This window comes from Argopecten irradians, chromosome 12 (genome assembly GCF_041381155.1).
Source record: "Argopecten irradians isolate NY chromosome 12, Ai_NY, whole genome shotgun sequence".
NCBI classification, from domain to species: Eukaryota; Metazoa; Mollusca; class Bivalvia; order Pectinida; family Pectinidae; genus Argopecten; species Argopecten irradians.
This window is the reverse complement of record NC_091145.1, coordinates 34,012,524-34,300,881: the sequence shown is the minus strand read 5'-3', so window position 1 is coordinate 34,300,881 and position 288,358 is coordinate 34,012,524. Positions and strand designations below refer to the sequence as shown.

Sequence of the window (288,358 nt, the reverse complement as noted above, 5' to 3'; positions counted from 1 at the left end):
TCCAAACAATGTATATGTGTATGCCTTTATAAAGTCGAATCGGTCAAACCAGCGTTCCTACTACATGCTATAAACACTAGTAAACATAATGACATGGTTGTTTGGTGACAGAAATATGTACTGAACCCTGTGGACATGCAAAACTGAAAAATTACATATTTTGCATAATTTGCCAAAATTTACAAACAACACATCAGCCTATACAGAGTCAACAGTATTTATATCTAGTAAAGTTAGTTACGGATTGCATTGACACTTTTTAGTAACCATCCTCGATACTCCAGGGGTTCCGATCACTTACTATCTCTACTCGTATAGAGATCGTAAGTGATCGGAACCCCTGGAATATCGAGGATGTTTAGTAACTAAGGTACATGTATAGTGTAGATGTTATGCAAATAACCTAAAGAAGTGAATACAAAGTGATATACATATGTAATAGGGCATACAAAAACATCACTAGTTTAAACAGGGTCTTTAACCTTAAAATATTGAGAAGTTCGTGGTTTTCATAAAAAAATACATGTAATTGTAATTTTGTGCGATAACTCAAATGATTGTGATGTGTGCACATGTAGAAATTGCATGTAGAAACTGAGATATGTTCATGAGTATGTTCAATGTTCGGTGGCTCACATATATTGTATATCAATCAAAAGAATAACTATACTAAAAACGTTCTTTAAGGGTGTTTTTTTTTTTGAGAGGAGAGATAAATTAATTTAACGGCGGCCGTGTGGTTATAAAATTCTTGCCAGGTCGCCGTGATTTTAATGCCCATAATTAACTTCACCGACGGTAATGTAAGACTTTGTTAATAAGGTCTTTAATAGCTAAACAATACGGTAGTGTAGATCATAGTTATATATCAATTAAATGAAATGTTCAAACAACGCGACTTGGGCCGTTTGCCTTATAAAAAAGAGTGTTCAATTCGGAAGCTCAAAATTGTGCTTGAGTCAGTTCGCCGGAACTATCTCATGAACAATGGATTAGCGGAATTGTCCCGAACCAACGGGTCAATCGATTCTTGGAGAGTCATGTGACGAAGCACGAGTCGCTTAAAAAATATCTATATCGATACGTGAACGCATTAAAAATACCTATTACACATTGCCGTGAATGAAATACCTAATAATATAGGCAGGTTTAGCGGACTAGTTAAAACTATCTCGTTCAGAGTTTATGAGTTGACCTTGTATTAGCTATTCTTGTACTATGTTATAATATCTCTCCTTTTTATGGCTGTATAGTGATATAAATAGCCACTAATAAGTTAGCAATAATGCCTATATTATATCAATAGATCAAATAATTTGAGTATTTAAAAAAAATAGCAAGACTTGGCTTTTACATATTGTATTTTAGTGTTTTCTGCTCATAATTTTTACCTAAATACTTATCACTAGATAATTAACAGGACAAATGTGTTGTTGCTAATTACAATGTAGGCTACAAACTACTCTAGCTACTCTATTTTATTTATTGGTTGTCTCCCTCTGACTGTATCCAAACCAATTATTGCTAATTACAAGCTATACTATATTTACTGGTTGTCTCCCTTTGATTGTATTCAAATCCGTTGTTGCTGTTAACAAGCTACAATGTACATACTATTCTAGCTACTCTATTTTATTTATTTTATTGTCCCCCTTTGACTGTATCCAAACTGCTGTTTGTATATATATTATCTTATATGTAACCACAGATCTATATTTAGACCAAATATTACTTAATTAATTACCTTTGTGAAGTCGCAACTAAATAACAACTTGTCTATGTAACATAAATACTCTTCTTTCAGAGTAATTCTTATATTAATTGATCTGCTACCTACTAAAGTTAGCAGTAATATTCTATTAAAATGTATATTAATCTCTACTTTTGGTATGAATGTGTGTGTGGAAGTGCTTATTTGTTGTTTACCCTATACATGTTAATAATTCAAATTATTGCTATGCAAATCAAAAATGTTTTGTTTGCCCATCAGAGTATTTTCTTATTGGAGCTATCTGGTGACATCCATCCTAATCCAGGGCCAATAGACTACACTTTTCTACTAAGCCCAAACGGTTTCATAAATGTCATATGTATACATTATAAATACTTTTTCTTTTAATTTTCTATTTGTCAACTTTATTAATACTTCTAAGTGGTGATGTTCATCCCAATCCTGGTCAACCCCCTGAGAGACATTACCTATCTAACTTGTCAGTTATTCCTTCTAATGTGAGATCATTTAGAAACAAATCAGATATTATTGAAACTGAATTTTCGGAATATGATATAGTCTGCTTAACTGAAACACACTTAAACAACACTATAGCTGATGATAGCTTGGCACTAAATTCACACCCAGTTATGTTCAGACGAGATAGAGAAAAAGATAATGGAGGTGGTATACTGATTTTTACCAAAGAAAACTTAATATCTACCAGACGAACTGATCTGGAAAACCCCAATATTGAAAATTTAGTTATAGAAGTGCAAACCTCTAATAAAAAAATTCTTTTGTGTTGCATCTATCGTCCACCTAACTCCAGAGTTAACTATTGGCAACATTTTGATGATCTTATAGAAAACTTGATTGACTTGAACACTAATGTAATCATTACTGGTGACATCAATCAGGACATGATGAGACTCCCCAACACTTCACATGTACACACTATTTTAACAAAATACCAACTAGACAGCCTAATCCAAACACCAACATGCATAACTGACACATCTGCTAAAAGTATTGATGTCTTTTTTACAAACAACCCTAACATTGTTAGTAACACTGAGGTACTACCTCCAACTTGTAGTGACCATTGTACTATTCTTTTAAATCTTGTTTTCAAAACACTGCGTGAAAAATCTTACAAAAAAACTTTTTATCAATTTGAAAGTGCCAACTGGGATTTCATTAATAACGAATTACAATCAATAGACTGAGATACTCTATACTCTAATTGGCCATTCAAATGATGTTAATGACATATATGAAAAATTTCTTCAAACAAGGGCGTAGGAAGCGGGGGGGATCTAGATCGGCAGCGGGCTCTCACACTAAGATAGGGATATACAAATTAAAGGTTGACAAATGTGATGGAGGCTAGGTGAGAGATGTCAGGGTTTATATAAGTGGTATACATTTAACACAGATTATACGGGTATCTTAGCTTTCTCCATTCAATGATTTATATGAAGATTTATGGAATGCTTTGGCTTCTATAAGAGGATGGCAATTGCCAAGTGGTTAAGACATACCGTATTACCACAGCCCTCCATCTCAGAGGTTTTAGCCCTCCACCTCAGAGGTTTTAGCCCTCCACCTCAGAGGTTTTAGCCCTCCACCTCAAGGTTTAAAACCTAAGTGAAGTTACTGACTCTACCTCCTAAACCTGGCACGACCTTAAATGACCTTGGTTCCAATCTTCATTTTTAAGGAACTTTATAATCATTAGAGTCATACAGCATTCCATTTGCAATTTTGATTTCATTCATACATAGAAAGTTTTTGTGCTATCCAAGTTCATATTCAATATCAAGCAAAGTCTAAATCCATCATGAGTCTTACTTACTACTAATGAATCCCGATAATAAACCTAGCAGTAGTCATTGTCTTTATGTCATATCGTTTTTTTGATGAAGATCAAAATCATATCAAACGTTAGAGAACATTAGAGGGGTCTTTTCTATAGCAATTACAGACTATATTAGTCATTCAGTTCGACAATATATAATGTTAAACATTTTGGCGGGAATTTAGCAAAGATCAAAGGATTGTTTTTTCAAAATGGCATACAGCATTAACCGGAAGTGCTACCGACAAATAAAAGACACCAAATTCATCAGAATGACATTCTGCATCGATATGTAAAAAGAAATTTCGGATAATCAAAAAAAAAATAAAAATTCGCGAACTTTGACCCCCATAGCGAACTTTTTTGTTTGACCTCTGACCTAATTGCTGTAATTGAATAAAAGTTAGTCTTTTATACGATCTACATAAAACATCAAAAATATTTGCTGTATCTTAAACGGTTTTTGAGTTATGGCTGTTTTAAACTTTTTAGGTATGACGTCATGGCGGCCATCTTGGATTTTTGACCTACTTAAAAATGTTGCGGTCACCCCTTCAACTCATGCCATACAATATAACAATAAGGCCATTGGCATACCTCTTACCATTTTGAAGATCTTTTGGACACAAAAAAAAGTGTAGAAGAATAATAATAAAAAACAGAACAAAAACAATAGGTCTTTTCACCACATGGTGATATATCCTATATAATATGTGAACTCACTCCATCTGTGTATATATCCTACATAACCTATGTACTAATCCTATCTCTGTATCTAATTTACATAACTTTTGCACTCTGGTTGATATTAACAGCCATATATCAGGTTGGGTACAACCTTGCATATGGGTAACAGTTACACATTTGATAACAGTACGATTGTAGGATTAAATATAAAATGAGCTTTTGAAAATAATTGTGATTATGAAATGCATGATACTAATTAGGTATGCCATTAATGATATCAGTCGCTAATTAGATATACAATTAGGATACAAGACACTAATTAAGTACGATATGGATAACCTCGTAGAAAGGAGACAAAAGACCAAGGGAAAGTGCCCCAATTTCAACATATTGAACTACATAACAGAAATTAAAACATTTATTTATTTTTTATCAACACATTAAAATATCAGTATGAAAATCATTTCAAGCAATAATTGTAGTATAACATGATACTCACCACCAGCTAATTAGTCAGTATTTCTAGATCTATCATTTCAAGAGTAACCTCCCTTACCTAACTATGCTTCATAACCTGTGTACTCATCCTATCTCTGTATCTATCCTACATAACATGTGTACTCATCCTATCTCTGTATCTATCCTATATAATATGTGAACTCACTCCATCTGTGTATATATCCTACATAACCTATGTACTAATCCTATCTCTGTATCTAATTTACATAACTTTTGCACTCTCCCTATCTCTGTAACTATCCTACATAACCTGTGTACTCATCTTATCTCTGTGTCTATTCTACATAATCTGTGTACTCACCCTATCTCTGTATCTATCCTACATAACCTGTGTACTCACCCGATCTCTGTATCTATCCTACATAACCTGTGTACTCACCCTATCTCTGTATCTATCCTACATAACCTGTGTACTCACTCTATCTCTGTATCTATCCCTAACATAACCTATTGTGACTCACCCTATCTCTGTATCTATCCTACATAACCTGTGTACTCATCCTATCTCTGTATCTATCCTACATAACCTGTGTACTCATCCTATCTCTGTATCTATTCTACATAACCTTTGTACTCACCCTATCTCTGTATCTATCCTACATAACCTGTGTACTCACCCGATCTCTGTATCTATCCTACATAACCTGTGTACTCTCCCGATCTCTGTATCTATCCTACATAACCTGTGTACTCACCCGATCTCTGTATCTATCCTACATAACCTGTGTACTCACCCGATCTCTGTATCTATCCTACATAACCTGTGTACTCATCCTATCTCTGTATCTATTCTACATAACATGTGTACTTAACCTATCCAAGAAGTACTGGATAAACCATTTGATTGTATATAATGTTTTATAGATGTCATTTTTATCTGAAAACCAGAAAAAAGTTCAATTTACAAAACGTTTCAGAAAGAAGAGGCCCAAAATCCTTAAGGGTCACCCTTGGCAATAGTCATCTAGGAAATAAATTTGGTATTGTGTGAAGATGACCATCTTGGATTTCGGATCAACCAAAATTGAAACAACACTTTGTCGGGACCATGTCAGGATCATTTCAGGCAAGTTTCAGCCAAATCGCAGCAGAAAAACTTGAGAAGAAGTTCAAAATGTGTTTTCAATATCGCGGCTGTAGCGGTCATATTGGATTTCAGATCATGCCGGAAAATAAACAACACTTTGTCAGGACCATGTCAGGATCATCCAAATCACACAAGAAGAACTTGAGAAGAAATTAATCGAAGTACTGAAAGTACTGCAAATATAAGGCAGCAGGAACATAATAGAAAGAAAACAAATGAATTTCCAAAAACAAAATATATAAACCATTATGAAGACTTTGATATCAATTATTTCAAGAATATTCAACTGCTCAAAGAAAATAATATATGTTTTGTTTGACATTCTTCTTAGTTAAAATTCTTACATAAAATAAAGCTTGTGTTGCACATAAACTTATTTAGGTAAAACCATGCATACATGAGGGCAGCTTTATATTATATTGCCTTACCTGAGATCTGTTTTCAACAATAATTTTAAAACATGATTTAAATGTACACAGAAAGAACCTCTGATTAGTTTATTTATAACCCACAGGTCTATAAGCCTTAGACAGTATGTCCAGTTTGAAGTATTAAGAGCTTATGTAAGTTAGACAGAGAAGTTACCAGTGTGCACAGAATGTGGGTTTCACAGACAACAGTCTGTGTATTTTGCCAATCAGAACGCAGCTTTCCAATGACTGCTTTACAGGTAATGAAAATTGAATGACCACGTTCTGATTGGTCCAATATTATTCAATGAATAGGGAATTTATGATTGGAAGTTTATGAATGAAATGGTTCAAGAGGTCACCACTAAATGTCATTGTAGGGAAAATCCTACGCATATTGTATGCCAGATAGCTATAATACAAGCGCAACACGTTGTATCAAATATGTGAAAAGTTTACGCATGGTGGAAGGTGGACCACAGACGGGGACAACGACAGACGAAACATGATGACTATAGGTCATCCTGACCCTTCAGGTCAGATAACCTAAACAAAAGGCCCAAACAAAATTGCGCCTTAACGATCATCTGACTATTGGCACAATGCAACACCTCAAAGAATATAGTAGTGGCAAACAATTAAGGCAATACAAAAGAACTCTTTTTATAGGTATATTTACAATAAGTCGTATACGTTCACACATAGGTATACAGATACATATTTGAAGGACCCGAGTAATCATTATTTATAAAGGACTAGGTATGGTAAGGGTCTTTTGTGGCCCCCAAATCCACTATTCTTCAAAGTCTGTTATTTTAAGATGTTAATCTTGCATTTCAAATCTTAACTACATACCCGACATATTTGATAGTGTTATTAGGTAATATAGCAGTTCTAGTTGCCATGGCAACCATTTTCATTACACATAAATTATGCAAAATGTGAAAATTTCATCAAAATTGACCTTTTTTATGCAGTTTTTCATCTAGTTAACATAGAGCGCATTCTAGAACAAACTTTATATTTCTCAAAATGATTCTTCGTGTCTGCTAATTCCTTTAAAATATAAAGTTTGTTCTAGGTTGTGCTCTATTACTTTTAAAAGAAAAACTATAAAAAAAATATGCCAAAATTGACCAAATTTTCAAATTTGCATAATTATGCAAAGTTACCATGGTTATAGAGCAAAAACATACTTTCTGTCAATAAAAATATCATTAAGTTTTTATCAGGGGAGTATTCAATATTTCAAACGCAGCAACTTAATTTCTAAATACTTAATTTGAATTTCGGTAGATTTAGGGGCCAAAGAGAGCCATTACAGTATTTAGTCCTCTAATCAAACAAATATTATCGTAATTTATTTCGATTGGATTTTATTATTGTAAATAGCCCTAATAGAAGAAGTTCAGGTTCTGATATATTTGATGAAGTAGACCATGAATGAAGGTCCCTTGATCCCCACCAAGTCCACTATCCATTCTCTATGCCTCTTAATCATTTACAAGAAGTCGTTTATAGATTTTAGCCTGATCGATATCCTTGTGACCTTAAATGAAGGTCAAGTTTATTCACTTGAACAAGCCTGTTAGCCCTTTATCCCAGCATGTCACAGACCCAATATCAGGTCTCTAGCTCTCTTATTCACAAGCAGCCGTTTGAAGATTTTAACCTATTTGACTCCTGTGACCTTGAATGAAGGCCAAGGTCATTCATTCGAACAATCTTGGTAGCCCTTCATCCTACCCTGCTACAGGCCAATATGCCACCTCTTCTGGGACGGTGTATACATTCAGTCTTTGGAAAGGAAACCTGATTTTTTCCTATTTGGGTTTATAAAAGGTGAAGCATATAGGACTTAATATTTCAATTTTGCTAATAAAAAAAATATATCATTAAGAAGACAAGAGAAATTATTACCCGACTGGGAATCATGCAAAGTCTTTATAGTTATTAATAGAGATTTAGAACTATACTCAACATATATGTTAACCCCAAAAGCAAGAAAAAAATCCAGGCAGAAATGGGAAAGTATTGGACGTATCCTACAAAAAATTTCTGTTAATATATCAACAAATAACATGATACATGAATTTCAGCCATGATAAACATTTATTATATGCTCATATTAACACATTAAGAATATGACAATACATGTAGACTAATAAAAGATAAAAATTGAAAAAAAAAAGGGAATTTTGTCATTTCGACTGTAAAGCCATACTTCCTAATAAATTGCTTGATAACCATATGTATGGTTGTTTGTGGCCTGTGTTTGTATGGTTGTTTGATACACCATATGTATGGTTGTTTGATACACTATATGTATGGTTGTTTGATACACCATATGTATGGTTGTTTGATACACTATATGTATGGCTGTTTGATACACCATATGTATGGTTGTTTGATACACTATATGTATGGTTGTTTGATACATCATTTGTATGGTTGTTTGATACACTATATGTATGGTTGTTTGATACACTATATGTATGGTTGTTTGATACATCTATATTGTATGGTTGTTTGATACACTATATGTATGGTTGTTTGATACACCATATGTATGGTTGTTTGATACACATATGTATGGTTGTTTGATGTTTGATACATCATATATATGGTTGTTTGATACACTATAAGTATGGTTGTTTGATAACCATATGTATGGTTGTTTGATACACTATAAGTATGGTTGTTTGATACACCATATGTATGGTTGTTTGATACACTATAAGTATGGTTGTTTGATACACCATATGTATGGTTGTTTGATACACTATATGTATGGTTGTTTGATACACCATATGTATGGTTGTTTGATACACTATAAGTATGGTTGTTTGATACACCATATGTATGGTTGTTTGATACACTATATGTATGGTTGTTTGATACACCATATGTATGGTTGTTTGATACACTATATGTATGGTTGTTTGATACACCATATGTATGGTTGTTTGATACACTATAAGTATGGTTGTTTGATACACTATATGTATGGCTATTTGATACACCATATGTATGGTTGTTTGATACACCATATGTATGGTTGTTTGATACACCATATATATGGTTGTTTGATACACTATATGTATGGTTGTTTGATACACCATATGTATGGTTGTTTGATACACCATATGTATATGGTTGTTTGATACACCATATGTATGGTTGTTTGATACACCATATATATGGTTGTTTGATACATCATATGTATGGTTGTTTGATACACCATATGTATGGCTGTTTGATATACCATATGTATGGTTGTTTGATACACATATGTATGGCTGTTTGATACACCATAGGTATGGTTGTTTGATAACCATATGTATGGTTGTTTGATACACCATATGTATGGTTGTTTGATACACCATATGTATGGTTGTTTGATACACTATATGTATGGCTGTTTGATAAGCCATATGTACGGTTGTTTGATACGCCATATGTATAGCTGTATGATTCACCATATGTATGGTTGTTTGATACACTATATATATGGCTGTTTGATACACCATATGTATGGTTGTTTGATACACCATATGTATGGTTGTTTGATACACCATATGGTATGGATTGTTTGATACACCATATGTATGGTTTGATACACCATATGTATGGTTGTTTGATACACTATATGTATGGTTGTTTGATACACTATATGTATGGTTGTTTGATACACTATATGTATGGTTGTTTGATACACTATATGTATGGTTGTTTGATACACTATATGTATGGTTGTTTGATACACTATATGTATGGTTGTTTGATACACCATATGTATGGTTGTTTGATACACCATATGTATGGTTGTTTGATACACCATATGTATGGTTGTTTGATACACCATATGTATGGTTGTTTGATACACCATATGTATGGTTGTTTGATACACCATATGTATGGTTGTTTGATACACCATATGTATGGTTGTTTGATTACACCATATGTATGGTTGTTTGATACACCATATGTATGGTTGTTTGATACACCATATGTATGGTTGTTTGATACACCATATGTATGGTTGTTTGATACACCATATGTATGGTTGTTTGATACACCATATATATGGTTGTTTGATACACCATATGTATGGTTGTTTGATAACCATATGTATGGTTGTTTGATACACCATATATATGGCTTGTTTGATACATCATATATATGGCTGTTTGATACACCAAATGTATGGTTGTTTGATAACCATATGTATGGTTGTTTGATACACCATATGTATGGTTGTTTGATGCACCATATGTATGGCTGTTTCATATACCATATGTATGGCTGTTTGATAACCATAATATGTATGGTTGTTTGATACACCATATGTATGGTTGTTTGATACACCATATGTATGGTTGTTTGATACACCATATATATGGTTGTTTGATACACCATATGTATGGTTGTTTGATAACCATATGTATGGTTGTTTGATACACCACATATATGGTTGTTTGATACACCATATGTATGGTTGTTTGATATACACCACACATATGGTTGTTTGATACACCATTTGTATGGTTGCTTGATATGTATGGCTGTTTGATACACCACATATATGGTTGTTTGATACACCATATGTATGGTTGTTTGATAACCATATATATGGTTGTTTGATACACCATATGTATGGCTGTTTGATAACCATATATATGGTTGTTTGATACACCATCTGTATGGTTGTTTGATACACCATATATATGGTTGTTTGATATACCATATATATGGGTGTTTGATACACAATATATATTGGTTGTTTGATACACCATATGTATGGCTGTTTGATAACCATATATATGGTTGTTTGATACACCATATGTATGGTTGTTTGATATACCATATATATGGGTGTTTGTTACATCATATATATGGTTGTTTGATACATCATATATATGGTTGTTTGATTACCATATTGGTTGTTGATACACCATATGTATGGTTGTTTGATACACCATCTGTATGGTTGTTTGATATACCATTATATGGTGTTGATATGTATGGTTGTTTGATATACCATATATATGGGTGTTTGATACACCATATGTATGGCTGTTTGATACACCATATGTATGGTTGTTTGATACACATATGTATGGTTGTTTGATACACCATATGTATGGTTGTTTGATAACCATATGTATGGTTGTTTGATACACATATATATGGTTGTTTGATACACATATTATGGTTGTTTGATACACCATATGTATGGTTGTTTGATACACCATATGTATGGTTGTTTGATATACCATATATATGGTTGTTTGATACATCATATATATGGTTGTTTGATACACCATATGTATGGTTGTTTGATACACCATATGTATGGTTGTTTGATACACCATATGTATGGTTGTTTGATACACCATATATATGGTTGTTTGATACACATATATATGGTTGTTTGATACACCATATGTATGGTTGTTTGATACACCACATATATGGTTGTTTGATAACCATATGTATGGTTGTTTGATACACCACATATATGGTTGTTTGATACACCATATGTATGGTTGTTTGATACACCATATGTATGGTTGTTTGATACACCATATGTATGGTTGTTTGATACACCATATATATGGCTGTTTGATACACCATATGTATGGTTGTTTGATACACCATATGTATGGTTGTTTGATACACCATATATATGGTTGTTTGATACACCATATGTATGGTTGTTTGATACACCATATGTATGGTTGTTTGATACACCATATGTATGGTTGTTTGATACACCATATGTATGGTTGTTTGATACACCATATATATGGTTGTTTGATACACCATATATATGGTTGTTTGATACACCATATGTATGGTTGTTTGATACACCATATATATGGTTGTTTGATACACCATATATATGGTTGTTTGATACACCATATGTATGGTTGTTTGATACACCATATGTATGGTTGTTTGATACACCATATGTATGGTTGTTTGATACACCACATATATTGGTTGTTTCATAACCATATATATGGTTGTTTGATACACCATACATATGGTTGTTTGATACACCATATGTATGGTTGTTTGATACACCATATATATGGTTGTTTGATACACCATATGTATGGTTGTTTGATACACCATATATATGGTTGTTTGATACACCATATGTATGGTTGTTTGATACACCATATATATGGCTGTTTGATACACCATATATATGGTTGTTTGATACACCATATGTATGGTTGTTTGATACACCATATGTATGGTTGTTTGATACACCATATGTATGGTTGTTTGATACACCATATGTATGGTTGTTTGATACACCATATGTATGGTTGTTTGATACACCACATATATGGTTGTTTGATAACCATATGTATGGTTGTTTGATACACCACATATATGGTTGTTTGATTAACCATATGTATGGTTGTTTGATACACCACATATATGGTTGTTTGATACGGCATATGTATGGTTGTTTGATACACCATATGTATGGCTGTTTGATAACCATATGTATGGTTGTTTGATACACCACATATATGGTTGTTTGATAACCATATGTATGGTTGTTTGATACACCACATATATGGTTGTTTGATACACATATGTATGGTTGTTTGATACACATTTATGGTTTTTGATACACCATATTATGGTTGTTTGATACACCATATGTATGGTTGTTTGATACACCATATGTATGGATTGTTTGATACACCATATATATGGTTGTTTGATACACCATATGTATGGTTGTTTGATACACCATATGTATGGTTGTTTGATACACCATATGTATGGTTGTTTGATACACCATATATATGGTTGTTTGATACACCATATGTATGGCTGTTTGATACACCATATATATGGTTGTTTGATACACCATATATATGGTTGTTTGATACACCATATGTATGGTTGTTTGATAACCATATGTATGGTTGTTTGATACACCATATATATGGTTGTTTGATACACCATATGTATGGTTGTTTGATACACCATATATATGGTTGTTTGATACACCATATTATGGTTGTTTGATACACTGGGTTGTTTGATACACCATATATATGGTTGTTTGATACACCATATATATGGTTGTTTGATACACCATATGTATGGTTGTTTGATACACCATATGTATGGTTGTTTGATACACCATATGTATGGTTGTTTGATACACCATATGTATGGTTGTTTGATACACCACATATATGGTTGTTTGATACATCATATGTATGGTTGTTTGATACACCATATGTATGGTTGTTTGATACACCATATGTATGGTTGTTTGATACACCATATGTATGGTTGTTTGATACACCATATGTATGGTTGTTTGATACACCATATATATGGTTGTTTGATAACCATATGTATATGGTTGTTTGATACACCATATGTATGGTTGTTTGATACACCATATGTATGGTTGTTTGATACACCATATGTATGGTTGTTTGATACACCATATGTATGGTTGTTTGATACACCACATATATGGTTGGTTTTTGATACACCATACATATGGTTGTTTGATACACCATATGTATGGTTGTTTGATACACCATATATATGGTTGTTTGATACACCATATGTATGGTTGTTTGATACACCATATGTATGGTTGTTTGATACACCATATATATGGTTGTTTGATACACCATATGTAATGGTTGTTTTGATACACATATATATATGGTTGTTTGATACACCACATGTATGGTTATTTGATACACCATATGTATGGTTGTTTGATACACCCATATATAGGATGGTTGTTTGATACACCATATATATGGTTGTTTGATACACCATATATATGGTTGTTTGATAACCATATGTATGGTTGTTTGATACACCATATATATGGTTGTTTGATACACCATATGTATGGTTGTTTGATACACCACATATATGGTTGTTTGATACACCATATGTATGGTTGTTTGATACACCATATGTATGGTTGTTTGATACACCATATATATGGTTGGTTGTTTGATACACCATATGTATATGGTTGTTTGATACACCACATATATGGTTGTTTGATACATCATATGTATGGTTGTTTGATACACCATATATATGGTTGTTTGATACACCATATATATGGTTGTTTGATACACCATATATATGGCTGTTTGATACACCATATGTATGGTTGTTTGATACACCATATGTATGGTTGTTTGATACACCATATGTATGGTTGTTTGATACACCATATGTATGGTTGTTTGATACACCATATGTATGGTTGTTTGATACACCACATATATGGTTGTTTGATACACCATATGTATGGTTGTTTGATACACCACATATATGGTTGTTTGATACATCATATGTATGGTTGTTTGATACACCATATATATGGTTGTTTGATAACCATATGTATGGTTGTTTGATACACCATATGTATGGTTGTTTGATACACCATATATATGGTTGTTTGATACACCATATGTATGGTTGTTTGATACACCATATGTATGGTTGTTTGATACACCATATGTATGGTTGTTTGATACACCATATATATGGTTGTTTGATACACCATATGTATGGTTGTTTGATAACCATATATATGGTTGTTTGATACACCATATGTATGGTTGTTTGATACACCATATATATGGTTGTTTGATACACCATATGTATGGTTGTTTGATACACCATATATATGGTTGTTTGATACACCATATGTATGGTTGTTTGATACACCATATGTATGGTTGTTTGATACACCATATGTATGGTTGTTTGATACACCATATATATGGTTGTTTGATACACCATATGTATGGTTGTTTGATACACCATATTGTATGGTTGTTTGATATACACCATATGATATTGGTTGTTTGATACACCATATATATGGTTGTTTGATACACCATATGTATGGTTGTTTGATACACCATATATATGGTTGTTTGATACACCATATGTATGGTTGTTTGATACACCACATATATGGTTGTTTGATACACCATATGTATGGTTGTTTGATACACCATATGTATGGTTGTTTGATACACCATATATATGGTTGTTTGATACACCATATGTATGGTTGTTTGATAACCATATATATGGTTGTTTGATACACCATATGTATGGTTGTTTGATACACCATATATATGGTTGTTTGATACACCATATGTATGGTTGTTTGATACACCATATGTATGGTTGTTTGATACACCATATGTATGGTTGTTTGATACACCATATATATGGTTGTTTGATACACCATATATATGGTTGTTTGATAACCATATATATGGTTGTTTGATACACCACATATATTGGTTGTTTGATAACCATATATATGGTTGTTTGATACACCATATATATGGTTGTTTGATACACCATATGTATGGTTGTTTGATACACCATATATATGGTTGTTTGATACACCATATGTATGGTTGTTTGATACACCATATATATGGTTGTTTGATACACCATATGTATGGTTGTTTGATACACCATATGTATGGTTGTTTGATACACCATATGTATGGTTGTTTGATACACCATATATATGGTTGTTTGATACACCATATGTATGGTTGTTTGATACACAATATGTATGGTTGTTTGATACACCATATATATGGCTGTTTGATACACCATATGTATGGTTGTTTGATAACCATATATATGGTTGTTTGATACACCATATGTATGGTTGTTTGATACACCATATGTATGGTTGTTTGATACACCACATATATGGTTGTTTGATACATCATATGTATGGTTGTTTGATACACCATATGTATGGTTGTTTGATACACCATATATATGGTTGTTTGATACACCATATATATGGTTGTTTGATACACCATATATATGGTTGTTTGATAACACCATATATATGGTTGTTTGATACACCATATGTATGGTTGTTTTGATACACCATATTGTATGGTTGTTTGATACCATCATATTATATGGTTGTTTGATACACCATATGTATGGTTGTTTGATACACCATATGTATGGTTGTTTGATACACCATATGTATGGTTGTTTGATACACCATATGTATGGTTGTTTGATACACCATATGTATGGTTGTTTGATACACTATATGTATGGTTGTTTGATACACCATATGTATGGTTGTTTGATACACCATATATATGGTTGTTTGATACACCATATGTATGGTTGTTTGATACACCATATATATGGTTGTTTGATACATCATATGTATGGTTGTTTGATACACCATATGTATGGTTGTTTGATACACCATATATATGGTTGTTTGATACACCATATATATGGTTGTTTGATACATCATATGTATGGTTGTTTGATACACCATATGTATGGTTGTTTGATACACCATATATATGGTTGTTTGATACACCATATGTATGGTTGTTTGATACACCACATATATTGGTTGTTTGATACACCATATGTATGGCTGTTTGATAACCATATGTATGTGGTTGTTTGATACACCATATGTATGGTTGTTTGATACACCATATGTATGGTTGTTTGATAACCATATATATATGGTTGTTTGATACACCATATGTATGGTTGTTTGATACACCATATATATGGTTGTTTGATACACCATATGTATGGTTGTTTGATACACCATATATATGGTTGTTTGATACACCATATGTATGGTTGTTTGATACACCATATATATGGTTGTTTGATACACCATATGTATGGTTGTTTGATAACCATATATATGGTTGTTTGATACACCATATGTATGGTTGTTTGATACACCATATATATGGTTGTTTGATACATCATATGTATATGGTTGTTTGATACACCATATATATGGTTGTTTGATACACCATATATATGGTTGTTTGATACACCATATATGTATGGTTGTTTGATACACCATATGTATGGTTGTTTGATACACCATATATATGGTTGTTTGATACACCATATATATGGCTGTTTGATACACCATATGTATGGTTGTTTGATACACCATATATGGTTGTTTGATACACCATATGTATGGTTTTTGATACACCATATATATGGTTGTTTGATACACCATATGTATGGTTGTTTGATACACCATATATATGGTTGTTTGATACACCATAATATGGTTGTTTGATACACCATATGTATGGTTGTTTGATACACCATATATATGGTTGTTTGATACATCATATGTATGGTTGTTTGATACACCATATATATGGTTGTTTGATACACCATATATATGGTTGTTTGATACACCATATATATGGTTGTTTGATACACCATATGTATGGTTGTTTGATACACCATATATATGGTTGTTTGATACACCATATATATGGTTGTTTGATAAACCATATGTATGGTTGTTTGATACACCATATGTATGGTTGTTTGATACACCATATATATGGTTGTTTGATACACCATATGTATGGTTGTTTGATACACCATATGTATGGTTGTTTGATACACCATATGTATGGTTGTTTGATACACCATATGTATGGTTGTTTGATACACCATATATATGGTTGTTTGATACACCATATGTATGGTTGTTTGATACATCATATGTATGGTTGTTTGATACACCATATGTATGGTTGTTTGATACACCATTTATATGGTTGTTTGATACACCATATATATGGTTGTTTGATACACCATATGTATGGTTGTTTGATACACCATATATATGGTTGTTTGATACACTATATGTATGGTTGTTTGATACACCATATGTATGGTTGTTTGATACACCATATATATGGTTGTTTGATACACCATATATATGGTTGTTTGATACACCATATGTATGGTTGTTTGATACACCATATGTATGGTTGTTTGATACACCATATATATGGTTGTTTGATACACCATATGTATGGTTGTTTGATACACCATATATATGGTTGTTTGATACACCATATGTATGGCTGTTTGATACACCATATATATGGTTGTTTGATAACCATATGTATACGGCTGTTTGATACACAATATATATGGTTGTTTGATACACTACATGTATGGCTGTTTGATACACCATATATATGGTTGTTTGATACACCATATGTATGGTTGTTTGATACACCATATGTATGGTTGTTTGATACACCATATGTATGGTTGTTTGATACACCATATATATGGTTTGTTTGATACACCATATGTATGACTGTTTGATACACCATATATATGGTTGTTTGATACACCATATGTATGGCTGTTTGATACACCATATATATGGTTGTTTGATAACCATATGTATGGTTGTTTGATACACCATATATATGGTTGTTTGATAACCATATATATGGTTGTTTGATACACCATATGTATATTGTTGAAACCATATGTATTGTTTGATACACCATATGTATGGTTGTTTGATACACCATATATATGGTTGTTTGATACACCATATGTATGGTTGTTTGATACACCATATGTATGGCTTTTTGATACACCATATGTATGGTTGTTTTGATACACCATATGTATGGGTGTTTGATACACCATATATATGGTTGTTTGATACACCATATGTATGGTTGTTTGATACACCATATATATGGTTGTTTGATACACCACATATATGGTTGTTTGATACACATATGTATGGTTGTTTGATACACCATATGTATGGTTGTTTGATATACCATATTGTATGGTTGTTTGATAACCATATTTATGGTTGTTTGATACACCATATGTATGGTTGTTTGATACACCACATATATGGTTGTTTGATACACCATATGTATGGTTGTTTTGATAACCACATATATATGGTTGTTTGATACACCATATGTATGGTTGTTTGATACATCATATATATGGTTGTTTGATACACCATATATATGGTTGTTTGATAACCATATGTATGGTTGTTTGATACACCATATGTATGGTTGTTTGATACACCACATATATTGGTTGTTTGATAACCATATATATGGTTGTTTGATACACCATATGTATGGTTGTTTGATACACCATATATATGGTTGTTTGATACACCATATGTATGGTTGTTTGATACACCATATGTATGGTTGTTTGATAACCATATGTATGGTTGTTTGATACACCATATATATGGTTGTTTGATACACTACATGTATGGTTGTTTGATACACCATATATATGGTTGTTTGATACACCATATGTATGGTTGTTTGATACACCATATATATGGTTGTTTGATACACCATATATATGGTTGTTTGATACACCATATGTATGGTTGTTTGATACACCATATGTATGGCTGTTTGATACACCATATGTATGGTTGTTTGATACACCATATGTATGGCTGTTTGATAACCATATGTATGGTTGTTTGATACACTACATGTATGGCTTTTTGATACACCATATGTATGGCTGTTTGATAACCATATGTATGGTTGTTTGATAACCATAAGTATGGCTGTTTGATAACCATATGTATGGTTGTTTGATAAACCATAAGTATAGCTGTTTGATACACCATATGTATGGTTGTTTGATAACCATAAGTATGGCTGTTTGATACACATATATGTATAGTTGTTTTGATACACCATATATATGGATCACCATATATATGGCTGTTTGATACACTACATGTATGGCTTTTTGATAACCATACGTATGGCTGTTTGATACACCATACGTATGGCTGTTTGATACACCATATGTATCGTTGCTTTCAAAGTTATGTTAAGTAAGACGTGGCTGTTTGATACACTACATGTATGGCTTTTTGATAACCATACGCATGGCTGTTTGATACACCATATGTATGGTTGCTTTCAAAGTTATGTTAAGTAAGACGTGGCTGTTTGATACACTACCTGTATGGCTTTTTGATAACCATTATGCTTACCCTTTTTTTTATTTTTACTAAATCAAAAATGTACTATTTTTAGTCATTATGACCAGATTTTATCCTTTATGGAAAAGGTTCGAAGTTTTGAAAACATTTTGCATATTAATTAATAGGGAAAAGGATGTTCTTTCTAAATCGGTCAGAAATATTGGTCCATGTACTTACATTTTTGTTTTATGTACATGTTAAGTATGACTGATTTTTTTCCTGATCAATACACAAAACGTTTTGAGAAAATATTGTAGTGATAAAAACAGAGATCAATATAGTTATATGTGTTTAAGTTATTTAATTAGAAGGAAGGGATTTCATTGTAATGTCACGGTGCACATCTCAAAATGTTATGTGCGTTTATCACGGATGATAGGTACAGACTTCTGTCATTCTGAACAAATCTTACCATGATCTGATAGTTATTGAAAATATTTACAAGCTGTTAAGAATCGATGTTGTAACTGGAAACACTTTATACTTGATGGAATTGAGAAACAAGTAATGAAATTTGAAACAAAATACTAGTAGCAAAAGCTTGATGGATTGAGGGACAGTAGGTAGACAAAATATTTTCCTAATTCAGTAAATAGAAATGTAAATAATCAATGCTAGAGTAAGCTTTAAATAAAACTGTTAAAGCATTTTGAAACATACTAATATTACAAATATTTATTACCTAATATCATGAAACCCAGAGGATATGTAACACTCAAATTCCTATTTCAAATACTTTTCTACTTTATGGAACTTGCCTCAAAATTATCACTCATTGCACTTATACATAAAACTAACCTGATGCCATCTCGTTCTATACAAATGCTTATAGACGCTCGATTACTGACAGCACTTATGATTCACCGATTCAAATATTAGCGACATGATTATGATAAACGGGTTGCCTTTTGAAATTATAAACAAATTAATATACAAAAAAAACCCAATAATAATAACATAATAATTGAAAACAAAGGGAAATAACTCCTTCTTTTAACGAGAGTATTTTATTCCATTACATCTGTTATATTTCCTATGAAAATTGAGCAAAAAATGCTCATCAATAAGTTTTCAAAATATAAACTATAGTGAATTTGACCCCCGACCCAGGGGAATAAATAAGACCCCAGGGCTAGGAAATTCAAAATTGTTATAGAGGGCGTCGAGACTTTTCAATACGTATATAGTATATGTCCATCAATTCTGTGAATTCATAAGTTTTTGTAAAATTTTTAGCCATTTTGACACCTTTTAGTCCCGCCCCTCAGGCCCCTGGGAGTCAGCCAGGACCTATATGGATATGATGTTATAATTCTATCGCGGGTTAATAATTCTAACCAAGTTTAACTCATTTCCTATGAAAAATGAGCAAATAATACTTATGTGTTTTCCTACATCTAAGACAATATAAGACAACAGGGCCATGAAATTCACAATTCTTGTTGAGTGCCTTAAGAGCTTTCAATTTATGAAGAGTATTTGATCCTACCACATCTGCGAGTGGAGGAGATTTTTGAATTTTAGCCATTTTGACCCTTGTGGCCTCTCCCATAGCCCCCTAGGGGTGGGGGTCATATAATGCAACGCACAACGACAGTCAAAATGCGATTAAATAAAGTCATTTGAGACTTCGTCTCAACTTATTTCATAAGTTTAATAAAATGAAAATTTGATACAATTTTGACGTTTATGGCAAGATATTATCAATTGAATACAGAAAAGAAGTCCTTTGCGAGTGAGAAGGTGAATCAGTAGTTTTAATGATAGGGTCAGTTCGTACGCGCCTCCCATTTCAGTCACGTATTGTCGTGCTCGTCCTGTCAGTTGGGAGGTTCTGTCAATGTCTTGCAGAATTAGTATAAGGATTAAAGAACTTTACTTTCCTATATTCTTCGATGGAGTACTATAAAACAAGATTTGGAAAACAAATTACTTATAAAAAACCAGGACGAAGTCTCAAGTGGCCTAATCTAATCGCCATTTGGCTGTCGTCGTCTGTTGTTCCTTTTTGTGTCTATAAACAATTTCAACTTCTCCAAAACTACAGAAGCAAATTCAATAAAAGTTTGCCCAAACCTTCTCAGGTATAAGGCCAATAAAAATTGTGAATTATATAGCTCCCATCCACAGGGGGCTGTGGGAGGTACCAAAAGGGGTAAAATTGACTAAAATTTCAAAAATCTTCTTCTCTACTCACAGATTTGGTAGAATCAAACTCTTCATAGATTGAAAGGTCTCAGATTTTCTCCAGGGGAGGGGGTCAAATTTACTATAATTCATATAGGAAAAACACATTCATGATCATTATTTGCTTGATTTTCAAGGGAAATGAGTCAATCCTGGTTAGAATTATTATCCTGAGATATATTGTTAACATCATATCCATATTGGTCCTGGCTGACCCCCAGGGGCCAAAGGGGTCAAAATAGGTGAAATTTCAAAAATCTTATTCTTAATTCACAGATTTGATGGAACTGAAAATGCTCTCTACAAAAATTGTGAATTTTATGGGCCTGGGGTCTCCGATTTTCCATGGAGCTTAGAGTCAAATTTAAAAGTTTATATAGGGAAAGCACATTGATGAACATTATTTGTTCAATTTTCATAGGAAATAAGAAAAACTATCGAACTATAAATTTCCATAATTACAAAATGGCACAATACGAACATATACTGCAGCCTGGAGATAAACATACTTTACACATATAACACATAGGAGAGACTATATAGTCTTAAATGGCTGTTGAAAGGTCATTTAGTTAAACTAATCAACTATTATTTTTGTATAAAGGAGAGGCGGGCATTAAATGATCCTGTTGATAGGTCATTAATCTAAACGACTATAATCTTTGTATACAGGAGAGGCAGGCATTAAATGATCCTGTTAAAAGGTCATTAATCTAAACGACTATAATCTTTATATATAGGAGAGGCAGGCATTAAATGATCCTGTTGAAAGGTCATTAATCTAAACGACTATAATCTTTGTATACAGGAGAGGCAGGCATTAAATGATCCTGTTAAAAGGTCATTAATCTAAACAACTATAATCTTTATATACAGGAGAGGCGGGCATTAAATGATCCTGTTGAAAGGTCATTAATCTAAACGACTATAATCTTTGTATACAGGAGAGGCGGGCATTAAATGATCCTGTTGAAAGGTCATTAATCTAAACGACGATAATCTTTATATATAGGAGAGGCAGGCATTAAATGATCCTGTTGAAAGGTCATTAATCTAAACGACTATAATCTTTATATACAGGAGAGGCGGGCATTAAATGATCCTGTTGAAAGGTCATTAATCTAAACAACTATAATCTTTGTATCGACGAGTGGAGGGCATTAAATGATTCTGGCTGTGCGACACCATATGTCTGGCTGTTTGATACACCATATGTATGGTTGTTTGATACACCATATGCATGGTGTTTGATAACCATAAGTATGGTTGTTTGATACACCATATATATGGCTGTCTGATACACCATATATATGGTTGTTTGATACACCATATATATAGTTGTTTGATACACCATAGGTATAGTTGTTTGATACACCATAGGTATGGTTGTTTGATACACCATATATATAGTTGTTTGATACACCACATATATGGTTGTTTGATAACCATATATATGGCTGTGTGATAACCATATGTATTGCTGTTTGATACACCATATGTATGGTTGTTTGATACATCATATGTATGGTTGTTTGATAACCATATATATGGTTGTCTGACCATGTATAGGTGTTACACCATATGAATGGCTGTTTGATACACCATATGTATGGCTGTTTGATAACCATAAGTATGGCTGTTTGATACACCATATGTATGGCTGTTTCATAACCATAAGTATGGCTGTTTGATACACCATATGTATGGTTGTTTGATAACCATATGTATCGTGGTTTGATACACTACATGTATGGCTTTTTGATACACCACATGTATACTACATGTATGGCTTTTTGATAACCATAAGTATGGCTGTTTGATAACCATATGTATGGTTGTTTGATACACCATATGTATACTACATGTATGGCTTTTTGATAACCATAAGTATGGCTGTTTGATACACCATATGTATGGTTGTTTGATAACCATAAGTATGGCTGTTTGATAACCATATGTATGGTTGTTTAATAAACCATAAGTATAGCTGTTTGATACACCATATGTATGGTTGTTTGATAACCATATATATGGCTGTTTGATACACCATTTGTATAGTTGATACACCATATATAAGGCTGTTTGATACACTACATGTATGGCTTTTTGATAACCATACGTATGGCTGTTTGATACACCATACGTATGGCTGTTTGATACACCATATGTATCGTTGCTTTCAAAGTTATGTTAAGTAAGACGTGGCTGTTTGATACACTACATGTATGGCCTTTTGATACACCATACGTATGGCTGTTTGATACACCATATGTATGGTCGCTTTCAAAGTTATGTTAAGTAAGACGTGGCTGTTTGATACACTACATGTATGGCTTTTTGATAACCATACGTATGGCTTTTTGATAACCATACGTATGGCTGTTTGATACACCATATGTATGGTTGCTTTCAAAGTTATGTTAAGTAAGACGTGGCTGTTTGATACACTACATGTATGGCTTTTAGATAACCATACGTATGGCTGTTTGATACACCATATGTATGGTTTTTTTCAAAGTTATGTTAAGTAAGACTCTTATCAGAATAGCAACATAATATTATGCTAACCCTTTTTTTTATTTTCACTAAATCAAAAATGTACTATTTTTAGTCATTATGACCAGATTTTATCCTTTATGGAAAAGGTTCGAAGTTTTGAAAACATTTTGCATATTAATTAATAGGGAAAAAGATGTTCTTTCTAAATCGGGCAGAAATATTGGTCCATGTACTTACATTTTTGTTTGATGTACATGTTAAGTATGACTGATTTTTTTTCTGATCAGTACACAAAACGTTTTGAGAAAATATTGTAGTGATAAAAACAGAGATCAATATAGTTATATGTGTTTAAGTTATTTAATTAGAAGGAAGGGATTTCATTGTAATGTCACGGTGCACATCTCAAAACGTTATGTGCGTTTATCACGGATGATAGGTACAGACTTCTGTCATTCTGAACAAATCTTACCATGATCCGATAGTTATTGAAAATATTTACAAGCTGTTAAGAATCGATGTTGTAACTAAAAACACTTTATACTTGATGGAATTGAGAAACAAGTAATGAAATTTGAAACAAAATACTAGTAGCAAAAGCTTGATGGATTGAGGGACAGTAGGTAGACAAAATATTTTCCTAATTCAGTAAATAGAAATGTAAATAATCAATGCTAGAACAAGCTTTAAATAAAACTGTAAAAGCATTTTGAAACATACTAATATTACAAATATTTATTACTTAATATCATGAAACCCAGAGGATATGTAACACTCAAATTCCTATTTCAAATACTTTTCTACTTCATGGAACTTGCCTCAAAATTATCACTCATTGCACTTATACATAAAACTAACCTGATGCCATCTCGTTCTATACAAATGCTTATAGACGCTCGATTACTGGCAGCACTTATGATTCACCGATTCAAATATTAGCGACATGATTATGATAAACGGGTTGCCTTTTAAAATTATAAACAAATTAATATACAAAAAAAACAGTAATAATAACATAATAATTGAAAACAAAGGGAAATAACTCCTTCTTTTAACGAGAGTATTTTATTCCATTACATCTGTTACATTTCCTATGAAAATTGAGCAAAAAATGCTCATCAGTACGTTTTCCCAATATAAACTATAGTAAATTTGACCCCCACCGCAGGGGAATAAATAAGACCCCAGGGCTAGCAAATTCAAAATTGTAATAGAGGGCCTTGAGACTTTTCAATACGTATATAGTATATGTCCATCAATTCTGTAAATTCATAAGTTTTTGTAAAATTTTTAGCCATTTTGACACCTTTTAGTCCCGCCCCTCTGGCCCCTGGGAGTCAGCCAGGACCTATATGGATATGATGTTATAATCCTATCGCGGGTTAATAATTCTAACCAGGTTTAACTCATTTCCTATGAAAAATGTGGAAATAATACTTATACTCAGGCGAAAATCTAAGACAACAGGGCCATGAAATTCACAAATCTTGTTGAGTGCCTTAAGAGCTTTCAATTTATGAAGAGTATTTGATCCTACCACATCTGCGAGTGGAGAAGATTTTTGAATTTTAGCCATTTTGACCCTTGTGGCCTCTCCCATAGCCCCCTAGGGGTGGGGGTCATATAATGCAACGCACAACGACAGTCAAAATGCGATTAAATAAAGTCATTTGAGACTTCGTCTCAACTTATTTCATAAGTTTAATAAAATGAAAATTTGATACAATTTTGAAGTTTATGGCAAGATATTATCAATTGAATACAGAAAAGAAGTCCTTTGCGAGTGAGAAGGTGAATCAGTAGTTTTAATGATAGGGTCAGTTCGTACGCGCCTCCCATTTCAGTCACGTATTGTCGTGCGCGTCCTGTCAGTTGGGAGGTTCTGTCAATGTCTTGCAGAGTTAGTATAAGGATTAAAGAACTTTACTTTCCTATATTCTTTGATGGAGTACTATAAAACAAGATTTGGAAAACAAATTACTTATAAAAAACCAGGACGAAGTCTCAAGTGGCCTAATCTAATCCGCCATTTGGCTGTCGTCGTCTGTTGTTCCTTTTTGTGTCTAAACAAATTTCAACTTCTCCAAAACTACAGAAGCAAATTCAATAAAAGTTTGCCCAAACCTTCTCAGGTATAAGGCCAATAAAAATTGTGAATTATATAGCTCCCATCCACAGGGGGCTGTGGGAGGTACCAAAAGGGGTAAAATTGACTAAAATTTCAAAAATCTTCTTCTCTACTCACAGATTTGGTAGAATCAAACTCTTCATAGATTGAAAGGTCTCAGATTTTCTCCAGGGGAGGGGGTCAAATTTACTATAATTCATATAGGAAAAACACATTCATGATCATTATTTGCTTGATTTTCAAGGGAAATAAGTCAACCCTGGTTAGAATTATTATCCTGAGATATAATGTTAACATCATATCCATATTGGTCCTGGCTGACCCCCCGGGGCCAAAGGGGTCAAAATAGGTGAAATTTCAAAAATCTTATTCTTAATTCACAGATTTGATGGAACTGAAAATGCTCTCTACAAAAATTGTGAATTTTATGGGCCTGGGGTCTCCGATTTTCCATGGAGCTTAGAGTCAAATTTAAAAGTTTATATAGGGAAAGCACATTGATGAACATTATTTGTTCAATTTTTATAGGAAATAAGAAAAACTATCGAACTATAAATTTCCATAATTACAAAATGGCACAATACGAACATATACTGCAGCCTGGAGATAAACATACTTTACACATATAACACATAGGAGAGACTATATAGTCTTAAATGGCTGTTGAAAGGTCATTTAGTTAAACTAATCAACTATTATTTTTGTATAAAGGAGAGGCGGGCATTAAATGATCCTGTTGAAAGGTCATTAATCTAAACGAGTATAATCTTTGTATACAGGAGAGGCAGGCATTAAATGATCCTGTTAAAAGGTCATTAATCTAAACAACTATAATCTTTGTATACAGGAGAGGCAGGCATTAAATGATCCTGTTAAAAGGTCATTAATCTAAACAACTATAATCTTTGTATACAGGAGAGGCAGGCATTAAATGATCCTGTTAAAAGGTCATTAATCTAAACAACTATAATCTTTGTATACAGGAGAGGCAGGCATTAAATGATCCTGTTGAAAGGTCATTAATCTAAACGAGTATAATCTTTGTATACAGGAGAGGCGGGCATTAAATGATCCTGTTGAAAGGTCATTAATCTAAACGACGATAATCTTTATATATAGGAGAGGCAGGCATTAAATGATCCTGTTGAAAGGTCATTAATCTAAACGACTATAATCTTTATATACAGGAGAGGCGGGCATTAAATGATCCTGTTGAAAGGTCATTAATCTAAACAACTATAATCTTTGTATCGACGAGTGGAGGGCATTAAATGATTCTGGCTGTGCGACACCATATGTCTGGCTGTTTGATACACCATATGTATGGTTGTTTGATACACCATATGCATGGTGTTTGATAACCATAAGTATGGTTGTTTGATACACCATATATATGGCTGTTTGATACACCATATATATGGTTGTTTGATACACCATATATATGGTTGTTTGATACACCATATGTATGGTTGTTTGATACACCATATGTATGGTTGTTTGATACACCATATATATGGTTGTTTGATACACCACATATATGGTTGTTTGATAACCATATGTATGGTTGTTTGATAACCATATATATGGGTGTGTGATAACCATATGTATGGCTGTTTGATACATCATATGTATGGTTGTTTGATAACCATATATATGGTTGTTTGATCATGTATAGGTGTTACACCATATGAATGGCTGTTTGATACACCATATATATGGCTGTTTGATACACCATATATATGGCTGTTTGATACACCATATGTATGGCTGTTTGATACACCATATATATGGCTGTTTGATACACCATATGTATGGTTGTTTGATAAACCATAAGTATGGCTGTTTGATACACTACATGTATGGCTTTTTGATACACCGTATGTATACTACATGTATGGCTTTTTGATAACCATAAGTATGGCTTTTTGATAACCATATGTATGGCTGTTTGATACACCATATGTATACTACATGTATGGCTTTTTGATAACCATAAGTATGGCTGTTTGATAACCATATGTATGGTTGTTTGATAACCATAAGTATGGCTGTTTGATAACCATATGTATGGTTGTTTAATAAACCATAAGTATAGCTGTTTGATACACCATATGTATGGTTGTTTGATAACCATATATATGGCTGTTTGATACACCATTTGTATAGTTGATACACCATATATATAAGGCTGTTTGATACACTACATGTATGGCTTTTTGATAACCATACGTATGCCTGTTTGATACACCATACGTATGGCTGTTTGATACACCATATGTATTGTTGCTTTCAAAGTTATGTTAAGTAAGACGTGGCTGTTTGATACACTACATGTATGGCTTTTTGATACACCATACGTATGGCTGTTTGATACACCATATGTATGGTCGCTTTCAAAGTTATGTTAAGTAAGACGTGGCTGTTTGATACACTACATGTATGGCTTTTTGATAACCATACGTATGGCTTTTTGATAACCATACGTATGGCTGTTTGATACACCATATGTATCGTTGCTTTCAAAGTTATGTTAAGTAAGACGTGGCTGTTTGATACACTACATGTATGGCTTTTAGATAACCATACGTATGGCTGTTTGATACACCATATGTATGGTTTTTTTTCAAAGTTATGTTAAGTAAGACTCTTATCAGAATAGCAACATAATATTATGCTAACCCTTTTTTTTATTTTCACTAAATCAAAAATGTACTATTTTTAGTCATTATGACCAGATTTTATCCTTTATGGAAAAGGTTCGAAGTTTTGAAAACATTTTGCATATTAATTAATAGGGAAAAAGATGTTCTTTCTAAATCGGGCAGAAATATTGGTCCATGTACTTACATTTTTGTTTGATGTACATGTTAAGTATGACTGATTTTTTTTCTGATCAGTACACAAAACGTTTTGAGAAAATATTGTAGTGATAAAAACAGAGATCAATATAGTTATATGTGTTTAAGTTATTTAATTAGAAGGAAGGGATTTCATTGTAATGTCACGGTGCACATCTCAAAACGTTATGTGCGTTTATCACGGATGATAGGTACAGACTTCTGTCATTCTGAACAAATCTTACCATGATCCGATAGTTATTGAAAATATTTACAAGCTGTTAAGAATCGATGTTGTAACTAAAAACACTTTATACTTGATGGAATTGAGAAACAAGTAATGAAATTTGAAACAAAATACTAGTAGCAAAAGCTTGATGGATTGAGGGACAGTAGGTAGACAAAATATTTTCCTAATTCAGTAAATAGAAATGTAAATAATCAATGCTAGAGTAAGCTTTAAATAAAACTGTAAAAGCATTTTGAAACATACTAATATTACAAATATTTATTACTTAATATCATGAAACCCAGAGGATATGTAACACTCAAATTCCTATTTCAAATACTTTTCTACTTTATGGAACTTGCCTCAAAATTATCACTCATTGCACTTATACATAAAACTAACCTGATGCCATCTCGTTCTATACAAATGCTTATAGACGCTCGATTACTGGCAGCACTTATGATTCACCGATTCAAATATTAGCGACATGATTATGATAAACGGGTTGCCTTTTAAAATTATAAACAAATTAATATACAAAAAAAAACAGTAATAATAACATAATAATTGAAAACAAAGGGAAATAACTCCTTCTTTTAACGAGAGTATTTTATTCCATTACATCTGTTACATTTCCTATGAAAATTGAGCAAAAAATGCTCATCAGTACGTTTTCCCAATATAAACTATAGTAAATTTGACCCCCACCGCAGGGGAATAAATAAGACCCCAGGGCTAGCTAATTCAAAATTGTAATAGAGGGCCTTGAGACTTTTCAATACGTATATAGTATATGTCCATCAATTCTGTAAATTCATAAGTTTTTGTAAAATTTTTAGCCATTTTGACACCTTTTAGTCCCGCCCCTCTGGCCCCTGGGAGTCAGCCAGGACCTATATGGATATGATGTTATAATCCTATCGCGGGTTAATAATTCTAACCAGGTTTAACTCATTTCCCTATGAAAAATGTGGAAATAATACTTATACTCAGGCGAAAATCTAAGACAACAGGGCCATGAAATTCACAAATCTTGTTGAGTGCCTTAAGAGCTTTCAATTTATGAAGAGTATTTGATCCTACCACATCTGCGAGTGGAGAAGATTTTTGAATTTTAGCCATTTTGACCCTTGTGGCCTCTCCCATAGCCCCCTAGGGGTGGGGGTCATATAATGCAACGCACAACGACAGTCAAAATGCGATTAAATAAAGTCATTTGAGACTTCGTCTCAACTTATTTCATAAGTTTAATAAAATGAAAATTTGATACAATTTTGAAGTTTATGGCAAGATATTATCAATTGAATACAGAAAAGAAGTCCTTTGCGAGTGAGAAGGTGAATCAGTAGTTTTAATTATAGGGTCAGTTCGTACGCGCCTCCCATTTCAGTCACGTATTGTCGTGCGCGTCCTGTCAGTTGGGAGGTTCTGTCAATGTCTTGCAGAGTTAGTATAAGGATTAAAGAACTTTACTTTCCTATATTCTTTGATGGAGTACTATAAAACAAGATTTGGAAAACAAATTACTTATAAAAAACCAGGACGAAGTCTCAAGTGGCCTAATCTAATCGCCATTTGGCTGTCGTCGTCTGTTGTTCCTTTTTGTGTCTATAAACAATTTCAACTTCTTCTCCAAAACTACAGAAGCAAATTCAAAGAAAGTTTGCCCAAACCTTCTCAGGCATAAGGCCGATAAAAATTGTGAATTATATGGCTCCCATCCACAGGGGGCTGTGGAAGGTACCAAAAGGAGTAAAATTGACTAAAATTTCAAAAATCTTCTTCTCTACTCACAGATTTGGTAGAATCAAACTCTTCATAGATTAAAAGGTCTCAGATTTTCTCCAGGGGAGGGGGTCAAATTTACTATAATTCATATAGGACAAACACATTCATGATCATTATTTGCTTGATTTTCAAGGGAAATAAGTCAACCCTGGTTAGAATTATTATCCTGAGATATAATGTTAACATCATATCCATATTGGTCCTGGCTGACCCCCCGGGGCCAAAGGGGTCAAAATAGGTGAAATTTCAAAAATCTTATTCTTAATTCACAGATTTGATGGAACTGAAAATGCTCTCTACAAAAATTGTGAACTTTATGGGCCTGGGGTCTCCGATTTTCCATGGAGCTTAGAGTCAAATTTAGTAGTTTATATAGGGAAAGCACAATGATGAACATTATTTGTTCAATTTTTATAGGAAATAAAAAAAAACTATCGAACTATAAATTTCCACAATTACAAAATGGCACAATACGAACATATACTGCAGCCTGGAGATAAACATACTTTACACATATAACACATAGGAGAGACTATATGGTCTTAAATGGCTGTTGAAAGGTCATTTAGTTAAACTAAGCAATTATTATTTTTGTATAAAGGAGAGGCGGGCATTAAATGATCCTGTTGATAGGTCATTAATCTAAACGACTATAATCTTTGTATACAGGAGAGGCAGGCATTAAATGATCCTGTTAAAAGGTCATTAATCTAAACAACTATAATCTTTGTATACAGGAGAGGCAGGCATTAAATGATCCTGTTGAAATGTCATTAGTCTAAATGACTATAATCTTTATATACAGGAGAGGCAGGCATTCAATGATCCTGTTGAAAGGTCATTAATCTAAACGACTATAATCTTTATATACAGACAGGAGAGGCAGGCATTAAATGATCCTGTTGAAAGGTCATTAATCTAAACGACTATAATCTTTATATACAGGAGAGGCAGGCATTAGATGATCCTGTTGAAACGTCATTAATCTAAACAACTATAATCTTTGTATCAACGAGTGGCGGGCATTAAATTATTCTGGCTGATACAACATATGTATGGTTGTTTGATAACCATATGTATGGTTGTTTGATACACCATATATATGGCTGTTTGATACACTACATGTATGGCTGTCTGATACACAATATATATGGTTGTTTGATATACCATAGGTATGGTTGTTTGATACATCATATATATGGTTGTTTGATACACCACATATATGGTTGTTTGATAACCATATATATGGGTGTGTGATAACCATATGTATGGCTGTTTGATACATCATATGTATGGTTGTTTGATAACCATATATATATGTTGTTTGATCATGTATAGGTGTTACACCATATGAATGGCTGTTTGATACACCATATATATGGCTGTTTGATACACCATATATATGGCTGTTTGATACACCATATGTATGGCTGTTTGATACACCATATATATGGCTGTTTGATACACCATATGTATGGTTGTTTGATAAACCATAAGTATGGCTGTTTGATACACTACATGTATGGCTTTTTGATACACCGTATGTATACTACATGTATGGCTTTTTGATAACCATAAGTATGGCTTTTTGATAACCATAAGTATGGCTTTTTGATACACCATATGTATACTACATGTATGGCTTTTTGATAACCATAAGTATGGCTGTTTGATACACTACATGTATGGCTTTTTGATACACCATAAGTATGGCTGTTTGATACACCATATGTATGGTTGTTTGATAAACCATAAGTATAGCTGTTTGATACACCATATGTATGGTTGTTTGATAACCATAAGTATAGCTGTTTGATACACCATATGTATGGTTGTTTGATACACCATATGTATAGTTGTTTGATACACCATATATATGGCTGTTTGATACACTACATGTATGGCTTTTTGATAACCATACATATGGCTGTTTGATACACCATATGTATGGTTGCTTTCAAAGTTATGTTAAGTAAGACTCTTATCAGAATAGCAACATAATATTATGCTTACCTTTTTTTTTTATTTTTACTAAATCAAAAATGTACTATTTTTAGTCATTATGACCAGATTTTATCCTTTATGGAAAAGGTTCGAAGTTTTGAAAACATTTTGCATATTAATTAATAGGGAAAAGGATGTTCTTTCTAAATCGGGCGTACTAACATTTTTGTTTTATGTACATGTACATGTAAAGTATGACCGATTTTTTTTTCTGATCAATACACAAAACGTTTTGAGAAAATATTGTAGTGATAAAAACAGAGATTAATATAGTTATATGTGTTTAAGTTATTTAATTAGAAGGAAGGGATTTCATTGTAATGCCACGGTGCACATCTCAAAACGTTATGTGCGTTTATCACGGATGATAGGTACAGACTTCTGTCATTCTGAACAAATCTTACCATGATCTGATAGTTATTGAAATATTTACAAGCTGTTAAGAATCGATGTTGTAACTAGAAACACTTTATACTTGATGGAATTGAGAAACAAGTAATGAAATTTGAAACAAAATACTACTAGCAAAAGCTTGATGGATTGAGGGACAGTAGGTAGACAAAATATTTTCCTAATTCAGTTAATAGAAATGTAAATAATCAATGCTAGGGTAAGCTTTAAATAAAACTGTAAAAGCATTTTGAAACATACTAATATTACAAATATTTATTACTTAATATCATGAAACCCAGAGGATATGTAACACTCAAATTCCTATTTCAAATACTTTTCTACTTTATGGAACTTGCCTCAAAAGTATCACTCATTGCACTTATACATAAAACTAACCTGATGCCATCTCGTTCTATACAAATGCTTATAGACGCTCCATTACTGACAGCACTTATGATTCACTTATTCAAATATTAGCGACATGATTATGATAAACGGGTTGCCTTTTTAAATTATAAACAAATTAATATACCAAAACAACAATAACTTCATAATTGAAAACAAAGGGAAATAACTCCTTCTTTAATGAGAGTATTTTATTCCATTACATCTGTTACATTTCCTATGAAAATTGAGCAAGAAATGCTCATCAATAAGTTTTCCCTATATAAACTATTAAATTTGACCCCCACCCCATGGCCAGGGGAATAAATAAGACCCCAGGACTTTTGTAAATTTTTTAGCCATTTTGACACCTTTTAGTCCCGCCCCTCTGGCCCCTGGGAGTCAGCCAGGACCTATATGGATATGATGTTATAATCCCATCGCGGGTTAATAATTCTAACCAAGTTTAACTCATTTCCTATGAAAAATGAGCAAATAATACTTATGTGTTTTCCTACATCTAAGACAATATAAGACAACAGGGCCATGAAATTCACAATTCTTGTTGAGTGCCTTAAGAGCTTTCAATTTATGAAGAGTATTTGATCCTACCACATCTGCGAGTGGAGGAGATTTTTGAATTTTAGCCATTTTGACCCTTGTGGCCTCTCCCATAGCCCCCTAGGGTTGGGGGTCATATAATTCACAATTTTATTTGACCTTATGTCTTAGAAGGTTTATGCAAACTCTCATTGAATTTACTTAAGCGGTTTTGGAGAAGTTGAAAACATAAATTGTTTACGAACACAAAACGTGCAATGTATAACGACAGTCAAAATGCGATTAAATAAAGTCATGCGAGACTTCGTCTCAACTTATTTCATAAGTTTAATAAAATGAAAATTTGATACAATTTTGAAGTTTATGGCAAGATATTATCAATTGAATACAGAAAAGAAGTCCTTTGCGAGTGAGAATGTGAATCAGTAGTTTTAATGATAGGGTCAGTTCATACGCGCCTCCCATGTCAGTCACGTATAGTCGTGCGCGTCCTGTCAGTTGGGAGGTTTTTTGTCAATGTCTTGCAGAGTTAGTATAAGGATTAAAGAACTTTACTTCCCTATATTCTTTGATGGAGTACTATAAAACAAGATTTGGAAAATAAATTACTTATAAAAAAACCAGGACGAAGTCTCAAGTGGCCTAATCTAATCGCCATTTGGCTGTCGTCGTCTGTTGTTCCTTTTTGTGTCTATAAACAATTTCAACTTCTCCAAAACTACAGAAGCAAATTCAATGAAAGTTTGCCCAAACCTTCTCAGGCATAAGGCCAATAAAAATTGTGAATTATATGGCTCCCATCCCCAGGGGGCTGTGGGAGGGACCAAAAGGGGTAATATTGACTAAAATTTCAAAAATCTTCTTCTCTACTCACAGATTTGGTAGAATCAAACTCTTCATAGATTGAAAGGTCTCAGATTTTCTCCAGGGGAGGGGGTCAAATTTACTATAATTCATATAGGAAAAACACATTCATGATCATTATTTGCTTGATTTTCAAGGGAAATTAGTCAATCCTGGTTAGAATTATTATCCTGAGATATATTGTTAACATCATATCCATATTGGTCCTGGCTGACCCCCAGGGGCCAAAGGGGTCAAAATAGGTGAAATTTCAAAAATCTTCTTCTTAATTCAGATTTGATGGAACTGAATAATCTACATAGATTGAAAGTTCTTAATGCCCTTTTAAAAAAGTTGTGAATTTTATGGGCCTGGGTTCTCCGATTTTCCATGGAGCTTAGAGTCAAATTTAAAAGTTTATATAGGGAAAGCACATTGATGAACATTATTTGTTCAATTTTCATAGGAAATAAGAAAAACTATCGAACTATAAATTTCCACAATTACAAAATGGCACAAAACGAACATATACTGCAGCCTGGAGATAAACAAACTTTACACATGTAACACATAGGAGACACTATATAGTCTTAAATGGCTGTTGAAAGGTCATTTAGTTAAACTAATCAACTATTATTTTTGTATAAAGGAGAGGCGGGCATTAAATGATCCTGTTGATAGGTCATTAATTTAAACGACTATAATCTTTGTATACAGGAGAGGCAGGCATTAAATGATCTTGTTGAAAGGTCATTAATCTAAACAACTATAATCTTTGCATCAACGAGTGGCGGGCATTAAATGATTCTGGCTGTTGATAGGTCATTATTCTAAACAATTTGATTATTTTTTTTAAATGCAGGCGATACAAGTCCTCTGGACAGTGTGATTGAAGTTTACTTTCTGCTAATAAAATGTCAATTTTGTCAATAAAAGGAAATTTGTTTTTGAAATTAAATGCCAAATGGTAATGATTTGCTTATCAACATTTAAAAAATCACGAAAAAATACTTTCCTCAATTCCATCAACTTAGCATATGTTTCTACTGTCAAACATCAATTAGATTTCTTTGTTTTTGAACAAATAAACACAAATATTTAGTTTTGAATTACTTTCACCACTACCAAATTGTTCAAAATTTCTTCTGTGCAACATCTAGGTTGTCGTTTTTCTATATGACAAAATGCTTCCTCAATGAATGATTTTCACACCGACTTCTGCGGCAGATAAGTGATGCTGACAATTCTTCAACGTCCTGAAATTTACAAGCGACAATTAATCATCATTATAATGATAATCTGAAAGGTCATTAGAAATACATTAATCTGATTAAAATACAGATCAATATGATCACACTGTTTGATAAAGGATCTGACAACATCGCATTAGGGGTCACATTCTGGTAACTTTTCATATCTGCAAATCAAATTGCTGCTTAAAAGAATCTTGGAAATGAGTTTCGGGGGGACGAAATAGCCGACAGATATTTGTCGTTTAGCTAAATGCATACTTGGACAAGATACCGTTTTCAAATGATGTACAATGTGTAACTCAGTGTAGAAAATGCATTTGATAAGAAGTACATGCAGCTGGTCTGAAGGTCACCAGAACGTCGCATCCTCGATACTCCAGGGGTTACTTTCACTGTCGTTACATCTTTAAATAAATGCATTAAAAGTAAACTATGGAGTAGAGAGAATTTTTAAAGAATGTTATTTTAAGTATTTTCAGCAATAATCCTATGAAGACAAGCAGCAACAGCTACAGCAGTACCGCTTAGAAGATCGCTAAGGCTACAGAACAAGCCGCCAATACCACCAAGAAACCATAGAAGACCTGCCTGGCAAGCTTATTACAATATCTCTGCCGTCGGGTATCACTGTGATGATGGTCTATCCAGGAACGTCTGTAATCAGGTGTCACTGTTCTGATGGTCTATCGAGGAACATCTGCCATCAGATATCACTGTCATAATGGTCTATCCAGGAACGGTTGCCATCGGGTGTCACTGTCCTGATGGTCTATCCAGGAACGACTGCCATCGGGTGCCGCTGTCCTGATGGTCTATCGAGGATCTTCTGCCATTAGATATCACTGTCCTAATGGTCTATCCAGGAACGGCTGCCATCGGGTGTCACTGTCCTGATGGTCTATCCAGGAACTTCTGCCATCGGGTGTCACTATCCTGATGGTCTATCGAGGAACTTCTGCCATCAGATATCACTGTCCTGATGGTCTATTCAGGAATGTTTGCCATCTAGTGCCACTTTCCTGATGGTCTTTTCAGGAATGTCTTCCATCGGGTGTCACTGTCCTGATGGTCTATCCAGGAACGACTGCCATCGGGTGCCGCTGTCCTGAAGGTCTATTGAGGAATGTCTGCCATCTGGTGTCACTGTCCTGATGGTCTATTCTGGAACGACTGCCATCGGGTGCCACTGTACTGATGGTCTATCCAGTAATGTCTGCCATTGGGTGCCGCTGTCCTGAAGGTCTATCCAGGAATGTCTGCCATCGGGTGCCAATGTCCTGATGGTCAATTCAGGATTGACTGCCATCAGGTGTCACTCTGTCCTGATGGATTATCCAGGAACGACTGCCATAGGGTGCCGCTGTGATGATGGTCTATCCAGGAACGTCTGTCATCAAGTGTCACTGTCCTGATGGTCTATCGGAGGAACTTCTGCCATCTGATACCACTGTCCTGATGGTCTATCCAGGAATGTCTGCCATTGGGTGCCGCTGTCCTGAAGGTCTATTCAGGAATGTCTGCCATCGGGTGCCACTGTCCTGATGGTCTATTCAGGAACGACTGCCATCAGGTGTCACTCTGTCCTGATGGTCTATCCAGGAACATCTGCCATCGGGTGTCACTGTCCTGATGGTCTATCCAGGAACTTCTGCCATCGGGTGTCACTATCCTGATGGTCTATTGAGGAACTTCTGCCATAAGATATCACTGTCCTGATGGTCTATCCAGGAATGTTTGTCATCGAGTGCCACTTTCCTGATGGTCTATTCAGGAATGTCTCTCATCGGGTGTCACTGTCCTGATGTTCTATCCAGGAACGACTGCCATCGGGTGCCGCTGTCCTGAAGGTCTATTCAGGAATATTTGTCATCTGGTGTCACTGTCCTGGTGGTCTATTCTGGAACGACTGCCATCGTGTGCCACTGTACTGATGGTCTATCCAGTAATGTCTGCCATTGGGTGCCGCTGTCCTGAAGGTCTATCCAGGAATGTCTGCCATCGGGTGCCACTGTCCTGATGGTCTATTCAGGATCGACTGCCATCAGGTGTCACTCTGTCCTGATGGATTATCCAGGAACGACTGCCATAGGGTGCCGCTGTGATGATGGTCTATCCAGGAACGTCTGTCATCAAGTGTCACTGTCCTGATGGTCTATCGAGGAATTTCTGCCATCAGATACCACTGTCCTGATGGTCTATCCAGGAATGTCTGCCATCGGGTGTCACTGTCCTGATGGTCTATTCTGGAACGACTGCCATCGAGTGCCACTATACTGATGGTATATCCAGGATTGTCTGCCATTGGGTGCCGCTGTCCTGAAGGTCTATTTAGGAATGTCTGCCATCGGGTGCCACTGTCCTGATTGTCTATTCAGGAACAACTGCCATCAGGTGTCTCTCTGTCCTGATGGTCTATCCAGGAACGACTGCTATCTGGTGCTATTGTACTGATTGTCTATCCAGGAAAGTCTACCATTGGGTGCCGTTGTCCTGAAGGTATATTCAGGAATGTCTGCCATCGGGTGCCACTGTCCTGATGGTCTATTCAGGAACGACTACCATCAGGTGTCACTCTGTCCTGGTGGTCTATCCAGGAACGACTGCCATAGGGTGCCGCTGTCCTAAAGGTCTATTCAGGAATGTCTGCCATTGGGTGTCACTGTCCTGATGGTCTATCCAGGAATGTCTGCCATCGGGTGCCACTGTCCTGATGGTCTATTCAGGATCGACTGCCATCAGGTGTCACTCTGTCCTGATGGATTATCCAGGAACGACTGCCATAGGGTGCCGCTGTGATGATGGTCTATCCAGGAACGTCTGTCATCAAGTGTCACTGTCCTGATGGTCTATCAAGGAATTTCTGCCATCAGATACCACTGTCCTGATGGTCTATTCAGGAATGTCTGCCATCGGGTGTCACTGTCCTGATGGTCTATTCTGGAACGACTGCCATCGAGTGCCACTATACTGATGGTATATCCAGGATTGTCTGCCATTGGGTGCCGCTGTCCTGAAGGTCTATCCAGGAATGTCTGCCATCGGGTGCCACTGTCCTGATTGTCTATTCAGGAACAACTGCCATCAGGTGTCTCTCTGTCCTGATGGTCTATCCAGGAACGACTGCTATCTGGTGCTATTGTACTGATTGTCTATCCAGGAAAGTCTACCATTGGGTGCCGTTGTCCTGAAGGTATATTCAGGAATGTCTGCCATCGGGTGCCACTGTCCTGATGGTCTATTCAGGAACGACTACCATCAGGTGTCACTCTGTCCTGGTGGTCTATCCAGGAACGACTGCCATAGGGTGCCGCTGTCCTAAAGGTCTATTCAGGAATGTCTGCCATTGGGTGTCACTGTCCTGATGGTCTATCCAGGAACGACTGCCATCGGGTGCCGCTGTACTGATGGTCTATCCAGGAATGTCTGCCATTGGGTGCCGCTGTTCTTAAGGTCTATTCAGGAATGTCTGCCATCGGGTGCTACTGTCCTGGTGGTCTATTTAGGAAGGACTGCCATCAGGTGTCACTCTGTCCTGATGGTCTATCCAGGAACGACTGCCATCGGGTGCCGCTGTCCTGAAGGTCTATTCAGGAATGTCTGCCATCGGTTGTCACTGTCCTGATGGTCAATCGAGGAATGTCTGCCATCGAGTGCCACTGTACTGATGGTCTATTCAGGAACGTCTGCAATGGGGTGCCACTTTTCTGGTGGTCTATTCAGGAACGTCTGCCATCGAGTGCCATTGTCCTGATGGTCTATTCAGTAATGTCTGACATCTTGTGCCATTGTCCTGATGGTCTATTCAGGAACGACTTCTATCGTGTGTCACTGTCCTGATGGTCTATTCAGGAACGTCTGCCAACGGGTGCCACTATCCTGATGGTCTATCCAGGAATGTCTGACATCGGGTGTCACTGTCCTGATGGTCTATTCAGGAACGACTTCTATCGGGTGTCACTGTCCTGATGGTCTATTCAGGAACGTCTGCCAACGGGTGCCACTGTCCTGATGGTCTATCCAGGAACGTCTGCTATCTGGTGCCACTATCCTGATGGTCTATCCAGGAACGTCTGTCATCGGGTGTCACTGTCCTGGTGGTCTATTCAAGAAAGTCTGCCATTGAGCGTCACTGTCCTGATGGTATCACTGTCCTGATGGTCTATCCAGGAACGTCTGTCATCGGGTGTCACTGTCCTGATGGTCTATTCAGGAATGTCTGCCAACGGGTGCCACTATCCTGATGGTCTATCCAGGAACGTCTGCTATCTGGTGTCACTGTCCTGGTGGTCTATTCAGGAACGTCTGCCATTGAGTATCACTGTCCTGATGGTCTTTTATGGAATGTCTGCCATATGGTGTCACTGTACATGTCCTGATGGTATCACTGTCCTGATCATGAGATCATGAGCCTTGCAAGCTGAAATATAAAAAAAAAACAATATTGTAGAAAGATATAAGAAAAAAATAAGCATAAAAAGTAAGCATAATTCACATGAATAGACGAATTACAGATGCATTATAATGAGGTTATAACAAATTAATGACAACTTTAACTCAATTACCACGTTTCTGAAATTACCAGCACGTGCTGTAACAAGGATATTATTTCTGAAATTACCAGCACGTGCTGTAACAAGGATATCATTTCTGAAATTACCAGCACGTGCTGTAACAAGGATATTATTCCTGACAAATTTTTCATAAACCTTTTACAACAATTTGAAAATGGACATCTAGATGCAAACTTATAAAATACATTTGAATTTGTAAAAGATAGCATTAACTGTCACAGTTATACATAAAATTGAAATTACATAGGAAATAAACAAAATGGCGGAACACATGGTCCGAAGCAATTAATTATGCTAAATATGTCAACAGTGAGTATAGGCCAATACGACTTAATACTACCTAAAATTAACAAGGCGATTAGTCAAAACAACGAACAGGCAGAATAACGAACAGAATAAGCACAGGCGTTTGGCTCTATAGACATTTTTCTCTCTGTATGTATGTAATACTGTGTCAAGGTCATTAACTCAGCCAGCCATCTAACAGTACCTAATTTCAGAAGAAGTATAATTATTGACAAACCTTATAAGATGTAATTTGATGGCCAGAAAATTTATCTTTAATTTGGTATATGATACGATATATATATAATGCCATATCAATGTAACTAGGTATCCAGAAACTTCCTCCGATAAACATGCCAGGGCTCTAATGGGTAGATAAAAAACCCACTGCATTTCAACACATAAGCTTTATAAGGATAAGTAGAAAACAAACTGACCGGTATGTTAGTGTATATCTTAATACCATCCATTTGCTCAATACAGCCCTTTGAAATTTCTGATTGAAAAATTTGTGTCTCTAGCCGCAATGTTAGCATGTCTGTGGTACATTTCTTTTCTCAATGTTGATTGCTCGAAAATTAATTGACCAATCAACGCCAAAAGAAAAAGAGTGAAAAATGTCTATATATATAGAGCCAAACCCCTGTGATATAAATAGACACTTAACTGTTACACCATGGGGGCCACTAGCTGATAGGCAAAAACTATTTCTGTTATCAAATTGTGACCAATCTGCACCCCAGTTCTGTCATTCATAAAAGTGGTTGAATAGGTCCAATCTCTCCCAGCTAGGGTACATTGCGAGGAGTTACAAAAACACTAGACTGGTTCCCTTCTCAGTTACCTCCCTTGCGTACGCTTCACTGAGGACTGGTAAGGAGTAGCAATCTTGAGTAGGAATTCCAACTCCAGAGTGCACATCATTTCTGCGCATGATATTTCGTCATGGAGACGACCACTTCCATTAAGAGAAAATAACATCATTACCTAATGGAAAATGTGAGTGGGATCCCACTGGTATGAGTGCAGGGATCCCACTAGGACTTCAAATCCCACTGGGACTACAGTGGGATATCCTGCAATATCCCACTGGGATATTTGGAAACTGCGATTCCCAGCAGAATTCCCACTGATTTCACATGACCGGGATCCCAGCTGGTCACGGAAGAGTTACTGCCCTTTTTTGGAACTCTTTTCTCTTAAGTGGATGTTCAAAAGAGGCTACCAGGTTGCAATTGGGTAGTCAAAGTTTTATAATGTTATCAAATTATAGTCATTATATAAGCCTAAAGAAAAGAAATTCATAGATTGCATTCACAGTAATGTTTAATAATAGAAATTACCAGAAACCTTGAAGCATGATCTTTCTGAGTGATGAAAGTGCAAAGTAATTTATTGATAAAAAGTTACTATTAAGCAATGGGGGCAATAATTATAATTTTAAATTGAATATAAATAACATTTTGTTTGCATGTACCATTATAAGTTAATTAACATGATTATGAGAACAACGCTTTAGTGCGATTCAAAAATTCACTAATATTTGAAGGTGAAGGAATGGCTTGATGTGATAACAAGAGGCCCAGAGGGCCTGTATCGCTCAACTGGTTTGTAATGCTTAGTAATGTTCTGAATACAGGATCATTGTTTCTTTTCTGAAGGAATTTAAAGATTTACCTCTAAATTCCCTGTTGGTCCCTACTCTCTCTGCTCCATGGAGTCAGAGCCAAAATTTATAAAAAAAATTCTGTTCCCCTTCCCCCAAGGATGTTTCTGGCCAAATTTGGTTAGAATCCATGCAGAACTCTATGACTAGTAGCGTTTTAAAGGAAATGTTGACAGACAGACAGATGACGGAAGCCGCACCATGACTTAAGCTCACCAGCCCTTCAGGCTAGGTGAGCTAAAAATCTTTTTCTTGATTGTCTATAGCTGTTGTAACACATCTTAAGTTATATTTGAGGAAAATTCTTTGTTTGAAATAACACTGCATTAATTTTTTTGTTTATATATTTCCCTAGGATCTCAATGGGACCTTGTACCGGTACATCCTGCCGGGATTGACTGGGAACCAATGATGTGATCTGATTGGGATCCCAGTAGGTTTTTACTGGGATAACGTTGGATTTGACTGGAATTCCGATGGGATTCCCAATGGGATCCCGATGGGATTTGACTAGGATCCCAGTGGAATAATTGGGAATCCTGCCCAAAATCTCTTGATGTTTTCTCAAATTATCTTCTGGAAACTCATATTTTGTGAAACAATTTAGTTTAGTAACAGTGAGTTGACCTTTTGACCCCAAATTCAATCTCAAGCTAGGTTATCCCCTATGTCATTTTCAATGGCAGGAGACTAAAAATCATGGTTAAACGCTACCAGTCCCTAGTGAGCGGAGCGTAACCTGACGGAGAGTAGAGAACTAAGGCAAGGGAACCAGTCTACAAAAATACAGGGGCAGATAACTCTATCTGATCATCTAGTGTTTCCAGCCATTACTTACTATTAATAAAGAAGGATAAATCTTACTGACCTAGAAACATTACATGATGTAATCAGCTTGCCAGGCAGGTCTTCTACGGTTTCTTGTAGATCTTCTAACAGCACCGGGTAGATCAGGCAACATCAGTGGCGGTATTGGGGGCCTGTTCTGTAGTCTCAGCGACTTTCTAAGTGGTACTGCTGCTTGTCTTCGTATTGCTGCCGGTGCTGGAGCTGGTGCTGGTACTGGCACTGGTGCTGGTGCTGGTGCTGGTACTGGTACTGGTACTGGTACTGGTGCTGGTGCTGGTACTGGTACTGGTACTGGTACTGGCACTGGCGCTGGTGCTGGTGCTGGTGCTGGTGCTGGTGCTGGTGCTGGTGCTGGTGCTGGTGCTGGTACTGGTGCTGGTGCTGGTACTGGTACTGGTACTGGTGCTGGTACTGGTATTGCTGCTGGTGCTGGTACTGGTGCTGGTACTGGCACTGGTGCTGGTGCTGGTACTGGCACTGGTGCTGGTACTGGTATTGCTGCTGGTGCTGGTACTGGTACTGGTACTGGTGCTGGTGCTGGTACTGGCACTGGCACTGGTGCTGGTACTGGTATTGCTGCTGGTGCTGGTACTGGTGCTGGTACTGGCACTGGTGCTGGTACTGGTGCTGGTGCTGGTACTGGTGCTGGTACTGGTATTGCTGCTGGTGCTGGTACTGGTACTGGTGCTGGTGCTGGTGCTGGTGGAAAAATGTCTTCATCCCATACCGCTGCGTCTTCTTCAAATTCTGGTGGCTGCTGGGTTTCTGAGTTCACAAACTGCAAGAACACGTGCAAAATTTCAGTAACCATAAAAGGCGCATAACCAAGCAATAAAAGAAAAAAAATATTATCTTTACAAACAACTTAGTATCTTGTTCGTACAACTATCTGGTACATATAAAATAGTATCTTGTACATACAAGATAGTATATGTATCTTCTACGTACAAGATATTAAGTTGTATGTACAAGATACTAATTTGCACATATAAAATACTAAGTTGTACGTACAAGATACTAAGTTGAATGTACAAGTTATTGGGTGCGTTCAGAGAAGTAACAATTAATGGTACCAATCGATCATAAGTTACCATTGGTAGAATTAACAAGGACATAGTCATTCAGATCCTCCGCCAATGGAGATATCAAAGCTGAAGTAAGTTTGATTGTGGAGACTTATGTGTATGAAAAAAAAACAGGAAAAAGGAAGTTGAGCTAAAGAAAGATGGAGTATAATTCAAGTAGAGCGGGGCTGCAATTGTTGAATTAGGTATACAGCCTTGACATTTATATTAGACTATATACACAAAGATGGGTGGAGTTTTGCAGAGTAACATTTACCATTTACCATGATATTTTCAGCAATGTTTCCATGGTAACGGAAAAAGTGCCAAAAATGAAAACCTAAAAATAACAAAAGGTACTACTAGACCATAAAAAGAATGTGTCTATGAAGTTTCATGGAAATATCTCTGCTGGTTTTAGAGTTATGCTCCGGAAATGAACCTGCTACAAAAATATGATATTTTCAGCAATGTTTCTATGGTTACAGAAAAAGGCACAAAAAGTGAAAACCTAAAAATAGCAAAAGGCACTACTAGACCATAAGAACAATGTGTCTATGAAGTTTCATGGAAATATCTCTGCTGATTTAGAGTTGTGCTCCGGAAACGACTCTTACACAAATATCTGCCATTTTCAGCAATGTTTCCATGGTTAAAGAAAAAAGTACAAAAAGTCAAAACCTTAAAATAGCAAAAGGCACTACTAGACCATAAGACTAATGTGCCTATGGAGTTCCGTGCATATATCTCAACCGGTTTTCCAGTTATGCTGCTGAAATGAACCTGGTACAAAAATATGATATTTTCAGCAATGTTTCCATGGTTACGGAAAAAGTGCAAAAAATGAAAACCTAAAAATAGCAAAAGGCACTACTAGACCATAAGACCAACGTGTGTATGAAGTTTCGTGGAAATATCTACTGGTTTTAGAGTTATGCTCCGGAAACCATTCGTACGGACGGACAGACGGACGACGGACGGAACCCATTTGTATATCTCCCCGCCAACTTCGTTGGGCGGGGGATAATTATCTTTGGTACCATTGGGTGACTTTTCTCTAAATGGATTTTGGCATACCAGTGGTGATATGTATACTTGCCAATGGGACCAATGGTGTACTATAGAAACAAAACTGGCAAACCAACAACTGCTAATAACTTATACTGCTTTGGCTTTGAATAAAACTTTGTAGTTTTTCCTCATTTATGACGAAAGTCCGCCGTGACAACGTCAACATGTGAGGTCACCATCTTGGAATGATGTCATTACTGAACTACCGGTAGACCATCTGCTAAAAAAGTTGATGTTTTCATGGAAAAAGGTTTTTAAGCTTACAAAAAAACTCAAAATTTCAGTGGTTTCAATATAGAGTTAATCATAGTATTTTGGCAACTATTTTTTTTTTATTTAAAGCTCGAATTCTTCAGTCGCCTATGTGTACACTTTGCAACTCGGAATATGAAACTATTACACACTTGCTTTGGGAATGTCAAGAGGTGCAAAAACTTCTTGTGAGTCTTGGAAGCTAGTCCTTTAGACACTCTTTTTATTCCTTTTAGTTTCAATAGAGAATCTTTCCTTTTTGGACTTCTCCTTCAAAATTTAAATAGTAGAATTGATAATGAAATACTCATAATAGTGAAACACTATATATATAAAATGCGTTGTCTTCACAAATCTTTAAATTTAAATTATCTAATTAATGCTATTCAAGACTATCATAATGCTCAACAAGAGGCCCATGGGCCTTAACGGTCATCTGACTCATTGCACAAAACAACAAAGTCACAGTATAAAGTATTGGTTAACGATTAATATAAACAATACAAGGAACTCCTTAGTTGAATATGTAAGTTTCTGAAATAGGTAAATGTCATTCGTTGAACAAACTTGGTAGCCCTTCATCCATATATGGTTGTAACCCATTTACGGATTTTAAAGCCAAATTTCAGCAAAGCTTCCATTTTGGACATCCGCCATACTATATACTATCCCCATGGGTCTTAGCTCGGTCCTTTATAAAATATGATTGTCCTCACCAAAAGTTCCCCTTCAGAATCAATTAAAACCCCTATAGACCAATTTTCCTTGAGATTGGAGACTGAAACCTGAAAACAGGAAGTGGGCCAGCGGCCATCTTGGAAAACCAAAGACTTAATGAAAATGTTTGCATGTTGTTCGGCATTAATTTAAACCCCTATAGACCAATTTTCATTGAGATTGGAGACCGAAATCTGAAAACAGGAAGTGGGCCAGCTAACATTAAGAAAATTTGCCCTTTTGGGGCCCCACACCTCAACCCCTAGGGGTCGGACCAGACTCATATATATAAAATACGATTGTCCTTCCCCAATGATGTTTCACACCAAATATGGATGAAATCCATCCAAGGATGAAGGACTAGTAGGATTTTAAAGCTTAAATTAAGAAAATTTCCCCTTTTTAGGCCCCGTCCCTCTGTCCCTAGGGGTCGGACCAGGCTCATTTATATAAAATATGATTGTCCTTCCCCAATGATGTTTTACACCAAATATGGATGAAATCCATCCAAGGATGAAGGAGGAGTAGGATCTAGCTTAAATTAAGAAAATTTGACCTTTTGGAGCCCCGCCCCTCTGCCCATAGTGGTCGGATCTATTTCATTTATATAAAATATGATTGTCCTTCCCCAATGATGTTTCACACCAAATATGGATGAAATCCATTCAAGGATGAAGGAGGAGTAGGATTTTAAAGCTTAAATTAAGAAAATTTCCCCTTTTGGAGCCCCGCCCCTCTGCCCCTAGGGGTCGGACCAGGCTCATTTATATAAAATATGATTGTCCATCCCCAATGATGTTTCACACCAAATATGGATGAAATCCATCCAAGGATGAAGGAGGAGTAGGTCTGCTTTTTAAAGCTAAAACTAAGAAAATTTGCCCTTTTGGGGCCCCACCCCTCAGCCCCAAGGGGTCGGACCAGGCTCATTTATATAAAATATGATTGTCCTTCCCCAATGATGTTTCACACCAAATATGGATGAAATCCATTCAAGGATGAAGGAGGAGTAGGATTTTAAAGCTTAAATTAAGAAAATTTCCTCTTTTGGAGCCCCGCCCCTCTGCCCCTAGGGGTCGGACCAGGCTCATTTATATAAAATATGATTGTCCTTCCCCAACGATGTTTTACACCAAATATAGATGAAATCCATCCAAGGATGAAGGAGGAGTAGGATTTTAAAGCTAAAATTAAGAAAATTTGCCCTTTTGGGGCCCCACCCCTCAGCCCCAAGGGGTCGGACCAGGCTCATTTATATAAAATATGATTGTCCTTCCCCAATGATGTTTCATACCAAATATGGATGTAATCCGCTCAAGGGTTAAGGAGGAGTAGGCTTTTGTATAAATAGTCTTACGCATGACGCACGGCGCACGGCACACGGCACACGGCACACGGCGCACGACGACGGATGAAACACGATGACAATAGGTCATCCTGACCTTCGGTCAGATGACCTAAAAATGTTTGGCTTATAACAAAGGTAATGTTTATGTAGTGAAATTTCGAAAGGAATGGCAAAAATGAAAAAACTTGTTCTGCTATAATTAATGTATATTTAATTTATTTTCTTTCTCCTCTCTGTTTATCTCTCTCATATGTTCTGACATATTTTGTCTCCTGGGCTTTGAAAAAAAAATTGAAACAATATTTGCGTTTTTACTTATATTTTAATAGTATATAATGATAATAATTTATCCATCCCCCATCTCTCTCTCTTTTTCTCTATCTTTTTCTCTTTTTTTTTATCTTTATGTCTATCTATATCTCTGTGCCTGTCTCTATTGTAGGTCTTTCTGTCTGTATTTGTATCATATGTTTATATGTTCATGTGTGTATGTGGGTAGTGCAAGTGTGTGATGGTGTGTGAAAAGGTGTATGTGTTGTGTCTATCTATATCTCTGTGCCTGTCTCTATTGTAGGTCTTTCTGTCTGTATTTGTATCATATGTTTATATGTTCATGTGTGTATGTGGGTGTGCAAGTGTGTGATGGTGTGTGAAAAGGTGTATGTGTTGTGTCTATCTATATCTCTGTGCCTGTCTCTATTGTAGGTCTTTCTGTCTGTATTTGTATCATATGTTTATATGTTCATGTGTGTATGTGGGTGTGCAAGTGTGTGATAAGGTGTATGTGTTGTGTCTATCTATATCTCTGTGTCTGTCTCTATTGTATGTCTTTCTGTCTGTATTTGTATCATATGTTTATATGTTCATGTGTGTATGTGGGTAGTGCAAGTGTGTGATGGTGTGTGAAAAGGTGTATGTGTTGTGTCTATCTATATCTCTGTGCCTGCCTCTATTGTATGTCTTTCTGTCTGTATTTGTATCATATGTTTATATGTTCATGTGTGTATGTGGGTAGTGCAAGTGTGTGATGGTGTGTGAAAAGGTGTATGTGTTGTGTCTATCTATATCTCTGTGCCTGTCTCTATTGTATGTCTTTCTGTCTGTATTTGTATCATATGTTTATATGTTCATGTGTGTATGTGGGTGTGCAAGTGTGTGAAAAGGTGTATGTGTTGTGTCTATCTATATCTCTGTGTCTGTCTCTATTGTATGTCTTTCTGTCTGTATTTGTATCATATGTTTATATGTTCATGTGTGTATGTGGGTGTGCAAGTGTGTGATGGTGTGTGAAAAGGTGTATATGTTGTGTACCAAGTATGTATGTATATAAGGTATATATATATATCTTCCTATAAAAATAATGACGAATGATAGCGAGTGAGTGAGTTACATGTCAATATATGTATGTATTTATATAATTGATTGAAAAAAAAAAATCATATATAAAAAAAAAAGTTGGTACATTTTGTTGGCCGACATTGTCATCATTGGTATATCATTGGTAACTATTTTCACTAATGGTAATTCTAAGGTACCAATAGAATTACTCTGAATGCACCAAAGTTGTACGTACAAGATAATAACTTTTATGTACAAGATAAATAAAATTATGTAGTGGTCCTAATACTGATATTGAACAAGATTTCATTAAAAATGCCCGATTGATTTCTAGAAAATCCTAATTCAGAATAGTTTTACCACAAATGCTTCTTCTACACATAATCTCAAAGGATGCAAGTGCTGTGATGTGTGACCATGATTTATCAGGAAGATGGCGTACAAATCCGGCCAGATTCAAGTCAGTTTCCGTATTTTGTTTTAATATTAGTTCAACAGGCAATGCTTGTAACACACAGATCAAGCTTCTGATTCAAGCGTTCTTGCTACATGACTATCCTGCATGAAACTGCAAGATAGTGCATGAATTACTTATGAAACTAACTGCTACACATCAAACAACGAAACAATAAAATGAACCAAACTGCATGGTGTATGAAATCAATCTGGTTAAAAGATAAATTCTTAATTACAATCACTCGCTTTGTGTCCATTTCATGGAATAACGTGATCTTGAGTTGGTCAGTAAAATGAAACCCCAGGGGTAAACTCTTACCATGGATATTGCCAGGCCACCACAAATGCTGATGCATGTAATCACGCAAAATAATGCAAGTCTCATCAAAAAGGTTCCCTGCAAACACAAGAGTGACAACATTTCAGTAAACAAATATACACATGTGGGCTTATAACTGCTATCAGTAATATTATACAGTTGGTGAGTAACTGCCGAAGGTAAAATCTTATTCTAATAATTCTTATAATCTTATTAAAAGGCTGTAATTTTGTTACTTCGCGGTCCTCATTTTAGTCTTATCTCTGTACACCTGGTAGGCTGGTACCATACAACTGTATATTTGCTTACATCAACCACAGGGACTTAGCACGAATTTCCAACTTACGATCCATACATATGCGTATTTTATGTAGTGCGATACATATATTATTGACCTTTAGTTGGAAATTCGTGCCAAGTCCCTGCGGTTGAAAGTCCCTGTGGTTGAAAAGTCCTAGTGGTACCAGGTGTAGTGAGATAAGACTAAAATGGGGACCTTAAAGTAACAAAAGTTCCTGTGATATTAATGTTGCCAGCTGTACATAACCAGCTAGTAATTATTCATATTATTATTGACATGGCACACTGTTTAGCGAGGTGATAAAAAATGGTGAACTTCGATCCCCTAATACAAAGGCCGATTGATGACATACACGTAGACTGGTACCCTTTATACGTAATACCCTTATGATTGTATGCATTGATAAACAAATTGATTTAATGAGATTATTATGAAGGAACAAAATATACACAAGATGAAATATGTTATTGTCTGTTTATCATCAAAAACTAGGAATGTTCTATTTATTACATTTGCAAGTCTCTATTCTAGGTTTAAACAAAGCCCTGACTGATACCGTAATGTACAATATACCTGTACATAAATTTCAATCAGCACTTTTTTTCCGCATACTAATTTAGTTCAACACATGGGCAACCGATTTCGAGGGAAAATATAATAAGATAATGTAATGCAACATAACTATGCTCCAACAATTTCAAATGATAAATGAATAGGAAAGATGCAACATCATATTTTATGGTTTGATACTGTATATCAAACAAGAGGCCTTGACGGTCACCTGAGTGCTAATACAGAAAGAGCATTGCAAAGTTGGTTCAAATCTGTAAAATGTCAATGATATGACATGTGGTACTGATACCAGATCCATAATATGGCATTAAACTGTATCCCATGCTCCTGAATCTCAAACGATTGAAGTCACAGTAATCAATTTACACTAATACATATTTTGCTAAGTATTTACCAGGGTTACTGTAGATTCCTTGGATACTGATGTACTTGTTAGTAAACAAGAGGCCCATGAGCCTTTGATGGTAACCTGATATTTGATACAAATTATTTATGTAATTTACTAGGCAACTGATTTCTTTTGTTACTATTGACAAAAAAATTCAGAAAATAGAAAACATTTTTTTATGAATGTAAAAATATTTACATAACATATAGAAATTAAGAACTTTAATATAAAACATAATAAATTTATTAGATCTTTCCAATGCTAGTCTATTTAACCCGTAAAGTTTCATTAATCTCTGTGCGTATTTATGTAAGTTATCCTGTTCACAAGGTTCAATATCAATTACTAGTGCAAAAGGCAATAACTCCGTTTAGTCAAATCAAGCTTATTTCGAACTCATCCAGAGCTCAGGGATCTGAGAATTAGTTACAGCTTTTATAATTATGGACACACAAGAGTGCCTAAAGCTCACTTTCAGACGTTTTAGAGGTCTAGATAAAAAATATGGTGAAAATCAGCCATACTATGTATATGTAAATGGTGGAAAGCTCTCCGACACAAAACTTCTAACCCAACACCTCGGACGACACACGACACAAAACTTCTATCCCAGCACCTCGGACGACACAGGACAGAATATCAAGGTCAATATAGTGATTGGAATCGGTCTTGTACTGAAGATCTATTTTCAGTTATCTAATATTGATCCATAATTCAGCATTGGTTGAAATATTCCGAATTTGCATATTACAGAGTTATCTGCACTTGCGGGTAGGTATTGATTGTGACGTCATGTGTTTGCGAGTGTAACGTCATACATTTCAGAGAAAATGGCGTGAATCGCGCTCACAAAATAACGATGTAACAATCGATACCTACTCACAAGGGAGCTAACTCTGTAATATGCAAATATAGTTTCTAAGAAAATATCAGAGGTAGGAAATGTACTGGTCAGCTCGCCCGGAAGGGTGGATTGGACTGTTTGACATGTGAATGTTGACATGACTCTTGTCCGTCGGATAACTTGTGACTGTGTCACCTGTACCTTAATGTTTATCACTCGATATATAGGTGACAATGAATCAACGAGTACATTTCACAGTTGTGTCAGTGTTATAGACATTACCTTCTGCACCTGTTGGTCAGGGTTTGGCTGGCGATGTGGCTGGTGATATGGCTGTGGTAGTGGATGGGGGATCTGTTGTGACATGATGGCACCTGAAGAGAACAAATAAATGAATCTGTCCTTACCTTTGAAGGTGCGACAACAAAATCAAAACCCGAGGGTAATTTATGAAAGTCCATTGGCATTCCTGAAAGAGCATGAAAGTTGTTATTTCATTGTCACTACCTCATAGGCACTGGATCATTCTTTTTCTTAAATATACAAAAGGAAAATATAAACAAGAGGCCCATGGGCCTTAGCGGTCACCTGAGTTTGGATACAGAATGAAACAAAGACACAAAAACACTATTTATTGGCCCATCAGGCCCTTGAAACCAGTCAGTGATTTTATAACTGACTTTTCAATCTATGAAGAGTATCTGGTTCCATCAAATCTGTGAATTCAGAAGATTATTTTTTCTTATTTCAGTCATTTTGACCCCTTTTGGCCCCGCCCATCTACCCCTGGAGTTACAGGACCAATATGGATATGATGCTAAAATGCTATCACAGGGTAATAATTCTAACCAAGTTTGACCTATTGAAAATTAAACAAATAATGCTCATAAATGTTTTTTTCCAATATCAATTAAAATAAATTTGACCCCTAAATCAGGGGAAAGTCTGAGATGCCAGGGCCATGAAATTCACAATTTTTGTAAAGGGCCTTTAAAAGACCTTCCAATCTATGAAGAGTATTTGGTTCCATCAAATTTATAAATTCAGAAGGAGACTTTTGTAATTTTAGCCATTTTGACCAATTTTGGCCCCACCCTCTGGCCCCTGGGGGTTGGCCAGGACCAATATGGTTATGATGTTAAAATACCATCTCAGGCTAATAATTCTGACAACATTTGACTTATTTCCTATTACAAATGACCAAAGAATGCTCAAAAATGTCTTTTCCCTGTATAAACTATAGTAAACTTGACCCCCTCCCCAGGGGGGAACGTGAGACCCCAGGGTCATATAATTCACAATTTTTGTGAAGGACCTCAAGACCTTTCAATCTATGAAGATTATTTGATTCTACCATTTCTGGAATTTCAGAAGAAGATTTTTTAAGTTTTAGCCTATTTGACCCCATTTGGCCCCGCCCCTAAGGCCCCTGGGGGTAAGTCATGGAAAATATGTTAATAGAATTCAATGGCCATCTTAGGCTGATAATTCTGATAATATTTGACCGATTTCCTATTACAAATGACCAAATAATGCTCAAAAATGTGTTTAACCCCCACCCCAGGGGGAAACGAGAGACCACAGGGTCATATAATTCACAATTTTTGTAAAGGACCTTAAGACCTTTCTATCTATGAAGGGTATTTGATTCCACCACATCTGTGAGTGGAGAAGAAGATTTTTGAAATTTTAGTTAATTTTACCCCTTTTGGCCCCTCCCACAGCCCCCCCCCCCCCCCCCCCCTTGGGGGATGAGGACCATATAATTCACAGTTTTGATTGGCCTTATGCCTTAGAAGGTTTGTGCAAAAAATTCATTGAAATTGCTTCAGCAGTTTTGGAGAAGAAGTCAAAAATGTTAATTGTTTACGGACACGCGACGGACGAAAGGCGATTAGAATAGGTCACTTCAGACTTCGTCTCAGGTGAACTAAAAACCTATTAACATCAGATAAAAAAAATCTCTAGGTAAAACCATCAAGTCCAGGAAACCTATTATCCTTCATTAATTTTAACGATTCGAAACATTCCTGATATATATATTATTCAAATTTCTCTGTTCATGAGATGTAGTTTGATAATGAATATTGTCATTGTCAAAAAATAAAATATCTCATATATTGATTAAAGATGCTCCACCGCCGACAGAGCATAAATGATATTCATCATTTGAACAATAATTGGTGTTTAATCGTGTATATATATGCCTAATTAACACAAAAACTAACATAAAATAATTTGTTTTGTCTTTGGTGCATGCGCAATCATTACTTCATTCTATATAAGATATAGTGCCACGGAATTTTTTCGGGATGCAATTAATTATTTTTCATATTTTTAACTTGAAGTAAAATTAGAAGCTCAAACTTTTCAATGGTGGTAATGGTGTAAAGTAAGTAACTTTTTTAACTGAAGAAAAATACAAAATTGTCTGCTCCTGTTTTTGATAGTGTAAAAATACCATTTGTCAGCGGTGGAGCATCTTTAAGATACATACATGTATATGTATCTTATATATAATTATATAAGATATCTTATATACTAAAGTAGTACATAAAAGATCTCGTATAGAAATTAAATAAGATTTATCCCATAACTATGCATGAAAACCCATGTGATAAATTCCATAACAGTTGGTTATCGTTTATGTTTACACACTCCACTGTGTAAACACCTACGGCGCCTCTGATTGGTCAATGCCAAGATCTCTTGATTCCGATTAGCTTTCAACTTCAGGCTACTTTTCATAGCAGATGTTTATTCAAAGTATTAAACAATAGAATATTAGTTCACTATTAAGGCACTATATTTTATGGTGGAAAGATATCATTACACATTGTATGATGGTAAGTTTCCCTGAATGAAGACGAGAAAATGGTCACCACAGTATAAATATAGAGTTAAAAGTTATGGGATTACTAAGTTCCCCCAACGCGTGGCTGTTGTTTATCATGTTTATCTAAACTCTCGTTAGTTAATTTTCAAATTTTCATAAGACACTCACTAAAGCTCGCGTCTTTTAAAAATTTGAAAATGAACTAACTCAAGTTTGATAAACATGATAAACAACAGTCACATCAGTGAAAATTTAAAATCTGAAGAACATATCGACAAAACCACCAAAAAGGCGAACTCTGCATTGAGGCTTCATTCGGCGCAACCTAAAATTCTGCCCACAGAGCTTAAAAACATCTTCTTATAAATCTCTAGTGAGATCCATACTCGAATATAACGATACTGTGTGGGACCCTTCTGTACGAAAGGATGTGGACAAAATCGAAGCAGTTCAACGGCATGCAACTCGGTTCATCTTGAATGACTAACGTTATAGCAGAAAATCGAGCGTAATTGCCATGATGGAGAAATTACATCTCGCTCCACTAGCAGAGAGACGACGAGAACACCGCCTCATCATGTTGTATAAAGTCATCTACGGCCTAGTAGCAATCCCCCAGAGAATTTCATCACTCCTAATAGTCCAGTAAAAATACGAAAAATAGAGGCCTAACCTCCAATTAATTGCAACAGAATTTGTTTTCTGCTTTTTGGATTGGAGGATCTTTAAGTATTTTACCATGAAAAAAGTCGCCAAAAATCATGTGTTCGGAAAGTTGTTTTTTCAGAGATTTAAATATAGTTATTATTTAAATCTCTGGTTTTTTCAACAACCGAAAAATAAGAAAATATAAAGAAATCACACTTTTGAGTTTTGACAACTTTTAAAGTACAATATCTGTTATTTTTGCAATACTTGAAATATGAAATCTGGTATATAGTTAGACAAACTTAAGGTTAGTAAAAACAAGTTGAAATGATACCATAATTTCAGTCAATCCAAGAAATAAAGAAAGATGAAAACGGCTCAAAACCTTTTGAATTTAGCTAGCACTACTGTTTTTGTTCTTTTTAGATGCAAACATTTATATAATTCCTACCCTGAACAATATCAGTTTATGTTTTATGTCTTAAAGGATTAATTACTTTTTCTTTGATATTAAAGCATGATCAATAATACATTAGCTACAAATTAACTAAATATCAACCCGTCAAGTTGACTGATCGTGCTAATTTGAAGTGTTTTTATACTAGATTTTTGGCAAAACGACCATTTTGGTAGTTAATATTTCGGAAAATAAAAAAGCAAATGCTTCCAAATATGTTATATCCTTTTTTTATGTTTTGTACTTGTTATTTTGATCATTTAATTTTTGTAAAAACGGTATAAATATGCACATCTTATTTAGTAGTAAAATTTCCTATCACTTAATTTGGCTGAATACCAAAATATGTCTAAGTCCATAATTCTGCAACACAAAAATCTTCATTTTTTTAATATGCTTTTCATGTTCATTTTTCTCTCGGAATGCTTCTAGATTTTACATATCGTGACTGCGTTGTGCAAATTATGAAGTGTTGTGCTTCTAGGTAACATCGAGAAGCGTTCCGAAGAACAAATGAACATGGCAGTGATGGTTAAAGTACATGTATGTACTGTAAGTGAGCTACACGATGTTTAAATGGAGTTTCTTCAAAGTACGGGTCATGACACCTCCAAAGGAGATTGTGGATAAACACAATTATGGGTACTGTTTACCTGGCTTGGTTTTTGAGGTACCCATTAGAGGCGAGTCGACATTTCGACCGGACAGGGAAATGTCTACCTGGCATATTTTTCGTAAATTTCCCGATTCGTCAAGCCATATAACTTTGACAATACTAGGCCAATTTGGTCCACAAGCATTCAATGGGAAGATAAATTATTTCTCTTTAAGGTAAGATATACGTCAATGGTGTATAGAGCCCATTTATTAAAATAATCACGGTTTTAAAAAAATAGGTCCGTTTTTCTCGACCGCAGAGTTCATACCCTTGATACTAATATATATATATATGTATACTGTTGGTTAAAAAAATTCTTGCCAGGTCCCTGTGTTCTGAATGATGCAGAATACCTAACTTTGTTAAAAGCGGCCAACAATACAAGAAATATTAGTGAAGAGATTTTGGAAAACACTCATAATAGGAAACATCGTAATAGGGTAGTGATTTAAATTTGTGCAAATAGTGAAGCTAACCCTCATGGGCTGGAGGTGCGGGCAATGGGGATCAATTTGGCTATTTTCATATAAACAACTTCTCTGAAACTGTGCATTGCATTGGATAGCAATGATATACAACTGCCGGGTACTCCTTCCCCCAAAGGGTGCCTAAGGGGATAGGAGGCCAAAAGGAGTATGGTAGTATATGTATTTCAGAATTGAAAATGTCATAGGGTCAATTTTGCTACTTGTAATTCTGGGCCTCTTGTTTGTCTCGCCTTCCTCGACCACAGGGACCTGGCACGAAAACTTTTAACCAACAGTATACATATATATATATATATATATATTATAGATACTATAATATATATACGTATACTGTTAGTTAAAAAATCGTGCCCGGTCCCTGTGTCCTCGACTATTGTCGAAGGCGAGACAAAAACACAGAAGTAAGATGATGACATAAAAACAAGTCGGCAAGCGACAACTTTTGAAAAAAGGGGACCATTTTTCTTGAATGGCTGTATCATCGCTTACAGGTACCATTTCGTATGAGTTTTTAAAAGACTGGTGTCACTAAATCACGGCGAAATATATTTAACGGGATAAGAGAGCGACTTCCGGAATCGCATGCACAGTAGGGCCGTTTTCGTTTATTCGGAACAACCGGTTCGACCGTTGGTTAAAGTAATTATTTCAAGTATAAATCCTGACGGACCTGCAGTTTTTGATACAGGCCTGTGAGGGCTTTGCCAAGGCTCGTCTGAAAACAGTGTAAAATCACCAGGTCCGTCTTTAATTAATAAACGAACAACTACAATAGGTCCAACCAGTCAAACCGCATAATCGAAAACGGCCTTGGAATCAACAATAGTGCGTGCCAGAGCACAGGGACCTGGCACGGAAAATTTAACCAACAGTATACATATATTTACTATAATATATATATGTATACTGTTGTTTAAAATTCTCGTGCCAGGTCCCTGTGTGCCAGAGTACGCTCTAACTAATAAAACAACAAATGTTACACAATATGTTGTTTTATTTTAGTATTTGTGAATAGTTTGCTTTTTCCATGTTTTGCTATTGGAACATAAACTATTGTTTTAATACAGAGAAATAACGAAAACGTATATATTATATATAATATTCCGAATATTATGATATCTTTGTATACCATATGCGTATACGTATTACATAAAGCGTCAACTTTCATCTTACGATTTTTGAATAATGATGTAAGGAACCTTCGTTTCTTCAATATTGATTTTATGTGCCCCTGTGATCCAGTCCCCGTGCAGCCTTCCATGTAACAAAACCCTGTGCCGTGTAGCCTTCCGATGTAACAAAACCCTGTGGTCTTCCCCATGTTCCATACCCTACAGCTACATGTATGCACGGACGCAGGTTGATAACCAAATGCTAACTCGCGCACGTGCTCGACACAGGTTAGTTTTCAAATACTAAAAATGGAGAGGGAAAGAGAGATGCGGGGGAGGGAGATAGGTTTATATACATGTATGCATATAGAATCTAAAGCCTGTGATTGTTCCAAAGTACGTGCCGTGGTACGGTAAGCATATTCACTAAAGTTTGGCAAGTTATAACAATGACAGGGATTGAATGAAACTTGGTACATGTAGATACGACACTCCGATAAGATTCACACAGGAAACCACGATATTCACCTCAAGTTAATTAAATACGAATTCACATCTACAGGAAAGATATAGACTACATGTACATCATTCAATTAACATTTAAATGTCAAAATAGATATCTAATAACATATCACATAAAACATGGAATACAAATGAAGCTATATAAAGCTACTTACCGATATTATAAGAATCGCTTCTTCGTAGTTCGAATTATCTCGGAACTATGGATCTGGTTTGAAGGGGAACCAATAAGTATCTTCGTTTCTGTCACGTGACTATAGCTAGCTCGTGCTGACAATCGTGAACATAGATCAACTCAACACGTGCACTCTGATACATATGTCTCACGAGTACTAATATGGGTCTATTCACTTGTACAATAACACTGGAATTAAAAGAACACCTGATGGTATAGGGACACATAAATGTTCCGACTATTATATATTTACACCGTAAAGTATAAAATATATACAGATAACCATTACATTGTCAGGTGTTCTTTTTATTTCAGGGTTTATTGTCTCCGTTCTTGTGTTAATAAATATTGTCAACTGTTTGCAGTTGTTCGTATTTTATTGTACAAGTGAATAAACCCATATCAATACAACTGCTAATAGTTTTTTTTATTCTCGTTATAACAAGTTTTAAAAGTCGTTATTACGAGAAAAAAAGTCATTATTACGAGAAAGTATATCTTGATGATCATCTTTACAATTCAAGTCATATTAACATCCATAGTCATTTAATGACGTACCAGGTTTAGGAATGGGGAAACCGGAGAACCCGAAGCAAACGGCGTTGGCAACGGTCAGTACCTGGGAGCTGAACCAGGTGGGATTCGATCTAGAAAACCAGAGGTGGGTGACTTTTGATAATTCTCCGTGTGCAGGCCCACAAAATATCCAACAATCTACACATACATATGCATGTATGAACAGGAGAATTTAACAAAAAAATATATAGATATAAATGAAAGTAACAATTTTTTAAGATTCGCAACAATAACTTAAAGATTTTAAAAATCGAAAGAATGAGTAACAGTATGATGGAGTTTTTAAGAATTTTCGTTGCTTACCAAATAACTTAATTATATTTAGAAAATCCAACTTCCTCTAAAGACGCATAGTCCGACTTTGATACGTGTATAGTTGATAACTGAAAGTGGATATGTTTCTGAATATAATGTTCCTCATAGCACTTCATCGCTACATGAATTATTTCATTTCTAAAATTTTTTAATTGAAATAAGAACACAAGAATTACATTTTTTAAACACTGTATTAGGCTGATGGATTGCTATAGGATTGGTATTAGTGGACGTGTAAAAATAGAGGTTTCATCATCAACATGTATACATGGTCCTAAGGCCTTTTGTATGGAAATCTCCTAAATGTCATTCACACCGATTCATCAAAAATGATCTGTCGTGAAAATGAAAGGGAAGTAACTCGGGCAAGACATGCCAAAATGAAAATTAAATAGATGCCCCACGCTGACAAAAGGTATTTTTCTCTATCAAATACAGGAGCAGGCGGTTCAGTATTTTTCTTCGGTTACAAAAGTTACTTACTTTACACCATTACCACCTTGAAAAGTTTGAGCTTCTCATTTCACTTAATCAAGATAAAAATATCAAAAATAATTTTTTGCATCCCGAATTGAAAAAAATCCGTGGCACTTTATCCTATATGAAATGAAATGCACCAAAAGCAAAATAAATCATTTCGTATTATTTTTTCTGTGTTAATTAGGCATACATATACACGATTAAACACCAATTATAGTTCAAATGATGAGTATCGTTTATGGTCCGTCGGCGGTGGAGCATCTTTAAACTGGTGATACAGTCAGACATGTTTTAAAGTCTAATCCTGAAATAACCAATGACTAACGTTAGCCTTGTACAGCATGCAAATAATTAACTATACACAGCTGGAATAACAGTCATCGGACAATGCATTAAACGGCATACACGTATGTAACGTGCAATCTCTTAAAAATATACAGTTTTCTATGACACTGGGATCTATAAAAGGAAATGCTTCATCTGATGAAGTCCCATGCATCCTATAAACAGTAAACGTCGTTTAAAGATGCTCCACCGCTGACAAATGGTATTTTTTCACTATCAAAAACAGGAGCAGACGATTAAGTTTTTTTCTTCAGTTACAAAAGTTACTTACTTTACACCATTACCACAATTGAAAAGTTTGAGCTTGTAACTTTACTTCAAGTTAAAAACATGAAATATAATTAATTGCATCCCGAAAAAATTTCGTGTCACTATATCCTATATGGAATGAAGTACTGATTGCGCATGCACCAAAGGCGAAATAAATTATTTTATATTATTTTTTGTGTTAATTAGACATATATATACACGATTAAACACCAATTATTGTTCAAATGATGAATATCATTTTATGCTCTGTCGGCGGTGGAGCATCTTTAAGAAAGTGTCAATTTTATGTGATGTGTAAAAAACACTTGTGCATCTTCAAGGAAAAAACCACCTATCTAAGATCGAAGCCACCAGAGTGTCCTAAGATCATAGTAAGACGTTTTAGAGGGTCTAGGTAAAAATAAGTAAAAATCATTAAACGTTTAACCCACCTCGCTGTAACGACTTGAGACGATAGATCATAGGGACAGAGAAAATATATTTCATTCGCGACATAACCAGACTCTTGTTTATTTATCGGTATTATCGATATATATAACAGCTATATATATAAATCTTGCGAAAAACTACATTCTAAGAGATAAAGCTGCTTGTAGGCAAAACCCAAGCCTGATGTTTATACATGCAAGTTAAGGACCATTTGAACACTATATATGCAACCACTTTTCATTCGATTTCATTTGATTTTCATTTCAAAGCAATGATTATACATGTGACTTGATCAGGTCGGGGAGAAGTCCTGGGATACCACTATAATAGCGAAATATAGCAATATAAACAGTGGCAAAACTGTTAATAAGATTAATGATACCTGACCAAAACTGATTTTAATATGTTACAATGATCGTTGCATTTTCATCATCAAAATTGTAGATTATCGTTTGTAACTATAAATTTCTGTAGTATATCGCTATAATAGCGATACGTAAACAAGTGCCCGACCTGCACCTAATTATATGATATGTGCAATAGTCCTTCTCAAATCATGATACATGCAGATGTAACTTATACATAAAACGCCACAATACCCAAACTAAACTCTCGCCCTTTCTGAATATAACTATGTACATGTACAATTTTATCAGTACCTAAAACAGTTAATCTATAATACCAATTTCCGACAATCGTACATGTTTTTAAGTGGAACCTTATATTATGAACTTAAATTTTTCAAACTTGAAACAAAGCAAAGCAATGCTTATCAGATTATACACATGGCTGCTCTAGCGATATTCTGATAGTATCAGATAGGAGTTATTAGCATCGTGCATGGTGTCAAACGCCTGTGTAAAGTAGCTGTCGAATATCAATTGGCTTGAATAGCATATCGCCGCTATGGCAAACATTTTCCATGTTCCAGTAGGCTTCCATGTTCATTTGTAATCCACGTTCCCTTCAGTTCAGGGAGTACCAAAAACACGACAAAATGAAAAAACAAAACAAACAAAAAACATGTCAGTATAGGTACATAGATAGCAATCTCGTTGATAGCATGAACCCTAATGATTTTTACGTACTGCACGTGCCTAACGCATACAACTACCAATCCCCGATACTCCAGGGGTTCCGATCACTAACGATCTCTACACCCCTGGACTATCTCATAATAAAACTGGAGGCAACAGAACAGAACAGGTAATTAAGTCCTCTGATGTACATCAAAAGAACCGTATAACGGTACACTGTGGTTGACTGTGTGGCTTTGAAGTTGAGCGTCACTCTCTCTGTAGTCTTCAAAGAAAAAAATGCAGGCCTGTGATTGGTTCAGATTTGTTCACCTGAGCTGCTTTCATTCAATTTTACTATGGGATAGTCCAGGGATGTAGACATCTAATGTGATCGGAACCCCTGGAATATCGAGGATGACATCTACCTGACTCCTTATAATTTAGATATTACGAAAGAAGCGAAATATCAAGGTTATTTAAAAGGAGTTTGTACAATCATTATATTCCATATAGACATGGTTTTGCATTTATAAAAAACTTAAATGGACACATAAATTAAATCATGGGCGGTAAGATTCTGCTATTAAGTGATACCAAAGTTATTGGCTAGTGCCGAGCCAAGAAGAACGGATGATATCATCCTTAATTAAGACCAAACACTGATCTGAAATTTTCGAAGGCCAACTTGTGAAATATCTTGGAGTTATGTCCCATTGAACGACAAACTTGTCACAGGTAAAGTTTTAGTTAAACATTGGTTCTACTAGTTCGCTAATCCTGCCTATATTATTAGGCTGTTTATATACATATATATAAATTGCCTAATATAATAAATTTGAAGAAAAATCCTTACGGACGAAATCTATAAGAAATAAAAACAATAACGACTGACTAGTGAGCGCTTTCGCCCACTATATTTTTTTCGTCCACTATATTTATTTCGCCCACTATATATATTTTTTTGTCTTATATATACAGTAGACAAAATATGTACATATATTAGGGGAAAATTTAATAATATAGGCAGGTTTAGCGGACTAAGGTTCTACGTACGTTTTTTGTATTCGTCTTCGGTTACATAAGCTATGAGCTTTGCGATTATACCAAACTTATCAAGTGGGTTATAACCAAAGTTATTGCAAGATACATTTATTCTGAATGATTTCAAATTAACAATAAATACGAAAAAATAATTTAATTAATTTCTTTAATTTAAGTACTTGGGAAAATCTCATTGCGATTGCGGAGAACGAAAATCGAGCATAAGTACATGGGAATCCCACAGGGATCTGAGAATTAGTTACAGTGTATATAGTTACATGTATGGTCCTACCAGAGTGCCCTAAGACCATTTTTAGACGTTTAAGAGGTCTCGATCAAAAATCGGTAAAAATCACACTCTACATATAGTAATAAATACATATAAAAATGATAGAAAAATATCCTGATTTTCAAATTTCTTTTTACTGCACACTTACTCGTGTAACAGTTTTGAACCCTGGAACAAATAGCGGACTCATTACCTACTCTATGTACAGTCCCATGGGTTTGTCACTGAAGTTAAAGCTATCGAGAGGGTTATACAATTAAAGTTATTAGACAAAACACATGTACAATGCTTAGTTGGACACCTGCCATATTCGGAGTTTCATAAAGACTGAAGTAGGTTAATTCGGGAAAGGTTTATTATAAGTCGTTTTGACACAAAGACCGATTAATGAGTGAATATTACTGTCGAAACTTCATACATTGGCTTTCGAAATCATAAAAAAACAATATTGCTATACTGAAATAAAAGGCTTACATTATCCTCTAAATGAAACATATTGGTACTTAGATCATTTCAGGTATGTTTCGAATCTATTTTTTTCATTTTGGCTGAAAGTCAGTTGACAGTAAGGTCATGTTAAAGAAAACAGTGATTGCGCAACCATATGTTACAAAACATAACTTCAAGGCAGAAAAGTAACAACACTTCTGGACTGCCCATTTTTATATTCCAGCTAATTTGTCAGATCGATGGCACCAGTGATATAGGAAAATATGACTTTCAAGATGGCGGTTATAGCGGCCATCTTTGATTTCAAGATGACCCTAAAAATTCCCAACACTACTTTAGTAATATTCCAGGCAAGTTCCAGCTCATATATAATTGAATTATAAGAAACCACCTGTCACATATATTCTTTTTCCCTTCGCAGGTCACATATGATAGGTTTGACTGTACGACATGGTAAAATGCCTCGACTTTTTCGAGATTTTAGTGTGACCCAACTTTCGTCTCTCAGCGGTGCTGAGTGGAATACGTGCCAAAATGCCACTGGCCGCCTTGATCATTTTAAAGGAAGGTAATTTCGGTATTATTTGATCTTGCGTTCGATAAATCGTAAACCAGTATACTAGTGTACCAAACACGCAAAGAAAGTCCCTTCATTGTACACAGCTTTCTATTTACGCCTTTGTGTACTTTCGACCTCTAGTTTAAATGACAACGCTAAATACCACACATTTACGGTAACCTGAGATGGGTACGAAGTATATCTCTATTCTTGGAGTCGTCATTTACAGACTTTAAATGAGGAATTCAAGTGATTAGAACTACACGGACATATTGTGATATATGTAAATGCATTTTTTTACTTTGAAGATTACATCTATGTACATACATATGTATATCGAATTATCTGTCCTGAATTGGTACGCTAATGTCGAAAACTCACCGGACAAGTAGACTCAGGTTTTCACTTATCAATGCATAAACAGGTGTAGCAGATGTGTTTTGTACTGGTATTAAGTATTTAATCGTCAGTAAAAGTGTTATCATCGAATTAATTTAGACCAATTACTCACGAAAACATTTGAATAATTCATAAATATGAAGTATTTTCAACTCCCTGAACTCATTTATTACATTTGTAAGGATAATGTTATAAAAGGCCCGAGGGATGATCACCTATATACCGGTATACTGTTGAATTTGATCACCTATATACCGGTATACAGTTGAATTTGATCACCTATATACGGTATACAGTTGAATTTGATCACCTATATACGATATACAGTTGAGTTTGATCACTTATAGCTATATACCGGTATACAGTTGAATTTGATCACCTATATACCGGTATACAGTTGAATTTGATCACCTATATACGGTATACAGTTGAATTTGATCACCTATATACCGGTATACAGTTGAATTTGATCACCTATATACCGGTATACAGTTGAATTTGATCACCTATATACCGGTATACAGTTGAATTTGATCACCTATATACGGTATACAGTTGAATTTGATCACCTATATACCGGTATACAGTTGAATTTGATCACCTATATACCGGTATACAGTTGAATTTGATCACCTATATACCGGTATACAGTTGAATTTGATCACCTATATACCGGTATACAGTTGAATTTGATCACCTATATACCGGTATACAGTTGAATTTGAAATACTACAGGTGAATAAAACTACAACCTTAATACTTTCGTAAGAGGAAAGAATAACATCTTTAGTTGTGTTTTGGAGATATGACCAGATGTATTATAAGTACACGTGATGTTCTACCTACATTATCCATGAGGGTAATGCAGTGTCAGTATTCACGAATCTTTGTAATGTGTATCATACCGAAGTGTCAGGAAAATCTACGGGATCAGTCATTAGAAAAATATTGATTTAACCATATATCTGACAGAAATGTTGTCATTTTAAATTGCTGTTTTGTCGAGGGGTATTACAAATATACATTTATTGCTATTTAAAACGGATTAGATTAGAGCTGTGTAGTTTTAATTGAGAATGCCCTTTTCCCAGTGGATATATATATTTGATCAACAATTACAATAAGTATACGACTCCGCTAAGGAATATGAGGTTTTTGTGACACAAGTATGAAAATCTAGGGATCAAGATATTCACTTGATTGCTCTCATGTTAATCAACATAGTGATCTTGTTCGATGTCAGGACTGATACATTTTTTAGTTATTTCAAAAGTCCTGAAATAAGTATTTAAGAGACAGCTAAATATGACACTTGGATCTTACAGTTCCATGTGTATTTCAAAGCCAGAAAAAGTACCAATACTCACTAGAGATAAGTACAACGCATAATTTTGATTCTTACCTGTATATTGCATTGAAAAAATATCATCTATAAAACACATAAAAGGGGTGCGACTGGGGTGGAGTGAGGTAAAACTCTATTTTAGACTTATAGGTTGGGAGAGAAGGTAACACTCAACAAATGTGTTAACATATACCCGAGTGGGTAAGATGTCCCAACATATTACCCACAAGCTCTCCAACTCTGTGTCGCAAGTTTGAGTCCCATGTGGGGCAGTTGCCAGGTACTGACTACTTGTCGGTGGGTTTTCTCCGGATACCCCGGCTTTCCTCAACCAACAAACAAGACACGTCCATAAACAATTATGGCTGTTAAAAGGACTTTAACTAATTAATGAGACCAAACCAAATATGAATGCAGTGCCAAACAGCGTATTCCATTAGTTTTTATTTCGACCAGCACAAATCTAAACCCTACCCACAACAGCCTGACCTACACTTTCTTTTAGTCGGCCAACATCCTGGCCGCGGTAAAATTCGGTCAACATAGATCTGTACATTTAACAATTGGTTAAGGTTCAAATTCAATAATAACTTTAAATGGTTACCCTTTATAATAGTGTTGTTATTTGTGCTTATTGAAGTGTCCTCAATCATAAAACGTACCAGTAAATACTGCCAATGTGACCGTTATTTATAGGACATACATTGATACCCTATTGTATTGTGTCACTTATAAATAGTTTTTTTTTGTGTGTGTTTATAGCTGATCACTTTCTCTGGCGAGATCTGAAATCACCACATAATTTGTAAACTGACCCATTTTTGTCGGTTTAATACATCATTTTTAAGCGAATTTCCTGTAAAAGAGCTGTTTTGGCACGTTCATAAATTCATTAATTTTCAATGTTTGACCTGTTTCAAAAAATTTCGTTTCTACTCGTGACGTTATTTTGTTAAAGGAAGCAAGATCTAATAGAACTTTAAAACATGTTCAGAGTGTCGCATAGAACATTAATTATTAGATGTTTTCGTGTACCCGGGCTATAAATGGTAGATGGTAAAATCAGTTTTACAACAGGAATACGTGAACACAAAATGACAATGCAGAATTTTTACTGATTTGTAAAACATCCCTAAAATTATGGACACTCGGGTAGATCAATATAAACCTAATTCTCAGATCCCTGTGATTCTGACATCTTATTAATGTTTTTGCCAAATGATAGCAATAGTAAATTCGACTAAGTTTTACAAACCAAAATTTCAATACACAAATAGATCTATATTTTTATGGGCTTTGCATTTATCCCTGGCAACGTTAATGACATGGTAAGGCCTATCTGGGTTTTTTTTTGTTTTTTTTTTATCCCACACTATACGAAGATATACGTAGCACACTGTGAATATGACCAACTTCTAATCATCTTCCAAACCATCAGTATCATGGATGGTGATTTCATAGTCCAGTAAACCTGCATATATTAATGGGCTTTTTTTAAAAAAAAATGCTTAATATATATTTAATAGACGTAAAAAACGCAGGTTTAGCGGACTAGTGATATCAGTGCAGGTGTTATATACATCGTAGGCTAAAATATGGTAATTTTATCCATATCCGATATCGTAAAACTGAAAGGTATTGAGAAATGACGATTTTGATTTAAACGCGCTGCACCGAGACAAATATAAAAAGGAAGTATTTGAACAGACCCGCGCCATCATTTCTATTTGGTATAATGATTACCTCCCCTGAATGAACTCTTCAAAAGCAGACGACCCTGAGTGACGAGAACCTGCTGTGCATCAAGTCCGGAGACTACCTGAACAAAACATTCCTTGTAATGTAAGTGTAAGTTATCAACTTAGCATACTTAGAAACAAGCAACAAACATGATACTTCTCTTTTGTTAATCAGTATTCACGAGCTTTTGTAATTTTTTGTTAGACATTTATGATGATATAGCCTATCGAATTTTTGCACTCGGCTTGGTGGTAGCTTTACTGAAAAACATGAAAAACGAAATAAAGCTTATGGCCTAGTTTTAGACCATGTTACTACTGTTTCAAAAAAAAAGACTTACTAGAAATATTCCAAGACAAGAAGGATCTCCAAATGTCAATACTTTTGTAAAATAAATACCGACAAATATGATTTATTGTGTAATTTATGAAATTGTCGCATAATGGTCTCATAATCATAATATTATCAATATCCGTAGGCCTACGTTAGAAACAATTATTTCTATGTTCATTCTATTGATAGATTTAAGGGAATACGTATGCTTTATTTTGCACTGCTCGTAAATGATATAGGCCTAATGCATATGATGCATGTATACTACTTATCAGATGTTGTAGTAGCTAACTAGCCATGTAGACCTAGTTGTCAACATCATGCTCCCGTGAACTTGTCTTTCATCACATATGAAACGATTGTTCGAAAATATCTAATGTACGGTACAGTACACACTAGTTAAACATTACAGTTTGGCATTTTATTTGTGCACTTCAGACAAATATGTTGCATCCAGTTGTAGGTTACAATTACATTTGTGTAATATAAAGAAGTCTAGTACTGTTTTATTCTTTATGTAAAATATATTCATAGCAGAAAAATTGATTCTAAGGAAAACATTCAGATTGTCAATATATAAATCATTTACGAATATATAAATGTAATAACAATTACTAGTGAAACCCGCCCATTTAGGCCCCTGTTAAAATAAACAATTTGTCTAGATAGCAATTCTCTCCTAATGAGTTAGATCAAAGGACAAGTTATGGTAATGGCTCTTTTTGGCCCCTAAATCTACCAAATTTCAAAATAAGTATTTAGAAATAAAGTTTCTGCGTTTGAAATATTGAATACGCCCCTGATAAAAACTTAATGATATTTTTGTTGACAGATGTATATTTTTGCTATATAAACATAGTTACTTTGCATAAATTATGCAAATTTAAAAATTTGGTGAATTTTGGCATATTTTTTGACAGTTTTTCTTTTATAAGCAATAGAGAACAACCTAGAACAAACTTTATATATTAAGGGAATTAGCAGACACGAAGAATACATCATTTTGAGAAATAATAAAGTTTGTTCTAGAATGCGCTCTATGTTAACTAGCTGAAAAACTTTTTGCGTAATTTATGTATAATAAAAATGGTTGCCATGACAACTAGAACTGCTTTATTATCTAATAGCACTATCAAATATGTCAGGTATGTAGTTAATAATTGAAATGCAAGATTCATCTTAAAATTACACTTTGAAAAATAGCGGATTTGGGGGCCACAAAAGACCCTTACCATACCTAGTCCTTTCGTGAATAAATTAGGATGTATTAATAAGCATTTTTAAAATTGGTCCATCTAAGGTACAACTGATTACGCTAACTAGTAGGAACTATTGATTTTGTCTTTATTCTTATGTATGATGACTTGGTTTTCAAACAAGAAACAGCATTATTCAGCATTCATTACATGGACATGTTCATGCACAATGATGATTTAAGTTATTGTAGATATTAAGCAAATACCATTATTTCTATATACTTGCAGACACTGACCGAGTAATGGCGTGCACTCTTATCCAGACGACATTTTTGGTAGTTTATTTGGCTTCATTTTTGCCAGTGTCACAAGTGTCTGCAGCCAAACCTGCCGCGACAGCAGCCCAGTCTACCATGACCTATACTTGTTCTGTATGCAAATGTTCCATCACTGTGTTACAACGAGGACAATCTGTGGCGGCAGACTGCTCAAATTTACAACTGACGGAAACACCACTTGATCTCCCAAGAAGGATAAGTACTTTGAACATGTCTAAGAATAAAGTGAATTCATCACAACTTCTTCATCTTTACAAGTATCCGAATTTGCGACATGTTAAGGCTTCATTCAATGCCTTCACAACATTCAACGTGTCAAAAGAAGGATCTCTTTCCAGCAACTTTCAAATTTTGACGCTCGATCTATCAGGAAACGTTTTGAAGTACGTTAACAATCACACTTTTGACAAAATGCCATATATTCGTGAAATCAGAGGTTTAGAAGCATTGGAATTTTCGTCGAATTCTTTAAACCAACTGACTGATCTACAGAAACTCTCTATTACTTCTCATCAGGTCGACATTCCACAGGACCTTTTCCGTAATCTCAGGATTTCAGAACTTAAGCTGAATGCCACGGAAGCACTTTACCTACCAGATAAGCTGTTCCGACACTCCACGAGACCTCTACTATCTAATCTGTCAATAGTTGGCAGAGAACTAAGAGAATTTCCTGTTGACATCATGAGGAGCCTTGTGCTGTTGAATCGCGTCGAAATCGTGGGCACCAATATGCGACTACCCGCTCATTTGTTCCACGAGAATACCGTTGGGCCTAACAGCAACGAGGATATGCCAGTAAATTTGAAGACGATAATAATAGATGGTGTGCGAAGTCTACCCAGGATAATCTTCCACAAACAAAAAAGTTTAGAACACCTGGAACTTCACGGTGTTGAAGATCTTCCATTTGGATTGTTTGAAAGTGTGACGTTGGATTCCTTGGACTTGTCTGAATGCGATATATACGAACTTCAGTCAGAATCGTTTCAGGGTCTTTCTAGTTTAAGAATGTTAAACCTCTCCGATACCAAGCTTACAAGTATCAAAGTTTCAGCCTTCACGGGCCTGCAATCATTGACTAGTCTGGACTTGTCCAATAACTTCGTAGATAACATAGCACCAGCATTGTTTGATAAACTTCGAAGAACATTGGTTACACTGGTAATTTCTAACAGCTCTTTGGATGTGTTAGACGAGAATGCGTTTAGAAATATGATGTCGTTGGAAAAACTTGATCTAAGTAAAAACAATTTAACTAGTCTTCCACCGTCTCTTCTGAGCGACCTCGGAAAACTGGTCGATCTGAATTTGAAAGAAAACCAACTACACAATATCCCACCAAATGTGTTACAAGCCCAAGTCAATATGGAAGACCTCAACCTTGGAACAAATCTGCTGACAGGACTCCCTCCGAAAGTGTTTGATACCGCACGATCTCTACGAAAGGTAGACTTGTCTGATAACAATATCACTTTCCTTCCGGAGAATATTTTCAGGGGGACACATTTTCTGGAAACTGTGAAGTTGTCAGGCAACCCTCTACACTGCGGCTGTGAGGTTCTACTGTTGCCAAAAAACATCATTGGTTTAGAATTACACGGGTATTGCAATTCTCCTATTGAGTACGCATCTACGCCCATACAGGACGTCCAGACTGGTGACAGATGCATTCCAACTACAACAACGACTATCCCGACCACAACGACTATCCCGACCACAACGACTACCCGGACCACAACGACGACCCCACTCACAACAACGACTCTACCTACAACAACGACCCCGACCAAAACCACGACAACGCTCGAGCGTGGCATCATTATTTCCCCAACGCCCACAATCACTGTGAAAGACGAGTCCAGTTCAGAATCCACTCAATATGCTTTCGGAAGTACAGACTGGACAGTAAGTAGTTATGGTGACATTCAGCCATCGGTCACTCTTACAAATGCCAACTTAACTACGACGTACAACGACTCTTTCCTAGCAAACGTGGAGTTGGCTCAGAGCGGTGGTCATATCTTCGGATCGTTTGGTCTCGATGGAATTTACATTGCATTGGGAGTAGTTGCGACAGTGTTTAGTTTGGGTTCATTTGCTATAGTGATGTATCGCAGAAGGCAAGCTGCACGCAGCATGGTGTATGTTGTTAACCCAGAAGAGTCCACGGATCATTCTGGTGATGGCCTCGTTGGAAACTTTGCGCGAGTAGAACCCGATTCTTTTGATCGTGTTGTAGTCGACGACAATTCTCCTGGAGAAAATCCTGGAGTTAGACCTGGACCGTGAACATCAAACAATGACCGCCATGCTTGGTTGTTTTTCCTCCCGGTAAAGAATGTCAGTTCAGACGTCAACAATATAAATACATATAATGTGGTTACCAAAAGTCTGAAGGAAAACGCATTGAAGAAACTAATATAGCATTGTGACATTGAGGTTATGACAAAATAACCGCAATGTTCATAAAGATTTAAGTTGTATTTCGAAGTTGTATGACAGATTCTTCCCGCGTTCTAGTTTGTAATCAATGTACTAATTTTATAAAGTTTCAACATGACTTAACAACCATTATGTAATCCTATTAAAAGCAACTGTTCATGGTGTGTTCGTACCTCATTTCATGCGTAGTACTTGGTAAACCAAATCACGAACAGATGATTTTAATCGGATTGCCGTTATATATGCATACGTAGACTTGACCGTTATTGTAAAATCATGCGATATTTTTGAAGATTGGACTATTAATTTTACTGTATGGGTCGACAATCATCAGCAACGTATGTCATGCTCGTCTGTACTTGCTATTCTAGAATGAGTCTCGTTTAATTGTTTAAATAACAAGTAAGACTTGTCAAAAGACACTTTATTGTGATGTTAATGACACATTCAAAGACTTCAAATTAGAACAAATAGACATTCTTTGTATCAAAAACCAAATTAATAGTTATATTGCGTAGATTGATGAAAATGGTAATGATGAGTGTTCTGAAATATTGCAATTAGTTACGAAACTTACTTGATAACGTTTACTACCTGTGTAGCTTGTTGGTATCTTCGAGAAAATGAGATATGATTAATGTTACAAAGCATTGGTATTGTTAACCTCTTGTGTTAAACTGTATATAATACTGAATGTTATTTAAGGACACGCCTGACACAAGACTCTTACAGAGATGTCAAGTATGTTGTTATTGGTATTGAAATGTTTACCTATCCATAAATTTGTAGTCAAATAAAAATATTTAAACACAATTTTATCTTCACAAATATGTTTTTCTATAAAAAAAAAATCCTTCGAAACGATATCTTTCGCACGTAAAGGTCGAATAATTCTTTTAATTCGTTTGAGGGACGTTTCTAGTCCGGGGACCAGATAGGGCCTACGTGCCCCCCCCCCTCCCATTGCACCGACATTTTAACAAATCGATTTTTTTCTGTATACTTATGACCCACTGATTACGACGTCAATAGGTAAAGTGGCATAGCCTGTGATCGATATTCGATCAGATGACAGAAAATTGAAAATTTAGGCAAAAACGAAATATTGACAACTTTTTCATTTATGATGACAAATGAGGTAGAAAAATGATGTGAAGGGCGGTTATAATTTAGAAAAATAGTCAAAAACAATATATGATCCAAGATGGTCGCCAATTGAGCCGGGTGGTGTAGTGGTTAAGCCGCTCGCCTTTCACCTAGTCGGCCGGGGTTCGATCCCCGTCACGGACGTGAAAAGGTTAGGGGTCACCTGCCCAATCACGTAGGTTTTCTTCGGTTTCCTTCCACACTAAGACCCCTCGCGCTTAATATGGGCCATCGAGATTGATTTACATCAGCTCTATAACTTGTTTCTCAATCGATGTAAAATAAATAAGGTTTATATTTAATTGACAATCACATTCAATAAAACTATTATTGCATTTATACAGGACTAGTATGGTTTGGGTCCTTTTTGGGATCGGGTTTTCAACAAAGACGTTGTTGTATTTGAAAGATTTAGCACATCCGTGATTCAAATGTAATCATTTTTTTCTTTTCTAATTCTGCACCTTTAGTTGCTAGAGTATCACCCGAATATTTGAAGATATGTATTAGCACATTTGAAAATGATATTATTTTTCGTGTATGTAGATCACAATCTTGAACAAATATAATATCTGCTCAGAATATGTAGGGAGTTCAGATGATCTTTAGGAGAAATATAAAGTTTGGTTCAAGGATGCTTCCTATGGTTTCTAGACGGCCAAAATTTACGCATTTTCATAATTTATGCATGTTGTACTGCAGGTTTGAAATTCAATAATTTCATGACAAGTGATTCAAGTCTAAATTGAAGTGAAGAGGTATTGTTTCCTATACAGACGGAAGATCAGGTCAATCAATGAATAATAGGTTCTAGACGGACTAGGAGTCAAAAAGGACCTAAATCATACAAATGAAATCGAAAAAAAACCAAAATAATCTCAAAAGTAATCAACGTTGGTAAAAACCAAAATTCCAAGTTTACAAGAACTCTCTTTGATGATGTCATCCAGATGATCGCCATCGTGTATTTGGACAACCAAGAGTGACAGATATTATCAAATTGACTCCCCATCCCAGTTTATGCCATGCTGCCTTTATATGCTATTTTATGTAGACAGAGTGCTTTATATGCAAACATAAACAAGGTTGGATTGGGCCTGATAAAGTAAGATAGATTCCTATCATCAAAGTCTTTATACAAAGTATAATAACCCTTTAACGAGATATAAAATAATTCGCGGTAACTTACAATAACCGGATTTAAACACTAGATTCAATGGTGCGTGTAACAATTACGTTCTAATAAGGATAATTTGTATGTGCTGATAGCAAATTTGTAAGCACTTAGTTCAAATGTTCATGTTGATAAAGATATCCTGCAATTCAAGGGGAAACCAGTCTAAAGTTTTTTCCCCTTAATATTGGACACGTATTTAAATATTGGACACACAAATATTTAATTATCTACATACATGTACATGATATTAAGTAAGTGTTCATTTCTAATGATATTTTATGAAACGTGTCTTGAGAAGTTTTCTAAAATCTCATTTGGAACGGACACCCATTTAAGATACCACATATCAGTATATTATTACAATGTATTTAACATTTGTAACGCATCATTTCGTATCATTAGCATTTACATCAATGGGAGAGTTATTTTTTAACTTTATATTCTGGTGTACCACAAAAAAAGACGAGGGGGTAAATACTTTGTATGTAATCGGAATATACGTACTTGGCGAAGTTGTTGACACGCGACCTAGTATCAAGTGTTGTTATTGTCGTTTGAAGAGCATGTCTTGATAACTGATATTTCTCTATTGGTATACGACCCAGTCTACGCAGTCTGTGTATATTAAGTATATACCACAGTCACCACGTCCTATTATGTCACAATATTTACATTTTGCCACTGCGACTTCCATTACTCTAATGATAATCGTGATCTGCATTATGAGCCAATAAATGCAGCCTAGACTTGGTGCAGTAATATCTTAATAAAAGGATGTTAGTCTTTTTTACTGAAACCATGTTAGTCCGCGCAGAAAATTTGACATTATAGTTGAATGAACCAGTTTGGTTATGAAACTTGTAAAAAATCTTTTAAATGTTGGATAATTGAAAGTAAAATGAAACGCTATTGAAAAACATTGAAATTTTGTTATCTTTTCAATTTTTTATAGGGACTATTTTTTATTACATTGAACTTGGCTGTTGAGGTTAAATGGCTGAAGTGGGAAATTTAAATATTCACTCGCATCTAAATTATGTTTTACTTTGAACTAGAAAGTAAAATGTAAATATAACAATTAAAGGATTGTTAGATTGCATTTATTGGATAGATAAATGCAATCTATCGGCATTTATTGGATTTAACGGGCGCCATTCTATTTATCTGCCACCCAGATTGCATGTATATCTCCAATAAATGCAATCTAACAATCCTTTAATTGTTAATTGTAATCTAGTGAGTTTTGAATAACTCAGATCCTGTTGCTTTACAGCTGTTTTTTACATACACAGACTATATTGGACACCGAAGAGTAAAACAACACCACAGCAAATACACATTTATTTATTATTACGATTACTATATAGTATTTCACACAATGGTGGATCACCCGATGTATGCTTCACTTCACATAACTACTGCATGTAGAAGTCTGTCATCTAGAAATTGCTATACATGCATATATATATATCTTTTGTGTGTTTTATTTTACTAAAAAATCTCGTTTTATCCTGTATGATAAATAAGAGTATTTTTAATCAAGTTGGACGTTGCGATCAACTTAAGGACTTGCTAGTACCTGTTTTCGGTAATAAGGAAAACATTATTTTGTTTATCAGTGTTACGTTAGCGATTATGTCAAGTGAGTGCAATCTAAATACATGGGATTGTCAAGTAAAATGCTTTAAAATTATCCTTTGAATCGCTTATACCGCATTTACACTTTTAAATACATCACATTTCTGATCGTGTTGATATGACTCTGTCTTGTCGCAACGTGTCTATTTACAAAGAACAATTTAGTCAAGATTTTGTTTTAAATACAACATCATTAATAAACATTGTAACCATACCTACTGTCTCCTCGATTCCCTGGACAGTATATATACGAATATAAATGAAATGCATGAAGTCAGATAATGATCGGATAACTACGGTGATATAATTAGGACATGGACAATATTATTTTCTTTTTGTAATAACAACATAAAAATTATCATGTAAAACGAAGAGATAATGTCGAGCGCTCAAAAATGCTGTGTCCAGTTCTCGAGATAATACGTCGAAATAATTGTACATGTCCTGTATGTACCACCGTTTTTCTAGAAACCTTTCTTCATTGGTATACCTTCATATATTAAGGAACAGAAGTAATACTAAATCAATGTATAGTTGTGAGATAAACATACTATATAACATGAATTTGTTATAACCTGTTTTAAAAAGATAAAAAAATGAAAATAAAACGTATACGTCTGCATAAAGAAAAATATCAGTTAATGGAATATCCTGTGATTTGACTAGAAATAGTCTCTTCCGGTGTGTTGCTATGGGCAAACGATTAAACAATAACAGTAGACGAGATAGTCCTGATAAACCGAGTATTCAAAGAAAAATATATCACTTTAATCCATTTAAGATATTTTAATTAAAATATATTCTAATACCGATCAGTTTTAAAGACAATTTTAAAATTCTTTCATTGAATTCTCACACTCTTTTGTGACATTTTGAACTCTGATGCAAGTATTAGTACGCCAGATAATGAAAACTTACAATGTTAATATTGGAAATTATCATACATTGGGTTTAGTAGAAACATTTATATAGGTACTATGCAATGATAATGTAAATACTCCATAATAATAGTCAATTTAACAATAGTAAATGAAACGTAATTCGTTGTTGATAATGTACATCCGTTTTTCTACATACGATATAATGACTAATTCGTATTTCTGTTAACCAAATTATTTTTACGTGTTCACTCCCATCAACATTGTCACGGCGATGTAATTCCGCGAATCTTATGGTCGTTAAAGTTAGTCGTGCGTGAAAATAAATAGATTTATTTAGTATAGATTATATCATCAATGTAATCTTACCAGTAACATAACTGAAAAGTAATATAATGTAGTGCCGGAAACGTACTTACTTTGTACACGCAATAAAACCAAGAAGACAAGCAGACATCGATCTACAATCTTATTTCATATTTTTACATAGACTCAACCCTTAGTTCAGTGACTTCTGACACATATTTTCGTATAAACATAACTAAAGATGCTCCACCGCTGACAGACGGCCTTTTTTGCACTATCAAAAACTAGAGCAGACGATTTAGTATTTTTCTTCAGTTACAAAAGTTACTTACTTAACACCATTACTACCATCGAAAAATTTGAGCTACTTATTTAACTTCAAGTTAAAAAATATAAAAAATAATTAATTGCATCCCGAAAAAATTCTGTGGCACTATATCCTATATGGAATGAAGTACTGATTGCGCACGCACAAAAGGCAAACGAAATTATTTCATATTATTTTTTGTGTTAATTAGACATATATATATACACGATTAAACACCAATTATTGTTCAAATGATGAATATCATCTACATATGTATGTTCTGTCGGCGGTGGAGCATCTTTAAAACACCAGAAACAAGATATATTACATTTCGTAGATTGTGTAGTTTATGTCAAACTGTTCTGCTGATTATGGCACATAATCAAACACTACGCATTCATAGCTTAATCATTTGAATAGTATAGATATGTAGGATTTGAATAGTATAGATATGTAGGAGGGGAAATTTGCTATCCATCATACATGTATTTGCTCGTAGTGCAAGAATCTTGTGATATGTATTCACCTAAACAAGTGTGAATATATTACTAAGTTCGATCTTGTTTGGATTCACGATCGCTTAAAGTGTATAATAATATTATCCTACTTAAGTACCAAAAATCAAATTCGATTTGAAGAATTCTCTTCCATACCTGATTTTAATGTGTTCCTTGGGTTTAGTCATCACCTGTTACATTATTTTCTGTATTTATACAACGTATTTTTTAATTCATATTTTCTATCGTTCCACCGCCATGGCATCGACATGCTATCTCACTCTCGGTATTGCCCATTTCCTTTAATCTTAGTCACGTCTTTACGTCATCTTCCCCTTCTCTGAGTGTTTATTTCGTTTGACATCATACAAGTACTTTTCATTACACCATTATTTAAAAGGGATCAATGTGACATTGCATTCAATTTACAACATTAACGGTTACCAGTAAAAATCACACAATATACAAAGTCGAGTTTTGATAAATCAAAATTATACAGCTTGATCTTTCTGTCAATTCATACAATGTTAGATGAATATTTAAGAGCGGTCACTTTCAAAAGCGAAATAAATTTATAACTACACAACTTGATCCTGTCCATAAGCATTTCTACCTTGATTTGTTATCCAATCATGTAAGTGTGGGTATGACACCTGTGTCCGGTCATACGAAGTTTCACCCTTTTTATAGGTGACACGGTTATCCAAGTATTTGACGGAAATAAAAGAAAAGCAACTCTGATGGAACTTTACACTAAAACATTAAGAGAGGGCGAGATTAACTTAGTAACGAGCTTACCCCTATGATTTCATTGAATTTCATTCAAAAATATTTACACTCCGAGTGTTGTTTGTTTCTTTATACAAACATTTCACCATGAATACACTATGAATGCAGTATGAAAACCGAGTTTCACCACCGGATATGTAGATAGCTTCTGCTATTCATAGCCGCTATGAAAATTTTCAAAAAATCCATTCAATCCATATTCAACCATTTCATAAAAAGAAAATATATTGAAATAAAAATGTATACTAATATAAATATTTTATATTAGTAATGTGTTTTTGGTAGCAGAACGAGATGGTACGAATATAGTGATGAGATGTCGAATAATCTAAAGAAATGTAATGACCCTGTTTTTGAAAATTCATGTTGTCCTTAAATTTGACTTTCATTTGCTCTTATTGCGCAAATGAAAACACTCTTATTGCGCAAATGAAAAAGTCCAAAAGTCTTACCCATGCAATTTTAAACCACGCATTTCAGTGTAAGCATACATCTTTAGAATTCAAATCCCGTGATAAAATCATAATCATGAGCGAGGCTGAAAAATACCTAGATATGCATTTTATCACAAGTATTCCTTTAATTCACTCACAAAATATAATGAGCAGGGCGGAATTTTTATATATTTATTAGAAAAGATGTGTTTAACATTTCAAAGGAAAACCTCAATGACTACACGACTTTTAATTTGTTTTGGGGATTGCGTTGATATAATGAACACTCCTTAACTCTTCTTCGAATAAAAAAACTTTCAATGAAATATTTTATATATCGATGACATTGGCACGTTTGTCACCTGTTCATCACAGTTGAGAATCGTTGACATATATTTGGTTTAAATATCTTTATTATGGCTCTGATCTGGCCTGTTATATTACACTGTAGTAAAGAATATAGCTTTATTAAGGAAACTATGACACAAAATTGTCAATATGAATTTATAAAGTGTTGTTGATCTTTGTCGACACTGTAACGTTGCTTCAAAACCTCGTTATTCTGTTAGTAAAAAACTGTGAATCAAAGATGACTCATCTACTTCAGTGTTTTTAAATTTTTCTTTGTTATTCCATCCGCCTGTCTTCATTTTAGCACAACGTGTTTGTTATTTCTGTTAAAGAACTGAATAAAATTATTTAGCATGGTAACTTAAATGCCTTCAGGACTTTACTGAGTGATGGTCTAGTAAAAATGTTTTTAAAATGTCGTCTATCGTTCCTTTTCAATTACTCCCTGTACACTATTTTGTCAACGTTACCACAGCGATGTTAATATATGTCAAAAATCAAAAGATATTAGTTCTACGAAGTTATTTGTTCCTACAGTAGTTACTAACATACGACACGATTTATGGTTCATACAAAATTGGATTCACTTTTGACATTTTTTCTCTCTCACAAATAACGTTTTATATGGATGTATTACATCGCAATTCATTACAACACCTTTCTAATGTAACTGATATAGGCTTTATTTACAACGTACACTGTATTAACACAGAGTCACGGTATCCCACCTCGTGGATGTGTGATAAGGCAGGCGATCTGTGCTACCAAGTACAGGAAGGTTCCTTTGATCAACATACATGTGTGTCCCTTTAAACTGACATAAACTCGCCTATATAGCTTCCTGGTTTATTTTAGGAATGTAAACTACGTTTTATTGGTCGAGAGTCTACTTGTTGTAACAAGTTTGTTTACAGATAAATGTGTTGTAAACATTTAAATTAACATTAAGGAATGGCGCTCGCGTTTTCCCCCGGTTTGTTGCTGCGTTGTAGATTTGTAAATTTGATGTAAAACTTTTTTCAATCTTTATCGGTTTCTTTTATTATTTAACAATGTGCATTCCGCCTGTTGTAGTTTAAAGGGACGAAATGTATATCATTAGATTTAAAAGATAATTGGAAATGGGAGTTTATGTATTGTCGGTTGATTAGTTCCATGACTTGCTCGCAATATAAGACGCCCAATTTGTCCTACATATATAGTTCCTAAATAGATATAACGCATTCTAAAAGCAGGTAGATTTCTTTTGTCAATACAGGCCATTGTGGTTAGAACAGTAGAGAAATATGTCAGTGGTGGTGAGGGATTATAGCCCAATATCAAACCAATAAATACGTGTGTTAGCTTAAGTATTTAACATACAACTCACTGGGAGCAATTCAGATATGGCATTACATAGAACTAACAACCTAAGCCAAATAAATGCACGTGGCCAGTGACATATTTAAGTTAGTAAGATTAACAAAATATGGTAAAGGAGAAAGTCGCTACTAATATCGGTCACTCTTAAATTATTCTTGAGGTACATAAATGGCGAGAAAAAAACAACATAAAAATACGTGCAAGACCATGGCACATCACATTCTGTAAACATGCACGTATTTGCTATCGGTATTGTTCATTTTGCTGTTACAAAGCAATTATCAAAAATAAAACTTAAAAGACAACAGCTGTGTCCACATAACTTCAGTACCTCGAGATATCGCTATTCAAGCGATTTATTATCTTACATTACTGATGTACGTCAAATAAAGGATGTTTCTTGTCGTGTTAAAATTCAACATTGTCGCAGTACTTCCAAATGAATTTTGAATTTGTGTTGCGCTTTCACCAAGTCTACTATTTCCACTCCGTTGCTGTACGATGGACACTAGAACTATACCGATAACCAACTTTTCGCGAACGATTTATTTTCGTGTAATTTGCAGCCGATAAGAATTCGCAAAATTATGTCACCGCAAAACTTATTTACCTTTAAATCGTGAAATTATATCGCCTCGAAATTAAGTCGGTTTACAGTATCCTATACCACTACATACAATCATATTTGTGTCGCTATCAACCATACAATGTAATTTTTACTGACGTTTCACAGAGTAAATTTGCCAATGCATTTAATATCTTGCAATAGGATACGATAATTTTATTCTCTTCCCCTTTCCGTCGGCATTGAATGTTTTTATGGGAAAAAATATATCATTAACTATTTTTCGCTGGAATCCACTTCAAAATTAGAACTGTGAGTTGTATTCTACAAGACACGTTGGTATTCCCCTACTAGTTTACAAACTGGTCAATTTATCTTTCAAGTGTGAGTTAGATATCCCGAAGGTTAAGTGCTACTCCCTGTGTACAGAAATCAGCACAAAAAGTTCTGTTTGTTTAAGAGATTTTAAAAACCTTTGACGTATCTTAGTTTCATCTTTATCAATATTTTACATCCTGTCCCCATGCTCCAGTGGGTATCTTGAAAACAACTTATCTATTGCAGGGGCGTAGGAAGCGAGTGAAATTTTGTAAAAATGCACATTTGAAAGAAAAAAGGGTCCTCCTGCATCTTTTTGTTCTTCATTTTAGAAAATTTTCGGCTGCGCGGCGCGTTTTCTAAAATGTTCAAGCACGTAATGTTCAAACCTTTAATAATGAAAATACAATACACACGAACTAGACTAAAAAATGTCCATTAAGGGATTATACTATTTCAAAAAATGCTTCATAAAAGATTAATTTGTTTATTTATCTTGACAATACAATTAAATCATTATTATTTTGAGTTACACAACAAAGTGTCGATAGTGTGGATCCGGTATGTTCAGATTGAGCTGGGTTGCATAATGGTATGACGACACTCACAAGTATCATTTCTAAATACAGGTAACTTTAAATCGAAAAATTGCCGTGTTAAGAATGCTTTAAAATCATCAAAATACAAAATCGTAATATTTTTTCTCAGGGGGAGACCCCCGTACCCCACAAAAACCAAAATCTCGCGCCTACGGCGCTCGCAAATTCAACAAAACATATCGTAAAACTCATCTCAGCCATTCTTTATTGTGAAAAAAACTTTTCGGGGGTCTCAATTCCCGGAGGAGACCCCCGGACCCACAAAACACCAAAATATCGCGTCTCCGCGCTCGCAAATTCAACAAAATGCATCGTAAAACTCCTTCTAAATCGTACAATTTTTTCCCGGGGGGAACCCCGGAACCCCCAAGCACCAAAATCTCGCACCTCCGGCGCTCGACAAAACATCGAAATACATTGTAAAACTCATCTCAGTCATTCTAAAACTTAATGTTTTTCCATGGGATCCTCCCCTCCAAACTCACACGCTATTTTGCGTATTCCTTAATTTCCAGTTAGCGATGCCGCTGCCTATAGATGTGTTCAAAGATTACATGTAATGAATCTCCAGTGGGTGCGGGGGGGGGGGGGGGGTTGTTACGAAATATTGAGGAACTTTGCCCCCATAACGTTTCTACTTTCTACGCCACTGTATTGCGCTTTAGGTTTCAGATTACCATTTTATCAAATGTATTGACGACGGAGATTGTCAGTGATATATTACTTGATGAACGTAATTCACGATAAAATTATATGTATCAAGCAACGGAGGGAAAAGAAATATTGTATACCCAGGACTGATATTAAAACATTGTCAGACTCCGTTGAAAGAGATTGTTTAGAATGTTGACTAAATATCTGTTTTTCTAAGTTGTTTCTAGTTCTGGAAATAACTTTAAAACTTTTTTCATCATAACACTGCTATTTGTCAATCAACTTGATCCAAAGCCATATATAAAATTAGATGTTTTCGTATTTGACTAGGTTAATCCTAGATCGGACTGGATTATAACTATTTTTGCAATTACTTATAAAAACTTAAACTATTTTCAAAAGAATATTGATACTTAATTGACCCCATTAAGATAACATCTTTTCATTATTTACAGGTCCATCATTAGATAAAAGAGAATACAGGTACTCCAAAGTGGGTGTAACGTTTACATGCTGGAAATCCCGTATTAACTTCCCTAGTCTATGCATGGTGATAGATCTGTGTGGTATTTATACTAATCGGGATCATTTACACAACACCGATCTGTGTGTATATATTGTACCGCACGCTGGTCTTTAACTAGTTATTCTTTGAGCGGCGCAAGACGTCGCGCGTCAATTTGATCTTATCCTATATGCATGTGTCGCAATGGCGCACGTGCAAATGTGCACAATATATATATTGCTACTGTTGCTGACCATAGCACAGGGATGTAGTATAACTGGCAACACATTGACCGTCAGTGCTGGGACATCATGTACGCTAACGTCCAGCGTCACAGTCACCACTGTCCATGTGGACGGTACCATGACAATCTCTGGGACGGTCACAATCACAGCCGATGAGATCTATGTCGGCTACACAGGCTGGATAAAAGCGGATGGAGACGGAAGTGGTGCTCAGCAGGGCCCGGGAGCTGGATCATCCGCAGGCTCCGGAGGTAAATATAAGCCTTGTCCTTAGAATAGGTTGTTAAAGTTGCAAGAAATAAAAATCATTGTTGCTTATTAGAAAATGTTGCTTTAGTTGCTAGAAAAAAAGATTGTTAAAGGTAATTTTGAGAGAAAAACAATCAGATTTTCATCAAACATCGCTACAAAAATAACGTAACCACTAGGCATAACAGAAAAGTCAAATTATCAATTTATATCTATAACAAAAGAAACATCTACATAAATAAGTGTAAATAGCATCTTACTTCAAGAAGAAACATTCGCGATTTTAATGGATTACAATAAAACACAAGATTTGGGGTTTCGTTTAAACGCCAATATGTTTTATATAAACGGAATGGTCACAATACGCTTGTCAAACTTGTTTGAAACACCAGATATATGGTCAAAATACAATATAACCTGAAAGAAAAACGAACTTCCAATCAACTGATATTCATTTTTTTACTTGCACGTCGCATAAAAATTGTAAACCTTTATAAGTCCGATGTTGAATATTTAAATATATCAGTTATTTCAGAAAATTCTATTTTAAATTTATTTCGTCAACTCAGTATTTAAAAGCTTCGAAATACAAATCAATGCAAAATTATAGCATTCTTCAGTTTTCACTCGTTCACTATTATATGCCTACTTAAACCAGCTTTCTTTCTTGGCTATTAAATTTCGCGATTTCAATTTCAAAACAAGTTCGAGAAAATTAACATTCGCGGATTTAAAAATTGAATGGTATTTTCTATCAATATAAATGAGGTATATGTTAGTGAAACATTTATTCGCTTTGTTACAGTTACTTTACAGTACATCTATTACGGCTACCCTGACAACAAACTTTCTATAATGCTAGTTTCGAGGATTGTCGATTTCCTCGTTCAGTTATTTATTTGTATATATTTTTTTATATTTTGATTACATATATAGGATATAAGATATTCAGTTCATTACGCACTCCGGTTGTTATTGAAAACAATTACATATAAGTGAAGAAAGGACGCTGTAAGTGGATTGCGTTAGCAAGTTTCCGTCTCATCTTTACTGTCTGTTCCTGCTTCCGATACAGAAATACGTCAGCCACCATATCACCTAACAGTTTGACCAAGCGTTAGTGTTATTGAAGCACATCGGTTGTTTCCTGTAAAAGCATTTTCGAATAAAACAGCATTTTTATCGATGCAATGTATTGGTTATAATATTTTTTATACACGTATTGAAATATATGTCTTAATTTTCCAGGTTATTTCAGAAAATGATATGATAAATATGTGTTATTATTAGGTAAGCAGAGTTATAATAAAATATGCATCATGAAATGGATCCCATCAATCTAGAACTTTTTAGAATTCATTATCAAAAGAGCTTCAGTCGATCGTGAAAATGAATTACCCGTTCGTAAGTTTTTTATGCAATATTGAAATATGATGACCACACATTTAGGTACTTTTATCAGTACTGTACGCTTATTTTCAATCTAACTTCATTTGAATACATTTTTCTTTTTGTGCTGTCCCCGATATCAGGTTTATGTTGCGTTTTATCTAGTGAAGTAAGGATTTCTTTAATATTTACAATCTATTTTGATTATTGCACAAATAAGAATAACCCGTTCCCTACGAGAACCCATATCATCTTCATAGGACATAAGGACATATGTTTTTTTTATGTATTGTTTACATACTTGAAGTATGGTTTGAAATTGAAAAAAAGAATTAAAGGTAAAAAAGCGATATGTCGCTAGAAGAAAATGAGAACATTTTATCATACATATTTTGTATTCATTTCTACTTCATAATTGATTTGGTAGCTTTCGTAAGACGTGAATTTGTAGGTTTTATAAGACGTATATCGTATATTGGTAGTTTTTATAAGACGTGTCGTTTTGTAACGTGTTACACAGTATATCTATTGACCTTAATTAAGGACCTTAATCCTAATTCTAAATTCCAGAAATAACTTTTAGTTTGATACAGTATTAAACGGATTTAGCACCGATTTAATGGCGAGGAACTAACCAGGCAGTGGATACATGATTAAATCTTTTTGAGAAATTTATGGAAATAAAAATATATCTTAAAACTTCAACTGATTTTTCGGCTGATTTTATCAGATACTAGTAACCATTTCTGGTTCTTATCATTTGATTTTCTTACTTACAATATAAGACAAATAAATGGGCATCAAATATACAGACGCATAGCGATTATCTGGCCAATTGGTTTTTGTAATTATAGTTCATGGTTCCGTGTTTCTATTGAAGGGGCATGTTTTCCATACAATTATGCCAAATAGAGATAGGAAATGTAGCTACACTATAGGGGCTGTTCTTGTGTGATTAATGCCAAACCAGTATGGAAATTGGGTCTGTAATGGGGTCTTCTGCAATCATGTCAACGGCTGAACCGAAAAAAAATTTGTTAAATTGTGCAATATGAATGGAAACGTTTTCCCTACCTTAAAAAGCTTCTATAATAGTGCTGCGTTATAATGCGGTGAATGGGTAAAAGTAATAACGTTTCCTATTTACATGATTGTGACCTCGCCATGCGTGCTGATCAACCAAATAATACGTACTTCGACTTTTTACCTAAAACATACGCCGGAATTAGTCGTATATTAAAGTATAATTAGCATATCAATAGTTAGCCGTGTAAATTGTCACTATCTAGATATCTTGTCAAACATGACAATGACAAAGAGGAGCAAAAACAAAACAAAAACACATTTTAAGAACCAATATTTTTCTGAACCCTTATGATCCACTTATTACGACATATATTGATAACTGACATAACTTTTTCATTTATTGATCTAAGGTGAGAAATGAGATACAATATATATAACGTAGTAACGAGTTAAAAACTGGAAAAAAAATCATAGATAAATAATATGTTCACAACTATAAATCAAAGAAAAACATAGATTTCAAACATTTTGGTGACTAAATAACAGATTCTCAATTGAAAACGAAAATTAATACATTGGAATAATTACATGCATTAAGGACAAAACCTCGCTCTAACGGGCTTTACTGGAAAAGACCTATATTTAAGTATGATTATTTTGGATAAAAACTGGACGGTGTTGGACACAGGGACCTGGCACGAAAATTTTTAACCAATAATATACATATATATATTATAGTATCCTTTAGAGGTGTCATGACCCGTACTTTGTAGAAACTCCATTTAAACATCGTGTAGCTCACATATTTTAACCGTCACCGCCATGTTCATTTTTCTCTCGGAACGCTTCTCGACTTAACTATCATGACTACATTATGCAAATTATGTGGTGTTGTGCTTGTGTGTAAACTCGAGAAGCGTTCCGAAGAACAAATGAACATGGCGGTGACGGTTAAAGTAAGAGAGCTACACGATGTTTAAATGAAGTTTCTACAAAGTACGGGTCATGACACCTCTAAAGGAGATTGTGGATGACCACAGTTATGGGTACTGTTTACCACCACAAGCGTAGATTTTGTGATTTTGGCTTGGTTTTTGAGGTATCCATTAGAGCCGAGACGACATATCGACCGGACAGGGAAATGTCTACCTAGCATTTTTTTCGTAAATTTCCCGATTCATCAAGCCATAACTTTGTCAATACTTGGCCAATTTTGTTCATCAAGCACTCAATGGAAAGATCAATTATTTCTCTTTAAGGTAAGATATCCGTCAATGTCGTATAGAACCCATTTATTAAAATAATCACGGTTTTTGAACAAATAGGTCCGTTTTTCTCGACCGCCGAGTTCATACCCTTGATACTATAATATATATATGTATACTATTGGTTAAAAATTTTCGTGCCAGGTCCCTGTGGTGTTGGATGCGTATGAAGCTATACAGAAAGACAATGCTATGCAGCATGCAATGAACCATGATTTATGCATTGAGTCACCGTAAAACAATCTTTTCCTCACGAAACATCATCATGGAAACGACGTTGAAGAAACTTTAATGTGCATATTCAACAAGCAAATAACCTTCTTGTATTCATATAATAAATTCGGCGTCGATAACCGGAATCAATCTTATAAAATGTTTTGATTTTACACTATGTTTGAAAAATATTTATAATTGTATAAGCTGTTTTCGGCGAGTATTTCATTTCAAATGTCAGTTGATGAATGATGAATGGGCGACTAGAATATGCGTTTTGGCTCTAAATTACAATGTATTGACATACAAGTGACTTTAATTAAGCTGAATTTCAATGTAGATGTTGTCTTACTTAACTATACCGGTGGTCAAGTTCTACATTAAATGATAAACACTTGGATTACAACCTTGTCGTACTCTAATGTAAGATTAATATTGACGTTTAGACTGGTAATAATTGACAGATCTTGTGTGGTTTGTTTAACCATCGGACGCTAGCTAGTGAGCCTTTTAGAGGTCAAATGTACTATACGGTTTATATTATTTGTGTACAGTTATTGTAAAGGCATTTATTTTCATTTCGGAATAACCTGAATTTATTGTTATCACAATGTATTATATAAATTAAAGGGGCATCAATTCATCAATGCCATCTACTTACATGCATTTTAGTTTTTCGCGTTCTTGATTTCACAGCAGGTAAACAATTATGTATGTTTTAAAATAGCTTATATAAGAAATTAATGCATGTTTTGCTTGCGGTGATTTAAATGAAAAATCTACGACAGATCAAACCTACTGAACTGCAACTAAGTGCAATACGAAAATAAGGAAAATGTCACAAGACGAAAGCATTAAAAATATATCGTACCACTTGACATCCACAGTGTTTAATATCAGTGAAGTGTCTCAGTCGGTGCATATTCGGCTCGCGTAATCATGCAAGTTTTACATATTAGTTGCGCAGACGATTGTTATATAGCTATAGACTATCGTTCAATTGGTCGGTGTTTTCCGAATGCTCCGGCATCTAAATCTTGCACGTCCTTAAATGATCCCGGCTGTTAATGTGATGCTCATTTAATCAAACAGTTGTTAGGACTATGTAATATGGCTATCGTTATTATTGTGAACGTGGGATGAGTGATTACGAAATAGTAATATTACTATATACATGTTTACTAACGTGTTTATAAATGTGTAATAAACAGAGTAATCACCCCATGGGGCATTTTAGTAGTAGTGGAACGTGACGGCAAGCAGGTACACATAAATTGAGTTTATGCATCAACCACATATCTATTTTTTACATCCGGATCACAGGAGCTCACGTCACAGGGACATGGGATATCACATAAATCCGGAATATTGAGTGACCAAAGTAATCGCAAGGACTAGGGCAAAGAAGATCAGAACATTGGGACATAGAAACTTTGCAGAAGCCGAAGCATCACAGTAACACGAAAATCTGTGTTTACGTCCTATTAACAGCCAGTGTTAATTAAGAACATATTAGATTGAGGAGATGGAGGAAAGCTCCCACGTGGTATTCGATAGTCCGAAACCCAGAAAGGGGGAGAGGGTGATTGTGGTAATATGACGGTACACTTTGGTCACTTACTGGGGCGTTATACGGATCCTGACCATTACAACGCCCGGGATCTAAGTAGGTCCCACAACCAATCCTAACATATCGCGCTGTTATGGTCACTCAGTCAAACTTTTTCGTCGTTATACGACCTTCACCCCTTTGCTCTGTTTTCCTTGACCGTTACTTGACGGGTCGATTTTTGGCGATACATATATATATCTAATGGCTATAAAGTGTCTAGTGGTGAACTTTCAATAATAAGGCAGAATTAAACTCACGCCTCTGGTCTTTATTACGGGTCAGACAGTCGGTTGTGTCGGTTGTGTGAAGGTGACGACCACTACACAATAGATGAGGTATATACAAAACTATTAACGGTAATTACTATCTACCGGTCCCAGTGCTACACTGACCTGGTATCCCCTTCCTGACAGACACGGCCGAACAAGTCTTACAAGAAACCGTAAAATTTGTTATAACCTGAATGGTGGCCTTACTTCTATCATGTAAAGAAACAAAGAAATCAATCGATAGTTTTATCAGTTCATACCGTTCCGAGGTTTTTTGTGAAGTCTCGGTTCAGTTCCCGATATCCACCCATCCCCAATTTTCCCTTGCCGAATTCTCAGAATACGACAATTTCATCATAAGCTGGAAATACAAGCGTACACAAGTTCACGGAATCAATCAAAATAATGCAATATTTGTGACTTATTAATGCAGATACATTTTATTTTTCAATTTTAATTTGAGTAATATTATATAGTTATAATAATATTTAGTGTACTTACTTTACTTGTAAATCTTTGTATTTTTTCAGTAAAGCGGACATTGATGTCACATGGTACTAATGATAAAATCGAAAACATAAAACACTAAGAATATGCGTTTGCACGTTCAAAGCAAAGATAGTTAAAACCTTGTAAGTTGTATGACAGATACGATATACGAGAAGTGTCGATTGTATCGGTACATTTAAACGCTTGTATCTTTGTTACTGAATGTTTCCTATCATTGCGTGCGTGATATAATGCTGAGATTTAAAACTTGTAAGATATCGGTCAATAGCTAGTTTTCCTAATTACGTCCGAGTTTTGCGAGTAAATTGAAGTGTTTAGTAACAATTTCACAAACTATGACCCGATTTTTTTTTCACAGTAAAATATGCCAATAAACATCGTTACTTATCTTATACAAGGCATATTCATTATTCAAGCTTTATTTAATATACTAATTTGTCGTCTTTTAGCATTGATTTAACTTTTTTTTACATTCGTATTCATACAACTAAAATGTACTGGCACAATATTGTCCGCGAAGCCCAACTTCTCAGTAACTGTAGCGTTAGTTGACACAGAACGCGCCGGCTTATCGTTGAAAATGAACCCCCGTTGAAAACTGACCTCGGGTCATTTTCCAACGTTGAAAAATGACCCCGAAAACCGTTGAAAACTGAACTTTCTGCGCACTTTTTACACCGACCCGTTGAAAATAGACCCCGTTGAAAAGTGACCCCATAAGAACTCGTTTTTACACAACAACACAACACGACACCACAACACCACAAAACCACACAGCATCACACAGCACAGCAACACACCAACAACACAACAACACTACACAACACAACACCACACAACAACACATCACATCACACAACAAAACACAACAAAATAACACAACATCACACAATAAAACATCAAACAACATAACATCACACAACACAACAACGCATCACACTAAACACAACATCACAAAACACACAACACAAGACAGCATTACACAACAATACGACACAACATTACAACAAAACATCACACAACACACAACACAACAACACCACAACACACAACCACGCAACAACAATACAACAACATCCAACAACAACACTACACAACACAACATCACACAACACAACATCATACAACACAACATCACACAACACAACATTACACAACACAACATCACACAACAGCACACAAATACAAATCACGCAAACACGCAACAACAACACAACACCACTCAACAACAACACACAACACACACAAAAAACACACACACCTCACAACACATCACAACATAACAACTAAACATCACACAACAAACAAATAACACAACACACAACACAACCACAACACACAACCACGCAACAACAATACAACACCACCCATAAACAACACAATATAACACTCTACAAACAACACACAACACAACACAACATCACACAACATAACACAACACAAAATCACACAACAAAACATCATACAACAACACAACACAACAACACACAACACAACCACAATACAACAACACCTAACAACACAACAATACACAGCAACACATAACCAGACAACAACACAACAGTACACAACATAACGCAACAACACATCACAAAAACATCACGTAACAACACTTTACACAAACACGGAACAACAACACAACACACAACAACACAACACAAAACACAGCCACACAGCAACACACCAATGACACACAACACAATAACATGACACAATCACACATAACAACACAACACAACACATAACAACACAACACCACATAACATAACAACACAACATCACACAACAACAAAACAACACACAACAACACCACAAACAAACAACACACAACACAAAAACACACAACCACAAAACAACAAAACACAACCATACGCAGAACACAACATAAAATATATATATAAAACATGCATTCTTGTATTGCAGGGAATAAATATATATTAAAAATTACTGAATATCTGACAAACGTTAAATCGTCGAAAATATAATCATAAAAAATCATTAAGAAACAAATTAATAATATCCCATAATTATAGTTTTGTAACACTATCCACTGGTACTCGGAAGTGAACACCACATAACAATTCCTTTTTATTTACTACGTTACCTCAGTGTAATATAGCAATTCCTCAGTCTGAGAACAATTAAATTAACATTATCTACACGGGTGAACAAAATAACTATAGAAAAAAATAAAGTTTTGTATTCTCCATAATAAACATACAAAATATTTAAATGAGGTATTTGATACGATAATAACAATACCAAATTTCAATTCAAATCGAGGTGATTACGTAATTTAAATACCATCACAGAAGGGTCGCTTATATTAGGAATGGCGATAACAGAATTCGAGAATTATTTTTGTGCAGAAACATATATACATAGAGATTGGAAACTCCTTCTTTGTCTATGTTGACAGGCAGAGGGACCTCCAGTTTATAGGCATTTTCCCTTGGCTAACTACATTTAAGTGTATTCTTTTAAACATGATACTTTTGCATCAACACAAAGTTTAAACATTATATCATGGTTTGATGTGATCAGTTTTCCCAATTGATGTTATTTAATATGATTTTTGAAAGTATGAAAATGGGCAATTTTACCTGGTTTTTCGAAAATCAGGCATTCAAAACCGGAAGTGCATTTTGTTTTATTAATATATAAGCTAAAATATTGTTTTTTCTTTCCGAAATCGTACTCAACCCATCTTAAAATTACTTAACTTTTATAACATATCAAAGTTATTCTGCTGTATTTAACTATTTAAGAGTTTATCTAAAGGCCTCTAGGGACATAGAGAGGTACTTCTGCCTATCTCTATGTATATATTTTTCTGGTTTGTGCAACAGTTATATATGTGAATGTACTAGGGTCATATTTCAACAGACCATCCGTTGATAGTTTGCCAAGGTCATTTTTCAACGGTCATTTTTCAACAGACCTGCCGTTGAGAATTGACCCTAGACACCGTCAATTTTCAACGGCATGTTCAATTTTCAACGGCATTCGGGGTCCGTTTTCAACGTTGAAAACTGACCCGAGGTCACTTTTCAACGGAGGTCCATTTTCAACGTTACACCGGCTTATCATGGATATCAGAAATGAGGGTACTTTTGCTGCTAACAGAGACGAATGCTTAGCATATAAAACTAGTGACTAGAAATAGCGGAGGTTTTGTGACCTTCGTTGTTTTTCACAAGTATCATAATTTCTTTTTTTTTTCTTTTTTTATTTCACAAATATCATAATTTCTCTCTTTCTTGGTTTTCACAAATAACATTATTTCTCCCTTTCTTGTTTTTTTTTACTCCCCCCCCCCCCCCCGCCACCCCCCCCTCACCTAACTTTTCTGTCTTTTTAATTCTTAATGTAAAAGAAATAGAAACATAATTCAACATAGATCAATATCTCGCAATGAAGGATGAAACATTAGTGGATTAAAGTCACTGTTGATCCCGACACCGACCATGCGTACTTCATTCAGAAAGCATTTCATAATCTAGTTCAGGTATTAATCAGAATTAAGCCCCATTAGAAATGTCAATTTCTTTTATAAAGAACACATTCCGATTTAAAATCTAGAATGTTTTCCAAGTCCTTAAAATGAAAGTTATGAGAGCGATATTGTATGGAACTCGCTAGTCACACAATGTAGGATTAAATAACCTTGTAACAAACAGTTCGGTGTCACTACTACGTGTGAGACACACAGCTGTACACTTGAAGTATTTTCGTGAAAAATATCCTCAAGATGTTCCCCTAAGTGTATATCACTTATTGAAAATGAATGAAAAAGTATTTTATATTTCCTTATGGTTAAATTAAAAGTTAAAACAAGAGACCCAAAGGGCCTGTATCGCGTACCTGTAAAATTAAAATAAATATGGAAAAATAGGAAAAAAGCGAATTAATTTGCCTTATTTCACATAACAAGATGCTAATCATCATCTGGCTACATGGGGGCAAAATAATTTCAGATCAAATTTTGAGATATCGTTGGTCCTCTTTGTCCAAGGACTGCAATAAAAATAACTTACCAGTACTTCATTTACATGTACTGGAAAAATGTTTCTGAATACATTTGGTTAAAATCCATGGAGAACTTTATTACTAGTAATGTTACGAAATATAATTCAAGAAACCCATTAACCTAGTTCACATGAATGCGTTAGCTTGATTAACACCCCACAAACCTTGATCAAGAAACATCTAAATCTTTTATCTTTGCTAAATAAATTTTCGAACTCCCAGGCTTTGTTAAAGAATCGTCTGAACTTTCTTAAGAAACGATTGAATTTGTTCAAGAAACCCCATCTTGCATAAAACAAGTGACCTTGTTAAATAACATATAAACCTTAACCAGGGAAGCTTGAATTGCTCAAGAAACTTCTGAAACTTATTCAATGAACCTATAAAACTTGCTCAAGAAACCTCTGAAACTTATTCAATGAACCTATAAAATTTGCTCAAGAAACTTCTGAAACTTATTCAATGAACCTATAAAATTTGCTCAAGAAACTTCTGAAACTTATTCAATGAACCTATAAAATTTGCTCAAGAAACTTCTGAAACTTATTCAATGAACCTATAAAATTTGCTCAAGAAACTTCTGAAACTTATTCAATAAACCTATAAAACTTGCTCAAGAAACCTCTGAAACTTATTCAATAAACCTACAAAACTGACTCAAAAAACTTCTGAAACTTATTTTAAAAAAACCTATAAAACTGGCTCAAGAAACCTCTGAAACTTATTTAAAAAAACCTATAAATTTGCTCAAGAAACTTCTGAAACTTATTCAATAAACCTATCAAATTTGCTCAAGAAACTTCTGAAACTTATTCAATAAACCTATAAAACTTGCTCAAGAAACCTCTGAAACTTATTCAATAAACCTATAAAACTGGCTCAAGAAACCTCTGAAACTTATTTAAAAAAACCTATAAAACTGGCTCAAGAAACCTCTGAAACTTATTCAATAAACCCATAAAACTGGCTCAAGAAATATGGACCTTGTTTCATTACAAAAGAAGTCTATGACAGCTTGTGTTCCTAACATGTTTTTTCTGTCTTTTTATGCAAGAAACTTGAAGAAGTATCTGCTGTTTTGTGTGGACATCGAGTAGTTTATGTAGGAAAACTATAGAATTTCGACGATGAAGTATCAGGAAAGTTACAAAAGAAAACCAAATATCTAGAAGGACCTGTAAATATACAGAGAGAATGTTACAAAAGACACCTGTGAAGGCTTATGTAAAAAGGTTCTTGAAGCTTATGTAAACAACATTAGAAGCTTGTATAACAAAGTGCAGAAAGGTTGAGCAAGAACTAAGTGAAAGGTTTTGTAATGTCGAATTCCTGCCAATTCTGAGTTTGGTAGTTCTGCAGTTTTGCGGGACAATGATACAACTTTTTTCATAATAAGACTTTGGCTCAATATTACAGGTTGCATCACTGACTGATATTGATGACGGTACATGTAATGTTAGTTATATTCCCCCCTTTCAGTCCATGTCCTGGACACCTTTCGGGATAAAACTAATAATCGAGATCAAGTTATTCAACCAATAAGTTCTTTAAGGTCACGTTACAAATATCTTCGTAATATCCTCGATAGCATTATATAAAATATTAGCTTAAAAATAAATTCACGACATGTTTATTAGATCTAGTTGTATTTAGTGTTTCTACATATGTAATATGGTCCTCTTGGCTTGCTATACCTAGTGTTTAGTCTTTGATCTGGAATTACAGTCCTCGTAAGTCCACTAATGCGATTTCTCTTAGATTAAAGAGGTATTACTAAACACGTTAAGGTCACTATACAATGGTCCAGTTTTGTCCCCGAAGTATTTTATAAGTTCCTCTACATTACCTGCTCGATTAAAATGAACACTCAAAACGCGTTGCAAAAGAAAAGTTTGGAACTCTTTCAAAAAGAAAACGTTATCGACAACGTAGTCGTCCTGCAAATGTCGCACACACTGATCGATAACTGCTGTCAAATAAACTTGTGCTTTATCCGCCATTACCAAATGCTTTTTGTTCCACATCTGACGGAACTTTTTCTAACTTGACCCCGATCTTTAACCTTCCAGGGATTACAACGTTCTCCAATACATTGTGTATGGGTATCTACAGTGATAAACGAATGTTTTAGGGAACGTCAGCGTCTGTTGTCTTTTCTACTTTGTCTTTCAACCGCGCATGTAACAGTATGTTTAGTAGGCATAGAAAGAAACAGCATCTACTGTTGGTACTGTTTTAGTATGGTATGCCTTCTTTAAATGCGACATATTTGGTTTCATATTTTGTTGATATTTTCTTCTTTAAACGCGACATATGTGGTTCTATATTTTGTTGATAATTTCTTCTTTAAACGCGACATACGTGGTCTATATTTTGTTGATACTTTCTTCTTTACACGCGACATATGTGGTTCTATATTTTGTTGATACTTTCTTCTTTACACGCGACATATGTGGTCTATGTTTTGTTGATACTTTCTTCTTTAAACGCGACATATGTGGTTCTATATTTTGTTGATACTTTCTTCTTTACACGCGACATATGTGGTCTATATTTTGTTGATATTTTCTTCTTTAAACGCGACATATGTGGTTCTATATTTTGTTGATAATTTCTTCTTTAAACGCGACATATGTGGTTCTATATTTTGTTGATATTTTCTTCTTTACACGCGACATATGTGGTTCTATATTTTGTTGATACTTTCTTCTTTACACGCGACATATGTGGTCTATGTTTTGTTGATATTTTCTTCTTTAAACGCGACATATGTGGTTCTATGTTTTGTTGTTATTTTCTTCTTTACACGCGACATATGTGGTCTATGTTTTGTTGTTATTTTCTTCTTTAAACGCGACATATGTGGTTCTATGTTTTGTTGATATTTTCTTCTTTAAACGCGACATATGTGGTTCTATATTTTGTTGATACTTTCTTCTTTACACGCGACATATGTGGTCTATATTTTGTTGTTATTTTCTTCTTTAAACGCGACATATGTGGTTCTATATTTTGTTGATACTTTCTTCTTTAAAAGCGACATATGTGGTTCTATATTTTGTTGATATTTTCTTCTTTAAACGCGACATATGTGGTTCTATATTTTGTTGATATTTTCTTCTTTAAACGCGACATATGTGGTTCTATATTTTGTTGATATTTTCTTCTTTACACGCGACATATGTGGTTCTATGTTTTGTTGATATTTTCTTCTTTAAACGCGACATATGTGGTTCTATATTTTGTTGATATTTTCTTCTTTAAACGCGACATATGTGGTTCTATATTTTGTTGATATTTTCTTCTTTACACGCGACATATGTGGTTCTATATTTTGTTGATACTTTCTTCTTTACACGCGACATATGTGGTTCTATATTTTGTTGATACTTTAGTTTTCCGTCCAGAATCAGGACGTGTGTATATTTTCTTAGTAGCTAATCCCGACTGGATTATCGTCACATACTTGACACTCGGAACAATAAACCGGTTACCTGTTAAACTACTTTGTCCGCATCAGGTAAAGATGTTTATTATTTTTAGGTCGTGCTAAGAGTAAGCTTTAATTCCCAATACACCTCGTTACTAAACCCATTTGGGCTGTCGCAATGATGGTGCAATTTCACCGATCTGTGGACAGAAGTCAGAAATTAATACGATTATTGCTGACGTCACTCATTATTTTAAATGGGATCAAAGGTTATCCTGTTATTGACACCCAAATCTATAATGTCTAATGGTTATTGAACAATGATAATGTCATTCATCCAGCAGCAACACCATTAAAAAATATGTACTGAATTCAGAATAGTTTTTGTGTAACGAATTTAGAATACTTTTTTATATAAAAATGTGTGCGTTTTTTACAGGAACGCATAAAGAATTTTCTAGAAATGTTTTCTGTACAAACATGTGTACGAATTTAAAAATGTAAATTTCTGACCAAAAAGAGTATAACGAATTTAGAAGCGTAAGAAGGAGGTATCTGGGAAAACCTAGAACAAGTATACCCGGCTTACTATATACGTCACGATACCGTTATCTGTCAAGAAGTCGTTAGAACAATATTGCAGGTAGGTCAATATCGAGTATAGCCCTTGGGAAATCTCCCCATCTTGAGACCTCTAGGGGTATCTTTAACCAGGGGTCATCTTGAGATCACAAGGGATACTTCAGTATCTACAAACAAGGAAGTAGTTGGTTTAAATTTCTCTCGAAATGCAGATTTCAAATACACTAGATAATTACTGCCTGCAAAACTTGCGCCACTGTTTAAATTCCAATTAATACGTGTCATAACAGGTGTGTGATTGCCATTTAAATATATACTTAAAACCCGAATGTGAAAAAAACAAGCAGATTCGTGGAATTCCCATCCCTCGCTTTCAGGACATATTGTAGGTAAACATTATTGAGGTTAGGTTTAACCCTTGGTTGAAACGTGAAAAAATAAACTGAAGTCTTATTCGAAAGTAAGACATTTAACTTTGTTAACAAGTTAGAAGTAAATCGGTTAATATTTATTACAGTTACGAAAGTGGCAGAAAATGACTTTATTTTTAATTAAATCAAAGGGTCATAACTCTGCTAATTAATATCTGCCAAAAGTGCGATCGAACTTGGCTAAGCCCTTAAGGCATTTAACTTTGTTACCAAGTTTTAACAGTATTAGTTTTAACATTTGTTAGTTATTACACAGAAACTGCAGAAAAATGACATTTGTAGTAAATTAAAGGGTCTTAACTCTGTAAATATCATCCGCTGAAAGAGTTGATCGAACCTGGCCAGGCACTCAAGGCATTCAACCTTGTTACTAAGTTTGAAAAAAATTGATTGATATGTATTACAGTTATTGTACGGAAGTGGCAGAAACTGACTTTTTTTTATTTAAGCAAAAGGCCATAACTCCGCTAAATAAGGTCCGTTGAAAGTGGCGATCGAACTTGGCCGAGTCCTTAAGGCATTTAACCTTAAGCTTGTTGCTAAGTTTGAAGAAAACCGGTTTACATTTGTTACACTTATTGCACGGAAATGGCAGAAAATGGCGTTTTTAGTAATTCAAAGGGCCATAACTCCGCTAAATAAGGTCCATCGACAGTCGCAATCGAATTTGGCTGAGCCCTTAAGGCATTTAAACTTGTCACCAAGTTTGAAGAAAATCGGTTATTGCACGGAAACGAAGTGTTACAGACAGATAGACAGACAGACGGACAAACCCATTAATACCCCCCGTTTCGGAGAAAGCGGGGGATAAAAAGTAATTTAAGGGGGAGAGTAATTCGGATATTGAACACATAACGTGAAGCATAACTTCACTTTCTCTTCTTAATATATGATGGTAATCAGTTAAAGGTACCCGTATTGTCAACAATATTTGATGATAATCGGTTGAAGGTACCCTTACTGCCAAAAATATATGGTGATAATCGGTTAAAGGTACCCTTATTGCCTACAATATTTGATAATAATCGGTTAAAGGTACCTGTATTGCCAACAATATTTGATGATAATCGGTTAAAGGTACCCTTATTGCCAACAATATTTGATAATAATCGGTTAAAGGTACCTGTATTGCCAACAATATTTGATGATAATCGGTTAAATATACCCTTATTGCCAACAATTTGCTGTGGTTACTTTCATCTCTTGAGTCCATATTTAATACTTATATGATACAGCTGTCAACTACTACCTGTAGGTCGATATTTTCACCTGGTAGTCCGGATTCCCTCCACCACGGACATCCTTTTTATGATATTGACTGAAAAGAAATGAATACAAAAATAAACTTAAGAGAACATATACAATTCATGATTTTAATTTATATTGGAAGAAACCCGAAACATAGAGCATACAAACTGGACTGTGCTGTTGATGTTGTACTGGTGTGTTGTTGTTGGTGTTGTTCCGATGTTTTGGTATTGTTGTTGTTCTGTTGCGTTGTAGCTGTTAAGATGTGCTGGTGTTGTTCTATTACATTGTAGATGTTCCGATGTGTTGATGTTGTTGTTCCGTTGCGTTGTTGTTGTTCCGATGTGTTGTTGTTGTTCCGATGTGTTGGTGTTGTTCCGATGTGTTGGTGTTGTTCCGATGTGTTGGTGTTGTTCTGTTGTGTTGTAGTTGTTCCGATGTGTTGGTTTTGTTCCGATGTGTTGGTTTTGTTCCGATGTGTTGGTGTTGTTCCGATGTGTTGATGTTGTTCCGTCGCGTTGTAGTTGTTCCGATGTGTTGGTTTTGTTCCGATGTGTTGGTTTTGTTCCGATGTGTTGGTTTTGTTCCGATGTGTTGGTGTTGTTCCGATGTGTTGGTTTTGTTCCGATGTGTTGGTTGTTGTTCCGATGTGTTGGTGTTGTTCCGATGTGTTGGTGTTGTTCCGATGTGTTGGTTTTGTTCCGATGTGTTGGTGTTGTTCCGATGTGTTGGTGTTGTTCCGATGTGTTGGTGTTGTTCCGATGTGTTGGTTTTGTTCCGATGTGTTGTTGTTGTTCCGATGTGTTGGTGTTGTTCCGATGTGTTGGTTTTGTTCCGATGTGTTGGTGTTGTTCCGATGTGTTGGTGTTGTTCCGATGTGTTGGTTTTGTTCCGATGTGTTGGTGTTGTTCCGATGTGTTGGTTTTGTTCCGATGTGTTAGTGTTGTTCTGTTTCGTTCTTGTTCCGATGTGTTGGTGTTGTTCTGGGTGTTTGATGTTCTGGTGTGTTGTTGTTATGTTGATATGCTTTATGTGTTGTTGTTGTTGTTCTGTGTTTTTGTTATTGTTCTGATTCGATGTTGCTCGCAGTTTCAATGTTATTATTGAATGATTAAGTGAACCGAATTTAGATTTTCGAAAGTCAACAGTCGCTGGTATTTCGGTGTGCTGTTAGTATTTCAGGGAATATTTATTTAGATTTTCGAAAGTCAATATTTGCTGAAGAGTTTAAATAATAAGGTCTTTACTTACAATGTATATGTAAAACAAACTATTTCGCACATTGGGACTGTTTAAAGATCTCCCGTATTTAACTTAGGTAAATAGCCCCGGTCATCTCTAACCGATATCGGTATTACAAAGAAAAGTAAAAAATCAGACGTGGAATACATATATGGTTATCACAAACTGTCACTAACAGGGTATGTAGAGAATTAGAAACAGTTTAATTGACTATTCGAACGCTTATTAGCAAAGCATTTTATGAAACAATAAAATCGACATTGCAATCAATCTATAAGATAATTATTTTTAAAAGATCCCGTCTCTTAGTCAATCCTTTCGTAAAAGAAATTGGATTAACTAAATATGAAGTTAGCTAAAGAATAGTACTCTAATGAAATCAGCATTCCGTCTTTGTTCTGCACTTTTCCATCATACAAAAGATAAGTTTGGAAATGTGATAATAGAAGACATACTTTTTTTGAAATAGGAAGTCGGTCATACTTACCACCATGACAATAGTCCGGATATATACAAGTCAATGCTGTTACTTTTCTATTAGAAATGCAATGAAACTGATTTGTGAACTGCTTTACACGTTATTACATAAAGCTGAAAATCCCACCCCCTGTACTCGAGAGTCTCAAAGGCTCTTGCATATACCAGTTGTCTTGGTAATAATATATTATATAGTCCTGCATTTCATCTATCTACACATGTTAACGTAACGGCAGTAATATGCATTTTATACTTTCTCATACTTTCGTCGCTATTGCCATGTTTAGTCTCATCCAGAGTTTTTTGATTCTATAGTTATACAGACACCTGTAAGTATAATACCGAACCAGTATTAAACATCTATGCCTATAAGAGCTAAAAAATCAAAAGTCTGTGGTCTCCTCAATTTAAACGTCAGAGAGAGTTATTTTAGCAGTAATAGTATTGCCTATAACACGATTTTGATATTTCCAGGTGGTTATGGAGGACGAGGTGGCGCAGTGGCTGGCTCCTATCTGGGTAGTGCCACAGAATCGCAGACCTATGGCTCCACCTTTGACCCCGCAGACGTCGGCAGTGGCGGCGGTGGCTCCGGCGGCGGAAGTGGTGGCGGTTACGTGAAGCTCGTTGGCAACACGAAAATCGAGATGGATGGCCTGATCTCTGCGAATGGTGACGACGCCAGTAGTGCCGATAGTGGTGGCGGAAGTGGAGGAAGTATCCATATAACGACAGCATTCTTACAGGGCGTAGGAACCATCAGTGCCCGCGGTGGTGCCGGGCAGGGGAACGGAGGCTCCGGAGGAGGTGGCCGAATCCTGGTCCTCGCCGACAGTAGTGTCTTCGCTGGTATAATTTTGGCAGACGGGGGTGTTATTGGTAAGCTGGTTGACAAACTGATTAATATTTTAGAACAGCAATCAACAAAGTCAAGCTGATATAATTTACAACAGATTAAAAAAGAATATTTATACCATTTTCGTATTACGTAAAGGAAGTAGTTTCTCCAGATTAATTAAGTATAGAAATCAGTCGTATATGCTTCCGCTATAATGGACAATGAAATACTAATAAAAATATCTTTTGATTTTCAGACTCCAAAATTGCCAAACTGTCCATCGGCTCGCTGACGGCGTCATCCTATTATTCTAGCTACTATGCGTCCTACGGTAACATAGACACGCATTCCTCCAAGTCATGGGTGGCCAGCTCCAATACCGTTGGACAGTACCTAGAGGTCACGCTGTCCGACACCAGTGTGGTCTACTCCATAGAGACAAGGGGAGACTACAACACCAACAAATGGGTCACCAAGTACAAACTTCAGTACTACGACGATGACCAAAGTACCTGGGTAAGTGTGACGTCACATTGAATATGACGTAAAATGAGTCATAGAGTGCAAACTTTAGTACTACGACGATAGCCAAAGTACCAGGGTAAGTGTGACGTCACATTGAATATGACGTAAAATGAGTCATAGAGTGCAAACTTTAGTACTACGACGATAGCCAAAGTACCTGGGTAAGTGTGACGTCATATTGAATATGACGTAAAATGAGTCATAGAGTGCAAACTTTATTACTACGACGATAGCCAAAGTACCTGGGTAAGTGTGACGTCACATTAAATATGACGTAAAATGAGTCATAGAGTGCAAACTTTATTACTACGACGATAGCCAAAGTACCTGGGTAAGTGTGACGTCACATTGAATATGACGTAAAATGAGTCATAGAGTGCAAACTTCAGTATTACGACGCTAGCCAAAGTACCTGGGTAAGTGTGACATCATATTAAATATGACGTAAAATGAGTCATAGAGTGCAAACTTCAGTACTACGACGATAGCCAAAGTACCTGGGTAAGTGTGACGTCACATTGAATATGACGTAAAATGAGTCATAGAGTGCAAACTTCAGTATTACGACGCTAGCCAAAGTACCTGGGTAAGTGTGACATCATATTGAATATGACGTAAAATGAGTCATAGAGTGCAAACTTTAGTACTACGACGATAGCCAAAGTACCTGGGTAAGTGTAACCGTCATATTGAATATGACGTAAAATGAGTCATAGAGTGCAAACTTTAGTACTACGACGATAGCCAAAGTACCTGGTAAGTGTGAACATCATATTGAATATGACGTAAAATGAGTCATAGAGTGCAAACTTCAGTACTACGACGATAGCCAAAGTACCATGGGTAAGTGTGACGTCACATTGAATATGACGTAAAATGAGTCATAGAGTGCAAACTTTAGTACTACGACGATGGCCAAAGTACCTGGGTAAGTGTGACGTCACATTGAATATGACGTAAAATGAGTCATAGAGTGCAAACTTTAGTACTACGACGATAGCCAAAGTACCTGGGTAAGTGTGACGTCACATTGAATATGACGTAAAATGAGTCATAGAGTGCAAACTTTAGTACTACGACGATAGCCAAAGTACCTGGGTAAGTGTGACGTCACATTGAATATGACGTAAAATGAGTCATAGAGTGCAAACTTTAGTACTACGACGATAGCCAAAGTACCTGGGTAAGTGTGACGTCACATTGAATATGACGTAAAATGAGTCATAGAGTGTAAACTTTAGTACTACGACGATAGCCAAAGTACCTGGGTAAGTGTGACGTCACATTAAATATGACGTAAAATGAGTCATAGAGTGCAAACTTTAGTTACTACGACGATAGCCAAAGTACCTGGGTAAGTGTGACGTCATATTAAATATGACGTAAAATGAGTCATAGAGTGCAAAACTTTATTACTACGACGATAGCCAAAGTACCTGGGTAAGTGTGACGTCACATTAAATATGACGTAAAATGAGTCATAGAGTGCAAACTTTAGTACTACGACGATAGCCAAAGTACCTGGGTAAGTGTGACGTCACATTGAATATGGCGTAAAATGAGTCATAGAGTGCAAACTTTAGTACTACGACGATGGCCAAAGTACCTGGGTAAGTGTGACGTCACATTGAATATGACGTAAAATGAGTCATAGAGTGCAAACTTTAGTACTACGACGATAGCCAAAGTACCTGGGTAAGTGTGACGTCACATTGAATATGACGTAAAATGAGTCATAGAGTGCAAACTTTAGTACTACGACGATAGCCAAAGTACCTGGGTAAGTGTGACGTCACATTAAATATGACGTAAAATGAGTCATAGAGTGCAAACTTTAGTACTACGACGATAGCCAAAGTACCTGGGTAAGTGTGACGTCACATTGAATATGACGTAAAATGAGTCATAGAGTGCAAACTTTATTACTACGACGATAGCCAAAGTACCTGGGTAAGTGTGACGTCACATTGAATATGACGTAAAATGAGTCATAGAGTGCAAACTTTATTTCTACGACGATAGCCAAAGTACCTGGGTAAGTGTGACGTCACATTAAATATGACGTAAAATGAGTCATAGAGTGCAAACTTCAGTACTACGACGATAGCCAAAGTACCTGGGTAAGTGTGACGTCATATTGAATATGACGTAAAATGAGTCATAGAGTGCAAACTTTAGTACTACGACGATAGCCAAAGTACCTGGGTAAGTGTGACATCATATTAAATATGACGTAAAATGAGTCATAGAGTGCAAACTTTAGTACTACGACGATAGCCAAAGTACCTGGGTAAGTGTGACATCATATTAAATATGACGTAAAATGAGTCATAGAGTGCAAACTTCAGTACTACGACGATAGCCAAAGTACCTGGGTAAGTGTGACATCATATTAAATATGACGTAAAATGAGTCATAGAGTGCAAACTTCAGTACTACGACGATAGCCAAAGTACCTGGGTAAGTGTGACGTCACATTGAATATGACGTAAAATGAGTCATAGAGTGCAAACTTCAGTACTACGACGATAGCCAAAGTACCTGGGTAAGTGTGACATCATATTAAATATGACGTAAAATGAGTCATAGAGTGCAAACTTTAGTACTACGACGATAGCCAAAGTACCTGGGTAAGTGCGACATCATATTAAATATGACGTAAAATGAGTCATAGAGTGCAAACTTCAGTACTACGACGATAGCCAAAGTACCTGGGTAAGTGTGACGTCACATTGAATATGACGTAAAATGAGTCATAGAGTGCAAACTTCAGTACTACGACGATAGCCAAAGTACCTGGGTAAGTGTGACGTCACATTGAATATGACGTAAAATGAGTCATAGAGTGCAAACTTCAGTACTACGACGATAGCCAAAGTACCTGGGTAAGTGTGACGTCACATTGAATATGACGTAAAATGAGTCATAGAGTGCAAACTTTAGTACTACGACGATAGCCAAAGTACCTGGGTAAGTGTGACGTCACATTGAATATGACGTAAAATGAGTCATAGAGTGCAAACTTCAGTACTACGACGATAGCCAAAGTACCTGGGTAAGTGTGACGTCACATTGAATATGACGTAAAATGAGTCATAGTAGTCATACAAACAGTACTACAATAGCAAACTTTATAGTAAGTGTGACTATTGATAGACGTAAAATTAGTCATAGAGTGCAAACTTTATTACTACGACGATGGCCAAAGTACCTGGGTAAGTGTGACGTCACATTGAATATGGCGTAAAATGAGTCATAGAGTGCAAACTTTAGTACTACGACGATGGCCAAAGTACCTGGGTAAGTGTGACGTCATATTGAATATGACGTAAAAATTAGTCATAGAGTGCAAACTTTATTACTACGACGATGGCCAAAGTACCTGGGTAAGTGTGACATCACCGGTGAATATGACGTTAAATGGGTTTTAGAGAGCACAGTACTACGACGTGACGATGAGTAATCTAAGTACGCGTGACGCCACCATGGCAAATGAATACGACGTTAAATGGATCATAGAGTACAAATTTCAGTCAGAGACTTAGTCAGAGTCAAACTGTGCTATACAATAGTAAATTGTGGAGAGCGAAGTTGCCATAGCTTGTGCCAAATTCGTTTGTTTTATGCAATAAAATATGTTAAGACATGCTGGCGATAAGATAATTACTTTAGTCACACTGTGTATAAAATAATGTTACGGCGTCATTATTGTACATGAAGCCATAAGAGAATTACTTTACATTTTTGCGAAGGTTAATTTCTTTAAAGATATATTTGTTGCTTTGATAACAGAAAGAGATGTCCTATCCATACCAAGGGATCACCGGTAATACCAATAGGAACTCTATTGTATCACAGACGCTCACTGTACCTATCGTGACGTCTAAACTGCGGTTTTACCCACAGACCTGGTACCGTGGTATCGGAATGTCAGTGCGCATCTATGGTCACCAACCAGGTAAAACACACAAACTGACGCTTCATCAAATAAAACTAGAAACAAAGCATAACCATCTTACATTCAGCATTTTAACTACATTTTAACTACACGTACAAATTAGTCCAAGGGACTTCTATTATCAAAACATTATGTCATTGTAAATTAGATAAAATTGTTTTAAAAGGCAAGCACACAAAACATTGTATTAACACGTTGGAATACAAAATAGAGATTATGCCTGTGACATAGTATGAAAAAAATATCAAGTGACTTAAATGTTACAATTTAACAACTTCAGAACTCCTTGAACTTTTGGGTTAGTTTTGTAAAGACTTCCAATGGCGCAGAATGGGATTCTTCAAAGTTACTTCGGGAATGACAACAAAATTCATATCTAATGAGCTGAACTCTTTCACATGCAAAAACTAAATAGTAAGCTTACCTGGGATAATGCACCTGAGCCAGTCTTACGCAAGCGATTCTGTAACTAAAATCGACGTCTTAGCAATGCTTAAATCAAACACTACTCCGATCATGATTACAAACACCGTCGCGATCATGACCAAGATAAAGAGGCTGAGACAAAAGCGGGTTAGGCCTAGGTACTGATGCTCATATGATGGTGACCATGGAGAATTTCTTCAATATTCAAAGGTTTAAACTAATACGAAGTTATTTTTTCTTGTGTTTAACTAATTGCTTTTAGGCCTATACAGTAAGACCATAATGAAAGAGGTTTTTTTTCCTTCAAAAAGTTTCAGAAGTCGCTTCGGTACCTACTGCTTACTGTAGGCCTATTCCTAATCCTACATTGTTCGGTCGTTTAGGGACATAAGTTGTGTTTGTAGGTTATCCCCAGATATAGAAAAATTGGTCTTTTTTTATTACAATGAATATACAAATGTATAAATTTTCTATATATTTTTTACAAATCAATAAAAATAAGTTTATAATTCGGGCGTCGATCATTTCCAAACTTTAGTTGCATTTTTGTAACTCGTTGATTAGGTTTACATGTAAGCCTATATATTTATGCTATCATAAACATTACATATTTCAGTTCTTAGCTCTCTTATAAATGAAAATGATAGTCTGTGATAAACTATAAATATCTACACATAACAAAACAATTTTAAAGTGAATAGTCGGGCAAAGAAAACTAGTATAAATGCGTTCATTGGTCTTCCAAAAGTTCTCACTTATTAATACGACGGTCAAGTTCTGCTTAGTTTCCCAGTTCTGACCATTAAAGTAAAGAAAAGTTGAAAGCATTGAAAGCGAGGCTGCGTGGAAATGTAACCACGGACATAGTGAGCCGGGAGGACGTTTTAGAATTTCCATACTTTAAATTAATTTCTTCGTACGCAGACAGATTTTGATGAGAGATTTTATTTTTCCATTTCATAAGAAATTATACTGGATACATTCACACCATTTTTACCGACTTACGCCATCCTTGCCCGACTGTTCACTTTAAGTACTAACTATGATATTTGGTTTGAATATTTTCAATTGATGATTTGGTAGAAAGCTGATAGCCAATTCTAATAATAATGAAATGCCATTGTGCACCTGCAAGTTAGGATTCACTTGCATAAGCTCAAAATATGATTCTTCAAACTTATATATATATATAAAAGAATGGAGAACTATATTTGATTTGCAGAATCACTTTTATTTCAGTAGATAGGAGTTACTATATAGCAAGTACCTCGCACTTGCATACAAGAAGCATTCAGTGTTGAATATCTGAAAACAAAATTTTCTAACAATCAATCCAAATGAACATTATGTCAGTATTAATTATTCCACACACAACTATCCAAGAATGCAGGTGGATGAATTGATAATATGCCACCGCTGCTAAAGATAGTGCTGAAGTCTTTTTAGGAATGTTTGATATATGATATCTCATGAATGACATTACTCCTAATTATTTTGATCGACAGTAATTCTATGATTTCTCCCATATTGTTTTTCCTGATAGCATTTTTATTCGAACAGAATGAAATTGTCAACAGTTTCTGTTGCAATATTTTTGAGGAGGTATAAGTTATTTAATTAGAAATATGGTGATTATAGATCAGGATTAAGCCACTTACCTTTCGGGAGTTCACTGCCAGAATATCGATCTATGGCACAGACGTGAAAAGGTCAGGGGTCAGTGACTCACATGCCCAATCATGTGGATTTGTTCTGGGCACTCCTGTGTCTTCCCATTCCAAAACCTCTCCACATTTACATCCAAACCATAAAAAACATTTGTATGGGTTATGTAACTTGTTTCAAAATTGATGTACCACAATAAATAAAGTGTATGGTTATAGTTAGAAATATAGAAATCTGTAATGGAAGACTAGATAGATGTTTCAGAGCTCCCAATATGTATATTCATGTACATACTCAGTTAATTTGAAGACTTGTTGATTCACATGGTTTTATAACTATCTATTAAAGTTAACCCAGCTTTTGATTTGATGTCACAATGATAAATTTGTTATCGATCTGATATTAACCCTTCCAACTCAAGACAATTGATTACATATAGATAATCGATTACTAGGTTCAGCAATAAGCAGCAAAAGATAATATTACTTATAGTAATTTTTCATTGTTTTAATAAAAAAATTTTTTTTTTTTAAATACACTTACATTGAATGAATGTGTATTGACTTTGTAGGAATAATTTATTATTACGGTACAAATCTTAGAAAATGTGAAAGTGCCATGTGCGAGTAAGGGAGTGGATGAGTAAAATTAGATACACAAGTGACAAAGATTTAATAGTAAACATGATCATTGATTTTATAATTATCATTCATCTATACATTGTAGGAATGAAAAAACTGAACAAAACATAACTTATGAAAAAAACGAAATTGTTTTTAAATATCAATATTAATTTTATCTTGTAAGAAAAGTTTAACTCATGATCAAGTAAACACTAAACAACATCTAAATTCTAAACCAGTGATATAAAGTTGCTTCTCTATTTTTTCAGAATACAATTTACCACCCGATTTCTGTACAAGCAACACCGACGGTAAGTTAATCTATTCCTGCACTAAATTACTGTTACTATTTGCCAGACAATAACTACAACACAGTAAATAATGTATGATATTTATTGATTTCTGAATGTAACTTCATTCTTGTTTTAGTCTTTGTTTTTGGCATTTGTGTTCATGTAACAATGTTTATACATTTCTACTGAGAGGATGATCGTTCAAGTTAATATGGTACAAAATGAAACAATTATATGGTTGTTTTTTGGAAGATCTGATGATGTGACGAAGTATAAATTTTGGAAAGATAATGCTTAGTATATAAAACAGAAATTGTGTTGTGTCGCAAACATTTTTGCTATCTTATATAAGTTTGTGATTAGTTAGCATTAAACACGCCAAACTTTATAATATTTTTGCTATAGGACAAGAAACTATGTAGTGATGTTTTTCTAATCATGTAATTAAAGTCTTTTAATACCGTACTAAGATCACTTTTATTATCTCTGATATGAAATACTGTCCTGTTCAATATCCTTAGATAAGGAACACACTTACAAGCAATTCATGGTTATAACATCGAAATTTTCTTTCCCAGTCAAAGTTCCTATCAGATACACATGTCTTGTAATATAACAAAATATGCTTATAACCAAGTGATTTTCAGAGGTTCATTATTACTTTAAGCTTGTGTTACTGTACTTTAGGTGCATTTAATCTTTTTTATTTAGTTTGAATTAAAAGGAGAATAATCTAAATATGTTTTATAAATTATATTGTTATCTTTGATAGCTGGTTCTGGTGGACCTGGTACAGTGTTTGCTGGACAAACAGGGAACGGTATTGCTAGGCTGACCATCGACAATCGAGGCAAAGACCCAATGGTCAAGATGGACGCCGACTGTTTGGAGTTTGATGTGGTGACATCAGGTATAGTATATATAGTCTGTTGTAGCATTGTCTGCTGTATCATTGTCTGTTGTAGTAATGTCTGTTGTAGCATTGTATTCTGTAGCACTGTTGTAGCATTAGTTTTTTATGGTAATGCATGGTTCTAGTTCCTCATCCCATTACTAACTAGTTACTCTAGTTTAATAGAGTGAAACCTTTTACATTCCTGATGTTGTGTTTATTAGGGGGAGCTGCATGGGTCACTGGCACAAGTGCAGAGTTAGATGAGATTGTCCTTGTCAATGGCGGTCATCTCGTGCTGGACACGGATATGACAATGGAGGTGACAGGGGATGAGTATGGTGTTGTGCATTTAAACACTACGAGGACCCTGACTCTGGCTGCGGATTTGTCTGCCAATATGTACATATCAACAGGTGCCACCCTTAGACTGCCCGCCGGGAACGCTGTTACAATCCCAAAGTGGGTTTTTGTAAGAGGCACCTTGGAGTATGACACCTCAGCAGAGATAACCATTACAGGAAACTTCTCGTTAGAAAGTCAGGACATCGATGTGAGTTTACTTAAAATTGACACAGATGCATCAATGGTTGTTGTTGGTAACAATGACTTTCTCCTTAGTACACCAAAGTTCCAGTCGTACGGTAACTTCTCAGCTGGAATTGTCAACATGACTGGTTTAAAAGAGTTCTACGTCGGCACAGCAGGAAACGCAACATTTGAACCTGCCTCTTACGACATGTACCTGGGAAAGAAGATACAGGTGCTGGGAGAGCTAAACTTGTTGAAGTCTCTGTCTATAAGACAGGTTTGTGAAGAGTTTACTGTCAGTGGCGGAAAGATCACATGGCCTAACGGTACCACAATCATACTGGAATGTGACGTGGTCACCATCAATGGAGAGTTTGATGCCGGTACAATTAATTTCAGAAACGGTATCGGATCACTTGCTGTTGGATCAAAGGGGAAGTTCTATTTTACGGCTGATGGACCTGTTCTTACCAATGCTTTAGAAGTATCGGGTGAAATGTTTGTGGGTAATGTTGTTGAGTTTAAGTCCTTTAACAGAACAGATGAGAGAATTGAACTTGTGATTATACAACCGACAGGAAACCTCCAACTCAACAAAGACTCCCTCCCCAAGATCGTTAGTGGAGCTCAGGTAAGATCTCAACAATAATTTCTTCTTCAGTTGAAAATATTTGTATGGCTTTCTGAATTGGAATTTAAGTGCCATTTCTCCATATTTTTCAAAATCGTGTAATAATTACATGTCTGTCAGAAGCACGCTGTTTCTATCCTTTGACAATATGATATTGCTAGTAGGGAGTCTTGTCTTTCTTCAGAACACGTGGAAACTGAATTGTAATGTGTAGATTAGGTATATCCATAGATATTGTTGCTAATAGTACTTTATTTGTTTTCATCAAAGTGAGAAAGAATCCTTATAATAGTACTGTTAGTAGTAATAGCCTGTTAGTTATCTAGTTAAAATTTCCATGATTTTAGCTAAAACCGAGAAAAAATTAAATTTCAGCAATACAGAAATTTTTTTTATCTGGACCTCAGGGTATATATAATCCAAACATTTCTCAATATTCTATTGATCAAATTTTCGCCATCATAGCAATGACCCACCAAATCATGAAAATATCATTCCCGCCAAAATAACTTTAATAATAATTTCCATTGTTCACCACATGGATAAAGCTTTCCTTATTGATACAGTAGATATTTTATATTTGTTTCAGGTGAGTACCAACCACAGTCTTGTGAGAGCCCGCTACCTGTTCGTGAATGGGACAATGGACGGAGATATCCTTGACACAACTCCGGGTATCGACACACTATGGGTTGGATCTGCTGGTAACATGGAATTCACACCAGCTACAAGTGATTGGTTACTGTCAGATGCCTTCATCGACGGTACTTTTACCTCCAAAACACCAATCGTTATGAGGGGGGTATTGGCTGCTAATGCCCATGAACTTTACATCGGAGAAACTGGTGTGTTTACCCTTGATTCTACAGTTCAGTCATCAAAATTGTGGACAGGTCCATCTACACTTGCCTTCACTAATTTGTATGTGAGCGGTAAACTATACGCAGGACAGATGAGGACGTATGTAGATTCTCTGACCAGTGGCTGGGATTATTTACAAGTTGGAACTACAGGGGACATGAAATTTAAAGCAGACGAAACATCAAACTTTATATGCAATACTGTCGAAGATAATGGTATCATTGATGTCTACAATACCATTCAAATGGTTGGTAAGACATCCATGTCCCTAAACTTGGTCATTGGAAATAGTGCGAGGTTTAAACTAGACGTGGATTCCTCACATCCTAGTGGTCCATTCAATAGCCTGTCTAACATCACAGCCAATGTGTTAAGGACAAAGTCCAGCAGTAACATGTACCTGGGGGACACAAATCTACACATATCATCAGTAGAGATAGACGGTAACTTTTACTGTAAGCCTACCCAGTCTGTAGACGTCACATACTTCACTGTACAATCCAACGGACATGCCTACTTCCCAACTGATGTCGTGTTTAACGGTAACACCATAGATGTGGAAAGTGGAGGTCGACTGGAAGTGGACTATAAGCTGGAACCAGACAACCCACTAGAAGGAAACCCCAACAGTAATATCAACTACCAGACTGTCATTGTGGATGGAACTCTTCAGGTGGGGTCGCTACAGGTTACTGCTACGGACATGATTGTGTCAGGAACTGTGGACATTTCTGGAGGAGGCTACAAGTCACAACAGGGACCAGGTAAACAAACAACTTCATACAAAATCCAAACAAACTTTGGTTTTGTAGTTAACCAATATAGACCGAGGGCTTTTAACTTTTGAATGAACTTGACTAGTTGGAAAATTTCCCTTTGATGTATCATGTTGATGTAATTTTACATTTAAGTCAGAAGAGGAAAAAAACCTTTTATTATGCTTTGGATTTTAATGATTTGTTACCTTTGTATCCATCCATCAAAACATTAACTTAATAAAGTTGTGGCTTCAAGTTCATCTTATTTCTAAATGCTGGAAAGTCTTTTTTTCATACTGCATTTTATTTCTGTTGATCTTGTTTTGTAGGTGCTGGAAAGTCCTCTTCCAGTAGAGGAAGTGGAGGAAGTTATGGTGGAAGGGGAGGTAAATCTACCCACACCTCGGCCGCTGACTCCTACGGTACTATCTATACTACGGGAACCTGGGGCAGTGGAGGAGGAGACTCTGGCAGTTACAAGGGAGGTCGTGGGGGAGGACGGTTGTTAGTCCAATGTACACAGATCTTCGCCATGAATAGTACTGGCCTGATCAAATCCAACGGTGACGACCGCACGGTACGTTTTACTTCAACTCTAGTAAGATACATGTTACAGCTGGTCAGAGTACAAAGATGATTGTAAAGCTGATCTTTTCACAAAAATGACCAATAAATATGGTTTTGTGTGTCTAGTGAATCTTTTAGTTAAATGTGCATATTCGCTACATGTGTGCTAGGGTATCACCTTATAATGTTTTGTATTGTATGTACAGTTTAACATGATCTAGATATTTGTACATTACTAGGGTTCCTATAGTGGCGGTGGCAGTGGTGGCTCCATCTCTGTTACCTGTAAAACACTGGACATGTACGGACAGATGACCGTTAATGGTGGTGATGGTCACACCAGTGGCAGTGGGGGTGGTGCTGGTGGCAGGGTTTACGTCAAGTTCAAGAGTGGCATATACACCAGTGGCCTGGTCACAGCAAAAGGTATAATCACAAAATATTAGTAGTTCAAGCATTGATATCTTCTGTAGGCTTCGATAGCTATAGTGTATTTCAAAAATATGAGCTACCAGGCATTTAAGCATTGAAATGAATGTGCAGATTTTGTGTACAAAATAACTGAAACAAACTGTATTAGTGATAGATTTAATATTTGTCTACTTTGTCCCGCATTACTGTTCGTATCCTATTATGTAATCATGTTCGCTTTGTATGTCTTGATAAAAGGGAAGATTGCCTCGAAAATTTGACAATTTTGTTTTGTCCACACGGTTGGAATTACTTCCTTGTCCCATATTTACCATTTGAAGTAATTCGTATCCAACAGACCTACATTAGATTGAATCCCGTGTCATCTGGAAAATCCTGTTGATATTTCTTCTTTGACCCTAAATGTAATAATCAGTAATATACATTTTATATGCTGACTGATATTAACAGACTTGAAATAGAATGAAGACTATTTTACCTTTGAATTCTTTTCTCATCTTTAGGTGGGGCTGGTTATGAGCCGGGTGGTCCTGGAATGATCTACTTTGAGGGAGATCAGTCTCGTAATCTCAGAGTTGATAATAAATGTCAAAAACCGACAGTAAGTCACTGTTTAGTTGATTATCTAAGTACTTAATTCTAATGACGGTATTTCAAAATTTAAAAAAGTTAAACAAATGGAATAACCTTTCATCCTTAAATGTTGACATTTGTATACTTAGGGCACTTTGAATTAACGCATTTAAAGACTTAAGTGATGGTGCAAATTGAAAAAAATGTTAAATGTTCTTTTTTTAGGCATTGTCTTGTTAATTTTTACAGGTAACAGAGCCAACAGGAACCACTGCAGAGGATTCTCACTTCAACACCTACATCAATACAGGTAAGTATAGCATTTAGACCTGTTTTAAATTTCAGCATTTGGGAGCTGGAAATCTTAATTGATCATGACTTTCATTTTGATAGCTAATGATTAAATAAGTCATCTTAATTTGTCATGGCTAAGATAAAAACAGTGTTAATAAAAGCTAGACCTTGTGTGTTCCAGGTGCCATAGCGTTCCTCTACCCACCTTCAGACGACTTTGTGTATGATTTCACGACTGTTGAGATATACGGAGGTGCACACCTGACAACAATAGGTAACAGGACCACAATTAAGTCATTAAAGGTCGTAGGAGATGACACGGGTCATTTACATATTCCCCCAACCCACACCCTGGAGCTGATGGAGACAACCCAGCACCGTAAGGCCAATATGACCTATCTTCTGTTCCTGTATAAGAATGCCACCTGGATCCTGCCCGATGCCACTGTAGAGTTCCGCGAGTCCCTGAACGAGGTATCCCAGGGCATCAGTTCCTCAGCTTGTTCCTCTTCCTACCTTAACAGTAACACAGTGAAGATCTGGGGTACTGTAGTCGGCGACAAAGCCAACCTTCTAGTGGCTTCAGGTACAGTTTATTTTGAACATTCTAGAACAGTGATAAAGTGGTGCATTCACAAATATCACTGCATCTGAGACTTTCAAAACATGTGTTAGTACAATCATATTTTAGCTCAAAGTTGCTTGTGTAAAATGCACTAAAAACATGAATACCGTTGAAACATGATTACTGCTATAGTATGTGAATTTTCTGTACACACTGAATGTGTACAGTGTATATAACTGACATCATGTACTAATATATGTATTTTAGTGGCATGTTAAGATTAACATAAAATGACTATTTGGTGCATTTTACATACACATTCTGGTATGCTGTAAAAAGAACTTTTCAACTATTCATGAAATACTTTTTTCGTTTTATAAGGAGCTACAGTATCGTTTGAGGATTCGGCCGAGCGTAACTTGAGGTTTTCCAACGTAACTGTACAGAAAAGTGCCGTTCTGGATCTTACAGATACAACTGATGATGAGAATGACTCTTGGAACTTAGTGGTAAGGTTTCTTTAAACTAGTTATAAACTCGGTAGAAAGAGGAATTTAGTTATAAAGTTGGTAGAAAGTTGAAATGCATTTCAAATGAGCATTCTATCTTACTGCCGTTCTATCATAAGATTGCACGATTGTGTTACAGTACTAGTGTATCGACTCACTGTAGTAGATTACATCGCTACATGTTACAGGTGAAGTGCCTATGTAACACGCATTGTGATTGGCTGAGTTGATCTAAAAATAGAAGAGAAAAACGTGTGTGCACAGTAAAGCTGTTTTTTTTTAGCCTGCCATGCTTGGTCTCATTTTCTTCCGATATTCGACGAATTTAACAACTTCTTCACTGACCTTTGTTGGTGTCATGATAGACCGAACACGTGGAAGCAGAGAACCATGCTGTTCCTCGCACAACTTTGCGATGTTTCCGACAGGTGGATTTACAAACGTCGGCCGCTTTAGATATATTTCCATAGTACACCCCATGCCATCATTGTACATTTTCACTACCCTTTCGCGTACTTTTAGATCGGTTCGTGGCTTTGACATGTCGACATATGATCGGTTGAGGACTGCTTCTAATTTTGGCTGTGATCGGTTGAACCGCTTCTAATTTTGGCGAGATTAAAATAGTAACGTATCGTTACACATGTGCAAACACACATGTAACTTACCGGTAACTTATAATATGCACGCGTTGGCAGCTTGGCGATCGACGATTTTTAGTACTTCCACACTTTTTTATTCAGTATAAAGTTCAAATTCAGAGTTAAATTGACATTTTATATATACCTTACCATAATTATGAAACTGAACAGTTGTTTTAGCAGATAATTTCTTCTTGACCTTCATATTTATTCATTAACGGTACCAGTATTATCATGTTTTTTAAAAATCAATATTATGTATTCTTCTACAGCTAGTATAACCTGATTGTGTGTTATCTCTTTCCATGTTTGATTTTTTTTTTCAATCATCTTATTTATATATTTACAACAGCTATTTCAGGAAACTCTGTCAGTCAAGTTCGTCACATGTGCTAGGTGTACTACGGAAAAAAACCACCCAACAGTCATGTATATTACAGCGCGAATTCTATATATCAGCGTTATTTATTTTTACAGCGTAATACTTCTATTTTACAAATATTAATTTTTCAGATGTTTATCTATGAACATTTGTAATTGTTTCGACGTACTTACAACGTCCCGATTGCACAAATAGGTTGCATTGTGTAACGTTTCTTTATATACACACTTCAGCCAATCACAATGCGTGTTACATAGACACTTCACCTGTACCATGTAGCGATATAATCTACTACAGTGAGTCGATACACTAGTACTGTAACACAATCGTGCAATCTTATGATAGAACGGCAGTAAAACCTTATCATATTAGTAATACTATTAAATATTGAAATATTACATGTGATTGTTATCATATTGAATTAATTTTATAGTTACCAAATCAGTCAGTTTAAGTCTAATAACTTGTAAGATAACTCTTGAATGGAGTTGATCAAATTCATTTTGACATTTTGATTGAAACTAAGCTTTTCATTGAGAAAGATGATTGAGCTTTTCATTTCTTCATTTAGACAAATTGCCTTGAATTTTCATAATAAAACTAGCTTTCTATGATGAGTTTCCTTGCTAAGGATAAAGAGGACTGTTAGGTATTGTTTTGTACTTTCTACTTTAGGTGAAGAGACAAGGTCGGGTCGGTCAATTCCTGGTGGAGGGTGATGGTGTTGTTAATGCCAAGAATCTTTATTTGGAGACCAACATTTTGAAAGTTGACAAGAACGGCTTGATATCCGCCGAGGGTCTTGGTTTGAGACAAGGAGATGGTATGGGAACGTCTCCTGCTGGAGGTGGTTATGGAGGTCGTGGTGGAGCGGCGTCTACAACAGGTAAACGGTTCACTACACAATGATAGTCTGTATCATAGAGATATTGGGCTTTTAGACTTACAGTAGATTGTATATACTTCATAGAGTTCTGTTGAGTGGCATTGTAATTCATTATGTAATATAGATGTAAATCACATAGTGGTATGATTGGCTGATCTATATGACAGACTTCTGATTGGCTGATCTATATGACAGACTTCTGATTGGCTGATCTATAAGACAGACTTCTGATTGGCTTATCTATATGACAGACCTCTGATTGACTGTTTCAGGCTACTACCCTGGTCAGATCTATGGATCCTATTTAGAACCTAGGTCATTTGGTAGTGGATCTAATGCAGCTACGACAACATACGGTCGTGGTAAGTACTGGGGATAAAGTATAGTGTTCGTATTATTGTTTATAATTCTTCATTGTTGCTGGTTTTCTTAAAGCAATTTTATAAGAACTGTATTAATGTTAATAACAATACTGTTGACAAAAAAAATTCTGTTGTATGCGATTTACGTTTATGAACTTCGCAATCTAAGTATTTGCAAAAGTTAATCTCTGCAAAGTAATATCTTCATCATTTATATTGATAGGAATTTCCATTCAGTTTTTGAATCCGCAAATATTCACCATCGCGATTAATTTCATTTAGTTTTTAAATCTGTGAATGTTAATCTTTAAGAACTTGTTTTGAAATGGAATCGTGAAATTTAGTAGGCACAAAAAAATTGGTTTACATTAACACCAGACTTATCTGTAACATAGTGATATAATCATGGAAGTATTTTTTACAGGTGGTGGAATTTTGAACTTGGTGGCGACTAAGAGTACATGGATTGAAGGTATAATCCAGGCTAACGGAAAAGTTGGTACATCGTCTGTGCCATCAGGCAGTGGAGGCAGTATCATGATTACCACCGATCATTTAGAGGGCTCTGGATCTATCCAGGTATCAACACACAAAATATAGTATAAGTCAAACTATTAAAGTATTTCCTTTTGCACAAAATAAGTTCAATCTCAGGAAAATGGAAATTTTAAATTTCCACCTGATGTGATTGTCCCATAATTTGGAATATGAACATAAATGAAAAAGATTGTTCTGAGTAGAAGACAAACCACAAAACTAGAATTTATCAACAGGTCAAAGGAGCTAATGGTGTATCTTCCCGGGGATCTGGCGGTGGTGGAAGGCTGGCCGTGTACTATAAACGGATACAGTTCTGGGACGGAGAATTTCAGGCTTTCGGTGGTACAGGAGGGGCCGGTAGTGGTGGAGCCGGGACAGTGTATCTTTCTGTAAGTATATAAAGGGAGATAACTAGTGGTGGTAGTACAGGAGGGGGCGAGAAGTGATGGAGCCGGGACAGTGTATCACTCTGTAAGTATATAAAGGGAGATAACTAATGGTGGTACAGGAGGGGCGAGAAGTGATGGAGCTGGGACGGTGTATCTCTCTGTAAGTATATAAAGGGAGATAACTAATGGTGGTACAGGAGGGGCGGGAAGTAGTGAAGCCGGGAGAAAAGGAGACAACTTATGCAGGAATGGAACACTTGAAGATTACATAGAAAGGGAGATAATATTTTGAGAGAAGCTTTGCACTCAAAGTGAGTTTGAAAAGGAAGTCTGAATAAAGGTAGGTTATTTTTACAAGACAGAGTAAATAGGATGGAGGAATACTAGTAGTGATAAATAGGGATATTACGAGAAGGACTGACTGAAATATTAGTATAAGTAGAGTACATTGATGAAGAATTATTTGCCCTGGATATGTATAAGGGAATTTTCTTTTGTAGGATACTCTGATGAGTTCTGGGAATACCACTCTGTTTATAGACAACAACGACTACACACCCTCTACCTCAACTATCACCAACACCTATACCTCAGCTGTATACAGCCGTGACGCTGGACGAACTTGGCTTAACACCACAGAGAAGTTTGATAGGATGACTCTCATACGCAATGCCCACCTCGCTATCCTCCCAGATATTATATAGTAAGTCATTCTTTCTGACATTTGTTTGGCTACCAACATATCATAAAACCATTCATATGCCAATTTCTTTCACAATATATGTTCTTCTATTCATTAACTCTTTGTACTCCCTACATATAAGGAAGCTGTTGTTTTGTTCTGTTTCTACCCAGCTATTAGTTGGTCCTTATTTTTTATTACCTATAACCACTTACTATTCATTCATCAAGACTCTGGTTCAGAGCTAGTACGTATTAAGTCAATTTTATTTTTTTATACACTCACAACATTCTAGCTCAAAGGGTCATTCATCCCTCTGATTACAACATTCTAGCTCCAAGGGTCATTCATCCCTCTGAGGTTCAGTTTGAAATTATCATACAAAGTATATATATATCATCAATATAAAACAGATTATTACGGACATTTTTGTTTGATTTTCAGTCCTGTTGAGTTTTCCTCCCTGAAGTATGTTGGAGACAACACTGGGACTGTACATATTGGTCCGGACCAGGTCTTGGTGGTCGATCATGCTAACGACGGCGAATTCCTGGTCAATGTTTATGTGTATGAGGGAGGTACACTCATTCTTCCTCCATCCTTCCAATGTTATGATATCAACATTATTGTCTGGTAAGTCATATGCCAATTAGTTGATTAAGCATCGAAAGGTTGGCATATATAAAAAAACAGATAAAAATTATTGTACAGGTATTCAGATATTGATTGCTTAAAAATGCAATTGTGTACATTTAATATTTTTTTTGAAATATACCTGGATTATTTTCAACATTTTTCACAAATATCTGAATTCTAAATTTATTATGAATGAATTTGATGTTGATAACTGCCTTGCCACACAAGTTGTTTGGAAACCCATAGTTCTCTGATATTGTTTCCTTAAATAAGTAAATAACCGTCATATAATGTAGGTATTTTATTCAAATTCAAATTACTGTACATGACAGGGGTATCCTGGGTGTAGAGGATGTAACAGTCAGTCGTGGCTGTAAGTTAAAACTCGGAGGGACTGGTACAACACGTACAGCGACCACCCAGCCTGGCACCATCGGTACCTATACATTTAACTCCCTCACAGTGACCGCTGATGGTGAGGTCACAGTCACCGATGACCTCACCAATGACCAGAGTCAACTCAACATCGTCGTAAGTTTATTGATAATTTATTTAAAATGTTATGTTTCTATAGCAGTGTGTTTAGGTATGGTTCTTTCTATGTGTAGTCCTATTTGTTATAATACATGCTACAGATGTATTTTGTGTTAAGGGCTCTGATGTTTGATTATTGAGATACAGCTGTAATTCTATCTGATTCCAAATTATGTTCATTTTGATTATTTTCAGGCCAACAAGCTCTGGGTAAAAGGCGGTGGTCATTTACACGCTGTTAAAGTCAACATTGATGCTGACACCATGATTGTGGATGACCTTGGGGAGGTGACTGGTGACCTTCACACCAAGTCCTGTTCTGTAGGTCAAGGTTACCAAGCATATGGAGGATCAGGTAAACACATATTCTGATTAAGTCACCAGTAATCAGGTTATACTTTGGAACTTTGGACTAATATTTGAAATATTTTCGCAATATTACCTGGTAAAGCAAAAGCTTCTGTAACAAATGTATCTTAAGTCATTGGAAATTAAACTGCATATAAAGTATAAAAAATGCCAATACAGAGATGAATTTCACCCTACAGGTGCTGGACATGGTGGTTCAGGAGGCCATGGAAAGAACCAAGCTCGGGTTGGCTTGCCGTACGGGTCGTTGTTTGAACCAACTGACCTCGGATGTCGTGGTGGATCAGGATACAGTGGCACGACCGGAGGCCGTGGTGGCGGGGCTGTGTATTTACGTGTGAACACCACGCTACAGAACGATGGCACTATCAGCTGTAACGGGGAGACGGCCACCACGTATGCTGGCGGTGGTGGTAGTGGTGGTTCTCTGTACATAGACGTCAACAATATCAAGGTAACAACTCAACAGTATATAGCCAAAATCGATCTATAGAGACCAAGGGAGGAAGAAAAAATGGTCTTTATAGGCAGGTGGTTTTTATACTCAGGCGAAATTAAGAAAAATTGAATATTTGGGGCTCTAACAAGGAGGTGGTAATAAAGGCAGGTTTGACAGTTACAGATACCAACAGAATGAATTCTAATGAAGACACCTTTGTCAAAAATAAATCATGTAAAATAAAACTTATATGCTTAAAAAGAACTACACTTCATCTATTTTTACTTCATTTGAAACCCCTGCTTAATTTGGAGTCTTTTATTTGATCTAGACCAAATTTTTCACTTCAAGTTAATAATTTCTCAAATTCTCGGATATTTCAGAAGTGTGTATCATGGTCCTGCTAGCTTAGATGTTTGACTAATTTGTTATTGGTGTTTTTCAGGGCTTTGGAAAGTTCCAGGTAATTGGTGGCGATGGTGATGTTTACTCCTCCTACACTGGCGGCGGAGGATCAGGGGGTCGTGTAGCAGTATATTTAGCCCAGAATAAGACTTTCATGGGCAAGTTTGATGCATATGGTGGTCTGGGTGGTAACAGTGTAGGCAATGGTAGTCCAGGCACTATCTTCTTCTTCCATACAGGTAAACACACTTTTTATTCATTGATTAATAAATTTTAATCACACAACATTTGTGCTTCTAAGATAGCATAATTATGAAACTACTGAACATATATTTTGAAGTATGAAATCAAATTCAAAGAATTGATGCAATAACTCAAGATTGTAAGTTCAGAAATGTAACATGAAATCAGTGAACAGATTCTTACGGAAAGAAGATATATATCAAAACATTATTTGATACTGAAGATCAAGTTTGAATTTATTTTGGAAACTTTGTCAGTATCAGTTTGTAACAACCTAATCAGTATCATTGAATGACAAAAGTAAGTTTTAAATGTCTTGATATAATTTTCTTTCAGTTCACAATCACACGACTTTGCTGTTGAATAACAACAACAGAGGACCGTCCAAAAGTGATGCCATTGCCGACTACACCGACCTGACTGAGGATGAGGGCCGCGCCTGGTTCTTACCTGAACATGGCAACCACAGATTTGGTGTGTAGACCAGACATAAATCATATTGTACATGACTTATCATCATTATATTGAGGAAATTAAATACTTTGACATCATTCTATTTTGTAAAACTACGCTGTCACAGTTAAAATTTCAAAGTGTCTGATGTTCAGGATTGTTAGAATTATCAAAATCAGACTTCAATTTTAACTATCATGGACTAAAAAAGTTCATAATTAAGAATTGGTTGTGGTTAAATTTAAATAAAATTTCCATTAAAGATGTATTTTTTTGCATTGATGTTACCTTGAAATTTGAACTTTATAATCACGCACCTTTCAAAGAATGTAGTATACAATCTTATAGAGAATATTACAAAATGTACATGAAACAAAATATCAAACAATTTTATTAAAATTAGTAATGTTACAACACTTTGTAAAGAATAGAGGAAATGTCATATGACCAAGGTAATTTAACTTTTAACATTTTCTTCACAGCATCCAACTCAGCCTTCCACTTCAACGAGCTACAGATTTATGGGACAGCACACCTTGCTATCCTCACCAATCCCGTGAACACTCGGGCCACCATCGACTTTGATAACATGATCGGAGACAGAACTGGAGTACTACATATCGGAGATCAGCAGGAGATGGATTTGGAAAGACAAAAAATTGATCTTCCATTCAGCGCACATATCTATAATGGTGGTCACCTTGGCTTAGCTCCGGACACACATATCCACGGTATCGAAATATACATGAACGGCACAATGTCACATGTCCAAAATCTGACGATCTATAACGATGGAAAGTTATATCTGTATCGTGAGGGCAGGACAAGCGGAAGTGATCCAAGTAACTACGTCTATAAGTGGGTCCATGTCAAAGCTAATGGGTTTATCCATATGATCACCGACATCGTGCACCAAATCGGCATCAACTTCACCACGATTGACCTACAGATTGATGGCGGCGGTCTTGTTAGAGGGACGTCGGTATCGTACTTCTCTACAAACATCACTGTTGATGCGGGTGGTGTGTTGAGTGCAGATGAACTTGGGTATGAGATGGCTAATGGTTACAGTACAGACAGTGGTGGTAATAATCGTGTAGGAACCAATGGTATAATCAACCCGGGCCGTGGAATCACAGACTCGTACAGAGCGAGTGGTGCTGGTCATGGTGGCAGTGGAGGAAGGGCTGAAGGTAAGTTATTACTACACTGTCTAGAGCTCAACTCTTCATAGATGTGAAGTCCTCTCAGAAGATAGTCCACCTCATAAGCAGAGCTTCTAGAAACAGAGGAGCTACAAATCAAGTGCCTGAAAGTTATATTCTAGAAGTAGAAGAGGGCAAATTGAGTTAGGCTAAGGGCATTTAGTTGACTTTTGAGTTTCAGAAGTCAAATAGTTATTTCTCAGAAATCTGAAGGTTTAAACTGTGCTTCAAACCAAAGAGTCAAACTTGTTTTTTGGGAGTCAGAAACATACTCTTAGGGGTCTACTGGATGCACTGCTGGCAGCTTTAAACTGCTATTCAATAGATAAACTGTTGAGGCTTTTTGTTTCATTTAATAAAAAATTATGCTTATTTAGATGCCGAATTAACTTATCAGGTGATTACAGTGGCATAATTGTAAACACTTCAAAGTTTTTATACATAATTTAACCATGGTGTCTCATGTCAGTTTTCTATATACCTGCGGTGATAGAAGTATATTCAAATACTATACAATACCATATTCTGACCTCTTTAATCATAAACATGAGTAACTCAGATGAATTATAATCAAACAAACACTGAGTTTGTATTGTTTTGTATTTTGACAGGTTCTTCCCAGGGAGGTGGGGAAGCCTATGACGATGTGTATGAACCAGGTCTGCCTGGCAGCTGTGGAGGAGGTGTACTCGGCGGCCAAGGAGGTGGACGACTTTGGTTCAATGTCACGGATACTCTCTGGATAGATGGTACTGTGTCCTCTAATGGTGGAGATGGGTCCACATCCGGCTCCTCTGTCAGTGGTGGGGGTAGTGGTGGCTCCATACTTATCCATACCTATCGTATCACTGGCTTTGGTAATGTTGTGGCTGCTGGTGGTCAGGGCTCCACCTACTACTACTACACGGTTGGTCATCGGGCGGGAGGTGGTGGCGCTGGAGGTCGTATTGCTATGTATTTCCACGTCAACTCTACCTATAATGAGTTCCGCTTCCTTGCTAATGGTGGCCTGGCTGGCAGAGTTTGCTCCGAGTGTGAGGCTGGAGGACCGGGCACAATATTTGTCTTCCATGAAGGTTATGAACACCGAACTCTCATCATTGATAATAATGGAGCTCCAAGACCAAGAAGCTTAACCATTGACTGGACAGACACAACAAAAGATGGTGGTAGGGCCTGGATTCTGCCACTCTCTGGAGACCATGACTTTGCAGGAGGAGCCTACAGATACACCTTCGAGGAGCTGCAGATCTATGGCAATGGTGATATGGCATTGTACCCACCCCAAACTAATCCATCATCTGTGGTATTTAATCCGGGACTGGGATCTGTGAACCTGAACACCTATACTACTGATAATTACAACATGACCGTGTTCTTTAAATACATGATAGGAGACCGTACTGGTGCCGTACATCTGGGAGGTGGACAAGTGATGGACCTGAACCGAGAGGAGATAGACCTCCCATTCAATTGTTACGTGTACAACGGAGCGTACCTAGGTCTGGCACCAATGACCTATGTACATGGCGTGGAGATACATCTGAGTGGTATTCTGGCTAATATCGACAATGTGACGATCCATCATGGTGGATACCTGTGGCTAAAGGATGGAGGCAGAACCGTTAATGCTTCTGTTAGTAAATATGAATTCCAGTTTGTAAGAATTCAGGACCTTGGTGTATTAAATGCCACTACAGATCCGATCACTGACCCTGGGATTGAGTTTGACACCAGATCTATAAGTGTTGAAGGAGGCGGTATACTTCACGGAACATATCTAACTTTTAACACTGAAAACATTACAGTAGATGGGGGAGGTAAGATCTCTACACATGGACTTGGATATCACGGACAGCACTCGCAGGCCAGCCACGGTTCACAGTCGTATGGTGGTAGGCTGGTTAACGTAGGCCGTCCTTCAGGTATAGGAGTAGGAGGAGGACATGGTGGTACCCCGGGTAAAGGAAGCAGATCCGGACAAACTACAGGCACTCCCTACGGTAATATGTATGAACCAGAGGCCATTGGAAGTTCAGGTGGACCCGGCCCAAGTGGTCATCGCGGTGGCATTGGAGGCGGAGTTATCTGGATGAATGTGACAAAAATGATCGACATTGATGGAGAGGTCACAGCCAATGGTGCTGATGCCGATACTAATGGTGGTGGCGGTGGGAGTGGAGGCAGTATTTGGATGTTTTGTAACATCATCAGAGGCTTTGGTAAAATCACCGCACACGGAGGTCAAGGGTCACAGAGTGGTGGAAACAGTGGTGGAGGTGGTGCTGGAGGTCGTATCGCCATCTACTTCAAGGTCAACCTAACAATGATGAGCTTCAGCTACGAAGCCCATGGAGGTCCTGCTGGTAATGAGGTCTACTCACAGAATGGAGGAGCTGGGACAGTGTTTATATATCACATGCTGGAGGACCACCGTACTTTACTGATCGATAACGGCGGTCAGAAGTGTAACGATGATAATGTCATCGCTGACTACTCAGCTCTAACTACAGACTTCTGTCGTACCTGGATTGACCAGGAGTCAGGTGGCCATTCGTTTGCCAATAGTAATAACGAATACCACTTTGAAGAGTTACAGATATATGGAGATGCACATCTAGCGTTTTTGACTGATCCAGTCGGGCAGAAAATAGATATTTTCTTCCTGTATATGATTGGTGATAGGACAGGAACAGTGCATTTGGGTGAGAACCAGGAGATGGACCTACTCAGGTATGAGATCGATCTGCCATTTAATGCTCGAGTGTACCCTGATGCTTACCTTGGTCTTGGTAATTTCACCATCATACATGATGTACATATATGGCTGCAAGGTACCCTGGCTAACATTGAGAATGTAACCATGCATCAACGAGGAGAGCTGACGCTCCTGCACAGAGGCCATACAGACCAGAAACCATCTGATGAATATGAGTTTCAGTTTGTGAGAATCCAGGACGATTCTCTTATTGAATCTATCATGGACCCTGTCTCTGAGCCTGGCATCATTTTAACAGTTCACAAAAGTATGTACATTGAAGGTGGGGGTACAATGAAGGGTACAAATATTACCATTCTGGCGTATAACTTTACCATTGATGATGGCGGTACCTTACATGCTGATGGCAGTGGATACAGACCATCAGATGCTACTACAGCTGACTACAACATTGGTAAAGGTGTGGCTAGTAGTAGTGGAGGTTCTGGTGGTGGTCATGGTGGGACAGCAGGGTATGGTGCTGGCACCGCCCGGACCGGACAACCTTACGGACATCTGTACCAGCCGTACGCCATGGGCAGTGCTGGAGGTGGTACCAATGGTGGAGCTGGAGGAGGGCTGCTGTGGCTTAATATCACCAATCGTATCGAGATAGACGGTGAGATGAGGGTGAACGGCGGAGCTGCTGGTGCTGTCCAGGATGGAGGGGGAGCAGGAGGAAGTATCTGGATGTACTGCTATCTGTTTAGAGGTCTAGGTAACATCACAGCTAATGGAGGAGATTCCTACCCTGGTAGTGGTACTGGTGGAGCTGGATCTGGCGGTAGGATTGCCATTTACTTCACCGTCAATGATACATATCTAGGTTCCTATAACAACCATGGTGGTGAAGTGACATCGTCCTCCAGTGCTAACCACGGAGGTCCAGGTACCACTTTGCTGTACCATCAGGTCCACGGACATATAACTCTGTACGTCAATAATGACAAACTCAGCAGCAAGAAAAGTGACTACATCAATGATTATAACGACATCAGCGAGGACAGTTGTAAAGCATGGATCATGCCCAGTGCCGGAACACATTCCTTGGCTCACGGTAACTTTGATTATCGTTTTGATGAACTGAACATCTACGGAGCTGCTAATCTGGCCATTTTACCAGAACCTGTGTCTAATGGGGCTAATCTTCACTTCCTCAATATGATCGGGGACAGAACTGGAACAATCCATGTTGGTCCTCACCAAGTCATGGATCTCCAACGCCAATTTGTAGACACACCGTTTAACTCTTATGTCTATGAACATGGGTACTTGGGACTTGCCCCTGACACCAATGTTGAGGATGTTTTTATCCATCTTGAAGGCACCATGGACCATGTGATCAATCTGACAATGATCGCAGAGGCTAAACTCCTCCTTCAGCTGACCGGCTCCACCAACAGTAGAGCTGCCCGTCAGTACCACATCAACGGTACCACTATAATAAAGGCTAGGTCACTGGTCAACTGCTCCAATCCTCGGGCCAACACTGACCGGTACGACTTGGTGTTTAACTTTGTCCAGGTGGAGGGAGGAGGTGCAATAGAGGGAAGCTATATGAAGATAAAAGCCGAGGACTTCCTCATCGATGATGGCGGTAATGTTTCTGTCAGTAATGGTGGTAACTCCCCGGATCAAGGACCAGGTGAGTAGGTTATATGTAGTTCTACCTTGTATTTATATCATAGTTATATAACATTTAAAACTAATTATAACACTCATATTTAGTCAGAAATTTTGACCCACAAACATTATTGACATTATGGTATTATAATTTAAATGCATGCATGAAACAAAAGTAATGTATCAATTGCTAAAAAATTTTAGAAATGTTTTCAATGTCATCTAATTTTTATTTCACAAATTCAAAACTATTTTTAGCAGATTTTACAGTGGAATGATTTTATATTCTATAGACTAATTAATGTTGTGTCAATTTTTTTTCAAAATGACATGTGTAACTGTATCCGCTGCTTCAGGTATGGGTGTGGCACACAGACTAGGATCCAGTGGAGCATCTCACGGTGGCTTGGGTGGCCGCGGAGCATGTGACAATTACATGGCCTGTCGACTGAAACGTAACGATCCATATGGAAGTCTTTACCAGCCCCTTGAGTTCGGCAGTGGAGGAGCTGGGAACAATGGAGGCTCAGGTGTGTGGGAAGGAGAATACGTGCATCTGGGGAAATTTTTAAAAAAATTAGTTCTAATTAATTGTTAATTAGCATTAATTGATATAAATTGTAAGATCTCCTTCAGTGTGAAGTTGAATAAAAAAGGTACTAGAGACCCTCCAGATTTTTGTGACTTTATTACAAATTAAGGAATTTTAACAACTTTAAAGAATTTATTAATTTAAAATTGATAAAATCCTTATGAGAGTATCACTTGCTGACAGGTGGAGGTCGTCTGGAGATCGAGGTGTCCCATACCCTGGCAGTAGAGGGATACATCATGGCTAACAGTGAGGACGTGTCAGGAAATCCCTCGGACCTTTCCAGTGGTGGTAGTGGGGGCAGTATCCTCATCAACACCGTCAACTTTACAGGTAAATTACTCATCAATATTGTCAATTTTACAGGTAAATTACTCATCAATATGGTCAACTTTACAGGTAAATTACACATCAATATTGTCAACTTTACAGGTAAATTCTCTCCGCATCAACATGGTCAACTTTTAGGTAAAATCTCCTCCTCAACATTGTCAACTTTACAGGTAAATTCTCTCCTCCTCAACACTTTCAATTTTACAAGTAAATTCTCTCATCATCAACATGACCAACTTTACAGGTAAATTCTCTCCTCATCAACATTGTCAACTTTACAGGTAAATTACTCCTCTTAAACACTGTCAACTTTACAGGTAAAATCACAACTGCATGGACTTTACATAAAATCTCACATAACAAAAACTAGTGTAAAATATTCACAGTGCTTTCATATGTCTCTTGATTCATTATTTAGATGAAAATGAAATTGACAACTGACTTAAATTAAATATTTATCTTACTCAGTGTGTTGGAATTAATTACACTGATCGCTAGTAGTTTAAGGAGTATATTTAGGGTTTTATCCTGTTTTAAGATTTTGTTGTTTACGGAAATCAGGAAACTCTAGATAATGGACATACATGTACTATAATCCAACTTTCTTTCGTGTGCTATTTTTGTTTTTTTTGCGAATTTCGAAATCAGGGTAAATTCATGAAAGTTTGTCGCCATGAAAAAATACATATGTAACCCTGGTCAATACTAGCCGCAATTTATCGCTCGGCTAGAGAGAACTTCTCTTTAGCTCGATCGGTTGAGCGTCAGACTAGTAATCCAGAGGCCCCGAGTTCGATCCCTTGCAGAGGCAGGTAATAAATTTATTGTAAATCCTGCACCCTGTTACATTGGCGCCCATGTAGGGACTCGGGAATGATACTTCACGATACCTGCGAAGGAATCGTTGTGACCCCTGGAAACTCGAGGACGAGTTGAATCCTAGAGGGGTAGTATGTAACCCTGGTCAATACTAGCCGCAATATATTGCTCAGCTAGAGAGAACTTCTCTTTAGCTTGATCGGTTGAGCGTCAGACTAGTAATCCAGAGGTCCTGAGTTCGATCCCTGGCAGAGGCAGTTAATAAATTTATTGTAAATCCTGCACCCTGTTACACATACATCATTTGATAAATTCAATTTTTAAATCTGCAAATGTTAATCTTTGCGAACTTCTTTTGAAATGAAAATTACGAAATTTAGTGCCTGCAAAAGGTTGGTTTACAGAATTCTATAATTTTTATATTAGACTGATTCAAAACATCTTTCCTCAACAGGAAGCCACACTGGAAAGATTATGTCTAAAGGTGGTCAGGCAGACAAGACCAAAGGCGGCTGTGGATCAGGGGGAAGGATAGCTCTGTACCACGCGTCCAGTTACAACATGCCTCCGTACCGAGGATATTACGAGGTACAGGGTGGATCATGTAACGCTGGCTCTGGATCAGAGGCTGGTGCCTCAGGGACTGTTCTCATCCAGAATACAACCTCAGGCCACACAACCCTCCGAGTGGACAATGCAGGACAGTCACAAGTACAGGAGGATACCAGTATCAAAAACGAAGGACAGCGACTTGATCTTAGCTATTCTGGTAGGAACCTTTATCGTGATTCAAATTCATTTTAATACTAAAATCTGTAGAGCAGACATTGATAGAATGACAAAATTTAACCTTACATAACATTTAATAGGGTATGCATCTTGTAAATCACTCTCATCTTTAATACTTTAAAACACCTTACAAATGAAAAGTTTATTAAACAACTTACAAATGAAAAATCCAGAAGAATATTATTGTTATTGATAAAAACAACTCTTGATAATGAACTATGTACATTTGACGCCCCTACCATGAACTTAGGGAGCTATAATGTTTTCAAGGTCTGTATGTGTCTTGTTGAGTCCAGTCTGGTCCAGATTTCAGACGAAGGCACAGGTGTTCATCTCTTACTAATTTAGCTATAATGTTTTCAAGGTCTGTATGTGTCTTGTTGAGTCCAGTCTGGTCCAGATTTCAGACGAAGGCGCAGGTGTTCATGTCTTACTAATTTATTTTATTATTTGCTTGATTGATTTTATTGACCTTTGTTCTATTTCTACAGGTACCTACTCGAAAAGCTCCACTTACACATCTGTTGGTGGCCACACTGTATCATCATCTGCGTCCACATTTAACTATCACTCGTATTACTGGAGCTCTCACGGTTCTTATTGTTACTACTCCAATGACGCCACATCTTACTCTCTCATGAACCTGTTTGACCAGACGCTGTCCAACAGCCGTTACCAAAGTTACGTGGCCCAGTCGGGCTCGTTTACACTGACCATCACTCTGAATAGTGCTCAGTTTGTTAACCACCTAAAAATCTTTCCTCATAGCTCCTTCCCGTCACGATTCAGGGTGAGTATACATATTGTCATTGATGGGTATTCTGTCTTTGTATAGTACAGTTACCTCCTTTGTGGGTAGGTATTGATTATGATGTCATGTATTTGCGAGGGGATCGTCATACTTTACAGAGAAAACAACGCTCACAAAATCATGACGTGTCACTGGATACCTACTTGCAAGAGAGCTTACTCTGTAATATGCAAAGACACAATTGTCTGTGATAAGTATAGATATAGGGTGCTTTCGTTTAACACGGTCCAAGAGGCTAGGCAGGCTGGACCAGAGTAATTTTAATAGGAATTAAGGAAAATCAGTCTTTGAATGCCAGCTTCGTGTTCTTTCTGGAATATTGCAGCACTCAATATATTATTAAAATCTTTCCTTACTTGATAGATAGCCTATTCATAAGTGTTCTGTAATAAACAGGTGACGGGTTACGATGTTTCTGGGAACACCTTCCCAGTAACTACAACCTACGTAAGTCTGAGGACCCCAGTCATACAAGGCTCCTACCTGGTGTTACCCCTGATGAGGACGGCCACCAAGTTTACAGTGGAAGTAACTGGCACCAACACGGGACGGTGTGATTCTTATGCTGGTATGACCGAGATCGAAATCTTTGTGGATGGACAACAGTTAACAGATAGGTTAGTATTCAGTACCTTTAGAAAGCATTCTATGAGCTTTCCTGCTGTACAAGAGTTGTGTTGTATGTTTGTTGGATTGTAGAGAGGTATATGCTTTCACATTTTACTGCTGTACAAGGGTTGTGTTGTATGTTTGTTGGATTGTAGGGAGGTATACTTTCACATTTTACTGCTGTACGAGGGTTGTGTTGTATGTTTGTTGGATTGTAGGGAGGTATGCTTTCACATTTTACTGCTGTACGAGGGTTGTATTGTATGTTTGTTGGATTGTAGGGAGGTATATACTTTCACATTTTACTGCTGTACGAGGGTTGTGTTGTATGTTTGTTGGATTGTAGGAAGGTATATACTTTCACATTTTACTGCTGTACGAGGGTTGTGTTGTATGTTTGTTGGATTGTAGGAAGGTATATACTTTCACATTTTACTGCTGTACGAGGGTTGTGTTGTATGTTTGTTGGATTGTAGGGAGGTATATACTTTTACATTTTACTGCTGTACGAGGGTTGTGTTGTATGTTTGTTGGATTGTAGGAAGGTATATACTTTCACATTTTACTGCTGTACGAGGGTTGTGATGTATATTTGTTGGATTGTAGGAAGGTATATGATTTCACATTTTACTCTTTATACCTGTTACATGATTTTGTAGGATATGTGGAATTTTAATTATGATATAAATGTTGATATAAAACTTGTATTTGTGAAATTATATTATTTTTATTGTATTACTTTGCTAGGTATGTACTTAAATTGTTGAAATTTCACTTAAGATATTTTACAAATGGTACAGAGAAATGCAAGCAAGCCTTGTGGTAATTTTGACATTCAGGATACTTTTTGATGTGTAATGTATTCAATTTGACAGATATGATCACCTGGATCTGAACGGTGCTGCCACCTGGATATTTACCGATTCTTACCAAGGCACCAATGGAAACTTCTTGTTCGACACAGTCCAGCTAATGGGCAATGCTCATCTAGCTTTCATGCCTGATCCAATTACCTCGGCTATTTCTCTGGATATCGGGGAGTTTGAAGGCGATAAAACAGGTAAGATTGATGGAATAACCATCATAATGGTAAGGTCTTTACTAGTAAGATTAATCTTCTACTTATCTAATGCATGAAAGATAATTTATGTAATCCATGAAAGTATTATGTGATGCATGTAAAATTTATAGAATGCATGAACAATTTATATTATGCATGCAAAATTTATGTATAATACATGTAAAATTGAAATAATGCATGAAAAATTCATATATGCAGAATCTATATTATGCATGCAAAATTTATATAATTGCATGCAAAATTTAAATGATGCATTTAGAATTTATACAATGCATATGAAATGTGCATGATACCATCAAAAATGTTTCTGGGCAAGATGAACAGATGCTATGTATTTGTATTTACAAATAAATGAGTTATTTATTAATTAATGAACATTGTTTTATATCCACTATAATGCAGGTTATATCCATGTTGGCTTCAATCAGCGAATGCTTGTCAATAAATCAGACTCGGACATTCCGTTTAACACCCACATTTATGAGACTGGCTATGCAGAGTTTCCTCCTCGAGCGTTTTTCTACAAGACACATCTCCATACATCAGGGGAGGTAAGAGAATTACTGACAGATTCTTTCAAATTTTAATTTTAAATTCAAAATATTTGTATACTGTTAATGTACCCAATTTAGTGCAAATGTAAAAAGCTGTAAATTAATATGATTTATTAGCACGGATACAGATTAATGCAATTTGTTGGGTCAATATTGTAAATACCATTTTACAAAATTTAGCATTGGACATGAATTATCGTTTCTTAGACAGCGCAATAGCACTAAAATTAAACTACCGCTAAAATCAGTACATTAAGAGATTTAATGTCAGAGTAATTATTAATTAAGTCATTCTGACTACAAAGACATTGACTAATTTCCTGTATATTATTTTTGACATCGTCTGTACTGGATGATTCTAACTGTACTGCCACAGGTACACGGTATGGAGGACATCTTTGTGTTTGATGGCGGATCTGTCCGAGTAGACAGTAATGGCAGTATTGGTGTGTCCACTCCGGCTCATATATCGGCCAACACACTCCATGTCCAGGATAAAGGAACGTTTGCCATGCAGTCTTACAACGAGACCGACATGTTCAATGTCTTCATTACAAATGTCACGGTGAGTATAATGTGCGGTATCAGTCTTAAAATGAGACCGACATGCTCAATGTCTTCATTACAAATGTCACGGTGAGTATAATGTGCGGTATCAGTCTTACAACGAGACCGACATGTTCAATGTCTTCATTACAAATGTCACGGTGAGTATAATGTGCGGTATCAGTCTTAAAACGAGACCGACATGCTCAATGTCTTCATTACAAATGTCACGGTGAGTATAATGTGCGGTATCAGTCTTACAACGAGACCGACATGTTCAATGTCTTCATTACAAATGTCACTGTGAGTATAATGTACGGTATCAGTCTTACAACGAGACCGACATGTTCAATGTCTTCATTACAAATGTCACGGTGAGTAAAATGTACGGTATCAGAAGTATTATCTTTGTCATCCTTTTAACTGTGATGAATGTAAAATTATCTTTTTGCAGAAAACATTATTGGTAACTGACATTGTTATCCAGCTAGCATAATTCTGTTGTGAATTTGTTATCCTGATTTAAGCTAGTGCGTATGTATCACAATTTTAAAAAGTAATAACTAAAAATATATCATTTATATTGATAGGAATTCCATAAAATCTTTAAATTTGTTAATGTGAATCCTCGGGAACTTGTTTTGAAAAAGAGTCACACAATTTATTGGCTGTGAAATATAGTTTGTTTACACTATGTTTACTTATGTGAATCTCCTTGTAGATCTATGGTGGAGGAGAATTCAATGCCAACACTGGGGTGAACTTTACATCCCATCATCTGTTAGCTATTTACTCCGGAGGTCTGATTGACTTGTCAGGAGCTGGACAGCGCAGATCGGACGGAGTAGGGGGCGGCACAGGTTAGCACTGCTCATCATACAGTTCTCAACAAAATGGAAACAAATCTCTGAGTGTTCTGTATAAATAGCCACTATTGTATGTTTTATTAACAAGTATGAAGACATGTTGAAAATTATATCCACTGTATACAATTTCAGTTTACTGCATGTGAGAATTTGGACACATTTAGTGGTAATGATTACCCTAGAACAAGGTTGTGACCCTGACCATGATTTGTAAAATCCTTAACATTTGTCTTGACCTTGACTGTTGATGGTTTCCCTGGAATCAAGCTTTTGTCTAACCCAGACTGTTCTTTATAGGTTCTACCTCTGGTGGCAGTGGTGGCGGTCACGGTGGCAGTGGTGGCCGCGGCTCCTCTCAGAGTACCACAGGGCTGGGACACGACTCCATATACACGCCCGACCAACATGGCAGTGCTGGTGGCCATGGGTACTATGGAAGTAAGATGCCTATTCTTGTTAGTTGTTAATTGTAAGCTCGTGAATTTAGATGTTTGCAGAGTAACTTTAAAGTACTATAATATTTGTATACTTAAAAAATCATGCCTTAAACTCTTGCAAAACATTTTTTGAATTTTGTTTCTATATATTGCTACAGTGGTTAGATTTTATTTTTTTTTTGTTATCTTATTCTGACTCAAAGTAACTACAATTACAGATTCTCTGTACTTTGGTGACAATGCTCTGAGGAACTACATAGTGACTGGTGACATTGGCGGGGAAGGTGGAGGACTTCTCTATGTGAAAAGTCGACATGTTGATATTGACGGTGAAATACGCTCCAACGGAAAAGAGGCACACAGTACTTTTGGATTAGGAGGCGGTAAGAGATTTTTTAGTCAATAACATCTAATGGTTCAGGCTATCCAGATTTAAAATTAGTTTTTTTTTTTTTTTTTTTTTTTTTTTTTTTTTTTTTTGCACTCAGGACAAAAGTCATTCTCTATGCATATATGGTCCCAATGCGACAATGGTATATAACATGTGTATATCTTTTATATATCTTACACAATAACAAGTCTCATTGTTTCTAACAGTAATTTTTCCGACAGAGATAGAGAGAAAGAGAGGAGAATCGAGATAGAGAGGCGGGGAGTGAGAGTGAAGAGCAACGTAGAGAGGGGGGGGTGGAGAGAAGATACAGAAAGATAGAGAGAAATACAGAGAGATGGTGAGAAAATACATAAAGCGATAGGGGGAAGGGTAGAAAAAAAACAGAACGAGAGAGGGTAAGAGGGAAAAGACAGCTAGAGTGAATAAAAAGGAAAAAGAGAGAGGGGGAAGCAGGCGGAAAAGACAGGAAGAGGGAGTTAGAGAATAGAGAGAATGCTGAGGCAAGCGAGACGGTCATGGGCGCCTGGCAAGTAGGACTACTGTAGATGAGTGAGAAAGCTTAGAATGCGGAAAGAAAAAAAAAAAATGTGAATATTTATATATCGTTTGAGTAATTTTTTTTTGAATTGTTGTAAATATCCATTGTCTCACTTTTTCCATATCTGCTAAAGATATTCTTCTTTCAGTGTCATCATAGTGCATTTTTTTTTTTATTATTATTATCTTTTTCACCATTGTTTCAAATACACTGTATTTAATTTCTAAGCGAGTCATGAACCAAACACATTACATACAATTATACTTAACAAAATTGATTTCATGCGCATTCAATCTTCATTTGTACAGGTATACATCAAGTGTCAATACAGAGAAAGTAAAAAATAAATAAATAAATAACTTTTTTCAAGTATGAATACTAATTGCCATTTTTGCATGATATTATTACAAACCTGTACATACAAATTTGATAATTCAAAGAAATTAATTTACAAAGTATCATTACACGCATGTATCCAATTTAAAATTAGAACAGAAAAAATTAGATGACTGTTAAAATTGAATGTCCAAGAAGCAGAATAATAACAAAGCCATTTTTTAGATCTGAAATATTTAAGCAGTAAACTATCTTTCAATGAAATCTATGGTCTATACAGATGCCAGAACCAGACAATCTTAACAATCTTGTGACCAGTCCATGTAAGATAATAAGTATTTCTTAGAATGAGTTTACTTGTCCAAAAAGTAGAAGTAAATTTCTGAATAACATAAAGTCAAGAAATGGTGATATTTTATTTTCTTATTAAATGCCCTTGTAATGTCTTCTGTAAAATCAGGTGGAGGTGCCGGAGGAAGTATCTGGATTGTTTGTGATGAAATCGTTGGTCACGGTATGATGAATGCCAATGGAGGCAATGGTTTGTCGTATAACAGCGTTCACGGTGGTGGTGGCGGAGGTGGTCGTATCTCTGTTCAGAGCGGCAACATCATTAAGATGAATATCACCATGAATGCATATGGAGGTTTGTGCAGTATATAATGTTTAAATGTAGAGTAAAAAAGGTCAATTATGGTAAATAAACATTGTAGTATATCCTATTTTTAATACATTGCTTTAATTGAACAGGCTGTCACAATACTCAAGGAAAAACAGAGGAAAAATGAAGATGTTTCTTTGAATCACTTATCAGAGGGATTCCAAATCATTAATTAATTTGTATGCTGTGAAGGTCATTCTTAAGTGACTCTGATTTAAGCCTTATAAACTAACTAACATTAAATTGTGATGTTTCAGGAACAAGTTCTGCTGAGACCGGAGGAGCTGGTACCATGTATGTGGAAACATTTGACTCCACGTACGGAAATGTTACCAATCGTGCCCTGTCTATTGACAACAATGGTCACGCCTACCCAAGGGGTTACCAGTTCAGTCAGGGAGACCGACGTAACCTGAACGACGGTAACTATGCCGACCGTACAGAAGCTGGCGGCATCACGTGGCTATACCATGACCAGGGAGACTATCTGTTTGATACAATGTCACTCCGCGGTAACGCCCATGTGGCTATTCAGTCTGTTCCTCCAGCTACAGCAATGATGGACCTTAACATCATCACTGGGGACAGGTCTGCCGTCCTACACTGTGGTATGCTTCAGACCTGCAAGTTTTTGAAGTTGAATGAATATTTACCGTTCAACCTACAGGCCTACAGGTTTGTAATCCTCCTTTTATTTAAAATTACTTTGAAATAAGCTACCTTAGCCAGTAAATGTGTATCCCATTATAGTACCATAAGGAAGGTGTTTTAACCTCTTTTAACAATTTCTCTAATAATTAAATTTCAATATGTTGTGCAAAGCATTGTTTTCAGCTAAATTTTCCAAAATGGTATGGTGAGCACATTGATCCTACGCTATCTACCTACTGTCTGTTCTTTTCGGTTTGAAACTATACCTTTATTCTTGGAATCTTTTATACACATTGAGCTAAGTTGTTATAAAAAGTATTTTTCTTTGTTCAATATATATCAGCGGTGTCCCTTTGTGTCAAAATTTTAAAATATATCTTTTTCACCCAGACTGAGTGTGATAGAGATTCCTGAGAAGATCACAGTCCGTGAGGTTTGGTCTGAGATTAACGGAACAGTGAAGGGATTACAGGACTTGGCAGTAGAAGATCGAGGCGAGGTGTACATCTGGTCGTACGTAAACACAGAGGGTTCACAACTCGGAACATTCTCTGTCACCAACATTTCTGTACGAGCCGGCGGGAAGTTTGAGCCGTTGATGACCAATGACACACAGATCACTGTGGAAGCTGTCCGAGTTATAGTGAATGGTAAAGGCTACATCAGGACCAACAGTCTTCAGATGAACGCTGTCAACATCACCGTAGACTTGTCAGGCAAGTATCAGAAGCAGTTCTTTCTAGTATATGTATGCTGTAGTTTTAATTTTAATTGCACACATTGAAAAAAGTGTATAAATAGAAACTTAAATAAATAGTTAAAACTGATTCCTTCAATCAGATGTACGAAAAAATTTGATTTGAAATTTTATTGATGGTAGATGCAGAATGATGTCATTATCTATTGGTATCTTAGAATACATATTAGTTAATATTGTCTTTGTTTGGTACAGGTGACTTCCATGCTGACTACACAGGATATTCCTCTGGCCAGGGTCCAGGGGTCGGACGCTCGGCTACAAACCATAAAGGAGGATCGGGTGGAGGTCACGGAGGTCGCGGTGGTCGGTCACGGTACGGCTACTACTCTGGGGAAGCCTATGATTCCTTCAGATTCCCTATCGACTTTGGCAGCGGAGGAGGAGAAGGGTTGCTAGGCGACCAGGGAGGTCGTGGAGGAGGTAATTTATGTTAAGTTCGGGTTTTCATCAAATTTTTCTACTGTATAGAAAACAATCTAGAAAGAATTGACATCTCAGTTAAATGAATTGTAAGTACTATATATTATACAAAATCAGTAAAAATCTGCTTATTGGTAAAATCTTTAAAGTGTTTGATAAACTATGAAAGTTCAGATGTCAAACTTGCATTGAGGTTCCATGTTGAGCTTTGCAACCTTAAAATTATTTTATCTTATCCTGAATCTCTATTTCAGGTATTATACATCTTAATGTGTCTGACGAGCTGAGAGTTGAAGGTCGTCTACATTCCAATGGAGAAGATGGTTCTGGTTCTACTGCCGGAGGTGGTGCCGGTGGCTCCATCTATATAAATGTGGGCCACCTGGACGGCGCCGGGAGTATCGAGACTACAGGAGGATCAGGTGAGGGGATAAGTGTCTGGTATACAGGCTGTGTGATCTTAAGATACCTATTGTTTTCTCTAACTCTTTTAGCAAATTGTTTTCTCTGGAAGATTGTTTGTGAACCAATATTTGCATTGTCCATAATTTTCCATTACTGTATAATATGAAATTTCAGTTTTGTAGATAGAATTGTTTGTTTTTTTTACCATGGATATAAAAAAAACGAATGCTATTTTAAACATTATATGTCATTGTTAAATCGACTGACCACATGTTTTAATCGGCCGACCGCAAAATATTTCTATCCACGAAATGAATTCACAAGAGAGCCTCAAACCATGATTGAAAGTACATGTACCCAGGAATAATTCCTGTTATACAGTATGAGAAAGGTTATAAATATATTATGTTAAATTATAACATCACCTTTGCTTTTGTTCCCTATAGGTGCCTCTTCACTAGGAGGAGGTGGAGCAGGAGGTAGAATTGCTATCGTCCACAGACAGGAGAATCACTTCACAGGCGAGTACCTCATTCACGGTGGATATGGCAGAGAGCAGTACGGTGGATCTGGTACAGCTTATCTCCAGGACGATACTAACTCCACACAGACTTACAGGAAGTTCATTGTCGACAACAACGGGCACACAAGTAGTGAGAGGATATCATCTGAGTTACTGAGTATGGTGTCTCCGTCTAGTAGTACCAGTAGTTCGTACAGTACGTATGGTGATATACTGGTACAATCCACTGGTCCTCCCTGTAACTACTCCCACCCACTGTCTGGTGTTACCAACACTGGGGCCCCATTCATCAGCTCAGATCGGACCATCGAGGTGACCTTCACACTGCCAGATCCTCTGTATGTGGAACAAGTCCGAGTCTACCCGTACTGTGACGAGTAAGTATACTACACTCAGAATGTGGGGTGTATACTTAACTATCACATTTGTAACAAAGTTGGTTGGGATGGGTATACTGGATTCAGGTTATACTCCTCTTAGGCTACTGGAGGGATTCCTAATACAGTGTTGGCTTCTTGATGGCGACAGTTAGTTTGCTTTAAGAAGAATTTGTAATTAGTTTACTGTCCTTGGATCAGTGTACTATTGTTGGATGTTATCATGACTTTGATACTATGATTCAGTTGTTTGACTGTTTGAATTTAATTCTGCAGCACTTATGGGAGATACCGGAGTGATTACTGGGTATTGAGTGAGTTTGGAGGCGTGGAGATGGACCATACCGGGAACTACCTGGCCAGTGAGGGTTGTCAGTATCCTGATAATCCACAGCCGTACGGGGCAGTGGACATCAAGAGGACAATCAACAAGGTACAGTAAAACAGTCACGTGTATCTTAGGCATCAAATTCTGGTAATGAGAATTTTAGATTGCAGGCCCAATCAGAACATAGAACATCTTGATTGTTTATGTTTTAATGTAAAGTGCATGAGCTTACTAAGTTAGGCAACTCATTCTGTAAGAAAAACTATTTCTGGTAACATTTCGATCCTGAAGTGAATTTTCAGCGATTATATAGTTTAGAGAGAAAAAAGAAACCTGATATGGACACATTTCTTTCTCTTATAAGTATTTTCTTTAATAAATCTTTATTTTATTGTGTAAGATTAACACAGAACACTTTTTAATACACATTTCCATGACATAAGATTCTTTACTTTATAGCCATGTTCTAGAGAAGTGCTGTAAAATGTTAAATAATAAATGATACTGTTAACGTCTGTTCCTCCTCACTAGTTGACAATCAAGTTACACGGTACAAACCAAAAAGCCTCGCTGGACCAGGTGGAGTTTGTGGTGATTGAGGATCCTGCCGTCAATACCCAGACAGCTTACTCCAGGTACCAGGGCACCGCTTACATCCTCCACGAAACAGACAATCTGCCGGTCTATGAGTTTGAAGAGGTAAAACATCACTCTTTGATTATACCATGGTTTTATTTTAGAGGATTTCCAAATTGTGCATGACATAATAATATTCAGTTTATTGAAGTCTTTTTGGCAATTTTCTATATGATATGAAAAATCTGACAAAATTCTTTTCGAAGGCCAAAAAATATTTCCCAGACCTGAATTTTGATGAAAATTACTTTTTTTTATATTAAGAAGGAATAATTATTTGTGGCTGATTTTGACTACTCTTCAAATGAATGAGTTGATTCATAAGTCTACAATTTAAAAGATTAAAAACTAAATAATATCAATAGACAATTAAATGAATAATGATAGTAAATAATAATAATGATAAATAATAATAATTGTTGTCTTTTGTTTCCATAAACCTGATGATGGCCAAGAGGCAGACAATTTGTGAAAGAAAAGACATTAGTACGGTTTAAAAAACAAAAGTATTTGTTTTGTTTGTGTGCAGATCCATATCCAGGGTGGCGGTAGTCTTGCTATGTCAGGTAACAGTGCACACCTGAAGGTCCATCAGGTAAATGGAGACAACAGCGGCCTGGTGAAGGTCAAACAGAACCAGACCATGACCACCACACCAACCAGAGCTCTCATGCAGTTTGGTGTTCTCACAGAACGCAACTCTCATCTCACACTCCCTCTCACCATTGACTGTAGGGACATTGACTTTTACATTAAAGGTAAGTGTAGCGGGACTGGACGGGGTAGCCTCTGCGGCTTATACACAGGTGAGGTTTATTTTCCAGAAAATACGGTAGCTCATTCAGTAGAGCATCCGGCTAGTATTTGTAAGTCTTAAGTTCAAACCCATCTGGCATCTTATTTTCTCCTCTCCTATATCAAAATAATGCCTCTCACCACCTGATACTGGTATGCTTATTTATCATACCATACAGTAATGTGAAAACAAACATGATGACAGGACATAAATTCAAATATGATTGTTGTTACACTGATGTGATTTTGTTTCAGGACACTTTGATGTGATGGAGAATGTTACCCTGAACTCTGGCTGTAAGATGACCCTGGACCACTATCAGGAGACTGTGAACCAGATAGAAAACCTCGACATTAAGACGTTTGGGGAGCTGTATGTGTTTACTGAACAGGAGGCTCTGACTACACTGAAAGGAACCACCCTTACTGTGAGGAGTGGAGCCAAGGTACATAATAACAAACAGACAAGGAATTCTGTAGAAATGTTGTTGCTTGGTAATAGTTCAGATATTCTGGCCCTAATTAGTTAGATTATCCATAGGTTTATCCTAAGGTTGATAAATTATTTCATTTCCAAAGACTGAGGTTTTATATAATAAAATATTTGGAAATTAACAATTTTATCCACGAATTATAATTATGACTAACATGTTTGTGTTTCTCTTGATCAAAGCAATGTCATGTTGTCTTTACCAAGACATTGAATTTGTTGTGACTTTTTTGTTTACATGTTGTTTGTATGTGTTGTAGCTGGACTCTAATGACCTGGCCTTGTGGTATACAAACATCACCGTGGAACCCTACGGGGAGTTGACTGTAGCTGAAGCTGTACCCAAACAAGAACAGAACACTGGTAATTTCTCTTCAAATTCTTGTTTAATGCTTCATGCTTAAAAGTAGATGTTTTATGTGTTTGAGTACTCCCCTTGTAGGGGCTATAGCTCTAATGAAGTTAGTCTGGCTGTCTATAGTTGGCTGCCAAAGATTCTTCTCAAGTCTTTAATTAAGTTTATTGTTTTGCAACTACACATGATCAGAGAGGTTTAAAGATGACCCAAAAGAGGTAAAATCTAAAACTTGTACAATTTGTAAGAAAACTGGTATATACAGTATAGACTCTGCATATAAGGGTAATGGGTATCATGGTCACAGTTTTTAAGGATACTGCGACTTGTATTGCCATTTAGGGTTATTCATTAAGTGAAGTCCTTTTTCACTTTCAGTATTCTACTTGATATTAATGCTATATATAATTATGTAATTACTCTAATTTTACTGTACGCTCCGTATGACAGGTATTGGTGCCGGTCACTGTGGTACTGCCTGCTCTGGTGGAGGTCACGGTGGAAATGGAGGTCAAGGTCAAGCTATGGAAGTTGTTGGAGCAAGTCATGGGTCATTTGTGGCACCGACAGCGTTTGGTAAAGATGGCGGTTTTAACTCCTTCCCCCATGAGGGAGGTAAAGGTGGAGGTCGTTTATTTATCAATACGACCCACACCCTCACTGTAGACGGTTTGATATCAGCTCAGGGCGGAAACTGGAGGTCGGTGAGGAGCGGAGGAGGCTCGGGAGGCAGTGTGATGATCTATACCTACACCATGGATGGTGACGGTAAATTTGATGTTAGCGGTGGGAATGGTTACGATGGATCCAGTACCCCACAAGCTGGAGGGGGTGGGGGTGGACGACTCGCCTGGTACTACGAACATAACTTCTTTGTTGGTAAGCAAAGTTTTGGTGAATCAAATTAATTAGTAATTCAATAGACTTGGCTTGTACTATTAGCATAACTAATTTCGTACAAAATTATCTTAAAATATATTTGTATTTTAAATTATTTAAAAAAAACACTAGTGCAAACTTTTAAATTTTGGTGCTTTAATTCTTACACAATTTCCTGAATTATTTTTCAGGAACCTTCCAAGCCTTTGGTGGTACTGGTGGTTATGAAAACGGTGGTCCGGGTACCATATATGCCCACAAAATGCCAGACCGTGAATTTCCTATCTCTGCTCACACATCCAACCGTACCTTGTATGTTGACAACAATAACAGGAGGCCTCGTGACCCTTTCCGCAATCTCACTGATTCCTATGGTAATTACAGCCTGGGGAGTGGTGTAGCTTGGCTCATCCCATCAGAGTACCCAGCTTTCGTCAATGAAACAAGGAACTCCACGCAAGTTGTACTGGAAGAGTTTCAGATATACCGTGGAGCCCAGATGGCTTTCCTGATGCCAAATGATCCATTTGGCTGGATCGACATAAAGATTGGAATCATTGAAGGTGACCGATCAGGCCATCTCCATGTTGGTTTTAACCAGTCACAATACATCGCCAGTGGTAAGCTTCCAAATGACCTGTCTATCTACCATGGAGGGGACATAACTCTGATTGGAGAGCTGCGAGCAGCGGGAGTGACCATCAGTATGGAGGGTGTTATCAATAACGTGGAGAACTTGACTGTTGTGGATGGAGGTAGGTTATCATTTTAAACCTAGGTGACTGTAACATGTCAGTGTTGTCGTAGACTGATACAACACTTATTTATATATCTGTTGCATGTGAGTTGAAAATTCTTTTTTATATTGAATGAAAACTTAGCAAGAATTGTAATACCAAACCTCCCTTTCAATATTTACTTTCATGAAATGACATAGATAGCATTTTTTTCTGTTAACATAATAGTGCTTTTCAGATAAGATTGTCTTAACTTCATTCCAAGTAATGTTTATTTTTATGCTGTAAAACATCTCTTTTTCAGGCATTTTGAAAATTTATGAGATGATAGATGTGAATTATGTCCGTCACGATAATTTGGTATTCAACACCTTGAATGTCCGTAACAATGGCACCATGTACACACAGAATGGCAACGACTCTCATAACCTGATAGGTAATATATGACAATGTCTGTTAGTTTAGCTAACAATTTGTAGATGCTTAACAAGGACATACAAGTTCAAAGAATGTTTCTAACTATTTTACTTTATAGATGATTATGATGAAATTACGTGAATTCAGTATGCAATAAAACATGACTTAAAGATTTGGAAATGAACGTAATTAGTTAATGATATGAGTTATAACTAAAGACATTTGTTTTATAGGCCATACACTACGTGTGTTCCCTGGAGGACTGTTAGAGTCCAAGAACCTATATGTAGAGGCAAATACTGTTATCATCGATGTACTGGGAAAGATCAGCTCAGACTACAAAGGTCATTGTGACGGAGGTAAGTCAAAGGTCACTAGGACATAAAGTTAAAGGTCACCGAGACATAAGTCAAAGGTCATTGTGATAGAGATAAATCAAAGGTCTTTAGTATAAAGTCATAGGTCATTGTTATGGAGGAAAGTCAAAGGTCAATGGGACAAATCAAAGGTCAATGAGATGAAGTAAGTCAAATGTAATTGAGACATAAATCAAAGGTCACCGAGACTGAACTCAAAGGTCATTGTGATAGAGTTAGGTCAAAGGTCATAGGGATAGAAGTCAAAGGTCATTGTAACAGGTGTAAGTCACTTACTGAAATAAAAGGTCAATATTACAGAGATATTTGTCAAATGTCTTTGTTAGAGACCAAAGATTACTAAGACAGGTCACTGGAGTCAAGGTCAACAAAATTTTTATGATGAAGGTCAAGTTCTGTGACATAGGTTAGTAAAAATAACAGTTCTATGTCAGAGGTAGAGGAATTAGAAATGTGTCCATTATTCCTGTGACTGGCAATTATCAGTCACAATTGATTTTATGGTTGTAAGGATTTTGTAATCTAAATTGTGAAAAAAAACTTGTATTTCAGGTACTGGAAAGGGACCTACTATCAATGATATAGGTTTAGGCGGGAGTTATGGAGGTGAGGGTGGAGCTGAGAATGAGTTCCACACGCCTGCCTCGGGCTACGGCTTCTTTAACTCTCCCAGTGAGTACGGCAGTTCTGGAGGATCTGGTGTTAACAGTGTGGGCAGTACTCTAGCAGGAGGCTGTGGAGGAGGAATTCTGAAGTTCAATTTGAGCTCTGAAATACAGATTGATGGAGACCTGACTGCCAATGGACAGGCCGCAGACTCAACGTACGCTGGTGGTGGATCGGGTGGTAGTATTTACATCAACACCACCGAGTTTGATGGCACCGGCAAAATCGAGGTATTTAATATCGAAACGTATACCTTTTATAGATTAGCAATACGCTTAATGTTATGATAAGTGATTTTTTTTTCTCATTTGCTACAAAACTTGTGTGAATTTATCTTCTCCAAAATAGGCAAGTAGGTAGAGAATGTAATATTTCAGAATTTTCTAAAATTCTGTGAAATTTGTTTTACAAGAAATGATACTATCTTATTTGAAAATTGACAATAAACTGTGATAAGTCTAATCAGCTTTTGAAGTCTTACAGCTAAAATGTGATTACATTATCAGTGATTAATTGCTTCTCTATTGATAATTTAGGAAAACTGTAACTTTAGATCTACATGACTTTCTCCTGATAATAGTCAGCATTGTCAATTATAGTTTAGAAATGTGAATCCATACCAATGGCATGAAAAAAGAATCATTCAATCAATTAATTCCAATATGAAATGTGTGATGGCTCTTAAGATTTATCTTGGAAAAATAGAGAAATTGTTTTCTTCACCACAACTTTTGTCCTTAGGTTAAAGGTGGTGCTGCCAGGAACGGTGGAGGAGGTGGACGAGTGGCCATCATTTACGAAGACGACCACTACATTGGTGACATCACATCTACTGGTGGTCTTGGTGACGGAGAGATGGGAGCGTCAGGTACTGTCTACAAACGAGACATGGTGACCACCTCTGGCTCTGAGTTCAAACACTTACAGGTCTACAACCAGCAAGGCAATGGGGTAAGTTATGATTCTGGTACTAAAGTATATACAGGGGACCTATTCTGGTACTAAAGTATATACAGTCAGCAAGGCAATGGGGTATGTTCTGATTCTAGTACTAAAGTATATACATTCAGCAAGGCAATGGGGTAAGTTCTGATTCTAGTACTAAAGTATATGCAGTGGACCTATGATACAGGTCTACAACCAGCAAGGCAATGGGGTAAGTTCTGATTCTAGTACTAAAGTATATGCAGTGGACCTATGATACAGGTCTACAACCAGCAAGGCAATGGGGTAAGTTCTGATTTAGTACTAAAGTACTATAAGTATAACAGTGGACCTATGATACAGGTCTACAACCAGCAAGGCAATGGGGTAAGTTCTGATTCTAGTACTAAAGTATATACAGTGGACCTATGATACAGGTCTACAACCAGCAAGGCAATGGGGTAAGTTCTGATTCTAGTACTAAAGTATATACAGTCAGCAAGGCAATGGGGTAAGTTCTGATTCTAGTACTAAAGTATATACAACCAGCAAGGCAATGGGGTAAGTTCTGATTCTAGTACTAAAGTATATACAGTGGACCTATGATACAGGTCTACAACCAGCAAGGCAATGGGGTAAGTTCTGATTCTAGTACTAAAGTATATGCAGTGGACCTATGATACAGGTCTACAACCAGCAAGACAATGGGGTATGTTATGATTCTAGTACTAAAGTATATGCAGTGGACCTATGATACAGGTCTACAACCAGCAAGGCAATGGGGTAAGTTCTGATTCTAGTACTAAAGTATATACAGTGGACCTATGATACAGGTCTACAACCAGCAAGGCAATGGGGTAAGTTCTGATTCTAGTGCTAAAGTATATACAGTGGACCTATGATACAGGTCTACAACCAGCAAGGCAATGGGGTAAGTTCTGATTCTAGTGCTAAAGTATATACAGTGGACCTATGATACAGGTCTACAACCAGCAAGGCAATGGGGTAAGTTCTGATTCTAGTACTAAAGTATATACAGTGGACCTATGATACAGTCTACAACCAGCAAGGCAATGGGGTAAGTTCTGATTCTAGTACTAAAGTATATACAGTGGACCATGATACAGTCACACCAGCAAGGCAATGGGGTAAGTTCTGATTCTAGTACTAAAGTATATACATGGACCTATGATACAGGTACAACCAGCAAGGCAATGGGGTAAGTTCTGATTCTAGTACTAAAGTATATACAGTCAGCAAGGCAATGGGGTAAGTTCTGATTCTAGTACTAAAGTATATACAGTGGACCTATGATACAGGTCTACAACCAGCAAGGCAATGGGGTAAGTTCTGATTCTAGTGCTAAAGTATATACAGTGGACCTATGATACAGGTCTACAACCAGCAAGGCAATGGGGTAAGTTCTGATTCTAGTACTAAAGTATATACAGTGGACCTATGATACAGGTCTACAACCAGCAAGGCAATGGGGTAAGTTCTGATTCTAGTACTAAAGTATATACAGTGGACCAATGATACAGGTCTACAACCAGCAAGGCAATGGGGTAAGTTCTGATTCTAGTGCTAAAGTATATACAGTGGACCTATGATACAGGTCTACAACCAGCAAGGCAATGGGGTAAGTTCTGATTCTAGTACTAAAGTATATACAGTGGACCAATGATACAGGTCTACAACAACAGCAAGGCAATGGGGTATGTTCTGATTCTAGTACTAAAGTATATACAGTCATAACAGTCTAAACCAGCAAGGCAATGGGGTAAGTTCTGATTCTGATTCTATATCAGTATATACAGTACCAGCAAGGGCAATGGGGTAAGTTCTGATTCTAGTACTAAAGTATATACAGTGGACCTATGATACAGGTCTACAACCAGCAAGGCAATGGGGTAAGTTCTGATTCTAGTACTAAAGTATATACAGTGGACCTATGATAAGGTCTACAACCAGCAAGGCAATGGGGTAAGTTCTGATTCTAGTACTAAAGTAATAGTATATACAGTCAGCAAGGCAATGGGGTAAGTTCTGATTCTAGTACTAAAGTATATACAGTGGACTATGATACAGGTCTACAACCAGCAAGGCAATGGGGTAAGTTCTGATTCTAGTACTAGTACGAATAAAGTATATCTGATCAGTGGCATACAGCACGCAAGGCAATGGGTAAGTTCGTTCTAGTATAAAGTATATTCAGTCGTACAACAGCAAGGCAATGGGGTAGTTCTGATTCTAGTACTAAAGTATATACACAACAGCAAGGCAATGGGGTAAGTTCTGATTCTAGTACTAAAGTATATACAGTGGACCTATGATACAGGTCTACAACCAGCAAGGCAATGGGGTAAGTTCTGATTCTAGTACTAAAGTATATACAGTCAGCAAGGCAATGGGGTATGTTCTGATTCTAGTACTAAAGTATATACAGTCAGCAAGGCAATGGGGTAAGTTCTGATTCTAGTACTAAAGTATATGGACATGTCAGCACAGGCAATGGGGTAGTTCTGATTCTGTCTAAAGTTATACAGTTACAACCAGCAAGGCAATGGGGTAAGTTCTGATTCTAGTGCTAAAGTATATACAGTGGACCTATGATACAGGTCTACAACCAGCAAGGCAATGGGGTAAGTTCTGATTCTAGTACTAAAGTATATACAGTGGACCTATGATACAGGTCTACAACCAGCAAGGCAATGGGGTAAGTTCTGATTCTAGTACTAAAGTATATACAGTGGACCTATGATACAGGTCTACAACCAGCAAGGCAATGGGGTAAGTTCTGATTCTAGTACTAAAGTATATACAGTCAGCAAGGCAATGGGGTAAGTTCTGATTCTAGTACTAAAGTATATACAGTGGACTATGATACAGGCCTAAACAGCAGGCAATGGGGTAAGTTCTGATTCTAGTACTAAAGTATATACAGTCAGCAAGGCAATGGGGTAAGTTCTGATTCTAGTACTAAAGTATATACAGTCAGCAAGGCAATGGGGTAAGTTCTGATTCTAGTACTAAAGTATATACAGTGGACCTATGATACAGGTCTACAACCAGCAAGGCAATGGGGTAAGTTCTGATTCTAGTACTAAAGTATATACAGTCAGCAAGGCAATGGGGTATGTTCTGATTCTAGTACTAAAGTATATACAGTCAGCAAGGCAATGGGGTAAGTTCTGATTCTAGTACTAAAGTATATACAGTCAGCAAGGCAATGGGGTAAGTTCTGATTCTAGTACTAAAGTATATACAGTCAGCAAGGCAATGGGGTAAGTTCTGATTCTAGTACTAAAGTATATACAGTGGACCTATGATACAGGTCTACAACCAGCAAGGCAATGGGGTAAGTTCTGATTCTAGTACTAAAGTATATACAGTCAGCAAGGCAATGGGGTAAGTTCTGATTCTAGTACTAAAGTATATACAGTCAGCAAGGCAATGGGGTAAGTTCTGATTCTAGTACTAAAGTATATACAGTCAGCAAGGCAATGGGGTAAGTTCTGATTCTAGTACTAAAGTATATACAGTCAGCAAGGCAATGGGGTAAGTTCTGATTCTAGTACTAAAGTATATACAGTGGACCTATGATACAGGTCTACAACCAGCAAGGCAATGGGGTAAGTTCTGATTCTAGTACTAAAGTATATACAGTGGACCTATGATACAGGTCTACAACCAGCAAGGCAATGGGGTAAGTTCTGATTCTAGTACTAAAGTATATACAGTCAGCAAGGCAATGGGGTAAGTTCTGATTCTAGTACTAAAGTATATACAGTGGACCTATGATACAGGTCTACAACCAGCAAGGCAATGGGGTATGTTCTGATTCTAGTACTAAAGTATATACAGTCAGCAAGGCAATGGGGTAAGTTCTGATTCTAGTACTAAAGTATATGCAGTGGACCTATGATACAGGTCTACAACCAGCAAGGCAATGGGGTAAGTTCTGATTCTAGTACTGAAGTATATACAGTGGACCTATGATACAGGTCTACAACCAGCAAGGCAATGGGGTAAGTTCTGATTCTAGTACTAAAGTATATACAGTGGACCTATGATACAGGTCTACAACCAGCAAGGCAATGGGGTAAGTTCTGATTCTAGTACTAAAGTATATACAGTCAGCAAGGCAATGGGGTAAGTTCTGATTCTAGTACTAAAGTATATACAGTGGACCTATGATACAGGTCTACAACCAGCAAGGCAATGGGGTAAGTTCTGATTCTAGTACTAAAGTATATACAGTGGACCTATGATACAGGCCTACAACCAGCAAGGCAATGGGGTAAGTTCTGATTCTAGTACTAAAGTATATACAGTGACATGATACAGGTCACACCAGCAAGGCAATGGGGTAAGTTCTGATTCTAGTACTAAAGTATATACAGTGGACCTATGATACAGGTCTACAACCAGCAAGGCAATGGGGTAAGTTCTGATTCTAGTACTAAAGTATATACAGTGGACCTATGATACAGGCCTACAACCAGCAAGGCAATGGGGTAGTTCTGATTCTGTACTAAGTATATACAGTCAGCAAGGCAATGGGGTAAGTTCTGATTCTAGTACTAAAGTATATACAGTGGACCTATGATACAGGCCTACAACCAGCAAGGCAATGGGGTAAGTTCTGATTCTAGTACTAAAGTATATACAGTGGACCAATGATACAGGTCTACAGTCAGCAAGGCAATGGGGTATGTTCTGATTCTGGTGCTAAAGTATATACAGTGGACCTATGATACAGGTCTACAACCAGCAAGGCAATGGGGTATGTTCTGATTCTAGTACTAAAATATATACAGTCAGCAAGGCAATGGGGTATGTTCTGATTCTAGTACTAAAGTATATACAGTCAGCAAGGCAATGGGGTAAGTTCTGATTCTAGTACTAAAGTATATGCAGTGGACCTATGATAAACTGAATGCTGATAGTTCTGAAAATTTATAATCTAGATGAAAATATCAGCAAATGGATTTGATTGTTGACCACGTAAATGGAATCGAGCAGTCCAAATAATTTGGACTCTAGGCAATTTGGGCTATGGATGCAAGTGTTCAGATTAAGGACATTCCAATTTAAGTTGAAAATGTAATTGGTCAGAATATCTTTTTGTTTTAGCTTTTGCTTTAATGATATATTAATGTAATATTAACTCTTTATTTAACAGGACTCTAAATCCAGAATCTCAATTTCTGAAATCCAAACACCTGAACAAGAACTCGACTTGCTTGACCTTGGTCAATATGCACAAGTTGGTTTCCTGGCCGTTGACTCAGCTGGCATGCCTATTACAGGAGAGAGGACTCAGAACCTGACTCAAGTAGGCGGTGACCACACTGCAGTCGTCCATATAGAGCCTGGCTATAAACTCAACATCGTCTTCAATGACTCAGCTATCCTCTCATTTGATGTCCATTTGTATGAGGTAATTGTATGATTAGCTACCATTGATATGATTCTATACCGATTGACAACCTGCTTACATAGAGGCAACTAAAAGTGATTTGTATCACGATTAATGAGGTTATTTTTATTTTATTTATTTATTTTTTTTTCAATTGATGATCCATTTTTTCTCCTTCACCTGTTTTACCTCAGGAATGAAAAATATTGAAGAACTTTTGATTTTTCAGTATGTACTTAACAAGTATTCCCGTTAGGTGTTTCTGTATTCTGAAATCTCAGATGCAGAATTAATACATTTTGAGAGGTGAATGAAAGCTTAATAGATGAGCATATGATCGGAAATGAACAGCTGATAAAAGAATATGTTACATACACTCTACACTATTCTCACACTGCAGAATGCCACTGTGAACCTGCCCTACGAGACATACCTGTTGGACTGTCGTGTGGTTCTATTCGGCGGAGTCCTACAGGGAGTAGAGAAACTAAATATCTCCATGGGAGGCTCCTTCACCATCTACCCACCGGCTCAGCTTGGATACTCACAGAAAGTAGAACTGAACAGCATTGACATTCAAGATGGAGGCTTGTTCAATTTCCAAGGCAATGCTGAAAACGACTCTGTAATAGAGATCATCCTGGATGGTGGATTCCATGTGCATGGCGGGGGTGAAATGCAGGCAAACAACCTCAACCTTAGAGGTAGGTGTCATTTTATACTGGTATATATTTTTGATTAAATGTCTTCTCTGTCTTTTTTTCCAGAACTGTTTTTTTCACTATATACATTTATAGTGTCTGTTGGAGGTGATGTAGGAGGTGAATCATTTGACACTTTCCAGTTATGTGTAATTTGTGAAACAGTAATTTCCCTATCTCCATAAGTCTTCATACACATGTCAAGCCTTTCATTTTGTTTATTTTCAGCTGTTAACATCACTGTAGATGCTGACGGTCTTGTTAATAGTACTGGTAGAGGCTATGAAGCTGGACAGGGTCCCGCTGCAGGTGTATACAGTGTGTCAGGAAGCTCTGGGGCCTCTCACGGAGGTCTCGGCGGTGTTGGTGCTGGAACCTCATACGCCAATCCAGCTATTGGTGACATGACACGACCAGTGAACTATGGCAGTGGTGGGTCGTCAGGCAATGGTAGGGCCTCTGGTGGCGGTATACTATACCTCCGGGCTGAAAACCTGATGGAGATTGACGGATCTGTGATAGCTAACGGTATGGACGCTGAGAGTGGTAGTCAGGGGAGCGGGTCTGGAGGCAGTATACTGCTGGAGACACTACACTTCCTCGGTAAGTAGTGAACAGATCTATGTCTTAACTCATCAGGTGATTCATCAAAAGAAAGAGCAAAATTTAGAGGAAGAAGTATGGAATTCAAGTAACAGTTTAGAAATGTTGAAATTATTGTTTATAAATCTTATTAATTTAAGAAAGAAAACTATTAGGAATGATGCTGGTATAACTGAATTTGATTCATCTTTTTTAACTGGGCTGGTAAATAAAAAAATTGATTATCTACAGGAACTGGAACCATATCTGCCAATGGTGGTGGAGGTGGTGTCGTACCTAACTGTAACAGTTACGACAGCGAGAGAAGATGTCTTGAGTGTAACTCTGGCTTTTTCTGGGTCCAGTACAACTGTGTGTCTGACTGTCAGAATCAGAACAGTCGCTGCTGTGAGGCGTCCACGTTTATCACCAATTGTGTCCTCGCGGGTAACAGCAGGGCTGCCTGTAGTGCTACAGGCGAGAACTGTCAGAGCGGATTCTCTCTTGGCACTAACACCACCTTCCTGGATTATTGTGGGGATATTGGTAGGACATGTCCTGGAGAAACCAATGTTCTACCACTGGTAGGTGGCAGTCTTAATAATATCTAAATTGTCCATGGCTCATTACTTTCAATAGCATTTATTGTAGGAAAAGACAACATTCTGAGTTTGATGTTATAGAAAATCCTGTTATATTGTAGGAAAAGACAAAGTTCTTCATCCTATGTTATAGTACACACCTATTTCATATCTTAACAGTCAACAGTCAGATCTCTCTTCCCATGGTTGGGACCAACTCAATGAACTGTTTCCTGAGGCCAGAGGCCAAGGAACACAGTTTACAGGGTTAGTAACCGAGGGGCAAGGGTTTACAGGGTTAATAACCGAGGGGCAAGGGTTTACAGGGTTAGTAACTGAGGGGCAAGGGTTTGGACTGTTGACTGATAAGGTATGAAACAACTGTTTAGTTACCTGATCCACAATCTTAGATTTATCACAATTTCTGGCAAGAATGGCTTTCGGGGCACCAATGTTTATGAAGTCAACAATTAATTTTGTTACCTGACTCTCTATATAAAATATAAATGAAATATTTTTGACTGTTTTCAGAGCATAGACACCAAATGAAGTTGTGTTTATTGATATTTTAATTGCTATCTTGAGGTTACTTGTATGACAGTTTTGAATTGGAGTATCATGTGATAATTTTAATTGGAATATCTTTTTAAAAGACTTTTTTCTGAAAAGATTATAATGCATGATTGATTTCTATATTTAGAAATATGGCGGTGGAGCTGGCGGAGGTCGAGTGGCTGTCCTAGCCAATGACAGCTATTCCTTCCGTGGTAACTACGAGACCTTTGGAGGAAAGAGTGGTAAGGAGAATGGCGGATCAGGCACGGTTTATCTCAGGCAGCCTGATTCCTTTGGAGGATACGAAGACACCTTGAGAATCGATAACGATGGGTCAAAACCTCTTAACACCTTCATTTCAAACGCCAACCAGGACAGTGGGAAGACCTATGTCACGATGGCCAGTACCACAAATACACAGCTCCACATCGACAATGTCCAGATCTACGGATCTGCACATCTTGTCTTTAAGAATACCACACAGGCTGGCTCAATTCCGGTGGAAATCGGTCACCTGACAGGAGACAAGACCGGCATGCTTCATAGCTTGGCCGATATACCAGAAATCAAAGTCAATGATAGTGACAGTCCATTCCCAGCATCCTTTGCCATATACGAAGATGCTGATCTGGTGCTGCCGTCAGGTAATATAACTGATGTGTTGATTAGCTTGTCGGTTCACTTTTATTATTACAAAACTAGACCAAGACTTCAGAAATACTCTATAAATGTTTTTCATTTGATTTATTAATTAACAATTATGTTTTATATTAAAGAAGTTTCTAATGCTTTAACCCATTATTTCAGAGGTGCACCTTATCCGACTGGAGTACACAACCATCAAACTGGACGGTACAATCAGTGGTGCTGGGAACTTCCACATCGGTCAGGGGGTCAATGTCCTTGTCGGTGAACATGTAAGATCTAATTCCCTTATCCCCCAAAACGGTTTTATGATTAATTATAAATAATAATCTTCATATGTGGTTTTTTTGACATGTATTTAACTTGAAACTTACTTCAGCTTTGATATCTCCATTGGCGGGGGATCTGAATGACTATGTCCTTGTTATACTAGCTTTATACCATTTTTACCTCATTATGTTTCTTCATATTAATTAATGATTATGTAATTTCAGGGAAAGACAAGCGGAAGTGCTGATCGAGAGTTCCATTTTGACACATTACAAGTATACGCTGATGGTAAAATGTCCTCTGACTTCATCAATGAACACATCCCATCGTTGGTCCTCAATGCGACTGGGCTGGTCCGCCTTCATGCTGGTGGCCGGATTGAGGTAACATATACAGTTGGCTGATATCTGGATATTCTTATTTACAGAAATCTATTGAAAAAATGTCTGAAGTTGTTGCCAGATGTATAATTTACAATTTTGACAACTTTAATATAAAAGCATCTATATCCAAAATATTTGAAGTTATATTATAGATAAATTAAACAATAGTTTGTTTTATAATGGTCTCTTGGAACATAGAGTTGTTTGTCAAATATGGAAGGACTTTCGGATTTTCACTGCTGAAAAATATTCATAGATTGTAAGTTTGATCATTAGCATTTGCAGATTGGCAAAGATAACATTAAATTCTAATAGAAAAAGACATTCTGCTTTGTCTTCATGTAACAGGCACCATGGCTAGAGATAACTGCAGATCAGGTACAACTTGACCCTGCTGGGGTTATTGATACAACCTTACGGAATGTCCAAACAGCCATGGTCAGTCAGGATGGAATTAATGCCCCTACTGGTGGTTAGTATAAAATTTAATTCAAAATATATCTCCTTTCAATAAGGTTATTTGCCAATGAAAAAGATTTGATACTTGTAGTATTTAAAACAAAACAAAAAATCTTTTGAACTTATTTGTTACTTCAATGGCGTTTCATGAAAACCTGTGTGAGATATGTTATTGTGGTGTTGTTTGTGATGATAGGTGGCTCTGGTGGTGGAGGTGGTGCGTCCGGAGGTCAGGGTACTAACCAGACTGTTGTCGGAGCTTCCCCGTCCTACGGAGATATGTACTTCCCTAAAGAGTTTGGTGGCACTGGTGGTGATGGAGGTGGCTCTAGCTTAAACCTCGGCTGTTTGCCAAACGAAGCCCACACTGGCGGTAATGGTGGCGGTATCGTTCAGATGACCATTACCAGAGACTTGATGTTGGATGGAGAAATCCTGTGTAAGGGATCACCAGGGTCTGGACCGAGAGGTGGTGGCGGTGGTGGTGGCAGTATCTTCATCAACACCAATCAGATGACTGGAACTGGCCTGCTCAGTGTCGAGGGTGGCAGCGTGGCCAGCGGCACCAATACATGTCATGGTGGAGGTGGTGGCGGTGGACGTATCGCCATTCACTACAACGGCACTTTAAACTTCAATGGGGAAACTCACTCTCATGGAGGAAGTGGGGGATTGGAATGTGGCGGTGCTGGTACTGTTCTGCTCAGAGATACCTTCACAGGGTCAGACACTCTTAAGATAGATAACAAGGCTGTATGTACACCTCTGGATGAGTCAATTGACTTCAGCATTTTGTCTGACACCAGACGAGGTGAGGTGAGCTGTCAGACTTGGCTGTTCGACCCCACATCCCCTGTGTCACACACACACAACTTCACTGAGGTATCCCTCAAAGGCAAGGCACAACTGGCTGTGTACCGACGTAACATTGACACCTTTAATCAGTATGTCACCATCAACAAGGGTACGGGCGACAAAACAGGCACATTCCACGTCGGCAACTTACAGGTGTTCTCAGCAACTCTGCATGTGGATAGTCCGGAGTTGGACTTTGGACTGACTATTTATCAAGGTGGTACTATGAAGGCTGAAGAAGTGCTCCTTGTACAGGGTATTACTATAGAGTTCCAGGGTACACTGGAGGGCGCGGAACATCTCGTTATTGGGCCTGGAGGACGTATCATCCTGAAGTGAGTCTCTCTTTTACAGTAACCTTTTCATTTATAGGTTTATTTTCTTTCTTCCAATGGATAGTTGAGAAAATATGTACTATTAAAAAAAGGATATATAATTATATGACATTGAAAATTGCTTTCAAATAAATAAAAAATTACATTTAGAAGTCTTCCCCAAAGAATTTCATTATCTTTATTACGATGGAAAAACAAATATTTCAAGTTTGATTTTTACCCACTTATTTTACATCTGAATCTATACATTGCCATCTGATTTTGCATTCATGCCTAGATAATGATTTTAATTGTAAGAGAACTATTTGTAAGACTAAGAAATGGCACCTCTTGAAAGAGTTACTTGCCCTTTCTGTTTATGGACAAAGGGAACCCTTCAGTATACAATATATGCATTATATATATATATATGGTACATGTAGATGGCCAATATAACATAAATAGATAAATATGACATTCTATCTATGCATTTTATAGTTTTGGTCGGGTTGAAAACAATGACGGTATATCTATATAGATCCCTCTAATTAGAGTAAGGGTTTTATATTTGTAAACAATTGTAGCTGAACCTTATAATGCTTTACCTTAATGCATTCTATTATTCTATTAATGTCTACATGTATATGAATTACAATAAAATGTATGACTGTTTTAGGCCCTATACCAATACCAGTATAGTGACATGTATGTGAATTATGATAAAATGTATTACTGTTTTAGGCCCTATACCAATACCAGTGTCGCCACCAGTGTGACCAATGAGATCACCTTCACCAGTATCACTATACAGGGCGGTGGTGTACTGGAGATCAACAGTGAGGCACAGGGAATGATCCTCATCGGTAATACCTTCCATGTCCAGAGTCGAGGATTATTGGACGCAGATAAAATCGAGCTGCGAGTCGCCAACCTAATTGTGGACGACTCAGCTACCATCCGAACTGATACCAAGGTGAATATCCACGAGAATGTAAATGGTGGTTTCAAAATGTATGTTTTGGACAAAATGATTAAAAAAAAATCAGTCATAGTTCTTAATTCTTTATAATTCTTTTTAAATACTCATGACACATTAATGTATCACAGTAAACATGTCTTCTTTCCATAAGGAAGCGTTATTTTCAAAGAAATATTAAACGACAAAATTTAATGAACATTCCACAACATGAATTAAAGGCAATATGGGATACATTAGTGATGTTGTAGGCTGTAAACTATTGTTTAATCCTGGAGTAGGGGCGTGTATAATTTCAACTCCTTCTTCAGAAGAGGGGAAGGGTGTTATATGTGGGGGGGGGGGGGGGGGCGCTAATTACATGGAATGTGGTAATTTATATTCTCGTATGATTACCAGGGAGAAATTCAATAAACTTTGAATGAAGCTTTATACTCTGGTGTTGTAAATTTTATCTCAATCTCACTTATATTCTCCTGTGATTACCAGGCCCCTGTCGGTGTGGAAGGTGATGGTGTAGGACAAGATGGCAGTGGTGCTGGTCATGGCGGTATGGGTGGAACTGGTTCTATCGCCGGCGCTGGCGGACTGTTCTATGGAGACTTAAAACTCCCCGCATCATTTGGCAGCAGTGGTGTCACTAACACCAGCCAACAGACCTACGGCGGCGGTGTCATCAAGATAGAAGCGTCTAACTATACAACTATTGACGGTAGGATTTATCGTCTGTTTGAATTAAAGATTCAAATGTCTATGAGTTCTATTTGCTTCTACCTAGGGTTCACAATATGTAAACTGTTAATTAAAAGTGGTGCAGCATCATTTTCTGACATATATAGAATGTTCAACTTTCTAAATTGCTTGATCAAGTGAAGAAATAGTGGATCAATTCAAGGAATTAGATAATATTCAAATGCATCACGTTGAGAATTTGTGTCAAAATCACAGTATGTGTTTGGTTTAAATTTATACATAAATCATAAATGATATTGACCAACATGTTGTTACACCTGACCTGATGGTTATTTACAGGTACGATCAGCTGTGACGGAGAACCAGGTGTATCTGGAGCAGGAGGTGCCAGTGGAGGGTCTCTTATACTGGTCACTAACTACTTCTCTGGATCAGGCACCCTACAAGCCAACGGGGGCAACGGTTAGTACTTATCCTGAGTACTTACTGACATTGCTTTCATCACATTACAAATAAGAATTAACTTAGATTTGATGAGAATTTGCATGGATTAAAAATTCTAAAACAAGTTTGGGGTTAAAAATACATAACTTTTATGAGATGTTTTCTGAGAATTTTGAATTAAGATTATACGTTTTTACAAGCAAACAATTCTGCAATAAAGAAAATATTCCAGAATTGTTGATTAGTGAGCAAAACATCACTGTCAGGGATTGGAATGCTGAATAGATGTTTGCTATGTCCCTAAAGTTGAACCTCTGTTGTATTGTTATACTAGGTGACAGTACCAGTGGAGGTGGAGGTGGTGGTAGGGTGTCGATTACCTATACCACGTCCGAGTTCACGGGGAAACACCTAGCCTACGGAGGAAGGGCAACCAACGGTGATGGAGGAGCAGGAACCGTCTATGTAGAGGGCGCTGGCAAAAAGATGCTTTACATCGATAACAAGGCACCCAGCAGTAATATAAAGGTACTCTTATACTGTAAATATAATCTAAAATGTTGTTTATCACAAAGCCATTTTACACTTAACTTCTTTCCATTCACCATAAAGATGGGACATGTGTACGTGTATTCACTATTATAAATTATTAAGGTATTATATGAATGTACATGATAAATATTGGAAAAGAAAAATCAAACAAGCACAGCAACAGATCTTAAAATGCAAAATCTTTTTGTTACCAGTGTGTTCAGTATTTTCTGAAAATAGTTGAAAGGTTTATGATATAATGTGATGTTTGTCTGCTGCAGGCTAAGATCTCCAGTATGGATGTAACCTCTATCACTGGTGATGACTCTAGTCGTACCTGGGTGCCCTTCAGCACAGCCTCTATTACCCTAGATGAGCTGTATCTACTGAACGGTGCCCACATGGCATTAGAGCCTAGTGCCACTACGACCACACACTCACTGACCATCCAGAACGTATATGGAGAAGACTTCATTAACAACCCGGAAAATAAAGGCGTAATCCACGTCGGCCATCACCAGTCTATCTCTATCAGTCAGTCCAATCTCTATCTACCATTCGATGCCAATGTATACACCGAGGGCGTTTTACAGCTGCCGTCCAATGTGAAGATGTACAAGTCTAACTTCTTGTTCGAGGGAATACTGTCTGGAGTGTCGACGTGGGAGATGATCGACTCTAACGTGGAGCTGAAGGGGACGAGTAAGACCCAGAATACCCTGACACCGGCCTCCTTTACCATCACCAGCCTCAACATACTGGCGGGTAGTACACTAACAATGAGGGACAACAACACCAACTACAAACTAGACCTCAACTCCATCTTTATTGGCGCCACTGGTACAATCCTTGGTAGGAAGCTAGAGATTGACGCCACCGCTAGCTTTGTTACTGAGGATGGAGCTACGATTGACCTTGATGGCCAAGGATCCACTGTGTCTGGATCAGGTAGGTTATACACTGTACTGGCAGACATTTACAGTGAAACATGTTATTACAAACACCCTTACAATAAATTTATGGTTTAAACATTAGTATTCTTCATTCCTCATCAAGGTTCTTATAAGGTCACTCATTTAGAGGGGTCCTTCCTGATTTGTCAGTTTTTCTAGTTTTGCTCATAAGCTAATATTTTCAGCTTCAAGTACTTAAAATCATATATAAAGTCATATATTGCCAAATAGATTTTTCTTGAAACAAATTGAATGTAATTATATTTTTAATTCATACAGCCGTATAATCCTCTATATCATGTTTTCGCAGTGTCTAACACTTCGGGATGCAGTCATGGTGGCCAGGGAGGTAAGGGAGTATCAGACACGCTCTATGATCCCACTAACGATGACATGAGGAGTCCGTCACTGCCTGGTACAGGTAACACTAGGGCAGCTGGTGGTGGGGTCATCAAAATCACCACGGCAACATTCACTCACCATGGCATCATCTCCGCTAAGTAAGTGATGTATTGTTTATAAGTTATCTTGCTAAATTTTGTAGAAATTCATGTGTTGCCATTGTGGCGTTTAAACATTGAATTTGTTCCTATACCGTATATGATCCGATAAATGTCAACAGTACTTTATAAAAGTTTAGGAGGTGCTTAACAAGTCCAAATTAAGACTAAGAGACCAAAAGTTCACAAAAATAAAAATTGAAATTCAAGGTAAATGAAAATATGACCTCGAAAAGGGGGGAAGGGATGCATATAGGTAAGGGGTCTTATTAGATTAAGCAAGTTAAAAATCAAACAAATTTAATTTGTTATTAAATTAACAAAATAGGTATATACTGGTGGATGTATGGAAGTTAAAGGATGACTAATGTCCTGTTTATTTGTGTAGTGGTCAAGACGCCAATACTACAGGCTATGGTGGTGCATCTGGTGGCAGTATCGAGATCGGCTGTACATCCATGCAGAACGGAGGTAAGTCTTAGTGCATGATTATAGATACAAGGCACTGGCTGTCACACATACGACCATTATATTCCCTCAAGTCACACATTTTGTTTAACTCATGTCTGGAATTGGTACCATTTTTCTGATTATTTTGTCACAGTAAAATTGAAGATTTCGAAATGTTCAATTTGTTTTGATTTTTTTGTCTCTGTTTACATAGAATAAGGAATAACAATATACAATGTACTATGCTTATATAAAATAAGGAATAACAAGATGATAATTTGCCTTAGGTATAATCCGAGCTAATGGTGGACAGTCTGGCAGTGGATCTGCTGGGGGTGGCGGTGGGGGTCTGATCGCTATAACTTACACTACCACTGCTTACCTCGGGGATGGAGTCACAGTCTACGGTGGTGACGGAAATCAGCGAGGCGCAGCTGGAATCATCTACCTCGCCTGTGACAACCCTATGGATCCATCCACATATGTAAGTGTTTATATACCATATTCACAAATAGTTAATGTAGTAATCTCTGATATAAATGTGGCATTGAAAAAAAGAAGCATAATGTTCTCCTGTAATTACTCTGATGTAATAATTACCGTCATTTGCATCAAAGTTTGAACAAGTAATCAACTTCTTCCTTTGTCTTCATAAGATTTGTTATTTGATACAAATATATCATCTTTGTTGTATGTGTAAAAGATTGGTATAAATGATATCATTTCAGGCCATCATTAAGAACAGCGGGGAGACAGAAGCTGTATCACAGCTAGTCGTACCTGAAAATGTACTTGTTTTAGAGGTTGACACCATTGAGGTCCAGTCCAAGTGTACTTTTGGTCTTCAGGCTAGAGCCTCGGCTTCAGATGCCGTACAGGCTAGAATAGCTAATATCATCAGTGTTACTGGCTCTACATTCGTAGTGGAGGAGTACACCGAATTCTACTACGCTACCAAATCCTCATTCAACAAAAACAATGTTGTCTTACCGAATGATATCTACGTGAAGGAGAGAGCTAAGATAGAGTTACCGGAGACGACTGTACTAGAGGGAGATGTCACCCTAGAGTTGTGTGGTGCTATGCTTCTCAATACCAAAAACCTCAATGTTAGAGGTGGGGGAAAACTAAAGATGGCATTCCCTGGTACATCGGGAACAAATTTAGCTCCATCACAGAGCGTGTTGATTTTAGATACGCTTGCTGTAGACGTCGACGGCGATATACAACGCTCGACCAAATGTGACGGATCCAGTGGCAGTAAGAAAACCACTGTACAAGTGTCTGACTATCAGACAGTGTCAACCTTCAGTATCCCCACTTCATCATACACTCTCCAGTCGGGATACACGGCCACAGAGCTGAGCACCACAACCAATCTCACCTGCACTGGAGACGTGTACATTCCACGCACCCAGGAGTGTAATCTACAGGCCATATCCCACACATTCACCTCTATTGTTATTGAGGCCGGAGGTAAACTGAATCTTCTCGGTGATCCTGATGGCATCAACAAGACAACCATTAACACTGATTCACTGGAGATCAAAGTAGGAGGCGAGATTAATGGTGTGGGGGCAGGTTACCAGACTGGTGGACCAGGAGCTGCGTCTTCCTCGTCTACAGGAGCCACACACGGCGGTACAGGGAAGGATAGCACAGCCGATCCCTATGGTAATGTCATTCAACCCAGAACTCATGGCAGTAATGGAAACAGTGCCACAGCCACGACCAAGCGCGGCGGTGGACAGGTGGAAATCATCGTCTCTGGTAGCATGGTAGTGGATGGTGACATAAAGATGGATGGTCAGGATGGTGCCAGCGGTGGCAGTATTATCCTGAATGGACAGACCTTCTCTGGGAGTGGTGTTATCCAGGCTAATGGAGGAGTTCGGGGTGGAGGTGGTCGAGTGGCTATCGTAACGTCCACCACCTATTCCTTTGACGGGACAATCACAGCTTCAGGAGGAGATTCAGACGCTAGTCCAGGTATTTTAATCGTTTTTGTTTCCAAGAAAATTGAACTTGCATATTATTTGATGATTTTATGGATAAAATTATGCTTTACATTAATCAATGCTGTTATAGCTACATATTTGTCGTCATTAAAAGTGCATACTTGACAATACATTAATTAAGATTTTATTTGTTTTAGGCACCGTGTATTTGGAGAAACCCTTGACCGGTGGTCAGACATCGAAGGAGTTGACCATAAGTGGCGCTGGAACGACACGTTTGTTAAACGCTAATGGTGTATCTAGTACAACATTTACCAAACTGACCCTTGACAACGGCAACACGATGAAAGTAGAGACAACTGTCACTGCAACAGAACTCCTAGGAGACGGATCTGCCACAATTCACATCACCGCAGGGAAAACATTCTCTGTCACTAGGTTCCTTGACGACATGACAGGAAGTCAGTGTGGCTTTATCGTTGATGCAACTGGAACACTAAGTGCCACAGCTGACTTGTTTGTTACTGGCGAAAGTCCTGAGCTAGTCGTTAGAGGAAGTGTTACATCCTCTACTTTAACTATGGGTAAAAACTCGGTCTTTACCCTGTATGACACTGGCGCGATGGAGTTATCTTCCCTTGTTCTCAAGGAGTATGCCACAGGTGAAATAAAGACTGGAGGAAGTTTGAACCCAAGTGGAAATGCTCTTACCCTGCTGAGGTTTGGCTACAACTCTTCCATGACATACAACGAGAACTCTGTCACAATCAAAGCCACAGAATTTGAGATGTACCCAAAGTCCAGACTTTACCTAGCTAAGGACACCAAGGAATTCATATTCCAAGGTGATAATTTCAAGTTAGAGGACGGAGCCAGTGTATCTGTAACAGGAGGCGGATCAACCACAGGTTCTGGTGCGGGTAGTGCGACTAAGGGTGCCAGTCACGGTGGTGAAGGTGGAACTAACCCCAATGTCCAGTATGGTAGCGCTGTACTACCAGTGGATGCAGGAAGTGGATGCAGTACTAACAGAGGAGGTGGAATCATAAAGATAGAGGCTTCTGCTGGCACTGTCACAATTGATGGAACGTTGGAAGCAGATGGTGATCCAGGTACCACAGAAGGTGGCGCTAGTGGTGGCAGCATTTACATCAACGCCAACTCTCTTGAAGGTCACGGAGCCATCAGTGCCAACGGTGGCAAAAGTGACACACAAGGTGGAGGTGGTGGTGGTCGAATAGCTATCATTGCAAATTCCGTAACTGACTTCCACGGTAAGGCAGTTTGCTATGGCGGAGAAGGTGACACTGAACATGGTGCAAGTGGAACTGTATACCAGCAGTTTACCAAGTCTGGTAGTGCCCTGAAGAAAACGATCAATATTGATAACAATGGTCTGGACACGGTAAGACAGACATGGATCAGCGGCATCACAACAACGCTGTCAGAACTAATCCTGAAGGGGAAAGCTCTAACTTCTTTTGTCTCCACCATCACAACCGCTACTATTGAACTTGTTGTTGGTGATTATTCTGGTACATTGTACATCGATTCTACTCAGGACTTTGATATTGCTACATCCTATGGAACACAGTATCCCTTCGCAATGGAATGCAAACTTATCATTGAAGGTACTGCTAAACTGCCAGCCAAGTTGCTGATAAAGAACGATGAACCAGTGAATGACTCAGTAAGTTTTGATGTCAAAGGTACCGTCCTGAATATGAGGAACCTCATTGTTGCTTCAGGAGGAAAGGCAAGTTTCTCCTCCACCAGTCGCAGCGGGTTGTCATCCTCAAACATCGGTGTAGCTTCAAAACTGTCTTTAACAACACTGGATGTAACTACTGATGGCATTCTCATCCTCGGTACAGATTCTACAAATACGTTTACACTATCTGTTCTCAATGACCTGAACATCAAATATGGTGGAACATTAGAAGGTAAGTTCCTGTCAGTGGAAGCCCGTAACCTGCAAGTGGCATACGAAGGCACGATCAGCACAAACGGACAAGGCTCAGCAGCAGGTTCAGGAACAGGAGCTGGATCTGACGGTTCAGGGGCCAGTTATGGTGGTACCGGTGGGAACTCCAGCTCTCTAACTTCACCATCTGTAGAGTACTATGGCGACGTTTTCACTGCCGGAGATATTGGATCCGGAGGTGGTAGCACCAGTACTGGAGGTGTAGGTGGGACAGGAGGAGGCAAACTAACAATATCAGTCACAGACCAGTTCACTCTGTACGGAAATGTTTCTGCCAACGGCTTGGAAGGTGTAGATGGTGGAGGTGGTGGCAGCGGTGGGTCTATCGTAGTCACATCATCTGATCTGATCGGCAATGGCGTTTTGTCTGTACAAGGAGGTGGCTCTAACTCCACTGGAGGCGGTGGAGGTGGCGGAGGCCGCGTCTTCCTCGATATCACTGGAGACTACAACTTTACTGGGGAGTACAAACTTCAGGGTGGTAACGCCTCCCAAGGCGGTAATGGCGGAGGGGCTGGTACAGCCTACATCAAATCTATAAAGAGCAGTCTACAGTTCTTACATCTGATGGCAGACAACTCTTACGTGACAGGAGATGAAGTATCAGGAACTGTTATTGATATCTCGGGAAGTTCAGATGTCAGGGTAGACCAGTTAACTGTAGGAAATGATGTATTGCTGCATGTCACCACACCGAATCTTCATCTTAAAGCCAAGGAGCTTGATTGTGGAGACAGAAGTACCCTAAAGGTTGATGATGATGTTATATTCACAGCAGATGAGGACAAGACTTACACCCAACTCAAATGCAGTTTGGTCCTCACAGAGAATGGAGAAGCCAGACTTCCTGCAACAACAGAATTCAATGGAGCAGGAAATGTATTCGACGGTAACAATTTGTTTTTAAATTTCCAAAAAATTAATCTGAATCTGATGATCGATAATAAGAATTAGCTTTTAGGGTCAGTGTTGTCAAATCAATTGTAAGACTTTACAATTTTTTTACAACTACACATGTAATTGAAAAGATTGAAATCTGAATGGGTTTTAAATCTTTTGAGTACTATTTAAAATTAATCCTTCTGATTTGTATTTTCTTTTATTTTCAACATTTTTCTCTTTCAAGAGTATAAGACGATTAATTATAATTTTTCAGGAATGCTCACGAACATCAACAACATGATCATTGCTTCTCATCAAACTGCAAGTTTCTCAGCCAAGACAAGAACAGCTAGTTATTCCAGTGGCGCTCACGTGTTTATAACGGACGCTGGAGCGTATCGGTTCAGCTCTCTTATCATCAAGAGCTATGGTACAGGAATCCTGCCCAAGACAGGGAAGAAGCTGTTGATTAGTGACCTGGAGATCCACTACGCTGGTGTACTTTACGCCGAGACTCTGGATATGGAGAGTAATAACATTAACCTAACCCCTGGCTCAAGGATCGACCTGAGTGGTGGAGGCCCTGGGGCAGGTCAAGGTACCGGGGCAGGAGCAGATGTAAGTCTCATTGACTGTACTGTGTAAACCATTAAGTTTTGGGTCATGGTAGAGGTGGTTAAGGAGGTTATAACTGCTGACCTATCTCCAGATACTTCGGATTTCATCCTCATTTTAAACTTGGCACATCCTTTTATGGTATAACTGAAAAAAAGAACCATAGAAAGTCATTATGGATCATTATAAACCAGTTGGAAGTAGAATTGTTTTCCCTTTCTCTTCTGTAATTTATGAATTATCAAATGATGAAATGCAATATGAAATATTGACATACTTGTGTAAAAGTAGTTAGTTAATGTCGCTTGTGCATACAGTATCTGCAACTCATTTGGCTGTCATCATGCCAAAGACTTCGGTTTGATTCCTGGTGCAAAAATAGGAATGTGCATTCTGCTAGTGTATAATGATGTATCCAGAATAAAATGGAGGATATTAGAGTAAACTATCTGTATAAATAGATGTAAATAATTACCTTTATTAGGGCCCCGCATCGAGATGCGGGTGCCCTATAGTAATCAGGTTGTCCGTCCGTCCCGTCCGTCCGTCTGTCTGTCCGTCCGTCCGTCTGTCCGTTTTTTTTCTTTTGCACATTAATGATGGAAGGGAGTGGAGTATTTTCCCCATATTTTACATGATGATTCCCCATCCATCCTAGATCTGCTTGGTAATTTTTCAGGCTGAAATTAAATTAAAAAATCGGCCATCTTGGATTTTAACATTTATAAAAAACCACAATGTTGTTGCTCTTAACTGATAAACATTTTGTTATAACATTATGATGCAAAGTTGTTCAGAATTAAACAAGGAGTTGACTGTCCAAAGGTAAGGTCATGGGCCAAGGTTACTAAGTCAAAGGTCAAGGTCAAATTTATTTGAGTTAATTGTATGCTCTTAATGTAATGTTAGCTTGGAATCAGGATTCAAGTCAAATACTTGGAAGACTTTCTCCAAAGAATTATAATAATGAACCATCATCGGTTTCCCAATTAATGTTGACATTAATTATTTATTAGCAACATATAGCTAACACGGAAGAATTCGTTGTCAAAATACTACTTTTCTACTTAAGCACGTCAGACACATAGCGGGGCCCTTTCTGATGTGTCAGTGTTCTAGTTCCTACTTGTAAATGTTTCCATTGTGTCCTGTCTGACAGGGTACTGGTGGTGGTCACGGCGCCCAAGGAGGTTCAGCATCGTCTGCTGTCCCTGGAGGTGCTGCCTATGGCTTAGTGCGATCCACCAATGAGACTGGCAGTGGCGGCGGCAGTAACACTCAGGGAGGAATCGGTGGAAACGGCGGCGGTCTGCTCACGCTTCTGGTTCAGAATACTCTCACTAACGAAGGTAAATATGACACTGTGGTCACTGAAGTCTATCCTTGTTTCTGTTTCATAAGAGTAAGTATAAGCCTTCTGTCAAGATTAGATTTATTGAATGCTTAATTGGAATTTGTAGGATCTATCCATGCCAATGGAAATCCAGGAAATGGAACAGATGCTGGTGGCGGTAGTGGTGGTACCCTGTACATTCAGTCCAAATACCTCACCGGTCATGGTACCTTCACAGCTAATGGAGGCGCTGGTACTGGTCAGGGGGGAGGGGGAGCAGGAGGCAGAATAGTCGTCACCCTCACACAGGAGTAAGTATTATACATGTGCAAGGCAGAGTAAGGGATCATACTATCTAGTATTTTTATAGACATTGTGAAAGTGATAATCTATTATTAATTTATTATGTTTTAAAATGCAGACTAATCCTGATAATGTAAGAGAAAATATAAATTTTCAACTTTCTTATTTCAAAACTAATTGAAATAGGAGTTTACAATTTTAACTAAGTAGATCCTATTTCTGTTGTCAAGTCCACCTTATTTACGGCTATTTATGTGTTTTACTCGCTACAGGTACACATTTGACGGTACTTTGATGGCGTATGGAGCTGGAAATGACGATGACTTTAACACTGTAAAGGCTGGACCTGGCACGGTGTTTATCTACGACGGAACAACGACCCTGGCCAGTCCTAACAGACGACTGTATGTGATGGGCGATACCACAGACCCTCTACAGGAACAGACAAAGACACAGGTCCAGGGCACTACCTCTGACCAGTACATCTTTGATGAAATGACTCTAAGTGGTATGTTTAAGACTAGGGGGGAAATCGATAGTCTAAGTGTATACATTTATGTTCAATCACACTGTTTAAAAAAAATAGTATCATGGCTTTAATTTTGATACTTGGAAAAGTATTATCTTACATCGATTGTGAATCAAGTATTATAACTTATAAAAGTCCCTTTCAGTGGGTAACCCTTTACCTTTTCACGTCCCAACTTAGTCTTTTCCCCATCTTCTTCTTCTGCATTGCATCATCTCCATTGTTGTCTCTCTTTTATGTATGGAAACAAGAAGATCCACAGTCTTTCTGAAAAGCTTTTGCCATTTAGTGTTCTTACCACTGAGATGACTTCAATATTGTAATAAAGATTACAATTGGGATCATGCAACAACTAAAATGAATATATTTCCTTTCAGGTTATGCCAATGCTCAGTTTGGTACAACAACGACAGTTCTGAGTGTGAAGAAATTCTATGGAGACAAGACTAGCTGGCTGTTTGTAGAGGGTGAGCAGATACTGAAGGCCGAATATGTGGAGGGAGTGGAGAGTAGTTTAGTCTTGGTGGTTAACATGGACATCGGGGAAAACGCTACGCTTCACGCACCAGTTAACATGACTGTCGCTGGCACCACAGCGGTCCTGAAAGGCCAAGTTACATGTAAGAATATCATCATGGAGGAGGGTGGAAAATTATATTTACATAACACCTCATACACCGCTAACTTTGAACAAGGTGTGTACAGAGCCACAAGTACCCCTGGAAGCTACAACCTTGCTCTGCTCATTCTAAAGAAAAACTCACAGTTCATACCAGTAGTCAAGCTTGAGCTAACTGTTGCTACTCTGGATATGAAGCGGTTTGTGAAGATGTATGCAAACTCGATGAAAATAACAGTAGGCTCTTTGACACTTGAAAGGGAAGCCGAACTGAACGTAGATGGAAAAGGAGAAGTTGCAGATGCTCCAGCAAGTTCACAAGGCGTCAATAAATCTGGTGGGTCATATGCCAGCTCTGGTGGTGTAGGGGCTAACTACACAACCAGTGATACCCCAGCAGCGTTCGGTACCATATATGAACCCCTTACCGTGGGAACCCGAGGTGGAGATGGTGGCTATGGTGGTAGTGTTATACAGATATCAGCTGTGACTTTTACTCTGAATGGTCTACTGTCAGCCAAAGGTGAAGGTTCAAGTACCGGCGGTGGTGGTAGTGGAGGCAGTATATACGTGGTCTGTCTTGAGACTCTTACTGGCTTTGGTAAAATGGCTGTTGATGGAGGAGATGCCACAGAACTAGACAGCGGAGGTGGAAGTGCTGGACGTATTGCAGTGGAATCCCTTACTGAAACCTTCTCCCAGACAGGAACATATAGTGCCAAGGGAGGTAACTCTCCAGCAGCCAATGGAAAAGGAGGACCTGGCTCTATCTATCAGAAAATTGGAAGCTCCACAGCCAACACAATTGTTGAGACATTGACCATAGATAATGCTAATGGGCAGCAGGATTATTACATGACCTTAGCTGAAAATAGCTTGGATCTCGAGTTTGATTTTGTCAACATGTACAATTATGCTAAACTGCAAATTGCAGTCGACACAACTGTCAATAAAACCATTAACATCCTCAAGATGAATGGTGACGGAACAGGTATACTGCGACTCCGTGCCAGTCAGAAAGGTACTCTAGAACGAACTGCAACTTCAACAGTATCGAAGCTTGAGATCAACCTGGAGCTTCACGATGGAGGCGAGTTTGTGCTGTCTGAAACTTCTACAATCCTTGGAAAGGCATCCACTGCCCTGGATTTGGACGGTATACTGCGAGGTGTGGTGAATCTGATCTTAGGACCGGGTAGACACATGAGAATGGGCGCAAATGCCATGATTGTACCATTCCAGGCTACATCCCTATCCAATTTGGCCAGAGTGACCTTTGGAACGTTTCAGATGGACCCTGCAAGTGCTTTGGATTACGACAAAAACACTGGAGCTGACATGTTAGTGAGTATTCTCGACATCAAATACCAGGCGTGCCTGAGGGCTGATTACTTCAACATTTCTTCATCATACATTCTTGTAGAACAAGAAGCCTGTCTCTCTGCTGCTAGCTATGATAGAACATTATCAACCACTATCGACACAGACCTTGGAAACGCTTCAGAGGCTAATGGTAAGAAGGGTGGTGCTGGGCACGCCGGTAATGGTGGTGGTGCGGAAGCTATATCTGGTGGTTACTATGGTTCTCTGTACAATCCTATTGAACCAGGCAGTAGGGCGAGACCTGCTGGTGGTAAAGGTGGTGGAAAAATATATCTGAAGGCTGGTAGCCAGCTGTACAACGACGGCGAGGTGACCGTGAGTGGCAGTGACAGTGCTGAAGGAGGCGGTAGTGCCGGAAGTATATGGATCGAGACAGTAGACATTGACGGTTATGGAACATTCTCCGCTGTCGGAGGAAATGGACTCGCACAAGATGTCGGTGGTGGCTCAGCAGGAAGAATATCTATCAACTGTTCGAGAGAAATAAGATATGAAGGTGACTATCAAGCCAATGGTGGTTCAGGATTCACAGATGAGGATGCTGGAGGTGCAGGAACTGTGTATTTAGAGGATATACGGAACTTCAAACCATACAGGCGTCTTCTCATCGACAACAAGAAACGACCTATTGACAAATATGCTACTATCAAGGAGGCTAGCATGAATGACTTTAACTTTGATGAGCTTCATCTCATGAATAATGCTGCACTGCAGATCATTGGCAATGGTGTTACAGTTAATCTTGATGTTCGGCAGATGGTTGGTGATAGAAGTGGTCTGCTCCATGTACATGGGGACCAGAAATTTGTTCTGGAGTTTGAGGAAGCCAAGAGAAAGGCATTCACCTCTGGTGTTAACTTCATTATAGATGAAACTGGAGAACTACATCTGCCAGGTATTGTTTATATCTATGGTACAGGTATAAATATGAGAAGTGCTTACCCAGAGTCCCGATCCATCCAGATATTTGGTACACTAACAGGAGTCCTGGATCTGATACTAGGATTTGAGACACTGATGTACCTTGGGCCCAATGCTAATACAGCTATGCTCTCTAATGGTGGCTACACATACAAAGATATTGCCGGTAATTCTCGGTTTGGTACAGTTGATCTTCGTGCTTTGTCCACTCTGAAATACGCCCCTGATGTGCCTATGAATGCTACTTTTGGTCAGTTGGATTCCCGGTACAGGTCTACCGTCTCTGCTGAAAGTATCTTTTTGATTGTATCAGTACTGAATATTGAAGCTGGTGCCACGATGACCACTTCCTCTACTGACAGACCTCTAGACACACTAGATGAGGTGTTAGGAACTGGTACAATGTATGGAGGATATGGTACAGGAGGTGGATTTGCTAGTCGAGGTGGTGGAATATATGATCAATCGACCAAACAGCCCCTGATGGAAGGTGGTGCCTACTATGGTAGTCTGTACACACCCAACAGACGAGGCAGTGCTGGAGGTAGCTCCAACACCTCTTCCTCCTTACCTGGTCTCGGTGGTGGTATTGTCAACCTACACATCTCAAGGAGTCTCTTGGTGGACGGAACTGTTACATCAGACGGCAGTGATGGAGATTCTTCCAGCACTGGTGGTGGCAGCGGCGGCACGATTTATATTGAGTCACCGAACCTTGAAGGCCATGGTGTATTTTCTAACCAGGGAGGATCCGGCTACACAGGTGGAGCTGGTGGTAGAATGGCGTTTTACCTTGACACTGAGATCTATTTCTTTGGTAAATTCAACAGCACTGGTGGATCCGGACAAGGACAACACATGGATGAAGGTGGGCCAGGAACAACATTTATACAAGACACACGCTACAAACGGCCATACAAGCAACTGTTCCTGGACAATCATGAGAGATATTGGGATCACTACCTTGAATTGGATGAGGTCAATGTAACCACATATGAATTCAATGATGTTCATATGTACGGTAACGCAACATTAGCAATGAAAGAAGATAACACAGTCACTAAAACGCTGAGAATTATCAAAATTCACGGTGATAAAACGGCTAGAATTCATATGAAGTCGAACCAGACGGGTTACCTTGAGGAGAGTCAGTCCCTAACGAAGACACCTGTGAACCTGTGGGTGGACACAGGAGCTCGGGTGTACCTGTCACAGCTTGTCTATATGCTAGGTAAAGGTGAGATAGCCTTTAAGTGGAATGGTGAGATCATTGGTGTTCAACACATGAGGATTGTACCAGGGCGTGTCATCAACATAGGACCCGGAGCTCAGACCAGCTTCTTCACCAGTGGTGTGTACACAGCTGGTGTCCCAGGCTGGTTCGTGTTCGGCAGTCTGGAGCAGGGCTCAGGATCTATCATGGAGCTTCCACCTCCCATGGGACTCAAACTGACAGTAGGCTACCTGGTAAGTTATTCTAGATTTGTTAACCTCCTTCAGATCCTAAAATAATTATATCACTGACATGAGGGTAATGTGAAAGTCTGATGTAATGCTGTTTTCTTTTCCAAAGTTGGTTATCAAACATGTATCGATATTACATTAACTTCACATTTGATTCTTGACTTTAATTACTTGTAAGTGATTGCCCATTGCTAGTATGAATGTGTAAAACTAATTCAAGAAAATAACAACAATAAATCTAAGATAACATAATGAAGTTAAATATGTGATATAGTTATTTTGTCAGGCAAGAATTGTTAATACGATTTGGTATGCCTTTGGTTTGATGTTGTATTAAGTACATACATAGAAGAAATGATTTATCACGATTTTTCTTGTTAAGGAATGCAAGAAAATAGCTGTTCACAATTCACTTTAAATACTTACAGGATGTGAAGTATGAAGCCCTATTTAAAGCAGATAAGTTTGAGATTGAAGCTTCTGACTTTATGCTGGAACCACTCGCCGTTTTCCTGTGTAGTGGCACAGCTGTAGTGGGAGGAACTGGTCACCCATCCAACTCGTCCACAGGTGGTGGACATGCATCTAGAGGGGGCAACAGTAAGTTAAATGACTTCTAGAGGGGGCAATAGTATACACTTTTTTTTTCTACCATATCAGTCAACAGTCAAAACTCTTTTCCAGAGGTTTTGGGACCAACCCGATGAAATTTTACGGCCTCGTTACTTACATTACTTACATCACTGTCTTTTTCAGTAACAAAGTACAAGTGTTTAATTTTCTTTCATATTTCCGACATTAAAAATATTATATGACATATTCTCAGATGCTGCTTCTGCGACTGGAGGTATTGCATATGGATCTCTGTACGAGCCAGATGAATCAGGAAGTAGTGGAGGTGACAGTGCTGGCGGAGTGCCTGGTGGCCGCGGTGGTGGCAAGGCAAAGATTTCAGTGGGCACCCAGTTCCTCCTAGATGGTTCAATAGAAGCAGATGGAGCTGATGGAGCATCCAACAGTGGTGGTGGCAGCGGAGGGTCTGTCTGGGTTATTGCTGGTAAGTTTACTGGTGATAGAGAGTAAGGGGAACTGGCTGAAGAGCACCAGTAGTATTGGTATCTGTAAGTCTGTCTGGGTTATTGTTGGTAAGTTTACTGGTAATGGACAGTAACGGGAACTGACTGGAGAGCACCAGCAGTAGTGGTAGCTGTAAATCTGTCTGGGTTATTTCTGGTAAGTTTACTGGTGATGGAGAGTAACGGGAACTGACTGGAGAGCACCAGCAGTATTGGTAGCTGTTAATCTGTCTGGGTTATTTCTGGTAAGCTCAATGTTATTGAGGGGAAGGATGAACTGATGGCACAGCCAACAGTAGCGGTGATTGATCTTTCTGGGGTATCGCTCATGAGTTTACTATTGATAAGGAGGAGAAATAAACTGATCAAATAGCCAAAAATGGTGGTGGTAGTGTGGACCTGTTTGAGTTATGGGAATGTTTTGGTGGTGATGAATTGCTTCAATTTTATTGAAGTTATTTTGTCCAAATTTCATGGTATGATTCGATTATGACATAATATATTTCTGTTTTTAGGACAATTCCGAGGCCATGGAACCATTAGTACATCTGGTGGTTTAGGTCATGAGACTGCTGGAGGAGGCGCTGGTGGCCGTATAGCTACACACTCTGTCGAGTTGAATCAATATCGTGGTCGGTTACTGGCTGTGGGTCAAGGCGGCACCACTACAGGAGATATGGGCGGACCTGGGTCTGTATTCATGGAGGATAAGGTGACAGCCTACACCTACGAGAGTCGACTCTATGTAGATGGTAACGACCTGGCTATCCCTAAACCTCTGGTAGTCTGGGAACGTAATCCAAGAGTTGTCACTAACAACGACAGTATAGACAACAACGCACAACTCAACTTCGATCATCTCATGCTGAACAGAAAGGTTAGTCATATTGATGAATTTTTGGTCCTATGTAGTGAAACATGCTAATATTAGGTACTTTTTCCTCATTTCAAAAGAGTAAAATTGATCTACTTAGAAAAATGTTTCGCAATGACTGTCTTGCATCTAATCTTTATATATAACATTAGAATTCAGATGTATACAATCATAAGAAAAATAATTCCAGCTGCTTAGAGTACCGCCGATAGTTTTCTATGTAACATGTTTAACACTTTTCCAACAGGCAATGCTCCAGATAAATGACCCTACTGGCTCGGGTATAAACTCAATCAACCTCGGCCTCGTCTTGGGAGATATGTCTGGGTTTATACACATGAGGGATAACCAACACTTCTATGTGGAGTATGATAAGTACAGCATCATCCGCTCCATCCCGCCCGCAAACTTCATTGTCGACGAGAAGGGTAACATGTACGCCTCGACAGACTTCCGACTGATTGGTACAGCTCACCCAACCCTCGATTTACTTGGACATCTAGTAGGAGTGATGAATCTGACATTGGAATACAGTCGCAGTATGACAGTAGCAGTCACAGCCAAGAACAGCAGATTCATCAATAACGCTTATGTTGCTCTGCCTAATGGTAAACTACCCTTATTATTTTGATAATGGTTCTACTGTTATTGTCTCACTCATATCATGCTTTAGATTTATAATTAATGTCCACCAGAAGCGATTTTGTTAGTGTAAAATTTTCTTGCTGAATCAGTCTGTATGAAAGTGTTCATATTTACGAGATGCAATTTAATGGAAAAAGCGATTGTACATGTTTAGCTATTTATGTAACTTAAATCTTAAGAGACTTTCTGATTTATATTCATCAATTATAAGTATCAACCATTATAATTAAAAAATGAGTCTGGCAGGAGAAAGTTTACTGTTAAAAATTTTTAGAAAGGGAACTGGTTTGCATATAAAACAGTTTTATTATCTAAAGGTTTGAAGAAATAATACAAATTATGGTTTTTATTACAGGGACTTTGGCCTTTGACTACCTGTCCCTTCAAGCTTTAGCTGAAATCTCCCACAGTAAGGATATCAAACTGGAAGTATCTGATGTTATGATGCGGTATAGTTCTGGTATCTACGGCGACTCCATCACTATAACCGCCGGGAACATGCACCTGGAGGGTGAAGCACGACTAGACACTGGAGGTCGTGGCCTGGTGTGGACCAGTCCGGGTGATGGTGGCGTGGACTCGTCAGGAGCTGGTTTAGGTGGTGGTTATGGAGGCTGTGGAGGCGGTGCTGATACTGTCAACTACACCAACGGAGGTAACCATCAGAAGATTTACAGAAAGGGGATACTTCACAGAGAACAGACTATGTTTGTTTACTGAAATGTAAATTCATTCATTATTAAGGTCATTACTTGGTTGGACCAAAAGAAATATTCTCTGTGATTTCATGATATGAGTCATTGCATAAGTTTTATGAAAGATCTGTTTCAATAGCTTTCTATGCTTGCCAGGTATTAGTAAACAAGACCCAGTTTGCTTACTTAAATAAAGCTTAAGGGATCATTGTTACTCTCCTTCATCTTCCAAATCTCATAGTTCTTATTAACTTTCCAGGTGCAGCCTATGGATCGTACAAGGCACCAGTTCATCATGGTAGTAAAGGTGGAGGCAGTAACGGTGGCCGCGGAGGAGGTGTCATTGACCTAGAAATCACCAGGTCCATCCATTTAGATGGTATCATCACCAGTCAGGGTGGCAATGCCACTGTAGACAGCAGTGGTGGCGGCAGTGGTGGCAGTGTTTACATGAGAGCTGTTAACTTCTCTGGTCACGGCAAAGTCAGCGTTGAGGGAGGTAACGGAAACAACTGGGGATTTGGTGGATCTGGCGGACGTACTTGTGCACACGTTTTCTGGAACCGAGAATACAATGGGGACTATTTGACCTACGGAGGCTATGGAGGCTCACAGCGATCTGATGCTAGTGCTAATGGTGCATCTGGTACTGTTTACTTCACAGGATCCGACCAAGGTCTTACAGGCCGAGAGGTGCTTAACAGTACCAATGGCACTATTGTATATAAGGACGGCTTCCGAAAACTTATCATAGACAACGACAACAGGAATCACCTACTGCCTACAGTCATCATGGCTGAGGGTGGAGTGTCAGCCGAGTTCGAGTTCGATCAGCTCGAAGCCAATAAACATGCAGTGCTTGAATTACAAGGTGCTTCATCAGAACTCATCGTTCATGACTTTGAAGGAGATCAGACTGGTTTAATGTATCTGAAATCACAACAGACTGTTCATGTTGAATATGTGGAATCCACAGCCGGTTATACTGTTGCTCCTGTGAGTTTCAGTGTAGATCCTGGAGCTGAGATTCGTCTGCCTTCCACAGTCATCATGCTGGGTACGAGATCAGAAATGAAAGGTCGTATGACCAATGTCCAGAATCTCACCATAGCAGATGGAGCTAATACCGTGTTCTACTCTACTGCCAGAACTGCTCTGATCGAGGCTGGAAAGTTTGTACATGTGACTACACCTGGAAACATCAGTCTGACAGAGTTTAAGATACAGAGAGGCTCACAGGCCTTCCTTCAGGAAACACAGACCAATCTGGTTATCACCATCACTAAACTGCTGCTCCAGTATGAAGCCCGCATGTGGATGAACACTGGTACAATTGTATCAGATATTGGTGTGATAGAAAGTTTGGCTAAACTTAGTCTGGCTCACGAAGGCTACAAAGCAGAATCAGGACCAGGTAAAGGTAGAACTGTGAGTAACTCTGGCTCAGGGGCTGCTCACGGTGGCCACGGTGGAGCTCCATCCCCAGACACTGGTGGAGATGTCTATGATTCAACAATACAAGCATTGGAGCCAGGAAGCGGTGGAGGAAACGGTCTAGGTACTGGGGGTAGTGGAGGAGGCTACATGGTCTGGAATAATGGTAAAAACCTGTGGATTGATGGTGAGCTATCCATCGCTGGACAGTCTGGATCTGGCAATGGTGCAGGTGGCGGTAGTGGAGGTGGACTTTTTATGAAAACTCTTAACTTTACCGGATATGGTCTAGTCAACGCTGCTGGTGGAAGTGCCTCTGGAACAGGCAATGGTGGCGGTGGGGCCGGTGGGCGAGTTTCCGTTCACATCGACTTTGCCAATAAGTTCACTGGGCTGATAACCACCGGAGGAGGACAAGGGTCAGGGACATATCCAGCAGGGGCTGCAGGTACTGTTTATATCCAGGAAAATAACCGCGGACCACAATACGCAGAGATAAAGTATAATGCTGCAACTCATACAACCACCAAAACTGCAACGCACAAACGTGTGTTGGTGGATAACTTTGACACTGATAAAGCATTGTATGCAAATCATGGCGTTCCTTGGCTCTTTACAATCGTAGAGGAGGACAGACAAGCTGAGTATGTTTATGATGAACTAGAATTGCGAGGTCACTCTAATCTACAGATCGGATATCCTGATCCATCCGTATCACCAAATGTCACTGTCGTTGTGCACCGGCTACATGGAGACAACACTGGTCTGATCAATATTCGTGCAAACCAAATACTATATGTGGAAGTTGTCGAGTCTCTTACTAATGAAACTTATGCTCCATGCAGCTTCAAGTGTGACAATGGATCAGAAACATTGTTCCCAGAATGGACCAATATGTTTGGTTCAAGGTCATTCTTTGCTGGTCTTGTGACCGGGATTGAGAAGTTTATGATACGTAGAGGAGCTGATGTCCTCTTCTACTCCACTGGTCACACCGCTAAGATTGAGAATGGACAATACATCACCATGACTGATCCTGGTAACTACGAGTTCCCTATATTTCATGTCGGCAGATTATCTGAAGCAGAATTCCAGCATATTACAACTTCAATGACCTTAACAAGTGCTGAATTCCTTGTCAAACATCAAGGTCAGTTCTTCATGAACTTCGCCAATATTTACTCAAGCTATGCCCATGTTGAGAGTGAAGCCATACTTTCCTTGGATGAAAGAGGGAATTTAGCTGAGCAGGGTTATGGCAAAGGGACCACGAAGAGTGGCATTGGTTGTGGTGCTGGCCATGGAGGCTGGGGTGGCTGTCCTGCACCAGAGTATGGTGGTGAACCATTCAACTCCGTCTTTTCACCTGGCAATGGAATTGACTTGGCTACTGAAGAATTTTCTGGCAGTGGTGGTGGTAATGGCGGTGGTCAAGGAGGTGCAGGTGGTGGATTCCTATTGTGGGAGGTTGGTGACCTTCTGGAACTTAATGGAGTTTTATCACTCAATGGAGCTAATGGAGTTGGCGGCAATGCTGGTGGTGGCAGCGGTGGTAGCGTGTTGATCAAAACTATGAACATGTCTGGACACGGAGCCATATCTGTAAAGGGTGGCAGCGGCGTCGGCTCTGGCGGTGGAGGCTCTGGTGGACGTATAGGCATTCATTGTAAATGGAGATATCAGTATGGAGGAGCGTTTGATAACTACGGTGGTGATGGCGGAACCTCACAGACACAGGCACACGCTGGTGCTGCAGGAACATCGTATAGGGAGGAGAATCTCCGGGAACTGGAGTATAGACTGAAGAAGTATGACAAAGTGCACAACACTACCTTCATGGAAGTAGACCACAAGTATGTCCACTCTGATAACTTACTCAAATATAGCCCTGCACCAACTCTGCTGATGGCAAATGATACCTACGACTACGAATTCAATGAAATTGACTTGACAGGAAGTTCCAGGATGATGATCTACCATCCGAACATCACTGACAGAAATGTCACTGTAATTGGACACAAATTCCTTGGTGACAAGACAGGCCAGCTGCACACACGATCTAATCAGCATGTGTATGTGGAATTTGTGGAGTCGGTATTAAACAGGACTGAGGCTGTGTGTAGCTTTATCATTGAACAATACAGTGAAATCATCTTCCCTGAGGAGGTCCATGTACAGGGTACAAACAGTACGATAGCGGGAGAGGTGACAGGCGTGCTGGACCTCAGTATAGAGCGTGATGCCTTTATGGAGTTCATGTCCACAGCCAACACTGCCAATATAAAGAATGGGGTGAAAGTCAACATACAAGATCCCAGCTACTTCTCCTTTGGTACAGTCACTGTGAAACAAGGTGGCTTGATGGGTTTCTCTAAGATATCAGACATCATGTATCTGGAGGCAGGAAAGGTGGAGGTTCGTTACCAAGGTGAACTGTATATGAACGACGCTGAATTAGAATCAGGCTTTGCAGAGATAGAGAGTCAGGGAACATTCCATCTAAATGGACATGGTCACACAGCTGAGAACGGTCTAGGAGCTGGACAGACTGTCGGTTCTGTTGGCTGTGGAGCTAGTCATGGTGGTTACGGAGGATGTTCTGATCAGTCTCGTGCTACACATCCTTATGGCTCTGTTTACTCTCCGAATGAGCTTGGCAGCGGTGGAGGCAATGGTCGTGGTACAGGAGGAAATGGTGGAGGTCGATTGGTATGGGATGTGGCTGTTCATTTTGAACTCAACGGCTTGCTTGCTTTACAAGGAAATGATGGCCAGGGATCACATGCTGGTGGCGGTTCAGGTGGTAGTCTCCTCGTAAAAACAACCAACTTTACAGGCCACGGTGAGATCAACGTTGAAGGTGGAAATGGTGTAGGTTCTGGTGCTGGAGCCGCAGGTGGTAGAATAGGCATCCATTGTCAGTACAGATACACTTACGGAGGAAAGTACACCAACAATGGAGGTACTGGGGCAAATGCTGCTGCTGGTGCCCCCGCTGGTACCACATACGTTGAGAACAATATGCGTCCACTGGAATACAGAATACTGAAGTACATGCCTGGTACTAACACCACCTACTTCCAAGTGGATCACAGGTACCTACACATGGACAACATTGGAAACCTTGTCCCTGGTTCTACTCTTGTCATGGAGAATGAAACGATTACGTACGAATTTGATGAGGTGGAAGTGACTGGGGCATCCATTGTACAGATCTATCATCCAGTAAACTCTGAGGTCACTGTGACCATTCACAGAGGCCTTGGGGACAAGACTGGGCAGATCCACATAAGAGAAAACCAAACTGTGCTGATGGAATATGTGGAGTCAGAGTCTAATGTGACAGAGGCTCCAGTCAGCTACTACATCGACCATGGAGCAACAATCATCTTACCAACAGAAGTACACATGCATGGCATTCGTACCAATCTGTCTGGTCTGATGGTAGGAGTACATCATCTGTACATAGAAAGCAACGGAGCCGTGTCTGTGTTCGCTACATCTCAGACGGCACAAATGTCCAGTGGAATCAGAACAGACATCACAACACCAGGAAATTTCTCTCTTCCATCCATGAAGATCAACTCTTATGGTAGTATAGAATTCAGACATATAGTAAATGATTTGTTTAATCTTGATTTTGGAAGAGTGGACCTGAAATATAAAGGCGAACTGTTGATGAACTATGGAACTTTGGTAGCAGGAAATGTGGACATTGAAACCGAGAGTTTGTTGGATCTGAGAGGAAGAGGTCACCCAGCACAGACAGGAACTGGCGCAGCCCCGTCAACCACTTATGGTGGTAGTCACGGTGGTGTCGGCGGTGGGCAATCTGGAAATGCCTACGGCTCTGTCTTCACACCCAAGGAACTGGGAAGTGGAGGTGGAGGAACCTATGGAGGATCAGGTGGTGGGTTTATCAACTTCAAGATCGGAAGTCAGCTCCATGTTGACGGGGATGTGAAAGCAAATGGTGACTCAGCCACTACTGGACACTCTGGTGGTGGCAGTGGAGGTTCTATCATGGTAGAGGCCTACAATGTCTCTGGTCATGGCTTGTTTGACGCCAGTGGTGGTAATGGCTATGCATCTGGATGTGGCGGAGCCGGTGGACGTATAGCTATGCTTGTTGATGCAGTCAATCTGTATGGTGGTCTGTACAGTGCCATGGGAGGAAGTCGTGGTTCAAGTTCCTCCAATGTAGCTTGTGATGGAGGCCCTGGTACCATTTACAAGTACGAGTCAAGCCGAGGACCTACGTACAGGGAGCTGAAGTATAACCCACGTCTCAATACCACAGGCCTACAGCCAGAGCATTCCAAACTGACTGTCGACAATGCTAATCTGCTGACAGAACAACCAGCAATGGTGATGGAAAATTCCGCTGTATACTACGAGTTTGATGAAGTCCAGGTGGAGGGACACTCCTATGTACACTTCTACCATCCAGCTAATGCAGACAATGTCACAGTGATCATTAAGGAGCTGACTGGTAACAAACACGGCTTTGTCAGAGTTCAGAGTCGACAACAAGTCTTGGTGGATTTTGTTGCCTCCACTCACACCTATTTGGATGCCCCATGTGGCTTCCATGTGGATCCATACGGTGAACTTGTTTTACCTACAGAAGTCTTCCTGACAACAGAGAAGGTCATTATTGGAGGTACATTGATAGGTGTGGAAAAACTCACAATAGAGAGAAATGCTGAGCTGCTCCTACAAAATGACGCCCACACGCAGGATATAAGCTCCCTACATCTGTCCTACCTCAACACTCACGGTCGAGGCTCCTACACTCCAGGCGACATCTCATTCGGAACTCTCAATGTCAACAATCTCGGTAAACTTACTGTATTCCTGGATCCATTGTTTCCAGAGATCGCTACAGGAGGCCTAACTGTCAAAAATGGAGGAACTGTTTCCTTGGAAACCCTACGTGTGATGTTGAACAGCACCAATCTGATGGTAGAGGATAATGGTCTGATCACTGGAAGTGGTTTTGGTTATGCCAAAAATACTGGAACAGGAGCAGGAAGTCAGGGCAGTTACGATGCTTCAGGAGGAGGCCATGCCAGCACAGGTGAAGTAGTGATAATTTGTTTAGGTATTTTCAGTTCTATAGAAACCAAATAGTGTAACTGTTGATGATTTTGCATGAAATAATGTCATTGAAAAATTGCTGTCAACAACTTAAAGTCTAAATACTGGGAACCAATAAAAGGTCATTTGAAACGACAGCTCTGTGGAGCTCAGTAATACTTTCCCTAGAAATGTTTTTCTTTGAGTTGAAATTAATATAATTTTGATTTCTGACACCAGGTGGTATCAGTGCATCCAGTGCAGCAGGTGGCAGTTACTATGGTGAGGAGACGACAACTACCGACCCAGGAAGTGGAGGTGGTGGTAGCTCGGGAACCGCTGGTGGTAGCCACATCTCAATCAATGTGGGACAGGTATGTATGAGTAACAGAGATCAGAATTGGAATCAGTATTTAGAGATACATGTATTTTATCCATAAATACTTAAATTTGATTTTGGCAATAATTGTATTCAACCATCTGATGCATCAACTGCTTAGATGCTGATAGTGACAGTGCATATGACACTTCAGTCATTGAAAAACGCATATTAAAAATCATTGATTGTGTGTGTAATGAGGATATTTGCAGATATCACACTTCAACATGTATCATTCAGAAATATTAATGTGAAAGATTGTGAACTTACATTCCAGTTATGACCCTACTGATAGTTGTGTTATAGCATTTTTCGCTTCAAATTTTGCACTTAGATACAAATGTATTTGTACTAAAATATGATTTCACTTTGTGGATGTCGCAGATTATCATTATGGTGCATTATTTTTACTGTTTTGCTTGTATTTACAGGACTTAAACGTTGAAGGAACAATCGAAAGTAATGGTTTAGATGGTACAAGTACGACATATTCTGGTGCTGGAGCTGGGGGCAGCATCCGCATCACCTCAAACAAACTACAGGGATACGGTACCATCTCAGTCAATGGAGGCAAATCCTACCGTGGCTACTACTCCTACTCCTACTATCGTAAGTAAATAAGAGCTGGTGGTTACATATCTGGTCACCACTACTGTTATTTGTATCAAAAATAGCACATGAAAAGTTAATAGAGATTCCAGAAAGAATAGTTAATCAATGGTATGAAAGCACATCAAATCAAATAATTCTGCAACAAAATTGTTTTGTTTGAATAACAATCATTTGAATGGGATAGTCATGATACAATTTGTAAGGGAAAAAATGTAAAATATATTGATACATTTCACTTTTATTCAGAAAATGGTGCTGGATCTGGTGGAAGGATTGCTATTAATCTGAATGAGGTGCCAAACTTCCGCGGAACGTTGGTGGCACAAGGTGGCCTTGCAAGCAATGGCGGCTCCTCAAACCAGCATGGTGGACCAGGAACTGTGTTTATCAAATCTACCATCGGTGATACGGTATCCCGGTATCTCTGGATAGATAACCTGGACCGAGGGACACTTCTGTCCTGTTCCTTCCCGACCTACATCAACTCAACCGTCCTACATACTCTGTACCTACAGAACAGAGCTTGTGCTCGACTCATACAGGTAACATGGGATCTACTTACAACGTTTATTATAGAGATATAAAAAATTACAGTAAATGTACATATTTTATCACTAGTCTTATCTTTTTTGGCTTCTTTTTAATGTTCTAAGCTATGATTGTGATAATTTGTATAAAACATTTCATTGACCAAGATATGTCAGTCAATTTGTAGTTTCACTAAAGGCATGTTTCTATAATTCTTGAATAATTTGTAATGCTTAGAAATTAATCATTGATTTATTTTGACAGCTTAGATGACATGTACATGTATAGAATTAAAAAGTGAATAACTAACTAATGTAATAAAGGGAAATATTAAAGTAATTCACTTGACTTTGAAATCAAAATGTATTATAAATGTTTCAATTTAAATAAGTTACTCTGAAAAATCAAAATGTATAGCAAACAACTTGTGTTTCAGTCGAAGGTGCTGATCAGTTACCTATATGGTGGATCTGGTTTACTCTACCTGGAAAATGAAGTGGAAATGAACCAAGAAGAGCGTGCCCACTTGAGAGCCAATTTACATATTGTTGCTGGGTCCAAGGCTATCATGCCTCCGACTCTGTTTGTGGAGGAGACAATGACAGCGGAGGGCGGACTGATCGGTGTGGAACACCTATTCACACGAGGAACATCCAACATCATGAAGACTGGCTTCAGCATCTGTTCTAATACCATCACACTTAACTCAGAGTTCAACTTCTACACAGTCACTGTGATGGATGGTGGTCTCCTCAAACTGACAGATGACGACCTGACAACAGCCTCTGGACTGTCCTTCAGAGCCTTCCATATCCATCTCGAGGCTTCGGCCCAGGTGGAGGTCGAAGGCGGCGTGGAATTTATCGCTGGTGTATTTGACATGGAAAAAGATTCTACCTTGAGTGGAAATGAGCTTGGACATGCTGCTGGTGCTGGTCCTGGGTATGGCAGGAGTTGTGGTCCAGGTACAGGTGCTGGCCACGGTGGCCTCGGTGGCAGTGCTTCATGTGGATGTTCTTGTGGATCGTGTATACGAGGATCATCCTACAGTAGTACCTGTACACCATGGCTTGCAGGAAGTGGTGGAGGTGGCTCCGGTGGTGCTGGTGGTGCAGCAATACGAATCATTGCAAGTCATGCAGCTTTCATTGAAGGTGCTATCACCAGTAATGGTGGATCAGGGACCGATGCCGCTGGTGGTGGTAGTGGTGGATCTGTCTGGCTGGACAGTAATGTCATAGAAGGCTGGGGCTCTATTGATGCTGATGGTGGGTCCGCAGGGTCCAACTGTCACTCCACCTACTGGCATGGTGGCTGTAGCTGTTACTATAGAGGAGGTGGTGGTGCTGGAGGGCGAATCAGGACTGTCACAGGCAATTACACCCAAAAGGTTCTCTACTACAACCGCGACCCTGGAGCAGGATCTGGTGGCGGAGGCTCTGGAGGAGTTGGCACACTTTGTAATTACCATGACGATCAGTGCAGTGGACATGGCAACAGCTCAATGGGAATTTGTACATGTGATGCAGGTTACTATGGCAACGACTGCCAGTACAGCTGTGAGTGTGGATCTCATGGGGCATGTAATAGTGATGGTACCTGTGTGTGTGATCCTGGCTACATTGGCTTCCATTGTGAGAATACTTGTGACGACAATACCACGTGTAGTGCTCAAGGACACTGTACAACCTGTGGGTCTTGTCTCTGTAACGCCTGTTACCATGGAAGCGACTGTTCGTCTCTATGTAGCGGCCATGGCACCTGTGATGCAGATGTCTGTTCATGTGACGCCTGCCACCTTGGAGAATACTGCGAGTCTGAGTGTAACGGACACGGAAACTGTAACGGAACTGCATGTATCTGTGATTCAGGGTGGTACGGAGCCAAATGTACCATCAAATCATGTGGCGGTCTTAACAACATACCCTGCTCTGGACACGGTACCTGTCACGCTGCCAGTCAGACCTGCTTCTGTGATCCAGGATGGGAAGGTATTGTGATTTGTTTTACTTATACAGAGCTCATAATTCTGATTATACTGAACTTACAAAGAATGAAAATTAATATAATGTTTGTGAATACTTATTTAACAAAGAACTTTTCTATCACATCACATAATTATGATAGCATCAGGTATGAAAGTCTGCATGTTTTAAAATCCAATTTACAAAAAAATAAAACATTAAAGTTCATGTTTGTGTTTTCAGGATCTGAATGTGAGAACCCTGACTGCCCTGGTGACATCAACTGTAATGGTAGAGGTTTGTGTAACACTGCGTATGAACCGCCACGATGTACAGACTGTGACGTCGGGTGGATGGGACCAGCCTGTGATGACCCCTGTATCCACGGTACTCCCAACGCTGATAACACTAACTGTACCTGTAACAGCACCTGTTATCATGGCGTCGGCTGTAACATCCAGTGTTCTGAACATGGAACATGTGACAGCAATTTTGATTGCTTCTGCGATCCGTTCGGAGGTTGGTGGGGCACCTTGTGTGAAATACCAGGCTGTCCAAGACATCCTGTCACCTATGAGGAGTGCAGTAACCATGGTACATGTAACAGCTTCGACCATATCTGTGAATGTGATGCGGCCTGGAAAGGTGCCGCCTGTCATATAGCCGACTGTCAAGGAGAACCTGATTGTCAGGGACGCGGACATTGTGACGACACGCTGAACACCCCGAGATGTATCAACTGTACAGGGCCGTGGATGGGTGTGGGTTGTGATGAGCCCTGTGTTAACGGTACTGAGACACCATTGAACTCAGGTACATGTGAATGTGACCCTGGATTTGCTGGTGTTGGCTGTGACTCGGAGTGTTCAGGTAACGGTGTGATTGTGGGAGGAGCCTGTGAATGTGACTATGTTACTGGCTGGAAGGGACCACTGTGTGATATCCCTGGCTGTCCAGGACTGTTCAACCTCGACTGCTCCAACAGGGGTAAGCTTCTTGTTTTAGTGAGGAACTAATTAAGTAGAATGAAACAAAGTTCTCTTTTGAAGTAAGAAATCAATAACTTGACAAATTTTTAAAAAATAATGTCGTTTCCTGTAAAAGCTAATGATATGATATTAAAAACCTTTTTCAATAGATCTTTACTTTTTGTCTCATATAGTGAAAATGTGGTTTGAATGTGTAGATTATTTTTAAGATGTATGACTGATATTGTTATTAATATGGTTGTTATTAGGAACCTGTAACAATGCTCTACACCTGTGTGATTGTAAACCTGGCTGGATGAACATTGGTTGTGAGGACGCTGACTGTCCAGGGACGCCCGACTGTAACGGACATGGATCCTGTAACTCCACTGTAGACCCACCTGAATGCATGTAAGTGTATCTGTTTCTATTACACTGTGTTCAAATGATGTGTTAAATGTCATTATTAGGGACTATATAGTAATAACATTTCTGTCAGTTTACAATTGGTTTCTAAAGGCATGTCCTTACATGACCCTGGCTGTTAATAGGAAGTTAAACTAATAAAACCAAACAAAAACAAAACTTAGTTTCTCAAAAACGAATAGGCCTATTGTACATTGAAAAATGTTATAGTATGTAGATTTGCATGTAAAGTTGAATTATTTCCTGAGAATTTCAAGATAGCCACCATTAAAGGAAATCAGCAAATTTGAAATCATCTGATTTCAGTGAAAATGGCAGTAATTTTTGGAGACATGGATGATTTAGATTACCGTATTCGACCCAATAAGCGCCCATTGCACTTGAAAAATTGAAAAAAATGAAAAGGTGCTAATAAGACAAAATTATTGCAAATCTATACAGTTGAGTGTAGTTTGGGTCTTTATTTATACCTGGACAATTGAAATTGAGGCCTCAAAAAGGGGGATGGGCGCTTATAGGGACATGGGCGCTTATTGGGTCGAATACGGTATTCCGAATTATTCTTGTTCATTGCAAGATGTTAAATACTTCAGATTGTACTGTATACTGACTATATCTATCTGACCAGGTGTACAAGCCCATACTTTGGAGCTGACTGTGGTCTGCTCTGTGACCATGGCACCATCTACCCTACCTATAGTGATAACTGTACATGTGATCCTGGCTGGGTAGGAATCGAGTGCGATGCTGAATGCTCCTTACACGGAACCTTCAACGGTACAATGTGTAACTGTGACGTGAACTGGCGTGGCGTGGTATGCGAGATGCCAGGATGTCCCGGTATCGGTGAGGACTGCACAGGACATGGTGACTGTAACACTGCCACTCACATCTGTACGTGTAACGCGGGCTGGACCGGATCTGGATGTGAGGTTCCTGACTGCCCTGGGAGTCCCGACTGTATGGGCCGTGGAACATGTGACACCAGCTTTGAGCCACCAAAGTGTATGAACTGTGAAATAGGATGGATGGGGCCAGCATGTGACGATCCTTGTGTAAATGGTACACAGAATCCACCCAATAGTGGTTTCTGTGAGTGCGACCCGTGTTACTTTGGTAAAGGTTGTAACAGCGAATGTGCAGGCAATGGTCAGTGTGTGTCTGGGGTGTGTGATTGTGACACAAGCTGGCGAGGTTCACTGTGTGAAGTGCCAGGATGTCCCGGGGATAAATACGACTGCTCACAACACGGAGAATGTAACAGTGCTAATCACGAGTGTACCTGCTTCCCAGGTTAGTTATTATTGGAATTAAACAATATTGTAGTTATTTGTAAAGCACTTCATTTTACCTATAATTTAAGACAACTTGGTATTGAATTGAACTATTTAATCTACTCTATTATTCAAATTTGATTATTAAGCAAATTATTCATTACCAGTGAACTTCTTCCATAATTTTAATTTTGATTAAAAGAGCAAATGATTTTAATTCTATATTGATATTGTATATTTCAGTTTTCTAATCAACATTTTCTCCTTTATATAACTATATAACCACATACACAGTGCATATCGATGATCAGTAAAACAAAAGGTTAGATATTTAGCTAGAAATTTTTGAAATTCATAACTTTGCCAAATATATTAACCAACATCTACATTCCGTTTCAGGATGGACCGGGCTAGCCTGTGACGAGGCTGATTGTCCTAACAACTGTACACAGAATGGAATCTGTAATACCACAGATGTAGTTGTACCAGAGTGTGTCTGCTATGAGGTAACGTCCTAAGCCAAATCTTTGTGTTTTTGATGAACATTGATCTATTGTGGTTCTTTTGACTTATATTGTATCAAATATTCGTAATTCACTAATGATTTCTGTAAACTTAATTATTTTCACCTCGACTTAATTTCGCAAGTTTTGGCCAACAACATTTCCTGCGGATATGATTTTGTGACTTGCTGGTGAAATGCTCAACTGTACTTGTTAGGCAAATGTTATTGTAAACATATATTTTGGCGAATTCTATTCATCTTTGAAATGCACAAAAATAAATTACACATGAAAATAAGTCTGTTTACAGTGTCAGTGATACATAGTTAACCTGTAAATGTAACATGTTCCCACCGCTGACAAATGGTAATTTTTCACTATCAAAAACAGGAGCAGCGATTTAGTTTTTTTTTTCAGTTACAAAAGTTACTTACTTTACACCATTACCACCATTGAAAAGTTTGAGCTTCTAATTTTACTTCAAGTTAAAAATATGAAAAATAATTAATTGCATCCCGAAAAAATTCCGTGGCACTATATCTTATATGGAATGAAGTAATGATTGCGCATGCACCAAAGGCGAAATAAATTATTTTATGTTATTTTTTGTGTTAATTAGGCATATATATACACGATTAAACACCAATTATTGTTCAAATGATGAATATCATATATGCTCTGTTTACAGTGTCAGTGATACATAGTTAACCTGTAAATGTAACATGTTACTCTGTTTTCCTAGGATTGGATGACATTTGACTGTAGTAAGCCGTGTGTCCATGGTAACAAGACTGACAACATCCGCTGTGACTGCGATCCTTGCTACACAGGAGCTGGCTGTGATCTAGAATGTTCTGGAAAAGGAACCTGTGACAATGGAACATGTAACTGTACTAGGTTACCAGGTAAGGAAGCCACGCTATTATTTTAAGGGGGATAACTCTTTTATAATTAGTTTTCTTAGTATAAAAGTCTGGAATGATAATTGAATTCAGGCAAGTAAAGTGTCAATTTGAAGATAAAATTGATGCTGGTAATGTTACTTAATATCATGCTTCAAATCATTTTAACTGTGGAGCAACTGTTCAATATAGATCCAATCTATATTCGCCAATTATTGCCTTTAATTTCTCAAGATAGAATGAAATATATTTGTATGGTTCCTAGTTGCATAATCGTACAGAGAGAAGTATTAATTTGTTTTCATTTTATTCTTGGAGAGAGTATTTTGGTGTTATAAGTGACATGCTATTATTTGATGTCTATCTATTAATAAGCTATTCATAATTCTTATGAATTTAACCATTTAAGAACAAGAAAACTTAAATTTAACTTATTTTAAATTTTCACAGTCTGACTTTCAGGGTATATATAACATTCAATAGTTTCTCAATATTTTGTGGATATTTTTTTCAAGATCATAGCCATATCCCACTAAATTGTGAAAATATGACCCCAAAAAACTTGCTATATGGTATATGGTTGCAGCCATTATAAATGGATGAGAAGAGTTTAGATATTTTATCTTCCTTGTTTCCAGGAAATGCCTATGTGGGTAGTCTATGTGAGGAGAAGGGATGTCCCGGTGCTGACGGTGCCTGTAACCAACACGGTAGCTGTAACTCTGTCTTACAGGAGTGTACCTGTTTCCCTGGTTACAAAGGATACGACTGTTCAGAGCCTAGCTGTCCTGGCACTCCAGAATGCTCAGGTAACAGATCGACAAAACATGGCCTTAACTTTTGATCAAAAGTTTTGATAACGGACCATGAAAGTCTGTTGTATTCTTTCTTTGAATCCCATCAAACCATGTTTGTGTATCTTACTCTAACCACTTAATTTTTGTATGATAAATTATACAATATTTCATATTTTTGCATTATATATTTCAACACGTATTTGTGAATACATAAATTTGTGATTGTGGGCTTTCTGACAATCATTCATTCCTATATATTTTTGATACAGTTATTAGCAAAACATTTCAATTCACACTTGAGCCCTCTCACAAAATTACCAAAATATTTGTATCAAGTGAATATAAAGTGGGTTACAATATGTTAATTGTCTCACACATAAGTTGCTATAAAATGTATCATTGTTCTCAATAATTCTAGATTTTATCATATGTTACTATTGCAGTTTTCTTTTTAGACCTTACAATCTAGATGAGAAGTCTTTGTATATTTAGATATTTGTATTTGTTATTACAGGTAAAGGTACCTGTGTTGCTGGCACCTGTATGTGTGATTCGGACCGGATAGGTGACTACTGTCAACTTCCGTGTTATAACGGCACAAACATCAATGGAGAGTGTGTTTGTAACAAGACCTGTATTAACGGTCCATTCTGTCACCTAGAATGCTCAGGAAATGGACTGTGTGACACAAACGGTGAATGCGTATGCGACTTTTTTGCCGGCTTCAAGGGAGATACATGTGAGAAGCCAGGCTGTCCTGGATGGCCCGAGAATTGTATGGGACATGGTACGTGTAACGAGGTGACTGGCGAGTGTCAATGCGACCCTAACTGGAAACAGCCGGCCTGTGCTATACCCGAGTGTCCGAACGACTGTAATAACGACCCTGACGCCCAGTGTCTGGAGCCACCGGGTGGAGGGGTACCGCGCTGCTTTAACTGTTCCTCCAACAAAATGGGAGATGCCTGTGAGTATGACTGTTTCAATGGAGTGGGTGTTCGGGATGCCAATGGTAACTGGGAATGTCTGTGTGACCCTTGCTACAGTGGTACAACATGTAACTTGTTATGTAACGGCCAGGGTTCCTGCTCTAATGGAACATGTGACTGTGGATTTGATGGCTATAGGGGAAGTCTGTGTGATACCTACGGTTGCCCAGGTTATGATGTAGATTGCAGCGGACATGGAATCTGTGGAGGTTCTCACAGCTGTATATGTGATGCGGGATGGACTGGTATTGGCTGTCATATAGGGGCCTGTTCCAACAACTGTACAGGAAACGGAGTCTGTATTGATACCCTAACTCTGACAACACCTTACTGCTCCTGTGATGCCAGTTACTTTGGTTCAGCTTGCGAGTACATCTGTACAAACGGATCAATGGCCAACGGTACCTGTGTCTGTGACCCTTGCTTTGATGGACTAGAGTGTGAAAGAGAATGCTCTAACCGAGGCACATGTAACAACGGTGTCTGTGAGTGTGTGAGTAGCCGAGGCACCCTCTGTGAGACCAATGGCTGTCCTGGCCTGTACAATTTGGATTGTTCAGGTCACGGTTCATGTAACACCGCTACAAGTTCCTGCAGCTGTAACACCGGGTGGATTGGCACTGACTGTGCTACTCCTGACTGTCCCTCAGATTGTAATAACCGTGGTCACTGTAACACGACCTATACCGTGCCAATTTGTACGGACTGTGAGAAGGGCTGGATGGGAAGTGCCTGTGACATACCCTGTAATGGTACCCAGTCTCCAATGGACAGCGGCATCTGTGTTTGTGACAGCAACTGTCAGCACGGTACGAGCTGTGAGATGACGTGCAGCAATGTCGGAAGCTGTGTAAATGAGACCTGTGTTTGTACCGACGCGACCGGATACAGTACGGGAGCCTGGGGCACCTACTGTGAGGAAGTGGACTGTCCGGGACGATATCAACCCTGCAGTGGTAATGAACTGTTCTGCGTGAAGACTTTACCCACACCGATGTGTATCTGTAGAGCTGGATTCTTTGGCCTTGGCTGCCAGAACGTTGACTGTCCGGGCCAGCCAGACTGTAGTAACCAGGGTGTGTGTCAGAACGACGCGACCTGTCTCTGTAACAACCTGACCATGGGACTACAGTGTGAGTTACCGTGTGAGATGGGCTCTCCTATACTGACTGGTAGTACGTACAGCTGTGACTGTGACGACTGTATATCAGGAACAGGATGTGACAGTGTATGCAATGGCCATGGAACGTGTAACGGAAACGGCACATGTGTCTGTGATTCAGCATGGTGGGGTAGGTTTTCTTACTTTGACTTGATAATTAAGTTTTAAGAAATTCCCTGAGAGTATTCTGTTCAGTAAGTTTAATTGTGATTCTTCAGATTGTATTCATACAATAGTGTAAAAGATGCATACAACAATAATCTTCGAAAACATTATTTGTTAAATACAAAATACAATCCCAATTGAGTAATGTTACATAGGTAAATGATGTAAAACATAGTTTGGTTAGATACTAAGACTATATTCTGACACATCTAAACTTATAATATATGTTGACTTTACAGGCGCGCTGTGTACAGACCCCGGCTGTCCTGGTGTTGGTTCGAGCTGTTCCGGACATGGTAACTGTCTGGCCGGTTCCTGTTCTTGTGACCAGTACTACAAGGGGGCGGGCTGCGAGGAGGTGTACTGTACAGACGACTGTAACAATCGAGGTAACACACATATATTGAATTCTCCTTTCCTTCTATTTATACTTCAAAATTGTTATCTATCTAACTATAAATTCTTTTCATAAATGAAAAAATGACCATTTAAATTGCTTATTTGACCATTAAATTTAATTCCTATTGTAATTTAGATGTACATATATAAACCAGAAGGAATAGGGAAAAATACTTCTTTTATTAATGTACTTTATATACTAATGTACTTATGCCATTATGAAGGAGGGAAGGAGCAATGAAAGCATGTGAACAGGGGTTATCATCTCAAACAAAGCAGTATTTCAATATGCAAGTTCTAGTGAAGTGGATCCCCACCATATTACCTGTTGTTTTAACCTGTCATCACCAGCTTTAATAAATGTCTAAAACAGTATGAATACGTCATTTAATAATACATATAGAAATAACATGACCAATGCTTTAATTGTTGATCAGGTACTTGTGACTACACCAACTACTGGCCACCCAAGTGTATCAACTGTAATGACTCCATTGGACCTAAGTGTGAGAAGGACTGTATCCATGGTACAGAGTTGTCTCCCTTCAGCACCGTTTGTGTGTGTGACAGTTGTTATAGTGGCTTTGACTGTTCCATCCAGTGCTCTAACCAGGGTCTGTGTAACGCCACCTCAAACAGCTGCGACTGTGAACCAGGCTTCAAGGGCAGTATCTGTGCTGACCTTGACTGTCCAGGTAAGGTCAAACAGATTTTCCTATTTTAGAGATATCTACCTTGTGTTAAGATATTGATTGTAACATTATTATTTTGTGAGCAATGTTGTCTGCTCAATGTTGGAGACAATACCTGTGATATAGACTGTATCTGAATTTTCAATTTCCTCAATTAAAACTTAAGATGTCTAACATGGTACATTAACAATATAAATGTGTGATATCTTTTTGATTAATTAGATGATTATTGATATTGAGAATATTAAAGCATGAAGAATCTGATATTGATGTGCTTGCTCTGTTTTCAGGAGAACCAGACTGCAGTAACTATGGTACATGCATGAGGAGTAACAACCAGTCTATCTGTTCCTGTAATGCTGGCTTCTTTGGGGCTGACTGTTCTGACTTCATCTGTCCTGGAACTCCAACTTGTAGTGGAAATGGTAAGCTAGTATTGGTGTCTCAACAATATATTGATGTTTACTCTCTTATATGTGAAGGTAACATTATACATTGTGAATGTTATTAAATACATGTATTACAGTTTTGTTTTTCCTTAAATCTTGTATATCCTTCAATTGTTATTTCGTTATATTGAATTATGCTGTTTTGATTTTAAGCTTATATCTTATTCTTACAGGTGCATGTATTCTGGCCACTGGATCAGTGGCGCCATCTTGTGACTGTTACCATGGTTTTGGCAGTCTAGACTGCTCTTCGTGTCTGACACATTTTGCTGCACCTAATTGTGATGTATGCGAGTCTGATTACATCGGCTACAACACAACCTGTGGAACTCTATGTAAACATGGCTACGCCACTCAGCTCGGTACGTAACATTGTGACAATATGGGGCCACAGTGGCCGAGTGTTTAAGATGTCTCAATATATTACCACATTCCATCCACCTCTGTGTGGCAAGTTCGAATCCAAAGTAGGGCAGTTGCCAGGTACTGACCGCTGGTTGATGGTTTTTCTCCAGTTTTCCTATACCAACAAACCTGGCACGTCCTTACATGACCTTGGCTGTTAATAGGACGTTAAACTGATGAAACCCAAACCCACATTATGTCAGGATGTCTTAGGGTTTATTAGTGTTATGTTGTACCAGGAAAGATATAGTGATTTGCAGATTGACTTGAAATAATAATCTATCGTCAGACAGTTAATAAGTTTTCTTTCATATAAATATCTTTTGAAACTTCAGATCCTAGTTTTAAAAATTTCTTGAAATTCATTTTCCAAACTGATGTGCAATATGCTACACTATTACCACATGTGTTTTAATCATTACAATGCCAATTGTTTTGTAGGTGGAGATGTATGTGAATGTTACGACGATGACGTCAATGGACATTGGACTGGTCAAGCATGTGATGTGTGTCAGGACGGATGGGCACTTCCATCATGTACCAGCTGTTCTCTTAGTAAGTGTTACACCATCAGATCATCGTCATAGTGACATTGTTATAGTGACATCATTCCTATGATTTTATGAAATTCCACTTAGCTGAAAACAATTTTTATTGCTCAAATCAACGACATAAAAACATAATTGAGGCTTATTATTGTGGTGATAATAAATGCAGAGTCTTTAAATTTTCATAGGTAGGTATAATTGACGTGTGTTCAATCAATAGCATTACTATTCTGAAAAGGTTTTGGAATTATGACTATTTTTGTTTTGTAGACTATGTCGGACCTGGTCACTGTAGTATAACCTGTGTCACTGGCCAGGGTGTCTACGCAGATAAGTACGACGGTACCAATATCACTGCTGGAGTTGAACCGGTCTTCAACTGTTATACACTGGAGAGTAACGGACAGAAGACTGCCTGGTTTGGTTACGTTAATCCTAACATGCACAATGTGTACATTACATCAGATACAGAAAACTACCTTATGAAGTCAGATTTGACCAAATACCAGCCACTGACCATGTTCAAGGCTAATACTGTGGCCGATTATGTCTATTCTGAAGGGTAAATAACTGTTGTTTATTATTTTCATCTTTTCCACTTGTTCAAAATTGTTTAGCTGAAAAAATGATAATTTGTTAAAAACCTCATAATATCTCCAATTCTTGTTATTGATCTTCTTGAAAATCTTTTCAAAACAGAACATATTTGCTAATTTTAGACATTATCTGTTTTTCTGGTTATGTAGAATTTTTTTCTGATACATAAGTTTGGTCCAGATTTATCTGTTATTTCTTCTATGACTTCTTCTTTCCCTGACAGACCTTTCAATGCCTCTGATGTTCTAACTTGGACTCTAAGGACAACTCAGGCGAACTCTGATGTCAGTTTGAGTGTGCCCCTGGCTACAGCCACACAGTGCTCATTCACGCCATCACAGGTAATTGTCGGATTTGTATGCTGTTAATACCCAATTATAATGTAGTTCTCTCCCTTTCCTCATAGATCCAAATACTCCTATTAGTCATTTGCCTTATTGAATTATCTTTGAAATATGAATGTATAAGAGTTTTGCTTGCTGCATTTTTAGCTCACCTGGCCCGAAGGGCCGGTGAGCTTATGTCATGGCGTGGCGTCTGTCGTCTGTCCGTCGTCCGTCCGTCCGTCAACATTTCCTTTAAATCGCTACTAGTCATAGAGTTCTGGATGGATTGTAACCAAATTTGGCCAGAAACACCCTTGGGGGAAGGGGAACAGAACTTGTATAAATTTTGGCTCTGACTGCCAGGGGGCAGAAGGGGCAGGGGCCCAATAGGGGAAATAGAGGTAAATCCTATAAATCGCTACTTGTCCTAGAGTTCTGCATGGATTGTAACCAAATTTGGCCAGAAACATCCTTGGGGGAAGGGGAACAGAACTTGTAAAAAATTTGGCTCTGACTCCCTGGGGGCAGGAGAGGCGGGGCCCAATAAGGGAAATAGAGGTAAATCCTATAAATCGCTACTTGTCCTAGAGTTCTGCATGGATTGTAACCAAATTTGGCCAGAAACATCCTTAGGGGAAGGGGAACAGAACTTGTAAAAAATTTGGCTCTGACTCCCTGGGGGCAGGAGAGGCGGGGCCCAATAAGGGAAATAGAGGTAAATCCTATAAATCGCTACTTGTCCTAGAGTTCTGCATGGATTGTAACCAAATTTGGCCAGAAACATCCTTGAGGGAAGGGGAACAGAACTTGTATAAATTTTGGCTCTGACCCCCCCGGGGGCAGGAGGGGCGGGGCCCAATAGGGGAAATAGAGGTAAATCCTATAAATCGCTACTTGTCCTAGAGTTCTGCATGGATTGTAACCAAATTTGGCCAGAAACATCCTTGGGGGAAGGGGAACAGAACTTGTATAAATTTTGGCTCTGACCCCCCCGAGGCAGGAGGGGCGGGGCCCAATAGGGGAAATAGATGTAAATCCTATAAATTGCTACTTGTCCTAGAGTTCTGCATAGATTGTAACCAAATTTGGCCAGAAACATCCTTAGGGGAAGGGGAACAGAACTTTATAAATTTTGGCTCTGACCCCCTGGGGGGCAGGAGGGGCGGGGCCCAATAAGGGAAATAGAGGTAAATCTTAAAAATCGCTACTTGTCCTAGAGATCTGCATGGATTGTACCACCCAAATTTGGCCAGAAACATCCTTGGGGTTAACAGAATTCGTATGAATTTTGGCTTTGACCCCCTGGATCAGAAAAAGTAGGGCCCAATAGGGGATTTAGAGGTAAATATTCAAATTCCTTCAGAAAAGAAACAATGAACTTGTATTCAGAACATTACTTCTCATTACAAACCAGGTGAGCGATACAGGCCCTCTGGGCCTCTTGTTATCAGATAAAGTAATTGTTATATATGAAGTTAATCACTTTGCAAAATGCAGAAACTCCTTGTTTCTCCTTGTTTTATTTTAATGTTAACCTGTGTTAAATCAATATAATATATTGCTATATTTGTGATTTCCAGCCCATATTTACGGACACCACTGGTTACTGTAAGTGTGTGGAGGGATACTGGGGGCCGTCTTGTGAACATGAATGTCCGGGCGGTGGTACCTACAGCTGTTTCGGTAAGGGGCAGTGTAACTCCACGACCGGCGAATGTACCTGTGTGATAGGAGCCCAGGCCAGTACCAATTGTTCTGTGTGTCACTCTGGTTGGACGGGCGAAGACTGCAGCGTCGCTGTCTTCACAGGATCAACACCAGCCTCAACTAACTCGAGCATATTCTACGAGAGTGGTGGCCTGAAGACATTTGATGGATCTATAATTAACGTGCAGTCTCCTGGAGAGTACATCTTAACACAAGGTACACTAACTGGTACAGGGGAGGCTATAGCAGTACATGTTGTTACCTCACCAGGAAAGCTAGGTATAACATCCACCTTGATGGCCAGTGTATCTGTAGGATCAGACACATTGGTGGTAGTCGCAGGTGATGGAGATGTCGATGATACCAAAACTTACTTCAATGGAGAGGAGGAGAGCGTCGGTTCAGGACTTTCTTTGGGTTCAGTAACTTGTGTGAGAAGCTCCACTACCAAGATCGGCTGTTCAGACAATGCAGAAGTGAACATCACCATTGATATTTCGCCGTCATCACTGCCAGTGGTGATCGTGGATCTGGATTCCAGTTCCTGTATGAACAACAAAGGCTTGTCGGGTCAGTGTGATGGGGACTCAACCAATGATTTTAAAACAGCGGCCGGCGTAACCCTGCTGGGGTCAGCAGTAACACAGACATCTTTAGAGGAGGAGTTTGCCTACTCTTACAAGATCCCATCCAGTAGCTCTGATATAGCAGACGTGGTTCCTATCCCCAGCTGGGGAGGAAATGGTCTAGAAATCAGTGGCCGAAACGTGGAAATTGACACCTTGAAATCTTTTGCTGAGGATGTATCACTGGAAATCAAGTTCACTCTGAATGAAATCACGAGTTCCTACCAGACAATTTTCTCCTACACCGCATCTGATAGTACTAACGTTTTCTGTGCACTTGTCAAAGATGGCACCCTGCATTTATACACCTACCACAACACTGATTTCCGTACTTTTCCATCCTTGATTGTGGAGGCTTACACCTGGTACCACATGAGCTTAGTATGGAACCACGCGTCGAAGAGACTCAGTCTGTACCTGACGAAGGAAGACTTGAGCCAATTGACAGACTTCACTGTATACGATCAGTCCTATCCAACTCCCATTGCACCAGGCGGTACCCTGTCCCTGGGCTATACTCTGTCTGATGTGGAATATGCTGGATGGCCCATGAAAGGAAAGATCGACGACATTCGGCTCTATAAAAAGATGTTGTCTTCCATAGAAATCAGAAATACAGCGTTCACAGTACTGGAGTGCTCATCTGTTTCCATGCTGTCTAACCGATGGACATTTGACGAAGGCGAGGGAACGGAAGCGTTGGACAAGATCGGTAACATGTACATGCGTTTTAATCCATTTGATCTACCAAAGTGGGTCCTGGTTAACTACACCATGTCATCTTGTACAAGTGTTAACGAAGAAGTATACGAATTACTTGACGACAATACTGTGGATCCAATTCTAAATAATCTGTGTCAAGACATTACCACCAGATTCCGGACCATATGTGAGAGTAAGATAGGAGCAGCTGCGTATGAAAGTCTCCTTGAAAGTTGCCTGTTCGGTTCGCTGTTAGACAGTGAAGCCCCACTCAGACATCTGGAATCTTTGAGTACTCTATGTGACGCGCCGATAGATGATGTCACCTGGCCTGGGAGACCACTGTGCAACTCCTTCTCTGCTGATAAGTTCCCAACGTGGAGAGGCTCGTCGTGTACCAGTAAGTGTGAATCGGGAACCTGGGACAGCGCGACCAGTACGTGTCAGTGTAAGGACGGGTTCTGGGGAGAGCAATGTGACGGTGTATGTCCTACCTTCCTACAGAAGACATGTGGAGGCGGTACCTGTAATGTTACCACTGGGGTGTGTACTTGTCCACCATTCCTAGACCCGGCCCACAACTGTCAACAGTGTGTATCTGGGTTTGAGGGCTCTGACTGCTCCGTAATGTCTGCCACAATATCTGGAGGTAACACTGAAGGAGTGTGCAGCGTGTTCGGACGTGGCAACTTCATCATGTTTGACGGACAATCATATTCCCTAAAAGAAGCCGGATTACTGAATTTTGTACTGACCGCTACCTTTAATGTGTATATCAAGCTTACTCTGTGTGGAGGAAGCCATGCTACTTACTGTGTAAAACAAACCTGGATTGAATCCCAGAACGAAAACTTCACAATGCAGTCCCCAATGGGAGATGGAGGTTCCTTCAGTCTCTACCACAACGGAACACAAATCAGTATTGAACAGGAACATGACTTGACCGGATCGATTAAAATAGTTCGGCATGATAAGACCACGCTCCGACTGGATCTTCCCGATGGGACGATCTATCTGAGAGAAGATGCTGATTTCATTTCTACCACAGTGTCTTTGAAGAAGTCGACTTACGCATCCCAGCCATCGGGACTGTGTGGTAACTTTGACGGCAATACTGGCAATGACTTTATAACATCTACTGGTACTGTAACATTAGGTGATATAACCCAGGAGAAACTGGATGAGTTTATGACCATTAATACCATATCAACTACCTCCGACACAGCCTTCTCTGACAATTACGGAAATTTCACTCTCCCCACATCACCAAAAGGTTTTGGCTTGCTGGTGAAAGGATCAGGCGCTATCTCACTCCCAATGACAAATACCTTCAGCAATGATGGTAGTGGTTGTGTACAAGTAAGCTTTACGCCTGAAGGAGACAAAGGCATGGTGGTAGGTTACAAGGGAACCTCTTCCTCAATGTCTGTTACTCTCAACAATTCTTCCGTTATCGTACGCTGGGGCAACAAAATCATTGAAACCAACTACAGTGTCAATATCGACCAGTCTTATGACATCTCATTGTCATATGATGAAGACACAGAATCTCTACGCACTGATATAATATCAGGAGGCACATTAGAGTATTCCGAGACGATTGTAAACTGTACAGCGAAAGTGTTCAGCAATGATGGTTTAGTGCGGATTGGAAGCTGGAGCGATGATCCTCCAACCTCCTTGGAGCGAGAGCCATTTATTGGTCAAATGGATGATATAAAGACTTTTAACAGATCTCTGAAGATCAATGAAACACTTTACTGTATAAGTCATGACGTGGATGGCAATTTCAGTAGCTTGAGTTCTAAATTTTCTATGAAAGAAGGAGAAGGAAATCTCGCCATTGACAGTGTCAATGGACATAAGATCTTCCTTCTTGGTAGTACAGTATACTTCCCCAACGGTGAGGAAGATGATGGCAATTCTACACCTGATCTTCCAGCAACATTCACTACAACGGCAGAAGAAACATGTGCTAATATGACAACATCCATAGCAAAGACCTGCGGCGGCCTGGGAACACAGATGAAAGATCATTATTATTCCATTTGTGTGACTGACATGCTAGAGAGCGGGGATTCTGAAGGTTACATCTCAGTAATACAAGCATATGCCGACTATTGTGACAACGCCTTGAATCCTGTGAAATCGACTTTGGAGGAAATTTGCGAGGACAAGACCTCAGATCACTATTTACATCTGTGTCTGTACCAGTGTAAGATTGGTTATTTCAACCCTCTAACAAGAGACTGTGTATGTGAGGGATCCTGGGGCGAATACTGTGAGAACGTTTGTCCAGGAGGCGTGGAGACGCCGTGTTCTAACAATGGTAACTGTGAGAGATTGACTGGATTGTGTACCTGTAATCCAAGTCGTGATCCGGCCACAGACTGTGCCACCTGTCTACCTGAATGGACAGGTACAAATTGTGACATCATGGTAAATCCGCCAGCCCCGATCACAACGCCTGCTGCCCCAACAACCGTCGCCCCTGGTGCTACCACACAGCCTCATACACCCACCCCACCAAGGTCTACGTTTGCAATCTCCGGTCAGTGCCATGTCAAAACGTTCCAAAACACCAAGTACAATTTTGACAATGTTGGGGAGACCTATATTACTAAAGGTGGTAATACAGGCACTCCTGACATAGCAATCCGCACTGTCTACTGCCAGACGGAGGCTGTATGTGTCGACGCTGTCTCCACAAAGTTTGGAAACTCGGAAGTCGTGTTACAAGCTGGAAACACATCAACAGATACTATCAAAGTATGGATTGATGGACAAGAACATTCGTTTGATCTGAATGACACCACTGTACGGTCCGACGTCACTATCACTGAAGTATCGCCCAATGTGTTTGAAATTGAGAGCACCAATGGAAACTACACCAAGATTCAAGTGAGACAAGTTGACCAAGCTCTCAGTGTGATTGTTACCATGGACGATACTCTAGCTGACACTCAAGCATATATGGCAGGAGGAATTTCTACTGGACAGATAACTCAAACATATGATGCAGCCTGGGCAGTCAATGCAACAGACAGTTCTTTTGACGTCTTACCAACAGGTCTTCCTTCATCATCATCCTCCTCCAATTCTTCAGTGTACCAACAAACAGTACCTACAGCAGGAAACAGCTTGTATTTTAACAACTCTGTCATCAGGAGTCGATTTTTAGACGACGTGATAGATAAAAATGAAGACTTCACAGTAGGAATATCCGTGCGTCCTGAGACAGGGAATGGTACTGTGGTCGTGATGGAAAACAAAGCCCCAGTTTCTGTGTTCATGGAGGACGATATGTACTATGTACGTATGGGTAATGACGTGTACGATACTGGTATACCTGTCACACTCGATGAATGGCAGAGTATTTCAATTGCATTTGAGGCATCATCTAGAAAGGTCGACTTTTTTAAAGCTACAGATACAAATGTGGAACAGAAGTCGTTCTTCAATACAAACGAGGATGTCTTTGAGTCAGGTGGTTATATCACCTTAGGCCAAGCTCCAACGATGGGTTCGTCTACCTCCGATGGCGAGAATGATCCATTCATTGGAGAAGTGGACGAGCTGAAGATAAACAATAAGCCATTAACCTATAACGAAATAGTGGAAACGGGTCTGTCTCGTGTGCCTGATCCCGCTCCAACTTTGGTAACACATGTCAGCTTCGATGATGTTGAAGGAAAATACATCAAAGACAAAATCGGAAACACTGACTTTATCTTAGTTGACTCCACAATTACAACTGATGCCCCAGTGAGAAAGATATCCAGTCTAGATTTGCCCGGTAACCCTGTCAAGACCACACACATCCATGCCAACAGTACAGTTCAGGCTGAAATAGACCAAGCCTGTCATGATGCTGTGTACGTCTCGGCATTCAGTAGCTGTGACTATGCTCTGCCGGGAGCATTGGACTATGCCTACTTCATTTGTAGAAGTGACATGGCTTCTACAGGTAAAAACACCACAATACGGGACACTGTAATCTACCTCTCAGACATGTGTGAACCGACTATTGGTTCATGGCCAGCAAAATCTTTATGTAATGATTTCCCTGGTGAGGAGTTCCCGCGATGGTTCGGCCCGAACTGTGACGTCATGTGTGAAAGTGCTACTGGTTTGGATGCTGATGGACAATGTATCTGCAAACAAGGTTATTACGGAGCTACCTGTGACCAGATATGTCCAGGAGGCACCAGTAGTCCGTGTAACAACAGAGGTATGTGTAACCAGACAACGGGGGCCTGCACCTGTCAATTTAACTGGGAAGGTCCAGGCTGTACCAGCTGTAAGAGCGGCTTCTATGGCGACACTTGTGCCATCAATGTGCAAGACACTAGTTTTACAAGCTCTAAGAATTATGCCAGTTTGTCAGGAAATGGACATCTAACAGCATTAGATGGAGCTAGTGTTCCATTTAAGATACCTGGTCCTTACACTTTTTATAAGGATTCCAACATTGACATCCAGACTATCACAGGGCCGTGTAAGGACTTCTCTACCTGCGTCGGTAAAACTGCAATCAAAGTAGGCTCAGATGTTATAGAGATAAACCCAAAAGACACCAACAATATAACCCTTAATGGAAACCCTATAGAAGTTGTGACCACACAACCCATCGGTGCCACAGGATACTCACTTGTCAGAGATTCCAAGAACAAAGTAAAGATCCAGTCGTCATCTGGAGACTTCGAGCTAGGCGTGACGACTAATGACGGCTACATCAACATGGATATGGAGGTGGACGCATCAAACTGTCAGTCCAGTACTGGTTACGTAGGCTTCTGCCAGACTAGGAGCCACAGCTGTTCACCCACTGACCATCTATGTATTGTAAAGGACATAGGTATAGCCCAAGCAAGTAAAACTGTGTCGGATCTGAAATCGGAAGCAGTCATCGAATACCTGGAAGAGTTTAAACTTGACTCTGCTGATTTGCTATTCGCCGATAAGACGGAGAGCACTGGCTTTGCAGTGGATATCGTTGAAAATGGTTTTATGTCTACAGCGCCTCTCGCTCCCGACTTCTGGAAAAAGAGTGACACATCGGATCATATCAGCATGGAGATTCAAACAACGCTCTCAAACATTGACATGAATGGCAGTAATGGCACCCTATTGTCTTACGGAGAAGATCATACATTTGCTATTACCATCGTTCAAGGCCATTTCGTTATTCGGTACAGGAAGCTATCATTCAATACCTCTATTAGAGTTCAGGAGGATGTATCGACTCAAGTATCAGTTGTTTACAATAACGCTACAGGAAAACTTCTGTTTAACTACATGTACGTTGAACCTCCAAAAGGCCGCGACGAGAGTGTTTCAAAGCAGACTTTCCTAGACATCCCACCTGGATGTTTTACAAAGGAAGGCTCTCTAGCAGTTGGTGCCTGGATGCCAACAATGGGAGATGCTGGAACTCTACCCACTGGAACCTTCTCGGGATCTATCGATAGCTTGTATTTGTTTAACGAAGAACTGACACCAACAGACGTGGTTGTCGACTTCCAAACACCGGTCGACAGGGACAAGGATAGTCTTGTTCTAGGATTTGAGTTCTCTGAGGGAAATGGAGATAGTTCTACGGACTTTGTCCAGGGTGCTGACATTGTATTCAGTCCCACGGGAGCTAAATGGATTGATTCTAACACAACACTGACTCCTTCAGTTCCTACAACTCTAGAAGTGGCCAGCACAACAAATGTGTCTGATGAGATTGTGGATATGTGTAAAGACTTAATATTATCCAGTTCCATGGCCCAGGAATGTTCATCTATGACCAATAGTTTAGAGTCACATTTCCTGTCCTGTGTCGATGACTACCATTTATCTGACGACATCAGTTCTACACTAGATAGCACACTTGATATGTCAAAATTGTGTCAGACAAAGGAAAATCTCCCTACACCTCCAGCTCAGCAGCTCTGCGGCATATATTCCAACACAGATGCAGAATTTCCTCTAGGCCAGGGGCAGTCGTGTACTACAATGTGTAAATTTGGCTACGTCAATACCACCACGGACCTGTGCATGTGTTCACCTGGCGCCTACGGAGATGCTTGCGACAAGGAATGTACAGGAGGATTCTCAACACCCTGCAACAAACACGGAATCTGTGACAAGACGACGGGAAGTTGTCTATGTGAGGAGAACTGGAGTGGCAGTAGTGACTGTTCTACTTGTGCTGCAGGGCTCACCGGAGAAAACTGTGACACGTTCATACCCTCAATCCCTCCAGGAGATCCATTGTGTATGATTCGGGGAGCAGGGAGCTACCTCAACTTTACTGGGTACAAAAATAAAGTCGGCGACACAGGAATTAGGGATCTTTATGTGATGGATAATCTCCGAATCGCTGTAAGTATATTGTTAACACAGTCACTTAAAGTAACTTTGTTATGTAAGCCTAAATGTGCAAAGTATTTATTGTTTATGTTGTGATTGATATTATTTTAATATTAATAGTATGTTAATGAGAAAACAACGTAAAGCCCTCTTCGTTTATAAAAAAAATGTCACAAGATTGTGGTTAATATAGCTGAAACTGAATAACTTGATCAGATAAATCAGACGACTATAGTATCTTCTAAAGATAAATAGATTAAAAAGAACATCTTCAGACAAATATTTGATTTGGAATTTCTTATGCTTATCTAACAGAAAAAATACGCTTTATCATGTTACATTAGAATTCTTCTAATGGCAATATTGTTCCTTTCAGGCTTTCTACTCAGTATTTAAAAATAAGAAAGGGAAAATGCGACTTCGTACAGAAAAGGTTGCCCTGGAAGTCCACAATACTACAGTAGTGTTTATCATCAACACCACAGCTGTTGTCACCGAAAAGAATAAGAATCTCTGGAATTCTGTATTCATCAACAAGGAAAAATCAGACATATCAAAGAAGAATAAAAAAGTCATATTTGTTAACAATGGAAACTGCAAGCTCAGGATAACGAATCCGAGAAATAGAAAATATGTTGTGAAAATGAATGACATTGGCTTCAAAATGGTTGTACAGCCACGTAAAAATAACATTTTAACTACAATCAAGATTTCGGAAGATTTCTGTTGTAACGCGATAGATCGAGGTATTTGTGGAGACTGTAATGGCTGCCAGGAGTCCAACACTTGTGGTATCAGTAACACAACTGCAGTGTTGGCATCAACACCGGCCCCTACTTCTTCCACGACTGCCAATCCTGTAGCTACCCCTACCGGCACCACCACTGACTGTGTGTTTGAAGTGTCCGATGTCGCCACATGTTCCAGTGGTGAGAGCCAAGGTGGTGGAAACGCTGTGTGTTTTAACGATTCCTCCACTATCTCCAAAGGCTTGGATGTGTTCAATTCCAGTTTTGTGACTTTAGAGTTCTTGGTTAAGACATGCGCGTCTCCAGAATGCTACGGGACTATTTTGTCGTTCACCAAACTGGAGACATTTACAATTAAACACCTCGGCACGATAGTATTGAGTTACGGCAGTAATGTTTACGACACTGGTTTAGAACTAGAGGACGACGAATGGAATCAGATTTCTCTTGTGATAGACAATAGGAAGATATGGAAGAGACTGTTCATCTACGTGTTTAATTCAGCTGGTATGATTAAATATGACAGGATGATCTACAGAGGAGTTACTCCCCTTATCAATGACGGTACCATGGTGTTAGGTCGCTGGCAGCCGTCGTCTGATGGAGGAAGTGAACAGCCAATTGGAGAGCACTTCGTAGGCTGTATTGATGAACTTCGTATCTGGAATTCGTAAGTTTTGTTTCTTTTCCTTTGAAAACAAGCCTTCATCATTATAAATGTCGTTATTAATTATTCGGGATTTGATAGCAATGTATTAGTGAAAGAGTGGAATAGATGGTGTTAGAACGCAATGTGTTGCATATCAAAGTTTTCTTATCCTGTTTTGAATGGACATTTTTTCAAACATTTTGAAAGGATTTCCATTGGGGTTTTTTCAATTTCATTTTATTAAATGTTTAATTGACTATGGAAGTAACATATGTTTCATTTAACAGGTACTTCTCTACATTGAGTATCCTAACTCACTGGAACAGAGCGTACGACCCAATCACGGAGGACAAACTTCAGATTCTCTGGAGATTTGACAAAGACGAAGGTAATTTACTTTCAGTTATTTAATTATTATTTTTCTTTAAAATTCACTTTTTTATTAAAATCACTGAATTTTTACGTTTGACTCACTGTTTTGTTGGCGACAGGTTTTCAAATTTATTTATTGTATAAAATATTGAATCTTTCATCTAGAATATAGGTTTATATATATGAATATGAATTTTGGTTGGGTGATATGCCATAATGTTTCTTATGTGATTACCAAAAATATGGAATACATTTTAAACTCAGTTACCATACTAAGTCAGTATAAGGCTATTAACAGTCCTAATTTGCAGAAATGTTGAAATACAAGACTTGTTTTACTTCAGTTTCTTTCAAATTAGCCAGAGTTTAACATTATTTTACTGTTTCCTCCGTTATTGAGAGGTCACAACTTAACAAAAATATGTTTTCTGGTTTTGCTTTATTTGTGATATTTTTTTTCCACATTATGTAAAGTGAAAATATTAGTCAATGACTGAATGTTTCTGAGACAAAGTCCTTAAACCTTACTTTAAGTCAAAATAGAAGTAAATGTGAACACTTGATGAAAAATCCGTCTGTATTATGATAGTATCATAATTAATACTAGTTAGTGAATATTTCCATGTAGTATCAGTTGGTTATAAGTCATATAGTTTAAATAGGGCACTCACCTTAATCAATTAACTTCCACATTGTCACTATGTATTCATAATGCTACAATTTTCACATATTAAGTTAAGATGGTCTGTTGGATTTAAGTATTTTGATAAATGTGCTTGTACATTTTTTTCAGCTGCAGGGAAAAGTATGTTTTAATATTTAGTCTGTATAGAGTTCTACTAACTGCTAGATGTGCCCAAGCCTATATCTATATTCCAAGTTCTTTACTCCTAAAAGAGACCTTTTATCCTAGCTAAACTTCCACACATAAACATGCTGCCTATTTTATCCTGTAGTTAAAACACGCTAGTTTCATGTTCAGTGGCTGACAAACTCTAATAAAGATTAATTAGTGATGGAAATATGCATATCTTGAGTTTTGAAAATCGAACATTTTAACACAAACATTAAAAGGAATTTGTTAACATACAAATGTAAATGAAAAACCAATTCTTTACTTTAATACCATGTACGATCTATTAATATATTCTACTATTAACATATTGGTAAGTAGATAATGTATGTTATTACGGTTAGGTAACTTATATCCACAAATATCTTATTATTTAATGTTTATATAAGCCCTGATATTCTATCTATAATAAAATGTGACCTAATTCCATTTCTGTATCAAATGATAACATAGTTTCTCATCTGCAATAAAATATATATCCCCATATGGCATAATTTTCTATCTTTTCCTCTTATGACAGATATTCACATGTGATCCTATTCTCTATCTAGATCCACATGTGACCTAATTCTCTATCTAGATCCACATGTAGCTTAATTCTCTATCTAGATCCACATGTGACCTACTTCTCTATCTAGATCCACTTGTGACGTAATTTTGATCATTACTCACATGTGACCTTATTATGTATCTGAATCCACATGTGACCTAATTTTCTATCTGTATTCACATTTGACCTAATTTTCTGTGTCTATATACATCCTTTCTTATTCTCAATATCTGAATTTTATCTGTAAATCTGATAGGATCTGACACCTGCATACAACTAGTGCTGTTCTATCAATCTTCATAAATCCTGATTATTGTTACAGATAAAATGTTTTGTGTAGTCTGATGAAGACAAAGGGCGGTTAGGTTAATTCATCATCATTATTCAGAGCCAGAATAGAATAACCAACATATATTTGCCTCGTCTATATGCTTATATCATATATGACAATAACAACATGTGCGCCTCTAATTGAACAAATTTCTTTTTGATTTAAAAAATCTTGAATACCTGGATGTTTTGTTTGTTATTTGAACTGCAAAATCTGTGTACAGCTCTTTGTTATTTTATAGCTTTAAAGTGATTGTTTTGTGTGTGAAATTCCTTTAGGTTATAGATGTGTTGTTCTCCTATTTACAAACAGTGCTCTTTTCTTTAACGCTATTTACGTGACTGTACCGTAAAACCTCCTATATATATCATAAATCTAATTTTTGCAAATACCTGGAGTTCATTGTACCAATATAATAGAACAAATAAACATTCATTTTGATTTCAAACCATGGCTGCGGTAGAAATTTAAACAACAAACGGAGGCAAGAATGAGTTAAAGTTAAAATTCGAAATGTTGCTTAAATGAAATTATAATGATACAGCCAACGATTGGTTTTTGTTATGTATGACAATGCATTCAAGCTATTAATTTATACGAGGTTTACTGTATGTGCTATTTACAAAGTGCGCTCTCTTTCTATCAATTAAATTTGTGCTTTTCCTGTAACTCTTCTATGAACAAAATGTTTTGTTCCCATTTACAGAACTTGTTCTTTTATTTGTTACTGTCATTGTTCCTATTTACCCAATGTGTTCTTAGTTCATGTTAATAAAATGTGCCCTTTGTACCTATTCATAATAATGTGTTCTTAGTTCTAATTGGAAAATGCAATGTTTGGCCACATTTACCAAATCTATTTTTTCTATGTGAAAATGTGTTCTTTTCACATTATGTGATCTATGTTCTTATTTACAATTAATATTTTATGTGTTCATTTACTGATTGTATTCATTGTATCGTTTGTGATAATGTTCATGTTATAATTAAATAACTCTATACATACATTCACATTATAATGAGTCGGTGTTAATTATTCATCTTTTAAGAGAAGTGATAGATTATAAAGTTTTACGTTTGCATGTTAAGCAGGCAGAGGAAGCTGTCGAGTGTAAGACTAATATTAGTAACTAAACACTTATTTCTTCCTACAGAGCTGAAGACCTATGATGAAAGTGATTCCTACTACTTTGAGTCCTTACCCAACCCCTTCCAGGGAGGCCTACTGGAGGAATCCACAGCCCCAATACCATTCTACGAGTCTTCCTATGATGTCGTTGGAACACAGAGACGCCGTAGGAAACGATCCGTGTCTATTGATTACAATACATTCTGTGATCGTGTCTTCACCTCTACTGCATTCTCAAGGTAGGACTATGCTGACTTGTTGCTGTATTCCAAGTATTTATATTAGTATAAACTTACACAGAAAAGATAGTGGAACTTCAAATAATTGTAGAACAGCTTCGACACATACCTTTTGAATTATTGGTTGGTGTGGCTTTCAAAGCAGTAGAACATCTCATTGAAGGCAGTAAAACAAAACACACAACTTAATGAGCATACAATGTAGTTTAATTACATAGGTTTTTAATCGTCTTTTGTCCGTCGTCGTCCGTCGTATGGCGATAAACAATTTACATTTTCATATTTTTCTTCAAACCACTGAATCAAATTTGTTGAAATTTTGCAGAAACCTTCCATGTGAATTATATGGTCACAACCCCCCTCACAAAGAAATGAGTCAAACTTGGTTAGAATTATTACCCTGAGATATAGCATTTTCACATATCCATAAGGTCATCGCTGACCCCCAAGGACCAGAGGGACAGGGCCAATCGCGGTCAAAATGACTAGAATTTCAAAAACTCTTATTTTGAATCCACAGATTTGATGGAACCAAATACTCTAAATATAATAAAAAGTCAAATTTATAAATTCACTGAATGATTTGACGGGCCTGATGGGCCAATTTATAGTATATAGTGTTTATATGCCTTTGTTTCATTATGCATCCGAACTCAGGTGACCGCTAAGGCCCATGAACCTCTTTTTTAAATCATTTCTTCAGGAAGTATCTGTAATATTTTCCTACTTATATCTGCGTGAAAATTTAAGAATTTTCTTGTTTTTGTTTCTGCAGTCTGTGTGCCCCTGCTGGAGCCTCTGTCCAGACTTATTACAAGAGCCAATGTTCCAGTTCTAGTGATGATAGCGACCTAGAGGATGTAATTCTCGACTACTCCACCTACTGCGAGAACATTTTGTCCCTGAGTACCTGGCCTGGTTACACCCTGTGTAACGATACTGACTTCAATACACTGTTTGGAAGCTACTGCAATCCAGAATGCTACTTTGGTACCAAGTCGGGCACGGACTGTGTCTGTTTCTCTGGCTACTGGAACACAACATGCGACACTGAATGTCCTGGTGGATCACTAAATCCTTGTTCGGGACATGGTTCATGTGATAGTGTAAGCGGACTTTGTAATTGTCCAGTGAATTGGCAGGGAGCAGCAGACTGTTCATTATGTACATCTGGATGGATCGGATCTGATTGTGAAATTTCAGAAAACCTTGCCATGGTAACAGATACTAGGCTTGCGTCATCCAATCAGCTTGGATACATATACAACTTGGACGGACTTGGTTTCCTTGTTCGAACCATTGGAGAGTATGTTTTACTGATGGTTAGTGACAATGTTCTAGTAGAAGCTAAGATGGTGAGTTGCTACCATAACTTCACTTGTACAACCTTCCTCTCCTTCAGGATTGGAGACGATACTAATGGCTACATGGTAGCTACCATTCAAACGCCAACAAAGCCATTTACCAACCCGACTGTTTATTTGAACAATGCTCTGTATTCATTGGATACGCCAATCTATTACCAAGGATTTTCCATGGAGAGATTGACTGTCAACAGTATACAGTTCACGATAAATAATGACATCGTTCTGTTAGTGCGAGTTCAGAGTCGGTTCCTGACTCTACAGGTTACTATGCCTTCCAGTCTACTCTCCATCACACAAGGCTTGTTGAGTGGGTCTGGATCTACTTTAAGCAGCGACAAGTTACAGCATCTGCAGCAATCACAAAGTACTCAGCTTGGCGTGTGTAACTCGGTGGCTGGTACACAGGCATACTCTTCCACACCTGTCGGCGGATCCATTACGTGGTCCAGTGTGAGCATCAACCGAACGTCATCTTCAAATACCTTCACTGACATCAGTAGGTACGAAGTCCAGACTTGTGATAAGATCATCTACTATCCGGATTCTGCATACGAAGCCCAGAAGAATGGTGGATTCAGTCTGAAATATGACACATCAATCGCCGTCGCAGAGGTCATTGACTTCAATACTTTAGCCGGAACGGACATTACATTTGAATTTGTCGTCAAATTGGATTCAACGAGTACGTATGGTGGAGTTTTGTTTTCCTTCGTCAACGAAAAATCACTTGTTGTCCAGAGTAGAGACACTGTTGAAATCATTTACGACAGTACAACATATACCTCTAATTTGACCTTGGAAAAAGACGTTTGGGTAAAGATGGTGGTTGTGTATCAAGGAGCCAGTGGACAATTCGATATCTACCAGTTCAATAGTACAGGCTTTGTCTACAGATATACAGACACACTTCCACTGGGAGTTTTCTCTAATCCTGGCACGCTGTCGCTGGGACAATGGATTCCTGCGAAACTGACCACAACACAAACACAACCACAGAGTCTTAAAGGTGAATTGGATGATTTCCTGGTGTGGCGAATCAAAATCGAGCCCAATGTGATTGTCGACGTCTGGAGAATGCATCCACTTGATGTCAGTCATCTGCTGCTGCTGATGTGGACGTTTGACGAAGGCTATGGCACCGCAACATATGATGGACTGCAGGGTAAGGCATTCACCCTGCCATCAGCGCCCTGGTCAGTACCGCAGTGGGTGCCATCTGACTTGTTATACGAAAGGCTGTCCTACCCGAGCATTTCTGATGTGTTCTATACTAGTAACGCTCAGATGTTGCAAGGCGAAGACATCTGTACTGAGATCACCAATTCTACATCACAGCTAGGAAGCCAATGCAACTCAATGACGGATTCCACAAAGCAGGTGTTTTACCTTCAATGTCTTCATGCTCTTACCGGAAGTAGGGACACAATACCTGCGTACGACGTCGTTGTATCGTATGCTGAGATTTGTGATCAGGCACTGAACATAACAACAGCTAAAACAACAATCTGTAGCCAGCTCGATCATGACTCTAAGATAAACACTCTTTGTGATACAAGTCAGTCCTGCTCATTTGGAACTCCTCTACTAAACGGATCCTGTATTTGTACATCTGGTTATTATGGATCTACTTGCTCAAATCAATGTCCTGTGAGTTCGTCAAACCCATGCAACAGCAGAGGTGTATGTGACTCTCTTGGAGTATGTACGTGCGACTGGAACTGGGGTGGCACGTCCTCCTGCACCTCCTGTAGTACCGGCATGGATGGCCTTGACTGCCAGGTTCTGGTCACTTCAGCCTTATCCTCAAGTGGTAGTCGCGTCGCTTATGTCACTGGATCTGGAGCATTCATGGGATTCAATGGTAAACAAATATCAATGGCCAATTTTAACGGCCTGTTCACAGCCCTTACCCAAGCCGGAAAAATAGACATCCAAGTATATAAGGTCAGCTGCCATGTCGGTTCCTGTATTGCGGCTATTGGCATATCAACATCCAGCGATGACGTAGTTATTATATCTGGAGGGGCTGATGCCATGCCTCTGGTCTATGACAACGGTACACAAGTGACATTGACAACATTATCAACCGATCTGAGTGCGAACTTCAAGGTAGAGATGAAATCTCTACGAACAGTAGAGCTCACAGTGAAGACACCAGAAACGACTACAATCACGCTATTGATGCAGGACTATTCCATGGATATGACCATTAAAACGACTTCCTCTATCTGTACTGGTAGTACTGGAATCATCGAAGCATGTGGCACTGCCAGCGTGTACACCAGCATGAACAAAACGGACATCGAGACCTATATAAACAGTAATTATAGAGCGACGTCAGGACCCATTGTCAACACAATTGGCTCTGGTATTATTGGAGATGCTGGGTTCTCTTTAGGTTTCAACAGAACAGCAGCATCAACATCTGAGCTCCAATATGGTTCCAGCTACTCGCTGAGTGGACGAAACTTCAGTGTTAGCGCATACTACAAACCAAACGCAGAGGGCGGCGTCATTATGTCTTATGGCAAAAATACAACATTCGCTATACTCAACACAAGCCCGCTATCCATACAGTGTGGTGCGACAATTGTTGAAAGCTCGGCATCATCAAGTATTGGCTCATGGAACCAACTTGTGTTGTCGTTTGACACCAGCTCTGGCACTGTCGATCTGTACCACTACAGCACCAGCTCAAGTATCATCTATGAAACACTGTCCTTTAGCTGCTCAAATGTCTTCTCTGCAAATGGAACAATATCGCTGGGCGCCTGGACTCCCTCAGTTGATGATGCTAAGCATACAGTAAACGCCTCATATAACGGCTATATCGATGAACTATCAATCTGGGACGATGTCATTCCTACTGAACTCATCTTCCAAGCCCAGAATTTGAACATTAAAGTCTCTGGATTTGACAGTAAGATTTCGTCATTATACATGTTCTCAGCAGGAGTTGGATATAATGTCTACGATAGCATTCACGGTAACACCATCGATCTGCCTAGATCACCATGGCAATCCCCTGCTTGGACCATTTCCGATTTGAACCTGAAAACTATAATATCGGACGATACAACTACGTCTACAACTACCTTAGCAACTGCAGAACCATTCTGTGCTCAGTTCTTTGGGTCCGGTACCGTAACGTCCAACTGTGGCGGTATGTCATCACAGAGTCTATGGTGGTTCAAGCAGCAGTGTATTGAAGTCGTTACCAAGACAGGCAACTTCAGTCTAGGAATCGTTCCAATGGCAAGTTTCATTGCCACGTGCACCGCAACTGGAGGATCAGCGACCAACTTGTTCAGCGTCATCGACTCATTGACAAATGTAAACATTCCAAGCTGGATAACAAATGAATATCGTACATGCTACTTTGGCATCTACACCAACGGAACATGCAAGTGTAACTTTGGTTTTTACGGATCCCAGTGTGACAACACCTGTCCCAACGGATTTATCAACCCATGTAGCGGATATGGTTCATGCGACACCAGCGGAACTTGTCAATGTGGCGGGCATTTCACGGGAGCAACTTGCAATAGTTGTGCGACAGGATGGACTGGAGATGAATGTATTCTTTTGTCTACTGGACAGACCACCAGTCAGGCAACACTGGTAGCACAAGGAACAACAGTTGGCCAGGTTGTGGCATTAGATGGAACAGCCTTTGATATCACAAGCATGGGAATCTACAACCTAATAACTGATGCTGCAGTGGGAAAAGCCTTTTATGGCTATTTCGCACAATGCGATTCGTCAGTAACTGGTTCTGGTTTCCTTTGCATGAATGGAATGGTAATAGAGCATAATTCTGTTTATTATGGCATCAAGACAGACAGTTTTCAAACTACTCAACTGACTGTTTACACCAATAGCCTGCCCATCAATGTCTACACATCACAGACAATCGGCACAATGACCATAACATTCGTTACATCAACCCGAGTTGAAATTGGATTCACAGATGCTGAATTTAGCGTGAAGCTGTCCCTTGTTAGCGGTCGTCTTCTAGCAACAATAGATGTGGAACAAAATACATGGGTAATGCACTCCAACCACCTCAGCGGCCTTTTGTCATCATGTAACACCACAGAGGCAATCATTTTGAGTACGTGCGGAGTTACCAGGTCCCAGATATGTAGTAACACTGCATCGTTCACATCGGCCTCTGGATGTGCTTCATCGCTTACTACGACAGCTTTATCCACCTTTGCCAAAACATTCACGACCAATGATACCACTATAGTCAGCATGATGAGCAGCACTACTATCCCGACAGAGTCTAACTGTCTATTGTACAGCGGAAGTGGAAACAGTGTTGAGGGCCTGTTGTTACCTACTACATACATGACACTAGAGTTGTATGTCAAACCAACTGCAGTCGGCGGCGTCATACTTGCCTACGGAGTCAACGGTAACACTTTCCTACTCGCAGACACTAGTGCTGGTCTGAAGATACAAGTTCAAAGTACACTATATACAACAACACTGACCATCGATTTAAATGTCTGGAACCAAATCAGTTTGGCTTACAGGCCAAACGTTGGACTTCTGGAGGTATATGTAATTGACAATGCTGGTGTATCTAACGTGAAAGCTGTTCCTGTTGACTCTGCTGTTCTAGCTCCAGGAGGAACGCTGACGTTTGGTGAGTTAGGCACTGGAATGTCCACAACACTTACAGGCTCGTATACCGGATACATTGACGAAGTCAGGATATGGGAACGCGTTCACAATCCTACTGTAGTAGCCAATAACCCAAAACTTGTAGTTTCAACAAGATCACCTGACCTCTCACACGCATGGTCATTTAATGACGGAACGGGTGTCAAAGCAAATGAACTAAAACAGAACCAACACATATATGCTCTTGACATTGCAAACCCACCAGTTTGGGTCGAATCGGACCTGGACTTAACTGAGGATCCTGCCATCTTGCTCCCAGATTACACAACAGCATCGCCACTAACACCTGTATCAACGACGATCTGCAATACTCTATTACAAAGTACAGAAATGACTAATGCGTGTACAGGACTAACGGATCTACTAACATCCGCCCTTGCACAGTGCCAAGCACTTGTAACATCAACTGGCGACCAAACTGCTGCAGAAGCAATTGCTCTCAATACAGCCGAGTTATGCCAGTCAACGAACAACTTGACCACATCTCCTCTGGAATCACTATGTTCTTCATTCAGTAGTAATACCAACTACCTGTTATCATACGGAGCTGGTTGTTCATCACAGTGTGTGTTTGGGTCAGCAAGCAGTGGATCATGTGTATGTGACGCAAGTCATTACGGCTCTAGCTGTGCTAATTCATGTCCTCTTGGACCTTCTGGAGCTTGCAATGGACAAGGAACCTGTGGCTCAAGTGGAAGTTGTTCATGTACTTACCGCTTCCTCGGTAACACCGTCAGGACATCTGATTACTGGGACGGACAAAACACGAACACGGCAGTATCAGGCACCTCGTCTTCATGCTCTCAGTGCTCCACAGGATGGGCCGGTAAAGAGTGCACACTAGCTATAGAAGCGGCTAGTGCATCTGCTTCTAACCGCATAGGATTTATATATGGTCCGTATGTAACAACACTGGATGGAGCGTCATATCACATCAACTCAGTAGGAGTTTACAAGGCACTAACATTATCAGGAGTCGATGTCCAGATTCTATTTACTCCTTGTCCAGGAGACATTGCGTGCAGAATCGTGACGGAGATTGCATTTGGAAGCTCGGTCAGTATTACAGTCAGAAGTAATGGAACAATGGAACCAATGGTTGGAGGAACCTTACAAACATTCCCTGTCACTACTAGTCATGGTAGTGTTACATTGAAATGGGTAAATGAGCCGTACATCAGAATATCAGTCGGGGACAGTAGTTCCGTTGTATCCTACAGCAGCATAGGTCTAATCTGTAGGTTCAAAATTAGTGCATCGGACGCAAGTACAAACACAGGATTACTCGGCAACAGCGATGGTTCCTGGTGGAACGATTTCTTAGCCAATACGGACAGCTCTATAACTAACATTACCGAAGCGGAATACCTAATGACGAAGTCATATGTCGGAAACGTATTTCAAACGAAAGCAGGAGAAACAACTTTCTCTCCGACCGTTCTAGATCCAGCGTATGAAGCGAACATTACAACAGCAGGTTATATCATCCATGTCACAGATCAAACGGTGGCGTTTACTTCGGTCCACACCACAGCAGATATTACATCACTGACAATTAGCTTCTGGCTTCGCGTAGAATCCCATTCTTCAAGCAGCCATAGCGTAATCGTCTGCGGCACAGGATCACACAACCTTGAAGTAGTTTTGTTGAATGGCAATATCCGAGTGATATGGCAGAATACATCCATCGCCGATTCCATCACATTGACCATCAATACATGGACATACGTCGCTTTAGTCTGGCAATCAAATGACGGTAGTCTCTTGGTGTACTCGATTTGTAACAACGAGCTAGAATATAAAGCATTTAACAACGTCCAACTGGGAAATAGCGTGAGCATGGACAGCGTATCCATAAGCGGAAACGCTCAGACATTTGTAGACGTCGAAAACCTAAAAATGTGGAATACTGTCAAAACTATTCAAGAACTCATATTAGATATGGAGAAATATCAAAGCTCTGATCTGGATACGAATGGTTTGTTAGTTCTGGCACAGTTTGATGAAGGCACCGGAGCCAACACTGATATGTCGTATTACCCATCCACGGGATCACCAAGCATAATATCTGGGTCCATATCGGGTGGATCAACAACTTCTGTATGGATGCCATCATCTGCTCCTATTCCAAGTTTTTATCCACCTGTAGACATCCAAGCGAACATGCAAGGAAACGACACAATAAACAGCTGTATTTCAGCACTGTCCGATCCTCTGATATCTAAGCATTGTTCCGCGGTTGATAACTTGAAGGATTTCTTAATGGAAGTTTGCATTTACGAATACCAAAACCTCGGCAATTTAACAACAAACGAGACAATCCTGTATAACTTGATATTCTATTGTCAGGGAACATTTGACGTCAGTGAATGCGAACTGGATGGCTACTTTGATTACTGTACCGACGAGGAGGAAGAAACAGTAGAGGACGCTGCTGGTATCATGATCATCATCATTGCTGGGGCCGGCGGATTTTGTCTGATCCTCTTTATCATTATACTGGTATGTTGTATTAAGAAGAAAAAGAAGAAGTCGGTAAAAGACTCAGAGGAAGATTATGAAAATGAAGGCTTTGACAGTACATCAGATTACATCGGAATAGGAGGTATTTCAAGTACCACCAACATCTACCCTGGTCATGCACCAGCCAGCACTGATCGCCGTTTCAGTAGACAGCATTCAATGACTTCAATTTCCACAGCTGCTTCTGCCTCGTCAATCATGTTTGGAGAACAATTCGGCCAGTTAGACTATGACGGCAGACAACCATCAGGGCTTAGCGATCTTTTCCACCCAGACCCTCGAAAGTGTTTCTCTCCAACTCCATCAGTTGATGGGACAAGACGAGGTTCTTCAATTACTGTTGCTAGCTCTTCTGGAACACAAACAAGTTCATTCATTTTACCCAAACCGCCAAAGAAATCCTCTGCCATTCGTCCGGAAAGAACAAACAGAAGTAGTAGATCATCAGCTTCAAGTCGTCCTAGCTCAACATCAAAGTCGCCAGATCCGAAAATTCTGCCAGAGGATCTCCTGGAAAGCATGGTTACACCTGGAAGCCCACCGCCCATCCCAGAAACACCAGATCTCATGTCATTCCCTGAAGATGGCATAGAAACCCCAACGCCGTTTGTAAGAGGACCCCCTGGTGAATTCATGATGAGCGCAGAGAATGATCCATTTAAGAGTCTTCCTGAAAATCCATTGCTAGTTATGCAACAGCAGAAGTTCATTGATGACGATAAAAACACACCGGCTATGTCAACTCTCTTCTCTAAGAAACCAAAGATGCCTGTTAATCGAAATCCGAAAGCAAATGCGCCAAAGCCAACATTTAATAAATCTGTTAGTAGTGTCAGTACATCCAGTAAGAAAGAAGCACCAAAACCAAAAAGTGCAACTAAGCCTAATAGTGGATCAGCTCCAAGAACCGAGGCTACGCCAAAAAGTGGAGCAGCTCCAAAACCTGCTGCAACCCCGAACAATGCAGCCTCGCCAAAACCTACTGCGACCCCGAATAATGCAGCCTCGCCAAAACCTGCTGCAACCCCGAATAATGCAGCCGCGCCAAAACCTGAGGCAACTCCAAGAAAAGAAGGTGCTTCAAAAACAGAAACTGTGCCAAAAACTGAATCCACACCTAAAACTGAAGCAGCCCCTAAGCCTAGTCTGAGTTCTCCAACAGCTAAACCAATGGTTGCAAACGCATCAGCACTTCCATCTGGCTTTTTCGGTGGCTCTGAAGCTCCTATAGCTTCTAAACCAAGCAAGCCCTCTTCGAAACCCAGCGAAGATCCTAAGTCACCGTTGATATCACCACCTAAGGAACCAGAAGCAGATTATTCCGATAGCGATTCCGAACCAGAGGGTCCCATAGACAGACGGCCTAGTCATTTCCTCAGCGGACCCGAACCAACCAATCTTGGAAGATTTTCAGTGAATCCATTCGCTAAAAAGTAAAAAGAACTGGGTTTTGTTTATGTTAATGTGCCGATGAATTATAGTACCAAAAAGCGGACATATAATTTGACTAGCGTACAACATTGTGTAGAATTTATGTAACTTACCAGATAGTTACAGAATAATGTACGAAAATGAAGTCATTACCAAAAAGATTATAGTCAAATTCTCTTAAATATTCTTTATAAACTGTCAATAACAAAATGAAATATGTCGCTCCAATACAAAAAAAGGCGGTACCAATTATAGAATCTGTTTAAAGTTTGTTATTTAATGTTTTGTTTACTCTATTTTCTAATGTAAGTCGCTGATAGGTATGAATAGTCATTAATAAGTGTGATACAATTTTATAATTTAGATGTTCTTTATAGGATATATATGTTTTTAGAGCCATTTACTTATCTGTATCAATGAATACTGATCTTTTTTTTACCATTCCTTGTTGTGATATTCTATTCAATATATGTTATGATGAATTATACCATTTCCATTTAACTTCATATTTACTTAAAGATGATCTATTAACATTTGGTATATAACCAAATAAGACATAAAATATATTTTTGTTGATCAGTACGTACATAATATCCTGATACATGGTTTATTTACAATATACATAATGTTTTCCTCAATCAATATCTAGTGCCAAAAGCTAAGTGCTTAAAGAGTCCATAATGATTCCTAATACCCAGTCTCCTCGATTCCCTCCATCCATATATTTAACAAATTCATATATTTATTACAACCCTAGTTCTATAACAATATGTCATTTCTACTGTTATTTCATGTCTTCATTTAATATTAAAAATAAATAATACAGGATGAATACACAGTGTTGTGGAACGGGAACATATTGGCATTAAGGTGCACTTATTTGGAGAAATAGTTGTTTAAAAAATGTTTAAATTAAAAAAAAATATTTTAATTGGAAAATAATCATCAGTTATTGAAATCCATCTCGGTGAAATTTTTACGTATTTCCTTATATTTTTTTTATTTTTCCAAATGAAAGCTTTAGATAATATCAGGATTTTAATTTACGAAGAGAGAAAAAAATAAAGAAGTTTGTTATATTTGTTTATATGTTAAACGGCACCTTGTTATGTACATTGACGCACATATTCTTATGACATGTTTTTGTAATTAGGACAAATAAACGTTTCACTTTATATTGTTGCGTTTGTTGTATGTTTTAAAATCTGACCATAAAGCAGGCTTATAAATGGGTTGGCTCATTTCATCTTTGCATTTACTATGAAAAAAATTGCGTAATTTTCGGAATTATCCTAATTTGGATCTGATTTGAAATATAATAATTTAGATATCATGTTACATTGAAGAATTTCTATCTGAAGTAGCAAATACAGAAATGAGCCAAACTACCGAGTCAGCTCTACTTTTATCAAACCTTATCTAAACAGACTTCGTTTCCTTACGATGATTTGCTAGCTCAACTCACAACCTATAGGATAACATACCTCTTTTGTGTCTGCAAAATAATGAGCTGTCTTATGGATGATTGTTTATTTTGATTATATTGTGATAGAAACAAATGATCTGCATGTTTAGTGTTGTGAAAGAAACAGACGGTTTGTATGTTTAGCTAGCAAATTGTCGGATTGTATTGAACATAGACTAAGGTGTGTAAGTCACGGAAGAGGATTTTGCGAAAAAGAAGGAATACTACGCGAAACTGGATAGAACTTTCTACATATATAAACATTTTAAGTCATTGAAAAGGACTAATGATGCCAAATAATGCCAGCGACATAGTAAACGTGATCTAAAATCAAAATGGATATACACCTCCCATAGTGATCTAAAATCAAAATGGATATACACCTCCCATAGTCTCTCAAATCAAGACCATGTTCTTAATGAACTTTAGGTTGGTGATATATAAAGTTACATATTAAGCAGTCTAACATCTCCAACGCCTGTCCTCATATCACATTAGATGACCATAGTCATCATACATTTCCTCCACTGTCGTCATCCTATCCTACTTATTAGATTATAAGACGGCTTAGTTGTACGTGTCTCTGCGGGTCCAGCTGTACTAGCCCGGGTTACTGAAGGCCTGATATTACAGTTTGACAATTTTTAAAAATAGATGTATATTATACAAAGTAACTTGAAACATTGATCTTCATGATAGAAAAGTGTTGTCTAAAAATTGAAACATTGCTATAGGTGTATTCTGCCATGAAATAAGATTGGCAAGAGCTCCACTGTTTCAAAGAGAGACACTCGTGTACTCGCCTAACGTAACACAGCAACACGTTGCATACATCGGAGGCATCCTTAAATCATTAATATTTGTTGGTAGCATATGACGTTATATACAATTGTGCAAAAATAATTTAAGTCTGGCATTGGACACGCACATAAAATAAATGACTTTTATATGCTATATTTGTGGTCCGCCATTTAAAGCAGCCATTTGCATTTACAACAATAGGCTCCTGCGCTATTCGCTGGTCCGATTTTGCCAAACAAACTGTTGGGGTACCTGGCGTAGTCACTACTAAACACGATAGCATGCTTATTTGGTGCTATCAATGCAATTCACACGAGTTCTATGTCTTCTCCAGAAATATACATTTTTCTCTTATTTACTGAAATTTACAAGCAGCTTCACAAATTACATATCCATAGTAAGACTGACAGTTAGCCAGGGTACATACCAACAATTAATGAAGTTAGTTTTGTTCAATTGCAGCACAGTAATGAGTTATAGGCTTGCAAAATATCACTGGTTAAAGCCTTTACATGAACCTTAACCATTTTGCTACTACAGCCCAAAAGAGACTTTCATGGAAATCTGATGTGTGTTTATGTCTATTTAAAAAAAATGTGAAAAGCAATAGTAGGTGGAAAAACCTTACTTAATTAGAAGTCGACATAGGGAAATTTATACCGCACTTATCAATAATTACTTTTCATTACGATGTCCTATTATTTATCTGATGTACAAAGCTCAATTTAAAAATATTGCTTTTTCATTATTTTTTTTATCAATCACGGGTCGGTGAAGATAATCAATTGATGTGAAATCCCACTCTCCCAATCAATAGAAATACTACGCGTTTTATTAGTTTCGTATGTTACCTGGAGTATTACTCCCTGCGTCACCTGAACACATCCCTAATCAATCACGTGAAATATTTATAAAATATGATGTGATTAGGAGATAATGCATATTTACTTAATTCAACTATCGAGATGTTTAGACTACTAATGCTTTCAGTCAGCTAGAGTCAGCTAGCGAATCCTATTTCCCCGACCCATTGTTATGTTTCCAGGTAGGCTAATGTGTCTGGGTATGGTATGTGAGTGTAAAGACAATGTAGCTTTGTAAGATAACACTTGTGTTACGATGGACCCATGGGGATCTATTTGATTTTCTCTCAACATATAAAAGGTACAATGTAATACTGCACGTAGATCACGTGCATTGCCTGACAAAGGCAGAACAAACGTCTGTACAAGCTAGACGGGGTTGTACTACAGCCATGAGAAAATATTCCATCAAGGTGTCGAATTGTTTACTTTACATTTTGGCCAATCAAATGACTGGCATTGGGGCCTTAAATGGTAAGTATATACTTTTTAATTATAACTACCTTATGATTCCTCTTTTGTAGATTCCTTTGTATGATATTAGCTAATTAGTTAATTGGACTGGAGAAATCGCAAATGTAGGCGGATCCTGATGTCTCAATTGCTTATTAACCAGACCCCAATTTCGTCAATAACGATGACTCCATAGTATATTTACCAGTAATTTATCATTTAATACCTGAATTATTCCGTCAATTGATATCGGGTTTGTTAAATTACCAGATACCTCGTTGGACCATGAATATAGACTGAAGACAGACCTATTGTCTCCCACTCGATATAACCCTATTGTCCGTCCTAAACGTAACCACTCGGAAGCTCTGGTCATCTCTGTCAGCTGGCAGTTCATTACATTAATAAATGTGGTAAGTAATTGCATATTATCATTAAGTGATCGTAAAAGGCGACTAAATTTAGGATCTTATCTTTTCTCTTCTTCCTAACTAACTTTGTTCTTCCTAGCTTCTCTCTTGACACCGCCCCATTTTTGGCCTTGAGTTGAGCATTCGCTCCTGTGAGGAAGGTTGTGGGTTCTGTCCCCTGGTCGAGACACACCAAAGTCTATAAAAGTGGTAGTTACTGCTCCTGCTTAGCGCTCAGCATACAGAGAGTGGAACGACTGGTTCGTCCGTTGTCAATATAATGTGACCGGATGGGGTGTGTTGCTTGGTATCTTCGGCGGCATGCTACAGTGATATAACACTATAAAAAGGGCAATAGTTCCTCCATAAAAGAAGACAAAACATGAATATACCGCAGTCTCCAAACACCCATGCCTCGCTCAACATACACGTAACACACCGCATACATGGGAGGCCGTCCTTACATGACCATAGTTCATATTAATCAAACAAACAAACAAACATTAAGCAATCAGATAATTTGTTTTCTTTAAACAATCTCTTATTAGATCGTAAGTTTAGTCAGACATAAGTTCCGACAGCTTTTGTTTGTAGGGGTGTGTCTGTTGCAAATTCCTTTTTATTAAAGGTTGAACAATGTGTAAGAACGATTTGGTATTTAAAGTTAGTTTGATTTCTTTCTCTCATAATTGTTGTTTTTCCAAAGCTACAATGGTGACATCTTTAGTGGGCCATGTAGCCTTATATAACTTTGGATAAATAGACACAATGTAAAGAGAGAGTATCGTAATCAACTACGGGTTTTTATGTCCATTTGCTGCAACAATAACATTTTATCGTATGGTATCAAATATATACATTGATAGACAAAAAACCTCTTTTTTTGTTTCATCTCAAGTTGGAAAAGCAATCAACGTTAAGTCATGCAGCGTCAGCCGGCCTTGTAAGTATATCCTTTTAGACGATGGTAAGCATGTGAACATCACGAACATTACCGAAATTACATACACTATAACAATGTCATGTTTAATATATATCATATTTTGTCAAATACTTTTCTTCGATTAAGGTTTTAAAAATGCATTTTTGCTGTTGTACTGATTCAAATTACCGCCAAATAAGTCCCAGACTATCAGGAAAAACTAAACCAAGAATTAGTTGATTGACCATTTTGTTTTTTAATTGTATTGATTTTAATGTATTGATGCAGTTGGACCAATGGTTTTATTTCTATTCATAGAGTTGGACCAATAGTTTTATTTCTGTTTGTAAAGGCTGGACCAATGTTTTATTTATGTTTATAGCGTTGGACCAATGGTTTTATTTCTATTTATAGAGTTAGACCAATGGTTTTATTTCTATTTATGGAGTAAGATCAATGGTTTTATTTCTATTTATAGAGTTGGACCGATGGTTTTATTTCTATTTATGGAGTAAGATCAATGGTTTTATTTCTATTTATAGAGTAGGACCAATGGTTTTATTTCTATTTATAGAGTAGACCAATGGTTTTATTTCTTTTATAGAGTGACCAATGGTTTTATTTCTGTTTATAGAGTAGGACCAATGGTTTTATTTCTTTTATAAGTAGACAATGGTTTTATTTCTGTTTATAGAGTAGGACCAATGGTTTTATTTCTGTTTATAGTAGACAGTTATAGAGTAGGACCAATGGTTTTATTTCTGTTTATAGAGTAGGACCAATGGTTTTATTTCTGTTTATAGAGTAGGACCAATGGTTTTATTTCTGTTTATAGAGTAGGACCAATGGTTTTATTTCTGTTTATAGAGTTAGGACCAATGGTTTTATTTCTATTTATAGAGTTGGACAATGGTTTTATTTCTGTTTATAGAGTAGGACCAATGGTTTTATTTCTGTTTATAGAGTGGACCATGGTTTTTATTTCTGTTTATTTTTTATAGAGTTGGACCAATGGTTTTATTTCTATTTATAGAGTTAGACCAATGGTTTTATTTCTATTTATGGAGTAAGATCAATGGTTTTATTTCTATTTATAGAGTTGGACCGATGGTTTTATTTCTATTTATAGAGTTGGACCGATGAGTATTTGACGTGGAATCCAGATGATTATGGTGGACTTAGGGAAACTTACGTGACTGGCAGTCATATCTGGACACCGAAACTCATGGGATCGAACGCGTGCGTAATGTACACATTGACAAACAAACAGTATTTAGTTGTTCGTAGTTTATTTCGTTACAAATACTAAAATACGTTGTATAATAATATTATCACCTCACTACTCCACTTTTATCACTGCAGTGATATTCACAACTGGAATATATCGAAGCAAAACTGAAAGCCAATATCACTGACCTAAACAGAGAATTCTTATGAAGATTACAGTTACACCGATTCCCAACGTCAAGGTCACACTGTCAACCACAGAATATTTTTATTAACTTCATTTGATGTATATCAAAAGACCAAATTACCTGTCTCATATGTTGTCGTCGAACACAGAGCCTTCAGTTTTGCTATGATATGTTCTAGAGTTTGATATAACGACAGTGATAGTAACCCATGACATATTGAGATTGGTTATCGCTAAACGCTAACATATAAACATATACTGTTGGTCCTAATAAGCGACGATACAAAACAGAATGACTTCTAATGACAAATTAGAAGTCAAAAACTGACTTAAGTCATAAATTGCAATACAAGTTACATAAGGAGAAAAACTTAAGTTTTGACTTAAGTCTGCACTAATAAGCGACGATACAAAACAGAATGACTTCTAATGACAAATTAAAAGGACAAAGCCATGTCATGCTAACTTATGTACATGCATATCATCTTTATAACATCAAATAAAAGATAGTATATTAGGGCCCTTATTGGTCTGCTATCAAAAGCCTCCGTATTTCGGAACGATCGATGTTGAAATAAAAGCAAAATAAACTCACAGAGAATTATATTCGTAATGGATATATCTTTAATTCTGACTTACAATAAAAAAACAGTTGAGGTCACAAATACATTTTACCGTCGTTTTATGGATACCGAGCACAAACTTAATGGAATTTTATATACATTTGTTAGAGGTGTTTTGTGTTTTTATGTATCTTATATGATAGGTGGTCAGTCCATAGAAAGAACCAATTTATCATGATATAAATTATCTAAATTCCATCTTTGAATGTGTATTTCCCTTTACAATAACATGAATTGATGAACTAACGAACATAAACCAGCCATGGTAGGATGTAGTAGTAGCCGTGCTGTGCAGTCAACTATTTCTCTCTCAATAGGGGGTTCATATGTCTTTTGCATGATTTTACATGAAAACTTCGGTGAGATTTATAATGCCACAATTGATATCAACAAGAATGTAATACATATTATGTGTTTTTGTACTTCGAAAATTTTAAATTTAATTTTGAAAAAAAGCCAAATCGGATTAATTGATCCTATATTGTGTAAAAGTGCTGTTCTATTATACCTTACACCACTTGTTTTATTGATATATACATCTCTGTTTATCGACAGTATTGGACCTCACTTCCTCGGCAACATTTTAGACTACGTGTACCACGTGACATCAGATGGGGTGGTAACGGTGTCGCCATCTGGTGTCGTGACATCTGTGTGTAAGATGGATCCAAAGAATTTTCCTTACGACTGTCAGAGTTGTTCCTTGCGAATGGATTATGGCCCAATCTCCAATGACTACATCAAGCTGGATGTATCTGCTTACCACGATAGAGCATTTATTACCACTGAAAGTAAGATATGGAGCGTGTTGTCGATATCGTTGGATATTCCGGAAAAATCCGCCGACATCGTTTTTTCTGTTGAAATTGTAATGCAAAGGAAGCCAAACTACTATGTCGTTATGATTGGGTTTCCTTCCATTCTTCTGTCGGTAATGGCTGTAGCGGTGTATTTCATACCGGTGGAGGAAGGGGAGAGAATCGGATGTGGAATGACGATTTTACTGGCCTTTACAGTATTCCTTACTCAGATGGCAGACCATCTACCAGAAAACTCAGAATCCATGCCCATTATCGGTAAATGTTTAACGTTAATGAAATCTACGAAATTATACTGCTTTATGTATATGATGGAGGTTTATATCTATTGCTTATCTAACCAATTGTCCCTTTGTTAGGATTGCGTTGTTTATCCTCAGTTTCGTATTCAAATTATAAAAGCCAAAAACGAAGTTGCTTAAACTAGTTAAACGTGTATCGCTGTTTCATATGGAGTAATCATATAGTCTAGCAGACAAATACGCATTTACTCTTATTAAATGTTTTATATGTATTTTCACTAACGTTTTACAATTTTTCCGGAAATCCATATATATTTAGTGCATCATGAATACAACAAAACCACACAATCCAATAACGTTGTATAACCTTGTAACTGGCTTTATCCTGTTTCAGGTCTGTACTTCCTGATGGTGATGACTAGCTCCACGTTAGTTATCATAGACTCTATCATCATGTCCAACCGTCCACCGCCATGCTCTGCCAAGGGCGATAATGATGAAAGGGAGATAACTCGTGAAGACAGCAGCCGAACGGACGCGAGGAAGAAAATTTGTAAAATCAATGCATGGTTATTTTGTCATTATTGCCTAGGAGGTATTTGTTTACTTGTCACCGCAATCGCCCATATCCTTCTATTTGCCAAGAGTCTTTCTCAAAGTTGTGATTTTGATGAGTTGCTATGACCTCGTGGATCTTAAAATCGCTGTAAACCGCTGTGATTGTGATCGTTGATTTTACACATTAAGTTGTGTACATTTGTATATACTCTCAAGAATATTTAGAATCGTGTCACTACAAAGTCGATTAACACATTAATAATAAAAATAAATATTGATGTAAGAGATGCAATAAATACTAATAATGGTAATTTCTTCCTTCTTCAGGAAGTAACCTGCTCTTATTTTAAAGATGCTCCACCGCCGACAGCCGACAGAGCGTAAATGATATTCATCATTTGAACAATGATGGTGTTTAATCGTGTATATATATGCCTAATTAGCACAAAAAATGACATAAAATAATTTAGTTCGCCTATGGTGCATGCGCAATCATTACTTCATTCCATATAGGATATAGTGCCCCGGAATTTTTTCGGGATGCAATTAATTATTTTTCATATTTTTAACTTGAAGTAAAATAAGAAGCTCAACTTTTTCAATGGTGGCAATGGTGTAAAGTAAGTAACTTTTGTAACTGAAGAAAAATACTAAATCGTCTGTTCCTATTTTTGATAGTGAAAAAATACCATTTGTCAGCGGTGGAGCATCTTTAACAAACTCTACCAATTATGTATGTTTCAATAAATATATGATATATAAGCTATGCTTTATGTTTTATCCTATTGACACTTTAATATATTTGTCAATAAGATATTTGGAAAAGGAAATTAACGGTACTCAGAATCTGACTTTTATCAGTTATTCTTCATTTATAAAAATATATTAATTATAGGATCCTTTGTTATCACTGAATCTTTGTTTGATATGTGATATGGCCTAGTTTGAAAACGCAAGTATCGTCGATATAGCAGCAAATCTTTGATCTTCAGAAGCAATTTCCATCCATATGTTGCATGTGTTTGCACAGCAATCCTGGTGAATCCGATATTGTTGGTGTTACAGTTGCATGAATTGAACATAAACCGAAAATCTATAGAATGGTACATGTAATAGTTATAAAAGTCCGATCTTTAATTATATGTTGTACAACAGACTGATAACAGGGTTAACATCACAGAATAGGACTAAGCTTCATTTTATCTGGAATACTTAGGTATTTGGATGCAGACAAATCTGATAGATAAATTAATTATTGAAGAAGTGAGGAACATCAAATGTTTTAGCGGGTTCCTCTTGGAGTGCCGACTCCGACATACGACAAGGAAGAAAGTGATTTCGTTAACATCTTTTACTTTCGGGTTTCCGGTTCTAGTCAGTCCCTATAAAATATACAAATAATACTGATTAACACACAATCGAACACACTCAAAGTGATTACACTCACAATTACAAAACTCATATTTAGATTTGGAGAATTCAAATATTATCGAATAATTTCACACATCTCCACAACAAATACCAATATCAAGTTACTGGTAAAACTAAAGGAATGTTTGATATTATTATCAAACACAACAACTTATACACTACATACCACGACCAAATAATACAAACTTATAATACTCTATCGGCAATGATCGATCGAGGAAAATATATGAAAAAAGTTACTGATAGATGACATGTACCAAAAAGCTCCCGAAAAGTTATCAGTTTTTGATACTTGTGTCAACAGTATTTTAAAGATGCTCCACCGCTGACAAATGGTATTTTTTCACTATCAAAAACAGGAACAGACGATTTAGTATTTTTCTTCAGTTACAAAAGTTACTTACTTTACACCATTACCACCATTGAAAAGTTTGAGCTTCTTATTTTACTTCAAGTTAAAAATATGAAAAATAATTAATTGCATCCCGAAAAAATTCCGGGGCACTATATCCTATATGGAATGAAGTAATGATTGCGCATGCACCATAGGCGAACTAAATTATTTTATGTCATTTTTTGTGCTAATTAGGCATATATATACACGATTAAACGCCAATTATTGTTCAAATGATGAATATCATTCACGCTCTGTCGGCCGTGAAGCATCTTTAAGTTACGGCTCAGAAATATGGGGTTTTCATAAATCGCCTGACGTTGAAAAGATACATACTATGTTTTGTAAACGTTTACTTGGCGTACGTAAAAATACTTGTAATGCTATGGTTTTCTTAGAACTTGGTAGATATCCTTTGGTGCTCTTAAGAAAATTTAGAATGTTTAAGTATTGGTTTAAACTGATACTCGAAATTGTATTTTGAAATCATGTTATCAAGAAATGTTAGACCACAATGATGTATGGGTGATAAATATAAAAAAATGAATTGTATAGAATAGGTTTAGGTTACCTTTGGCAAACAGATAATATAGATAACAGTACTTATTGTATAATTAAACAAAGGTTAATGGATATATATAAACAAGATTGTCTTGAAACTATTTACAAAACTATTTAAGAAAACCAATTTTAAAAGATCGTCTCAAGAAATTTCTAAAATAAGAATCTCTGCACACAGACTTAATGTAGAAAAGGGTCGATACCAGAATATATCACAACATCTAAGAATATGTACTTTGTGTAATTTAAATGATGTTGAAGATGAATTTCATTTTGTTTTGAAATGTCCATGTTACTCTGATATCCGTCAAAAATTCATGAAAAACTATTATTTTAATGTAACAGATGTGAAAGAATTACAGAACTTAGCAAAATACCTTAAAGCTGCAAAACAAAACGATCTTTATTAATCAATTAGTTATACTCTTCCGAATGTAGTATTGTCTACCTGTATCTTTGTACAATATGTATTATGTGATCCATTTGAATGCCATGTATTAATGTATGTATGTATATACAACTGATGAGTCAGCAGACTCAAGGCAAATAAAACTTGAAACTTGAAACTCATGAAAATATCTGAAATAGTAAGCTCGCAGTGCAAAGTGTTCGTGAAATGAAACGTATGTACAGTACGTAATCAGCATATGTGTAATTTCAAGAGAGGAACTTGATCTTGCGCACATGGAATTTCCGGTGAATTTAATAAAAACAAATTATTCAGATATACAAAGTACAGATTGGCAATGTCAATTCTAACACAATCTCAGTTTTAATGTCACCTGATGAGACGAAGTCTCAAGTAACCTATTCGAATGGCCATTTGTCCGTCGTCGTGTGTCGTGTGTTAGTAAACAATTTACATTTTCGACTTCTTTTCCAAATCTGCTGAAGTATATTCAATGAACTTTTACACAATCTTCTAAGGCAAGGTCAATCAAAATTAATTATATGGCCCTCAACCCCAAAGGGATGTTGGAGGGGACAGAAGAGGTAAAATTGACGAAAATTTTATACAAAAATATCTTCTTCTCCACACACAGATGTGGGAGAATTAGATACTCTTCATATATTGGAAGGTCTCATAGCCCTCTACAAAATTGTGAATTTAATGGCCTTGGGGTCTCAGATTTTCCCCTTTGGAGGGGGTCAAATTTACTATAGTTTATATAGGAAAAACACAATTATAAGCCATATTTGCTCAATTGTCATAGGAAATGAGTCAAACTTATTTAGAATTATTAGCCTGATATAGCATTTTAACATCATATCCATATAGGTCCTGACTGACCCCCAGGGGCCAGAGGGGTAGGGCCAAATAGAGTCAAAATGGCTAAAATTTCAAAATCTTCTTCTCCACTCACAAATGTAATAGAATCAAATACGCTCCATAGATTGAAAGGTCTCAAGCCCCTCTATGACAATTGTGAATTGAATGGCCCTGGGGTCTGATTTTCCTCTGGGAATGGGGTCAATTTTACAACAGGTTATATAGGAAAAACACATTTATGAGCATTATTTGCTCAATTTTCATAGGAAATGAGTAAAACCTGGTTATAATTATTGGCCTGAGATAGCAGTTTAACATCATATCCATAAAAGTTCCTGACTGACACCCAGGGGCTAGAGAGTGTCTCAAATTTTCACCTAGGGAGGGGGTCAAATTTACTTAGGTTTATGAAGGGAAAACACATTTATGAGTATTATTAGCTCGATTTTTCATAGAAAATGTAACAGATGTTATGGAATCAAATGTTCTTCATATAGATTGAAAGGTCAAATTGATATATCATTGTCTGATAATGGCGGAAAGGACCGTCTGATATTTTATTATTTGACATTTGATAATTCAATTTGTTTGGAATTTAAATGGTCAGCTAAATAAACTGAATATCATAATGTGATTAAAATTGAATTATACAGTGTATAGTGCAAGATCATGTGCCATGTTGACGTTAGGTTCATAGGGTAATGTCAATGTTTATTTTTGGTAAACTGGGGAAAAAAATTAAAAACGTACTGAAAAACAAATGTTTTGTACTTGCTGACACCGTAATATAACAATAAAGTACATTAAAATAACTATCTATCAGATATGAAACATTTATATCAGTTGCGCAAGATCAAGCGCCGGCATTATGATAACAACTACAAACATCATAATCAAACAGATTGTTTACTTGTTAGAATAAATCAAATTGATATCGTGACAGTCCGCTACAAAATGTCTGCCTCGTCACGTGTCAATTTTATAAATATATTATATTAATTTGGTTGATAATAACAATAATTAATTGGTGAATATCATCTATTAATTTGAGTTTCCATTAACAATAGAAATACGTGGGTGATTATTTGGTTCTCTATTTAACCGGATCTCGCCCATTGATATATGGTGTAAGCACTTCTCTAATCATACAATAGACATATTTACATAATGGTGTCAGAGAGCTGATGTTTACATATAGATCATGTATGTGTTTTAATCACTCATTATTTGTCCAGTCATCTCCTGAATCTCATTTCCATCCATTGTTATATCCAATCAATAGAAATAGATTATTGTTCTGCCTAGGTAGATGATTATTGAATACTTTATGACTGTGAAGTCTTCTGGGATTTTTTTGCCGATAGAAAAAGAAACCATTCCCGGTGTCTGTCATCGACACCAGATGAAAGGTAGTGAACGTCTATAGATTAGTACTCGGAAATCGTATACATTGTCTGACACAGGTGGAAAGTGAGACGAAGTCGAATAGACGGAATTATTCTATGACTATGAGGAAATATTCCGCAAACGTTTCCATTTTTCTTTTATATGTTTTGGCTAGCCATTGTACGGTCATTGAGGCTCTTAACGGTGAGTATAGCATCCAGATTTGTATGTTTTATGTAAGTAATACCACATCGGTTCTAATGAGAGTGGAAAGAATAAATTTGATGTGTTCAAGGTGAGTATAAAAAAAATTCATTTTCAAATATACTAAGCCTCGATAAAATAGTATGTTTCCACTTTTGTTTAAACTCTGGGTTTTCTATAAATTGGCTCCATAGTTTAATCGTCATTTTCCTCAATATCGTTTACTTTTCTCTGATTAACTCATTGATTTAATAAAAAAAATAAAAATCCTCTTTTGTAGATACCTTTGTATGATATTAGCTAATTAGTTAATTGGACTGGAGAAATCGCAAATGTAGGCGGATCCTGATGTCTCAATTGCTTATTAACCAAACCCCAATTTCGTCAATAACGATGACTCCATAGTATATTTACCAGTAATTTATCATTTAATACCTGAATTATTCCGTCGATTGATGTCGCGTTTTGTTAAATTACCAGATACCTCGTTGGACAATGAATACAGACTGAAGACAGACCTATTGTCTCCCACTCGATATAACCCTATCGTCCGTCCTAAACGTAACCACTCGGAAGCTCTGGTCATCTCTGTCAGCTGGCAGTTCATCTCATTAATAAATGTGGTCAGTAACGTTGAGAGTAACTTTTTCCACAACCATTTAAACTGATTTGTTTTCTGGTACAGTTACAAACTCTGCTTTCTTTAAAGGAGCGTATTATAATACTTTTTATCTTGAAGTTTTGATATGGATATCTTGATTAATGCCTACATGCGCATTAAAGACAGAGATAATATTAATCAGTTCTTTGTCAGAAAAACCATGAATTGATGAACATGAATATACCTCAAGAAATGTCTTCTTCTACTTTTTCCTTTCTCCTTGCATATATTACAGTTGGAAAAACAGTCCGCATTGACGCATGCCGCTTCAGCAACTCTAGTAAGTATATACATGTAGATTTATTAAGACGATTATTTTTAGTAAATACACTTGTAAATACATATCTCCATTTCAATTTCATCTTGACGCTTGCGTAAACATAGAGATTGCCTCGCAAACTGACAAATCTTCAATATAATGAATGTATGAATGTAATAAAAATCTTTAAATTATACATCAGAAAATGAAATATGTAAAATATTTTATAAATGGAATTAAAAAAGATAAAGTTATTGTGAAGCTATATCTTATGTACTCTCTGAAAATGACGACATTTCCCGCCAAAATGAAAGCCTGCTAATGTTCCGGGATTCCATCAATTGACCGGCTGTTACATTGATAGTGTGAAGTTAAAAACCAAAAGTTTATTCTATTGGTTCATTAGATATAAAAGACATAATCGTTCGAAATGTAAATATAAGAAATGATATTTTTTTTGTTATCACTGGTGTGAAAACTAAATTTTGTACCGATATTCTTAATTGATGACGCGCTATAACGCGTTATGTTGAAATGTCTGTAACTCTTTTCCTGTTGGTAGTTTACATCTTACTTTATATTATTGCATCGTGTTTCTAGAGTTGGACTCATCAACATTTTTGTTCAAAATTTTATATTTTTAAAATTCTTTCGTAAAGTCGGACTATCGGGTATTATTTTGTTTATTTTATGAACCAATAGTTTGATTTATATTTTTTTATAGAACTATGCTATACCGATTTTTTTTTTTTTTTTTTTTTTTTTTTTGCTTCTTAGAGCTATACAATAATGTTATTTGTTTATTTTATAGAGTTGGACTGATGAGTATTTGACGTGGAATCCAGATGATTATGGTGGACTTAGGGAAACTTATGTGACGGGCAGTCATATCTGGACGCCGAAACTCATGGGATCGAACGCGTGCGTAGTAATTGAGTAAATTAATATTGGTTATGTGTGTATGAAGCTTAGAATATTTGAAATTCAATTATTAGCTCATATTTATATAAATAACCTTGAGAAGAGAGATGCAATAATTGTGATTTTTAACATCTTCATCGGGAATGTTTCAAATTTTTAAATGTCTGTCCTTTAGTAAAAGGATTTTATGCATCCAATCTTATTATCTTAATCTTTTCATGTACACTTTTAACAATCTAGCTCCATATTACTCGCATATCTGATATATATCAATTATTCAGATTTTCAAACTCAAATGTTTTTTATTTACTAAATTACTGTTCTTTTAAAAGGTCTTTTAAAGGTGCTTGCCCTACTGTATACTTTGTCCTGTATTGTGTCAATAGGTAGATGAACGTTTTGACACAATGACCTCTTGTATTGACTAATATACCTCTAGAATCATTTTTATATATATTTACAGATTAGGGCCTCACTTCCTCAACAACATTTTAGACTATGTGTACCACGTGACATCAAATGGGGTGGTGACTGTGTCGCCATCTGGTGTCGTAACGTCCGTGTGTAAAATGAACCCGAAGAATTTCCCATACGACTGTCAGACGTGTACCATGAAAATGAACTATGGTTCAATCTCAAAGGACTACATTAAGCTAGATATACCTATCTACCATAGTAAAGCATTCTTGACCGCTGAAAGTAAGGTATGGAACGTAGAATCGACATCTTTGCTGATTCCAGAGGAAAATTCTGACACCATATATTTTTTTGAAATCGTAATTCGAAGAAAACCTACCTATTTTGTTAATATCATTGTGTTTCCGTCCATTCTTCTGTCTATAATGACTATAGGGGTTTATTTCATACCAGTGGAGGAAGGGGAGAGAATCGGATGCGGGATGACGATTCTACTGGCTTTTACGGTATTCCTTATTCAGGTGGCAGACCATCTACCGGAAAACTCAGAAACTCTGCCAATCATAGGTAAGATAAAGCAAAACCACGCTGTATATTTTTGTGTTATGCACAAGTAAAGTCATTTCAGGGAAGTTTACTTATAGCGTAAACAATAAAGCCAATCTAGGGATAAATATATTTTAGCCAAACATACGGACACATTTAACGGATAATGACATGACGTCAGAAGATCAGAATTTTATAACGACATGACGTTAGCGTTTAACGTTGGACAAAGACTTGTAATTAGGGAAAGTCATGGACAATGACGTGACGTCAGATATACCGATGAACAAAGACAAAGACAATATTTGACAATGGGCAACTACGTGGCAACATCACCTGCAGATGGACAAAGCTGTAACGTCATCAATTGACGATAAACAATAGTGTAATGTTGTAGTAAACAATGACTTGACATCCATCTTGTCACTGGAAAAAGCCGTGAATCAGCTGGTATCTGTTTGAATCAGCTGGTATCTGTTTGAATCAGCTGGTATCTGTTTGAATCAGCTGGTATCTGTTTGAATCAGCTGGTATCTGTTTGAATCAGCTGGTATCTGCTCGAATCGAATCAGCTGTTATCAGCTCGAATCAGCTGTTGTCAGCTCGAATCAGCTGGTATTTCCTCGAATCAGCTGGTATTTCCTCGAATCAAGTGGTATTTCCTCGAATCAGCTGTTATTTGCTCTGGAAAGACGTAAACGTAATACAAGCGTACAACCAAATGTCCTACTATGTGTTTTGGCTGTTTCAGGTCTGTACTTCCTGATGGTGATGACCAGCTCCACTCTAGTCATCATAGACTCTATAATCATGTCCAACCGTCCGGTGCCAAGTTATTCAAAGGGCAATAAGAAGGAAGAGGAGATAACAATACAAAGTGTTGGTTTGGTTGGTGTGAAGAAGAAAATCTTCAAATATAACGCCTGGTCAGTCTGTCATTATACTCTGGGAGGAATGTGCTTCCTCGTTATCGCTGTCGCCCATGTTCTACTGTTTTCGATGAGTCTCTCTGTAAATTGTAATTCGGAGGAGTCATGATAGGAAGCACGGTCAACATATATGTAAATTACCTTACCTTAAAACAAACATTAGTGTATAACTAATTAATGATGTAAAATGTTCTGAAACCAATTCTTGACCAAATCTCTGTATTTATGATCAGTATGTGTTTGTAATTTATAATAATTTAGTTTTATGTTACACTTATTTCTATTAGATAAAAGATAATTATTTCATAGCCTGAAAAAAACCCCGATAATTACCATCTTCATACACGATAATGATAGCAACCCTTGAATATCGGAGATGATGTTCCTTTCACTTTAAGCAATATTGAGAACGTCATCAAAAAGACAATACACTATACAAATTCACTCGTTTTATTAAATTCGTACACCAATGAACTGTAATTGTGGTGTATGAATGTTTGTCAACAGACTCACTTGAGCCCGTGCTTTCAATGTGTTGTCAGTTCTCAACAAAGACTGAACCTAAAATAGAAAAAATACAAAGGTATTTATTTACAGGCTTCTAACAGAACGAAAATGACATGATAAATAAGTTGAATATTGGAATTACATGCTCTGGTTTTCTATTGAAAGTAAAACATTGGTTGCAATTTCATGAAATATTCTTTTTTATTTGTTTTATAATCTATTCTTTTTATAATCATTACACATATATAAATACTTCAAATACCATAATTGCTTTTTAGGTAAAGGTAAAATACTATAAGTCATTACAAACTCGCCAAAGTTCATAAGAACTAAAGGTATCACATCTAGTTCAATTTATCATATACAGACATTCTATAGCGAGCTATTTCCCCTGACCGCTGTCTAGGGAAAATATCCAGTGTTTGGATGTATCTACTTCCTTTTTAGCGTAGATTATTTACAGACAAGTCACTTGCAATTCTATTCCTATTGATTTACCGGAGAAAAATGAATTTTATGTTTGTCTTCGATTTGATGATGAAAACAATGGTACAATATCATAAAAATAACAGAATTCATAATTTAAAATAAACACAAACATTTCAGTACCTGGATAATCAACACACTCCATTGACCCATTGCTCGCTATAAAGAAATTTTAAAACTGTCAGAAAACATGATAAGCGCAAATAAAATCTGTGGAATTGACTGTTTTCGATAATCACATCAAATTTATAGTTATATAATTAATTGCAGTTACGATTTCATAGTAGATGTCTTATAGATTTCCTGGTATCCAGATCACTTATCTCACTTTAATCGATAAAGCAAGAAAAAATAGCAAATAGTTTCTGTCCACGAAAAATCAGTTTTCAGATACACAACAATGCAAGAAAACAATCACATTATCGCTAAATTAATACTATAGAGCTTTCACTGCATATTGAATATTTCAGAATGATGCGTTTCCATATATATGTATATATTTCCCTATTCACTTACGAGCAGTACGGCAACGGGCGGCAATTCCATCTGATAAATTACAACAGGGATATTCAAATATATTGATCTATGTGGGGCTCAAAAAGATATACGTAAAACATGTACTTTCATATTTAAAAAAGTTGTTTTCTTCTGTCAAACATTTCCATAATTATGTAGAACATTTATACATGTATTTATATGTTGAAAAGTGTTTAAGTCTAATGGTTTCATTGTTCAAAGAAAAGATGTTAGGACTGGTTTAATGACAATCATATTAAATACGTACCAGGCTCTGGCATACAAACTGTAAAGGACAATAGTTAAATTAAGAATATCATTACAACAACAATACATACCACTTCAATACATACTGAACTTGATCATGACGGAGACTTGAAAATGAAGATCATGGTGATGGATAATGGTAATGATGTTGATTCAATGAAGATGATGGATAACTATAATGACGCAGACTTTGGTGAAGATGATGTGTAATAATAGTTAGGAAGACACTAGTGAAGATGATGTGTAATAATAGTTAGGAAGACACTAGTGAAGATGATGTGTAATAATAGTTAGGAAGACACTAGTGAAGATGAAGTGTAATAATAGTTAGGAAGACACTAGTGAAGATGATGTGTAATAATAGTTAGGAAGACACTAGTGAAGATGATGTGTAATAATAGTTAGGAAGACACTAGTGAAGATGATGTGTAATAATAGTTAGTAGGAAGACATAGTGAGATGATGTGTAATAATAGTTAGGAAGACACTAGTGAAGATGATGTGTAATAATAGTTAGGAAGACACTAGTGAAGATGATGTGTAATTAATAGTTAGGAAGACACTAGTGAAGATATGTGTAATAAAGTTAGGAAGACACTAGTGAAGATGATGTGTAATAATAGTTAGGAAGACACTAGTGAAGATGATGTGTAATAATAGTTAGGAAGACACTAGTGAAGATGATGTGTAATAAAGTTAGGAAGACACTAGTGAAGATGATGTGTGTAATAATAGTTAGGAAGACACTAGTGAAGATGATGTGTAATAATAGTTAGGAAGACACTAGTGAAGATGATGTGTAATAATAGTTAGGAAGACACTAGTGAAGATGATGTGTAATAATAGTTAGGAAGACACTAGTGAAGATGATGTGTAATAATAGTTAGGAAGACACTAGTGAAGATGATGTGTAATAATAGTTAGGAAGACACTAGTGAAGATGATGTGTAATAATATTTAGGAAGACACTAGTGAAGATGATGTGTTATAATAGTTAGGAAGACACTAGTGAAGATGATGTGTTATAAATAGTTAGGAAGACACTAGTGAAGATGATGTGTAATAATAGTTAGGAAGACACTAGTGAAGATGATGTGTAATAATAGTTAGGAAGACACTAGTGAAGATGATGTGTAATAATAGTTAGGAAGACACTAGTGAAGATGATGTGTAATAATAGTTAGGAAGACACTAGTGAAGATGATGTGTAATAATAGTTAGGAAGACACTAGTGAAGATGATGTGTAATAATAGTTAGGAAGACACTAGTGAAGATGATGTGTAATAATAGTTAGGAAGACACTAGTGAAGATGATGTGTAATAATAGTTAGGAAGACACTAGTGAAGATGATGTGTAATAATAGTTAGGAAGACACTAGTGAAGATGATGTGTAATAATAGTTAGGAAGACACTAGTGAAGATGATGTGTAATAATAGTTAGGAAGACACTAGTGAAGATGATGTGTAATAATAGTTAGGAAGACACTAGTGAAGATGATGTGTAAAATAGTAGAGCGAAATAAGTGTAATATAGTTAGGAAGACACTAGTGAAGATGATGTGTAATAATAGTTAGGAAGACACTAGTGAAGATGATGTGTAATAATAGTTAGGAAGACACTAGTGAAGATGATGTGTAATAATAGTTAGGAAGACACTAGTGAAGATGATGTGTAATAATAGTTAGGAAGACACTAGTGAAGATGATGTGTAATAATAGTTAGGAAGACACTAGTGAAGATGATGTGTAATAATAGTTAGGAAGACACTAGTGAAGATGATGTGTGTAATAATAGTTAGGAAGACACTAGTGAAGATGATGTGTAATAATAGTTAGGAAGACACTAGTGAAGATGAAGTGTAATATAGTAGAAGACATAGTGAGATGATGTGTAATAATATAGAAGGACCTAGTGAAGATGAGTGTAATAATAGTTAGGAAGACACTACTGAAGTGAAGTGTAAATAGTTAGGAAGACACTAGTGTGTAATAATAGTTAGGAAGACACTAGTGAAGATGAAGTGTAATAATAGTTAGGAAGACACTAGTGAAGATGATGTGTAATAATAGTTAGGAAGACACTAGTGAAGATGATGTGTAATAATAGTTAGGAAGACACTAGTGAAGATGATGTGTAATAATAGTTAGGAAGACACTAGTGAAGATGATGTGTATAATAGTTAGTTAGGAAGACACTAGTGAAGATGATGTGTAATAATAGTTAGGAAGACACTAGTGAAGATGATGTGTAATAATAGTTAGGAAGACACTAGTGAAGATGATGTGTAATAATAGTTAGGAAGACACTAGTGAAGATGATGTGTAATAATAGTTAGGAAGACACTAGTGAAGATGATGTGTAATAATAGTTAGGAAGACACTAGTGAAGATGATGTGTAATAATAGTTAGGAAGACACTAGTGAAGATGATGTGTAATAATAGTTAGGAAGACACTAGTGAAGATGATGTGTAATAATAGTTAGGAAGACACTAGTGAAGATGATGTGTAATAATAGTTAGGAAGACACTAGTGAAGATGATGTGTAATAATAGTTAGGAAGACACTAGTGAAGATGATGTGTAATAATAGTTAGGAAGACACTAGTGAAGATGATGTGTAATAATAGTTAGGAAGACACTAGTGAAGATGATGTGTAATAATAGTTAGGAAGACACTAGTGAAGATGATGTGTAATAATAGTTAGGAAGACACTAGTGAAGATGATGTGTAATAATAGTTAGGAAGACACTAGTGAAGATGATGTGTAATAATAGTTAGGAAGACACTAGTGAAGATGTGTATGTTAATGATGTGTAATATAGTTAGGAAGACACTAGTGAAGATGATGTGTAATAATAGTTAGGAAGACACTAGTGAAGATGATGTGTAATAATAGTTAGGAAGACACTAGTGAAGATGATGTTTAATAATAGTTAGGAAGACACTAGTGAAGATGAAGTGTAATAATAGTTAGGAAGACACTAGTGAAGATGATGTGTAATAATAGTAAGGAAGACACTAGTGAAGATGATGTGTAATAATAGTTAGGAAGACACTAGTGAAGATGATGTGTAATAATAGTTAGGAAGACACTAGTGAAGATGATGTGTAATAATAGTTAGGAAGACACTAGTGAAGATGATGTGTAATAATAGTTAGGAAGACACTAGTGAAGATGATGTGTAATAATAGTTAGGAAGACACTAGTGAAGATGATGTGTAATAATAGTTAGGAAGACACTAGTGAAGATGATGTGTAATAATAGTTAGGAAGACACTAGTGAAGATGATAGTGTAATAATATAGTTAGAAGACACTAGTGAAGATGATGTGTAATAATAGTTAGGAAGACACTAGTGAAGATGATGTGTAATAATAGTTAGAAGACACTAGTGAAGATGATGTGTAATAATAGTTAGAAGACATAGTGAAGATGATGTGTAAATAATAGTAGAAGACACTAGTGAAGATGATGTGTAATAATAGTAGGAAGACACTAGTGAAGATGATGTGTAATAATAGTTAGGAAGACACTAGTGAAGATGATGTGTAATAATAGTTAGGAAGACACTAGTGAAGATGATGTGTAATAATAGTTAGGAAGACACTAGTGAAGATGATGTGTAATAATAGTTAGGAAGACACTAGTGAAGATGATGTGTAATAGATAGTTAGGAAGACACTAGTGAAGATGATGTGTAATAATAGTTAGGAAGACACTAGTGAAGATGATGTGTAATATAGTTAGGAAGACACTAGTGAAGAATGAAGTGTAATAATAGTTAGGAAGACACTAGTGAAGATGATGTGTAATAATAGTTAGGAAGACACTAGTGAAGATGATGTGTAATAATAGTTAGGAAGACACTAGTGAAGATGATGTGTAATAATAGTTAGGAAGACACTAGTGAAGATGATGTGTAATAATAGTTAGGAAGACACTAGTGAAGATGATGTGTAATAATAGTTAGGAAGACACTAGTGAAGATGATGTGTAATAATAGTTAGGAAGACACTAGTGAAGATGATGTGTAATAATAGTTAGGAAGACACTAGTGAAGATGATGTGTAATAATAGTTAGGAAGACACTAGTGAAGATGATGTGTAATAATAGTTAGGAAGACACTAGTGAAGATGATGTGTAATAATAGTTAGGAAGACACTAGTGAAGATGATGTGTAATAATAGTTATGAAGACACTAGTGAAGATGATGTGTAATAATAGTTAGGAAGACACTAGTGAAGATGATGTGTAATAATAGTTAGGAAGACACTAGTGAAGATGATGTGTAATAATAGTTAGGAAGACACTAGTGAAGATGATGTGTAATAATAGTTAGGAAGACACTAGTGAAGATGATGTGTAATAATAGTTAGGAAGACACTAGTGAAGACAAGTGAAGATGATATAATAATAGTTAGGAAGACACTAGTGAAGATGATGTGTAATAATAGTTAGGAAGACACTAGTGAAGATGAAGTGTAATAATAGTTAGGAAGACACTAGTGAAGATGATGTGTAACAATAGTTAGGAAGACACTAGTGAAGATGATGTGTAATAATAGTTAGGAAGACACTAGTGAAGATGATGTGTAATAATAGTTAGGAAGACACTAGTGAAGATGAAGTGTAATAATAGTTAGGAAGACACTAGTGAAGATGATGTGTAATAATAGTTAGGAAGACACTAGTGAAGATGATGTGTAATAATAGTTAGGAAGACACTAGTGAAGATGATGTGTAATAATAGTTAGGAAGACACTAGTGAAGACTAGAAGTGAGTGTAATAATAGTTAGGAAGACACTAGTGAAGATGATGTGTAATAATAGTTAGGAAGACACTAGTGAAGATGAAGTGTAATAATAGTTAGGAAGACACTAGTGAAGATGAAGTGTAATAATAGTTAGGAAGACACTAGTGAATGATGTAATGTAGTAGTAATAAATAGTTAGGAAGACACTAGTGAAGATGATGTGTAATAATAGTTAGGAAGACACTAGTGAAGATGAAGTGTAATAATAGTTAGGAAGACACTAGTGAAGATGATGTGTAATATAGTTAGGAAGAACTAGTGAAATGAGTGTAAAATAGTTAGGAACACTAGTGAAGATGATGTGTAATAATAGTTAGGAAGACACTAGTGAAGATGATGTGTAATAATAGTTAGGAAGACACTAGTGAAGATGATGTGTAATAATAGTTAGGAAGACACTAGTGAAGATGATGTGTAATAATAGTTAGGAAGACACTAGTGAAGATGATGTGTAATAATAGTAAGGAAGACACTAGTGAAGATGATGTGTAATAATAGTTAGGAAGACACTAGTGAAGATGATGTGTAATAATAGTTAGGAAGACACTAGTGAAGATGATGTGTAATAATAGTTAGGAAGACACTAGTGAAGATGATGTGTAATAATAGTTAGGAAGACACTAGTGAAGATGATGTGTAATAATAGTTAGGAAGACACTAGTGAAGATGATGTGTAATAATAGTTAGGAAGACACTAGTGAAGATGATGTGTAATAATAGTTAGGAAGACACTAGTGAAGATGATGTGTAATAATAGTTAGGAAGACACTAGTGAAGATGATGTGTAATAATAGTTAGGAAGACACTAGTGAAGATGATGTGTAATAATAGTTAGGAAGACACTAGTGAAGATGATGTGTAATAATAGTTAGGAAGACACTAGTGAAGATGATGTGTAATAATAGTTAGGAAGACACTAGTGAAGATGATGTGTAATAATAGTTAGGAAGACACTAGTGAAGATGATGTGTAATAATAGTTAGACACTAGAAATGATGTGTAATAATAGTTATGAAGACACTAGTGAAGATGATGTGTAATAATAGTTAGGAAGACACTAGTGAAGATGATGTGTAATAATAGTTAGGAAGACACTAGTGAAGATGATGTGTAATAATAGTTAGGAAGACACTAGTGAAGATGATGTGTAATAATAGTTAGAAGACACTAGTGAAGATGATGTGTAATAATAGTTAGGAAGACACTAGTGAAGATGATGTGTAATAATAGTTAGGAAGACACTAGTGAAGATGATGTGTAATAATAGTTAGGAAGACACTAGTGAAGATGATGTGTAATAATAGTTAGGAAGACACTAGTGAAGATGATGTGTAATAATAGTTAGGAAGACACTAGTGAAGATGATGTGTAATAATAGTTAGGAAGACACTAGTGAAGATGATGTGTAATAATAGTTAGGAAGACACTAGTGAAGATGATGTGTAATAATAGTTAGGAAGACACTAGTGAAGATGATGTGTAATAATAGTTAGGAAGACACTAGTGAAGATGAAGTGTAATAATAGCTAGGAAGACACAAGTGAAGATGAAGTGTAATAATAGTTAGGAAGACACTAGTGAAGATGATGTGTAATAATAGTTAGGAAGACACTAGTGAAGATGATGTGTAATAATAGTTAGAAAGACACTAGTGAAGATGATGTGTAATAATAGTTAGGAAGACACTAGTGAAGATGATGTGTAATGATAGTTATGAAGACACTAATGAAGATGATATGTAATAATAGTTAGGAAGACACTAGTGAAGATGATGTGTAATAATAGTTAGGAAGACACTAGTGAAGATGATGTGTAATAATAGTTAGGAAGACACTAGTGAAGATGATGTGTAATAATAGTTAGAAAGACACTAGTGAAGATGATGTGTAATAATAGTTAGGAAGACACTAGTGAAGATGATGTGTAATAATAGTTAGGAAGACACTAGTGAAGATGATGTGTAATAATAGTTAGGAAGACACTAGTGAAGATGATGTGTAATAATAGTTAGGAAGACACTAGTGAAGATGATGTGTAATAATAGTTAGGAAAAACACGAGTGAAGATGATGTGTAATAATAGTTAGGAAGACACTAGTGAAGATGATGTGTAATAATAGTTAGGAAGACACCAGTGAAGATGATGTGTAATGATAGTTATGAAGACACTAGTGAAGATGATGTGTAATAATAGTTATGAAGACACTAGTGAAGATGATGTGTAATAATAGTTATGAAGACACTAGTGAAGATGATGTGTAATAATAGTTAGGAAGACACTAGTGAAGATGATGTGTAATAATAGTTAGGAAGACACTAGTGAAGATGATGTGTAATAATAGTTAGGAAGACACTAGTGAAGATGATGTGTAATGATAGTTAAGAAGACACTAGTTAAGATGATGTGTAATAATAGTTAGGAAGACACTAGTGAAGATGATGTGTAATAATAGTTAGGAAGACACTAGTGAAGATGATGTGTAATAATAGTTAGGAAGACACTAGTGAAGATGATGTGTTTGATAATAGTTAGGAAGACACTAGTGAAGATGATGTGTAATAATAGTTAAGACATAGTGAAGATGATGTGTAATAATAGTAAGGAAGACACTAGTGAAGATGTGTAATAATAGTTAGGAAGACACTAGTGAAGATGATGTGTAATAATAGTTAGGAAGACACTAGTGAAGATGATGTGAATATAGTTAGGAAACACTAGTGAAGATGATTTATAATAATAGTAGAAGGTAAGAGACACTAGTGAAGATGAAGTGTAATAATAGTTGGAAAGACAATAGTGAAGATGATGACGATGGATAAAGAAAATGATGCTGATTTTATGAAGATAATTGGTAAAGATATCCACGAAGACTTTGTTGAGAATGATGACGATATACATATCCTGATGTGAAGATGATTAAGAAAATTATTCTTTTCATCTGCTCTATGACAGGAAAGACAGGAAAAGACGTCTTAATTATATTTATGTATATTTATTACGATGTCCTTATGATAATACCTAAAAATATATTAAAACATTTTCCAACCAATTATTGCCTTTAAAAACTTCCTTAAAGGGACAATTCACTCAGGCTAATTCTTTTATATAACTAAGAAACAAAATATAGCATAAATATATTGTTCTACATTTCTTATGAAACATATAACGTAAAACATTGACAAATTCCACGACATTGTTAAGTATTTTAATTAATATCGTTGAAATATCAAATCGTTGATCAATACGATTAAGCAGGTACAATACAGACGCTGTACCCATACCCGAGCCAAAGTCACGCACGTTAAACAAATAAACTACATAACCACTGACAAGGTGATAAAATGTTTTTTTAGGGAAGATAATTCATGTAATAAGGTAAACAAACTACTGTCATAACGATTTGAGCAGTTCTAGACAAAAGTTGCATTATTCTACGAGCAAGGGACAGGGTTCGGCATACAAGAAGTTTGACCACAATGTGTAATGGCGGACAGCGAGCGAGTTTGAACATCTACACACATGTCACAACCATGGGCTTTTCAGGCATACCACAGTAAAACCGACTGATCTAATTTCCATAAGAACTGGGTTTTTTTCCGATATATGTACAAATTTTATTGTTCTCTTAGACTGAATTGTCCCTTTAATATATCACATAGATTAAATACAAACAGAAGACAATATATCAAAAAATGGTTCTACGTTCTTTGTTACTTTTGTGACAGTACACCAACCATCTTATTTGAACTTTTATCATACTGAGCGCCAATAAAAATGCAACACTATTATTATATGCAAACTTTAATGGTAACAAAAATTTTATTTCTTTATTTCATTACAAAGGTATACATTTCGAGAGTCGTTTCCTACCAGTGAGTTGTCAAAGATTGTGGCTTGTTGTCCCATCGTCCGAGAGGTTTATGTTGATGTAGAGTTGAATGATGAAGAACTCCAAAGTTGTGTCGACATTTTATTTCGTGTGGTACATTTTAACTTACAATACACGTGTAAGCATGGTTACAGAGTAAAGCTGTGGTTGGCCCCAAAATGGGACCATACACAGGGTGTGTCCGCTATCGGTCCCGCTACTCTGTATGTATCTCCGTATGTATCACTGGCCAGTCCAATATATATACTCATCAGATATTGCATACGTATACAAATGACAGCTATTACATGTAAGTACAACATAACATTATGTAACAACAAGGAACCTACATGTATCTATACACCAGACTGTTACGTCGCTGACAAGTAGACATTTGCCCAGGAGGCAACACGAGTATATGTCTCAAATACCGTACATTAAGTCTTGAAGATTTAATAAATAATAATTAAAGATTCCTAAAATAATACTAATTATACCATTAACGCTACCCCCCCCCCCCCCCCGAATATCTGATGTGGCCACCATTTGCCTCCACACAAGCACGACACCTACGTGGTATGGACCGAACCAGACGCTGAATTCTAACTGGCTGAATGTTCCTCCACTCCTCCTGAAGGGCAATTTCAAGTTCAAGTCGATTTTTCGGTTGTGGCTGACGTCGTTTCACAGCTTGACCTAACTGGTCCCACTCTTCTTCTTTCTGATAATTTTGTAGAAAGCCGCAGCGTCTATTTCAACCAGATTTTGCAGTTCGTCTAATAGCTGTTCATCGTATGATTCTCGCGCTTCTTCCAGTGCCAAATTCGTGTTTCGACTGTTTATATAGCTTGTATGAGAAATAGGTATGCCCTCTAAGGTGTCCTTCCTGTATCCATTGTGCTCGACGCTTTCGCACAATGGAATGAAGTTCCTTGACACGACCGCATTTCCAATAAGGTTTAAGAAAAGGTCGGTAACGCTTCCTTGGCAGCGTTACGTTAGCCGACTCTCGCGTAGCATTGACTGTAAACTGGACTAGCGTTTCAAGCCTATCAATACTAATGTCAGAGGTGTCGAGGCTAAGTAGGGGTTCTAGTTTCTCGTTCAAGTGTGCCGCAAACAAGGCTTTCTCCTCGAGTGATGCCTTTTCCCAGTTGACCCAACGTGGATCTGTGATATTCGATTTACTAACACCAAGAGTCGCTTTATAATCCGCAGTTATAGGTAAATGATCGGACACATTGAGGAAATGATCATCATGTATCACACAAGAGGTCACCAAATCATACTTACTGGTCTCTACTAAAATATGGTCGATCAAAGTACGGGTCTCTCCGTCGCTTGACGCAAATGTGAAGTCACTTCCTATTGTCCAGTCTTGAGAGTTAACAGAGACACTAAATGTTTTTCTTCAGTGAATATTTCCAATAGGACACCTCTTTCATTGGCACGATCGTGGTTTTTCATTCCAAATTTCTTTGAGATATGGTCATTTAGGTCCCCTAGAATAATGATTTGTCCTTGCTCGCAATAACGATCAAACAAGTCGGATATACATTCAATTGCGTCCTGATATTCACGTATCGGGAGATTTGTAGAGGGTAAAAGAGCTCCTACAAGGGTCTACATGGTCGACATAATAATATGTTTAATACAATGTTATTACTTTTCAAACAATACGTATATCACTGTAGAATTAAGAAAATTTATGTATGTTTTGAAGTACTTAAATTACATTTATGTAAGTATTATGAGGCGGAAAAAGTTATGTATAAATCTAAAAATGAATATCCAAATTCCTTATAAGATGGGGAGGATGGCATGCCTTGTTTGATAAAGAAAACATTGAAATTTAGTTGTCTCTTTGACAATTCACATATTGTAGATAGATGAAATGTTGGTCTTGTAGGGTTTGTGTAAATGTGTATGTCCAATTGTTACTTGTTGCATATATACAAAATTGTAATGTAAGACATATTATTGGTATTGTGATGAATTGTATTCCTTGTTCTTTGTAATAACATGTTCATGAAAATCAATAAAAAGAAATTGAATGAGAAAAAAAGACTGTTAACAAAACTTTTATCTACAAACATTGGTGTAAAACAATTATCAATGATTTGATAGAAACAATGTACTTTTAACTTTGTTTTTTTTCTATGATAAATATAACCTGACAATTAATTTTCTTGAATTTTATAGTGTACTGAATTCAATTCCAAGGCAATGGAAGAGTACATTGCTTCAACAGGGAAATGACTTAATTGTTTTGAAACAAAGCAAATTTACTCAATATCTTAAGAAATATGATTCGATTAAAAAATAGTTTTACAAACTTATGTTAAAACCTATAATTGAATATCTACTTAAAAGACAAAATTCATGGTAGGAGATTTTACAGGTCAACATACAAAGAGAGGTTTGGAATAAGATTTTTATCATACCTTATAATGTCACAGACGATAAAAAAAAATTAAAAACTTTCAATTTAAGTTTCTCCACAAAATAGTATATACCAATTCCAAATTAATGCAATGTAAATTGAGTGAAACAGAAAGATGTTCTTTTTGCTAAGATGGTCGAGAAACACTCATGTACCTCTTTGGGGAGTGTTGCCATGTACAATCTCTTTGGACATCCTTTTTGAATTTATTGAAAACAAACTTTGAAATGGAACTATGCAGAGACCCAACAATAATGGTTTTTGCTATTGCAGACAATGTGTTTAGCTATGAATTGAACGTTTTTATATTATTGTTGAAATATTATCTACACTACTGTAAATTGAAATCAATAAATCCTTCTTTTGCAGAGTGAAAAGCTTATACTTTGTGTTACAAAAAATGAACATTTTGATTTCATCTCATATTCAGAGAGAGAAAAAATCAAATTAAATCAAAAGTGGATTTTTGTTCGGTAGTTATTAAAGCATAAAGCCTGCATGCTGTACACTATGATATTCTCAGGTCTTCTCAGTTATATTTGAGTGTAAACTTTCTCAATGTTATTAGTTATTGTATAAAAATATATCATGAAATAATCCCTCACTCCGAGAAATCGATCACTTAGTAGCTTTTGATACTTAGTTTGCATTTCATTATTGTTTCGGACTTTCATTATGTAATTATCTGGATACTACAAACGAAATGGCAAATTTCGAGAAAAATGGAAAAAATGGTAGAAGTGAAGCAAACCTGGGATTACTTACTTAACTACGCGACCTTGTATTATTATTCCAGAATGTGCTACAGTGGATATATTAGCTGACATTGAAGTATTCCTGTATGTGTTACAGTGGATATATCAGCTGACACTGAAGTATTCCAGTATGTGTTACAGTGGATATATCAGCTGACACTGAAGTATTCCAGTATGTGTTACAGTGGATATATCAGCTGACACTGAAGTATTCCAGTATGTGTTACAGTGGATATATCAGCTGACACTGAAGTATTCCAGTATGTGTTACAGTGGATATATCATCTGACACTGAAGTATTCCAGTATGTGTTACAGTGGATATATACTAATGGTCAAAAGTTACATCCGCTGACCAACGAGGCTAAAAGTGGTCAATTTGGTCATATTGCTTTCAATGATGTATCTAAATTGTATGTATTATGTATGGATATTGTTAACATTCTGTATGTAAAACATGCATAAAATGACCCTGTGCCTTATTAGCCAGATAAGTGTTGAATATATAGCAAATGTCCTTATTTCTTAATTATCGGAAACGGAGCGGAAACGAAAGTATGACAGACAGACAGACAAACTCAAGTTGAATTTCATATCCCTCGTTTCGGTAACGGAGGAGTCAACTAATAGTCGACTTTGTGAATGTCCTTTGTTGTTCTGCATCACTATCACCATTGTTATATCACCAATACCTTCACATTGTATTACTTATTGCGAGTAAGTTATACAATGATCGACAGATTAAAGGATATCATTATAATTGCAAAACAAACCTTGATTCGGACATATTTTAATATTTTTTAAGTCCCATTATGTTTTTATGAGTGCTCTACAAACTAAACCTCGATGATCATTGTGAATTTATTTTTTACTTAATTAAGTTATCTTTTACTTAATTTTGTTCAAATATGTACAGTTTCGACAAAAATGCATATTAAAAATATGCATGTGCGTACCAGGAATATCACCGGGTAAATCCAAGCGACAACCCACGGGGAAATTTAAAACATATTCAGATTTATTCATTGTTTACAATGTTCACCCTAATAAAACTTGTTTTTCTTTCCAATGGGAAAACACGTATACTTCAGGAGAACTATATACTCCATTCTGACGACTTTAAACACGCGCTTGTATGCAAAACCTACAAAAGAGCGAAGAATTACTAAGTAAAGAACATCTCTCAGCTGCCTCTGAATCGAGCGCGTGTACCCGCTCCGCTCTTACCTGTGTAGAGCTCATTGTATGGTCTCATGCAAATCTGTTTGTTCACTAAGTAATTTGTTATTCTCAAGTAATTGACTTTCCATGGTTAACTCCCTAACTGTTTTCATATGACAAATCTCTGATAATAGTTTTTTGAGGATTTCAAGATTTAAGTAGGATTTTAATTAATGGTTGAAAAGACTCATTTATAAAAACGATGAAAATAAGATGATGCATTCGCGTCGCCTGTCAATATCTATCAGTTGACAAACATACCTTGGGTCAAAGGTTATACAAAGCGGTTCTCATATGTGATGTTTACCCACGTGTGGATTGTGGCACCAACAGCGCGCAAAAATGGAATTTCCTGGTATTCCCCCATCATTAGTACAATCCTCAATAACCACGACATTTTAATTAAGAAATATGGCCATAAGGATATTAACTATATCATTTGACAAAATTTGGTATTTTTTACGATTAGATATATTACGAAAACATAATGGGACTTTAAATTGCTATTCTCAGTACACTTACCATGATATACATTTGTAATTCGTACGTTTACATGTTATTTTATAACTATACCATAAGGCGACTAAAAGCATTCATAGTAAATGTGATGAACATAGGTGGTCACTATCTATATGCAAATTATGATTTCACAAATAGATTGTGATTACATGTCAAATATTGCGTACAAATTGTACTCCTATTTTTAGTGTTTCGTAAGGCGAATTCGACTGGACATCATAAATTGTTAAAAATCTTTATGCTATAAACTTGAATGTAATATTAAGATAAGATCACATGAATGTTTGCAATGGAATAAAACCACAGATGTATTTTTTATTTCAACATCTCGCCAAAAGTACTGCCCAGGTATAATATAGATAAGATCCATTGTGATTTTGTGTTATAATAGCCATAAATACAATCCCTGCGAAACAAACCGACCATGCGGTAAAGCATATATTATTAAGATGTTTGAGATAATTGACAAACAAACATCCCACCTGCCCCCCCCCCCCCCCCCCCCCCCCCCCCCCCCCAAAAAAAAAGAAACAGGAAAAAATAGACTCAACGACACCTGCTTTACATATCTGGGTTATATCTGGTTATAATATCAAGTGAGAACTTACCCCAGCAGCTTTGTCGACGGTGATTATTCCGAAAGCATAGGACACGACGTCATTCTGGTTTTGGGGTTCGCAATCAGTTGCCGTTACAGTGCTGTTCATGACTATTCCGTGGAGGACTGGTTAAAGTAATCCATTCTTTGTTAAACCATGAAGTATTTAGTAAAAATATCATGTTATGGAGTTAAGACGCAATTGTCCGTGATTAAAACCCTTTGAAAGTTAACCAAGGACTAATCAAGAACGAGCAAATTAAAATAGGTGTACTGGAAGATCAAAGTATTTTCGTCAAAAACACCGGTAAAATTGTCATCATGTCAATATTATCAAAGCGCTTATCCCAAAAATAAGGTAAATTGAGGTCAATTTCACATGAAGAAAATGGGTCAATTTCAGGTTATTTTAGGTAAAACTGGCATGATCTATATCTTTATGGAATTAAAGTCACAGGTCATTTTTTATTTGGTTTTCTGGTCAATTTCATGTCAAATACGATTCGAATGTTGCTCTCTTCAGGCAAATTGACCTGGAATTGGCCAGAAATAAATACGTCTGAAATCGCCTTAACTATTTTACTCACTTAAATTACTTGCTTTCGTCACAATAATTATCCACTAGGTCTCAAGGGTCCATGCAGGAAAAGCTTTCACTTCGGGGGATACACAAGGCAACCACAAATGTAAGAAGTAACGCTGTCCATGCCATCTTGTCAGGAGGTCTTTCTGTGTTAAAAAATGAAGAGTTTGGTTCTGTACATGATGTGATGTGCTTTCTTTACTCATATATGTTTTGCAAATTACTTTGATTATGGGTGAATAATCTGACAATATGAAAAAATATCACGCTAGAACAATAGAAATAAAAAAAATACCCACGATGTGCTTACAGCTAGACATCCGAAATTGTTGTGATCAGCAGTTCAGATCAAACCTGTTTAGTTTACGTATTTTGTAATAGACACGAAAATGGCCCAGGAAATGACAGCGTATAGTTTACAATAATTTATAAATTACACTTCATTATCGTTACATTAAATCTGACTGGCACCAGCTGTCCTTGACAGGACGATTATTGGTTACAATGGATTTATTTCCTCTTCGTGTACATGTTTGTGTGTCCGCGAGCATTTATTGTGAAATACTAGCATCTATTTATATTGAAATGAGAGAATCACACAAAATTGAACACCGAAAATGTGACGAACGAATAAGGGTCAATTGAAATAAATGGTGATTATTTTATGAAATTTGTGGCGTGGCACGTAGAACATCTTGTTTAAATGTAGAGTACATGACAATGTTCATATAATGCTTCTAACATGTACTTTATTTCAAAAATCATGTTTCTTACACACGTATGTATGTAAACTAGGGTCCCACGTAGTTATGCCAAATGTCCATTCTCCTAAACATTCAATTTATTCTTTTTTCTCAAGTTGTGCAACTTATGGCTTTTGCGCTCATACTAATTTTATTGCAGATCAAAGTTGAAGATTTCCAAAGACATAATTAATTAATCCAACAGATACAAATTAATAAATTGTTAGTAACTTATACATATAGTTACCAGAAACCATCTCTAATTAATGCATATGAAAATACAGCTGTACTTTACTTAAAGATGCTACACCGCTGGCAAATGGTATGTTTTCTTTATTAAAACAGAAGACAGTATTAGAAACATATTTGAATGTTTTGTATAGATTTCTATAAATACTACTGTACTTATCTGATAAGTAGAATATTTCTGTCATGGCTTCGAAAGATAAAATTCTTTAAACTTCTTAAACACTTTGATTTGCCAATTCTTGTGGCATATCTATTATTTTAACAAAGTTTTAATAAATTTTAAATAAAGTTTAATAAATTTCCTATTTCATTGTATTCATCTGTTCATAATCACTATGTAAGTACCTCTGCTTACATGTATATTCCATTGAGATATTATAAGGTACTCTAAAAGAAATTAAGATAAATGTTGCAGATATTACGTTGCCTTAATTGAGAGTTACTAAACACCTAAACAACCGCATATGATCTTATTATGCACACTTAATTTCCGGTAATTTTTATACCATAACAAACTTATTCAGACATGTAAAGTACAGAATGGCAATGTTAGTTATAACACAATCTCAGTTTTTAGTCTTAGATGCAGACGTTGTTATAATGGGGTCATAGCGGAAGAATGGCGGCAAATGAATGGGAATTTGAAGAATGGCGGCAAATGAATGGGAATTTGAATGGTTAGCTCAATTAATTGGATGTCATGTTATTATTAAAATTGAATTATAGAGTGTAATGCTCAATATCATGTGTCCCATGTGCACTGCTGGTTCAAAAAATAGGGTAATGTCAATTTTTTATCATTAATTTTGGTAAACTGAATCAATTTTTTATGAATGTACCGAAAAAACAATGTTTGGTCCTTGTTGTCAACGTTATAAAACAATAATAATATCAAAATAATTATCTATCAGCTTTGAAACTCTTATATTTTAGTTACACAAGATCTTGTGCCGGCATTGTAAATAATCAAAGAGACTGATTACTTGCAATTGTTAGGCTAAATCACAGTGACATCGTAAAAATCAACAGCGAAAGTCTGCCTCGTCACGTGTCAATTTTATAAAGATATTTTATTAATTTGGTTAATAATAACAATAATTGATTGGTGAAGATCATCTATTAATTTGAGTTTCCATTAACAATAGAAACCCGTGGGTGATTAATTAGTTCTCTATGTTACCTGATCTCGCCCATTGATATATGGTGTAAGCACCTCTCTAATCATACAATAGACATATTTACATAATGGTGTCAGAGAGCTGATGTTTACATATAGATCATGTATGTGTTTTAATCACTCATTATTTGTCCAGTCATCTACTGAATCTCATTTCCATCCATTGTTATATCCAATCAATAGAAATACGTAATTGTTTTACTCTGGTCGTGGAATGTTTTGTGATATTGTAGTCCAGTCATCTGGGACTTTTTCCGATAGAAAAAAACCATTCGGGACACTGTATCTATTTACCAACGTCTACTGATGAAAGGTAGCGATCGCGAACGTCAGTACACATTGTTTGACACAGATAGAAAGAGCGACGGCGTCGGTTAGACGGAATTATTCTATGACTATGAGGAAATATTCCGGGAACATTTTCATTTTTCTGTTATATATTTTGGCTAGTCATTGTACGGTCATCGAGGCTTTTAACGGTGAGTATAGCATCCAGATTTGCATCTTTTATGTATGTAAAAGTATGTCGGTTCATATAAGATTGACCAAAATTACCCTGATCTTCAGTGTCAATGTAAGAAATTTCATTTTCAAATATACTAAGCCTCAATAAAATAAGATGTTTCGACTTTTGGTTAAACTCTGGTTTTTCTATGAACTGACTCCATAGTTTTATCATCATATTCCTCAACATCGTTTAACATTCTCTGATTAACTCATTGATTTAATAACCAGATACCTCGTTGGACAATGAATACAGACTTAAGACAGACCTATTGTCTCCCACGCGATATAACCCTATTGTCCGTCCCAAACGTAACCACACGGAGGCTCTGACTATCTCTGTCAGTTGGCAGTTCATCACATTAATAAATGTGGTAGGTAACGTCGACAGTTGTATTCTGTATTCACTTTGGGCTGTTAATGATGTTACAGTTTGACAATGTTACAATGATTTTTCTGTTATATAAAAAGTTACAAAATCTGCTTTCTTATAAATGAATAAAGGTCGATGCGAATTATAACATTTTTTTATATTGACGTTGTGGGGAGTTTCGTGTTCTTGATTAATGCCTACATACGAAATAAAAGATGAATTACAATCGATTTTGTTCATATTGCGAGAAAAATATGCATTTATGAACATAGAAATAGCTCAAGAAATGTTTCTTAAACTTTTTCGTTTCTCCTTGCATATATAAATAAAAGTTGGAAAAACAGTCGGCGTTGACGCATGCCGCTTCAGCGACTCTGGTAAGTATAAACTGTAGAATTAACACAACAATTATTCTTCATAAATACACTTCTATGTAAATAAAATTCTACGTTACACTTTTCCTATTGGTTGTTTACATCCTACTTTATGTTACCGAATTGTGTTTCTAGAGTTGGCTCAAAAATATTTTGTTTGTAATTTTACATTAACTTTGCTTTTAATTTTTAATTCTTTTCGTAGAGTTGGACCGATGAGTATTTGACGTGGAATCCAGATGATTATGGTGGACTTGGGGAAACTTACGTGACTGGCAGTCATATCTGGACACCGAAACTCATGGGATCGAACGCGTGCGTAGTTATACCCTACACCTCTTAGGGCGGAAATGGAGTAAATATTATAATGATAATATGTGTAGGACATGCAGAATTATTGAAATGAAACAATTAACTCACATTTATTTAAATAACCTTCAAAAAGAGATAAGCAAGAACTATTTTGAACCTTTATCAGAAATTAAATTAAAATATTTTATACACCCAATCCGTTTGATGCACAACATTTTTACTATCTAGCTCCACATAACTCCCATATCTGATATCCATAACATACGTTCCGGATTTTCAAACTCAATTTTTTTTTTATCTTTTATTTACCAAATTAATGTACAAGTTTTTTTATAAGTACTTTTAAATATAAAGGAGCATATGTTTGGACCTTTTTACTATATCATGTAAGAAACACCACAACTCTTTTAATCTTTTAGAAAGCAGCAAAAATAATTTTCATGGAGTAACTTTCATTCTACCCGTGGACGTATTTTAAATCGTCTGTCACTATCATATCAGCATATCTGTAACATGTATATGTATATTTCTTTATACTGTATATCTTGTATATTTTATATTACACTTGACTTAAAAAACGTGCGAGATAACCGATTAGGCTTAACATTTACGAATGTCTTATTATCGAAAGTAACGTTTCAGACAGGCGATGCCTTTTTCACTTTGTGACAGATTAAAAACTGTAATTTCAAATTGCATTTGAGTGTTTTCCTTGACACCAAGGTGTGATTTGATAACTGACAGACGGAGCAAGTGGTTAAGATGTTTCGACAAACTCTCCATTTCTGGAAGTTACGGTACGGTCAATCGGTCGGTAGTTTTTTTCTAGATACACTGGCTTCCCCCCACCAACTAAACCGAGCATGTCCTTAAATGACCCTTGTTGTTAAAAGTATGTTAAACTAATAAAACCAAGAACAAATTTCAATGTTAGAAAATGTGTTTGAAGAAAGAGGAAAGGGGTAACATTGTATTGACTTATATACATATACATGTATATGTTATTGATGGGCGACAGTGCCTACATAATGTTGGTTTTTTTTGTTTACAGATTAGGGCCTCATTTTCTCAACAACATTTTAGACTACGTGTACCACGTGACATCAAAAGGGGTGGTGACCGTGTCGCCATCTGGTGTCGTGACATCTATGTGTAAGATGGATCCGAAGAATTTCCCATACGACTGTCAGACATGTACCATGAAAATGAACTATGGTTCAATCTCAAAGGACTACATCAAGCTAGATATACCTATCTACCATAGTAAAGCATTCTTGACCGCTGAAAGTAAGGTATGGAACGTAGAGTCAACATCTTTACACCTTCCAGAGGAAACCTCTGACACCATATTTGATTTTGAAATAGTCATTCGAAGAAAACCTACCTATTTTGTTATTATCATTGTGTTTCCGTCCATTCTTCTGTCGATAATGACTGTAGCGGTGTATTTCATACCGGTGGAGGAAGGGGAGAGAATCGGATGTGGAATGACGATTCTACTGGCTTTTACGGTATTCCTTATGCAGGTGGCAGACCATCTACCAGAAAACTCAGAAACCCTGCCAATCATAGGTTAGATAAAACACGCTGTACATTTGCTGTGTGCATAAGTAAAGTAATTTCCAGTAAGTTTGCTGTAAATTTATATTGTAAACCATAAAGCCAGGAATCAATTGATATACATAGTTTAGCCAAGTATGCGGAAACATTTAAACGGGTAATGACATGGCGTCAGAAATTCAGAACAAAAAGAACGACATGACGTTAGCATTTGACAATGGACAAAGACGTGGATATAGGTATAAACACAGACATGACGTCAACATTTGACAATGGACCATTACGTGGATATAAGTATAAAGAAAGATATGACGTCAACAATGGACAATTACGTGGCGACAGCACCTGTAAATGGACATAGACGTGAAGTCATCACTTGGTGATGAACAATAGCGTAATATTATGGTAAACAATGACTTGACAGCAGCATTTGTGAATCAGCTGGTATCTACTCGAATCAGCTGGTATCTACTCGAATCAGCTGACATCTGCTCGAATCAGCCGGTATTTGTTTGAATCGGTTGGTATCTACTCTGGAAATACGTAAACGTAATACAAGCGTACAACCAAATGTCCTATTATGTGTTTTGGCTGTTTCAGGTCTGTACTTCCTGATGGTGATGACCAGCTCCACTCTAGTCATCATAGACTCTATCATCATGTCCAACCGTCCGGTGTCTGTAAAAGGCGATAGAAAGGAAGGAGAGATAGCAATAAAAAATGTCGGTTTGGTTGTCGTGAAGAAGAAAATCTTTAGATATAACGCCTGGTCAGTCTGTCATTATACTCTGGGAGGAATGTGCTTCATCGTCATCACTGTCGCCCATGTTCTACTATTTTCAATGAGTCTCTCTGTAAATTGTAATTCTGAGGAGTCATGATATGAACCACGGTCCATATAAATGACCTAAGCTGTCGGAGGTCCGTAAAACAAACATTATTCTACGTAGATATATGCTCCAAAACTAATTCGTAACCAATTCTTTGTATTTGTGTTCAGTATGCATTTGTAATCTATTATAATGTAGTTTTATGTTATACTTATTTCTATAAGTTAGCAGTTTGAAGATATTTTTACATAGCCTGAAAAAATTGTACGTCGAGAATTATGACGTCATACATGATAGTGATAGTAACCCCTGGAATATCGAGGCTGATGTTCCTTTAACTCTAAGAAATATTGAGAACGTCATTAAAAAGGACAAGACACTATTAATGTGACCGTTTTATTTGACTCATACACCAATGAACTGTAATTGTAGTCTATGAATGTTTGTCAACAGCCTCATTGACCTCGTGCTTTCAATGTTGCTAGTTTTCAACCAAGAACGAACCTGAAAAAGAACAAAAAATAACTAGAATATTGGAATTACAATCCTTGGTTTTCTATTGTACAACACTGGTTTTTGCTACGTTATATTAACCAATACTAATTTCATGAAATTTTCTTCATTTTTATTCTTTCTATTATTTATTCTTTCTATAATCATCATACATGTATATTCACATCACTAAATTCAATAATTCAGTACAAATTCGCCAAATAAGAACTTAAGGTATCTCAATTAATTAAATTTGTCATATGATGGCATTCTATAGGGAGTTATTTCCCCTGACCGCTGTCTAGAGGAAATATCCAGTGTTTGGAGGTATTTACTTCCTTTTTAGCGTAGATAGATAACAGATAAGCCACTTGCAGTTTTATTCCTTAATGCCGAAAAAATGAATTCTGTTTGTCTTCTATTTAATAATGAAAACAATGGCACAATAACATCAAAAGAATAACAGACTTTATGCTTTCAAATAAACGCAACAATTGTTTACCTGAATAATCAACACATTCCATTGGCCCATGGCTCACTGCAATAGAAATTTAAAAACTGTTTAAAGGCAGGATAAACGCAAATGAAATATGAAGAATTGACTGTATTCGATAACCTCATCAACAACGTATCATTACGTGATTAATTGTACTTACTATTTTATGAGTAACTTTTTTTTCTGTTTTAAGATCACTAGTGGTACTTTAAACAATGGAGCAAGAAACAATACCAAACAGTTGCTGTTCATGAAAAATAAATCTAACATTTTGAGATACAAGACATTGGAGGAAAAGAATCACTTATCGCTGAACTAATACTTCAGAGCTTTCTCTGTGTTATATTGACTATATCCGAATGATTCCTTTCATATATTATCTAATTCACTTACGAGCAGTACAGCAACGTGCGCTTAGTCCATCTGATAATACAAAATGGATATATAAATATATCGATCTATCCGAGTGTTTATAAAGGAAGAGATACGTAAAGATATGTTGTACTGTCATATTTAAAAAAAAAGTTGCTTTCTTCTGTTAACATGTCCAGTATTATGTAAAATAGTTATATTTATCTGTTGAAAATTGTCTGATAGTTTCATTGAACAAAGAGAAGATGTAATTATTTGTTATGACAATTTAAAAAAAAACTTCCTATGAGATACGTACCAGGCTCTAGCATACAGACTGTAAATGACAATGGTTGAATTAAGAATACCACAACAATAGATATGGATTGTTATGATGATGATTTGATGAGGATGATTCTGACGGAAACTTGAAGATGAAGATGATGGATAATGATAACGATGACGATTTCATGAAGATGATGGAAATGATGCAATAAATAATTAACAAAATAAAAAAAGACTCAGATGATAACACAAACTCACTTTAAATCTACTCTCTACAGGTACAAAATATCGCACAAATGTTCAAGTTATATCATTTACGCATAGTTATTACGATGTCGATTCCCACCAATCAGCGCGTTCAGAAAAAGATACGATTAATGATCGAAATGTCCTAATAGGGTCTGATAACAGTAGGCCAACATTTGCGTTGTTAAACTTTTATTGTTTCAATCAAATTAGTGAAAGTGTTACTTACCTTCGTAGTGTACGCAGTAACTCGAGCCAATTTCTAAAATAAAAATAAAATACAAATGAGAAATATACATTATATAAGTTGTAAATCAAGTTGGTAGGATTCGAATTCGGAAGACAAAAACATGCAGACGCAATAGTGTGAAAATGGACAATTGATAGGTTTGTTGGTTTGTTGTCGGACACAATTCCTTGATTGATCAGGCCATATAACTAGTGTAAATCACTTACTGTCACCACGCCGACAGCACATTAAGGTGAAACCTGAAAAGTTAAATGTGGTATATTATTAGATTCTATTGAAACATTATTGTTCCATGTTGAAAATTAACGTTTTTAAAATGTAACATATCCACAGCCCAATCATCTCACGTGCATTTCACACGAAATTGGGCAAAAATGACTTTCACACAAATTCGTTCGATATGACGTTTTTTAACATTCCCGTGGATTCGCCTCAATCAATAATGCCAATGAATTTCGCGGCTCAAACTTTAATTGAAAAATTCATAAATTCAAAACAATGATAATTACGATCTTGGAAATTCCTACTATGTTTTGCGGAAATTCCATTATCCATCAAATTTTCATCCCACGATAATCCCACTATGTATTTAGATGTAACCTTTCTCTGAAATGTTTAGGGGAAAGTAATCTCGTAAATGTGCTTACCTGGCATTGGATTGCACTCTGTAAACAAAACATGTAAATGATCAATTATTGAAATATTTATAATTTCTAAAATATTTCCGTTGTAACATTAATTGAATAACGGAACTTAGACTATCACTGATAGGGTTATTATTACATATTCTTTATTACGCTTACGATAAAGAAGATATCAATATCTTTAAACAGGCGTATTGTGTTGTTTCATTACCTCTTTGAAGGCCTACGACGTTTGGGAAATAGATTTTAACATTTCAAATTTAACAGTAAAACAGATTTCATAATTTTATCACAAAATTTGATTGATCAACTTGCCGTTCTCACTACACATAAATTCCTATCAGTTTTAATAAATAAATTCTTCTTTTATTTTCATCTGACCTACTCATACACCTACCATCACTGACATACATGTAATTACACCCCAACTCACATTATTCTCTTCAAAATATAGATACTCAGATGCGCACACATATACCAAAATACATTTTGGAAACATACAAGAAGGACAAATTAAGACACAAATTAATGGTAGGTAACAATATAAAAAATGAAGACCAGAGACAGATAAATAAAAAACTACAATGTTCACAACATATATTGACACACGTACACACACATGGGTTGGACAGGAAGTGTAAACAAAACAGAAACATGGATAGACAGACAGACAGACATACAGACACTGAAAACTGTAGACAGACAGGATTGAACAAACTAATAATGTAAATGTAGTGTCAGAATGACAACTGATTAAATGGATGGACATAAGACAAATATAGACAGACAGAAGAAGGGGGGAGACTACTGTATTTAAATATGTATACACTACACAACGATTGTAATGTTTTAAGAAGAGGGGTTTCATAAGTACTGGAAAAAGAGAAGGAAAATAATGTGTGATCAGAGACCTCCAAAAATATTGGTGCTTTGCGAGGGTATGGATATATAAACTATGGATATGAGGGACATTTAACAAAAAAAAAAAAAAAATAACACTTAAATATCATATTCCTAACAACGGAATTGTATTTGTTTCGTGTTGTAACCTAAGTCATGAATATATATATATGTTCTGGAGGTATAGTTATTTACTTCATTGACATCAAAGACATGACAATGATATATGTACTAAAATTAATATAAAAATGTCGTTCAAACCTTGAGCAGCGCAGTTGAAATTTGGGTTAATTATTACATCAATATCATTACGGGAAAGACGAGCGACTGTTCTCTTCCAGCTACACAGGCTTACCGAGAGTGAGGAGGCGACTACAAACAGAGAACAAAGTTCATTTCAGCACAACTCTATTTGGTCCTTGCTTGAACCGTTAAAAAGTTTTATGATAGGAGACGGTAAAATGACGAGGTAGACAAAATGAATTTATTACGAGAGTGGAAGTTTACTGGACGAATATTATTTATTTGAATAAAACGATAAATAACCGGTTACAAGCCGACGATATCATGTGACCGCCCAAAATAGATATACTATTGAAACCATCAAATTACACTTGATTTTTTCTTTATTTCGCCAAAAATCGTGTACGACAATGTTTGTTCAACCTTGTTAAAATCCACACACAAAAAAAGTTTAGTTTGGGTTAGCTTCCCTCAAATCACAAATTAATGTCGTTATATTGAGGACGCCATATTGCTCCTGTCATTAAAGCTGACAATGCAAGTTAAAAAATATTAAATTGAAATTTAAAAAAACGTAGACTACACTTATATTTCAAGAATCGTTTAATTTTGTTTTTCTCTCTACTGGTAATCTGATGCGCTAACCGACCTCTATATAAAGCGCGTGAATCAACGCCAAGGAATCAACAGGGAATTGAGGAGTTTTACTTTGAAGGACTCTTGAGATATAAATGGCAATATTTTAAAAATGTTTCCGACAAACTGGAAATTCGGCTTCATACAACTAAAAATGGTGCAGTGATTGTGAAAACTCTACTATCTTTGTACATTACCATAAGTTAATTTTGACCTTAGGTTACCGAAATCAAACCCTATTATGTAAACGTGGATGTTTTCGCAAGTGCATAATTTCGTGATTTGCATACATGAAACTTTCACGGTGTTGTTATTATCGCAATAGATACACTTTCATACTTTTTACAACAAAGTATATGTATGTACATAATTTTACGTCAGGGGGGACTTTCGCGTCCAAGCGACCTTCGCGTAATTAGCGAAACTTCCACGTTTACAGTATTTAACTTAACTTAAATCTGACAATGTTAAAAATCTAAAAAGTATTCAATTAAGATTGAAAATATAAGTACATGTATATTTCAAAAAAAAGTTTATGAGACATTCCCTTGTCGAGGTCAGTCATTTGTGTTTTTCTCTCTACCAGTATTCCACTATGTATCCCCTACTAATACGTAAACGAATCCCTTTCCTGTGAAGTTGAGTGAGGCTTGTTTTGGCAAGAAAACATGTCAACTCTTCTAAGCTGTCATTTAGATAGTTTACAAAATTAAATTTCCACAAAAGGTAATAGAAATCCAAATAATAATCCGTCCACATATTTTCACGTATAATATCGTATCCTATTTACTCGACTGGCCACCTGCACGTGATCCCTGTCCATATATAAAGTACCAAATACACACATGTGTACATGTAAAACCTAGTGTATATTAAAAAAAGTTAGCTCAAAATTGACATATTTTTTTCGATCTAGCTGACAATATTACTTCAATGAAACCTTGTCAGGTGAGTGCAGTGTTTATTTTCAGTTTGACAATGTTATTTGCTATTAGAATTTCCCAGTTTGTTTACGTTATAATAAAAATTGATCTCGCACGTAAAAAGAAGGTATGTATTCATTCATTACTTTTTATTCAACTGTATAGATATATGGTCCTAGGAAACGTTATTTGAGAAAACCATGACCGTACTAACCATTTTATGGAGGCAAGGCCTCAGGTTACACGTAGATACGTCTTGGGTACAAAGTATATTGTATAGTAGATCTAGAGCCGATCAGATGTTAGTTGTTACACCTTGAACAGTGAGCGTTCGACTTATTGCACGTGTGTTGTTCACGTACTTTATATAGGGATCGGCAGGCATGTCGTATCCAAACAAAATTGGCTAATGCACTTCTCTATTATAAACGTAAACGGTTGTTTCAGAAATGAACTTAAGGTGTATTTTTTAAATCTCAAATGCATACTTTTTAACTCGCATTGTCATCTTTAACACATGGACTGAAAGCATTTACGAATCGAAGAGAAGTAGCCAGACAGCAATAATTTTTTTTGAATTGAACAGAATGACGAAATATTAAAACGACGGTTGTTTACATTTTGTGATGAAAAAATGCCTTTGGCCAGCTTATGTTATTTTTATGCAAGTGTCTGGATCATTATTGGTAAACACACCCAACAATGCTTTTCTGACAATCCATAAAACAGCAAAAGTGTTGATCATCAAACACTTAATTAAACCTGATAAAAACAACATACATGTAAATGTATTTGCTATCATGGTCAGGACAAATACCTAGCGGTGATAGCATTTTACAAATACCTAGCGGTGATAGCATTTTATCGATTTTCATGCCAGAGTTTTTTGCGGTAAATTATGATTTCAATCATTTATATATTCATTTGTGATTCGATATATCAATTATTGAGAATGCGCCTTTTCATCATTGTGCAAGCCTCTCAAAACCAACATTGCGATTTAGTTAAAACATGAACGTTTAAATTATCTCGATCGGTTTATCTGAGGATGTAGACCAATCAACCATACTTACAGGCTATGACGTACTGCTCCCCCAGTGTTAGACTGGTACCACACAGAGCCCCGTTCGTGGTCGCATTGACATATACAATGGCTTTTCCCTCAATTAACTTGCTTGAATTCTAAACAAAAATATTAATAATGTAATTTTTTCCTTCATTGATAAGATATTTAAATATTTGTTTTTCACGAATTTCATTTCAGTACACAAAAATGTATATAAAACCTTAACCGCATACACTAATCGGTACAAGAAATGCTTATTAACGTATAATAAATTCATTTAAAAAAATGAAGATTACATCAAATGTTGAGACAATCAGAAAATGGATATAACTCGCATTATAATAGGCCATGAGAGGTATATAAGAGCAATGAGATAATGATTTCCCAACAAATAGTGAACATGTAATTCGAGCTTAGAAACAAAATGTAACCCACACGTATACTCGATAGCATGAGTTATACCGAATAGCCATTTATTACATGGCCAAATCTTTTGTGAATTTAACTATAAATAGAAAAATAAATTTTCACAATCTGGTTTTAAGGGTTCATCTAGGTGTATATCTGATTCAATCTCACTTTTTGCGATAATAGTCATTAACATCATCCCTGTAAAACAAACCGACCATACTCTAATCATATTAGCATATTATGAAAGATGTTTTGGGAAATTGACATCCCCCTTCAGCATATTATGAAAGATGTTTTGGGAAATTGACAAACCCCCCCCCCCAAAAAAAAATGACCCAGATGCTCCAAATGAATTAGACTCAACGACACCTGCTTTACATATCTGGGTTATATCTGGTTATAATATCAAGTGAGAACTTACCCCAGCAGCTTTGACGACGGTGATTATTCCGAAAGCATATGACACGACGTCATTCTGGTTGGGGGGTTTGCCATTAGTTGCCACCACAGTGCTGTTCAGGACTATTCCGTGGAGGACTGGTTAAAGTAATCCATTCTTTGTTAAACCATTAATATAAGTATTCAGAAAAAAACTAATTTCATAGAATTAAGATATATTTGTTCGTGGAGAACTAGTTGAAACAGTCCAATCTTTAATTGTTAAATCATTAAGATAACTATTCAGAAATATTTTTATTGAGTTCAGATATATTTTTTCGTGATTAAAACCCTTTGAAAGCTGACCAAGGTGTTAGTGGTAGGGACATGCTAAGGTTTCTGAAGCAAGAACGTGAAGATTAGAAACAGGTGTATAGGAAGATCTTTTCAAGGTACATTTTGTATTTTCGTCACAGGTAAAAGGCTTTCACGTTAATATTACATGAAAAAAGCTTATCCCAAAAATAAAATGATATTGAGGTTAATTTCTCATGAAGAAAATGGGTTGATTTCTGGTAAATATCGGTTCAAATTGACATGATCTAAACTTTTATAGACGGAATTCAGGTCACAGATTTTAGATTTCATGCCAATTTCATGTCAAATTCGAGACCTTGAATTTTGTTCTCTTCAGGCAAATTGACCTGGAATTGGCCAGAATAAATATGTATGAAATCGCCATAATTATTTTACTCACTTAATTCCTTGCTTTCGTCACAATAATTATCCGCTAGGTCTCCAGGATCCATGCAGGAGCAGCTTTCACTCTGGGGGATACACACGGCAACCACAAATGTAAGAAGTAGCGTTGTCCATGCCATCTTGTCAGGAGGTTTTTCTGTGTTAAAAATGAAGAGTTTTTTTTTCTTATTACTCATATAAGTTTTGCAGATTACTTTGATTTTGCGTGAAGAATCTGAAAATATTTGAAAAAAAAAGTATCAGTTTAGAACAATAGAAATCGAAAAAAATACTCACAAAGTTTGGTACTTACAGCTAGACGTCCGAAGTTGTTGTGATCAGCAGTTCAGATCAAACTTGTTTACGTAACGTCCTTTTAAATAGACGCGAAAATGTCACAGGAAATGGCAGCGTATAAATTACTTTAATTTATGAATTACACTTCATTATCGTTACATTAAATCTGAATGGCACCAGCTGTCCTTGACAGGACGATTATTGGTTACGATGGACTTATTTCCTCTTCGTGTACTTGTTTGTGTGTGCGCGAGCATTTATTGTGAAATACTAGCATCTATCAATATTGAAACGAGAGAGTCAATTTACATATAATAAGCAAAATCACACAAAATTGTGAGATTTGAAGCATGGAGAACTCAAAAATGTGACGAACGAATGGGGGTCAATTGAAATAAATGCCGATTATACATGAAGCGTGGTTTTTAGAAGATTTTCACACAAAATTGTGAGATTCGAAGCATGAAGAACTCAAAAATGTGACGAACGAATGGGGGTCAATTGAAATAAATGCCGATGATACATTAAGCGTGGTTTTAAGAAGATTTTCACACAAAATTGTGAGATTCGAAGCATGAAGAACTGAGGTTTTCTTCATGGCATTTTCGTTAGACCGGACTTATATTTACACAAAAGTATATTTGGTATCAATTTCATGAAAACAAAATTCTCATTTCGTTAAAAATCTGTTCTTAAAACTATGTTTTGTTCCTAATTTCGTGTGGAGTTTTGATGTATTCATTTTGCACTTTTTTGGAAAATATTTTTCGAACATAACGCGCATAATTTTGTTTTGTATTCGTTTTATTTTTCCAGTTTTTTTCAACCATACGCATAATTATATAACATGCAAACTACATACAACTTTCATTCCTAACACATGCATAGTATGCATGTATTTTGTTTTACATTGAGACGTGTTACTTTAAATTGTGAGGAAATACTCTGGTGGATCCATGATTATATAATTTGTAACTAATTCTCAGATCCATGTGGAGTAATACATGTTTCCATTCGTATTTAAATGTCTGCTGATCTTGTTCACCTTGGCTATTAGAAATATGGTTTTGAATATTATAGTATTCCTTGATTTCTTAGATTGCTACGTTTGGATTAATTTAATCTTTTATGGAGATATCTACACTTGTGTGTATAGTATTTAATCAAGATGAGAATTTCATGAAATCTGATTTTGATTTTCTGCAACTAAACCAAAAAGTAATTTTTCTATGAAGCCTTCTCAAATCAACATGAAATATTTACCGGTGATGACATAGGTACATTGTATAAATAGTAATTGAATTTAAATACATAAGGTATCATAAGGTATGGAAATCGACCCGGCGTTAGAATTACATATATCTTAGCAAGTTTACAACAGAATCTGTTATGCCATTTCCAGTACTGTTCGCATATAAATTATAGTAATATTTATGTGTTTTCGGACTATCGGGTCTTCGGAATATTGGACCTTAAGACAAAAGGGCCTTCAGAATACTAGACCTTAGGACTTACGGATCTTCGGACTGTTGGACCTTTGGACTAAAGGCTCTTCGGACTAACGGGCCTTCGGACTATTGGGCCTTTGGACTAATGGGCCTTAGGACTAACGGGCCTTCGGACTGTTGGACCTTTGGACTATTGGGCCTTTGGACTAATGGGCCTTAGGAATACGGGCATTCGGACTGTTGGACCTTTGGACTAATGGGCCTTAGGACTATCGGGTCTTTGGACTACTAGACCTTTGGACTAATGGGCCTTAGGACTATCGGGTCTTTGGACTACTAGACCTTTGGACTAATGGGCCTTATGACTAACGGGCCTTCGGACTACTAGACCTTTGGACTAATGGGCCTTAGGACTAACGGGCCTTCGGACCATTGGACCTTATTGATGAAAGGCGGTCACCTATCAGCTAAAGTCTGGCCCGTGTCAGCTCTAGGATTTCTAAAATTATTTGAGACATAGTCAGATCCCAGGACCACAATTAAAATTTGTTGCTAGATTTAGATAAAAAAAAACTCATTGCCCAAACTACATTTTAAGTGTTTCAAAATACGTTTCAAAATCCCGCAGCCAGGATTACCATGAATGCTTTCATCCATTGACAAAATTGCAATCGTATTCAGACAGTAGTATGAAAAGTTATCTTTCTACTAAAGGTGACTGCCATACCATACAGAAAACTACTTCTACAAAATGGATATAATAAGACTGAAGGCAAGGCCTTAAAGGGCGCAGCCAGATGTTTTAATATGAAGCTCTACTTGTTTATTTTATTTTGTATTTCATGTAGAAGGCATAATTTAGAAATAAAAGAACGCACTTTAAACTATAGAAGTATATGTTGTAATAATTATCTAGCTTAAACTCAAAGAAATGAACTCGAAGATTCGGATTTCATTGTGTCCATTCAAGGCCTTCAGTGCCGCGTATGCGAACCCTATGATTTCGCGCCTTTTGTTGACGTTATGTGACGTCATGATTCCTTGTGCTCATCTTCGCCTTGGTGGATATTTTGACTGCATTTCAAAGTGTTATTATTATTAATTAAAAAATAATAAAAAATGTTTAATTTCTCCTGTTATGCATTTGCATTAGTAAAATATATATTTACTTGGGAGAGCAGTACCTGGAGCAACGCACACCTCCCCATATGTATGAAAAAATGGCGGTCGCAAACTGAAGCTGTCAGTGTGTAGGATTGAATTTGAAGATTGTGTTTTTTTTTATATTTTCGTGTATCTGTTACCTTAGAAGTGCTTCGAACTTCGGAATATCTGTCACAGAAAATGAAATTTTCTTCCTTCTATTATGTGAATTTCCTTCTCAAATGGGGGTTCGGGGACAAGGATAGAGTGTGACTTTATGAATACAAATTAATCACAGAATTCGGGTCCGTTATTTCCATAAATTGAACCTTTTAACAGTGCATAATTAATGGTTACGGAAACATCTGGCTGCGCCCTTTAAGGCCTTGCCTTCAGTCATATCAATTATAAGGGCGAAGGGCACGAAGTGTAAAGCACTTCTAAGGTAACACATACACGAAAATATAAGAGAAAAAATAATCTTTAAAATTCAATCCTTCACACTTCAGCTTCAGTTTGTGACCGCTATTTTTATAGGTACATATGGGGAGGGGAATCATGGGTAATCCTTATGGATATGGCGCTTTGAAGTAAGCTCATTATATAATTGAGCGGTTCAAACGCTCTTATGATCTGACAAACGCAATCGTCATCCGGCAGAAGCTCAGTGCTATGGTAGCAGTCTACAATTAGACCGAATGGCCATGGCAAGATTTTATTAAGCAGAAAGCCCCTGTTTTAATATATGCATAAAAAATCTAAAAATGTTTATGTCCTAAAATTGGTGAATTCAATCTAGAGAATTATATGCAGGCTTCACATTTGCATAAAGAAATTCAACAAAATGGGTTCGAGATTAATGGTATATATATATATAGAGGGTATACGAAAGTGCGTATAAGACGGAAAAACTCAATTCTGTAGCAGCAGAAATTGATAGCTGCAGTACGAGATAAGATTGCTCAAAAGTTTAATTTAGTTTAAACATATTTTATTGCATTAATTAACAAACGGATTGGGTACAAGTTATTACAACTTATATACACACCCTTTCCACAATATGGTACAAAATATACAAGTATACGCAATTTGTCCAGAGAGAGAGAAAGAGAGAGAAAGAGAGGGGAGAGGGAGGGGAGAGAGAGAGAGAGGTGGGGAGGGGGAGAGGGTTGTAACTTATGCTATCAATACTAGTATATAAGTATTACACAATTAAGTAAATTAACAATACATGACTGAGAATGAAGCTATAAAATTTACAATATTAAAGTGACCACAATTGGACTGTAGTCGTGTCTCACAATACAAAATGTTCGTCTCATTCCTGATTATCCTTCTGTCTTTGTCACACCGGTCCTTCCACGTTTCCATAAACATTCTACTTAGTACCAACTGGGCTACCTCTATATCAAAACTTTTATAATATTAACATTGGTTCAGAATTACAATAATACTAGCATAAATCAGTTTTCCTGAGATATCGAACAAAATGGAATTTAAAATGATATTAAAGTTACGTATATTTTGCAGTAGACTTGGTTTCAAAATTTATGCCTGGCTTAATGAAATTTTGCACATGTAGAAATATTTCAGAGTTTGAGTCGCTAGATAAATTTTCATTTCCAAATAAATAAAAAATTTGAAAAAGAAGTGATAAACATTTTCGCAAATATACCCACAAGTACAGCAAGGGGTTTCCACAAGGTTTACCCGGAATTAGTCATAATTAAGAGCACTGCACTGGTGTCTAAGCTTCGTATGTATAATATTTAATTTGCTATCCCAAAAGCCAAAGTAAGAAGAAGAAGATACAACCTCAGGTTTCAGTGAATTTTTAAAGATACCTAGCGAGACTGATGACTTTATAGTACTGTCAATGTCATTCCAAGAACGAAGTGTAGAGGGTAGAAAGGAAGAAATGGTTGATGGAAGTCTGAAAAGGGGTATTCTGTAGTCATCTCTGTTTCTCAACTGATAGCCAGCCTGCTCATTTACAGTGGAAGGAAGTAAAGAAGAAAGATAGTCTGGAGTCTGAAGTGTGTGCATTTTGTAAAGAAGATGGAGTTTTTTTCTTTTCCGTCTGGAAGATAAGGATTCGAAACCAGTTTCAAAATTTAAAGAATCTATACTAGAGTAAGATGGAAGACCCGTTATAATTCTAGCAGCTTCGCGTTCAGCTTTTTCTAATTTTTCTGACTCAGAATTTGAGCAGCCATCCCATAACTCGCATGCCTATTCTAATACCGGTAAGATGAAAGCACAATATATTCTTAACAAAGCATCTCGGTTTAATAAAAATATTTATTTTCTCATAACATTTATTTTCTTCATTACCGACATATATATTGCTTCCACATGATCCCCCACTTGACACTAGAGCTGATAATAACACCCAAATGCTTATGCTGACCTGTAAAATCAAAAATATTTCCATCAAGTTCTAATTCTACAATTTCGTCAATATAATTACTGTTAGAGATAAAAAGAACGTCAGTTTTATCGGGATTTAAAGATACCAACCAAGTCTTTGCCCAATCCTCAAAGATTCTAGGTCATTGTTTAAGATGGTCTGAATTTCAAGACAGGAAGAAGATGAGCATTGAACAGAAGTATCATCTGCAAAAAGGCGGGACGCAGAAACAAAGACATCTGCAATATCGTTTATATATATCAAAAACAATAAAGGACCTAGGATAGACCCTTGTGGAACCCCAGCATCAATGGTACCTAATCTCGAAAACGACTCATTTACACAAACTTTTTGCTTCCTTTGATATAAATAGTGCTTTAACCAAAATGATAATTCGCCTCCTATACCATAGGATTTTAACTTTACGAACAACCCGTTATGCTACACCCGATCAAATGCTTTTGAAATATCACAAAAGACAATACAAGTATGTTTTCTTTCTTCTAAGGATAAACATATATTATGGTACAATTAACTGGTAAACAGTAGAATGGTCTGGCGGAAAACCAGATTGGTATCTATAAAACAAAGAATTTTCGATAAAATAATTGAAAATATGTTTAAATATAACACGTTCAAATACCTTGCCAACAGATGACAGAAGGGATATTGGACGATAATTAGACCGAGAATGCCTATCACCTTTTTTAAACAAAGGCATCTGCCAATTTCCAAAGTTTTGGATAGATACCGGACGACAGTGACATATTGAATAGTATCTCTAGTGGCTTACAAATAGTATTACAAACATTTTTCAACATATGGTGACTAATTTCATCATCACCCGAGGCCTTGCCGTGCTTTAGTATTTACAGTATGTCTCTAATTTCCGAGTAATGAATGTTCGTTAATCAATAATAGGAATAGGAGTGTTGTTTTCCTCAAGCCTAGTAATGCTACAGAAATAATCGTTTAATAAATTGGATTTATCATTATCACTTGTTATTATATTTTCAGTGACTGGGTCTACTAGAGCTGGTATGGACTGTGATGATCCACTAGAGTTTAGAAGACGTTTAATTAACTTCCAGTAAGCCTTTGGGTCGGAAGAGAAGGAATTATCAATGATACCGTGAACATTTTCATAAAAAACTAACCGACTGTAATTTTTCATATTATTAACTTTATTTCGTTGTCTTTTAAAATTTTGAATGTCTTCAGGACGGTTTGATTTTCTAGCTATCGTATGTAACCTGTCTCGAATTCTAATGTTTCTCCTTAGTTCAGAAGTAATCCAAGGTTTGTCGCAGGGCCGAATTCTAATGTTTCTCCTTAGTTCAGAAGTCATCCAAGGTTTGTCGCAGGGCCGAATTCTAATGTTTCTCCTTAGTTCAGAAGTCATCCAAGGTTTGTCGCAGGGCCGAATTCTAATGTTTCTCCTTAGTTCAGAAGTCATCCAAGGTTTGTCGCAGGGCCGAATTCTAATGTTTCTCCTTAGTTCAGAAGTCATCCAAGGTTTGTCGCAGGGCCGAATTCTAATGTTTCTCCTTAGTTCAGAAGTCATCCAAGGTTTGTCGCAGGGCCTAATGATAACAGTTTTTGATGGTATACACGATGAAACAAAGTCTAAAAAAAACATTTGTAAAAGTTTCACAAGCATTGTCTACAGAACCACTACTTAGCAAAGAGTCATTCCAGTCGTATTGCGATATAAGATTATTCAACCTTGCAAAATCGGCTCTTTTATAAAACGAGACTGTCCGCCTATAAACGGATTTAAAAACACATGGTAATGTAATACAAACAATACAACCTTCGTGATCACTAACTTGTGATCTATGTTTTTTTCTGATATTGGGAACGAACATCATTATTTGTTTCAATGCAGTAATGAAATGGTGAAACGTTTACGAGAAATGTATATACCAAGCTACTATTATAGAAACCATAGTGAACCAAAATGAAAGGCCTGTTTACTATATGTAACATAACTGTTCTGACAAATATATGTAAGTTTTTGAAAAAAAAATGAAAAACTATGGATTGAGCATGCACATCACTAATACATATTGTAATGCACTGTTGCGCTATGGGCCCAATATACTTGCATGTTTATAGTATGTATAGTGACCTCCTGTTACATACTTGTATGTCTGAGTGTGAAATAAAATCTGAAACTAACTGATCTATCAATATTTATTACAGAAGAGTCAATGTAGGATATAGATTCATTAAGAATAACTGGGTCAAGCAAACTTGATCTAGTATGACCGATACGTGTAGGTTCAACTATTACGTTTGTTAGACTAAAATAACTCATAATATCCAAGAAAACATGGTTTGGAGCAACTGTTAGCAAATCTACATTAAAATCACCAGTCAAAATAAGGTTCGATGACAAATCGAGAGCATTTTGTATAGAAAATAGCAGATTATCCCAAAACGGCGAAACAGAATTTTCTGGTCTATATACAGTACAAATAATAAAAGTGACCTGCTGCAAAGTGAATTGTATCCAAATTACTTCATCTCCATGGAATTCTAGGTTTTCTAGACGGCTTACTTTCAACAATTTGTTAACATACACAATAACTCCACATCCCGAAGAGTTTCTATCACGTCTAAAGGGTGCATGGAAACCCGTTATAAGAATATCATCGGAACGGACATTTTCATCTAAATGACTTTCAGTAAAACATAGAACATCATATTCTCCTGCTATGTCTTCAATATAATCTAACTTATTTCTAATACTTCTAATATTCAGATGAAATATTGAAAGCTCGCCAAAGCCCGGGCCAGGGTTTGACTCAACATCCATATGGGTTAATAAAAGCAACAATAAAATAAAAGAAAACTCGGAGTTATGGAAGAAAGAAAGTATAAGTTCACTTAGTAAACTTATCATTTTTATAATGTAACCATAATTTGCCACCATACATGTACTATGAAAAATGTTTGTATTTGTGTTCACATTTGAGTCGGGTGATTGGCATATATCACAAAGCAATAGGAATTTCAGCAATAATAAAGTAGTAACATTATGTTTGGGATACACGGCTTGCATACAACTTAGATAAGCGAAAAGCATACTAGAATATACAGTAGTTTTCAATAAAAAGGTGAATGACTTTTTTAATAACATGTAACATATTGTTTATACAATAACAATGAGTATTGCAATAAAATACACCAATGGCACACCTCCATGTATCAATACAACATCCCATCAAGGGGGGTAAAAATGACAATATGTGTAATAGGTATATAGGTGGCCAGAGGTATTGAGGTAATTGATATTTGACATCTCAATGTTTGCATGAGAAAAGGGGGGTAAGGGCGACATATGAAAGTTTGAGACAAGTACAAGGGGGGGGGGGGTGGGGGGGGGCAAAGAAATGATATGTAATAGGAGAACATCAATGTACACATCTTAAGACGGATGAAACACTGTATATTTATATACATGTAGAGGATTAAGGATAAACCAGCTCTATTATAAGGTACATGGTATACAAGTTTGAAATAGAACGCGCGGATATATATATTTGTATCCCAACATCAAATGTATATATACATAAATTATTATCATTGTTATATCGTCTATATTAACAATAGTAACAATTTCTACTCATGTGTTTATATTCACACAACTAGATTACGTCAGTAGTTTTTATTCTTAGTTTCAACACTGTATATAGTAAAGGTTTAATACACAAAAATTGACCACCATTAGATTTAGTATAACTTCCTAATAAATGACACTCGATTTTTATTTACAAATCATTCTGAGCAGAAATATATTACATCACAGGGAGGTAACTCCAATAACCGGAACGATATGAAGCGAACGAAGGGAAGCAACTCTGACAGACCACAAAAAAAAAACAAGGCAGATTTCAGACGTAACATTGGTTTTGATTTGAATTTACTACTATATATTTTGTATGATTATTGTATAGGATACACATAGTACTAATTCCGATATCACCAAAACATAATACAATAGGTCAGCTAATGTGTGCTATAATAATTTTATGTTAGTATCATTTTGTAAATCTAAGTTTCAACACTAATATCTATTGCAAAAAATAATCAACTCTGGCAAACCAAAAATAACCGCAAAAATTTAGTACACCATTGTGACGTTGATTTCAGACTAGGATTCATGGTAACATTGTATACAAATGAATGTGTATTATATTCCATTATGATTTTAATTTACTAATATGTATCTAGTATAATTATGATGCACAATAGCACTAGTTATGATAGCATCAGAACTCGTAATACAATAGCACAGCTGCATTAACTTCAAAACAATAATTATGACCACAAATATTTCATTTTTTAATGGAAATTTTAAAAACATTTGACCCTAATTGCCATAATTTGTAACACTTATTTCATTGTAATACAAGGAACTTTATAGCATTGCTTATTCTGATACTAGTTACGAGTATATTGGAGAGTATTTTTCCCAAATAAATTATAGTTCTTTATACTTCGTAAGAAAAGTATTTATATATATGTATATATATATTCATTATTTTTACCAACAACATGAACCACCAAAACAAACAGACAATCTCCGGTTTAACCGGAATACCAGGATAGCGTGCATGTTAAGATAACAGCAAATATAATATTTTGACTCCATAACTAATATACATATTTATACCTATGTCGAAATAAGCTCAGTTCCGCTATCACAACAGTGATGCTTGGTTTTAAATCGTATTCAAGAAAAAAATCTAGTAGAGGGGGTGTAATTTTGGGTTGAAAATCCCAATTTTTTGCAATTTTTCAAAAAAAAAATGGATACCATGGTTTTTACAGGCCCACAAAACAACAAAAAGCAGACCTGTCCAAAAATTAACTCTGCATGACAATTGCTAATGTTGTGTACATTAAAAATATATATACTTTTATATAGGTGTTATTTAAGATTAAAAAGCTGTGTGTAAATAATTAAAGCCTGCACTTTATTTTGCTAACTTTTCCAAATCTACTGTACACTGCTACCTATCGCTCGTTTATTTGTAAAAGTGATTTAGACCACCTGCTAATATAATCAGCTGACCAAAAACGGAATATCTGTTACGGAAATAAAATTTCTTCATTCTCTAATGGGGGTTTCCTTCTCAAATGCGGGTTTTGGGACAAGGAAAGAGTGTGAATATACGTAAAAAAAATATAAACAGAAAATTAGGCTCCGTTATTTCTATAAATTGCATTTTTTAACATTGCAAAATTAATAGTTACTGAGACATCTGGCTGCGCCCTTTAAGGCCTTGCCTTCAGTCATATTAATCAATACCTTTATTAATAGATAATTACTGGGTTATGAGGAAAGCAAGCCTTGATTTTACCTGTTCGATCGATCTCCACGTCATCAGATGTTGTGTATAACGTAATCCCATAATTCTTGATTGACCCTGGTTAACAAAACAAGTCTTCTTAAAAGTAAACATTTACTCCAGGTATCTATAACTCGAACAAGTAATAACGACTTTTAAAACTCATAATAACGACTTTTTTTCTCGTAAAAAAAAAAACAATTTTTTCCCGTGATAACGTCTTTTTTCTCTCGTAATAACTCGTTATAACGAGAAATAAAAAAAAATCCCCGACGGTTATGTGATCCCAATCTGCAGTACTATTACGAAAGCCGATAGTTAGCGTTTCCTTGTTACGGTTTTAAAAGTCGTTAAGTTACGTGAAAGGTCATCCTCGATACTCCAGGGCTTCCGATCACTTACGATCTCTACACCCTGGACTATCTCATAGTAAAACTGGAGGCAACAGAATAAAACAGGTAATTTAGTCATTTGATGTACATCAAAAGAGCCGTATAACGGTACACTGTGGTTGACTATGCCTCTGATGTTAGGCGTCGCTCTCTCTGTAGTCTTCAAAGGAAATCTTTGCTAGCCTGTGATTGGTCAAATCTTTTCCGCTGAGCTGCCTTCAATTTCACTACGAGATAGTCCAGGGGTGTAGAGACCGTAAGTGATCGGAAGCCCTGGAGTATCGAGGATGGTGAAAGGTAAGACCAAGACAATTACACAGGCTTGGAAGTCTTTTATTTTGCTTTCCTGTCGATGTTGCATCTTCACAAGTAGAAACAAAAAGGAGAATCCATGTTATTTTTTAAATGATCCATTTTGTCCTTTCTGAGATGCACATGTACAGCAATAAAACTTTTCTAATTTTCAAAACGTACATGGCTATCTGGTAGCCACGTTTGATTTCAGATTGCTCCCAAACTGTATGTATTCTTAAGAACCAGGGGGAACCTATACATATATAAAATTTAAGGCAGATTACTTCACTATTTCTAAGAACAATAACACACTTTTATCGTCCAAATCCAAGATGGTCAATATGAATGGAACACGTATCCTTATTATCCCTTCCATTATTCTAGAGCCACGTAGGCAATGGGTTAAGATGTCCGGCCAAACTTATTACCACAAACCCTCAACCTCTGGGTCATAATTCGAAACTAATGTGGAGCAGTAGCCAGGTACTGACTGCTGGTTGGTTGTTGTTCTCGGGGCACTCTGGTTTTCCTCCACCATCGAACCTCGCAAGTCCTTACATGACCCTTGCTGTTAGAATCCCATCATTCTGATTGTCTTCTACATTGCTACCTCTAAATTACTACCTCCAAATTTCTTGAGAGACGAAATTGTTTGCAAGAGCTGTCAGAATCATTTAAGTGTATGTAGTCATTAGTAATAACACAGATTTCTTTGTATATTGGAATGCAATGTCGTTTTCAGTTGAAGTAGTTAGGTGAGGAAATCAAGTACATGCAGTATAAAGGTCACCAGAACATGGCCCCTACTGGGATGTTGTCAGATCCTCTAAAGTATAAATGTCACCAAAACATGACCCCGTATGGGATGTTGTCAGATCCTCTATAGTATAAAGGTCACCAGAACATTACCCCGTATGGGATGTTGTCAGGTCCTCTCTAGTATAAAGGTCACCAGAACATGACCCCGTATGGGATGTTGTCAGGTCCTCTATAGTATAAAGGTCACCAGAACATGACCCCTACTGGGATGTTGTCAGATCCTCTATAGTATAAAGGTCACCAGAACATGACCCCGTATGGGATGTTGTCAGGTCCTCTATAGTATAAAGGTCACCAGAACATGACCCCTACTGAGATGTTGTCAGATCCTCTATAGTATAAAGGTCACCAGAACATGACCCCTACTGAGATGTTGTCAGATCCTCTATAGTATAAAGATCACCAGAACATGACCCCGAATGGGATGTTGTCAGATCCTCTATAGTATAAAGATCACCAGAACATGACCCCTACTGAGATGTTGTCAATTACTCTATAGTATAAAGATCACCAGAACATGACCCCGTATGGGATGTTTTCAGTCCTCTATAGTATAAAGGTCACCAGAACATGACCCCTACTGGATGTTTTCAGGTCCTCTATAGTATAAAGGTCACCAGAACATGACCCCTACTGAGATGTTGTCAGATCGTCTATAGTATAAAGGTAACCAGAACATGACCCCGTATGGGATGTTGTCAGGTCCTCTCTAGTATAAAGGTCACCAGAACATGACCCCGTATGGGATGTTGTCAGGTCCTCTCTAGTATAAAGGTCACCAGAACATGACCCCGTATGGGATGTTTTCAGGTCCTCTGTAGTATAAAGGTCACCAGAACATGACCCCTACTGGGATGTTGTCAGATCCTCTATAGTATAAAGGTCACCAGAACATGACCCCTACTGAGATGTTGTCATATCCTCTATAGTATAAAGGTCACCAGAACATGACCCCGTATGGGATGTTTTCAGGTCCTCTATAGTATAAAGGTCACCAGCACATGAACCCTACTGAGATGTTGTCAAATCCTCTATAGTATAAAGGTCACCAGAACATGACCCCGTATGGGATGTTTTCAGGTCCTCTATAGTATAAAGGTCACCAGCACATGAACCCTACTGGGATGTTGTCAGGTCCTCTATAGTATAAAGGTCACCAGAACATGACCCCTACTGAGATGTTGTCAGATCCTCTATAGTATAAAGGTCACCAGAACATGACCCCTACTGAGATGTTGTCAGATCCTCTATAGTATAAAGATCACCAGAACATGACCCCTACTGAGATGTTGTCAGATCCTCTATAGTATAAAAGGTCACCAGAACATGACCCCGTATGGGATGTTGTCAGATCCTCTATAGTTAAAAGATCACCAGAACATGACCCCAATGGGATGTTGTCAGTCCTCTATAGTATAAAGTCACCAGAACATGACCCCTACTGAGATGTTGTCAGATCCTCTATAGTATAAAGATCACCAGAACATGACCCCGTATGGGATGTTGTCAGATCCTCTATAGTATAAAGGTCACCAGAACATGACCCCGTATGGGATGTTGTCAGATCCTCTATAGTATAAAGGTCACCAGAACATGACCCCTACTGGGATGTTGTCAGATCCTCTATAGTATAAAGATCACCAGAACATGACCCCTACTGAGATGTTGTCAATTCCTCTATAGTATAAAGGTCACCAGAACATGACCCGATGGTTGTCGCTCTATGTAAAGTACATGACCCTATGGATGTTGTCAGATCCTCTTTGTATAAAGGTACAAGAATGTGACCCCTACTGGGATGTTGTCAGTCGTCAGATCTCTCATAGTATAAAGGTCACCAGAATGTACCCCTACTGGGATGTTGTCAGATCCTCTATAGTATAAAGGTCACCAGAACATGACCCCTACTGGGATGTTGTCAGATCCTCTATAGTATAAAGGTCACCAGAATGTGACCCCTACTGGGATGTTGTCAGACCTCTATAGTATAAAGGTCACCAGAACATGACCCCTACTGGATGTTGTCAGATCGTCTATTGTATAAAGGTCACCAGAATGTGACCCCTACTGGGATGTTGTCAGACCTCTATAGTATAAAGGTCACCAGAATGTGACCCCTACTGGGATGTTGTCAGATCGTCTATAGTATAAAGGTCACCAGAATATGACCCCGTATGGGATGTTTTCAGGTCCTCTATAGTAAAAAGTCACGTCAAGAAAGTCACAGAAATGACCCCTACCAGAGACCCTATGTTTGTCAGGTCTCTATAGTATAAAGGTCACCAGAAC

At 37.1% G+C, this 288,358-nt stretch overlaps 6 protein-coding genes and 1 long non-coding RNA gene across 12 annotated transcripts; 5 read left to right on the top strand and 2 right to left on the bottom strand.

The window, feature by feature from the left end:
- The first annotated feature begins 69,444 nt into the window (after positions 1-69,444).
- On the top strand, positions 69,445-74,590 carry LOC138304715 (leucine-rich repeat-containing protein 15-like). Of its 2 annotated transcripts, none has more exons than XM_069244954.1 (2): positions 69,445-69,572; positions 71,288-74,590. In XM_069244954.1, the coding sequence occupies exon 2, from the start codon at positions 71,302-71,304 to the stop codon at positions 73,627-73,629; it is 2,328 nt and encodes a 775-aa protein (XP_069101055.1). In that variant the 5' UTR covers positions 69,445-69,572; positions 71,288-71,301; the 3' UTR covers positions 73,630-74,590. The 2 variants fall into 2 exon arrangements, with proteins under 2 accessions (XP_069101055.1, XP_069101056.1); XM_069244955.1 differs by having other exon boundaries at positions 69,502-69,578.
- Positions 74,591-85,447: 10,857 nt separating this feature from the next.
- On the top strand, positions 85,448-226,767 carry LOC138304713 (uncharacterized). Of its 3 annotated transcripts, XM_069244950.1 has the most exons (109): positions 85,448-85,804; positions 104,000-104,404; positions 104,620-104,879; positions 108,681-108,846; positions 111,830-111,871; positions 112,626-112,763; positions 112,970-113,907; positions 114,497-115,532; positions 115,856-116,103; positions 116,333-116,519; positions 117,029-117,126; positions 117,348-117,408; positions 117,574-117,978; positions 118,339-118,466; positions 120,165-120,375; positions 120,648-120,737; positions 121,162-121,316; positions 121,511-121,666; positions 122,167-122,369; positions 122,793-122,981; positions 123,317-123,515; positions 123,714-123,873; positions 124,067-124,341; positions 124,772-124,970; positions 125,311-125,448; positions 125,910-126,620; positions 127,244-131,035; positions 131,370-131,543; positions 131,789-131,938; positions 133,212-133,526; positions 134,038-134,336; positions 134,754-134,974; positions 135,842-136,026; positions 136,450-136,598; positions 136,978-137,166; positions 137,869-138,007; positions 138,311-138,451; positions 138,669-138,833; positions 140,179-140,364; positions 140,637-141,054; positions 141,421-141,746; positions 141,983-142,210; positions 142,465-142,632; positions 143,062-143,515; positions 143,792-143,948; positions 144,375-144,542; positions 145,009-145,237; positions 145,530-145,720; positions 146,025-146,127; positions 146,570-146,998; positions 147,190-147,753; positions 148,040-148,171; positions 148,386-148,511; positions 149,082-149,425; positions 149,937-150,146; positions 155,305-155,562; positions 155,942-156,245; positions 156,471-156,845; positions 157,077-157,408; positions 158,106-158,604; positions 158,768-158,877; positions 159,100-159,258; positions 159,607-159,730; positions 159,914-160,907; positions 161,628-161,859; positions 162,352-162,574; positions 162,895-163,017; positions 163,334-163,527; positions 163,812-164,478; positions 164,794-164,983; positions 165,372-165,454; positions 165,721-165,917; positions 166,162-167,422; positions 167,589-170,264; positions 170,532-170,875; positions 172,032-172,221; positions 172,333-172,516; positions 172,781-173,016; positions 173,415-177,427; positions 177,853-178,024; positions 178,251-178,481; positions 179,016-179,377; positions 179,622-179,982; positions 180,375-180,674; positions 180,974-187,228; positions 187,468-187,601; positions 188,038-188,215; positions 188,465-188,760; positions 189,183-190,737; positions 190,954-191,697; positions 191,948-192,089; positions 192,733-193,397; positions 193,778-193,884; positions 194,624-194,786; positions 195,422-195,592; positions 196,095-197,861; positions 198,136-198,285; positions 198,733-198,990; positions 199,278-199,412; positions 199,610-199,798; positions 200,283-200,396; positions 200,660-200,951; positions 201,210-201,327; positions 202,893-210,719; positions 211,084-212,126; positions 212,393-212,493; positions 213,271-213,282; positions 215,366-215,579; positions 216,355-226,767. In XM_069244950.1, the coding sequence occupies exons 1-109, from the start codon at positions 85,513-85,515 to the stop codon at positions 225,596-225,598; spliced, it is 64,710 nt and encodes a 21,569-aa protein (XP_069101051.1). In that variant the 5' UTR covers positions 85,448-85,512; the 3' UTR covers positions 225,599-226,767. The 3 variants fall into 3 exon arrangements, with proteins under 3 accessions (XP_069101051.1, XP_069101052.1, XP_069101053.1); XM_069244951.1 differs by lacking the exon at positions 213,271-213,282; XM_069244952.1 differs by lacking the exons at positions 85,448-85,804; positions 104,000-104,404; positions 104,620-104,879; ... (30 more) ...; positions 136,450-136,598; positions 136,978-137,166 and adding an exon at positions 137,481-137,521.
- Positions 226,768-229,289: 2,522 nt separating this feature from the next.
- Positions 229,290-237,084, top strand: LOC138304785 (neuronal acetylcholine receptor subunit beta-2-like). Its single transcript, XM_069245059.1, has 5 exons — positions 229,290-229,587; positions 230,483-230,527; positions 231,636-231,745; positions 233,099-233,619; positions 233,998-237,084. The coding sequence occupies exons 3-5, from the start codon at positions 231,732-231,734 to the stop codon at positions 234,285-234,287; spliced, it is 825 nt and encodes a 274-aa protein (XP_069101160.1). The 5' UTR covers positions 229,290-229,587; positions 230,483-230,527; positions 231,636-231,731; the 3' UTR covers positions 234,288-237,084.
- A 3,743-nt stretch (positions 237,085-240,827) lies between these two features.
- LOC138336815 (neuronal acetylcholine receptor subunit beta-3-like) lies at positions 240,828-243,476 on the top strand. Its single transcript, XM_069286407.1, has 3 exons — positions 240,828-241,248; positions 241,712-242,232; positions 242,963-243,476. Exons 1-3 carry the CDS (start codon positions 241,235-241,237, stop codon positions 243,247-243,249), a joined length of 822 nt encoding a protein of 273 aa, XP_069142508.1. The 5' UTR covers positions 240,828-241,234; the 3' UTR covers positions 243,250-243,476.
- Positions 243,477-243,576: 100 nt separating this feature from the next.
- Positions 243,577-244,333, bottom strand: LOC138336816 (uncharacterized). Its single transcript, XR_011210473.1, has 2 exons — positions 244,257-244,333; positions 243,577-243,701 (listed from the first exon to the last, which is right to left on the bottom strand). It is a non-coding gene; the product is annotated as an uncharacterized lncRNA (long non-coding RNA).
- Positions 244,334-263,443: 19,110 nt separating this feature from the next.
- LOC138336275 (acetylcholine receptor subunit beta-like 1) lies at positions 263,444-265,895 on the top strand. The gene is made up of 3 exons (XM_069285690.1): positions 263,444-263,457; positions 264,506-265,026; positions 265,615-265,895. Exons 1-3 carry the CDS (start codon positions 263,444-263,446, stop codon positions 265,893-265,895), a joined length of 816 nt encoding a protein of 271 aa, XP_069141791.1.
- A 331-nt stretch (positions 265,896-266,226) lies between these two features.
- LOC138304708 (uncharacterized) lies at positions 266,227-274,355 on the bottom strand. Of its 3 annotated transcripts, none has more exons than XM_069244938.1 (12): positions 274,220-274,355; positions 273,923-274,063; positions 273,209-273,324; positions 272,384-272,492; positions 269,770-269,880; positions 268,612-268,629; positions 268,171-268,203; positions 267,944-267,976; positions 267,503-267,520; positions 267,226-267,255; positions 266,839-266,874; positions 266,227-266,348 (listed from the first exon to the last, which is right to left on the bottom strand). In XM_069244938.1, exons 2-12 carry the CDS (start codon positions 274,044-274,046, stop codon positions 266,326-266,328), a joined length of 651 nt encoding a protein of 216 aa, XP_069101039.1. In that variant the 5' UTR covers positions 274,047-274,063; positions 274,220-274,355; the 3' UTR covers positions 266,227-266,325. The 3 variants fall into 3 exon arrangements, with proteins under 3 accessions (XP_069101039.1, XP_069101038.1, XP_069101040.1); XM_069244937.1 differs by having other exon boundaries at positions 274,204-274,297; XM_069244939.1 differs by lacking the exon at positions 267,503-267,520 and having other exon boundaries at positions 274,204-274,297.
- Positions 274,356-288,358: the final 14,003 nt, after the last annotated feature.

Coding starts and splice junctions, on each gene's coding strand:
- LOC138304715 (XM_069244954.1), top strand. CDS start 71,302: ATGGCGTGCACTCTTATCCAGACGACATTTTTGGTAGTTTATTTGGCT.
- LOC138304713 (XM_069244950.1), top strand. CDS start 85,513: ATGGCGCACGTGCAAATGTGCACAATATATATATTGCTACTGTTGCTG. Junction 162,575..162,894: donor TAACTATACAACTATTGACG/GTAGGATTTATC, acceptor GGTTATTTACAG/GTACGATCAGCTGTGACGGA. Junction 195,593..196,094: donor TGGCACTCCAGAATGCTCAG/GTAACAGATCGA, acceptor TTGTTATTACAG/GTAAAGGTACCTGTGTTGCT.
- LOC138304785 (XM_069245059.1), top strand. Junction 233,620..233,997: donor AGAATCCATGCCCATTATCG/GTAAATGTTTAA, acceptor ATCCTGTTTCAG/GTCTGTACTTCCTGATGGTG.
- LOC138336815 (XM_069286407.1), top strand. Junction 242,233..242,962: donor AGAAACTCTGCCAATCATAG/GTAAGATAAAGC, acceptor TGGCTGTTTCAG/GTCTGTACTTCCTGATGGTG.
- LOC138336275 (XM_069285690.1), top strand. Junction 265,027..265,614: donor AGAAACCCTGCCAATCATAG/GTTAGATAAAAC, acceptor TGGCTGTTTCAG/GTCTGTACTTCCTGATGGTG.
- LOC138304708 (XM_069244938.1), bottom strand. CDS start 274,046: ATGGCATGGACAACGCTACTTCTTACATTTGTGGTTGCCGTGTGTATC. Junction 273,325..273,922: donor TGACGAAAGCAAGGAATTAA/GTGAGTAAAATA, acceptor TACTTTAACCAG/TCCTCCACGGAATAGTCCTG. Junction 272,493..273,208: donor CCGTCGTCAAAGCTGCTGGG/GTAAGTTCTCAC, acceptor ATTTTTGTTTAG/AATTCAAGCAAGTTAATTGA.